The following is a 288358-nucleotide window of genomic DNA, read 5'->3' as shown; positions in this document are numbered from 1 at the left end:
AGAAATACAAATAACCTCAGCGCTGTAACCCACCCTGACAGAGCGCAGAGTCCATGCAAGAGCTAAGGACAATTTGGTAGAATTTAAGTATTTCCCAAAATACAGTTTGCAAGAGACTCCTGGGCAGGCAGGCATCGTGTAGGCTCTCTGCCAAAACTCTCTGTAGAGGCCACTTTGAGTGGTTCCATCCAGCATGTGATTTGCTTAATGAAAGACACTTCTCCAGAAGATTTTGGCAGACGCAATCAGTTCAACTGCCAGGCAGTATTCATGTGATTACAAATGTTACTGATCACATTAGATACTTAATAAATCTCTCCAAAAAGATCACAGCTACTGTGTGGCTCTGAAGAAATCAGAATTGTGAGACAGATTACTGTGTTTGCTGTGCACTGGACTATTGATACAACTGGGGAACAAATCCCTTCCTTGGACTGCCAAGCAGTCAGTGATAATTATTAATTTCTAGATAATGCCAAGTCTGCTTGTTTGTAAATGTTTATCTATGCATCATGGCAAAGTAGCTTCCTTTTCATGTTATTTCTATATAAATTCATTTAAAAATTTGACCTCACTGACTTTCACAGATCATTGGCAATTCACATAAGCCAAGAGATCTGTGAAAGTCAGTGAAGTCAAAGAGGCCTGAGAGTCCAAGGACAATTTTTGGCTTGAAATACCAACAAAGCAGGATGCTACCCTTGCATAAAACCCATAAGCAAGACTTTGTCATTGTTTCTTCTCTTGACATTTCAGCAGATGCAATATCACATAGACTTATGACAAACCACAACAAAGCAAAAATAATCTGAGCTATACCTGTTTTGATAAAAATGCTTTTCCTTATGGTGGGGAACAAATTGCACTCTGTATCTTCCTGTAATTTACTGAACAGCGTTTTAAAAATGAATATATGTCCATTGGCCAAATCCCAGTGCTCATTTCAGTGTATTGCATGAAAGCAATCACACAGGCCTCTCTTTTCTGCTCTCAGGAGGAGGGTTTCTGTCTGAAAAAAAAAAAAAACCAAACAAAAATCCATTAAATCAAAGAACTGAATATATTGCTTTAAAAGAGTATATAATTGATTAGATCTAATCCCTCTGCACAGCTGTAGCCAAGGTGCTCTGCTGAGTGAAAAATCATAGCTCTTAGTGCTGGTTTTCATCCAGAAAAAGTGATGAAAAGAGTATATTCAGAACTGAGATGCAGGGAGAGTATTTTTATAGTTTGAATGTTTTCATTTTCACAGTTAACTTCTAGGGAGTAGGCTGTCAAAATTATTAAAGTGTCCTTTATAAGAGCTGCAACAGATTCCACTTTCAGCTGCACTGCTCTTAATTCCTTTGTGGTGATTGATGGCTTCCTGTTGATGATGCCTTCAGTCCTGTATAATTTAATTGCACCAGATAGCAAGTGCTGAGGAGCCAGTTGAGCTCTCAGTTACTCTGCTGTTTCTCTAGAACAACTCTGAGTTGGATCCAGCTGTCAGTCTAACCCTGTTGTCTGAAACTCATAATCTTTCAAGGCAGATCTAGGTCTGAGTGTGTGGTTCCTATTTCAATCTGAGTTAAATTACTGACAGTTGCTTTATTAGCAGTACTTGAGCAAAAGCTTAAAAACCACTCCAAGTATACATAATTTAAAATTACTTGCTGTTGTATTAGGAGCTCCTTAGTGGAAAAGCATTTCCAAGCTTTTTTCTCTCTGTATACAGGGGAAAAAATAATTTTAGATATTTAAAGATATACAAGTATAATTTATTTAATTGTGATCAAATAATTTAAATATTTTGTGGATTCTTGTCACACTTTTTGAGAAATAAAGGCTGAATCTTTTGCATGGCACCATAATTTCAGCAGCCAATTTCTCATGAGACTCAAGATTGTTGGTGCAAGGAATTCACATCAGCAAGTGCAATTGTGACTGAAGAGAAATTTCTTCCTGAGCATATCTTGTGGTTTTGACCCTGTGGTCTGTGGTCCCTCAAGCAGTTTGCAGACTGGTTTTGAAGAGTTTCTTGAGGGGAGAAAAAATGAATTTCGTGGGTTTAAATTCACTGTGAATGAGTTTCCCATCTACACTGCAAAAACCCATTAGAGGTTGAAACCCACTTGTTAAGAAATTATCTCAAAGCTCTGTGAAACAACAAAGTCTTCAGCCTGCTGGTGTTCCTCTGTCCTGATACCTCCTGACACACTGACACAGCAAAGGGCCAATTAACCAAAGAGAGGGAGAAGGAGAAGGAGAAGGAGAAGGAGAAGGAGAAGGAGAAGGAGAAGGAGAAGGAGAAGGAGAAGGAGAAGGAGAAGGAGAAGGAGAAGGAGAAGGAGAAGGAGAAGGAGAAGGAGAAGGAGAAGGAGAAGGAGAAGGAGAAGGAGAAGGAGAAGGAGAAGCTTTCCAAAGGAGAAGCTGGGCACTCCTGTGTGGTCCTGCTCCCCTCCTGCCTGGCTTGGGCAGCAGCACCTCTGTCCCCCAGCAGTGCCCACTCTCTGTTATTCACTTCTTCTCAGACTGCAAGCTTGTGCAGGACAGGCTGTTTCAGAACAGCTTTCTCTCTCCTCCCCAGCCCTGCATCCTCCTCAACTCAAACTTTTGACACCCACCTTTGCATTAAAGAGGGTTTGCTCACACTCCTTGCCTGCTTTCACTTTTCAGCTTAGCGCAGCGGCAGGCGCTGCTCAACACTGCTCCCTGCTTGCACAATGAAATCTTGGATGAGTGAATGCTCCCATTGTTGGGAGCCCAGGAGAAATCATAGAATCATCTTAACATCAAACAGGCTTATTGGATTTCACAGCAGGGCCAACAAGCTGTCACTGCTACCACAAACTCTGCCTGGGCGTCACTCAGGACTATTTATGGGCAGGAAGAGCAGCTCTGGGAGCGCTCAATTGCAAACTGAAAGACTGTGAAAGAGAGGTATCAATTACAAAAATTAATTGTGGCCTTGATGGCATTGGCTTAGAAAGTCCCTGATATGCAGGAGCAAGCCTGCATGGGGCTTGCCCTTGTAGCAACAATTTCCAAGACTCAGGAGTTATTCAGTGAAGTTATTTGTGTGTCAAGCTTGAGAAATTCTAGCTGGTCAGCATGAGCCAAGCATCAGCAGTGGAGTAAGGATATGGATGCTCTACCTGTCAGAGTACAGAAGGCCAGAGTGTGCCATTTGTAGGGCCTTGGCTGCTGCATTTCACTTTAGTATCTCTGCATCAATAATTTGTGTTTAACCAAAGCGTCTCTGATAGAAAGCCCTTTGGAGTATCAATCCAAAGGCTGGGAAATGTGTACAGCAATACAGCCTTTATTTACTAGTAGTGTTAAGATCAGTTGTCTAAGGGTGGGTGATCTTACAAACAACAGGTTCTGTTTGGTTTTGTGATGCACTGTTCCTGTGCCCCTTGCTCTGTAACACTGGGAGCTGTCTCAGTCATGCCTTGGCATGTCAGGCCTGTCCAGGTCCTCACAAAAACAGAAATTAATCTTGTGGCACCCTGGCACCAGCTCCTTCCCTTATATTCTGCCTCACTTCTCCCAAGACAGCGCTGCTCTCTGGTGGGCTGCACCCTCAGTCCATTCTCCAGACAGAGCAGACATCACAGACACATCTGAACACCTCTGTGGGTGGGATTAAGGAATTGTGCTGCCTGCATTGCATTCAAAAAATCTTTAACTTCTCAGCAAAGCCTGTTGACAGCATAAGAACCAGCACAGCTGCAATTGCACCTGGTCTTGACACGTCATGTGTAAGTACAAAACATTTCAGCTGACCCTAATCCAAACAAGTGGAACTCTGCTATGCACCAGAGGAGCCCAGCACAGCTGCTGGAGGTAAAGCCCCTCTACTGACACTTTACCACTTAAGAGTTATTTATTATTACTCAAGTGCATGGGAAACTTTTGGAATGTAACCCACACTCAGGACTTGGTCCTAATCAGTTTGCTATTGATAGCTCAAGAAAGCTGAAGTCACTCCAAATTTATTGTGTAGGGCATGACGTGGCTGCCCAAGGTCACAAGAAACCAAAGGCAAAGCTATATAATTGCCTGATGGTTTGAGACACATCATTGATTTATGTCCCTTTGGTTGGCTTTGCTGGGAATGACAATTTGAGCCGAGTGTGACTGTAAAGGGGCAAGGAGCCCTCTCACCTGCCAGGAGGCATGGCCCCGCTCAAAGGAAGAAGTGGTAGCACAAGACATGCATGGAGGGGCTTTATTAGAGGAGAGAGACCTCCTGCCTCTTGCAGACTTCAGCAGCTGAACCGCTGTGGAAATCCTATCCCAGCCAGTTTGCACATATTTACAAACTCACTCATGTAAGAATTACTAAAATCAGGGCGTTTAGCACACCCTCATTTTGTTCACTGAGACCTCTGGAGACTGGCATGCAAAGTGGCAGGATCCCCTGTGCGCTGTGATAAATGCATGAAAAAATCTGTTTCTCCCTTTTCCACCAAGCATCAATCCATGAGCAAAGGGTGTGAGTGTGCTTCCCCCCCCTCTGCCTGCCCTGCCTGCCACCTTCCCTCTCTCCTGCTCATTTCTGCTCCTGCCCAGCGAATGGTGTGGGGCAGAGCAAATCATCTGTCTTGTCTTCCTCTCCTTTGTACACCTTCCTTCCCTCTCCCTTTGGTGCAGGGACTGTCTGAGGTAATTCCTAAGACTGTTATGCAAGAAGTCAGACAGGATGATCATTACTGAACCTCTGCAGACTGTGAAAAACGATCTGTGCTGGCTATAAACCTATTTGCTGGGCTGGGAGTGAGTCAGCAGGGATGTCACGTCTGCTGCAGCCAGCCGGGCAGCCCTGGCCGCGGGGAGATAGAGGCTGAGGGGAAGGCAGGGATGAGGGCGAGGGTTCCCGCAGAGCCGTACCCGCGTGTCCAGGCTGTTCGCCGTCTTCTTCAGGTCCTGCAACGCCCTCTGCATGAACTCGAACGCGTGGCAGTCAACGCAGGGCCGGCCTGCGGGGAGAGGCAGAGCAGGGCATCAGCGGCACGGCAGGAACGCGGGGCTGGCAGCGCAGTGTAGCGGGAGGAACGCGCGGAGAACTGGCCAGGAGAAACTCCAGCTCTTACCAGGCACCCACACCTGCGTGCGGGCACAGTCAGGGCCGCCTGTAGCTGTCTTTGTGCAAATGCGACAGGATCAGCAAAAACCACCGAGCATTTCGCTGTGTGCGCTGTTCTGAGCGCAGCCCAGACTTGACTCTGCCTGCTGCTTCAGCCCTCAGCCTCTCCCCTTCGAACTGAAATCCTTACCCCTCCTCAGACACGGATTAATTCTCACCAGATACGCTGAAAATAGCAGTTTGCAGTGGTTCAGGGACCAGACAGGCAGGTCTGTTTTTACAGGAGCTCTTACAGAGCAGCTTGGCAAGGGACAATGCCAGATCTGTATTTGCTTCCTTTCACCTGCTGCTGTATTTTTTCTCTGCCAGGAATGCAAAGCATCCCACTGGCTCTGCAGCTGCTGCTGTGTGCACAGAGGGGCAGGGCAGGGAAAAGGCAGAAACTGGAGGAGGAGGGGACTTGACAACTGAAATGGCTCACTACTATCCTACCAGACCAGATTTCCAGCTAACTCCCTCTGGAACACCAATATCTTCAATCTTATCTTAATTTCTAATTTTAAATTCCTGTAGAGACTCTGCTGTTGTCCCAAATGTGTCTACGGAAGCTGGCACCTCTGTACACAAGTGTGAATATATTCATCCCTAAAAGTAAAGAAAACAAAATAATTGGTTTACAGAAAGAACTGTAACTAAGACCACAACATGGTCTTGTAAAAAGTTTCTCCCCATCTTTCTTGCAGGCTCCCTCCAGGTACTTAAAAACAGGGAAAAGGAGAAAATAGAATCACACAGACTGAGCTTTTTTGACTTCCATTCCCAGTACCACACTTGAAAAAACCCATCAAATTGTCTCTAAATATCTGGCATTTCTGCTCTGCCAGGATTCACCCTGCACCAATATCTGACTGTTTGAAGTCAATGATGTGTGAGTTTTCAGAAGAAGAAATTGCAGACACTGGGCGAGAGCAGGGGGAAAGATGACATTTCACACTGATCACAGAGCCCCCATGATGGGGGCTGAAATCCTTGTCCTCATGCTGTGCTGCTCTACCAGAGCAGAGAGGGTGCAAAGCTGCTGCTGAGATGGCTGGGGAGCTGTGTGGAGCCCTGCAGCACCCACCTGTGCCTGGCACCCTGCAGCCAGCACTGCCTTCTGACGTGTACCTGGAGGAAGGGAGCAGCCAGAGTGCCTGCCAGTCCTCAGCAAGCCTCTCAGGGGTTTTGATCTGTTCAAGAGGAATTTCTCTCCTACCTGTCCTTCTCCATCTCCCCTCAGGGCAAGTGGCATCTCTGGGAGACTTGGGGATCAAGCCAGGGATTTAATTCCCAAGCAGTGAGGAGATGCAAAGTCCCCAGCTCGGTCAGAACAGCATTGCTCACAAAGACTCTGCCTCTCCAGGCACAGGAGGAGTGACAGGATGGTTTTGAGCACACTTTAAAGACACTCAACCTCCTCCTGCTTTCAGTATTGCAGTAATTTAATTGTTTCCACTTCAGAGCATGAAACAGAGCCCTTAGAAAGAACCTGCATGCTCAGACTGCTGTCAGCAAATCCATCATTCACTCGGTGTCATGCCCTGCTCCCTCTCACTCTGCTCTGCTCAGAAACCCTGGCTCCACCTCAGGGAGGTGCTGCATGTCCTGAAGTGCTGACAAGCACCAAAGTGTTCTCAAAACCAGAACCTGAAGGAGGAAAAAAAAAAAAATTATTCAGGGGATAAATTAACATCTCCTCTTCTGCAGTGGGGGAAAGCTCTTTTGAGGAGAGCCATGAATTCCATAATCTGTCACTGCTTGTCACACAGGAGTCTTCCCAGGGCTTTGTGAAAGCTGGGATGGGATGGTTGGGTGGGATCATTTGCTGGTATTTATGACAGCCACGTGCTCCTGTGGGGACAGGGAGGCACGAGTGGAATGGCACAACCATGCCAAGGGGTTATTTCACTTGTGCCAGTCCTGGGAAAGCAGCTGCCCTGGTATCAAAGCATCTTCTGCAGGAGGAGGGTGGTGGCACAGAGGACATCTGCCTGTGCAGCTCTGGGTGTCCTGAATCAGCACCTGCAAAGCTCCTAACATAGACTGCCCTCCAAAGTCAGAGTGCAAATGCAGCTAGTTTCAGCACATAACAGGATATTCACTCTTTGATGTCACTTCTTGGGCTGTGTTCTGTGGTGGAGGATCCTTCTCCAGGCACTGCTGTCTCTGGATCAGCTCAGCATCCCTGGGAGCCAGTAGGCAATGGCAGATCCTCGAGGAAGATACAAGAGTAAGTGTCTAGCAATGTTCTTCTAGCCTACCAGGAGGCTGGAGGCTATCCTGCATCTGGCTGGTGTTTCTACATCTGATAAGCCCTCCATGAATTTTTCTCACATTAATTTGCACTGTTGCTTCCTGAATCCTTGTAAACTTTTGTCATCTGCAACATCCTGTGGCAATGAGTTCCACAGCTCAGCTCTTCACTGAGTGAACAAAATACCATTCCTGTCTGCTCCTGTCTGCAGCAGTTGACATCTGCTGCTTTCATTTCCTGCCTCTAATTTTTGCAGTGGAAGAGACAGTTATTAATTAATCACCAACTTTGTCCCACTTATGACTTTGATGTTCTCCATCACTCTCTGCCTTGGTCTGCTTTCCAGAACGAAGGGCTGAGCTGCTAAACTGACTTATCTAAGTGGATTTGATCTCTCTTCATGCCCACAATATTTTCAGCAAGGTGCCCATGGACATTTCCCCAACAGAAATATGTCTAAGCATCTGTTTAACCAAACAAATCTAAATATGTTCTGTTGCCAATAGGAGCAATCCCACTGCGCTTTCTGTCCCTGGCTATGGCATCTCACACTTCCACTTGCTCACAGCAGGAGTGACAATGCAGCTTCTCCCTCAGCTGGATCACCAACTTTTATCCCCCCAGAGAAGATCCTGAATCCCCAAGTTCTGGGGCCAGGAGAAGAAACAGTGCAAGGAGAGGAGACCAGGTTATGGGGAGGAGAAGGGCAGAGGCAGTACAGGCTTACATCAGCTTAAAGCAGCCATGAAACCAAATCTTAAGTCACATCATAGCAAAGCAGAGCAGAGTGCTATTAATTCCTTGCTGACAGCTGGAAACAGACTATCATTCATAGGGAGACTTAACAGGTCTGTGGATTAACATAATGAGAATTATCAAGAGTCATCTATAACTCTTTAAATGGCTCCTGTCAGCACAAAGACTCTATGTGTCTTTGTGTGTTTTGGGAGAAGTAGGGGAAGAGAAAAAATATGTTTCTTGGCTTCTTCTCCCTGAAGAACTGGGACTGAAAGCACTGTGTAAGTCTAATTTACTTCCCCTTGCATACACTTGGTGTTTATTCTTTGTATTTCATGCACCTTGGCTAATGAAAACAGACTGACCAGCTTCTGGTCTTCAGATTCCATATTTTAGCTTTCGCAGTGGGTGATCTGGGCTATAAATGCAATGGGAAGTTGGGGAAATAACTTTTTTTTTTTCCTGGTGGATTGCAGAGAACTTTAAAGAAAATAATCTGTGAGTATTAGTAGCACCACTTCAAACTTGAATAGTCTTTTGCATATGCTAAGTGCTGTGAATAAAGTATAAGGACACAATTAATCATTGCTAATTAGAATTATGCATAAAGAGCTGTGCCTGGCTGTGTGACTGGCAGAGAGCAGGGGATGGTGCCCTGCCAGATCTCAGTGCCTCACACAGGACAGGATCTCTGCACTGCTAAAGAGATCTGTGACTCACTCTCATGCTCCTCTCCTGTGACTCCTGCACCTCCCACACTTGTTCTGAGCACCGCTGCCCCTGTCCTGCTCATGTGCTCGTGGTGCTGCAGGAGGGACACATTCCTCCCACCAGGTGGGAGAGACTCCGTGGTCCATGCGGGAATGTTCCTGCTGAGGGCGTGCTGCCAGTGCCGTGCCACACACCTGGGAACAGAGAAAAGCATCGAGCCCCACACTGCTCTGCCCTGCAGAAGGACACTAAATATGGCCCAAGTGCATGCCACATCCCTGTGAAGGACATGCACTGGAGACCCCTTTCCCCTCTGGGCCATCCAGGGTCCCACACCCAGCAGTTTGCCCAGGCTGGCAGGGAGGCCATAAGTGCAGCAGCAGGGGAAGGGTGTGCTGGTGCTGCAGAGGCAGTGCCCTCTGGAAGGGTCAGTGCCCACAGGGACCAGCTCCTGATGATGAGATGTAACCAATGGAGCATCAAAAAGGAAAAGATCCAGGAGTGTCTGCACTAGATCACACCAAAGTGAGTGCCTGACCCTGTGCCCAGTCCCCCACAGGCTGCATCTCTTGAGGAATGTTGAAAGTCTGGGAGCATTCCCAAGCCTTGAGAGCATGGGATAAGATAGCTCCACTCTGGAAAGCTGGCCTCCTCTCATGGACACAAGTGTGCCAGGGTCCATCCTAGCAGGGTACTGGTACAGTCATGTCCCCATGCCAGGGTGCATCCCTGGACACTGTTATACCTTCATGGCCAGCAATGGGTGCCGTGGAGTAGCAGGGCAAGTCTGGAGGGATGCATTCCCAAAGACCCTCCCAGGTCTCAGGAATATGCTAAGGCAGCCCCTGAGCCAGAAGAAATGCCCCTGTATCTAACAGCCCTTTCTAGGATTTTTTCCCTTGAATTTAACCAATTGGTTCTGCAATCTCACACAAACATTTAGCACCCACCATGTCCTAAGGGAAGAGTTTCACAGGTTAACCCTCAGGAAGAGCCCTGACAGGCAAAGGAAAGTGTCTGGAGCACTTAGCAGCTCTGCAGCACTCTCCCAACAAGTGGCTGATGAGAAGCATCAAAGGCACCCAAGGTCCACGCGGCTCTCTGAGAAGTGAAAATCCAGATCAGACAAGTCAAACAGGAATCTGAGGACTGGTTCAGCAGACTGTTCAAGGACTGGGGGCTCTCGGGGTGGTGGACTTCTATAATCAGGACAATTCTGTTGTTTTTTGTTGTTCTTTTTCTAGTCATGTTAGCGTTGGGGATTCTACGTCGCATACTTTTAAAGGCTGTCAACGGTTCAGCCTCCACTACCTCAGAAGTCAACCACAAAGAGTTTATAGACCTAAAGCAAATTGACAGGCCTGTGAATCATGAGTGATGGAGAAATTCATAATCTGTAGCAGAAATAGTTAGATGCTTTTCCTTTTATTTTTTAATTATTTTTTTTAACAGAAAAGGGGGAGGTGTTGTATTGCACTAAGTAGTTTCTTTACTTGTGGTTTTGCACTGGGTGATTTGAAATTTGCACTGAGTAGCCATTATATTGCACGAATTGTTATTCCCTTCTCCCATCACAAGGTCTCTCCCTCTGCCCTATACCCCTGGTGGTCTGTCCCCTGGTTACCCCTCCCCTCACCCCTCCTCAATAGTGTCCCATTGCCTGTGGTCCTCTTCCCCTGCCCCCATTGCCTCGGGTGTAAAAGTCCCCTGCAATAAGGGGATGGCCTCTTTTCCTGCCTGGTGTCACCCACATGTTTTATGAAAAATCCTTTCCTTAGGATTTCTCCTCCTGAGAAGCTGGGAGGCCTCAGGAACAAAACGTAACCAATGATTATCTGCTGCTGTGGGATGCAACAGGTGGATCTGGGATTGGTCTCATGTGGTTGTTTCTAATCAATGGCCAATCACAGTCCAGCTGTCCAGACTGTCTCGGTCAGAGACAAACCTTTGTTATTAATTCCTTTTCTATTCTTAGCTGGCTTTCTAGATGAAATCCTTTCTTCTATTCTTTTAGTATAGTTTTTTATATAATATATATAATAAAATAATAAATCAAGCCTTCTGAACATGGAGTAAACTTTCTCGTCTCTTCCCTCTTCCAGGGACCCCTGTGATCACTGATCCAGCCTGGGGGTTCACGAGGGTCTGAGGTGTCCCTTCCCAAGCCAGCAAACAGGACACTGTTCCCAGGTGGAGAAGAGCATTTCTCGTCTTTTGCTTTCGTCCCTGTAAGACCACATGAGCCAGGGTGCAGAGCTAGCCAGAGTGGGCTCAAACAACAGCCCAAGGGACACAGATTTTACAGGTGGCTTTAAAACTCTGTCCCTGCAGCAGCCCACAACAATCTACAATTCACTGATCAGCTGACAGCCTTGCTCTGGCCTGGTCTCAGACAGAAATAGCGTTATGCTTTTGTAGCAGAGCTCACAGCCCCTGCTCCTTGGGACGGGGCAGTGTGTGTCTGGGTAACACTGACACAGAAACATCTGACCTGCCCTTCATTCCACACAAGACAAGGAATCTTCCTCAAAGGCTGTTCAAGGACTCCACAGCCTGGCTAGAGGAGGGTAATAAGATGGTAAAAAGACTCCTTGATACTGTAAGAAGGATGGGACAGACTTCTTTTGTGGGGCCCATTGTGATAGGTCAAGGGTAATGGTTTTGAAATAAAAGAGGGTCAATTTAAATTAGTTAAGGAAGAAGTTTTTTACTGTGAGAGTGGTGAGGCACTGGCATGGGTTGCCCAGAGAGGTGGCAGATGCCCCATCCCAGGAAATGTTCAAGGTCAGGTTGAACTCCACTCTGATCAAGTTGAAGACGTCCCAGCCCATGGCAGAGGGTTGGACCAGATGAGATCCAAAGGACCCTTCCCACCTTTCTATGCTTTTATAATTCTGTGAGACTTGGGTCAGAAACCCTGGCCAAGAGTTTTGTTCTACAGCTCAAATGGGAGTTTTCACTACACAAGTAGAACAAGAAACCCCTCTATACATTTTCCCAAATGTGTTGACTTGCCTGTGCTGACACAGACACACAAAGAGTATGAACAATTTATTTTCCAAGCCTGATTTTCTCTTTGAGGCGATAAAAGGGACTACTCATCACGAAACTTAATAGAATTAATGAATTCCTAGAAAACAGACACAAAATAGCAGTGAGATCTGTTTTAGAGCAGACCAAAACTTAGCCCTATTAAAAAAATATAAATAAAAGAAGATGATGGAAAAAGAAAGAAATTCAACATCTAAGTCCCATTAGTTTCGTCTAATGGAATTAATTGTGAATAAAATTCAGTGACAAAATCAGACTAGTATGAAATATTTTGATAGTCATATAAAAAGATAGCTGTGATACAAAGTAAGCATGACGAAGAACTAGAGATTTGTTTTTATGCAATTGTTTTTCTTTGTTGTTTTTTTTCCCAGAGGATATTTATGTTTCTAATGAGTGGCTATTTCCCACTTGCTGTCACCAAAACACCCCGAGAACATTGACTCCATCCCCTAATAACTTTGAACTATTGCCTAATTTGGAGCAGAGAAAGTTTAGAGACTTACTCAAAACAACAGAGGAAGCTCATATAGAGCTGTGATCCAAATTCAAGAGCTCCCAGCTCCGTGGCGTGCTCAAGCCAGTCTGTCATATTCATTTATTTTTTAGGTTTGCAGGATTTCAGAAATTTTTATTTGCTTTCCAAATGCACTGTTTGGGTAAACATCCCCTGTGTTGATTTGTAGTAGCTACAAGAAAGTTGAACTTGACCTGTTGTTCCAACCAAATCCTAAAATAAGCAAGATGCAATGCCCCAGCCGAAATACACACAAATTTTCTTCTAACAATACTCAGACTAGTAAGGACACGATAGCTATTGTGACAAATCTGTGTATATCAATTAAAACTATCTAGTGAAATGAAACTCTCAAGAAGCAGATCTAAAAGACCTAAAAACAAAAAGCTCGAGCAGAAGCTGAAATGAAAATTAAGAGTATGCAGTTAGCATTTTTTCCCTAAATAACTCCTAATCCTTTCCTCACATGCTGTTTCCGTCACTGTTATTTTCACGTGCTTTGCTGCCATGGCACAAACTCATCATTAATCAGGCCACACCAGGTTCCCCTGGAGCAGAGAGCCCGTGTGGCTGCTGGGGCCCTGGAGGAAGGCAGGCAGGACAGGGTGCAGCAGGTACCTACTTTCTGCAGGGATGGCACTCCCGGGGTCCTGGCCAGCCCCCACCAGCGTGGCGCTGAGCAGGCTGAGCGCCGACAGCAGCAGGATCCCCACCCGCGCCGCGCTCCGCACGGGCGCCATCGCTCTCATCAATAATTCCAGCTGTCTTCCCTGCCTGCAACGAGGAGAAGCAGTGAAAAATCAGCAGTTTGCTCCCTGCACGCTGCTCACAAGGAAGGGGGTGAGATGTGACCAGCCCAGACCCCGTGCACGCACAAACCCACTCCATGCCCCACGGCCAGCCGCGCCGTGCGCCCCAGAGGCACCCCAAGGACCAGCTTGCCCAGTACCTGCTCCTTCTCCTTGCCTGTGTGCCAGAGCCTTGGAGCAGCTGTGGAGAGCAGGCAAGGCTCCAGCAGCCACTGTGAGCATGCGCCCCTCCAGCATCCCCCCTTCCCTGATTAGGGTCATTGCCATGGAGATTTGCTATAGCAACGCTGAAAAATCGGAGCTGCCAAGGGGAGAAGAAGATTTAAAGGGACCACAATGTGATGGGTGGTCACTGCTGCACTCCTCCTCTGCTCCCAAATGCCAGGCCCTCTCCTTGGCAGACACTGGCTGCTGCCACCCACATAAGAGAGTCTTGGGCAATTTTTCTGTGTGTTGCTGTTATTCCTGAAGGGACTGTGCTGAAATACACAGCTCCCATCCCCTGCTTTGGCTGTAACTCGCTTAAAGTGAGATTTCATTCTGCAAGGCATCAAATGAGAGAAAAACTCAAAAGTTTGCTTGGATAAATGAAGTTGCAGGGCCTGCTGATGATACCCTGTACTTTGGAGAAGAATCCATTATGGTCTTTGTTTAACTACACTGAAAATGAGGCCTTGTGGACTACAGCACCCCTGGCACATGGACCAACCACAAAAACAGATCCTGCACAGCATCACATTAGGGCAACCATGACAAAAGCCCAGCCAAAACTTACACACTGCAAAAGTTTAAGGATGCTCACTTCAAGCTCAACTTTTGATGTGGGATCAGCCCTTATTTGTTTGTTTGTTTGTTTGTTTGTTTGTTTCTTGTGTCCTGACAAAGTTAAAGCAGGAAGCTTCCTGGACAGGGAATCTGTGTAAGCACCTGGCTGAAACCAAGCATCCAGACAGGGGAGCTGATACCTTTTGGAAAAGAAAAAGAGATCCTCTAACACCTACCTGCATGCCCCAGAGCACAATTAAAGGCTCATTTTGCAACATAACTGTTCCATTCTTGGCTTTGTTGTTGTCATAGGAGAACATCTCTTCTCACCAAGGAGAGGCTCCAGCCTTCCTGGCCTGTACAGAATAACCACACTGCCAGGCTGGGGAGGTATCAGTCTTCCCAGACATAGACATAGTCTATCTTTGCCTTTTTCAGCCCTAGAAACTTCCACCAGCACTGCCCTCTGCTTCTATTTCACTTGTTCCTGTGGCTTCTTCAGGGCTCCCTTCAATGCTTGTGCTTTTGGATCAGGTTAGTTTAAAAGTCCTCTCACAGGACTTTCTGGAAAAGTGGACATGCAAGAGAGGATTTTGCAGGGGGCAGCCCAGAGTTGTGGAAGCAATTCCTACAAGAATGACACACTGCCAAATTTTTAGCCCACAGTGCAACTGAAACTCAAATTCCCTTATGTGGAAGGTCCAGCAGAAGGTCCCAGCTATTGGGATCTTCATGAGGTGAGTCTGGGCATACATATGCCAACCAAAATGTCTCCACTGGCTTTATGAGAAGCTGAGACTCCCAATCCAAGCTCTGATGCTGGATGCCTGAAGTGAGGCTGTGTGAGATGGACCAGCTTTACATTGTCCCATCCCAGGCCTGTTAAAGGAGCAGCTCCACAAGAGCCAGGATATAAACAAACATTATAGAACTTGACTGTACACTCATCTAGGGCTGGTCACACTGCCTAGCCATGATTTCAGTTTTAAATAACATCAAATGGAAACTCTGGCACAAAATCCAAAATCCTCACACTTCCATTCACCCTGGAATATGAGTTTCTTCCCCATACCCTCATTATGGTCCCACAGCTATAATCCACTTTTCATACATGAGTTTCAAGAAAGGGACAGGAAGGAATTGCCTACAGGTGCAATAGCCTTTGATGAGGTAGAAAGCACTGTTTATTCTAATATTTTTTCAAGGTATCAGTGTAGTCTTTTCTAAAATTCTAACTACTGTGATATCTGCAGTAGGGCATTCTGTATCCACCACCTAAAGGGGTACAAGGTGTTATTTTAGTGTCACTTATACTACTAAGCTGAAAATGATGTAATTTTTCCCCCCTCTTCTCAATGCCAACAAAAAACAACCAGACATTACACTTAGAGAGTCTGGCCAGTTTTTGTGTCAAATGCCAGGGTCTTTAAGAAACACGAAAAAGTTTCCAACTCCTCCTGCTAACAGAACCATTTGGTCCAAGACGTGGTTCTCAATTCACAGAGAACAGGAGCCAGTCTGCATGGAAAAGTTCCAGAAATCTGTGCTATTTTCTCACCTCCAACAAAGCTGAAGAGAAGAGACACATAAAAACATTTGCATGACTTGCTTAGCTATTACATTCACTATTGGGTATCACCACAGCTAAGGAATACCAGTACTAAATTAACTTTGGAAGACAAAAAAATTCCAGGAGATTCACAGAAGTCCATTTAGTGTCTGAAAAATATCATAGTGAATCCCAGAGGGCTGTCAGAAATATTTTTACTTAATTTTCTTTTTCTACAGAGAATACACACTTAATAATTGTTTGCTAAAAGACAAGAATTTTCCTCCAAAGCAATCAGAATGATCAGGCATTTAAGGGGAAGATGATTAGTGAGGACAGACATCTGGTGGCTTCCTAGGAAAATTTTTTATTGATTCCTAAGTGTTACAGGTATTGAAAATTACATCTTTGAAGAGGGGAAAGAAAATTAATATATCCAATTAAAATGGTTTTCATTAAAGTCCTGAGTTCAATATGTGTGCATAAAAGGAAGATGCAGGCGAAGGTTCTGGTCTCAGAACTAACTCCATTGTTACAGCCATGGGCACACGTGGCAAACAGGGCAGTTAATCCCAGCATTATATGGAGTGCTACATCACTGCCCACTCACATGGCCATCAGCCCTTGGCTGGACTCAATCAGAAGAAAAAACCACAGGCACAGATGAATCTGTGTCTGGTCACCATGACCTGAAGGACAGAAGGGCAGGAGAATGACCCCAGGCTTGGGCCCAGAGAGGCCAAGACACAAAACCAGACACAAGCAGCATGAAACACGAAGAGCAGCAAGAAAGCATCCTTTAAACACAAGGGGAGTAAAATGAGGAAGACAAAACCTGAGGGAAGAGTTTCTTCTCTGTTCAGCAGAAGGGGAAAGTTAATCAAGTGGATGCCTTGAAAAGTGGTCCAGAACTAAGCATCTCTGCTATCTACCAATGAAAACAAGGTGAGCAGAAGGCTCACACAACTAATACAGGTGAACATGTTTTAGGTAAAAACATTTAGCAGAAATTTACCTTGGTTATGATGCTTGTAGGTTGGTGATAGTCCCTTTTCTATGTTTTGATCAGCCTGGAGCTCTCTTTTTACTCAGGGCTATCACTGGACCCACCCCAGGAGATTGAAAGAAGAACCTAGAACAACCACCATAGGCAATTACTACTGAGAGCTCAGGGAAGATGTGACTTATGCCAGTCTTGGAAAAGGGTAAGGGCAGTGGCTGTGTTTAAAATAAGGAAGAGAACTGGAAAACTACACACAAGCCAATTTACCATCCACTCCTGAGAATATTTTTCAAGCAATAATCCCACCAACATTTTGTGTTTGAAAAACAAGAACTGGAATTGCAAATAAGAGCTATTTGTTAAGAATCAAGTCAAACTAGTTTGGTGTCCTTCTGTGACAGGGTAACAGGCCTTGCAGGTAAGGAAAGCCAAATTCAATCCATTTCAGGACTGTGTCACACAGCATTGTCAGGAGCAAACTAAGGAAACCTCTCTGAGGCCAGCAAAACTGGCTGGGTCACTGCTGGGAGTTAGCAGTGGGGCACTGTCCCCATGGGAAGATCACATCAGGACTGCAAAGAATCAGTTCAGGGGTTATTCAGCATTTCATTAGACAACTGGATAATGAATAAGCAAAATGGTTATTTAAGGTGTAACTTCAGCCTGGAGGTTATAAGCAATGCTGGAAGAGGACTAGAATTATAAACCAGGCAGATAAAATAGAAAAAAAGGGTCTAAAAACCTATATAAAATGAAAAAGGGTCTAAAAACCATATAAAATGAACTTTTATAAAAATGAGAACAAGGTGCTACACTTCATCAGGATTAATCAACAGCTCATATTTGGAATGGAGAATGGCCCATTACGTGGCACTTCTATGGTGAAGCTAGAGAGTCACAAGCTGAAACTGGTTTATAATATTCTGTCATTGCCCTCAAAAATACAATTATACTGGGACCTACAAAAAAGAAGTGCAAGAGCTTAGGCTGACTTCAGCACAAGGCCTGAGCTGCAGTGCTGGGTCTGGTTTGGTCACTGCAGCACTAGGAACTGTCAGGGACACCAACAGCAGCAGAAATAGCCACAGGTTTAAATGGCATCCAGGAAGCTCAACCAAAGCCCCTGGAAAACTTCATAATAGTGAGGATGGCACTGGGATGGATTTCCTGCAGAAGACAGGGCAATGTTTAGGCCTGCAGGTATAAGTCAGACATCATTTGGGAATGGCATTGGGATAGTGGCCCTGCATAAAGACAAGGGAAGAACTGAGCAATTTCCTATTGATACCTTTCCCTGGCCCTTCTCTCCTAATTCTGTGATTAAAAATAATTTCCTTACCCAGGCAGTCACTCCAGCTCTCTGTGTTGTAATTCCAGCACAAACACAGATACCCCGGGAGAAAGTCATTGCCCTTGTGCAGCATCTGAAATTCAGACTAATTATTTCTCCTCCCTTGGTTATCAGGGCAAAGGAAACGTTTTTTCTGATTCAAGCAAGTATGATGTCAGAACATTCCCACTCTGGGATAGGTCACTGATAAGGCAATTCAGAGACATTTGGCTGCAGGGCAGCTGGCAGGGCCCACAGTTTCTTCATCTGCCTTTAAAGAAGTAAACCACAACCTTGCCAATGAATTGAGAGGCTGGTGCACTATTTGACATTTTAGCCCATAAACAGAATAAATTCTATTGGCTTTTTTTCTGACAGCCATCTCAGGCCTGAGAAGGACTGAAAATAAAATCACCTTATACTTACCTTGTCCCTCATGCTATGAGATAATGATTCACCTTTGCTTGATGGCTCAGGATTTTCTTTAAACGCTAAGTCAGAGGTTTGGGAGCGGAAAATCTCCCTCGCGAAATGATCAATTTGTTCTTGGCATCATTGCTTGACAAGTTCCCTATCTTAGAGCATCCTGGAAAAGCCTTCAAGAGTCTGACCACAAGCTGAATCATGGTCAGACTGTGTGGCTTTGAGACACTGAAGCTGTCCCCACAAGGTCCATGTGACACTGCCAAACAGGGATGTGGCTGCAAACAGGGGGCATGATGGAAATTTGGCACCAAGATCCTTTAGTGTAGGAACAAGCCAACTCCAAGAGACCTCTTCCACCACAGTGTAAGATGTGGGAAAGCACCCAGGCTTGATCAGTTCTCCCAAAATCCACTGAAGCCAAGTGTGACAAGCATCTTTAAACACTTTCAAAAGCTTAGAACGCTTTCAGCTACGCAGGAGGGGCTGTGTCAAGCTGTTGTGAAATGAAGGTCAGTTCAGAATTTTGGTTCCAAGAAAAAGTAAGAACCACCGGTAAAATACCAGTTTTTCTAGTTTATTTATGAGGTTTGCACAGGACTTCAGGAAATCCAGCAGGAAATGGGGTCAATTTACAGCATAGGCAAGGGTAGTGTGCTGTTTGTGTGCTCTGAATGCCACCAGGGACAAAGCTGAAGTATTTGCCTTGCTACTGCCAATCTTATCCCTGTCTAGGAAGACATAGGCATGCCACTATTTACTTGCTTTATTTGTGTATAAAAATCCTTTCTTGAATTTATGTGTTTGTGTCTTGGTTTGAAAAGACAGGTGTGTGCTACAGAAGGCAGGAGCCTCCCCTGAAATGGAACATGCAAAGTCCCTCCCTCCCAATTGTTATAAATTTGAAATTAAGGCGGCTTTCAGGCAAAGATATAGGAGCAGGAATAACAGCTCTTTACTAGGGAAGAAAAAAATAAAAATATATTAAATAAACAATGCAGTAAAACAAAACAACCCTGACAGAGTCAGAATACAACCTGATACCCTGTGGTTCAGGGTGTTGGTAGCAGTCCAGTTGGAAATGTGGCTGCAGCCCTCCTGCAGTGTCAGGTGTGGTTCTGCTGGAGCAGAGATCCTGTAGAAGGGTGGAGTCTTCCTCTGAAGATCCACTGAAAGAGGCAGCTGCTCCTCTGGGATTCCAGTGGAAAGGCTGTTCTGGTGTCCCAACCTCAGATTATATCCAGTTAGGAATGCCTGGCTCCTCCCCCTGGGCCAAGCATCTCCCAATGGGGTACTGTAATTTTTATCAGTCATGCAGTGACACTCAATAACCCATTAACAGCAGATATCTCCTGGAGGGAGGGTTGCTTTGTGGAAGAGATAAAGAAAACTGCCCAATGAACAGAAGATAATTGCCACACCTCTAATGGATGGCAAATACAATACGCATTGCCTTGCAATCTAGAACACTTTGGGAAGAAACTGCTAGTTGATATTTTAAGTGCTGGGATTTGGGCAGGTTATTCCATGGCTACCAAAACCAGAGTGACTAAAGAGTGGCAGTTCTCTGCACAGCCTGTGCTTACAGAAAGGGCAGGTGGGGAGAGCTCATTGCAGTTTAAGAAAGCTATTGACTTTCTAGGACGTGGTTCAACCTTCCATGTAAAATTGTGCATAAAACAAATGTGCAACATACCAGCTGTCAAAAGGCATTTAAACATTGCTCAGGTCCTGCTTCGGTGCAAGCCTGAATTGAGGAATTGTGCATTAGTTATATTTAGTGCTGCTGGCTGAAACCAGACACGGTTCAGGGGCTGGATGCTGTGTTACAGTGTATATATAGTCCAGGCTGAATGCAAGAGCTGATTAGGCAAGAAGCCTTGTGTAACAAATTTAGTGCATGGATGAAGTTCTGCTCTTTAACCGAGGAAAAAAAATAGCCCACAACGCCCAGAACTTTCAGACAAGTTTTAGCACTGCAGGTGGCCTCCATGAAAGCCTGGACTTTAGGCAGTCACAAACACTGGTAACTCTGGGCTTTGTCCTGAAGTTTGTGTCTCTCCCCAGACCTCATATTAAGCTGAAAAGTTGCAAGGTGAAACTGCATGGTAATCTTTTTAGGCTGCAGTCAAAAGAGTAATAGATACAACCTCACTAAACCTGTGGACTTTAAAGCCTGTTGGAATTAATGCAAAGGAAGATGCTAAGTTTCATCTGGTTCAGTGCAGAAGCCGCTCAAAACAACAGATTTTGCCAGCATTGGTTGCCTAAATTAACAAAAGTTAGTGCAGATTTAGTATTAAAAGCTAACTTTCTGTTAGCAGATCTGTCCATTAATTTGGACAAGCTGAAACTCTCTTATAAAGAAAAGTTCCTACACTTCCTATTTTGTAGAAAAATCCCATGGATGAATATCCTTATAGTCATCAAAATGTCATATTATAAACACTTTTAGCACTTAAAGCTAGATAGAAGCTGTGTTTTTCTCTTTCTCTAACAATTCACATGGGTCCCTAACTGCACAAAAATCCCAGTGATGGGACTCCTTCATTTGTGTCTCTCTGTTGCCCACATTTTCTGCCTGCATTGCTTTTGTATAGCCAAATACTTTATGGACTTTAGGAATAAAATAAGAAAATTGGGTAAAAATAAATATTAAAGGAAAAGCATCTATTCTTAGAAAACATCTAACAATTAGATGTAGCCTGGAGCTGAGGCTACCATTCTGTTTGCCTGAGCATGAGCATTAAGTGCAGCTATTAATGCACACACGGAGAATATTCAGATCCCTCCACATCTAAACAAGAAATTAAACATTGCTCTCCCTCGAAATCTGCATCCTGCTTACTCTGTGGAAGGGTCTAACTTGCATCACCAGTCAGCAGTCTTTCCAGCTGATTTGGACTCTCAGAGAAAAGTGAAGATATGAAGAATAATGGGAGGGTTGCCAGTCCTGCCCCATTTTCAGACTCTCTTGACAAAGAGAACAATCTGTAGTTTTGTCACTTAAATTTTGCAGAAAAGTGCAGTGTCACTTACTTTGATTTAACCAGCAAAAGGTGCTCAAGGCTAATGAAGACAAGCTGATGTCTTAGCAGCTTTTCAGAAAGTTCATGGTTCAGAGCAGGAATCAAATGGTGACAGCCCTGACTGTGAAGAAGGAAAAGTGTAGGCAGATCAATGTAAAAATAGAATATCTGCAGATATTTGCATTTCTTTTCTCATGGCATCCATGCCTAGAACTTTTCTTCTTACGCTTTAAGTCACCTTTTAAACTTTAAGTGTTCAGAGGTGTTGAAAATATCATCTCTGCCACTTCCCAACTCTACAAAGTCACAGCTGGAGCAGCAAGATGGAGTTGGAAAGTTAAGGAATATCTACATGGAGATTAAACTGCAAACCCATATAAATGAATACTATGCTTGAAACTGGAGCAACAGGCCAAAATATTTTACATTGTGATTTTTATTTAATAAGTTGACAACCCCTAAAGGTGTGATGGCCACCTGGCAGTGCAATTGACATCATTTCTCTGCCCCAGACAGTTTTCAGTGCAGCCACAAAGCAAGAGGCACCACGTAATGCAGAACAGGGAATAAAGCAGGACAAGGTGGACAGTGAGAAGGATGCATGAGTGTTCTGATGACCCCACTATATTTGAGTGTAACAGTTTGGATTTAACAGGAACCTTTTGGATTTTGAAGAGGAAAAAAATGCACATCTTGTAGGAGGCAGAGCAGCAGATTTCCAGCACTGGAACACACAGCAGGTCAAGAGCATCATCCTCATGTCTGCTCTGCCTCCAGAAGGTTTTGTCCAGTGCATCCCACTGCTTGATTGCAAAGGGACAGCAAACAGCCATTCTCTGGTCACTTATGGTTTCATAAACTTCTGTCACCCTCTTCAGCCATCTCTTGACTGGACTTAAGTTCCCACTCTGTACACTGCTCCTGTTTATCCCAGCTCCTTTGTCAGCACTTTATATGGTTCTGCTGTGTTCTTGTTCTCTATAAAGATGGTCCTGAGTCTTGTCATTCTGTCATACTAAACCTGATTTTACATATTCAACTTCTTCAAAAGTTTCTTTTCACTTACCCAGAACAGATATTCTAGTTGACACCTCCCACCAATGCTTTTTCAGAACTGGTGGCAGATTAGCTGCTTTTCTGTTATTTGGGTGGTTTTGAACAAGAATTAATACAGAACAGTAATTGAATGAAAAGAGAATAGGTAAGGTGAACTTTAAAATAGCATGCAAAAATCTCTACTAGGAAAATCCTGCTTGTATTGGAGCTTCTGCAGACTGAAAGGAATCTTACATTTTTCAGATTCTGAGAAAGAGAATGACAAAGTTATTCCCTTTTCCCCATCTCTTCCCCTCCTGGCTGGGTCAAAAGCCCAATTCTGTCCCATGTTTCACTTCCTCAGTTCCAACAAAGTGAATCACAAAGCAGAGGTGCAGCAAAACAACTGAAGGAATTCCAAATTGTCATGTTTTCTTTTGTTCAAGCCAGTGTCTGTGCAACCACCAAGGGAAAAATTCATGAAGATCTATAGGTGTTTCCATCTGGCAAACATGGCTGGGTTCTTGTCCACACCTCTAACACGCCAGTGAGATTACACCAGGCTGGGGGACAGACCACAGAATAATTCAGAATAATTCATTTGAAACTGAGCTGTTCTGGGCCTTTCTCCAAGTTCTGCAATAAGAATTCATTTTTAGGCAAAAAGGGCTCCTTCCTCACAATGTCTTCCCTGAACAGGTGAGTTCCTCTTTCCTGGGAATGAGATGCTGATGTTGCTCCAGGGTAAATTGGTGTCACTCATTGCTCTGGCAGTGCTGCCAGCTGGACTAAAGGGGCTGCTGACCTGGGGAGTATCAGCCTCACCACCCATCCTGCAGTGACTCCAGAGTCACCAGACTGAGGGGCCTGGAGTGCCCTGAGAAATCCCTGGGATCAGAGGGAGGGCAGCGCCAGGCTGGAAGAGGGAATGGAGGTTGAAAGGGAGAGGAGAGAGGACACAGGTTCAGAGCAAAGCAGGGGAACAAAGCCAAGCTGGAACAAGATGGGGACAAGCCAAGGGCAGCAGAAGCCAAGGAGCTCTGAGAAGCCATTGTGCTGCAGCCAGGACCAGCTGGAGCTCTCCAAAGGCAGCTTTGCTCCCAGAAATCCTGAGAGTGGATAAGGATTGCTGCCCCTTCCCTCCCTCTGGGAGGGGAGCTGCAGGTGTGGCTGGCACTGCCTGGCTTTGCCAAGCAGCCTGAAATGAGCACTGCCAGTGCTCCCATGCTGTGTGAATGGACTCAGTGAGGAACACAGCACAGCTGCTCCCTGAGGGCTTTTGGAAAAATAACACCAGAATCCTCTCTCCCATTCACACTGGGCTTCTGGGCTGGCCTGTGTCCTGGCCACACACAGAGGGGCATGCTGTGCTTCTCAGGCTCAGGGATTGGTTTTCCCAGCTCTGGACAGGTTTGGGAAGGCACCCAGGTCCCTGTGGTGCTCCCCTGCTCCCCCAGCTGCTGCTACCACTCCTACAGCTGCAGGGGCAGAGCACAAATTGTGTTTCCTCTCTCATCCACTTCCAGCAAAGTCACACCATTTTATTTACAGAAACACAGCCTCAGGCAGGAACTTTCTTCAAAATTCAGCTGAAGAGATTTTTACCTTCAGATGTCCCATCCCCTTCCCAAGCCAGGTCTCAGTGCTGGAATCATTCAAGACAGCTCTAAAGCACAGCAGACAAACTCCAAGCACCTCCTCACAGGGCTCAGCCTATTTCAGACTTGTGGGTGGACACAGTATGTTAGAATAAAGGGGGAGAGGTGAGAGAAACAATCTCATCTTTCAGGTACAAAGGTCTTTCTTCATGCCTGAAACAGAAGGAGCAGAAAGGCAGCTCTAAGAGAAAACCAAAACATCTGGAGTTCTGTCCATCACAGGACAGACCAAACCTGTGTCACCTAATCCCTGTGTTTCACTTGAAGCAAAATAAGGCACAGTCTCACAGAGAAACCTGGCACTGCACAGAGCTGTCCTCCAGTGTGATGCTGAGCAGCTGCTGGTGGCAGCATTTGGCACAGCTGGAACTGGCCAGGCTGCCTGGTCACACCCTGATTCTCCTTTTCACTCTGTCCATTTGACCTGCTAAAATAAAGCTTCTCAGAAATTCACTAGGGCAAGAATGGGGTGTCCAGGGAAGGAGGGGAAGAAACCAAACATTTTAATTAAAGAAAATAGTACTGATCTGCAGGATAACAGGAGGCTCAGCACTGAGATCTAAACTGCTTTGGTCCAAGAACAGCAGATGTGTAACTCCTCATGACACACACCCCATTACAGCTGACAGAACTACAGCATGCCTGAAGGTGGGCACAGCACAGACAGCAAACAGAAAGAACTTCATCATCTTTAATAGACAGGCAAAGCCTACAGAGACTACAGTGGCATGTCTCAATGTAACTGGGTCAGTTGCCACAGACACATGTTCATATTAAAGACAAAAAACAGCTGCACGTGTCTCTAGGGCACTGTTCTCCAAAATGATCTTGGGGGGTTACACTTGGCAAATTCTGATTTAAAAATCAAAGCAGGTACATTTCCCCCCCACCCTAATATCAAGTAACAGATTTACTGAATTGAGCCCTTACTGGCAATCCAGCAGATGTGAAAAGAGGGTACTTTTTAAAAAAGATACAGAACAGACAAATACATCAGACACAGACCCCAGATTCATCAGTACATTGGGGCAACATGCTTGCCACATGAACTCCACAAAGCTGTATTTTATACAGCTGCATTTTAAAAACTGCTGGACAGGTGGCTCTCCTCAGGGATCCCCAGGATTCAGTTCAGCAGATTGGCAGCTATGCAGTCACACAGATTTCTCTTTTCCACCTGAAGAAGCAGAGTTTCTGTCTATAAGAGGGAGGAACAACATCATCAAAAAACAAATGTCAGCATTGTAAAACTAATGAGCTCCCAAAGAAAAGTTTGTTTTATTTTTATTCTACAATTTGGAACTAGTGGTATGAGGTGAAATACCACTAGTATTATTATATTATAGTATTATTATACTATAATATATATAGTATATATTATAGTATTATTATATATACTATATATATTATAGTATTATAGAAATACCGCTTGGGGTAAAAACCAGAATTATTGTTAACTGCTCTACAAAATTATTTTCCTTTTGTGATTAATTGGCATACCAACATAGCACTATTTCCTGTGACATGGAGAAAGTTATTTTTCCTTCTTACAATCTTATTTCAACAGCACAAACTGGAGCATAAGCTCAGAAGTTCATTAGAGGCTTAAGCCCCCTCTCCACCCCTCCCAAATCATGTCAGAAATTTTATTTTACTTAAAAACAGAGTCTAAATTTAAAATTAGACTTTTACAGCCTGGACTCACTCTCAGTGAAGAAATTTACTACTCCAATTTCTCCTGTTTCTCTTTAACTTTCTCCTGATAGTACAAAAATTCAGTAGTTACTGGTAATAAAACAGACAAGAGGTTCTGAGCTGGCACAGAGCCACCACAATTCAAACACAAAATTAATTTCCTGACTTCTTTCAGGAAAGGAGTCTCAAGCTGGTGGAATTGGAAGTCTCTGGGTGGAACAGAGGTTCATCAATATCAGGAGATCTGTTGCCCACAGATCCCTGGTTCTGAAGCAACAAGGCTGGATTGGGAACGTCTGAGAGCTGGAGCTGGGTGTGATCTGAAAGGCTCCATCCTCTCAGCCTTCCTGTGGGAGAAAGGGCTGGGGACCAGGGAGGGGACAGCAGGGAAAGGAAATCTGGGGATCCTTCCTCTCTAGCCCAGACACACACACACACTGGGGCTCTCCTGGCTGTCTGCAGCACTTGCTGCCTCAGTGGATGCACGATGCAGCAGAGATGTTTGACACCAACATCATATCTTCACCTCAGTTTGTCTACCATGGGCTGAAGCTGTACCTGAAAATCAGCCTGATCCAAGAGAGAATTCCCCCCTTATTGTCATGGTACACAGGAGCTGTGGGAAGCCCACTCACCAAATTAATCCCCACTGTTGTAACCAGCTACACATAAAAAAGAAGGCATTATGAAGACCACCAGCTCTAAATGCCAATCAAACCCATCCTTAACCTGCCTGACTTGCAATTTCTGGATGAGATGGAGTTGCCATGTGATTAAAGGCTGGGTTTTAAAAGCTGTGTTGTCCATTGACCCTCCTCAGCTAAAGGCACTTAGAGCAGAGCTGGGCTGAAGCATCCTGCTCTGCACTTGCTGCTCAGGCTTTTTATTTTTTTCCCCAGATGATAAATCTCAGGAGAAAAAAACCCCCACAACCCTGTGGTTTCATATGAAATCAGGTATCACTTTTGATTATTTCAGCTGCCCTGCAAAACTGAAAAGATCTGATCAGACTTAGCTAATCATTGAGAAGACATTCCACCACCACCTTCTCACCACCTCACTGACATCATTTGCCACGGTTTGAATAAGGTTGACAGCATGCCAACATCTCTGGAGCTGAGCCCCAAGGCTGCTTACCATCTTATATATCTTTAATGACATTTTCAAGCCTTTCTTTTTATTTTCAGGGGCACATCTAGCTTTCTGTGCTTTAAACATTCTAAACAACCACAGAGAGTTTATAAAGCAATAAAGAGCAGTGGTTGTGGTGGGAGCAGCTCCCTCCCAGCAGCACAAGGCTCCTCTCCCCAGTCTGTGATCACAGCACTTTGGCTGTGTGGTGAACCACAGATATTCCCAGGAAATACTGCCCAGAGTTAATTCTCCCTGCCAAAACAACTGCTCCAGCCTGCTCTGAGGGACCAGCAGCAACAAAAAAAACAGGACACAGAGGGGTAAACAGATCTGGTGTGGGTAGAAATCAGCCTGCCAGAAGTGGTCTGTGACCCTTCTGATGCAGCCAGCCTGACAATTAGTGAGGGACCAGGGTAGGTTACAAAAACCTGTTGGGATTGGAAAAGGAAGGAGATCCAGCCTGTGGCCTTCATAAAAGGGTTTGTGACCTAAGCCAGAGTCAGTTTGCTTTGAGACACCATGGAGATCAACCCAGGGCCAAATGAAGTGTGAAAGCTCTTGAGCAATATTCTTGTGCAATAAAATGATATACAGGCTTCCCCTGTACAGAACTGCAGGGTAAGATGTGCAGGAGGAATTAAATGAGAATTTCCTCTCTAAGCTTTTGGGAATCCCTCCCCCTCCAGCACAGTTAGGAGCTGCTTAGTCATCATCTAACAATCTTGCCTGCAAAGAAAGGAGAGTTTTTCAAGGAAATTAATGTCTCCAGTGGGAATATTAACAAAAGGAATTGTATTTTCAGGGACAGGAATATTTACACCACAAAGAAGCAAAACAGACTAAAATAGTCAAATATGAAATATATATGTGGCTGAAAGCAGTGGTCCTAAAGCCCTCAGTTTGCATTAAATAGTGCCACAGCTGAATAATAAAAGTAAGAATTAAAATACTCTAAAGACAGTTCCAAGAAGTCCTCAACTGTTAAATATTTCCATGAATTTTGAGGATGTGGGCAGAATTCCTAGCTGAATGACTGGAATAGGCCTGTTCCAGTCATGAGGAACTGAAGGATTTCAATATGAATTTAATTATCTAGATTTTAAAGTGATAAGGAAGAGATAAGTTTGTTTTCATGGGAATACATCACATTTTCAGGCTTGCTGTCAAATCTACAAGTGTGAAAGCCAATAATAGGACATTCATCTCAACTGACCTTTTTCCCATCCTCGTGTTATCTCTTTGGCTGTCTTTAATTTTCATTTTTTAAAAACTATTAAAACACAGTTGCTATCTTTGGGGTTCTTAATGCTACTTCTGTTTTGGATATCTGTGTTTTATAAATTTTTTCTCTTGGTCTGCAAGCTGAAGGTTTCATAAAGGTCACTGCCATAGCCAGACACCCAGAGAAAATTTTAAGAGATTTTGCATCAAGATGTAGAAATTCTGATGAAAAGTTCAAAGGTCTGTAGTAGGAAGGGGTGTGCCAGAACCACTTTACAGCACAATCTGAGCATCTTGTTTGGGCTGCATGAAGTGCTCAGCAGATTAATTAGCAAGATTTCTTCATGAAGCCCAAAATATATTTGACCTGTAATTATTGAACAGATTTTGTTTAGCAGTAAATATGCTACATACCAATCTGGTTCTGCTGGAATGTTTGTTTATTGTTTTGTAGTATGTCACAATTCAAGGCATCTCCATTCATGAACTTGTATTTTCACCTCAACATGAAAGACCCTGCTCAAAGCAACCCCAAACCATTCCTCAAAGACAACAGCTCCCAGGCTTTGACCTGTGAACAGCCTTGACCATAAATCAGAAAAGCAGAAAAGTTTCAGTGCCTTCTGTTGAACAATCTGTGCAGGAGTGTGTCTACAGCACTCCAGCTGAAGGGTACACAGGAGGAGGGGACAAAGCCACCCTCCTGGGACACCAGCACCTGACAGCAGCTGGGACACAGGCAGGCACAGATTGCAGCTTGCAGCAGCAAGACACAGATTCCACATCCCCCACAGAAGGGAGGTACCAGCCCTGGCAGATTCTGCACTGACTGCGAGCCAAACAGGTTTCATTCCCTGTGCTGTTCTACTTTGTGGCATTTTTCATCATTATGAAATCAGAGAAATGTTAAAACTCTCTGTGGATGAGGTTTCCTCCCTTAGCTTCTCCCCAGGGATAAAAGCATGTGCAGGGGAGTATTTTATTTTAGTAGGCTTTTTGTTTGAGCTGGCTCTTTCCTTTTGGGTAATACATTTAAATTATACCTTACTCCCCTGACATAAAAACAAAGGTGTGTGCTCAGCATTTGGAGTGAGAAAAGCAGCACCAATGGCTCGAATTTGGCAAGAGAAGGACAGTCAGGTCACACTTTCCTATACTTCCTATTGTCCCTGATACCCCAAAGCAGAAGAATTCCACAGATTATTGCACAGAGAGGTGAAATGTAATTAACCAGCCTCACCTTAGAACACAGAACAGCACAGTTCACCGAGTGTGCAAAATCCAGCCACCTTACCTACTTCTAGCCACAGAATTTTCTTTCATATTGGAAAAAAAATAAAATAAAAAGAAGGCATTTAATGTTTCCTTACCCTTGTGTCTAGGTTATATGCTGTCTTCTTCAAATCCTGCAGAGCTCTCTGCATGAACTCAAAGGCATGGCAATCAACACAGGGGCGGCCTAGGAGAGCATTCAGGAGAGAATCATGATTATGGGGCATGAAGAATTAACTGTAGGAGTAAACAGTGATTGTGAGTACCAGAAAGAGCTCCTGAACAACCCAGGTCATTTTAATTGGTTCACTATGATGGTTTGCCCAGGCTCTCAATTATAAAAGAATTACTTCAAATTCACATTAATATTTTTCTTCCTGCTATGTTGCTGTTCCACTTTTCCTTCCACAGCTCATTGTATGGGAACATTGCACCCTTTACTTGAGACTTTCATTTTGCTCCACTAACCCTGGGTACATTTTCAACCTTATCTTTAGATTTCTCAGAAATTCTGTCTGAAAACATGAATCTGCTCCCTAGAAAAAGCTTTTCTCCTAATCTAACAAATGTGAGCTCTAAATAGAAAACTAATGGGATAAAACTGACTACAATATCATAAAGGCAGACCACTTCAGCCTCTGACTTTGACTACAATACAGCTTTGCCCAAACAAATGCCCTGTTATCAGCAGGCATTGCTGGTAAGCGGAACTGCTGAAATCTGGATTTCTTGGAGTGTTTAAGGGAATGTTCCCAGATCCAGACACTCAGACTGAAGGCCACAAGGCTTGCTTTGCCTTGTTCACCACATGACACAGATCAGTGCCCTAACAGACAGCAGCACTGAGGCAGAGCAAAGACAGACCAACATCTTGAACTCATCTGCTCTCACTGGCCTCTCCGTGCCTCACCAGAAACACTGCACAAGAGAGAAATCCTGAGCCCAGCTTTAGTTTGCTCTTTGGGGTCTGGTGTGAATGAAAGGATGGAATCCAGGCTAATGCTGGGGAATGCTGCTGTGTCTGTGTGCTGTCTGTGAGCCCATTTTGCAAGCACTCCATGTTGGACTGTGCATGCCTCTGACACACTGGACAGTGAGCTTCCAGCTCACCATCTGAGGGCTAACCAGCAATCAGGAATTCTGCCTGCTGGAGAAAGGGAGCCTGCCAGATTCTCTAACTGGCTAAGAAAAAAAGAGAAAAATATAAAAAAATTCCACATTAAACAGAATTAAAGACCGGCTCCATCATTGTTGTACCATCACCCAACTTCAATGCTACCGTACTTACACTGGACAAAAGGAGAGGACAGCAGTTTTTCACATCAAAAACTTGATGGAAAGACCTCTCATTATGTTTATAAAGTAAAATAAACTCAACACACAAGAGCAAAGGAGAATTTGGTGGTTGAAGCCCCCAAGACTAGGTGTTGACAAAAAGATTTCTTGGCATCTTCACTGTAAATTTTTTTAATAAAAATTCATGACTTTAAAACAGCAAACATTCTCAAGAACAAAATATAATGAACAGACAATGTCAGCTGAAAAAGAACAAGTCTCAGTAATGTCTCTGAAAAGCAAACATGGTGATTGCTGCCATAGAAAGGGCAAACACAATGGACAAAAGAAAAGGTGCAGAACAGCGGCAGACTTCAGCAAAAAGCAAGAGACAGAGATAAGAGAGTGAAGAGCTTTGGATGCAGGAGCAAAACAGCACTTGTAGATTGTCAGGCTGTGGTTTTAAAACAATGTAGGCAAGACATATCCAAAATAGTTTGAATTATTTGGGCAAACTTCAGAGTCCAGCAACACGGGAACTGCAGCAGGGGCTGTAGGAGAGGACTGCAGGGTGGTACATACTTTCAGCTGGTATGGCCGTTCCTGCTTCTTGGTCAGCTCTGACAGGCTCTGAGACAAGTAGTGCAACCAAAAATACCAAAGGAGCTGTAAGGATGGCTCTCCTCAGAAGGCAGGCTGCCAGCATCTTGGGAATGGGCGCTTCTCTGCTCGTCAAGAGACATAAACAAGTTAGTGAGGAACACTACAGATACACAAGGGTTTTGTTACAGAGAAGTTAATGTCCCTGATGGCTAAAGCATTGTCAGTCTTCATCTGAAAGAAAACAAAATACCAGATCATCTAGAGCATGGAGAGGGGTTCTCTGCACCTTTCCAGAGTGTACATAAATCTCAACTGAGAGAGAACATCCCTACACTAGATAAGAAGTCCCTGGAGTGTCCTAGGTTTCATTTGAAGGCCAGGATGCCAACAGCTCTGCCTGGTCTGTGACTTCTTTCTAACCACACAGGCACAGACAGGAATCTGGAGAGCTGGTTCACTGTTATACTTTGAGATCAAAACTTCAGGGATTACAGAGGTGGCTGAAACAGAACCTGGAAACAAGGCCTTTGGCTTGCTTTACTGCCCCATCATTTCACAAGTAAAATAACTAAAGGTAACCACTAGCATTACACTGCATGCTAATGATAAAAACTCCTTTATGAAAGTATTTTTATGAAGGAAAACATTTTTGTTAAACCTCCACAAATTCATAGGTAGAATTTCTAATGGTAAATGCATCAAAACTCTTTGACCTTCTGCTTCCCCTCCTAATCTGGGCTTCAGGCCATTATTTGCAGCCATCCATTTGTTCCTGAACACCACAGCCAGGCCACACCATGCCCAGACCTTGGTACAACCTGGCCCAGCAACAGTTTTCCTTCACACAGAGGCAAGTTTCAAATTAAGTGTATTTTTGACCCAACAGGTAAACTGTTCAGAGCAAAAGGGTTTGGCTCAAGTTGCAACTGCTTGTTAGAGATGCCAATCCAGGCCTCCAGGACTCTGGCACACTGCTAGGGAGGTCCTTAGCTCAGCCAAGTTTACCTTTCATTCCTGTACGTCAAAGTGGAAGAAAGACTAAAATAAGGCTAAGATATGGCAATACAATAAAACCCACATAAAAAATCTGTTCAGCTAACTGTGGGAAAGCAGGACAACATCCTGCCTCTTTCTGTTGGTGCTTATTGAGCAAAAGATGTTGCATAAGAGCATTAGATCTGCATGTACTGAATGCAAGAGTACAGCACTCCCCAGAACAGATTGTATTTCACATTTAGAAAGGCAGTAGAGGGAGGCAGGAAAGGGAAGGGTTTTCCCCATTTTGCCACAAACACAGAACAGAACAAGACTGCTCTTCAACATGTGCAATCCACCTTTTCAGACACAGCTAAAGTGAAGCTGCAAACTCTGCACTTGCAGCATGTGCAAACCAGCAATTCAGCCAGGGAAGGAGCAGCATTATACACATCCCCTGCCTGTGCACCTCAGCCTAAACACAAGAGCAGGGAATGGCTCAGAAGAAAGAGACAAACATTTACAAGTAGAGTCACAGATATACTTGAGCCCATGGCAACAAAAAGATAGGGTAATATAATTTCTATACCCTCATATTGGGTTTCCTGTCCCACCCACTATTTAGATCTGATGTGATCCTTTTTGTTTTAATCTCTTCAATCCCTAAAATAAAGGGATTAAATCACTACAAGTGGTTTGGATTTTCTGTTTTAATTAATGATGATCTGCAGTCAAAACAAGTAAAGACAAAAATACCAGTCTTTGCAATAGGATGCAGCAGAGTGTCTCCAAGTAATAGTAAATCAGGACAACACCAGCCTCTTTTGGAGGCACCTGGTGAAGCAGCCTCCTGGTCAGCAGGAGCAGAGGCTATTCTCATAGTTGACTATGAGTACTACAAAGATTCAACAAAACAAAACAGACACCCTGTTAAACTTTTTTTGGGTCCCTTACCCATCACCCACCCCGGAGTCAGCTCAGCTTTGTACGTAAGCCCCACTGCAAAATAACTGCTGCTCTAGTGCAGCAATCATCTTAAACCACACCTAACTCCTGCCTCTTAGTTAGTGCATGGGAATTTGCAAGGAATAATCATGCCAGGCTTCAAGGGTGGTCTCTCTCCGCAGTGCAGCTGGAAACTGAGACAGATCTGTGCATGGAGTTCTATGAAAGAGAAAAGTCACCCCCTTTAACAAAGGAAAAAATATCAGTACCTGATCTTTCTCTTGTCTTTGTGATGGTTTCTTTGAAATGGCCGCTGCAAACTGCTAAGAGAGCAAGTGCAGCATTTCTGAGCATGTGCACTGTCTCTTTTTAACCTTCTCTGAAAGAGGTTATTACTATGGGGAGATTTCTGCCATGGCAACAATGCAGAGCACTGCAGCACGCAGCACGGATTTAAAGAGGCACAGGCTGCGTAGCCCGGGTCTGGGGAAGGATGATTCTGCTCTGACATGCAAGATCCAGCAGTGACTCACCTGCTCTGGGTAAGGTTTTTAAAGCCAGGCCATTTAATTAATGTCTCTTGAAGTCTGCTGAGTGGTTTTCCTGCAGTCTGAGCAGCTGGATGGGGCGCCTGGTTCAAGAAACTTGCTTGAAAATCACCATGACAAACTGGCTCTGACTCACAGGGGGCATAAGCCCTCGTGCCTGCCTTCCCAGGTGGTTCTATGATTCCAGTCCCAGGCTGCCAGGAGCAGCTGCAGCCACCAAAACTCTGAGTGGCAGCTTGAGCCCAAACTCAGAACCCCTCTTCTCCAGCCTGCACTTCTATCCCCCTTTCAGTGCCCTGGGAGCTGCACTCCAGGACAGCACTGACTGCACTTGTTCTGCATGCAATGAGACAATGGAATGAAGATGATAAAAGTGATTTTGTCAAATCAAAGCTAAGTTCATCACCCCCCAAAACCACATTTCCCATCACAAGTTAGACACTAGCAGGGCTTGTTTCAGAGAGAATGAGCCTAGCTGAGGGCAGGCAAGCTCTGAGGAGCATGCACAGACCTTCCAAGGGACTGTGCACTGTGTTTGCTTTACCTGGTTCAGAGGAGACTCAATCTTCAATGATTTCATGGTGAAAGTTGGGGGCATTCTGTGCCCAGGAAGGTCAGGCACACAACCTTTTTTTTTCATGAGCAGAAACTCCTTCCTTATGACTGAATTGCTGGCTAACATTTTTCTTTTCAACTTGCTCTATATAACCTGCCTCTCCTGTACAGCCCAGGAGGAATGGTTTGCTCCCATTAATTCTGGTAAGTAAGTAAGAAGCTAAAATCTCAGCTTGTTCAGTGTGTAACTACGCTGCTGTACGAAGTTACAGCATCCATGAGCAGAGTCAAGAGGGGATTAATTATAGTACTGCCATCCTTATACATCACAAAAACAGAAATCAGGGGAAAGTAATTTTTAGAGACTGTTCTTTTGGGAAAACAAGATTTAGCATTGCAGAGATAACCTTTTGGTCTGATTTAGTACCTGCCTGTACATAAATTACAAATGCAAAACTTTATTCATGATCACTCTCTGCCCTCTAATCTCATACCTTGGCCTGTCTTCCTGATAAATAACATAGATATTCATACAGACACACACACACGACCTGCCCCCCTCTCTATATATGCCTTTTCTTAGTCTAATCATTCCCAGTAAATCTGTTCTCCTCAGTCCTCTGCTTTCTCTATCACAACAGGAACACCAAGCAGCCAGCCCTGGTACCTTGGGTGTTATCACTGATTCACTCTTCTAGACCCATGCAATGGGCTTCCAATTCCACTAAATAAACTTTTAAAAATCTGTTTCTGCCATTCAGATGCTGAATTGCTTGATCTTAGCATCCCATACCAAATATTGCAATGTCTCTTCTTTAGCCTTGTCTTAGATCCATTTATCCTTCAAGGAACAAGAACAACTTCCATTTCAGTGTTTCAAACACATTTCCTCTTTATTCACTTCTCTCCACTCTGCACTCTGTTAAGCACCAGTTTTTCTCTTCACTGAAGCCAAAATTTTCTCAAGTGGAAAATATCAGTTCACCAAGGAGGAGATCTTCTATATAGGAGGTAGACATTCCATTTCAGCACATTTTTCATAGAATCATAAAACGCCTTGAGTTGAAAGGGACCCACAACGATCATCAAAGTCCAATTGCTGGTTCTGCCCAGCACCATCCCCCAGAGTCCCCCCTGTGCCCCAGAGCATTGTCCAAACACCCCTGAGCTCTGCCAGGCTGGTGCTGTGCCCACTGCCCTGGGGAGCCTGCTCAGTGCCCAGCCACCCTCTGCGGGAAGAACCTTTTCCTGATATCCAACACAAACCTCCCCTGCACAGCTCCAGGCCATTCCCTGGATCCTGTCACTGTCACACAGAGCAGGGATCAGTGTCTGTCCCTCCTGTTCCCCTGGTGAGGAATTTGTAACTGCACTGAGGTCTCCTCTCTGTCCCCTCAGGCCGAACAGACCCAGCGCCCTCGGCCTCTCCTCACACGGCCCCTCCAGGCCCTTCCCCATCCCCGTGCCCTCCTCTGGGCACTCTCTGATGGTTTCATGTCTTTGTTCCCTTGTGGCACCCAAAGCTGCCCCCAGCACTCGAGGTGAGGCCGCCCCAGCCCCGAGCAGAGCGGGACAATCCCTCCCTTGCCCGGCCGGCCATGCTGGGCCTGATGTCCCCAGGACAGGGATGTCCCTCCTGGCTGCCAGGGCACATTGAAAATTTTTGAATTTTTGAAAGTTTTGAAATTTTGATTTGGAAAATGTTTTTTAAAATATTGTTTCGACCATTTTCAAATTTTGATAATTTCTGACTTTCTAATTCAGAATTATTTGTTTTTTAAAACTAAGCTTAACACAATAAAAATACATTGTACAGTCTGTTCATGGAATTGCAGAGTAGGAACAGCTCTCATGTTCAAGTTATTGAGGCACAACCACAACAGAACGTTATAACCCCAACAAAAACTTTCCTTCTCTTATATCCCTGATGCACAAAGCACAGGTCATGCTTTGCTCAAGGAGATGCTAGCTCAAGGACACCTGAAAATTGAAAGTACAGAGCAGGACTGGAGCTATACAGCACCTGCACTGCTCACCCTCTGTGGTGATTTCACTGTGGCCAAAGTTGCAGTGGTGCTCATGAGGCACCATGGGCTGAGTGTGAAAAGTGACATTTGTGTGAAAGCTGGAACAACTTGACTCCCCAGCTGCCCTTGGGGAGCATTCATGAGGAAAGCAGAGAGAATTTATAGCTTCTTTTCTATAATGAAGTCTAACACAATGGATTTTTTTTCAAGATCCCCACCAGCTAGGAAACATCAAAGCACTGTTACTGAGATTTCATTTTTTCATCTTGATAGCACATGTCTTGATACTATAAATATTTCTGTGGGATTGGAAGGAAAGCTCGAGCCTTTACCTCTAAGCCTCTTCACTGCTTGGTCTCTCCTTGGCTCTTAAATCTAATATCCTGTCACTACAGAAAACTTTCTCCCTCACTAAAGAAAACAGATTCTGTCATTTCTCCTGGAGACACTTTTATGTTTTCTCATAGCCTGCCCCCTAAATCATGGCAAAAATCTCCCCCCAAGGTACCATCATGTCTTCTATCAACCACACTTTTATGCTTTACCTCTGCCGTGAATCCCACAAAGGAGAGCCTGGGGATGAATCTGGCTGGGGCTGTGGATGCCATGCAAATGTGTTTGTCACACCAGTGTGTCCCTGCCCCTCACCTCTGGCTGTCACCCCTGTCACCCCTGCCACCCTGGGCTGTGACATCTCCAGGGCAGGGCTGTGGTTGCTCCTGTTGGGGCAGCACCACAAGGCTGGAGTGTTGGCAGAGGGCTCCAGGCACATGTGATGTATAACAAAGTCAAACTACCTAAAGCTGGTCTCACTCTCCCACTCTGATATGTGAGCTGTTCACACAGCAAGGCTCTGATTCTTTTCCTTCCAATGTAAAGCTCTTGGGATGTGTCAGAGTGACCAAATCAAGAAGTGAAGCCTGCCTTTGTTCCCTGAACAGGTCTTGCCTATCTTGGTAGCAGCAAATAATTGCAATTGTTCCTCCTTCCATTTTCCCCACCACTACTTTTAGGAACAATTTCCTTGTCACTAAATCCAAATCCCACAGTCCCTATCTGTCAGAGCATGGAGCTCCTGAAGTCATTCTAGGATCCAAAAATGTTGAGTTTCAGCACAACCCTAAGGCTGGGCTCGCATCCAAGTCTGACTTTTCCACACAGATCTTAGGGAGACCTGCACTGTCAGAACTCCTTACTGCTTTTTGGATGAGATGCTAAATTGGGGTCTTATCTTCCTGCATCTCTCTGGAACCTGAGAAGCATTTAAAAATCCCATGGTGATATTCAGGAAGGGTTATCATTAACTGAGACATCCTTGGCTTGCACTCTCCCTGTGCACCCTCCTGCACACACATCTCTGAGGAATAAAGCTGTGCTGGAGCTATTTTAGGGTACATAAAAGTTGCAACTTTAACTTGTTTGCAAATTCTGCAGGGATGTCTTGAGTACTCTGCAGCAATTAAACATGCAGGCACTTGAATGGGCTTTCAACTAGAGGGGAACAAACCTCTTAATTCCCAAACTTCCCAGTCTGGAACCAGACTTCAGAGTCCAGGGGTCTCTTCTAACACTGGAGAGATCTCTCAGCTGACAAACAGTGCACTGCTAGCCAGTTTCCTTGCAAAGGCTGCGTGGAGAAAGAGCAATTGAGGAAACTAAAGAAGGAGAAATTGCTAAAATTGGAAGTTTATTGATGAGCTTTTTTTTTTCCTTCTAAAATATGTTTATTATCCAAAGTCTGCATCAGGGCTCTCAAACTACAGGAATCAGAAGACCCACATTCAGAGGGGATCCATTCTCTGCTTTATGAATCAGCTCCTTTGCAGCCAGGAGACTAATTCAGGATGATTTTTATGACATCAATATTTGGATCTCATTGAGAGTCAATAATTCTGACATTATAATCTCTATGATTTATTAGCTTAAAGATGGATGTATGTTCACACATTTGTGTTTGAAAACTGCATCTCTAACTTGAATTCATGTTCACAAGGTATTTGCAACCTGCTGGATGTAGCTTTTGCTTTATGCATTTTTTCTCCTTTCTAGAATGACAGTGCTAGAAATTGCAAGCTGAATAGTGCAGTGCTATCCTGATGTTGTACTAGCTGTGACTGCAGAGTTTTCAGCTTACTCATGTCTGCCCTTAAAATACCTTGTAAATTAATTCCTCATTTGTAATCCTGGGATGTTTTTAGACTGAGTCTAAAGGCAAATAAGCAATTAAAATTTCATAAGTATCACATAGTGGCCATAGTCTTGGCTGAAATCCAGGAAAACAGACCAGAAGTGCCACTGTTGAGATCATGGCTGGTTGGAGTCTAACTGAGTTAAGAAGCAGTGATCAGAGCTGGGACAGATCCCCATCCTTAGGAATCCAGAACTTGATCTAGGCAGGGATCAAGTTCTAACACACACCCAATAACAGAATGCAATCCCCAAATCCTCAAACTCATCTGTTTGAGGATTTGGGGATTGTAATCTCTTACTTGTTCCTTGGAGAACTTAGTTTCTGTCCTAGTTTAGGGGAATTCTGGGAGAAATTCTAACTGATGGCAAAAAAAAAAATACATCTACAACCCTCAAAACAACAGATTATGTTGAGATTATAAATAATCCTATGTCAATCTTATTCACTAAGCTGCATTTTGTAGCAGCAACTACAATTTTGTAGTAGCAGCTACTGTCAACCTGTGTAAGTACTCCCAGTGCTGTCCAAATGGCCTGCAGGGCACGTCCCACAGAGCAGCTGATGCCCTCCTGTGCTCTGACATGCAGTCTCAGTTTCTAAGCAATGTGTCCTTTCATTTCTGTCACCCAGGGAAGTATCTCATCCACACTCATGCCCTTGGTTTTGTTAATATTGGGTTTCACTGCAGGTGGTTGTAACCCACATGAATGTATGCAGAAAGAGTGGCACTTAAATATCTCATGCCCCAGCAGTATCAAACTCATCTTACAGAACACAATCCTGCAGCTCTGAGATTATGCAGAATGTACTTTAAGAGAGCTGAGGACAAATCAATCTTGTTCAGGACATTTGTCTGCACGAGTAGCTTTGGAAGAAATATGGTGAATGCAGAGTCTGACCAGAATTAGAAAATGCTGCAAAATCTTCCACTCAAAAAAACTCTTTCAATACTTGGCAACCTCCTGGGACGTTGAAATGCCGAAATTTTCCACTGAAATGTTTCTTTTTCTCTTGAATTTCTCATCTTTGCATCTGCCCACTTAAAAAACAACAGAAGTCCCTACCATGGGAAAAAAAAAGAAAAGTGTATCTTAAGGAGTTGAGGTTTCAGAAGGAAAACAAACAAATATGCCATGGTGAGAGGTGTATTAAAAAACTCTAAAACAGATGGCATTCCAGTACTTGAAGAGAGTTTGCAAGAAAGAGTGGGACAAAGAACTTAGCAGGACCTATTGTGATAGGACAAGGGGTAATGGTTTAAAATTTTAAAAGTGTAGATTTCACTTAGATAAAAGGAAGAAAAATTCTATTTGGATGGTGAAACACCGGAAAAAGTTATCCAGGGAGGTGGTAGATGCCTCATCCCTGAAACATTCAAGGTCAGATTGGACAGAGCTCTGACAGACTGATCTGGTGGAAACATCCCTGCTCATTGCAGGGGGTTTGCCCTTTAAAGGTACCTTTCTACCCTTTGATTCTGTGATTCCATGAACTACAAAGTTTTGCTCACTTTATCATGTGCCATTACCATGATTTCTGTGGATTACTGGTTTTAGTCCTTGGCAAATCAAGAGGAAGGTGATTTTCACTGTTGTGGTGGAACCCAGAGCTGTCAGGACACTGTAAGCAGCTCTGTCTGATAGGTGAATCTGCCTGCCAAAGCAGCCAAACACCTCTTCCAAAATTCAGCACTGCCTGCGTGGGAGTTGGACAGGAGCTTATACAATTTTAATAGTTTGAAACAGTGCTTATGCTTAAAATCAGGAATGGGTGATTTACAGTGCAGCCAAAGTTTCAAGGTGAGGAGGAAGAGAGCTCACAGAGGATTTTTTACCAGGTGCTCAGAGATGTGCACAGGACAGTGTGGCAGTTGAGAGAAAAGGAAAGCAGTGTCTTTTCTTATTTTCTGAAAAATCCCTTCACCAGGATTTCTTCTCCTGGGAAGGCGAGAAGCCTCAGAGAAAAATGAAAGCAATAATTATCTGATTGCTTCTCCTGTGTTTTGCTGCTTTGGAATGTGGTTTGGACATTGTTTACCAACTGGTCATTGTTTGATTGGTTTCATGTGAATTGTTTTGACTTAATGACCAATCACAGTCCAGCTGTGTGGAGGCTCTGGAGAGTCATGAGTTTTTCATAGGTATCTTGTAAAACCTTCTGCAAGTATCCTTTCTCTATTCTTTAGTATAGTTTTAGTATAGTATAGCATAGTATAATATAATAAATTAGCCTTCTAAGAACATGGAGTCAGATTCTCAATTCCTCCTCTGTCTGGGGGACCCTGAAAATACCACAGTTACCCTCTGCTCCTTTCATATACTGCTCTTGTCTCTTAGATAACTTCTGCATTCTCTCTAGCTCTTAGTTCTTTGTCCCCATTTGACATCTTTTGTCTCTCAGCCTCTGTTATTCTGCAATGCTCAGCTGCAGTGTTCGAACACTGACCTGTGTTTGGGCACTCAGCTCTCTGAGTGCATTTTATCAACTCTCCAAAGAACTAGTTGCTCCCCTGCCTTATCCTTCTGCCAAAAGGCTACTGTCCTGTAGAAAGGTGGCTGGAAGAAGCACATTGGCTGCTTATCCCCTTAAGTCTGGCACAAGGGACGACAGAGTGCATTGCAAAGGGCGCTGGAGTGTCACTGAATGACCCCTCCCCTGTCCCACCTGCACCATCAGCTCAGCTGCCTCGCTGCTCCTAACACAGCTACAGCCAAGCAGACTGCAAACACACCGAGGTGAACAAGAACAAAGGCAGACTCCTGTTCTTAAAGGTCACACAACCACCCTGAGAACTCCAAACACACCTGGGAACCTCTCAAAATACTGAGCTGGTGAGTGGCAGAGGTTCCCTGAGGTCAGTCAGTAATTCAGCATGGGTGCTGGCCTGTGCTGAGTCAGTGTTGATCAGCTATTTGGGCACAGCAAGACACAATCATGCATTTTTTAAAAGAAGAATGTTATAGGCAGGGGAGGGCTGAGAGAAAAAGCTGCCCAATCCATCTCCCAAAAAATAACAGCTGGCTCCAAGGTGAACAGAAGGCTGTAAAAGTGCTGGAAAGAACCTCTCTAGAGATCCTGTGGTATTCACAAGCCCTCTGAACAGAGAGAAGCTGTGAGACAAGCAGAGAAGAAGGAAAACACAATTCTTGCTTGCTGTGCCTGTGTTGTGCTAAAGTAGAATGCAATATGGAGACTGTTGACCCAAAGTGAGGATGTTTTGTTCCCTTGGCCTATCAAGGCCAAGAAGTGTCTGTGTGTGTCGGACTGTCAGAGGACAGTCAAGAGAGAATCAGAGATGAGTGCAGTTCTGTGCAGTTGTGAGCAAGAGTGAGTGCATGGCAGACTCAGATTAGATGAAATGTACATGGTACAGTATAATACAGTAATTAATTAGCCTTCTGATGATGGAGTCAGATGCTTCATTCTCTCTCCCCTTCATCTGAGTCATCTTTGATTTACAATAGTTCTCCATCTTTTTCACACTAATTCCCATCCTGCCTTTTCTAGAACTTTCCATTCAATTTTAGGGATATGGGAAAGGCAAGGCAGTAACCACATGGCTATTTCTCTTAATTTCGTCAGGGTGAGGAGTCTGCAACAGGGAAGACCATCCTGTCCCCAGCCATGTGAGAAGTCCACAGTATCCTCCCACATCATTTTAAGTGCTGTTTGAATTCGTGACAATGCATGAGCTACTTCTCATGTCCACATCCCAAAAATGGAAAGAGCAAGGGGGAGCTCTTGGTTGCATAAATTTTTTTTTTTTGCTAAGGAATCTTTTCTGGGCCATCATCCTGCATTTTTATCCGCGAGAGCAGTGTCCTCTCCTCAGAAAACAGGTATATTTGACTTCATTTCCCACTATGTTCTGGAAATTGCATCAGGATGAAGAAAAAGGAGATTATGTGAGAGTTAAAGACCAAATTTTTCAAAACATAAATTCCTGCAATGTCTGTGCTAACAGTGCCCTTGTGATAGGCTGATGTTGCTAACAGGGGTTCCTCTCCAGAGTTACTGACCCTGAATCACTGTGGGGCAATGGGTTCACATCCAGGGAATGGGGATGTCATATGAGGAGATTTTTTAAATAAGCAATTAGAAATATATAGTTTTTCAAGATTAAAAAAGGAAAAAAATTCTCATGGATTTGTATCATCTTTACAATATAGTTGAGGCAAAGAAAGGTCTCCTAGTAATGTTAGATGAAGTATCCTTTTGACGAAGAGGTACCAAAGCTTTCCAGAGTGCTTTTAAAAGCATGCACTAGGCAGACAAATGTGGCTGCAGCATACTGGGCTGTTAAAGCTGAATTACAACTTTTATTGTGATCCTCACTTAACCTCTCCAATTGCTATTTTTTTCATACACTGTCCTGGAACAGAAATTAATTCAGAGAAAGCTCTTGAAACAGAATTTATGTACTGGTGTGAGAACAAAACAAGCCTACCATTCCCTGTTGGTTCCAGTGGTTTTTTTGAGCCTGAAATGCTCCCACTTGGCTCAGCTGCTTTTGTATTTAAACTTGAATGGTTTTGAGTCAAAACCAAAGAACATCTGTTTGGCAGTTTTAAAGCTAGAAGTATTTAACATTTTTCCCTTGATGTGCATGATTTGATTCACTGCCCTGTTGCACTGATGCTACTGGAGGGGCTTTATGCATGGTTTAGAAGACAGATTGGTGGTGTGGGACACCCATGGCAGCCAACAGAGCTGCTGGGCTGCAGCAGAGCCAGGAGCCACAGCCCCTTACAGAGGCATTTGGGAGGCTGTCAGCTCCTGGCCTAAACTGAGTTCTGAGCTCAGCAAGAGCTGCTGCCTTCCAGAGAGGCAAAGAACCTCCCATCAGCCAACCAGCTGTGGGACCTTGCTTCCTTGGGAGGCGGGATTGCCTGGTTCCAGACAGGTTTCCTTTCTGAGAACAGAATAATTATTCAGTTCCAGACCAGCAGTACAGCTCTCCTTATCCTGAACCTCAGGAGTGCTTCTCCTCATTCCCCTCACTCAGACCTGTTTCTTGGTTTGAAAAGACAGATGTCTGCTAAGGAGCCTCCCCTAAAATGGAAAATGTAAACCGCCTCCCTCTGAATTGCTCTAAATTTTAAATTTAGGGGCTCTCAGGCAAAAATATGGGAGCAGGAATAACAGTTCATTATTAGGGAAGAAAATAAAAAGATAAAATAAACAATGCAGTAAATCAAAACAACACTGACAGAGTCAGAATCCACCCTGTTGGTCAGGGTGCTGCTGACAGTCCAATTGGAATTGTGGCTGCAGCCCTTCTGGAGTGTCAGGTGTGGTTCTGCTGGAGCAGGGATCCTGTAGAAAGGTGTAGTAGTGGAGAAGCCATGCTGGTGTTCCAGAACCTCAAGATTATATCCAGGTAGGAATGTTTGGCTCCTCCCTCTGGGCAGAGCATCTCCCAATGGGATGCTGTAGTTCTTATCAGTCATGCAGTGACAGTCAATAGCCTGGTATCAGCAGATGCCTCCCCTGAGAGAGGATTGGTTGCGGAAGAGATAAGGAAAACTGCCCACTTAACGGAAGACAACTGCCATACAGATGGCAAATCAAATACAATTTGCCTTGCAATCTGGGACAACCTGCCAAGCTGCTTTGCTGCTCCAGGTCTCCTAAAAAGAAAAAAAAAAAAAGGAAAAAGAAAAAAAAAATTAAAGCATCTGCATATTCTGGAATTTTAAGATTCTGAGAGAGAAGAAAATATTTGCTGGTTTACTATCAATTATTTTATTAGTTGGATTGTTTATACTTAGTCAACTATTTTATTTATTAGAGAAAATGTCAGATGTATGTTTTTTTAAAGGCTGTAATTAAGCACAGCCAGGAGTCATTAGATTATTCAAAAAGCCTGCTGCTTCTCATTAACTAGTAGCAACTACCAAAACAAGTGGATTTTTATAGACCAGGTCTAGATATGTCAAAATATATAGGAGAGCAGAGGCACATACTGTACTTAGACATCCCATCTTCGTGCTATAGAATGCACTAATTGACACTTAATTTCTTCCAAGATGGAGTTGAAAATTGCCAATTGCCAAACACTGAAATTACCAGAGGATTAAACTGTCACCTTTTCCATAAGAATGGCCTTTGAAGATTGATTATGCCATGAGTCACCTTTTATCCAGAGATCAGCTATTTAAATTTGATGCAGGCTGCATTTCTTTTGCTAGCATTTTCCATCTAGGTGAAAAAGAGGCTGGATATTGTGGTAGGGGATGTTTCTCAGCCCATGAATTATAGCTCTTCTAACCAGTGTTAAATTGCAAATGTTATTGGAGAAGAGGAGAAGGGTATAAAGGTAGCAGAAATGGTAACTTTCCAGAATAAAGAAAATATCATTTTAAGACCCCATCTTCTGAGATAGACAAATGTTTAAAACTACCTTTACTGTACCTGCAAAAATAAAAGCCATAAGAAAATGTTTGGACACTGTTCATGTCACAGCATACTATGTTGACATTTCCATTTGACATGCAGACATTTCAGTTTTGATCATAGCTGTGAACTACAGATGTTTTTAAAATACAGGATAGAGGAAAATAGATTCCCATTCAAAACAGAACCTGTGCTGAATGCCTATTCCAGGTTTAAAAAGGACTGAGATTTACAGTCATACAGACAATTTTCCAGCTGTGCTAACAACCAGGGAGAGAGAGAACACAATGAGGTGCCCTCTGTTCTTTATCTTTCAAGCTGGTTTTGAAACCTCCAAACAGAAATAATTCCTCTGTTTCTAGAGACCAGCTGCTCAACAAGAGCTGGGAAATGAAAGGAGCAATGGACAAGCAGCTTTGAAATCTGCTCATATTGGCATGGGTGAAGTTTATTAACATATCACCTGGCTGACAGCATGTAAAATATAAGACAATTCACAAAGGATTTTCCCACCTGTGCATTTCTAAGTACATACAAGAATATTAATGATACTATCCTTTTTCTGTCTCTCTGGTGATAGACATAAAACCAAACATAACTGGTGGGAGGCATCCTTCATCTGAGTAACAGCCTTGCAGTGGCTGGGGCTCACCACAGAACCACAGAATGGGCTGGGCTGGAAGGGACCTTAGAGATTACTTAGTTCCAACCTTCCTGCCATAGGCAGGGACAATGCATGCCACTTTTTATTGGTTATCATCTCTTTCCAGAGCCAATGCTGACATTGTGGAAAGGTGACTGAACTGAAGATAGATTAAATAGGAAGGCAAGTACAGACACTGTCCATCCAGGAGCAGCTGTCACACAGCAACCACCAACAAGAATTAGTGCACATCAAACCACCCACCCAGTGCTGTGCTGCTGAGGAGCACCTGAATACAGCAACCACACCAAAATCCACCAGCCTCCCTCAAAGGCACCTCTACTTATGACAGAGCCAGACTACAGCCTGGAAATCCTCCTCCATGTGTGCTTTTACATGGCCTCATTGCTAAGTTTATTTTAGTACTTTGCATTCATGCGCTGGGCTAACACCACATAAAATTTTCATATAAGCATTGTTATTCCTCTTTTACTCTTAGGAGGGAGAACGTGACATTTGGAGAGCTTTCTTAGTTAAATGGATGATGTTTCTGTGTCAGAGACATCAGGTCAAAAACCATCTTCTATTTGGAGGAATGACTCTTAACTTCTGCAAGGGTTGTGTCCTCAGCCTGTGAGCTACTCCCCAAAATGCATCTACACTGGCAGTTATGACTGAGACAAAGGAGCCCTTGTTCTCAGCCACCTCAGCAACCCCTCTGCATCTGCATCTTGCTTGTCAGCACCAGCTTCCACATCATTCTCCTCAAACCTCCATCCAGCTCTGATCTCTAGTTGTGGACAGCAAGGACAGGAGGAACAATACCACGTGGGATTGCTTACCACAAGCCACACTTGCCAGCTGCAGCAGCCTGGTGATCTACATGTGTTATATAACTTCAGAAAAGCTTCTGGCCTCAGACTGAGTGGCTGCTGAGACTGGTACTCATGGGATTTTCTTTTATAGGCATCTACAGAGTTGGAGATTGAAAGCAACCCTAAAGTTTTCTGTAATTACCAGAAATTTTCTTATCCTTCCTGCACACCTGTTCTTCAGCTGGGGCTAACAGAAGTTCTAAATCCTCTCAAGCTGAAGGGCTTGGTTTACCCTGGTGGTAAAAAGCTCCCCAGTGCCTCAGGTACTCTTAACTCCACCCAACACCACAGAGAGTGTCACCTACAGTTCTCAGGCCAGACCACAGAGCAGCAGGGAAATAATGCCTGGGACCTGGAGTTTGAGCATGGGAAACCAGTGCAGAGAGCAGGAATGAGTTTGAGAGGCACGTGGATGTTTGAGCTGCTGAGGACACACACGGCAGTGCTCTGTAGCAGCTGTGTTTCCTGAGGACTCGGGGCATTGTGCCAAGCACACAGCACCCCTGTAGATCTGAGAGCAGCTTGTGTTTCAGAATGCTTTCCTCCACCTCCAGATCACTTTACCAGCCAAATGGGAAATGGGTGTCTCTGGGCATCTTTCCAGAAGCCTCTGAACTGATGCCTTCATGCAGCAAAACTCAACGGGTACATTCATGTACTTTTCACCTTGGTATTTGCACCACATGAAGTATTTCCCTCACCTCTGCTCACCTTTGGATGCCCACTGGCCTTCTGTGTATTTACCAAAGCAGGAAGTACCTAAGTAGGAACAAAACTGAGTTAAAGTCTGACACAGCAATATATCTGGCACATACCAACATTATCTGCCTCAGGCTTTTTAACAGTCATTAATGATAACAAAAGTGTCAAGCTCTATAGGTAGATGTCCCTTCTGAAGTTACACCACTGAGCTGAAATTTAACCCTTTTTCTCATTTCCAAAAGTCGATCAGGCTGTCATTGAAACAATGGGATAAAATCATCAGACCTTGATCTATTCCTGCTTCTATTTAAAGGTGATAAAGAGTTGATTTTACATAAGATCTCATCACTGTTCCTGAGTCAGCATGATTGTTCTGGACTTCCTGGCATTCCGACAAACTGAGCAAGTAAGGTTATTCAGGAACTTAGAGCTGGTATGGATGGAGAGGGAAAGGAGACAATATGCTGCCACCTTTTGGTTACAGAAATGAGAACAGGTATGATCTGGGCAGATCTCTCAAGTGGAAATTAAGACATCTATGCTTATCTTCTGTAATAAAACAGCCTGAAAGGCCAGATGCTGCAAGATGCAGCCCTTTGCATGACTAAGCTGATTTGAGGAACATAGCTGCAAGAAATAGAAAATACCAGATCTCATTAATTAGTAGCTTGTCAAAGTAAGTGTCTGCATGTCATGACTTCTGACCCTTTCATTACTAGGTGTGTTATCACCTTTACAAATTCATCCTTAACTGAATGAGATTTTCTGTGCTGGCTGACTGCTGAGGACCTGAAGGGTATTTTGCTTGCTTGTTTATTAAAAGATTGGTTCAGCTGTTTATGAGAATAAAAGTTTGCAGAATGGCTATCTTAACAAAAGGAATGCAAGGCTGCTCTGTTAAAAAGTTTGTGCACCTCCTAGTTTGACTCAGAGCCTCAAACTTTAACAGGGAAACTCTGTATCAGGAAAACTCTGTACAGGAAACTCTGTATCTCACTGCTCCTATGAGTCACTGTGCAAATTTGGGCCAAGTGATGGGCCTGTGACAGTTTAAAAATGTTCTGTAAAAACTTATGGGAGCTTGTGAATTCAAGCCCATGAATGTTCTATGACTTTCTGCTCCCGTGAGCCAGGGGCTCTTTGCATTTACTGCATGTGTGATGCACTGAGCATGCTGCATCCTCATGCACAAAAATCCAACCCTTGACTTCCCCTTTCTCAGTGCTGGCACTGAATGCTCAATCTCTTCTCCTGACAAAAGGGTAATGTGAAGGGGCATCCTGTCTGCCTGTACTGCAGAGGGAACAGGAATTCTCTGCTACCAAAGCTGTGTTGGTGGGCCTGTAATGCCCACCTGGAGCAGCTGCAGCCACTCAAGCAGAGCAGAGCTGTGCAGCAGAGCCAAACCTGGCCCTGCTGCCACCTCAGGCCGTTGTTACACTTCACACACAGCTGCTCATGCAAGATGTCCCTGTCCCAGCAGAGCTGTAATACACTAATGGTGCCACCCTACCCTGTCTGCTGCACACCCCCCCTGCTCTGCTGCCCCTGGAGGAGTTCCAGGCTCTCCTGCCATTTGGAAGAGTACCCAGAGCACTACAGACATGAGAAAACCACTAGGAATTATCTTGTTTATGCACTCATCACCCACAGACAGTCCCAGCAAAGGCACTCAACAGCTTCCAGACACTCACATATAGAGACCAAGAAGCTGAAGCAGACCCACAAGAAGGCTGTTGATAGGAATTCAAAGGTAAACAATCCCTCCCCTATGTGTTATCACTTCTTCAAGGGGTTTAGCTCCATCACCCATCAGAAAAAGGATGAGAACTGATTTTATCTTGCTTTTTTTAAGGAGGGAAGTGGTGCAATGAATAACCGTGCTTAATCTCTCAGGGTGAGGAGCATCCTGTTATCTTTCACAGGTCAGGATCTCATTAACCATCTGGGCCAGTCGTGGGAAACAGCAAGACACATCCTTCCAGAGCTAGATGAGACCTTCTTTTCCTACCAGCAAATTCCCCTAAGCCTCTTGGCAACCAGAATTCCTCCTCTCCATCTCAGCACTTGTCTTCCACACACCTCATGAGCTGTTTTTAACCCATCTTTCAAATAAAGGGGTTTTTATACATTTAACCTACACATGCACAGACACACACTGAAACCACATCAGGGTGGAGGCAGAGGAATATCAGGACCTTTGGGCCTGATACAAATATTTGCAGGAAGGGTCTTTTTTTTCCTCTCTTTTTTTTTTTTTCTTTCCCTCTGCCACTTTTCCATCGTGCTTAGGGAAGCATATCTAGCTTGTTGGCATAGAGCTGTATATAGCAACTCAGTGAACAGAATGGACCATGGTATGGAGATGAGTCAGGATTGTGTGATGAATCAGATCTTGTCCAGAGAATCCTGGCTCGTTTGTTGCAGACAGTGAACACTATGATTGCAGGAGGAAAAAAAGTGGTTCCAGGCTAAGGCATTTGTATGCAGCTCAGAAGGACTGGATTCTGTTTTTATCCTTCTCACAGACTACTGAATTAGCCACTTAAAAACCCATTTTTCATGGCTGGCCATGAACTGGGTACAAGGTTTTGCTGAAAGCCTAAATTCTAATCTTGTGCTTTTATGGCTAAAAATGTAGCTGCAATGTAATGTAATTAGCTGTAATGCTATTTTCTCCTTAATTTATGAGGATGTGATCAAAATCCACTGAATTCTGTTTGTGAAGCTCTCAGCTCCTACCCTGTTGTATATCACTGAAAAATGCATAACAAAACTGGTATGCATTCTGCCTTCACAGCAGAATTTGAACAGTAAGTAGTAAGGCATGGAGACCCATATCAAGCATCAAAAAGAGACCAAAATATTAAAGAATGGCTCATTAAGTGACTACTGTCCTCTCTGGCCACTGATGAGCTCCTGTCATTAATGACTGCCTTGCAATCAAGTACAACAGAAGGCAAATCAAAATCCTGAAAACAACACAAATCCTGGCAGTTTTTAACTGCAGAATGTTTGACTTTGCAGCCTTAAAAGCTTTTATATTATTTTTGTCACCGTATGACACAGCTCAGTGCCAGTGAGTCAGTTTGTGAGATTGCTCCCTGTTTAATGCCTCCCTACTATGCCTGACCTCCTAATGATGGTCTCCTAAGTAGGATCTGAAGATACTTTAAGAAATAATATGAAAAATTTGTATCATTACTTTTTCCAAAACATTTACTGATTTTTTATTATTATTAAGGATTTTATTTATTCTCATTTTCTCTTTCTTCTTTAGCTCTTCTCACTCCTCCATTAGCTGGAAAAGCTAAGTCTACGATGTTGCCTTTGAAAAGGGCATTAAGAGCTGTAGATCAAAAACTCTTCTGTGTAAGTGTCAATTCAATCCACTCCAGAACATTTTCCTGCAAGCTCCTTCACATCACCCAACACTAAAAAATGGATTAATGCACTACGCTGGATTTAAACATCCTCCTCATTAACACAACTGTAAACTGGGAAGAGTGCAGCATTATTTTTATCTCCAGCCTTCTCCTCCTTGGTGTACCCAGTTTATCTCTCTCTTTCAGAAGAGTTCAATTCCAGAGGACGATGAGGCACTGGGAGAGGTTTTCCAGGGAATTTGGGGATGTCCTGTCCCTGGCAATGTTCAAGGCTAGGCTGGATGGGACTCTGAGCACCCTGGTCTTGTGGAAGGCTGCCCATGCAGTGGGTTGGAACAAGATGATCTGGAATGTCCCTTCCAACCCAAGCCATTCTATCATTCTGTGATTCTTCAAGGGGAAAAATGTCCAGTAAAAACCACCAATGAGATGCTGGAGAATTGAATTAAAGCCCTACCTCATCTAGTTTTCTCACCTGGCCCTAAGCATAGAATTTCATCTACTCTAGTCCTTTGCTGCCTTTTTGTTAAGCAGGGTAACACATGCACAAATCTCATAAAATGGTGAAAATCCTTTTTAGCAGGGATTGAACCAATACAATCCACTGGCACCCACCACACCAAAGGATACCAATAGTACGTGCAAACCAGATTTATGCCATCTGAAGCTCCTTGCAAATGTGCTCGTCAGGATATCACCTCAGTTACTAGAATACAACAGAAGTCTTGCTGAAATCATAATAACAACTTTTTTTAAAAGAAAGAAAATTCTTTCAAGCACATCATACCAATCTGAGTTAATTTACTGGTTCTATTGTGGATATGCAATATCAGTTTGTTCTGAGAGTAGCAATGTCTCAATAATTCATGAACAATCACAATACAAATATTCTAAGTCTGCCTGCAAAAGCTGCAACTTTGTAATTTATTATCTCAGTTCTGGAGGAAATCCAGCTGAGAAAATCTGTGCTGGAAAAGAGAGTTTGGAAGGAGAGGTAATATGTTTTATTAGATGAAATCAGACCAAATACAAGGAGTGTAAGCCTGCAAGATTGTTTATTTTTCCAATTATATCTGATAAAATATAATTATGTTTTGCTATAAGCCTAACCTTTCCTACAGATTACAGAAGTATTGCTTTAAAAGTAAAGCATTTGCAAGAAACACTTCCACAATAAAGCCAATAAAGCTTAAGATAACTTACAAGTGAGAAAAGATTAAAAGATTTATAATAATTTACATTGTTCTCTACCTAGCTCTGAAGTTGTGGAGTAAGCTAGTAATCTTCCCTGCTTATTTGGATTTTTCTCATAGCAATGAAAAGAACAAAAATAAAACACTTTTAAGTGTTATTTCAAAAACAAAAATAGGTGGTTAGAATTTTCTGGCATAAAAACCTTGAAAAACTTTCAGTTCATTTTATCTTTAAGGGACTATAGTTCAAGTTCATAGTATCCCTTAAATGATGACAGATGTTTTGATTTCAGCCAGATTCCTGAGATATATTTATCTTGTCATGGTATTTGGACATGTCTGCATTTTTTCCCTACTGTAATCTGTGTTTTTATAAAAAGACTCCACTTCTCATAGCAGAATCTGAACTAACACCAGAGATCTTAACTGTCAGGCACTAACTGGTATTTATGGTTTATTCAGACAAGATGGAGAGCTGGGTGAATTTTTACCATTTTTTGATTAATGATTTGCATCAAATTTTGTGTATGTGTGAGAGAGAATTCTATGACTATATGCATGGAACTCAAGTAAATACTGCCTTAAGGAATCTCTCTTTTAATTATAAGAGTAACAAATACATCAGCAGTAACTCTGAAAAGCTCACTGGGTCAGGAGCTACCACTTAAAGCAAGAAATTTTGTTGTGAGAGTTATCAACTTCTAAATTTGAGTACTTCTGTCTTGCTAGAAGTTGCTATCTAGTTTCTACCACTGTTCACCAGGATTCAGAGCAGGCAGAGAAGGGCTGTGAAATCCAAGTTCTCCACTGACTCATGGAGTTTCAGGCCCAGATACCTACATCTCCCAAATCACACCTGGAACATCCAGCTGTATCACACAGGGAGCATCTCAAACAGTGGAAAAGGGCACATGGAGCACAGTGCTGTCTGGTTAAGACTTAGGTAGTGTAATTCCTATCCAGATATTTCAGTATGTCCTTTCTGTGCTCCCTGGGCTTTCAAAGTCTCTTCAAGTGCTCAGTGTGGGATCTATGACAAAAAAAAACCAAAAAACCAAAAAAAAACCCCAAAAAAACCCCAAAAACCAAAACAACAAAACCCAAACAAAAAACCAAACAAAACCCAAACAAAACCAAAAAGATCCAGAAACCCCAAACAAACAAAAGACCAAATCAAACACAAAACCGACCAAATCAAACACAAAACCGACCAAACAAACAACAAAACTAACAAACAAAAAAACCCCAGTTATCTTCTACTTTAATTTATACAATGATCCAAAAATATGGTCTTTTTTGAGAAAGCAAGGGCTGGCAGCCAGTCTGTCAGATGGTTTGAAAACCGGCTGGATGGCCAGGCTCAAGGAATGGCAGACATGCAGTGGGTGAAGAACAGTGTGTGTCAGACGATGACACAGAGTGCACCCTGAGCAATTTTATGGATGCCAAATTAAGGAGTGCTGACATGAGGACTGGCATGAGGACTGGCAGAACTTAATCCAGAGAGATCTTGATAGGTTTGAGGACTAGGCCAAGAGACATGTCAGGCTTGATGTAAAACCCCAGGCTCAAGGACAGGTGGGAAACTGGCTGAGCATCAGCCCAGCAGAAGGACCAAGGAATCAGGCTAATGTTGGGCTGAGCACAAGTCCATTTAGGCCAACAGAGCATTCTCACTGCAAATAATGCAAACTGCATCCTGGACTCCATCAAGAGGTGTAGCAAGGAAAGTATTGAATATCATTAAAACAGAGAAATGAGGAGCAAAAAAATTGTTACAGAGGCTGAAAAATTCTACTTTAATTCAAAGTTCATCTGCTTGCAAAGAAAGAAGAGAAGAAGCTGTTCATAAAAATGGGTGTAGTCTAGCTAGGAAATTAGAAAGTAGCAATTCTTGCCAGAGCAGTGAGTTTCTGGAATACTCTTTTGCCTTCAGCAGCAGGATAAAACAGTCAAGCCAGTTGCAACATAGAGTTTAATAGCTTATAAAAAGACTGATGTAATAACATGGCACATGACAGCAAGTGGTCATGTAGGACATCTCATCCAGTCCTACATTCCTGAATTCCACATGCATGAAGAGTGATAAAAAATGAACTAAGATGAAAAATAGTTTCTGAAACATAATAAAGAGGGAGAGAAAAAAGGAAAGAAACTTATAGGTGTTGGCAAACAAAGTCCTCGGGGTTATGAAGAGGGAAGCATTCTTCCTTGAAAACTTCATTACTTCCTTGTGGAAGATCACAGCATTGTCTCAACGTGCCCTGATGTCACAACCTTTAATACCCCTCATTTCACAGCACAATTTCATTGTGACAGCTGCTGAAAGCATTATGCCTCCAGCAAGATAACAACATGATGCTTTGTACACTGTATGCCATGAGATGTCAAGATGATCCAATGCAAGATGATCCAATGCAAGGCCTTTCTACCACTTGGCCATATCATCATAAGCAGAGACAATTTGAAGCACAGTGCATGGGCAAATATATGACTTTAAAAACAACAAATTTATTTGTGTGCAACACTTTGTGTTTTAGGTCCTAGGGGTTTTTCAAAATCTCTAATGGTCTTTAATTTTGCACATTGTTAGGTCTGATTAATGGTAGTTGGACTGATCATAGTGATGGTGTTCTTATTTATTAGAAGTAATTGAGAAGTTAATTGAGCCCTGCATTCATAGTTTCATGTTTTAAGTAACAATTTTAATTCTTCCTTTTGTTACATTAATCTATTAAAAATCTTACTAAAATCAAGAGTAAAAGAAAGACAACGGAAGAGGTGGCAAAGGCAACCAAACAGATCTGTTTCCAAACAGATGGGTGTTCCCTCAAGGATGGGACCTCTCAGGTAGGTGTGCTGCTCTACAGAGACCTCAATGAAATTGTTTCATCACTGCTGACCTTCAGGGCTCAGGCCCCATCAGCCACACATCAGAGCCCAGAGTGGGAGTGTATCAAGTTAAACTGCTCTAGAGCAAGATAGAAGGGAAATTACTGTCCTGAGTTCAACCTCTTCCTCTTCATGGGCCTCTTTCATCGTAGGTCTTAAGTCACTACATCACTCTGAAGTTTATTTGAGAGGGAAAATAACAACAAAATCATGTGACTGAAGTTGCAAGAGGGTACGATAGCAATGTAAGCATAATCCTGGGCACAGGCAGCTGGATGGAGCACCACTGAAACAATTACTGCCCATCATGCCATGCCAATTCACAGGACAAGATGTGCCAGGACATTTTTCATAGCTTTTATCTATATTTATCTTTATATCTGCCAGAGGCTTTGCCTGACAGGGAAGGGAGCTGGCTGTGTCACAGCTGACACAGGAAGTTCCCACAACGAAGCTTTGCCTTAGACTTGAGGAAGTCAGATAATCTGGTTTTATTTGAGTAAATTCTCAGCCCATGTGTCCTTTCAGATCACATTGCTACAGAAGTCTTAAAATGGGTCAAATAAAACTCCCACACAAAATCATGCACCCACACAATTGCATTAACCCATAATAAGCAGCATTTCACAACCTGAATTACCATAAAAATGTATAATGTATTTACAGGTCTTCAAACTGACATTGAATACCATTTTATAAAATCAACTACTGCTTAATAACAGTTAACTGTATACCTTAGACCCACTGAGAACCCTCTGTTGTCAGTTACCATAAAGGATATTAGACTTGTACTACTACCAGTTACTCCATTAGTGCCCCTGACTGCTCTAAATGCTTAACCCCACAGTAAACTTAAATGTCAGCCTGATATCAAAAGATAAAATTTCTCTTCTTTTTCTGCTTTGAAAACCTAGGAAACTGTGCTTTAAAAGCCTATGGAAAAGATGTGGGATTTAGAACTCAAGATACAAACACAAAAGTCCACAGAAAAGCTGTTATTCAGTCCTGATGGCAATGCTGGGGGAGCAGGAGGATAAATTATAGATAATACAGAGAGGATAAATTATAGATAATACACAATCTACTGCTCTGTCTGCCTTCCTGGGCTGGCCCCTGTGAGCACGGCATGAATCATAGCCCAAAGCCCTGATGGCTCAGACACTGCCACACTTGCCATTGCAGGACAAGGTGCCAGTGAAGCTTAGTGCCACTGCTCATGCCAACGCTGCATTTACTGCACATGCCTCAGCACTTCCTTAAAAACAGCAAAGCAGCTTCTTGTTCACTGACAGATCAGTGCCAACACCAAACTGACACCTCTGCCTAGGAGCGTACCAGATGCTGTGCTGCTTTCCCTCGAACCAGGATAGCTCCAGGCTCTCCCCCTGAACATCCTGCTGGATGCAAACAATTATCCTGAATCTGACAGGTAACACAGCACTCTGCTTTGGGTAGTGCAGGACTAGATAGATCGACAACAGTTCAACAGGTAACAAGGTAAAACTGTAGGTTGGGAAAGTCATGGAGCACTGGTTTTGGTGTGAGACAAAGTTGCACCTTTCTAAAAACAATTATAAAGCAGATTCAAATAAATCAACCCTTGCCTATGTCTGGCTCTTATGTGAATACTGTCAGGACCGGGTGAGTGAATCCAGTGAATCAATTTTGTAGCACTGCTCCAACTCTTCCCAACAATTTTATATTCAACATTGCCTCCTTTAAAATACAGACCTGCAACTTACAGGAAAAAACATCTGCAGACAGTTATCTGTGCAATGCAACATCTTGAGGGATACAAAGCATTCCAGAGAAATCAAGTATGCCCTTTCCAGCTCCAGAAATTCCTGAGGAATGAGCCTTTTTATATTTGCCATATCACCCTGAAAATCACTACCCAAGCTAAACAAAATTTAGGTTAAAAAAAAAATAATAATAAAGCACTTTATTCCAACAAAAATTTAAGGTACAAGTAGCTGGCAGGACAAAAACTCTTACAGCAGGCTGTAAGATGTGTCTGATACCTCTTCAGTTAAGAGCCAGTGGGACAAACCTGCAGGTGGTAGGGCTGGAGCCAAACTGACTATGCAAATCCTTATGTGCCAGATACACATCACAGAATAGGCTCCTTTCTCAAGCCACACTTCAGATAACTGCACAGAAGTGATCACAGCAGCTCAGACTACGTGGCCATGCAGCTCAGTGCCTTAACACTGACAGTATTCAAAAATAGATACCTCAAGGAAAGCACGGGAACACAGTGTGCGTAATAACCTCCCTTAGCTTCCATCAGCCTGCAGTTTGGCTCTCCTGAGAAAGGCAGCACCAAATCCCACAGAAACTTTAGGGAAACAGAGCTATCCTTTCAAAGGACAGCCAGGCCAGCCACCTGAGCTGGTGGAGGAGTTTGTGCCATCTCACAGAACCAGGTTAACTCTGCTACAGCTACTGCTTGAAGACAACCAGCTGTACAAACATGTTCTGATTTACCTCCCCCAACACAGCTTTAAAGGAGTTGGTTACTTTTCTGCACAATCAGAACATGAGAACATCACTAGTTTTCCTTGCTTAATTAGATTTTTTTACATTATCTCATGAATTTTTACCGGAGAGATAAGCATGTACCAAAGACTTACCAATACTGGTGCCTACCTTTAACTGGATATAATTAATGGAGGGCAAAGGTTACTAGTGATAATTACATGTTGATTATATGACTAAACTAATGCAATTCCTTCACAGCTATTTTTAAACCTTTTTCTTTACTTAATTTCCTATTCTATTTCCAATTTAAAAATTTACCTCAGTGTCTTAGTTACAATTTTTTTTTCTGTACAAACTAACAGATAAATAGTTACTTGTGGATAAGTAATTCCTTAGTAATCCCCCTCACCCCCCTCCAGCTACATACTGAACACACATACGGAGATAGATATTCTGAATATTTATGTGCTACACAAACTGCCTCAACTTTGATTTTGCTGTTCTAAAATATCAGCTCATTGCACACAAAAGGTCTGTCTTAAATCAGATTTGAGTATAAATTGGTGGTACCAAAAAAATGCATGATAAGGTATGGAAAAAAATTCACAATGTACTAATATAATAATTTATTCACACAGAAACTCTTTGCCTCAAAATACTTCCACACTGACAGAAGTCATAGCATGCTGCAGACACTCAGCATTTTGGATATCAGTAACATGAACAAAATAAAAGACTCCATGAGGCCATATTTGGACTTAATAGTAAGAAAAACATTTTCACTTAAGGGGTAGTTAAGCATTGCAATAGGCTGCCCAGGGAAGCAGTGGAATTGTCATTCCAGAAAGTGTTCATAAGACGTGGAGATGTGGCATTTGGTGACACGGTTTAGTGGTGGCCTAGACAGTGCTGGGTTGATGTTTGGACTCGGTGATCTTCGAGATCTTTTCCAGCCTGCAGGATTCTGTGATTCTATATTGAGGAAATACAGAGCACCTCGGCCACAACTGTTCTGCTCTCCCAGAAAAATCAGGTTGCAAACAACGTCTTTGAAAGGCGGAATGTTGTAAAGAAAACGTTTTCATTCAAAAACGTAGGAGAAAGAGATCAGCAGAATCTGCTCTGCACTCCTACAACTCCCATACTTCAATCTCCACCAGAGACGCGCTAAAATGAACCGTTTATGCTGCGCTTGAAAGCCCCTTGAATCTTCCGGGATTTACGCAACTGATTCACTGTTTCACATTTAAATACCAACGAGCCGAATCGCTAGGGAACACGAATGTTTGCGCTGCGGGTTTCTGCGCGCCTACACGCTGTGCCACGGCCCCCGAGGTCACCCCCGCCATGGCTGAGGCGCCCAGCGCGCCAACCGCCGGGCGCAGCCATGGCGGAGACACCCCGCCTCCGGCAGAGGCAGCCCCGCGGCCGGGGCTCTCCGCCTCGCCGAGCTGCTCTGGGCGGGCACGGCTGGTAGCTCTCGAAGGAGCCGCTGCCCTGGCTTAATGCGTTTTAAGGGGGCATTAGCGCCAGGGAATGCGGGCAGGGCGCGGAGGGAGCGGGCGGCCCGCCCGAGGGGGCTTGGGGCTGTGAGGGAAGCAGACGTGGTGCTCCGGAAAGCGCCGCGCCGGGAGGCGCCGGGGCCAGCCCACCTCGGGCAGGAAGCCCTGCCTCCAGCCCCGCCGCGGCTCGGCGGCCCGCTCCCGGCTCTCCTCCCATTTCTGCACAGGAGGAGTCAGGGCGGACTGTGAGGGACAATGAGTTGGGGCTGACAGAGGAGATTCTCTACAATGAAGCGGCGCCATCTTGGAGTACGGACGAAAATCTGTGGCGGGCGCCATTTTGCACTTGGCAGCGAGATGAGAAGCGCCTTATTGCATTTCCCCTCCTGGGCGCCGCCATTTTAGGTTACGGCATAGCCTCCGCCTTCCCAAGCGCAATCTCATTGGGCGCCGCCATTTTGGCTTACGAACAAGACAGCGACCCGCAGGGGTCCTCACCCCCTCCCTTCCTCCCTTTAGGTGCCTTCATAAAATGCCCGTCGAGAATCCCCTCTTTTTTCGCCCCGCTCCCAAGATGGCGTCGATGCGGGAGAGCGACACCGGCCTGTGGCTGCACAACAAACTGGGCTCCACGGACGAGCTGTGGGCGCCGCCGAGCATCGCCTCGCTGCTCACGGCCTCGGTCATCGACAACATCCGACTCTGTTTTCACGGCCTTTCCTCGGCCGTCAAGCTCAAGCTGCTCCTGGGGATGCTGCACCTGCCCCGCCGGGCGGTGGATGAGGTGAGAGCCGGGTGGGAGTCGCAGCGAAGCGGGGCGCGTGTGTGCGAGGGGCAGAGGTCGGAGATGGCGTGAGGGGAGAAAGGGGGGCAGTGCCAGCACCACCTCCCCCGCCCGCCCTTTTTTTTTTCCACACTGGGGCTGCGGAGAGGGGGGACCCCGGGCCGCCCGCGGGGCGAAGCCGAGCGGCTGCAGCCCCTCAGGGCAGGGGCGTGTGGTGGGGCTGGTCCCCACAGCCTTCCCCGCCTCTCCCTCGCAGTCTTTCTTGGACGGGCAGGAATAAGTGAAGAAGGTCTCCCGACTCGGTCCTCGGTGTGAGCAAAAGCGCCGAGATTCCCCGCGATAAGGGAGCGAGTGGAGTGGGAGCTTTGCTGCTGCTCCTCCTCTTCCTGCTCTTCGGGGATTCCCTGCTTGGCACTGGCCTTTTGAAAGCAGTTCGGACGTGAAACCCATTGTGTGGCCCACAGGGACTCATTGTAGGGCTGTGTTTGGGTGTCTTTTAGGGAAGAGGGTTTTTCTGAGGCAGTGGTTGTGTGCCGGCTAGGGGAGAGGCAGGATCGTTTAGGAGCGGTCGTGTGAGTGTTCAGCTTCCTCCACTCCTTCCTTAGTACTGGCAGCTGTGTAGGTGTCACAAGTCGAGCATCTCGGCTTTAGGGAGGACAGCAGCAAGTGCTGAAACTTCGGCCGTGGAAGATCTGGGGTCTGCACTGAGCAGTGCTTTTCCCCACCCTCTTGCAGTCAGGTCTTGATTGGGGAAAATTGGCTTGCTTTTTGTTTGCCTCTCTTTGCCTTTCTGGGAACAGCGGGTGCTTTCCTCTGTTGTCCTGCCCCAGCTAATAAACTGGCTGGCTCGAGTCTGAGCTGGCTCTGCAGACTTTTTCACTTGGCCCTGGACCATGCCTCATCTGCACCTGGCTTATTCTTATTGGTAGGCAGCTACAGATGTTCGGGGCAATAGCTGGAGAATGTCAGGAAACATTAGGTTTCTTCAGTCAGACTGTAGGAATTCCTCTCCTGCTTCCATCATGTAAAGTAGTATTTCCTGATAACAATCATGGAAGTGATATGGAGTTAGTTTTTACCTTCCTGTGTAGAGTATCCTCAGCTGTGCTTTCACCAGTCTTTCTTGGCTAAGACAACTGCTTCTTAAGCCTAATATACATATATACCAGGCAGGGTGTGGTATGTAACTTGGATTGTTGTATGTTCAGCTTTTGTGCACTTCTAGGCTGAAAATGGTCAAGGATCACCTTTAAGAAATAATTTAGGGTATGTAAATATGCCATTTAATGTTTGTCTTGCCATATGCGTCTGTATGATTCTTCACTGTGTTACACTGGTATCATTTAAAAAAAAAATTCTTGTTCAGTGTGTTTATGCTGATTTTTAAAACATGATATCTGTGTTTAGTGCCTGTCCAGTGAACAAGCTGTCATCCTTGTGTGTGATAAATGGGGTCATGTTCTGGACAAACAAAACAATCTAGGCCAGAAAGGCGGATGGGAGCTCATGTGAACTTGTGAGTTTGCAAAATTCTTGTGACCTTAGTGTGAAAATCTAAGTAGCCTGGAAGAAATTAGTATTGCAGTGTTTAGAAAAATCGGTGGTGTTTTTAGATTGAAAAGAGCTTCAAAGAGCTTGAGGACCTTCATAAATGGCACTCATGGCAACTCTTCGAGGGAGCGGCATTCAAACAAACTGAGATAATTTGTTGAAATGCTTCAAGTGTGTTCACTGGTGAACATTTTAAACCAAACCTGAGGAAGAGCTGCCAGCAGCTTTCCTGGATCTGTGTTTGTGTTAGCTGTGGAAATAAAGTGTATGTAGAGAACAGCCAGTCAGTGTGCCTTTTACTGTGTACTCAAAGTGATCAGTTGTGTTCCAAATGTAAAGCTCTTGTTACTGCTGTAACAAAATACTGTGGGATTTTCCAGTTTGGTAGAGTTCATGAATTCAATCATAAGCTTAACCTTTTATTGTAAACTGATGATTGAGATCTCTTGATTGGGATCTACCTTTAGCATCTTTAATTGTTTCTGGAGCATGTGATTTTTTTCTTTTAACTGGGAGAAGGGCCTTAGAAAAAAGGTTAAAAATAGAAAAACCCCTGAGGCAGAAACCCTTAACATTGCTGGTAGGCCTACTATTATTATTACAGGCTTCCTTCTATAGATGGCAAAAATAGCTGATGTAACCAAACTGCTGACAGAAAGGGCTGTTGTCTGATCAGATGCTCATCATTTGTGGTTTGTTTGCTAAAACAGTTTTGTTTGTGCAGATTTGCCACCTAAATAAGTATTAAAAGTTTCAGTGTTTGAATTGGCATGGAATACCTTACACACAATATCCAGAAAATAGATAAATATGTCTGTGTCCAGAATGGCTGTGCTGTGCACATCTCTGCAGCAGCCTTGCTTGTGTGCTGGGGAGCGCTGGAAGCGGTGCCTTCCTGCCAGGACAGGGAAGCTGTAGCTGCCTGGAAGTGAATTTCTCACTTGGAAATCACCCCCATGTTTGAAAATGATTAAACTTAACTATGAGAGTGGTGAATTATTCTCTTTGGAAAGTCATATGTCTTTTCCATGCCATGTGCCAGTCTGTATCGATCGTGTGCGAGAAGCACCGAGCTGGCATTTGGAAGCTTAATTGTATTGGAAAATGTATTGCATCAGCTTTGTACAGCTTTGGGAATCTCAATAGCAGCTACAGGGTATGTTACACGTTAAAAGATATTCCCCTCTCTAGATAACAGATTCAACTGAGTTATTTTCTCTTCAAAATGTTTTTTTTTCTGTTTTCTATATAGTAGCATTTTCATGAAAGCTTAGAATAACACAGAAGCCATTTGGGAGCAGACATTTGAGTAAAAAGCAATGTGGGAATCAAGGAAACTGGTAATATTTGCTTTAGAAGGGATTTAATTGCTCCTGGTCCTTTCTAAATCTCTGTGAAAGCTTCAGTCTAGACAAGTGAATCTTCAGTGAGCCCTCTTAAAAGCTCAGTCCTTCACTTAAGTGATTTTAGCCTCATATGTAATATCTTTCAATTTTCATAATGTTTTCATTCAACACTTTGAATACTATATAGACATAAGTGACTTAATTCTCATAATACTCTTGTGGGACAGGTAATAAAATGATTTTTTTATCATGCTGTGAACCTCATTACTGCATGTTTGTTCCTGCTGATTAATAAGAATAATTGGCTTTCATTTTCATTTTAAACTGTGTCTTGTAGACAGTTATCAAAAATTCCTTTCCCAGTCTAATTCTCTGGGAAGAACTTGCAAACTCTTGAGTCTTATGGCTTTTCAGCTGCTAATTTTTTTCTCGAGAATTGTGCTTATTTGAAATGATGCCTAAAGCTCAGTGTAGTGCTGACCAGAGTTTCAGTTGTGAATTTGGCAGAACTGTTATTTCTGTTTATTTTGCATATTATGTTCTTGTTAACCTGATTCACAGTGGCAAGTGCAAGCTTTCTTTTTACGCCAGTGTGTTTAATTTATTTGTTCAGGGTTAGACTGTGATGTTACAACCAAGTCTGGAACATGGACTGTGCTTCTGTGCTCTCTGAATTATCCTGAGAGGGAGATTCCTATCCCAGCAGGGACCTGCCTGTTTATTACAGTAGAAATCAAAACTGTTTCCTTGTACTGGCTTATGTGCACCAGGAGCCATCTCTGCAGGGAGGTGGGAATTGTGGAGCATGGGTGCAAAGGAGTAAGAGGGGACATGACACTTCCATTTGCCTCTGTATTGAGAGCACACAGGCTGATGTGCACCTTTCTGGCCTGCACTTAGAGTTCATAATTGTTCTGTCATGTAAAATGGGATATTTTAATCCAATAGTTCTCTTGGCCACTTCAGCTCTTTTTCATTATTAAAATGCAAACCACATCCAATAGTGATATTGACCTATTCTGGGTTTGTATTGTGTAAATATTAATACTGTGTTTTCAGTACAATGCTTTTACTTTAATGAAAATATTCTATAATGATAATGCAGCTCCCTATTAAATACTGTTTCTTCGTATAGCCTCAGAAAGATTAAAGCTTCATTTGGTTTATTAGCCAACTGTTGATACAGTTGTCTAAAAGTATTGTCATACACGCTAATTTAGGCAGAATACAAAGCAAATACATATTTGAAATATTTGCAAGTAGTCATCTTGGAGCTGTCACATTGTGTGTTACTTGTAACACTTCCTTTTAAATACCTTCCCACAGTCCTGTTTGTCCTTCCTGAACAGCCATTATTAATCTGCCTCTGTTCCCAGACACTTCCCATCCTGCCTGATCCCTGCTTGCTAGATGTTTCTGGTCATGGCCTATGCTTTTTCTTGTGTGCTAGCAAGCTGATAAAAATACTTAAGATCCTTAAGTTTTAGATGAGAAAGACCCTGGAACTTGTTACATCAGATCTTGACATTCATGCTTAACCAGATGCTGGTTGGAGCTGTTGGGAGTCTTAATGACACAGTGTTGCAATCATAGACAATTAAGAATTGGGGATTATGGCTGTGCCCTGTAAAGTAACAGGAAAACTGCATGTAGGATTCCATTATGAGTTGCATTACATGCATTCTCAAACCATAAATGAAATGTTTCTTTGCAGCTGCCAGTTGAACAGTGAGGTGGGAACATGTATTTAAATTGCCAAGGCAAAACTCGAATCCAGGCTTGTTAAATGCAAAGCCATATTCAGGCAAGGTCTCTGCTTAGTTCACAGTACTTGTTAGTGTGCTTTGCTTCCCTGTGTGTGATAGTGACTGTTATTTCACCATGTTCTTTCTGTCATGACGCCTTGTGATAATGTTATTTGCCCCGTGCTAGGCAAACAAATTGTTTCTGGGCTCCTTTCTTGAAGGAACCAAAAGCTTGTTAAGCAGCGGGTTTTTGGCATATATAGGCTACCTGAACTTTAACCCTGAGAGCAGAGGGGATGCAACATGCCCAGACCAGAGTTTTACAGGAGCTTTCATAGTATAGGCATGAAGCTCTGAATTTTTGGTATAAATAGGAGTTTTGTGCAGCAGATATGAAGGGTAAATTGTGAGGATGCAAGAGACATTTTTCCTCTAGCTATTGCCTGACCTTGCTTTGATGAAGGAAGTTACATTCTGTACACTTACCTGCATTAGTGGTGTCCACAGAAAAGCTTGTAAAAGCAATGAATTCATCAGCTCTTCTGGGATGTTTTAGGTTTCCAGGTGTTTTGTGTAAATCAGTACCTTGATTCCTTTAGGATAGATAAAAGAACAAAAGACTTTGCTTTGGTAGTGTTCACAGTCATTCTCATCCACTGTAGAAGTGACTTTTGTTAAGGAGTTTAGGGTTAGAATACAGAGGTGGATGAGTGTGTGGAGGTTCTGGTGGGGTTATGTTTGCTGAGGAATAAGTGAGCAATGGAAAACCTGCAAAGACTAGAACCTCCGAAGTTCATTCTTTCCACTGGATAAGGTTGGTTAAATTTGACAGCACATGAAAGAGTGTATGCTCCTGGTTATGTGCTCAGTTTAATCCATAGCAAAGCAATGGCACTGCTAAGATGGGAACTGGCCCATGCAGTGTCTTCTTCCTGCTCCCCTCTTTGTGGTTCTGGTGTTTGTGTGACTGCAGTCAGTCACTCTGAGGAGCTGATGGAGCTTAAAGCTACAGAGGTGCTCATTTTGGGTCAGATGGACTGATGCAGTTTATTTCACAAGCGCATAGTGTGTGAGCCCTAAAATATGCAGGGGGTTAAGGACAAACTGGCTCTGGAGTGGACTTGTAAACCCTTCCAAAGTGAGAGGGCAATAACATTGTGCAGATGAAAGGACTTGAGAAATGTCAATGTTTGTTTGCCTCTGAGCTTTAGAAGTGGATGGGAGAGGAATGGGGAGCAGAAATTTAACTTTTATTTCTTCTATTTAGAGTTGTATGTATAGAGTAAGTTTATTTTTTTAAAGCTTTTTATATAAGAGTGCTTTAAATATAGGGAAGAAACAGCATGAAGGTTAAGATAAATCTCTTGCTTGTCTTCCTGTGTTCAGAAACGTGATGACTGTAACTAAGCTCTATATGCCACAATGGGTGGTGAAAAATCAAAATTCATGTATTTCCTTATACTTGCTTGTACATTCTTCAGTGTTAATACAATGCAGATAGAGTGGTAAACTACTTTATGTAATTTTACTGTTGTGTTTTGTGGCTTGTTAGACACACAGAATATCTCAAACATCTTAGTTGACTAAAGCTAGTGCTGGCATGCTTACATGAAAATTTACTTAGAAAAAAAAAGAAAGTTCAGTCTTTGGGGGTTTATACTTCCTTGTGAATGAAGTAAACCCCTGACTGTAGTCACCTTGATTTTCATGTCATAGTGCCAACAGATATGTTGGTCAGTAATTAAAAAAAATACTGTTACAATGAAACTTAAAATTTACTTCATTTTTTTGCTTTTTTCAAAATATAAAAATAACTTTGACTGTAGAAACTTTGGGTAGATGGAAAATCTTGTTGCTCGTGGCATGTTAAGAGGTCTGTGTGTACTTCTATAATACAAAATTTTTTGTCAAACAGTACAATATTGATTAGGTTATTTTGGCCTCAGCTTAAGTAATATTTTGAAGACAATTATGATGCAGATACAATCTGTGTAATTATGCTGTAGGCTGGCAAGGGACACATCTTCATTTAGATGCCTGTTCTAAATAACTTGTGTTGTGTTTGCATATTCCCATCATTGAATAGAAGGTGTGGGTCCACAGGGAGTATGAATGTAAAACAGAAGGAGACAGTAATGTAAAAATTTGGCTGCTGCTTTTCAAAATGCCCAGTGCTAAACAAAGCTTTGAGCTGCCAAAAGCTCAAAACAAACTTGGTTTAGATTGGCTGAAAGCAGTTTTAAAAAATCACCTTGGTTCATTCTTTGCTTGGCTCTAGAGTTAATGTATAACTGTGTGGAAACAGTCTCCCTCTTCCCTCCCCCTGTAGTAAAACATTGTGCATGTTTGTATCTTTTTAAAATAAATCCAACTATAACCTGTTTAAAACTGTTTCCAATTGGTTGATTTTCTTTTTCTTTTTTTGTTAGATGAAAGGGGCACTGACTGAAATTATCCAGCTCGCTACCTTGGATTCAGACCCCTGGGTCTTAATGGTAGCTGATATTTTAAAATCCTTTCCAGATACTGGCTCCCTTAACCTTGATCTTGAAGAACAGAATCCCAATGTTCAAGATATTTTAGGAGAGCTTAGAGAGAAAGGTAAGCTTTTACTGTTGGTGAAAATTGCAGGAATGTGGTGCCTTTTTTTAGGAATAACCTGTCATTTCACAGGCAGCCTTGCTGTCTTAGAGATACGAGAGAACAAGCACTGTCTTGTCTCTGGACTACCACAGTTCATGACCTGGAATGTTACTGCACTGGGAACTGTGGTGTTTGAGGAATGGTAGCTTCTTAAATTATCTTTTCACGTATCATCAAAATTTTATGTCAGTTATTGCCCGCACTGTGAAGGGCAGCACAAAAGTTTGTGTGGATTCATTAGCACCGGCTGTGCTGCAGCTTAGTCAGTAAAGGCTTTTTCTATGTTGCTCTGTCTCCCATTTGTGGTACCCAAGGCAACAGCAAGTCTCTGTCTTGTGTGGAAGCACCACCACTGTCCTGGGCAGTGGCTGCCCCTGCTGGAAGTGTCTGGATTGGTGATCGGTGCTGGAGGGAGGCTGATCTCGGGAAGAGTTGTGCTGCTGATGGCCAAGCAGCTGAAAATATGGGGTCAGGCACCTGCACAGTTGCTGCTTCAAACAGCAGCAAAACTACTGATGGCTGCAAAACTACTCCTACTCCAGTGGGTTTAATTTGGCACATTGTCTAGAAAAATCCCTTGAGCATCCATGGACAGACACAATCTCAGGGCTGGTGATTGCAGCAGAACAATAATTAAATGACTTGGAGGTGGAAACACTTTTTCTGTCTATAAACAAATGATCATTTGTCTATCCACACTTGATTTGGATTCTCATTCAGTAGTTTGGTTTTCATGTGTAATTTTTAAGGAATCTGAGAATTCAATATTTTTTATCTTTTTTTGACAATAGCAGCCAGTACATTTAAGATACCAATAATTTTACTAGGTATAATTGAAATGGAAGCTTTTATTAAGCTAATGGGAAAAACAAACATATTAATAACTGATTATATATTGTGTAATAATTGGAACAAAATTACTCTTGGTGTTTATACAAGTAATCTAAAATTTAAAACCACCTGCAGAGTCTAGTTATAAAATGTTTTTTCATTAGCTGTCAAAGAGGTGCTAATACCCCTGTGTACTGTGTTAACTCTTTATGCAGTAAGTGAATGTGAAACTTCAGCTATGTTGCCGTTGGAATGCCAATACTTAAACAAAAATGCCTTGACAACACTAGCTGGGCCACTTACTCCCCCAGTGAAACATTTCCAGCTGAAAAGGAAACCTAAAAGTGCCACTCTCAGAGCTGAACTCTTGCAGAAGTGTAAGTAGTATTAAGATTGTGTAAAATTAAATGGTGAAAGGCCAATTAATATTCAGTATATTCAGTCTTATTCTCCAGAATTGTGATACTCATTAAAATGTTCTATTACAAGAGCTTTCCTGGATGAGGATGGACTGATGTGTGGAAGAGCAGGTGCAAGTCATTCCAGCCAGGATTGCATGAAAATGCTAATATTGCTTTAAATGCTGTTCACATTTCAAGGCATACAAAGAGCTGTGGCTTCATAAAGCACAGATAGGTCCTCTCCTGGTATATGTAGCAGTCTGACTGGGGACACCTTTGGTTAAAGCTCCTGAAGCAAAAGTAAAATGAGGGCAGTTTTATTTTGCCATGTGCTTTTGGAGCAGAGAACAAGGGCTGCTAATTAATGCTTTCTTTCACTCAGTGTGGCTGTATAGGGTGTAAAAACCAAGAGGGTTTTCTCTTAACAAAAGGCAACATATGTGTACACATATGTATTGGTAGCTTGTTGAACTAAGTGATCTTAAAATAGTTTACTGCAGCTGCTGTTCTGTTGCAGCAGCTTGCTGCTTTCTTGCATGTAACTTGAGTTGGTCTGGTTAAATGCAAAACTTGTAACTTTTCATAATGTGTCATATAACTTTTAAAAATTATTTAAATTTCTACTGGGTAAATTGCCTTTTCTGGTAATTTCTTTTAGCTGAGGCCACCTTGTCCATTGCGCAGTCATACTGATTTCGCATTTTCTCTAAATATTGTGTTTACTTCACGTAAATGACCTGAGTTTTAATTAAAATACAATTCCTTCTTTGTTGGTATTCCTATCTCTTTATGTATTAGTTAATAACATTTTATGTAAGAAGCATTGTATTATGTATTTTCAGCACAGGTTCTGTAATAACTAAAGCCATTTTTTCTTTTAGCAACAGAAACTGCGCAGCAGCTCAAGAAGACTGCAGGAGTGCCTTTCCATGCCAAAGGCAGGGGACTGGTCAAGAAGATAGATACAACAAGTATGGCTCACTTTCATCAGTTCTCAGAAGGAAAACCTGATAAAGTAGCTTTGATGAAGAATAAAATTACCATCTGTTTTTTACAAAACCCTAATTTTTTTTTGAGGCAAAGGATTTCTCCCTTTCTGCCTCACTCTCTCCTGATACTTAAATATTTCTGACATGTCTTGTCAGAAAGAACAACAGTGTGTGGGGTTTTTCAAATGGCAAGTATATCTGCCATGCTTCTAAAGCGTATGCAGCTAGATCATGCCTATAGACTGATAGGAATTTAATTTGCATCACTCCAGGAATAACTCCTGACTAAGCCATGTTGCTCCAAAAGGGAGCAGAGTGGATCACAGTAGTCTGCTGTGCTCTTTGAAATGCTGTGAAGTAGAATGAAGCTATCTTGTATTTGTATAATTCTATCTGAAGAAAGAAGAGGGGACAGTGTTCTCTGCAGCCAAGGCTGAGCAGTGAATTCCAGGTGGCAAACCTGTAGAATGATCCTTCAACTTTGTATTAATGCATTTCAGGTGTTTGCTGATGTTCCTGAACTGCTTGAATTTTTCAAATAAGGTGTGAGAAGAGGGTTTGAAATTAGTTTCATGCTCTTAAGTCACCTCACAGGTGTAACATTCCTGTCCACCAGTGATGCTGAGGTGTGAACCTTTGAGTGATTTCTTGGTGTAGTGCCTGGAAGTACTATGAAGTACTATGAAGTACTATTAAGTACTTTTTGTCAATGCTATTTAAGATGTGGATTGGAGGGCTGCGTTCATGCAGAAAATGCAAAAGGTCTAGTTGTAATTTGAACTAAAAATTTTCCATTATAGAAAAGGACTGTTCTTGGCATTCTGTGTTGCTGTTGAATTACTAAAGCCAGTCCTTAGAACCAGGCCTTTAGAGCCAGTTGGCCTCTAGAAAAGGAGTTGAGGACCTGCTGAGGTTTGCTCTGCTGAAAAGTACTCACATGGGTCAAGAGCATTGTCCTATGGTGAAAACATTTTCAGTACAATTTAGAGGGATACAGAGTCTCTCAGCTCAAACTGAAGTTCTCTGTTTATCTTCAACTTACAGGGCATAATGAGATTGTCAGGAAGCTCAAAGGCCTGATAGATCTGTATATGTATCCCATATCTTTTAACAGTTAAAAGATTGCTGTGTTTAGTGCTAGCATTAAGTGTGAAGTAGAGAGGCAGCATCCTAGACTTGGGAGGAAACAGATGCTTACACGTGTAGCTGATGCTACTGAGTATTGAGACAGCAGGTGTTCTGTTTGCACTATAGACCCAGACTGGTCCTTCTCCTTGTGCAAACAGCAGCTCTAGAATTTCACACCCCTTTGTGAGGCAGTAACTTAACTTTGCACAAGCCCTTAGCCCTGCAGAAGCTTGGCTAAGATTTTTGGTTAAATACAGTTTTATCAAGTAATTTGATTGTGAAAATCAAAGAGCAATTTAGCAATAATTGGATTCAAAAGATTTATGTCCTGTACTGTTTTACATGTTCAGTGTTTATTTTTTACAAGGAAAGCATCTGTGTGTATAGGAAAAGTAGACTTTGTTAGCAGTGCACCTGTTTGATTACTTCATGTAGAATGGGGTTGCAAACATTGGGCAGAGATTGGCCCTTATTCCTTTTTTGAAAAGTAAAACCTAATCTGACCTTTGAGGGACATGTAGTGTTATAGCTAATTCCACATTATGACATTAATGTTTATCATAGACATTTTCATTTAAAGGGCAGGTAATGTGTGCATTAAGAAGGGGAAGAACTGAAGAACTCATTTAAGCATTTTTCATAACCACATATTTCAGTTGTTGCTTTCTTTGCTCTTCCTTAAGCACCACTCAAAGGAATACCAAAACAAGCTCCATTCAGGAGTACTTCAGCTCCCAGTGTTTTTAGTCCTTCTGGAAACAGAACTCCTATTCCTCCTTCAAGGACACCTTTGCGCAAAGAAAGAGGAGTAAAGGTAGGTGCACTCCTTGTTTGCCTGCTCAGGTCTCTTCTCTCACCTAAGGTGAATTTCTGCTGCTGCTTTGAGTCTATATATAAAGGAAGAAAAACCTGAGGATGATATTTAGAGATAAACTACATGCATTTAACAACTATTATTAATTTCTCTGTGGTCTTTCTTTTTAGCTTCTAGATATCTCTGAGCTGGATATGGTAGGTGCTGGCCGTGAAGCAAAGAGAAGAAGAAAGACACTAGGTTTGTACAGCATTCTACTTATAAAGGCTGTCAGTACACCTGCAAATAGGATCAAAATTTGTAGTCTCATTTTGTTCTTAATTTGCTAAAGCTTAGCCTGAGCTAAACTTAAAAAATTAGGGGATGTGATACCAACCAATACTTGTGAATGAAATAAACCCCTGACTGAAATAGGTTTTAAAGGAGGATTTTCATTTGTTTCAGTGCTCCTACTCATATTGCCTTGGCCTAGGTAATATAACTCAATCATGTGAAAGGATTGAGCTAATCAGCTGTGCTTTGGACAACCCATAGGTGTGTGAGTGGCTTCAGTACTGGAATTTTTCTGAGTTATTTTCATCTGCTCACTTCTGCTGGCTGTATGGCCATGTGAATTAGGTGAAAGTAATGTTGAAAAAATTTATAGCACTTTCCAAAATTTTGACTGAGAGATCTTGGCAAGTGAACAATATCTGATACACTGCTTTTAAGGCAAGTGATAGGGTAGTGCCCTACTTAACCATATCAAGAATATACACTATGCAGCATATTTTTCCTAAAACAATTTTTTGTGTTTGTTACAAAAAAAGAATACCACCTAAGAACAAAACCATAATTGCAACTAAAATGTTGCTTGGGCTTTCATGCTTTCTAGTATCAGATTACTTAGTTACTGTATCCTGTACATTGTTGTTCAGTTCATTATTGGGTTCATTATAAAACTGTGTTTGGACATTACTGTGTCTATTTCAGCATATACCTCTTTAAACATGTTTTAGCATACTTTGAGAAATGAATTTTTATATCTTTGTTTGAAAAGTATATTCAATTTTTATGAAAAAATGTTTGGACTCACTTGTTTGTATCTTTATGCAATAGATACAGAAGTTGTGGAAAAGCAAGCCAAAGAAGAAACAGTAGTAGAAAATGCTACCCCAGATTATGCTGCTGGCCTTGTATCTACACAGGTAAAACCAAGCAAAATCAATCAAACAAAACCAACCAATCAAAAAAAAAAGAAAACAAAAAAGAAAAAAAGAAAAATACTCTTGACATATGTTATTCTAAACCACTTAAACACTGTAATAGTGCCTAATGGTATTATGCTCACTTGTTGAAACGTGTAGCTTTATGTAAAAATTTCTACATAATTTTTTCAAAATTCCATTATATTTTCATCAAAGAAAAAGCAAACCTGTTGCCAGAAATTGTTCACTCAGGGAAAGGAAGAACCTGTCATGTGTAGGCCTTTTTCCTCCTATTTCAGATACCGCATGTTAGAAACTATGGTGTAGCTTTGTGTCCTCAGTCAGGATGAAGGTTCTACAAGAATGTTATGTCCTGCCCTTGCTTTTGAGTGAGAAACTGTCTATCGGGCATGTGTGACAAGCCAAGGCCAACATACAGGCAGATTGTGGTAGGCCAGGGTCAGGAGTGAAGGTTATTGCTTCTCTTTGTGCAGAGTGCTAAGAGAATCTTTGTTTTAGCAAGTTCCATATTTTACAGAATGTCCATGTTTTCTATAGCTGGGCTATCTTAAATGATTAGTCTGTTAGCCTTACTCCCCCCAAAGCGTCTTTCCTCTCTCACCCCCTTATGTTCAAAGGCTAGATCACACAGTGAAATCATCAACCATGCTGCTGTTTTTATGCTGTATATGCAGTGTCGTGTATAATTAAGTACAAAATGAGGCTTTTTCTGTAGCCTGATCATCCTAGATGGCATCAGTCATGTTGGTGTTGACTGCCCGTTTCAGTGGGAATGGTGTTTTTGCCTGTGCTGTTACTGCTGCCTTCTGCTTGCCTGTGTGCCAGAGGCCTTTGTGTTCTCGTGGGTGGTAGCCTAGTAGGCCTTATGCCCATGGATGAACATGGTTCTGCTTGCTAGTGGTGAAGAGCATGTTTCCTTTGGCAGATCACTTAGTCCTAGAGTACAATTCTTCATAGAGTGCCATCTGCAAAATTTCTATGTTTGAAGTAGAAAGTCAGTGTTGAACAGGTTGTTAGGTAGGACTCCTAACAGAGGAGTTTGCACTTAAGTTCCTGAAAGGAATATCTTAGTAAAACTAATGTTGAACTGTATTAAAAATGCAGAAACAGCCCATGAATACTTGCAGTGTGGCTTTAATATTTTCTTTTCTGTTCTGTAGAAACTTGGCTCGTTGAACAATGAGCCTGCACTACCTTCTACAAGTTACTTACCTGCTACCCCCAGTGTGGTGCCGTCTTCCTCCTATATCCCAAGCTCTGAAACACAGCCAGGTAACAGACACTTCTTTGCTCTTGGGACCTGATAACTGCAATTCTCTACAGCTTTACTGTCTGGCTGCTCTTTTATTTACAAACCTTCTGTCCCTCAGCTTGAATGAAACTCTACCTTAGCAATAGAAAATCCATTGCAAGACTCAAGCCTTTGAGTCTGGGGAAACCAGACATATCATTTAACCTAAGTAAAGAAAATAATTGTTGGCTTTAAATATTTAGAGTGACTGCTAGGTAAGTGAAGCAAGTAAAAAAATTTCCTGATTTTTTTTTTCCTTACACAGTTATAGAAAATCCAGCTTTTGCTGTCCCTAAAGAGTAATCAATATAAGTCTGAAGTATATATTCCATGCACACACATGCTAGCACATACAAAACAGTTGCTTTCAGAAGCCAGTTTTATTTCTAGAGGCAAATGCATATTACCTTTCACACAGTTTGGGATTAAGCCATCCATTTTTCTTCTACCTTTGTATAACAAAGATAATAGCCGACCTACTGCATATTTTGAAAAGTGCTGTTATTTTCTAGTCTAGAAAATTGCCAATAGTAAAAAATAGTTTGTACAAGTCCTTTTTTCCTACAGTTTTATTTTAACCAACTTGATTTTATTTTTCCTTCCCTACTGTGTGTGAAGTCTTTAAAGGAATGTATCTGTTTATGCTAACAGATGTGGATGGCTGGGATTCATTACCAGATCTGTCTATTAACATAGTACCAAATTTTAGTTTAATATATTATTTTTACTTGTGAGGTGTGGCATTTTGGGCAATATGGAAAACTGCATAGATGCAAGACCCAGTCATTTCATTTGGCCTCAAAACAGTTCAGAATCTCTCTGAAGGTCTATCCACATCTTTCTCTGGCAGAAAATTGGCATCTGCAGAGGGAATGCAGCCAAGAACACAGCAGTGTGTCAGCAGCTGTAGTACTATTTTCCAGAGTGCTGGCATTATGTTCAGCAGCAGGAAAAGTCTAGTTTAAAATTCTCTATTCTGTACTCTTTTCTTTAGGAGTATGGAGTATTTAGCTTTTCTTAGGGACCAGGAACATAAAACTGTTTGCGTGATATAAGATGCACACAGAAGACCCACAGAATTTGCCTTATATAATCTGAGGTTGTGTAATTAAGACATTACTTTATGAAAGTCAGTTATTTTGACAAGAGACAAAGCCAGTAATGAAACTTGTAAAAGAATAAGGAATAACTCATCCTGCAAATGTTTATTCTCTCAGTTGTTCCACATCTACTGAAAAATACCAGTATTGCTAAAACCATTGCTGTGTCTGTGCCAAGGTGGAGAACCATAGATGTCTCATTTCCTAAAATCTGCTCTAAAGGCCACCAATGTTGCTCTGATCTGTATCTGCCTGTAGTCTTCTGTGAACACAGTGTAAACAGGTCAGATTGAAGCTCATGAGGTTTGTGAAGGGTGCTTGAGCAGCTGTGCCTGTGTCTAAGAGCTGCAAAAGAATGTAGCTAGAGTGTCCACTGGGAAATTACCACTGGCTGGACAGATGGTAACTTGTGTGGTCAAGCTGCTGTGATTTCATGAGTTGCCTCCAACTGCAGCCAGGTTTGGAATAGTATAACTTCCTTATTGCAGATAAATGGATCAGCTTTGAGAAAAAACAGTTAAGCCTTGTGGGGTTTTAACTTCTAGCAGTTAAGTGTTTAAATAACAAGTGATTTGTAAAAACTGTGTTTAATTCTGGCATCTGTGAAGTATATTTGTATTTTCCGTATCTTAATGGCATTTCCTTTGAAAGCTGCTGCTACATTAGGTAAAAACTGATGAAATAATTTTTGACTTGCTCTATACAATAGTACAGCAACAATCCTGGTAGGAACAGAGTACAGGTGTTAGAACTATACAAACTGAAAAGTAAGTAGTGCCGTTTCAGTTTAATAAATCGGATATTGATTAAACATCAAATTTGATAGTAAATATAGTGTATCCATATGGAACAGCTAGTTACTCTGTTGTCTAATGATTTCTAAAGATAATTGAGTGGAAAGAGCATTAGCCTTTAACTTTAGATGACATATTGAATGGTGGTGCTAAAATGGAATCATCAGAAATTTTAGCTTTCTTTAAAGGCAGCTGGTGATGCTAATCCCTATTTGTGGGTAATAATGTTTTAACTATCCTGACTGGTTTTTGCAGCTGGCTCTGCACGAGAGGCCTTGCAGACCAACAGACAGACGGAAGAGCCTGCAGCTCCAAATGCTACTACAACTCTTCCTGCACAGTTCAAACAAAGAACACCCATGTACAACAGTAACTCTAATCCCCCTGCAGCTACACCTACCTCACCCCTAACACCCACCACACCTCCTGCCATCTCCCCTGCGGCACAGGCACCACAAGTGGCCCCCCAAACTCAGCAACAGCCACCACAGAAGAAAAGCCTCTCTCTCACAGTAAGTAAAAACAGATTCTTTTTGACTGATGGTTTTGATGTGGATTGGATCTCGTTTAAATGTTGGCATTTCTTGGCCTTTGGATTATGGAGTGGTTGAGGCTGCTTTTTTTTTATAACCAAAGATTACAAAAATACTTTGTGGTTTAGCATGCTGCCTTAATGTTACTCACAACATTTTTAGTTGTGCAGTGTTAATGTTGCAGTAAGATGTCATTACTTAATGCTGTTTGTTATGTAAAACAATGTATTACTCATTATAAAGAATTTTGGGAGAAAGGTGTTTTTCCAGCAGAAATTGCCCAGCCAATTGCACATAATATAAATTGCTTAAAATTGTCCTGACATAGCTGTAGTAGGAGAATATACATAAATAGATTATTTTAAGGTAAAAGATTTTGTTTCTGATCCACCTCATCCCCCCATTACACATTTTTCAAAGCCTGAGAGTGGGGATATATCTTGAATCTTCCTATACCTGGTGCATATATGTCTGGTTTGGTACGTATTATGTGCATGCTTGGAGTCCAATTCAAGATGTAGCTGATCAGAAGACTTTGCTAAACATATCTGTAAGCCTGGCTTACAAGATCTGATCTTTAGCAAGCTGGGTGACTCCTCCTTTTCAGTACCTTACTACATTTATTAAAGGAAAAGAAATCCTCTGAAATTATTGTAAGCCTGGGTTTGTTGGATGGTAGAGAAGGCATTGGATTATTTTCTTTTTTCCCTAATGTCATGAAGGACACAAAATGGATAAGATAAACATTCAGCCTCTGACATATTTCTGTAACTATTTGAAGGTGGGGTGTTTTTTTCAGTGTCAGGAGTTCAATTATCACTACTGTGCATGTTAGGTAAAAGTATTGCAGAAGGGAAACCTTGAGGTTAGAATGCCTTTTTGGTTAAATTTTTCTAGGTCCCACAAACTTTCACCTTGTTCTTTTATGCTCATCTGTGGGTATTAAAGTGTTCCTTGTTGGCAGAGTTTTTCTCAACTGAATTGACATTTATTGTGTCTGTTACAGAGGGAGCAAATGTATGCTGCACAGGAAATGTTCAAGACTGCAAACAAAGTTACAAGGCCAGAAAAGGCTCTTATACTTGGATTCATGGCAGGATCCAGAGGCATGTATTGATATTAATTTAGCTTGCTTCAGAATACACAAATCTCAAATACAGCCCAGCATTCCTAAATGTGCATATGTGTGTGCATTGCTTTAGCTTTGTCTGTATGTGTTGCTTTACACTGGACCCTACATACTTTGATGAATTATAGTTCTGACTATCTGGAAATGGGTCTTTAGGGTCCATTTCCTCTAAGTCAACTGGTCTGTCAGAAAAGCTGCTGTAGAATCAGGGCTTAGGGTTGAAGAGAAACAAGGCAGATGGTAAGCTGTGAACAAAGTGGTTGGGTGCTGCTGCTCTGCCTAGAACACCAATGAATGTAAATTCTTTTGTGCCCAGTTGATGTACCAGTCGGGTAGTACAGAACCTCTTTGCTAATTCCTTGCTTTAGAAACTGGCAACTGTTATCTCAGAGACTTCAGATAACAACTGGTGCTGTGAATCACAGGGAGATAAGCTGTCTCATAGCTGGATCCTGTTATGTATTTGCCTTGATAGACCAAAGCTGTTTTACCTAGAAGATTATTGAATGTAAGATGAGAAGGGGCTTAAGAGTCCTTAAGTGAACTCCATCATCTGCACTAGCTCTGGTTTCTAATTTGGTATTTGTGGGCTCTTACCGCCAGAGTCCTGCAGCCTGTGTGGCTCATGCATTTGGAGTAACACAATACACTGGTGAGAATGACCAGAGCAGAGTTACTGTGGTGATCCCATCATTGCATTAATGATGGTGTTTTCAGTGTACTTCAAATTGCACTAGGAGGCTGTACTTTAATATCTACACAGACAGCTTTTTCTAATGCAAGGTAAAATATTATTTTGGAAGTGTGTGTGATATAGATTCACATTATACATATATAGTAAAGTAAATATTGATATGAATTCCTTTAGTAATAATGCCAGCACCTTCTGAAGGTTGGATAAATAACTGCCAACTGATATTTTTGAGCATCATTCCAGTACCTTGAAGTGTAACATTTGAAACTTCTACTGGCATGGACCTGAGTCTGGGACAAGCAGTTTCAGTGAAACTTTTTGGGCTCCCTTAACAACTAAAAATTCTGGAGGCATTTAACTACAAAATGTCTCCCAAGTAAAGTAACTCTGGTAGTTTAAGTTTACCAACTCCATTTAAATATAATCTTCTCTTCTGACTCTTGAGGTAGAGAGAAATGACACTGGTAGGCTTTACTCCCTCTTTTACTGTTCTTCCAGTTATGTTAGCCTTGAGCTTCGTCTTTTGGGGTCTGATTTTGTTATTTTTAAAACTTGGTCTCAGGAGTATGGAGGGAGGAAAATATTTGTCTGGTTTGCTCAGCTTTGGGTTTGAGAGTTGTTGTTTGTGTTTTGTGGGTTTTTTTTTTAAAGCATAAGAACCCCCTATCTTGTCTAATATACTGTTGTATACACCAATATACTATTGAAATGTATAATGTGTTTCTCTCCTTGTTTCTACAGAGAATCCTTGCCAAGAGCAAGGTGACATCATCCAAATTAAACTTAGTGAACATACAGAAGATTTACCAAAGGCAGATGGCACGGGCAGCACCACTATGTTGGTTGACACAGTCTTTGAAATGAACTATGCTACTGGTGAATGGACCAGATTCAAGAAGTACAAACCTATAACTAATGTTTCCTAAGAGATGCAGCAGCAGCAGACTGGACCAAATCAAGTTTAGAGTCAACCAGCTCATAGAGTATGTCAACTGTACAAAATGGCATTCATGTGTACATTTCTTATTACCCTCCAGAGTAGAAGCTGTGCTCTTCAACCAAACGGAGCTCAGTGAACACAGAAGTGTTTGATGGTGTCAAACTCACTTAATTTCTTTTTTTATTAATCTTGGGAGAGGGAAAGATGATCTTGGGGGAGGGGGGGGCATTGTTGGTGTGTTTTTGTTCAGGATGCTGAAAAAGGAGATCACAGCTGAAAGGTTACAGATGGGAGCAGTTTACTGCTAAGTACCAGAAGAGAAGACTACTGCACAGTCACTCACGGTTTACTGTTAACTGAGGGCACAGATCTTTATTATAAAATCATTTTCTTTGGCAACATGAGGTCTGTCGTAAGAATGGATGTATGAAGCACCACAGGTCGGTACTTGATAATTTTGTATTTTAGCTGCAGTGTAACTATTGCAGATGGTAGATGTCAGTGTCTAAAGGTACCCACTGTATGTTTAGCTTATTTATGCTTGGATCATAGAATGAGATTGAGCAGCTTTGTTTTAGCAGTGGGAACAAAGTGACGTGGACCCCCTTATGTATCTGAAGGAGATTGCTTTATTGTAGAAATCACATCCTTTTAAACCTTTAATCTCAGCCTGACATAACTGAAACCAAACCGAGACCTAACAGAATTTAACAGGAAAGAAGGCACCCATTAGCTGGCTCAGCTGCCATGCTGCTGTCCACGTGTCCTATCACCCAATCAGCTTCCTGCTCTTAACGCTGTCCACCGTTCCTCCAGCCAATCACAGTCTCAGTGTGGTCACTCAGTGACTCTCTCCTCGCTCCTAGCTGCCTCTCGCCCCTCAGCTCATTTCCCCTGTCCAGCCTGCAGCTGTGTCTTTCCCATGGGGCCTTCTGGGGAGCATAAGCCTTAACCACTTTAATAATCATTACCCCATATCCTACATCTCCCCCCCTCTTTTTTATTAAGCAAGGAAAACCTACTAGGAAAAACCTAAACAATTCCTAAGACATTAGTAACAGTGACAACAATAATAACTATTACAACTTTTCAAAAACTGTAACATAGGCTTCTCTGGTGTGAGTATCAACACTTAACAGGAACATAATTCAATTTTGAATGAAATTAACAAAGTGAAGCTTACAACTGCCTATATGCTTTGCTATTGCCCAGGATCTGCCAAGGACCCTTCTTTTCACAATGAGGACTTGTAAGGCCTCTTCCAGACAAGGCTTCCGTGTTTACCTCAAAGGAAAGTGGTCTAGCTTTTGCAAAGCTAGTAAATCTTTTTTTTGTACAGAAACACCTGGGTTTGATAGCATACTTTTCCTTGCCAGTCAAGGCCATAGCTTGGCCAGAGCTAAGACCTAGACTGGGAAGGCTTTCCTATCATATCCTTAAAAGAAATCTTCAGTAATAACTTACAGAACAGCCGGCTTTGTCATAAATAACTTGTAAATAACTATAACTATGTACATATATATACAACTGCTTTGAAAGTACCATTTAACCTTTTTGTCACAAACAAACCAATTCAAAACTATTGAAGGATACATCTCTTTGTCTCAGCCAAACCTGCAGCCTCCCAGCAGGTTTGCTCCTCTGAGGAGGCAAGGCAGAGGTACAAGGTCCTGGCTTGCAGCAACAACGCTGAGGCTTGCTGTTAGAGTGGCATGGCAGCGCCTGTGCCAGGGGAGCCACCTGCTCACAGCTGGCAGCCCCATGCCCCAGAACAGTGTGGTCTGCACCACCTAGTTGCCTCTGCCGCTGGTGGCCCTGTGCCCTGACTGCCACTTTTGGGTGGATGTACAAGACAAGTGTTCTGGTGACAGTCACTGCACTGCCCGTGATGTTATCGCTGGGCCACGCTTCATGCGTGACGTTGCCATACTTGATGGGCTGGCAGTCCCTGATGTGCCTGTGGCTGCCATAGGCCACCTGCAGTCAGCTGAGCACCATCAGCATGGCCACCAGGCCCACCCCACCCCCTGCCCAGCCGGGACCCCCTCACAGGTGTCCAAAACCTGGAAGTGCACGGCTCAAGCCCCTGCCAGAGAGTTAGTATTATGAGCAGTAATTCCCACATTTTGGTATGCTCTAACTGTATCTGCTATGTCTCAAGTACGTGGGTTATGAACAGTGAGCAGTGCTTTTCTACAATCCTCGTTCACATTTGTAAATGCAAGCTGCTGCAACAGTATAACTGGCCTCATTATTGCTGACTTGCCAGGAGAGCGTGGCATGAAGTCTGTCCAGGAACTGCACAAATGGCTCTGCTGGACCCTGTAAAATCTAAGCAAAAGAGTTGATACCCATCCCAGGCAGTTGCTGCAGGGCCTGCAGGGCTAGGTGAGTGATGATATCACATACATCCCACGAGTAACCTGCCTGCACTGCAGGGACTGCAAAGGGACCCTCTGTAGTCAGTGGCGCAGTGGCCACTGGTGCATTTCTGTCCTGCAGCGCTTCCCCCTGGGCTGTAGACAGCTCTCAGTAATCAGTTAGCCAGACTGCAAACTGTATCACTGTTAGAATCATCTTCCTTGTGCTTTTCCAGTTGTGGGGTGTGAGAACATATGCGCTACTGATAGACGCGAGGTAGCTTAGGGCACGATGGGAGAATATGCTGCTTTCTTTTACTAGCGCCCTCAGTGCTTTACAGTCTTGCTCTTGGTACTCTGGGCATTGGTTCAGCACATGTATTACTGGGCAGGATGAAATCACCACCAGGTCACCCTCCTTTGTGGTGGCTTCCCAGCATTGCTGCCAACGCTGGACTGCTGCACTGCCATCTTGGGCAGGGAGTGAGTGAGTCTGCCACCTGCTCGCGATGTGGGAATTCCGTGCCAAAGGAGCCAGCCACGCAGGGAGTTTTATTGGGGTAAGGCGGGTCTGTGGGGCTTGGGTTAGTCTCAGGATAAGGGAATTCAGTGGGGTTTGGGTCTATCTTGGGGGTGTATATGGGTTTGTTGGAATTAACTTCCGAAGCTGCATAATGGCTGACATTTGCATGACTTCCTTCAACAGCTGCCACAGTTGTTCCCCATGTTGCAAGGTCCCCGCAAGCTTCGGCATCGCCGTCCCTGGTGATAATCAAAAAGTCTCTGCCCTATTGCTTGCAGGTTTCTGATCAAAGGGACTCACTAAAGGGAAAATCTGTAACTTGATTAGACACACAGTCCAGCAGGCTGCTTAGTTTCACATCAGCCATATTAATACATTGCTGATGTAGGAGCCACTTGACCTGGCCCAAGCTCCTGCTTTGTTCCCCTGATATTCCACCTCCCATACTTTCTCCCAGTGGTCTCCTCATCCTTTTGGTGAGGTGCACGCACTTTAAATCCCAAGTTCCTTCCCGAACTCTTCCTGGATCCTGCCTGGCCGGTTCTGTGACTTAGTGGGAGCTGCTACCAGAGTGGACTGCACACTCTGAGCCCCCTTTATAGCTCCCTGTTCAGGCCAGCCAGCAGTGGGAACAAAGAGACACGGACCCTCTTTTGCATCCAAAAGAGATTGCTTTATTGTAGAAATTGGCCTTTTTTTAAACCAAACCAGGACCTAACAGAACTTAACAGAAAGAAGGCACCCATTGGCTGGCTTAGCTGCTGTGCTGCTGTCCACGTGTCCTGTCATCCAATCAGCTTCCTGCTCTTATGCTGTCCACTGTTCCTTCAGCCAATCACAATCTCACTGTGCGTTCCTCCAGCCAATCACAATCTCACTGTGCGTTCCTCCAGCCAATCACAATCTCACTGTGCGTTCCTCCAGCCAATCACAATCTCACTCCTGCCTGTCACTCAATGACTCTCTCCTCACTCCTGGCTGCCTCTCACCTGCAGCCCACTCCCATCCCTCCCACCTGCAGCTCTGTCTTTGCCATGGGGCCTCTGGGGAGCATCAGCCTTAACCACTTTGATAATCATTACTCCATATCCTAATTCTTGTTAACTCTCTGTATTGTCAATGTACATGCCCAGCATGAATTAATCTTTATTTGGCATTATTTGAGATAGAAACTGAGTATCATAACTGTCTGAAGAAAAACCCCATCAAAATGGTAAAAGTAACTGTGGCTTGTTGCTGCCTGGAAGTGATAGTTTCTTGCCATAGGAGTTTTGGGGTAGAAGTTGGTCTGTGTTTCTTGCATAACAAGCCCTTATTAGCACAGTATAATTTACCTGGAGGAAGGGAAACAATTACATCTCAAAAGCAACTGGAGCTTAATTCAAAAATGGCCCTAGAAATGGTTGAGACACATCTGAGTAGAAGTAGTTTTGTTGTCTTGAGACACTATTCGTGTATGTTTGGTTGAGCAGTCAAAAGCTGCTTGATTGCCAAACCCTTACCCAAAAAGTTTTTAATGACTGTAGCTGTGGTTCTTACCAGTGTAGTTTTATCAGTATAATTGCGAATGTGGCCACAATTATACTGGCATATAAATGTGCCTTGTACTTGTCCCCTGCTAGTAGAAGCACATTTTTATCTTTACAGCTGTGTTCATACCACTGGTGTAATCTGGCTTTAATGCTACAAGCAAAGCTGGCATTCACTGAGAGGATTTATGTACATTAGTCAGGATTCCTTCTTGGGATGCTTAGCTTCATCATTTGAAGGAGTTTTGAATTCGGTGTCTGGTTTCTGCCACTACTTGTGTGTGCAGCTGTGCTTGGTTGGGAATGCTGCTTAGGAGGAAGAAATGCAAAGATGAGTAGCAGAGTGGTGATGTGTTGAGGAGGTACCTTGGGCTGACTTAAAGATTCATGTTGAAGTGGAACTTTTAGGACTAAATGAGGCTTTTTTTTTTTTTTTTGTTCCTTTTTTCTGAAAAAAAAGCAGACCAAATCCCATAGTACACTTGTATACTAATAAAGACATTTAGATGTTTGATTAGAATTTTTTTTATTGGGGAATTTTTTATTGCATTTTAATCTTTGGTTTTCAATCAAACTACCCAACAGGACAGGGCAATTATAAATAATATTTTTAAAAATGCCCTGTATTCTACAGTGTTTTAGGATGTGACCAAAAATGTAGATTTCTTAACTTTATTTAAGCAAATACACAGAATGTTCTAGTTCCAGTAGCAGGCAGGGTACTTGATGGTAGCTGCTGCTGTTACAGAGTGTTGTGCATGTTTTAGTGTGAAAGTTGCTCATGTATAACTGTTACATCGGGGCTGTCCTCCCCAGAACTGCCCATTTCAGAAACAGCATAGATTGCAATTGTGATTCCAACTTTTCTTTTTAAACAGCTAGAAAACAGCTTGACAAGTGAGGATGAGTAGTGAGTTTTAGTTTTTAGGAGTTTAGTAGAATGTGTTATGGTTATAACTTGGTTTTAGAGTGTTACTCAGTGAGGGTTAATGATAGGATATGAAAGTATTCATCTTTTAGAAGAAAGGTTTAAAGAAAAGTGACATTCCTTTTGTTGTCTGCATTCAGATTTTGAAGGTTCCTTGTGATGACCAGTTTTCTGTACATGTGTATGATACTTCTGTCTTAACTGTTCCTGCTTGCTAGATGAGCTGCAAGTATCAGATAACAGTTGTTAAGAATGAGCATTTAGAAAACTGCCTGGCTTGAGGGGCATGTACTGTCACGGTAAACTGTGGATGCAAGACCTGTGCAGTTCAGTCGTGGTCAGGAGCTGCTGTGTGGTGGCTCTTTTGACTTGCTTGAGATTAATGGTGGTCCCTCACTAAACTTTCTGGGGCCATAGAAGCCTGCATTTCAGACCTGTGCTTTGGGAGGAGATAGCTGTCCCTCTGCTCTTCAAGAAGCCCTTCTAGAATGCAGTGGAGTTGTTTGGGTGCAGTAGTATGTAGGAAGCTTAACCATGCTGCTGTTTGTAATTGCTGCATAATGCGGTTGGTCTCCAGGCCTGTTTGTCTAAAGTCAGTCATAGGCAATCAGTGGAATTTTAAGTAGAACTATAGTATATTTTTAATTCCATAAACTTGTTAGGATGAGACAATTTAACACTGCGAAATTATTATTTCCTTTTTTTAAGTCATTCTATGACCCTCAGTACCAGAGGATTCAGCTTGATCTGTGAATCTATAAAGTGTTTAAATGCCTAAAGAAGGGGAAGTTTCTGCAACAGTGATACAGTGAGAAGTAAAACTACATGGAGTTTTTGATTCAGTGAATTAAATCATCAAATCTGTGTTCTGGAAGTAGGAATAATGCCAGACAAATCAGAAAGGAAAACGTCAATATTGAAATTCCAATATATTGGAATTGTTACATAGAGAACAAAATCTGGCCTTGGAACTTGACATTTTTTGTCTTGAATACTCAGTCACTTGGATGTGAAGCTATTCAGTGAGGCTCAGTGTGTGCTGTAAGGTTAAACAAAAGCATTTCTTTACTCTAGAATGACTTGCAGATTTACTGAGTTGACCAGAGAAGTAATTCAGAGTTTTCTTAAAGCTTTGCTTTTGTCCTTTCCTCCTGCCTTTATCCAAGCATGAAATTTTAGGAAATAGCAAGCCCAAACTTAAGAACTTTGGGCTTGAGCTGTACCTCATCAAGGGGGATGTCCCAGTCTCTCTTGCCCTTGCTTGTAGAGAAGCTCCTGTCTGTGCAAGCCTAGGCATGGTATGCATTAAGTTCTTTGACTTGAGTATGAAATACTGTAGAAAGAAGCAGTGAAAGTGGCTTGTGATTTCCCTGTCCTGTCCAGACTTTGTTTTTAGGGGAGAAAGAGCACATTCATCTTACCCAGGGTTCTTCAACAACTTGTCCTATGTTGAAGTACTAGGTTTCTGAAGGCTCCATTTCCTTTCATGTGTGCTGTGAGGACCAGAAAGAGTGAAATGAGTGTAACAAAGAAAGGGAGCCCAAGAAGGATGCTGAGATCACAGATTCCATCTTTCTGTTCATTCTTTTGCTACTCTAATGCTTTGTAGTTATCTCCATACAAACCAGTCTAGGCTTAGTACAGTTAACACTCTAGTATTGGGCTGGTATTTTGTGGATTAACCTGATTTTCAGTGCTGGCTTTGCCATTTAATCTTTCAGTTCAATACCATAGGATCCTGGATACAGTGGGGAGGAGCCTTTGGTAGTTGCTTGATATCTCCATGTGGAATTGGTCACTTCTCTCACTAAGTTGTGTCAAAGTGCAGACCACTTGTCTAGATAAAAGGATCTTGAGACTTTGACATCATGCAGTTTAAGAGTGAATCACGCTTTCATAGTAAGGTCTGACTGGAAAAAAAAAAATTAATAAAAAATGTTAAGCCAGAGCCCTCTGGGAATCTGGTGCCTTTAACAAAAAATGTCATTTTGTAAAATGTCACATCTATAGCATAGCCCATATGTTTTCTATTGGTTTTTGTTTGGTTTTTTATGTACAGATGTAAATTCAAAATATTCTGTCTTTGGGTACGTATTTTCAGTGTAATACAGTATGTATAATAAAAAATTTAGATTTTCTAAGGAAGTGGACTGATGTTCTTCTTAATAGCCAAGTTGTTTATCACACTAACAGTGGTACCACCAGCCTGAGAGCAAACAGCCAAATTGCCTGATATTGTGTATCTGAGATTTGTGGCACTGTTTCTGTAGGTGCATTTCAGAGTTAGCAGTTCAAAACTGCCAAGTGCTGGTTTTGCTGGTTTAGGATATTTGTGAGGAGATTTACTGCAATACCTGCTCTTGGCTCTGTGTGTGTGGGTTCACAGAAAGCTGGTGAGCCCTGGGTGCTGTGTCTGCGGTGTGTGGGTGTGCCTGTGCTGAGATCTGATGGTGTGAGGGACATCTGCCATGCCCAGGTTCTGGGATGGGGTGTGGAAGTGTGAAATGAACCCTGTTCTTCAATGCTGCCTTTATCCGAATTGGGGCAATGGTGGTTTCTCTCAGTTTGAGTGCTGCAGAAGGTGAGTGTGTTTTGGGACTGATGGTTTTTAGTGTAGGGCTTCTTGTGGGTGTTTAGAAACTGTTTTCATGCTCATGTACTGTTCCTGGGGTCTGATCTGTGATTAGCATGAAGGTTTGTCTTAGAGTGTTATGTGGAGATGTGTGGCTGGCCTTGTCCCAGTTTCCCTATGTGCAGCTGTATGAAATGGCTCTGTTCCACTTGCCTGTGCTGGGGCCATGCCAGGCATAGTCAGAAGTTTTTCTTTTCTGTGTCAAGTTGACCTTATCAAATAGCCAGGAAGGGAATTCTGTTCCAGATCAGCTGCTCTGGTAGAATGCTTGGGACAAAAGCTTTTGGAGAGGCTGAGAAGCACACTTCATTTGTTATTTCATAGGGGACTTGCTCTGGTGCCCTGACCCTGATACACTCCACACGAACAGGGATGTGCCACTTCACCTGCCTGCTGAGCCTGGCCTGGGCAGAACCAGACCCAGCTGTTTTTAGCAATCTCTGGGCCACTGGACACTTTGGAGAGGCTTAGCTGGCTGTAGGGGATTTAATGTTTAGGATGTTGCTCTAGTGCTAACCCTTAAGACTTATGATGGACCAAACACTGACCTCTTCCAGACCTGGACAAACCTGTGCCAGATGCTGTCCTGTGTTCTGAGTGCCTTTAGACAGAGCTCCTTTCCCTGTCACACAGGAGTGTGTACAGGCTCTCCTGAGAGCAGGAAAGGGAAAATGAGACAAGAAGCAAAACCTGACTGTTCTAAAGTAAATGAGGTGACTGTTTCCAGAACCTGCTGTGTTTCAAGACACTTTTACCACCCCTGGAATTGCTCAAGGCCAGGTTGGATGGGGCTTGGAGCAACCTGGTCTAGTGGAAGGTGTCCCTGCCCATGGCAGGGGGGTTGGAACTGGATGATCTTTAAGGTTCCTTCCAGCTGAAAACATTCTGGGATTCTGTGACCTTTTCCTGAGGAATTTTGGGAGATTTCTTTATTTGGCTTTCAGAATGTAGTTCCTGTGTATTTGGTTTTATAATATACTTATTCCGTCCTTAAAAAACTTAATGAAAACAGAAAGAAATTAGTTTTTCTGAATGGTTGATTGAAGCCCTCACTAGCATGTAAGCTTGGCTCTAGTGCCAGCCCTATCATTTGGTGTCACTGAAGCCTATAGTCTCTCTCCTTTTTCATTTTCATCTTTCAATTAAAATTATTTTTTTTAATTGGCTGTTTCCTGACATAAGAGAGTTGGCAAGACAAGCTGGTCTTGTGCTAAAATTTTGTGATCATCTGCATTGATCCAGAGCTGTTGGCTAGCGAGGGGGACCCAAGCTGTGCCTGGATGGAAGGTGTTTCCTCCTTCCCTTCCCCAGATGCTGCAGTCATGAACAGCCCAGACAACACCCCCTGCACTTGTTCTGCCTAAAGCGCCAGCTGGGTTTGACCTGCATCCTAAAACTGACACCCCAGACACCTGGTCCATCTATGACCACCTTTTTAACTGATGGGGGGGCTGCATAAGAATTAAATGTTCTGTGCTGCTTGGGAGAAAATAAACTTCTAGCCTCTGTATATGATTACAGCTGGCTAAACCATCAGATCCCTGCTGCAGTACACCACCTTTCCTTTGGCTAGCTCTACTCTTTTTTTAGTAGTCCTTCTAAACCCAGGCACAGAAGAAACACATTTTTTAAAAAGAAGAGGTCTGACGTTTTTGTTTCAGAGTGACTGTAATAACTTTTATTTTTCACTTCAATTCCTGCAGCTCCCTTTTGTTGGTTTCGTTATTCCACCTCCACAGCAGCCACGGCTGCCGGAGGTTTCTGGGGCGCGGTTTGGGAAGCGCCGCTCCCCGAGGCTGATTTTGGCTCAGGCGGTTTTGGTGTCCCCTGCCCAGCGCGGTGGTGCCATCGCGTGGCCGTTCGCTCACGGAGAGGTTTCGCCGTCCGGAGCACAAAAACCTTGCGTGTTCCTCGGGGAACAGTGGTGCTGCTTTTTGTTTGTTTGTTGGTTTTTTTCCTCACCTCTGTAGGAGTGTCTTGGCCCCCTCTTGGGTACAAAGCTGTTGGCTGCTTGTTAGACCTGCATCCCCAAAGCCTGGACCCCTGTTTTATGGCAGTCAGTGGATATACCTTGGAATAACCTTGCACCTAAAAGTGGGGTCTGGATTCATTGTTGCTTCCCAGCTCATCTTGTGGGGTGGTGCATCCCAGGGGGCTCTGGAGTGCTTCTGCTTTTCTGTCTGCAGAGGAGCAAGTGATACCTGCAGCTGGTACCTCTTCTACACACAGTCAGGTTTGGGTAGGAATCACAACCTAAAATGCTTGAAGAAAAATCTTTTCCAAGAAAAAACCCCTGCCAGAATCCAGCTTGCAGTTTTCCTGAATGTGTTGCTCTTTCCCAGTAACAGCAGCAGTTCAGGCCATCCCCAGTTTCTAGGAACACTGCCAAAGGACCACAGTCCTGTGAAATAGCTCTGTACAGCACACAGGCATCCCCATTTTCCATAGAGTCATGGGAACAGGACAGCTTTGCAGCACCGTGCCTACCTTGGAGCACAACAGTCATTTGCCACTCTAACAGGTGTCTGCTAAGCCTAGGACACCAACAGTGCAGTGGAGCTGTGGAAAACCATGGAAGGAGCCTAAGAATACAAGGGTAAAATGCTCTGAGTCGAGAGGAGAGCCAGTAAAGTCCTCAGAGGCCTGGAGCACCTCTGCTATGAGGACAGGCTGGGAGAATTGGGGTTGTTTAGCCTGGAGAAATGAAGGCTCTAGGGAGATTTTACAGCACCTTCTGCTACCTCAAGGGGCTATAAAAGAGCTGGAGAGGGACACAAGGACATGTGGTGATAGGACAAGGGGGAATGGCTTTGAACTGAAAAGGTACAGTATTATATTAGTTATTAGGGGAAAAAAATTCTTGACTGTGAGGGTTGTGAGGCACTGGAAAGGGTTGCCCAAAGAACCTGGGGCTGCACCATCCCTGGAGGTGTTCAAGGTCAGGCTGGATCAGTCTTGAAGCAGCTTGGTCTAGTAGAAGGTGTTCCTATCCATGGCAGGGGGGTTGAAAGGAGATGATATTTAGCAGTACCTTTCAAGCCAAACCACTCTGCTCTCCTCTGCTTGTAGTTGACACCTTCCTGACCTTAAGGAGTCACCTGGTGACCTGACATTTTCAGGCTGATGGACGTGACAGTCCACTGTCAGCTCACACATTCCTGTCCTCTGCACTGTCCCCACTGCACTGGGACCTCACCTGGGCATTTTCACCCCCTCAGCACTTAGTCACACCCCACTGACAAAATGTGAGGCAGTGGCAGGGCACAGGGGACACTGAAGAAGGCTGGTGTTGGAGAGTCTTCCTGCTCAGTGCTTCTTATTCAGCAGGCAGCTCTGCTTGTAAGGAATCACTTGGAGATCCAGCACCCAGGTGACGGGCAGGCAGTTAATGCAGAGCCCTGTGGTGCTCCTTGGGCTTGTAAAGCCTGGGAAGCTCAGAAATCCAATCTGCCCTCAGCAGAGAAAACCTCTGATGGCATTCCTTTGCTTGCTCAGCTGGGATGGATCAGGACAGCCTTGGACAAGAGCTGTCCTTTCCAGGCTGGGCAAGGCCAGGGAGCTGGCACAAACTGCTGGAGTGTTTGCCCAGGATGCTGTGTTCTTGGGAGAAGCATCACTGCTCCTGTCTCTGCCCTGTAAGCTCTGAGGGTGGAGGGCACTGTCTGGTTTGTTTGGGGACACAAGGTCTGCCAATTATAGAAGAGCAACAGAACTGACAAGATCAGGGCCCTTTGCCAACCTAGGATATTGTTTTTGATAAACCATGACACTGCTTTTTATTTTCTGTGAACCAACTAGCAAAAGCATTTAATCTCAATGGAGACAGCCAGGCAGGTCAGGAGTTTATGAATTTGTCTGTTTGTACTTTTCTGCCCTGAAGTGACATTAGATTTTCCCCATCAGAAGTGTGTTTCCAGCTTGCCCAGTTGCTAAAAGAGTTGAGAGGAAAGCAGCCTGTCTCATCTCTCACCTGGGCTCTGGTGGCTCACCCAGAAAGGAGCTCTGAGAGCACAAGAGTGGCTTTAATGCCCAATTTCCCTTTCTCTTCCATGTGTTAGACTGAAATTGACAGTGAAAGTGTCCAGTTCTGAACTGCTTTTCCAGTGTGTACTTGAGTGCTGTAGCTGCTCAGCAAACGTGTGACATGGTTCTGGGACTCCCCACTAACCAGGGGGTGCAGCTTGTGGGAGGGGGGGACTGGTCTGCTGCCAGCTTCCCTAGCAGGATAAATCCCACTGGGTCATTGCTGGCAGTGCTTCACCAGTGCCCAGAGCTGCTCCACCCCAAATGCTGCTCCTGCAGAAGTTGTCTCTCAGTGCAGAGCCTCAGCCCTCTGAGAGTGGATGGCCCTGCACAGCTCTGGTGGAGCAGGTTCTTTAGGCAGACTGAGATCAGACATCCTGTGCAAAGGCTTGTACAACCTGCAAAGCCAAGCAGAGCCATGAGAGCTCTCCTGCCTGCAGGGAAGGGGCAGCACTCAGCCCAGCCTGCCTTGTCCTGAGCCACTGGGCAGCCCTTGAGCCTGATGTCTTGCTTGGGACCACTTGGGCAGCCATCAGATCAGGTTAAGGCTCTGTCTGACAGTGTTAGGAGCCAGCTGGTCACAGTCTGACCTGCACCCACCCAAACTGGTGACAGCAGAGTGGAGGAGGCTGCTCTGTCTCTGAGCATTTACCATGAAGCAGGATGGTTAGGCAGATGTCACTGCCAGACACAGGAGGACAAGAAAGTGTCCCTGGCCCCACACTGACCCCAGCCACTGTGAGGAAAGCCTGAGGGTTGGTGTTAGAGCTGGCTCATCATCCTGGAGCCTAAGGGACATGAGCAGTGCATGACAGTGCCTGGTCTCACTGAATGTGGGGCACATGGAGCATCCACAATCCTGTATGAGTAGCCCTCTGTTCCCTCCATTTGGGCAAAGAGGTGACAGTGAGGTGTGGCACTCAGCTGAACGCTAAAGGAAATCCTCTCACAGTGGGGGCTTGGCAATGCTGAATTGCTGAACAGTGGGGGCAGAGGGAAAGGGGGATCTTTCAAAGCAGGGCTGCAAGGCGAGGAGATCATGGGGACATCTGTGTCCTCAGCTGGCCCAGCAGGCAGCACAGACACTGGAACACATGGAAAATGGGGTGGGGCCCCATTAAACTTAATGCTCTCACCTCCAAATCATCATCATCAGGATCGATGTGCTTGATCCTGATAACAGCTTGATGCACCAAGCTGGACACCGAGGGGGCAGTGGGGGAGGGAGGGGAGGGAAATGCTGGTTGGGAAAGCGCTGTGCTCTCCAGAGGCTGAGTTCTGGTTGGCCTCCCCTAAAACAGGAACTCTTCTGCGGTTGTTTTTCTTGTTTCTCTTCTCTCAGGAAATCTCGTGGGTCTAAAATATGAAATCCTCTCACTTGACGCGGTCACGGGGGGCTGGCCCGCAGCCAGGCTGGGTTCCCATGCTGCTCTGCCCGTTCCTTCCCACCAGTTCCTCCAGAACGCTCCTGCATGGGATTTCTGCAGCTCTGGCAGGGCAGCTCTGCTCCCCTGGGTGCCTGCTGGGTGCTCTGCTCTGCTCTGAGGAGGCTGTGTCAGATCTGCTGCAGCCTCCGAATATAAACCCCCCTTTGTTGGGGAGAGCTTGACTTGACGGAGCCACATGATCAGTCAGGTGACAAAATTGGGCACCAAAGCGGAGGAGAATGAGCGGCTGGGTGAGGGCAGGAGCTGCTGATCTCCTCTCTGGACAGGCTGTGTCACTGCTCAGGGAAACATGAGCGCCTGGCTCTGTCCTCTGCTGTGGAGCTTCACCATGGTGGGCTTAACAGGTAAGGCCTCTCAGCTCAGGGGTTATCTTGTGACAGCACAGAGCGGGGTGAAGCCACAGCGGGACCGTGGGAGCCCTGGGCTTCACCCTGGGGTGGGGCTGGGGAAGGAGGGAGTGTTGAACACAGGCAGTGGTGGGAGCGGGATGCTTGCGGTAAGTACAAAAAGTTGCTTTTGTTTGAAGAAAAGGAAAAAAGGAGAAATGGAGCTGTATTGCTCTGCAGAGTGAGGGTTTGCAGAGGAACCCTAAGGAACAGGGGGCCTGTTGGTAGGTTGGGAAAGATCAGCTCTCTGTCCTTCCCTGACTTCCTCAAGGCTCATTGGTACCAAGGTGTCACATACGAAATAACACATCCTTCAGGTTCCCCTGCAGGTACTTCAGGTGATTCACACTGCTCCTTAAAAAAAACAGCACCAAAAAAACCTCCAAAAAAGGCTCTAGAAAGCAAAAGCGCTGTTCCATGACAGTGTAAGTGCAGGAGAGGAAATGCTTTGTCTGATGAAGCTGAGGTTGTTTGAGTACTGGTTTTTCACTCCTGTGACTGACCATAACTGGTAAAATACACAAACACTTTACTACTGCTCAAAACTATTTTTTTCTGCTTTCTGACTTCTTTTTTTCTCCAGAAGTGTTTAAATTATTAAGTACTGGCTACCAAAGGTTATTGATGGCTACTGAAGTTTTGGGGACAACTTTACTACTTTTGGTAATGTGTTGTGGAAAACTACTTTCCATTTTAAAAAATTCCTCTGAAGAGCACCACCATTAAATCCAACCATCCAATGAAACATTCAACTAAAAAACCCCAACAACAACAAAATTCATCCAGCTCTGGGCAGTCCAAGTGGTTGAAACCTGTGCAGTGTCTCTGGCTGGCAGAGTTGAGCTGTTGGGGTCAGGAGGGAGCTGTGGGAGATCAGACTTTGATCTCAGAGGTGCTTCTGAAAGGTTTTCCCTGGGAATTTGACATTGCCCTTACCTTACTGCTAGTGCTTACCTTAGGATTAGTGTAATGGATCTCAGGACTGACTCAGTTTGTTGCCAGAGGTGAGGAAAAAGCAAGCAGACTGGCTTCAACCCCTCAGGCAGGGGAGTCAAACAAGGGGAATTGTTATTCTTGGTCCTGGGTGGAGGCTTGGCCACAGCAGCAGTGTCCTGTGTGGGCACTGTGGAGCTGCTCTCCCTGCCTTGGACCAAAGCTGGCCCCTCTGTCCCTTGGATTTGAGCCTGGGGCAAAGCAGAGTGTTACAAAATGATCATTGTTAGATTTGGTGTCTCTGTTTTGGGGCCACAGCAAGAAAATGAGTTATAGTTCAGTTGGTGCTGAGCATTATTGGCACAGTGCTAATAATGCCAAGGTTGTGGGTTTGATCCACATATTCTCTTTAAGAGATGGAGTCCACAATCCTCTGGGTCCCCTCCAACTCAGGCTGTTCTGTAAATTCTTTAAAACCTGAGCAGTGGCCCAGATGGCTGGGTGCTCAGCTGCTTTACTCAGTAGTTACACCCAGATGGATTGTGGCACAAAGCAGGCAGCCAGCAACAGGAGGGAGCACTCCCAGCAAACTGTCTCCATGTGACCACAACCTTATAAAGACTCTTTTATCCACTGTCCTGGTGCAGAACTTTAACTGGAGCTGCCATCAGCTTGGTCTCATGTTGGTGTTTGTACCATGGTAGTGCTGAGCACTGGTGCCCACAGTGCCTGGCCTTGCATGGTGGGTACAAAATTAAGAGAGAAATTAAGGGCTGGGGCAAAGCCTGCAGGGGTGTGGGTCTGACACCTGACAGCTTCTGCTGTCACCCCTCTTGTCCCCCTGCCCGTGTCCTTCCTCACCTACATCCCACTCTCAGGTGTCAGCTGCACTCTTTGGCCTCCTGCAAAACCACAAACCAATTTCTTAGGAGCCCTTGTGTTCTCTGTGCCACTGGCATGGATTGGCAAGGGGGTTTAGCAGGTGTGTGCTGCTGGAGAGAGCATTTACACCCCTCAGCAGCAGCTCCAGTTGCCTACTGGTGCTGTATTAGGTTGGGTGTTTGCAGTAAATATTGAGGAAATCCCTGCCCTGAGTTCCTGAACCCAGCTGGTGGCACAGCTGCTGGGGCAGGAGCTGCCTGTTTTGGTTTTGCTTTTCTTCCTTTGCTTAGTACCACACTGCTAAATTAACAATAACCTGCTGCTTTCCATGCTCAGTTCCTCGGGTCTCTCCTCTGTTAGAAACTGGAGGACTTTACCCATGCTGTGCCAGGGGATGTCTTCCATCAGCAGATGATGTTCCAGTCTACCCTGTACCACAGCAAAACAACCTGAGCTGCAGCAATACCTCCTTTCCCTACAGATTTCAGCAATCCTCACTCTGATGAGGGATTTCAGAATTAAAGCAAGTCTTGGCCCTCAGGCTCCCTTCTGGTTACCACCAGAACAGCTTAAAAGAGCCCTGAGCCCATGTCTTTTCTTGGCTGATCTGTTTAAGGGAGGTGGGATAAAGCAGTCTGCTACTTGACAAGCATCTTAAATCAGCTTGTCATGAGATGTCAGGGTAAACAGTCTCAAGGAACTCACACAACTGGCTGTTTCAGGCAATTCTCACACCCATGAGTCAGACCTCCCAGACATTAGCATTTGCTTATTTGTGGCCTCGTGGACCCACTCATTTATTTCCTTGGTAAGTCCCTCATGTGCCAGACATGCTCAGATGCTGCCTCAGATCCTTGCTCTGTAGTGGAACACAGCAGAGGGGAGTTTCTGGACATCAAACAAGGACACATGGTTTAAACAGTTGAAAAAGACCTAAATGAGAAGCCAGTATTAAAGGGAAAACTATAATTCAACCACTAATTATGTTTTTTCTTCTCTTAGGTATTGCTTTAAGCCAGACAACCAGCACTGAGGTCCCAGTTGCATCCACCCCAGCACCTCCCAGTACAACCAGCACTGGGGTTCCCATCACATCCACCCCAGCACCTCCCAGTACAACCAGCACTGGGGTTCCCATCTCATCCACCCCAGCACCTCCCAGTGCAGCCTCTGCTCCCCCAGCTGCTCCTGCCACCCTCTCAGCTGGACTGACAGCAGCCACTGCAAGCCCTGCTGCATCCCCACCTGCTGCTCCAAGCACAGACCCCCCTGCCCAGACTCTGCCCTCCACCACGGGCACTGTCCCCCCCTCTGGCAGCAGGGCCACCTCTCAGACTCCAGCGCTGACGGCCACATCCAGCAGTGCCCCGGCGTCCCCTCCAGGAGTGACCCCATCCCCTGCGCTCCCACCGTCAGCTCTGCCCCCCAGCACCCCCCAGCCCTCCAACTGCAGCAGGGAGAATGTGACAGCCTGTGTCCCCTGCCCCCCAGGGACAGTCCCCAGCCCAGGTAAGGGTCCCTGCTCCCCACTGCTGCGTTAGAGGAACAGGGATCTGTCAGGGCTCTTGTTCTTGTGTTGGAAGCTTGGACAGGCAGCAGGAGAGGGACTTCATTAATTTCACCCTCCTGAAATCCAAGGCTTGGTCTTTCGTGCCCTTGTGCTGTGTTTTGGTCTTTCTGAGGCTTCCCCATGGGGTGACAAAGTGGTTGGGCTGTGGCACAGAGTGTGACACCAGTCCAGTCTGATTTATTGGCAGAACATCATTCTGGGCTCCAGGGCCAAATACAAGGCCAATTTCCAGCTGTCTCGAGTGTTTGAAAGAGAATCTCTGCTGCAGAGACAGCCTTTTTCCATGGCCTTGAGGAAACACTTGATCAACCTCTGTTGTGGCCAGCAGTGCATAATATAACCTTCCCCAGAAGTTATTTGTTGTAACATCGTTGGGTTCTGATTTCAAACACCACCACCCCAACCCACAAAAAAAGAATCTCAAAAAAAGAAAAGAATTCTCCAAAATGCAAACCATGGGGATTTTTGATTTTTTGGTGTTTTTTGTTTTGTTTGTTTGTGGTTTTTTTTGTTGTTTTGTTCTGGTTTGGTTTTTTGTTTTGGTTTTTTGGGGTTTTTTTTGTTTTTTTGGTGGTTTTTTTTTTGCTTATTCCCTACACTTCAGGGCACTTTTTAAAAGAAGCTCTGATGCTTTAGGGTGAACCTGCAGAGGACTGGAGTTATCTCCCACCTCCCTTTTATGCAGGATCTTCTTGGTCAGGGCCTTCTCCTCTTGCCTGTGTTGGTGGTGCAGCTGCAGTAAATCCACCCCATTCCTCTGTGGCTGGGATTGATTTTGTGGAGCAGAGAGGGGTAGAACTTGCCTGCTGGGAATGCCATGGCACCTGTGCTCAAAAAAAACCTCTTGCTGCTTAAGGCAGATCCTCGACTCTGGGGCTTTACTCACCAGGCCAGCTTCCTATAAGCTTAAATTATCAGTAATCTAAAGAAATATTAATTACTGGAGATCCACACTGATAGCCTTGACTCCTTAGATCATCTTGTGGCTGTTCTGCACCTTGCCTAACAGCAGAATTAGCATGAACATTGCAGTTTCTACCCTCTGTGGGTGCAGAACTGCATCCCAGAGCTCCTGCCTTTGTGGCAGCGCCCCGTCCTGGCAGGCACAGGGGTCCCACTCGGTCCTTGCCATCCTGACCCTGCCCTTTCTGTCCCACGTAGGCGCCCTGAGCTGCTCGTGCTGCGCGCGGGGCGCGTGTGCCCAGCCCGGTGCCTGCAGCCCCTGTGCCCCGGGGCAGCACCAGCCCCAGGGGGGGCAGAGCTCCTGCCTGCCCTGCCCACGGGGCTCCTACAGCAGGTGAGTGACCGAGGGAGATGGATGGCAGAGCACAAACTCTCCCCAGCTGGGAAAATCTCCTCCTGTGGGCTGCAGGAAAGGTCCTGCCAGGGTTGTTTCTCAGAGGCTGAATTCTGCTCACCAGGAAAGCTTGGTGGGATCTGCTCGTGCTGAGGCTGCCCCGCTGTGGGCTTCCCTTTTTTACCCCCGTGCCTTTTGTCTGCACTGAGGTGTGTGTTGTCTCACACTTGGGTTCATCTCCTCAGCTTTTCTCTGGGACATGTCTGACAAGCCAGCTCCATCTCCCTGCTTGGCCCAATTGCTTTCTCAATCCCTGTTTTCTTGCCCCCAAGGCATCTCAGGACATGTGAGTTGCTGGCATTTAAAGCAGTGTCCTCAGCTGACAGAGTGGAGAAGCTGTCAGGGCAGGAGCCCAGTCTTGCAGTCCCACCAGGCTGCCTGGTCCAGGGATGCTGCACAGGTGTCCCCTGGCTGTGGGGACACGGGCATGTGCTGCTCTCTCCACTCCTGTTGGATTTTCTCTGGCTGTATCCACATCTGCGAGCAGTCAGCAGTGTGGCAAGGGCAGGAGGGGTGCAAGAGCCTCCCAGGACAGTGTCCATTGCAGAGCAGCTCCATTTGGATCAGTCCTGGGCTGCAGGGAGGGTGACCTGACTGTGCAGCTCGTCTGCAGCAGCCCCTGAGTGTGAGGTGCCAGCAGGATGTTCCTCTGTGCCCCCTCTGTGAGGACCTGCCTTAAAGATGCACCCCCAAAGTGCTTTAAAAGGCAGCCAGGAGCAGTGTGCAGGGCACACAGAGCTGCTGCCCTTGGGATGGGGACCAGAGAGGGCCAGGCAGCAGTGCTGGGCTGGGGTGTGCCAGAGCAGGGACCAGAAGGGGGATCTGGAGGGACCTGGGGGTGCCTGGCCATCCCCTGGTGGCTGCCTGGGCCCCAGGGCTTCCATGGGACATTTAACATTTCTGTGGTGTTTGCAGAGTTTGGCCTCCCTGCAGCTTTGAGAGGCTCTGGCTGGCCCAGGCTCTGCCTTGGTTTGTTTTTTGGTTTTTGAGGTTTTTTGTTTGTTTGGTTGGGGTTTTTTTGGGTTTTTTTTTTTGTTGTTTTTTTTCTGCAAAGCTCATGCAGCCCTGCAGTTTCTGAGGGAATTAAAGAGCCTGTCCTTGTTTTCCTCCAAAGCATCTCTGATCAAATTCAAATTATCAAATTCCTCTGATAAGGAGCTGAGGGGGATTGGGCTCTGTTAGTGATGGATGTAAAAGCTTCCTCTTTCCCTGCCTTAGCCTCACTCACTTGCTCCCCTCCTCCTGACAGACTGCCTCCCTTTCCCCACTGTCCCTGCTCTTTGAGGGGCTCTCTCAGGTCACTGCCTGTGCTTTAGCTCCTTTTTTCAGCTCCTGATTCCCAGCAATGGAGCAGCTCCTTTTGAAATCCCTGATGGATGCTGAGCAGCAAACACCTTCCCTATCCCATTTAAGGAATGGATTTAAGGGTCTGACTAAAGCTGAGGGTTTTCAGCCTAACCACAGCATATTTTTCAAGACCTTCAATCCAGATGGTCCCTTTGCATATTGCCCACAGGCACAGGGCATCTCTAATGTTAATAATACTGAAAAATTCAGCTTTTTATGGATCTTTAACATTCAGGTGAGTTCAAATCAATGTTTTCCTGCCTGAACTCCTTTTTCATAATTGCTTTATTTCTAGAATAGTCAGTGTCATGTTCTGCTCTGTCTTCTTCAAGTGGATGGAGGCTTGGGTGACCTAAAATTGTGTTCCTCTCTGCCCCCTTCCCTCCCAGCTTCCCAAGGAGCACTGTGTGTCTTCCCTGCCCACCAGGACATTTTGCTAATGAGTCTGGGGCTGCAGCCTGCAGAGCCTGTGAGCGAGGTAGGCTTTGGTCTGTGCTCAACCCAAATGCATTTTCATCACATGATGCTTTTTCCCAGGGGCAGATGCAATTACCAGGTAACTTAAAAGCACTGAGAGGTAAACAGGCTAAAAATAGCCCAGCAGATCTCTTCTTCCCTATTCTGTTGTTATTAAAATGAGAAGAGCAGATCTCTGCCATGCTCATTTTTGCAACAAGTTAATGCTAACTCTGCAATGAAAGTCAGGAAAAAAGTTTTATGAAATTCAGTTTTAGCACAAGGGGGGAGCATTGTCAGGAAACAAAATATTCTCTATTTCTGATAGCAAAACTGAGTCTAAACCATCTTTGTTTTCATTTAGGCAATCTTCTGCAATCTGAATATTAAGTGTAATACTCTCCTTATTTTCCACACATCTAAACTGGGGTTTTAAAGAGGAGCAGCTCTGCACCTGGTGCAGAGTGTTTGCAGAGGGGGTAACAGCATGTGCAGAACAGAGCAGCACCTGGTGTGCCAAACCCCAATTAACACATGTGAACAATTAACAGCAGCTCCTCTGCCCCCAGAATGGGTCCTGCTGGAACATGCACAACTGTTCCTTTGGAAATCCACCCTCTGAGCTGCTGGGCTGTGCCTAAACCTTGGCTGCCACTCGCTGAGTTGGGGAGGAACAAAACCTGAGTGGTGACAGCGATGGGTCTGTCCCTCCCCTTGCTCAGCAGATCTAAACACCGTGTGAGGCAGCAGGGGGGTCTGTGGGCTTGGCCCCTAAATCCTGCAAGTGTCAATGTAAAAAGTTCCCTTTTCCTTGCAGGGAGAGGGGAGGTGGGTTTGCTTTCATCCTGCTGTGCCACAGCTTCTGCTGCCTGGTGCAAACCCAGGTTTGAGCAGCTCTTAACCCACACCATGTCCAGCTCCCCTCTGAACCCAAACTCTGTCCATGTCACCACGCTGTGCACCATCAGGCACCTCCAAACCCACCTGAATTCCCAAGTGCTGCTCTCTCAGCTTTCCTGGTGGTGTGGTGGGACTCTCAAGTCGGGTCCTGCTGGTCCCTGGGCACTCTGGGGCACTTCACTCCTTTTTGTGCTCTGGGCAGGGTCTGTGCATGTCCTCCTGCCCATCCTGGTCCTCGTGGTGCAGGGAGGGAGGCTCTGCACCATCCTGCCTGGTGGGCCTTGTGTCCTTCCTTTTGCAGGGAAGAAGAAGATGCACCCCAGACTTCCTGGAGTGGGGGGAGGCCTGGAAGGGCTGGGGTGACCAGAGAGTTTCCTCCTGGCCAGAGACCTGCTCCAGCTGAATAACTTGGGAGTTGGGCAGGAACCACCCGTTCCAGCTTCATTCCAGTTCAGCTGTGGTGCTGGGGAGGGTGATGGGTTTCTCTGGCTCCTTGGTGTGGTTTTGAGTGATGTGAGATGTGAGATTCACCAGGGAAATCTGCCAGAGCCCTCCATGCATCCCTCAGCATGGCAGAGGGCAGCAGGGAACCTGCATTGCTCTTTCAGAGCTTCTGACCAATATAACCCCAAATGCCCTGGAATGCCACCTGAAGCCTCTTGAGGGGAGTTGTTTGGTTGTTTGTGGAATGGACGTGAGCACACTGACAGCAGTGTGGGGCAGAGATGTGGAGGCAGCATCCTGGAGCCTTCCCCTTCTCTTTTTCAGGCTATTTTAGCTCCAAGCAAAATGCAGCTTTTTGTCTGCCTTGCCAGCCGGGATCTTTTTGCAAGTAAGGAGCTCCTGGGGTGCAGGGGCTCACAGGGACAGGGAGGGGGATCCTTTTAGCCACTGAGCTGGAACCAGCAGTGCAGTGCCCAAAGACAGGTCACCTGCCATTCCAGCTGTAGGATGGGGCTTGGAGCAACCTGGCCAAGTGTCCCTGAGCATGGCATGGGGGTTGGAGTGAGACCATCCTTGAGGTCCCTCCCAACCCAGACCGTTCTGTGGTTCTGTGTGAGAACCTGCCCTGGAGACAGACACCCACAGCACAGCAAAGGTGGATCCTGGAGCCCCCAGGTTGTAGGAGCTGGCTTTGGTGGGCTGGGCTGCTCTGGGAGTGCTGATCCTGCAGCGTGTCCTGCTCCTCTCCCTGCCAGCACCAGCGGCTGCTCGGGCTGCCTGCCCTGCCCCGGGGGACAGGAGGCTCCTCGGGAGGCGGCGGAGGGCTGCGAGTCCTGCCCGGCAGGTAAGGGGGAGCCTGTGCCCGGGGGGGGCTGTGACAAAAGTGGGGCTGTGCCCAAAGTGGGGCTGTGCCCAAAGTGGGGCTGTGCCCAAGGAAAGGCTGTGCCCAGGAAAGGCTGTGCCCAAGGTGGGGCTGTGCCCTCTGGGAGCACAGCTCCAGCTCTGACTCATTCCAGACCCATCTCAGCTGACCCTGCAGGTGCCCTGCTGGCAGAGCTGAGCCCTGGCATGAGGGACAGTGCCGGGGGGTTTGTCTGGCTGCTGGTGGAGGCTGTGCTGTGCCAGGCTGGTTAATGAATGCCTTGGAGCTGTGCTGGTCCCTGGCATGCCAGGGAGCCCAAATCCTCAGCTGGGTATCAGCTCCAGCAAAGAGCATCTCTGCCCGTGCTGGTGGCTGTGCTGAGGAAAGCCCAGCCTTGCTGTCAGAGATGGATTTTCTGCAGGGGCAGCCCGGGGCACAGGGAGGGGATGTGAGGGACTTGGCCAAGCTCCCTCCTGTGCTGTCTGAAATGCCCCAGGCTGCCTCAGCTGAGCCAGCAGGGCTGGGCAGGGCTGGGCAGGGCTGGGCAGGGCGCTCAGCCACCCCCATGGCAGGGGCCAGCCTCCAGTCTGGACACAGCCCCAGGGGGGTCTCACAGCCCAGCTGGATTTTAAACATTGCAGGAGAGCATTTTACCACTGTGAGACTTGGAACTTCTGTGACCTGTCTCTCCCACAAAGCTTGGGAAACTGAGCTGTGCTTTGAAGTCTGCTCAGCAAGTTTCAAACAGCTGGAAAAGGTGTTTGAATCCAGAATTGGAGAGGATGAAACGCTGCTGACCTCCAGCTCCCATCTTCCCCTACATTAAAGCCAGAACTCACTGCTAAGCCCCTCTCCCACGTACTCCTGCTCACACTCCTCTGTTTGCCAAGGTCTGACCCCAAATATTCTTTAGTCCCTCTGTCCCTGTTTGTTCTGTTCTGACCCTTTGCCACCGAACCAGGACCAAAGTCCAGGCTCAGCTTTTGTTATGCACAGAAGCACTTAATGCTCTTTCTCCCCGTGGCTTTGAAAGCTGATTCATCCATATGCAACTGCAAAGGTCCTGGGGTTTAGTCTCAACCTTAATATTGTGCTTCTTTGCTGTTTAGGTACGTTCAGAGGTGCCAGTGACAGCAGATGCAAGGCCTGCAGCACAGGAGAGTACCAGCTACAGCGGGGCAAGGAGAGCTGTGAGCTGTGCCCAGAGAACCACTACTGCCCTGTGAGTCCCCAGCAGCTGGGGACAGCCTGTGCTGGCCAGAGCTGTCCCACCACCAGCTAAATACACCTCAATTCACACTTTCCTTTTGCTTGTAATCTGAGCTTCCTTTCTCTTAAACATAGGCAGGGCTCTGATGCAGGGAGATGATTGAAAGGATGACTCCAGGAGTGTGGCTTTGTGCCTGGAGCTGCCTGCTCTGCCTGGGACACGAGGGGATGGTGTGTGCATTAATGAGGGGGTTTGAGGTACAGACTTGCTGTGTAACAACACTTTCTGCTCTTCCCCACACTCCAACACTGCAGGGGCAGACAGGGCTGAATTTGATGATGGCACACTCATTCCTTCATTTATTTCCCCCCCCCCACCACCAATGATAAAATGTCACCTCCCTTTGCCCTGGTTGCCTCCTGCAGTTTGCTGGTGCTGAGTTGTTTCTTCTCTTGGGCAGAGCCCAGATGTGAAGCCAGTGAAGTGCCCTCCTGATGCCTTCTGCCCCCGGGGCAGCGTGGAGCCCACCTACTGCATGGAGCTGTTCCTGTACAAGGCAGGGGACTCCTGCCAGCTCACCCCTGCCACGGTCATTGTCCTGGCCACCTTCTCAGCAGGTCAGTCTGGGTCCCCTCTGTGCCCTGGTGAAAGCCCTCTGCAGCTGGGTTAAACCAAGCCCTCTCTGGGTGGTGTGTTCTGTGTTTCTGGACAGCAGGATTTCTAATCCAAGTCCTTCTGGCTGCTCTCAGTGCCACTCCTGTCCCTTGCTCTGAGGGAAGGTGGCACAGTGCTGAACGCTTGTTGTTTGTCCTTGGGAAGCAGGGATGTGTGTGGACCCTCAAGCAGGGATTCCTTAGCTGCACCAAAGTAGGAAAAAGGACAATTTCCTTTTGGTATGAGACTGTTTCCTGAAAGCATTCCTGCCTTCAGTTGTGCCACAGCATCCAGCAGCATGGGGAGCTGCTGGCTCACACAGTGCTGGTTGCCTTGATGCCAAATGCTCTTGTATCCAAGAGTCAGGACCTGCTGAGTGTGGGGAGCATCCCTCCAGATGCCACCTGCTGTGAATTAGCTCACTAGGGCAAGCTAATGAGTGGATGAGCTTTTCAACTGGGAAGCTGCATCATGAATAATCATTGCAAAAGAATAAATATGCATTTTTAGTCTTAGGAAAGGGGAAAATTGAGTTCTCTCCTTTTTAATCAAAGTTGGGGGGAGGTTTAGTCAGAGAGTTATGATGAAAATGAGCAACTGTTAATGCTGTGGATTGCAAGAAGGGCAGATGAGGAAGCTGAGAGGAGAGATGAAGAGATGCCCAGAGAGATGAAGAGAATCCCTAAGTGCCCTTACCCTACCAGAGATGAAAATTTTGTGTCAAGAGAGCCAAGTCATAGAGATGAGTAAGCCATCAGAGGATAAAGAATATCCAACAAGCCTATTTCACAGTTTCTGTGTTTCAAGTGTATTTTATGTCCTTCCTGAAGTACCATTCTCCACTTGGCTGGCTGTTGTTAAAAGGAGAGAGAGGAGAGATTAAATGCATGTGTTACAAGACACAGAGCAAAGCTGCTTCTCCAAGAGGAAAGCAGTGTTCTCATCACACTTGTCTCTGGGCAGTGAGGAGGGGACAAGGACAGCAGGGTCTGCAGGAGCTCCAGCAGCACCCTCTGAGGGCTGTGTCCACGGGGCTGGAATGCCTGGGGGGAGCAGACGAGGGTTGTGGCTTGGAGCTGTGGCTTGGAGCCCTGAGAAAGGTCCTCCACTGACCCCTCATGCCAGGCTGCTGTCCAAAAATCTGCCAGAGCAGATGCCATCTGAAGCGAGAGTTAATTTGAAAAAGTAGATTAAACTGAGGTATATGAAAAGACTGCCCAGAGAGGGACAATGGCCCATTAACCAGCATTTGTGATAAACAAGTCTGAGGGTCAGGGAACAGCATTCCTGCCTCTCCCGGAGCTTGCAGCACAGAGGGGGAAAGGAAGCAGCCCACGCAGGAACCCGCGAGTTTTTCACGGCTGGTCTCACAGATCAAGTGTTTACCATGAGGCTGTCTGCTCACACAACTGAAACTTGGGTGTATTTGTCTGGCCATATTGCATCACAGAGACAGATTTGTGCTCTTCTGTTCAGATCAGTTTTCTCTGATGATGCTTCTGCCAGAAACAAACGAACAGAATGTCGCACCACTTGAGATTTGCCAATTACTTCCATGTCTATGCCCAATCCAAAAGTAATTTTTCCTGACAGCCCTGATCGCAGTCTAGACTCAGAGTTAATCTAGGTTAGTTACTTCTTGTGCTTCAGTGTGAGTGCTGCACAGAGCAAACTAATTTCTCAACAAGATCTTTTTGGTGGGGTCTGCAGTGAATAAGATGCCAAGTGGAAAACAGTTCCAGAGAGTAAATGGGAGTAGGAAGGCAAATTACTGAATTATTTCCTTAAAACTTGTCGTTATGCAGAGTTAAGCTGAACTGCTGAAGCTGAGTGTTATTAGTGCTAGTGGAACCTTTTTTCCGCCCTCTTTTTGGAGAGGGACAGAGTATACAGGAGAAAAAAACCCCTTTCTTTTACCAGAAGAGAATACCTGAGTTGAGAACCCTTGGAGCAAACATCACCTGACACGTTACCTTCCCCTCTGTGAATAACCACCATTCCTTTCTTTCCAGGTGGAATCCTTGTTGTGCTTCTGATAATCCTGAGGAGGTGGCAAGGGCACAGCAGGAGCTCCCTGAAGTCGCCGTTGCTGCCCCGGGGCTCAGGACGCTCCTACGGGGGCACGGAGCACACAGAGCCAGTCTATGCTGGCTGGTAGCTCTGGCCAGGGCAGCAGCCTCTCCTTCCCCTGGGGCAGCACAAATGTGGCTCTGGGAAAGGTGTTCAACCATGAGCAACCTTATTTCTGTACAGCTAAAATCAGTGCTGGGGAATAAAACTCAAGTTTTTGAGTTGTGGCTACTTGTGCAAATCAAGCCAGCTCCCTGCTCCGCTGCACTGGGCTGATGGGAAAAGTCTTCCCTTCCAATTCCTGGCTTCTTTCACAAGTAAATACTTTTCTCCTTTCTTCAGGGGGAAAAAGCCCTCCAAAAAGCAATCAATCCTATCTGCTTCTCCATTTTAATAGTCAGCTCAACAGAATGAGGAGTGACTGCTCCAGTTACTGAGGTCCCTTTGATACAACACTCATTTCCACCCAAGCAAAAACTAACATGAATATACCTCCTTTTAATAATATGCAATTTTTAATTTTGTTCCCCAATTTTAAAGTTTTAACATTAGCACAAGTCAAGGGAAGGGATCCTAAAGCTCTCCCCTTCCTTTCAGCTGTGGGCAAACATGTGCAACTAAAGATTTGGTTGATTCCTGGACAAATGTCCCTTTTGTTTCCTGCTGCCAGGTGCTGCTTCAGAGTGGAGCTACAAAGGAGCAGCACGGTAGAGGCACAGGAGATGCCTTGCCCCTTTCTGTAAGCTGAGCAGAGGGGCTGTAGGGCACCCACTGCCCAAATGCCTGGGCAAAGTTCTGTCCCTGTCCTGGACACTGCATCCCCCACCCAGGAGAGCAGCAGAGTGGTTTGTACCTGTTTGCTGCGGCCCAAGCCCTCTTCTGTGCACCCAGCCCAGTTTAGCCATCTGGCTAAACAAATGTGATCTGTATTTTCCAGAGATGATTCCTGTGTGTGGCTGGTTGACTCTCATTGTTTGCTCTGTGTCCCCTGTTATGTTTTCTCTTAGCCAGCATCCCAGGCAGTCAGAAATGCCCAGAAAAAATTCAACATCACCTGTACTGGAGCCAGTGTCAACTGCTCCATGAAACCAGTACCTGTGGCCTCTTGACCTTCCCACCCTGTTTTCCTTTTCCTGCTGCAGTGACATTCCCACACAGGTGCTGTGCAAACCCAGCCCAGCCAGCTGTGACCCTCTGTGCCAGTGCTGTGCTTCAGCAGCTCTCAGTGGGCAGTACAAACAGTACAAACAGTATCTCTGTCCAAAGATCCACGACTTTGAATGACTCTGCACAGAGGTGGTGGCAGGTGTTACTTCTCCTTTACTCTTGCAGCAGCAGAGATGGCTGAAGGAACCCAGCTGTGGGGGGTTAGGTGGTTCTTGCCCTCAGCTGCTCATTCTGCTCTCCCCAGGGAAGGTGTTAGAAGTGTTTAAAAGGATTTATAGAATATATCAGTTCTCTGATCTGTCTCAAGTCTGTCAGGTGAGTAACTGTGTGCAGCAGTGGTCCATCAGCCATTGAGGGCAGACAGGGTGCCCAGAGAAGCTGGGGCAGTTTCCAAGGCCAGGTTGGAGGGGGATGGTCTTTAAGGCCCCTTCCACCCCAAACCATTCTGTGATTCTGTTCTGGGTCAGCAGCCAGAGGGGTGGTTCCTACAGCCCTGCCCACTGCCCAGCACGGGCTGAGCTCCGTGCAGCCTCTCCCACGGCTGATTTGGGAGAGACAGAAGCTCCTCTCTGGCCCAAGGCTGTGCTTTTCCTCAGAGCAGCACAGGGACACAATCCTGATGCACAGCACCAGGTGACCTCAGCAGAACTATCAGCCACCAGGATCAAAGCAGATCTCTGAAATGCTTTTTTAAAAACTGCAGCTGCTGTCACACGTGGGAGACTCCACAGGTGAAGCCAAACCAGCCCCAAAAAACCCTGTCTGAAAAAGCCAAAGACTCAAACTCAGAGCTGACCAAGCAGGACCAGCATTTGTGACAGCAAAAGGACCCTGAGTGCAGTGCTGGCTGGGCAGCCCAGCCCAGCTCAGTGTCACAAAAGCCTGTAAAATCATGAGCAACAGAGAGCAGCACTGGAAAAACTGCACTGCAAGAAATGTCAGGTGAAAATAAGCCACAGCACAATCATTATCACCTCTGTGGAAGCACAAATCAGTATTTCCAGGGCATCTCTCAGGAAGGCCTGGAGTGTAAGTTTTCCCTGTGAGAGAACAAAGCCCTGTTCCCTCACTGCCAAACCATGCTTGCTCATGTATCAATTCCACTTTTTTCTTTCAAGTTAAAAAAAAAAAGAAGTGCCAAAATAAGTATATAGAGCTGTTTTACAAAAGAGACTTAGCAACTTCTTAAATAACTAGGAATAAAATTCAACATTTAATAAGACATTGAAGTTTCTCAAGCAGTCAGACATGGAATAATGAGACTCAACAATGTGGAAAAATCCCATTAATACGTCTTTCAAGATATTTTGCTTTTCCAAGTAATTCAAATAAAAAACCTCCTAAAACCTGACCATGAACACAAAGCTATTGAACAAAACAGACATTTACTCTGATTACTTTTCCTAGGTTGTATGAAAATACATCTAACATACTCAACTGAAAATTGTTTCCATGCTTGCTCATGTGATAAAAGAACAACAAATTCTGAAATTGGCTGTCATGTATCAGCTTTCGCTAAAAAAGGAAAGACATTTTGCTACTTTGATGGGCAAGACAAAGAACATCATTTAAGGCCACATATTATGCCACAGTTAATGTTGTTTAGATTAATTTATAGCAGAAAATCCTTCAAGTTGCTGAATGCTAAAAGGTATTGAGTTGCATCATGAGAAAGCTCAAGTCTTAAGGATTGTTTTACCTTGCATTTGAACAGTGGGAGAAGGAAAACCATGTCACAACTTTTCTTCTGTCTTCTTTTTTAAACATAACTTTAGCCCGTTTTCCAGGCAGAGCAAGGTACAGAAGCCTTCATTACAAAGCACCTAAACCCCACCTGTCCTGGCACAGAAACCAACAATTCTCCCAGATCACCACCTGAGAGCCTGAGCTGAGCTCACGGGGTCACAGGGCCAGGGAGTGTCAAGGGAGAGACAATTTGATCCACACTCCTCCTCAGGAAGGAATTCCAGAGCTCCCAAGTGACTCCTGGTCTGCAGCCTTGGTGATGCAGAGCTCTGGGGGCCCAGAGCAGAACAGAGCAGGGAGAGGTAGAAGGAAGCAGAAGGACAAACAGCCCCTGGCTCAGATCTGTTTGTGTGAACAGAGTCCCTCTGTTAGACAGACAGACAGACAGAAGGGGTGGCTGTGCTGGGGAGCCCCCTGGGAGCCCAGGGGTGCTGGCACTGCAGCCGTGCCTGGCACTGCAGGCTCTGCCTTCTGGAAGTGGGGATCTGCCTCTCAGGACCTGCAGCATCACAGTTCCAGAGTGACAGAGCTGTTACACATGGAGAGGAAAAAGCAAAAAAAAACAACTAAAAAAAAATTAAAAAAAAAAAAACAAACCAAAAAACAACAAATTATGAAAGCAATGGAATGTAAAGGAAAACTTTTATAATAACTTATTTAAAGGTATTCTTACAAAGCCTTCCTTACATGGTATAGTATTCAAAGAATGGTCCCAATGACATCAAATTCCTTCATTTTGTTTTAAAGCAATGAGGAAAATATTTCTGCTTTACTACCTGACCTCATTTTCCTTCCCTTGAAACCCAATATTAAAGAAACATCCAAAATATCTTTTTTTTTTGTTTTGATTTTATGCACAGGACTTTCTTCAGCCCTATGGCAGAGAAAAAGTTTCCCTAAAAATCAGTTAAAAGAATCCTGAATTTTAACTTGAGTGCAAGGCTTGGCATACCATTTAAAAAAAATGCAAACATGTAACACTTCCCCTGATTTTGAACTCTGCTATTTCTTCAAAATTATTAAAAAAAAAAAAACAAACCTTCCAACAGTGTTTATAAAAACTGATCCAAAAAACCAAAGCATTTTGGTCACAAAACAAAAACCAAAGTGTTCAGCATAGGGCAATGCAACATTTATAACCTCTTTCAATTAATATCTTCTAATAAAACCAGACTTTTTACATGTTGGGAATAAATGGGGGTTTTGGCAATTCCAAGAACTAAATCAAATCCTGAAGAAATACCTTGGGGAAAAAAAACCATACACTTCCATGATACAGCAAGGCTTCATTTTCAAAAGGGCTACACAGAGTTCCTGCACTATGAAGGGCAAACTAAGCTAGAACATACACAAATGGCTCAGTGGACATGGAGGTGCTTATGGAGGGTGGGTCACAATGGCAAAAATCAAAATGTGCTTGGAATGCTGCCTGATCACGCACCAAGGATGTGCACTGGGAAGAAAACTGGCAGAGATGTTTTTCTTTACTGTTTTTTCCTAGTTCTAGTATTATTTCTGTCAATCATACTAGATATTTGAAGTCTTGCATGTTCACCTCACTGTGAGTCACCCATGGTAGTGGGGGTGAGGAATTCAAAACAGCTTTTTGCCACAACACTGTGGTGACAGGATAGTCAAGAACAGAGCTCCTAAAAATAAAATAATAAAAAATTTCAGTCTGTCAAATGGCCACTTTTATACAAACTTTATGCAAAGAAACAGAGTAAGGCTAAATTTCACATCAAATATCTTACATGCTGCTTCAAAAATCCATTTAACTTTTACTTGTTTTGAATTTAGTTTTTGCACTTCAATCTAGTTTCACTTTCTGTTTCATTCATGGGGGTTTTGCTCCTTGTTGGGCATTTCTTGCATTATCACAAAGTTGAAATGCTTGGACTACAAGCATTCCAAACAAAAGTTTGCCTCTGCATTTTACCTGCCATTGAGAAAATTTTAAAAACCAAGTAATTTTTCCCCAGTAATAGCTTCTGCAAGATTTATTTTTATTAAGACACAAAAATCCTAAAGTATTTGGCCTAGATTGCAAGACAATATCCCTTTAAGTCCAGACCTGTACAGCTCTACAAGATCAAGTAACTTCATATTTTGCTGGGATGAAAAAACAGTATAGAAAAAAACTTCTTACAAAGTCAGATTCCTCCTCTCTGGTACAGGGTGTGCCTTTCCCACCACGCACCACATTTGTTGGTGGAAAGATATTTATGATCATGATTGCTTAAGAATAATTTTTGAAGAGCACAAAGCAATTGCTGTGTGTGTGGCTGCAGTGAGGGACACACCTGGTTCTGACTGGCATTCAAGCACTCGCTCAAAAACACACAAGGCAAGCAAATCTCATTGGGACCACAGACCAAGCCATTTCTTACTCAAAAGGACTTGAGAACTAACAACTTCTTTCAAGGATATACTATTTTAAACATCTGTTGGTTGACAAATACTATCTCAAAAAACTATGTTTACGCCTACCTGGTTTGATTTTAACCTACCTCCAACTTGCAAGTATTTTGGAGGGAACATTTTACATTCGTAACAATTCAAGTGTAACTGTAATGCTGAGTAATAAGTTTGGTTTGTCCTGAAGTTTGCTGAACTATGCAGTTCGTTATCAGTGCAGAAGCAGCAGAAGACTGCTGTGGTTGGCTCAGTGGATTTATAAAAAACAAAACAAAACAAAAAAATCCCCCCCTCCCTATTGTAACCTTTACAGAATATACGTAAAATTGTGTCCTTCCCTGGTCATATTCACAACTTATCTACAAGATAGTGTTAGCAGTAGAAACTGCAGTCCATGACTATTTGCATTCAGCTCTCATCCATCTGTTCCTCTTTCTCCTGGGCTTGAACTTGTTCAGTTTTTTGCGGGGTTTCTCAGTCTTCTGAGTTTCAACAGAATCCACCCCGAGAACATGTTCAGAGCAGCATAACTGTCCATTCAGTGTGGAATTTAGCACTGTCCTGTCTTGGTGCTCCTTGCAGAAAGAGTTTGGGCAGTAGTGGCAGAAAGAAACAGAAGGTTTGCCACAAACATCACAGTGGTGCCAAGGACACTCCCACTTCCCTGCAATCAAAACCAAAGAGCCCATTAGTGGGGAGTAAAACACGGCATCACCTCCTCAAGGGGTTTTGTGTTGCAGCAGCTGAACAAGGCACAGCTTTCCTGACAAAGCAAATGACAGCAGCTACCAGGGCTGATCTCAACACCCAGAATGCCACATCATACTTCTAAAGCTCAGCTGGCAGCTGCAAGGAGCAGACTTGACACACTCTCATTCAAATACAGCAGTCAGCCCCAGCTAGAAGAAATGACTCAGGCTTCACTCAATAGCATTTTACAGAACGTGCAGGCTGGCAGAGCATCCAAACATCCGGTCAGCTGCTGCCCCCTCTTACTGCAGCCCCTGTCTCTTGCCAGTCTTGCTCAGGAATGACTGGTGTGCTTCACTTACAGCTGCCCTTTTGCCCCAGCATACTTTACCAGTCCTTGTTTTACTTGCTTCTGGGATAACAGGCTTTGCCTGCTTCCCTTCCTCATATCTCACCTGACATGGCTGACTGGAACCAGGTAACTCCTGTGATATCTGGAACTGCAACCTGATGTCTGCTGCTCCTAATTTCCCTACTTGCCTTCTTTCAGAAGCTGCTGTTGCTCTTCTGGCTTGAACTCAAAGGGCTTCATGCATTTCTTAGATAGAATCAACTGTCCTGTGGCAGGGCCATGGTGCTCCTACCAGGTGATGTGTCAATTACCTACATCTGTAAAAGAAATGCCTCATTTTGCCAGAGAGGCAGGAGGAGGCCACCATTTTGTCTTCAAATCCAAGAGGAGCTGCTCCCACATGATGCACAAAGAAATTCCTGCCATACAAACCCAATGTTTTCAGGATGACACCCCTGAGTTATTTCAGTGCAATAACTGAGGTACCTGCACAAGTTATTTATACAAGGGTAAGACATGGGCTGACTCACCAAAAGGACGTTTCACCAAACCAAGGCAGGAGAGATGATAAGCTTTAGTACAAGATTTCCTGTCACACAGCACCAGCTGGCCTCCATCACCACAACGGAAACAATCATCTTCAGATTCTTTCTTCCCTTCATTTTTCATTCTGCGTCTCCGTGTTCTCTTTTTGGTCTTTTTGCCTTTTTCTTCTGAGGCATTAGTGGAAGAATTCTAAAAGAGTAAGATATAAATCTATAAATGCCAGTTTTGCAAAGGAAAAACATTACACAGCCTTGCCAAGCTGTTGGCACACCCGGCAGACTGTGCACACAGCCAAGAACTTGACTTGGGGCAGACCTGCCCATGCTTCACTCTACTGATCTGTGCTGACAAAAAACCTACACTGACCCTTGAGAAAAGTCATCCTGAAACCACATCTTCTCCCTACAGGACCTTCCTACTGAAAAAACCCTTCATTTTCTTGTCACTGATGAAAGGTCTTCCAATTTCCAATCTAATCTACTTGTGGCTAATTCACCCTCATTATGTACTTGCACCATCAATCACTTCAATATCCATTTTTCTCTTCCAGTTGTGAATACTCATGCTGGAATTGCTAAAACCTGTCCCCATTTTTCTTTGAGGAACAGACAGCAGAACTTCAGGAAATGTAGTTAATGACAGAAAGAATACACCAAACCTTACCCCTATTTCAATCTGACTTCAATTCTGTGCTGCATGCACAGAAGCAGCTTTCAAGTGCTGCTTGCACTTTAACTCTCCTTCACCAAATCATATAAAATTTTGGATGATTCTTCAACATCTCTACCATCATTCCCCCCCTCTCACCCCAGTAATCACTATCTACTTTCTTTTAAATTAGCCCATTCTATCTACCAATGCAGGCAACCCCATAAAACTGAACTGTACCATTTAATTTCTTCATGGTTGTCTGTGTAAATGTTCACAGGCTTATGTGAAACCTCATTCAAGTCCATCTCTTAACAAAAACCAGCTGTGTGGGTTCTGAAGTCTCCCAGTCCACCCTCTGAAGTGGCTGGTACTGAGCAGTGTGAAGGACCAGAGGGAAGTGCAGCTTTTGAACATCTACAGGTGGTACTTGTGCCTTCCCCCACACTGCTATGCCAGCCCTGCAGGAAGCTCCATCAGCTTCTGCTGGATTACAGGTTTCAAACTAACCAGGACAGGAATTATACAGATAATTTCTTGATATACTTTGGTAACTTTTTTTTTCACATTCAAAACATACATTTTTTATTCTTCAGTTCACTCAATTTTTTTTTCAACTGATCTTAGCAAAATAATCATACTGTAAGATTTAAATGGGGAAATATGAACAGAATGTCAGAATAATCTCACTGGCCACAGTCAGGCACATTCTTAGTCAGTCTGAAGCGTCTACAACCCTTCCTCTGACAAGACTGTCAAAATTTCTTGATGTATTACTTGATATATTACTTGCCTTTGGTCTGTCCCCAAGAAATCCACTGCAGTTTGGGGCACCACATTTGCAGACTGTTTTTTCATTGCCCAGACAGTCAAGGTTGTAATTAAAAGTCAGCTCCGTCCCTGAGTGTAAAAAGGACAAGGTAACAAATTTTATCAAAATTACTGCAAACAAATACAGCTGCTGCTATCTGTCTGCTAGTCTGGAACTTGCTTCTTGATGTACTGTCATAGGATTTTCCCTCTCTTTACTGCTTGTAAGCACTGACAATGATTAACCAGATGCCCATATATCATGATATCTTATGCAATTACGTTTTAAAATAAATTTGTTTGACTTCACAAAACTGTGCTTGTGTTTGGCCTTCACACATATTATATCCATCCATCTATCCAGCTAGATATAGCTCTAGATAGATAGGAATGAGTGTGAGCATGTGTGTACACAAACCAGAAAACAGAAACTTCTAAACAGCCTCCTACACGCACTCCTTCAGCTTATCATGTTTTTATGCGTTGGAGAGCTCCAAAACACAAAGCTGCCCTAGAAGCAAGGAACAAAAGTCAGCCATGGGACTCACAATTAAAAAACACTAAAAATCAAAAGGATTTTTAGTGATCACAAAGCATCACAAAGATCACAAAGCATCTCCTCTGCATGCTGAGTCCTCTACAAAAATATCTGCACTGAATCAGTTAAACCATGACTGTCCCACCAATAAATGCACAAAAGGTTTAACTGAGAGAGTGAAAGCTGAGCTGATGTACCTGCAGGAATGTCACACACAGCAAAGAGCCCCACACGAGTGTCTCCATTCACTGTCCACTTCAGGGTCTCACAATTTGGTTGGCAGCTGTGATTCATAAACCGCGAATAGTTTCCTTTGGGGCCAGCATCAATAATACGGTCCTGCAGAACAAACCAGCAACAAACTGAAGGGTTTTTCTCTCCCCTCCTACACAACAAACCATAAAAATCATCCATGACTGATTTCAATGGTTGCATTCAGAGCTGACATGGTGTTGCTACCCAGAGCACACAAGGCTGGTACATGTTGTACTGATAACTGTAGTGTCCCACAGGGCCTGGAATGGGACACTCCCAAAGCAATACTCATGCTCTAGCTCACCTTTTCCCAGCACCCATCACAGCCACAGGGCAGGATAAGTGTGCTTGTGAGCATTATGGTGGGCATGTTAAGGAACCCCCCTCCCCAGGAAGCTTCAAAACTCAGACTCAGTCCTTTACCATTCATGGAGCTGTGAGGCATTCACAAGTATGGTACTTATGGCATTTACCAAATGCATGATTACTTCCAGAGATTACCAGTTTCTCACCAGATTTCTTTCCCCAAATCAGCCTAGTTTAAATGCAAACAAGCCCTTGGTAAGCTAAAAACATCCCACTCCTACAAACAATTCCTCTTAAATTTCTATCTCCACAAAATATACCAGACATTAACGAAATAAAACAAAGCTTGAAATTGCCAGAACTGTTTCTTTGCATAGCTGCTTGAGAAGGCTTTGCTTATTCATGAAGTATTATTATAGTTTCCTTCTAGCTCATTTTTATGGTGTGACTGTCATGCCTACGTGCACACACTTCACTGCATGGGCAGCTCAGCCTCATAATGGCACTGGCACTTTAGGTAAGACAGACCCACAATGAGCATTTATTAATGACAGCAAGAGTCAAATACATGTTCAGTTAAGATATGAACACACTGATGTTGTATGTCAATCTAGTAGAGGAGTGAGAAACTTTAAGTGTTCAGAGAAATGTGGTTTCACCATGCTGTGGTGGTAACTCCTGTGCAGAACTCCTCAGTTACAGGACTCATGGAAACGGTAGCTGTGGAAATACAGAGCAAGAGCCTTGGGAAAAAGAATGGTGGTTGGGACTGAAAAAATTGCAGAACTGGCAGCCAGCTCTTGTTTTTCTCCTAACTAGCTGTCTGGGGACTGAAGCAATATAATATAGATAATCTATAACTCCTGCTGTCCAGGTTCTTCACTTTCTCCTTCTCCTGAGGAAGAAAATACTCAGAGGTGTGCACAGAGGCACAGGTGCTGAATTATTTTGGTGTGTTAATTAATCTGCTGCAATAATTTGCTGTGAATCAATTTGTGGAGGGTTGGCTGGCTACTAACAGAGAGTGCTTTCAGAAAAGAGTTTCTACAAAAGCACAGGCCTGGTTTTGCCATAAACAATGGATGGGACAGATGGCTACAAAAAAGATTAAATGCCCTATATAGGACACTGCCTCACAATTCTGTTCCACATTCTCTCAAGCGAGAATTTTATTGTCTGTTGTTGAAATTTTAGTAAAAGAATTGCTAACAGCAACTCCTTCCACTGTATCACTATTATTTCCCCAAACGTCATACTTCATTTCAAGCAACAAACACAACCTGTAGACTTTAATATGTAATTTATCACATAACACAGAACTAAGGAGGTTCATTATGTACATATAGAATGGAGAGAGCAGGCACAGAAGATGAAATGCTGTGAGTATGTGAAAGCACAGAATGTCAAAGGTAGTGGAGTGCCCTGCCAATATAAGAGATCAAAACAAGGTTATAAGCAAATAATGGCAAAAAAAAAATCAAAGACCCTACCTTATCAATAGTAAGCATATAGAAGTGGGTGATGTCATTTTCATGTGCATATTTGATTCTTGCCATACATTCCTCTTCATCAATCAGCTCTCCCACGTACTCATTGACAAACTCCCCCTGAAAGACGCCAAGTATCACTAGTGAAGTATATCCCACACCCACCAACAGCATGGCAGGTCACCCACTCTGCTGGGTAAGAACAATTCCTACCTTTTTGATGTCCCTCTTGGCTACCAGCCCCCAGCCTTTGCCATCAGTTTTGATGATCTTTGTCTCGGGGTACTGGCGCTTGGTGAAGCACTGGTTCTGGCAGCGCTCCCCTGCCGGGCACACCTGGGGGTGGCACTCGTACATCAGCATCCTGTTGAGGCACTCCGAGTCAAAGCCACACGGGTTTTCGTCTGTGGGTTTGCAGTTGCACTTGGGAATCTCAGATATGTCAGCAGTGTAGATCTGCACTTTACCACAAGGTTTATTCACCTGGAAAATACATTAAAATAGAGTAAATATGACTTTAGAACAGTTAGTTTTATTGCAGGAGTTACACAGCGCTTGCTGATTCGGTTTTGCACCACTCCAACAAAAGCAAAATTTCACCATCTCATGACTGTAAAAGCACAGTTACCATCATCACAACCTGACCCTGTCTTACTGCTCAGCTCAAACCTTTGAGTACCCCGTTCCCCAAACTTTACCTTAATATGTTTGTATGGTGGAGGTTTACGTTCACTCTCCTGGGTTTCTTTGGCTTCTCGCTGTAGTTTTATTTCTCGAAATCGAGTTTCGGCTTCTTGCAAAGCTGAAAAAGATTACAGAATCAACAGTAATGCCAGAAAGAGGATTACTCCCCCTCAAACTCACTTGCTCATTCCCATGTGTGTTAAAACAAAGCATTTTCCTAGTCCCATCAATTAATTTTCTTGCAATCAATGCTTCTGGAGTCTTACTGCTCTTAACAGATGTATTAATTCTACTCTTTCAGTCTCCAAGTCTGAGGGAGTCTGAAAGTCTACTCTCTTAGTCCTTTTTTTTTTAGCTTTCCAGAAAGTAAAAATCATCAGATAAAACTTCAGTTAGATGCCAGTCTTTTACAAGACATTAAAATAATGTTTTCATGCAAAGACAGTAATAGTGACTGTTGCCCAGGACATTACAAATTTCTTTAATTCAATATTGTAAAACAAAATTTCAAAACAAAGGCTATGTGTGAAGAAAGCAAAGCATGCATATCCCAGGATTATTTTTGTTTACTTTTAGCTGTGTACCATTTTTGAAGACTTTTCCAATTCCTTTGATCCCTTGGTATCTACTCCCTCTGTCTCCCTCCATGTAAGGGAACACCCGTGCTTGGTGCGTCCAATAGTAATCCTTAGAACCAAAGAAAAACACAGGAAATTCTCCGATTTCATGCTTCATTTTCTGGATATTTGGGGGAACGTTTTTCGGATGGCAAACTTCTGCAGGCCACCATCTAGCACAGAAGTACAAATAAAAAAATACAGCATTTTAGTCAAGCTCTTTCTGCAAGAGACAGTTTAATAAAATCACTTGAAGCAGCAGTAACTGATTATTATTTCCAAGATCCAAGAGGATTTAAAATTATTTTGTCTCCTCTCTTAGTAGGGAGTGAAAGAAGACTAGAAAGAGAAAGCCTGACACTCAGATCTGTGAGACTTCACCTGCCTGCAAGGTAAGCACACACACAGGACTCCCTATGTCTGGGTAGCAAAACCATCACCTTTACAAGACCTGCAAATATTGTAATTGTCGGAGATCAAGAGAAGGTTGGTAACACTTATTAATGTTTCATGGATAACCCCCAGCTACCTCCATCTCACTCAGATCTCATCCAAGTGAGAAACACCAACAACCTGAGGGACTGATGTCCCAGCCTGTGAGGGAGTAATTTAGCCAGTTACCAGTTACACCAATTTATTGGCAGAGATCTCTGACACAAACAGGGGTTGAAGGCTCCTACACTGGAGGCAGAGGTCAGAAGACCCAAGGAGTCCTGTTTGGGTAATGCCTTGGCCAGGAGCAGCAAAGCTGCAAATCTTTGAACCTGAAGCTTGCAAGGAGGTGAGGCCCCTAGTTCAGAGAGGAGTCAGAAATCAGTGTGCAGCAAGGCTGGCCTACAGGAGCAACCAGTTGTATGATCCTTAGTTAAACATGCCAGTACTGTAAAACAACACAAATTCCTTCATCAGACCTGTAATTTCCCAGTTTAACCCAAATAATATCCTGGAAATGGAGCTTCTTGCCCGCCCTGCAGTCATTGCAGTACCAGCTCCCATCTGGCATTTCGATGTTTAAGCAGTCAGGGTGAAAGGCTGCTGGGCAGGACTCACAGCACAGCAAACTGCCACCTGCACAGACACAGAAAAAGGAAAAAAGGTTGGAAAACATCAAGTTTAAAGTATAAGTTTTGCCTTCCAGACAGCTTAGAAATGATACACATGTGGTAGGTTCAATTAGAAAATAAATGGGTAAAACATGCTGACCTTCAGCAACAAATACACACATCACTCAGCTGGGTACAGCAGCCAAAAGGTCCTGACTAATCTGAATGCCTGGCAGACTCAGGTTAGTAACACATGCAAAATAACAAGCAAGCTGATGATAAAAATGCCAGAATAATGCACAAATTAGAATTACTTTGCTGTACTTTAATGACTACAATATGTTTAACATAGTTTTAATATATATTAACATTTCTGTGTAAGAAAAATTGCAACCACAACATATTTCTCTTATGATTTTGGGGTTTTTTTTCCATCCTTGGGGGACAGAAGGAACAAGTTGTTAGTTTGTTCCACAAATTATCAAATGGAAAGTTGGCTACAGCTTAAAAGCTGTAAAATTTGTTAACAAATTTGTTAAAATTTGTTAAAAGCTTAAAATTTGTTAACAAATCAGGTAAAGTTTCACTGCTACAAGTTTAATCAGCACTATGCATTTTGTGGTTGTCAATAAGGAACAGATTTATTGTACAAGATAAAACAAAACACCCTTAATTAGTAGCAAACCCAGCAACAACTAATACTGATTCAATCTGCAGTCTGCTGCTAAACTAAAAGCAACTCTTAAAATATTTATGGTGTAATGTTACATATTAGCAATAAAGAAACACAAAAAGCTTTAGTACATCGAACACAAAGGAAAGAACAGAAAAATACTCATTAGGTGTCTCTTGTAAAGAATTAACCAGGCTTCTGGTTGTTGGATAAAGCCCAAGTAAAAACACTCTTTATTAAATTATTTCTGGAAAAAATGGATATTTAAAACCCTGAGGCAGCATAAGCCAACTTCACATTATAGCACAACCTAACAAAGCCTAACTTAATACGCCACATTCTAACGCTTTGCTGCGAGCAGATGAGAACAACAACACTTGAGCTGAAGAACAAAACGCTTTGACTCCACACTTCTGAAGGAGCTCCCTCCCCAGCCCTTTACCTTTGGAGCACACAAAGCACCAGCTGACATTGACATGGGCGTGGTGGCTTTTCCCCTTCATGGCGGTGAAGTGGTTGGTGCACACGATGCTGTTGGAGGCGATGACGGCGCATCCCGCCGCGATGCAAACGTCCCCGGCGTGGTACGCGACGGGGCAGCGCACGCAGCGCATCATCTTCCCTGCAAAGCACCAACTCACAGGTCACCCTGGGGCACAACTGGCAACGTGTGGCACAGCACAGCACTGAGGTACTCTGGGACAAAACTGACTCATCATTTCAGCAAAAAAGAGGGGCTGAGACACCCTATACACACACACAAAACCCCAGGTGTTGTGTTTTCAACGCTTGTGTATTTGCAACAAAACTGATTTTATAAAGGTTTTTTTTACTTCCAATTTAAAGCTTTAATTATGCATATCAGGGTAGACACGAGTCTTTCTGAGTCATGTAATTTTGTCTGCAAATGTTGCCCAAAGCAAAAAACCTGCACAGAATCAAAATGTCTCCATGTTCATCGAGCCTTGCTGCAGTGTTTGAACATTCTCAGGTCCTGCCCTCACTGCTTTGCCTCTCTCCTCATCACATACATTCTAGATGTCATTCTCTCTTGAGAAGAAAACATGGTTAACTATGGTTAACTGAAAGCTAGTTAAAAAAAGAGCACAAACAAGGTAAATACTAAAGCTGAGTAAAACTTACTCTATTACAACTTTTAAAAAAATTTGGAATGAATTGATAGTCCATTTAAGCCTAACTGCAGCTAGCAGCTCTCAAATGAACACATTCTTTACCTTAACATACCACAAATAACATGAATTGATCAGCCATATAAACATAAAATGAAACTACCTTTTGAAATTCGTGGATGTGAGGGGTTACTAACATGACAGCTGAGGCAGCTGTGGAGAGGACACCGAAACCCCCTGTTCTCGAAGACAGTGAGATGAAATTTTTTCACACAAGCTTCGTGGTAGAATTTGCCACAGTGAGACACAACACAGCGTTTCACATCTGCCTTTCTCTCCTTACACACAAAACAGGTGTGCACACCTAGTGGCAAAACGATAAACAGAATGTAATACCCAAACACATGAATTTTAAACACCTCTCTCATGCATTTATGTTATGCATGAGGGAATTGCTTTTGTGTGTGGAGGAGGTTTTTTTCCAACAAATCAATTGCATTACTTGATGCAGCAATTTATTTACTTTAGCTCTTTAGTATTAAATACTGATCTGCTGAGATACAAAGAGAATAAAGCAAACCCATTTGCAGTTGAAGCATACACAACAACACCCAAAGCCTCACCAATCTGATTTTATGTTCTTATTTATAAGCCTCAGTATGCCAAAACAAGTAGGATTTTTTAGTTTTCAACTTTTTTAAAACCAATGGAATAGGATGACAGGACCACAAATCAAAGACAACCATCCTCTAATCTTTTTTATTTTGAAGCAGCAGTTCCAACAAGGTTTACTGCATGTACTGAAACAAGCTTATGAGCAAGAACACAAATCTTATGTAAAGTTTTGAGATTAAGAACTTCCAAGCAGTTATTACAGGATTAAAAGCAAATTAAATTAATAGCAATAAGGTAGTCTTTTAACAGGAAAAGCAAAAGACTGATGGAGACACACAAAGGACTGAAAAAGAACTTAAAATGTTTCATTTACTGCTCTTTTTTCTACAATTTCTTAAGTCATTGTGACAGACTTTAAACCTCATCTCTAATTGTACTCAGAAAACAAATAATCTGCAGTTATTAAGGCAATGGAATTCTGATTAAATTAGCCACATTGCAAGTGAGCTCTCACTGAAAACAGGGTGAACTTTGTAAAACAAGGCACACGTAGTGGTACTCTATGGACTCCCACCCTGTCACATCCCAAAGATAAGTAAGGGTTCTCTGAGGATACATACTCTGTCCAGGAGGATGTCCTAGAACAATATATGGGAAAACTACAATTTTATTTTTTTTTAATTAATAGAAAGGGACAAACTTGCCTGATGTACATTCACTACAAATGAACTTTCCTGCTGGTCTTCCAGAGAGCCCAAGGCAGCTTACGTGAAAAGCTCGATAGCAAAGTCCTTCACACAGCAGGAGATCACCTGTTTTTTCACACAGCTTTTACAACACAAAGGCATTGAATGTTAAAGAAAAGTTCATACGTGGAAAAAAACTGTTTTCTTTATTCCTTTTCATATACTGCTCCTCAAAATATCTTTTCCCATTGTTGAAATCAAATTTAACAAGCGAAAGATAATTTTACAAGCATCGTCACATGCCCTGAATTCAAGTTGAAATAGGTAACAGAATCATTAAACCACTAGAAATATCCCTCTCAGACCATGGTTCAGGAGTTAATACAACCTGACAGAAAAAAAGGAATAGAAAAAAAAGCTGTAAGAAATATTCCCTGAGCACACTGATGCATCTGAGTAGGGTTAAAAAGCATCCTTCCTTTCCTGTTCCTTGGCAAAAGGGAATCAGTTTAGTTGGCACAATGATACCCCTATGTCTGAGTGGTTAGCAATGACACATGCATAACTAAAAATGAACCCAACAACAGTGCTGGCAGAATTCAAGGATTACCCAACATTCATAGATAGATACAACCTCCTTCCCACTATGTACAAAAAATGGAATTTAACTGCTTGCCCAGCCTCACAGAAACAAATTTGATCTGGATGATTTTTCATAGCCTACGAGCCTTTCTAGAACAGTTTGAGGAAAGGCTCCTGCTTTCAGTGGCTTCCTGCCTGCACACCACAGCAGGGCAGTGCTGCCATCTCTGCTGCAAGCAGAGCACAAACCCCACTGGGCTGGGCTTCCTCCTCTGTGCTAACAGAGAAACCAGCAGCTCTTCTGCATCATCTGACCAGTCACCTGGCAACACTCATGTGCTTCTTCTGAGCTACAAATTATGCTTATCTTACAGACCTGGAAACTCAAGCAGAAAGGCTAAGTCATTTACTGGAGGTCAAGAAAAAAATAATTAGGTATTAAGAATCCCATTTACTGCCATGGCAACCTCATCACTAACAGACATCTCAGACACACATGAAAAACCTGTTTCTAGCCTAATATTGTCATTTTCGTATTTAAAAAGACCTTTTCTAGGAAAGCTCAGGAAACACAGCCCAGCTAAGGTCTCTCACCTGACACACATATTCTTTTTTTGTTCCCACTCCTCGCTCAGATTTTTTGGATGATATAGACACTTCAGTCTGAGTCTCATCAGCACTCTCATAGGGGGACTCTGAGCGCTCATCTCCTTGGCCATCAGAGATCTGAAGATTAAACACAGGTGTTAGAGAAAGCAGGCACACATGGGCAGCTTAGCACAGCATCAGAACTGATGGAAGCACACACACTGCAACTCAGACTAGCAGGTTTAGGCACGCTCTTCTGGTTTTGTTTCCCCCACCTTCAAAAAAACACCTCGATTAAAACCAGAATATGCATTTGTGGAAGTCTCATCAAAAGGATTATACAACAATCCCCCTCACCAGCAGCCAAAACAGAACACCAAAACTTTGCAATATGGCATTTTATTTATACTCAGTTCTAGGATACAGTTAGCAAAAAATGCCTAGCCATAACACAGGGATATCTTCAAATCCCTAGAATAAAGTCTGAGCACGTGATTTATGAGAGAGCAACAGTCAGTTTTAAAAAGAAACTTGGTAAACTCCAAGCTGCAAAATCTCTGACCCAAATATTCTCCAAGGAAGTGTGAACAGCGTATAGAAGAGAGGAAAAAAAGAACAAGCAGCTCTCAATATGTTTAAGGAACATTACAGTCAACAATATACTCAAAATACTACAGAAGATAGCCCTGTTCTGGATAAATCTCATATAACAGAGCTAGATGTAGTAACTATGGGCTGTTTTTAAAAATAATTGTAATTTACTTTAAAAAACCCCATCCCAAGTAACATATTTAAAATAGAATACACAGGAGTTTTCAGTTCAACAGAATTTAAGGAGGTTAACAGACAACCAAGTCATTTAAGGAGGTTAACAGACATTACACCAGAACATGCAGAATTTCATGCTGTTGCCCCCAGATGATACTCAGTGAGCTGTGCCTCACTAAGTACATTCTCCAGGAGAGGATCACAATTTGGAATTGCAAAAGGAAGCCTTCATTTCTCTTTCAGCTCATTCTAATGGTTATTCACACATACCATCAACAGTACTGCCTCCTGTCCCTTCTGGCTTGTCTAACTGCAGCTCACAGTTGATGATGCCTTCTCCAGGCATTTCAGCTACATTAAAAGTCCCTTGGAAGCAGACATTTTCCTCCTGTGGAAGCATGCTGCAATTAAGCCTGTTTCAATCCTTTTTGTTCCACCCTCTAATTTTCTCCCTAGGGGACTTTTTCCAGCATCTAGAGCATTTTAGTGGGGCTTCTCTAAACCTTTTCTGTGCTTTAGAAAGGTTGTTGAAAAATCAAGCATGAGAACTGGAAGCAATAACCCATTACAAGTCTTGTAAGTAGCGTGTCCAAAGCGAGCCAACATGATACCACTCTTCTCCACTTCTGTTCTGCTGTGCAGGAATCTCCCCAAGTCTCTTCAAAGCAGCACTGAAAGTCACTCTAAATTGCTGTGCTGTTTAAGAGATCATTTTTGCCAATAGCCATTTGCCAGGACACAGACACCCCACTTTATAAGAAGAATTTACTCTCTGTTTTCAGACACAGAATCTCATATTTATCTACAGTAAACCACCTTTTTCTAAAAATGGCCCAGCTACATGCTGGAGGCAGCTACATGCAACCTCCCTATCAACCAATCCATGTAATGTGCAAATTTATTAGAGATGATTATTTGAAATCAGAAAGAAAAATGTAAGACCAAACCAGGCCTAGATTTAGTTTTTATAAAATCCCTTTAGAAATAGTGGTTTGGAGTGATTAATTCTCACTGCTGCTGCCAGCTAACTTTCATTCCCCCATTTAACATTTGCTTTCCTTGATCATGTCTAAAAATATTTTATAAATTGGATCAGACTGACAGTTGCTGGTTGGTTGGTGGGGTTTTTTTCCCCACATTACTTGCAAGGGTATAAATTCATTTCCTCTGTGCAAATTCATACTTCCACTTCACCTATGAAAATTTCTACAACTGAAGTGATTTGGAGATTCTGCCAGATAATTTCCTAAGTGATTAAAAGAAACTGCAGGTAAAATCATTGCTTTGTTCAGGCACCAGGAAATCTGTCTCCTGGAAGGAGCTGTGAAATGGTGACCTGCAAAATTCTTGCTGGGAAGGGGCAGATAAAGGAAGGCAGCGTGGGAGCATGGCAGAAACACAAACCCAATTTCCCTTATGGTTTAAGTAAACTTACACACATGCTCATTTCTGTTTAAACTATTCCCACAGAAACATTAATTAGTGGCACACTGCTCGAACATTTTTAGTAGCTCATTATGTTCTTGTTTGAACTAGCCAGAATTAGTCATGGTTAGAAAAGAAAAAAGGAAAAATAAGCTGGAAGGTCTTAGATCCGCATTTCTTTTCCCCTTAAAAATAAAACAGAACAAAACAAAGCAAAGCAAAGCAAGCAGTCTTGCTGTAACCTGACACTGGGCTTCCCACCTTTTCTCAAAAAACACCTAAACCCAGAGAAAACCCATTTGTGCAGCACCCCTTGAGTTAACAGTCTTCCCAGCAGCAACAGTCATAGAGCCTGGCCCTGGAGGAAGGTGCTCCTCTTCCCCCAGCTCACTGCTTTTAAAAACAGAGCAGAGAAACAGAACATAGCCAGTGATAAATATCTTCAGTTCAGAGAATGAGTCAAAGCAATGTTTCCCCAGATTTTCCTTGGTTTATACACTCTGTTCAAGCAGAGGATGCACACCTCTATATGGAAAGGGAGCCCTATTGGCAGAAGGCAGTTTTTCAGAATCCCCCTAGATATGGGTGACAAAATCCCAGCCTTTGTGAACCTCAGGCTGACATCAATTTTCCTACAGAACAGAGAATTTACTGCCTCAGAATGAATGCATCAGCCCTTTATTTAAATTAAATGGTTACTGAGCCAAAAAAAGGAGCACTGCTGGCAAGAATCAAACCCAACATCACAAATGCAACCACAAAAGCCAAATTCTATCAGCCCATTTCAAGAGAAAACTTGGCAATTTACATCCACCTACAGATTATTGCCAGGTTTCAAGCACAAATACCAACACATGGAGCATGAACAAAATACCCTCAGTTCATCAACTGAATGGCTGCCAGGCTGAGAGTATCTTTCAAAATCTCTCCTTTACAGCTGTCAGGAGTCTCACACACTTTACAAATCAAATGCTCTATTAAGCTCCAGTTTTGTATGACACAGACCAGACCAGATACCTGCTCATGGCTGTCTCAGCTCCTGTGAGTCCCTCCATGCACAAGCAGCTCAGTGACCCAGCCCTGGGGCAGGCTGCAGGATGCACCTCTCCATCCTTGCCACCACGACCAGAGCTTTAACCACCCACCCTCTCCAAGATCCATAATCCATGCACAGCTCACACACACTTCACTAGGAGATTTCACAGCTTAGGGCCCTGATGAAGGGGAAGGGGAGCAGATTTTCTGTCATAAGAAAGGGATGCATTTCTTTAGGATAATTTAACTGGACCCGTATTTGTATCTTGCAGGTTAAACACTGTCTGCCAGACATCTTTGAGGAAAGCTCCCTCTAGGAAGAGAACTGGAATTCAACACCAGCTCCTGCAGTTATCCCAGAATAGCCAATGGAAATGTCAGGGAAGTAAAAGAGCATCTGTTCCTTGAGGCTTGTGGAGAAGAGGCTGAGACAATCCTTCATCCAGTGTTTCTCAGAAATGACTTAGAACCTAAGAGAGGAACAGCATGAGGTGGTTGGGAAAACTACACTTGTACCCCCAGCAAGCTGTAGCAGCCCTAACAGGTTCTGATTCATCTGAGGGACACTGAGTTTTGCAATTAAAATAGGTGCAGATTGAAACAGTCACTAAGTAAAGATGATTTACAAGAAGATTGCTAGAAATCAGCTGATGCTGATGTGACACAGCCACCTCTGCAATGAAACAGAACACTTCTGTGGAAGTTTTTAACAGTTCACATACCACAGCCCAAAACACAGCCTTCAATACAAATCTGGACAGGTTTGGGGGCTTCTTACTTTACTTGTTAAGTTACAAATATACATCTTTCCCTTGTAATCATACCAAAGCTTGTCTTGTCCTTATTTTTGTAATATAATCCTCCTAGCAAAGAAAATGGTGTATAATTAACTCTTCTGAAATTCAGGTTGGGGTTCAAAGTAATCAACCTTTAGATTAGTGGCAAAAACATGCTAACTGGCAATTTGTAGCTATTTTATTCTGCCTTACATTTGGAGTATTTTTTAATTTCTCATAAAGGCAAAGGACTGTTTTAAAGAGCATAAATTTAGGGGGTAAAAAAGCCGAGGCTATTCGCTTCAGACTTTTAGCAAGTGCCAAGTTTCTGCACTGAAATTGTACCTGAACTCTGCCATCATCTCCTCTTCAGCAGTTACTGCTGCTGTGACATGGAGGACACCCTTCCTCTGCTGAAGTAAGGATCAGTGCAAGCACCATCACCTTCACACACTGCACATCAGCCAGGCTTTCCTTCCCATTCCCTTCCATCACTGAACACCAACATTATTTTGTGAGGATTTGCCTGTAGAGGCTTTCACACTTCACTGCCTGAACACTGAGCACGAGTGGTATTTCAGAAATGCAGCTCCTTCTACTGGAAACTCTGCACCTGCACACACAAGTGAGAAAAGGGGAGGAAAACAGCCTAAAAACCAATTCATGCTCTTCATGTGGGGCAGGCCAGAACTGACTTCAGGGCTTTGTGAGGTTCCACATACCATCACTACTCACAGAAATGACCAATTTCCCATCAGGCTCCCAAGGCAATCCTTCCTTTCCCATGTGTCTCAGCCATTATTCACTACTTGCACACATAAAACTCAAAAGGGAACATGTAGGGACACATTACTGCATTTTTCCAAGTTCCCCATAGCTTTATTATTGAAAAAATACTTAACTACTGAGTCAAACTGGGACAAAGTTTTGGCATCTCTGTAAATTCTTTGTGTTTAGTAATTGTATTTTTACCCTTCAAAAGACAGAAACTGTAGCAATGGGTCATTAAACAATTGGGTTTACTCATCTCAAGATATTTTGAGCATACATTTTATACTACTACTGTATTTTTGGAACAGTTACTCAGGCCCACAATGGTACAGGGATCAGCATATAAAGACTTCAAATCCCCCAAAGTATTTTTAATTTTCTTTTGAACTATATGCTAAAATTCCCTGTTCACAATAACCAAAAGAAGTGCCTAAGGGATTCTTTCAGACGAAGCTCAATCTATTTTTAGAAAGACTATGTAACAATGCTTGTAAAAGCCATCTTCAGCATGAATTCATAACTGAATGAACATGCTTTGCACACTGCAATATTTGATGTACAAAGCCAGATTACATCAGCAAGCATTGCTGAACACTGGGTAACTGTTTTAATTGCTCAGTATGAGGGTGATATTTACTTTTTCTTCCTGCTTCCTGGACTACTTTTGCCTGTTATGTGCAAAAGGGACCTACATGGGCACACAGATGTAAGGACTGTTGGTGGAATAAAGGAGTTTCCTTGGCATGATTATATTGAGTAAATAAGTGTTTGGTTTTCACAGAGGTTGCCAAGCAGGCTTAGAGGAGGAAATGTGAATAACTCTACACAATAGTTACAATAAAAAAGCACACCAGAGCACTGAGAGGAATTAAACTGAGTCAGCTATGTGCATTTTCTGAGTTTATATGTTTATATTCTTAATTTTGTCTTTTGACTGAGGCACTTTGAAATGATTAAAGGGGGGCAGGCAGGAAGTCAATTTAACAGAAGACTTTATACACAGATTTTGTGTATAAAATCACTCCTCAATGTCTTCCTCCTGCAAGACTTCCTCCAGCTGTAACACGAGTCCTGCAGCTGCAAGACTGAGCCCGAGTTAACTGCACAGCTCACTGCACCACCAATTAAAGGTGAAAGAACAAGCACTAACACAGGGAAACATTTCTCACAGTACATCTAAATACTGAATCCAGGTCTACTACAGTTTTTAAAGCATTTTTTACAACCAGGTACCTGATTCCAGGCTCAGCCACACAGCTCGGCAGAAATGCAAGGCAATTCTTCATTCCCTCTGGCTTTTTACAAAGAAGAGTTAAATGCTAGCTGGTATGTACACTCAGCTTGCATATTTCCAGAACCACGTGGGTGAACTTTGCAAATGGTATTGTTCCTTTCCCATCTGGGTGGCTGAAATGTCACTTATTAAAAAAAAAAACCAAAAAAACAAAAGGTAGTGTGACATATTCTCAGCTGGCATCCAATCATATTGATACATGATATAAGCTGTGAAAGGATAGACTGGAATTTAAAAATTCAAATCATGCTGTGGTTCAAAGAAGCAGATGAAGTCAAATACTGATGTAGACATTTGCTCCACCCACTGGAATAAAAAAAAAAAATTCTCCACTTAAAATTGTCTCCTTCCTTTCAGACAGCTCCAAAATCAGAGTAAATACCAGAGCCAGCAAAATCACTGCTCTGTAATTGCAAAGAAAAAAAGGTTCAGAAATTCTAGGTCTGAAAATAAAGTGTCTGTACTCATGCAATCTGGAGCCTGGGAATTTAAGAAGTTATGACGGTAAGAACAAAAAATTGCAAACATTCTGCTTGATCAGCTGGTGACCTGGCTATTAAATGTGCCTTTTGTTTTAGATTTAGGATTAAGTCTTCATTTTCAACAGCTGATCTAAGAAAGCATCCTTGCTGGCTCAGGGTTACCCTAGGAGGCAGGGAGGGGGTCATGGTGTGTCTTTTTTTTCTTCCCTTGAAGTACTTCCTGGCTAAAGGCTGTCCTGAAGGACCAGCAGCAATATTTGCTAAGGCAAAAACCTCTGTCTCATGGAGCAGAATCAAGTCCCAAGTACTATTCACTGTGTGTTGGCAATTGCAGACTGAACATCAACACTTCTGTGCTCATCTGCTTCCCTGGGACTGCCCCTCTCCTAGATCCAATCCAGACAAGGTTTTCCTGCCATGCTTGAAGGCTCAAAACAAATTTGGAAATTTAGATTGAAGAAGTCGTTAACATTTGAGCATCTATGGTGCCTACACTGGAACAGGCTCCAATAGTTGCTACTCCACCAGTCACACACCTCTTTAGACTTTTCCAGCTACCAAAGTGCAATTTTTGTCCAAAAAATAATTCTTCTTCAGAAAAATCACTTGATCAATTCACTCTGTCTAATAAAAGCCCTTCTTGTATTACTCACATATGCTTGTGTAACAGCCTTCTTAAGTCTTAATACAAGCTTTGGTCTTAGTCATTCAAGACAACGATGTTCTTCTGTCACGTTCTGTTCAAGCAGTAACAAAAACAACTAAAGGACAAATTTTCTGAGATCCAAAGAAGGCAACCCCTCCCACTTCCCACTGGGTTACTTGAGCATCACTTGCTTTATAATGCAGGCTGTAGACATCAAAAGAAAACACACCCCACTATGCACACTTATCTTAGAGCTAGGGGTGTATAAAATGAAAATAAAGCATGGCAGGAAATTATTGCTTGGCAGGCAAGTCTCCTCCAGGGCAGGAGCAGCAGCATCCATAAATGAAAGGGCCCACAAAGAGTGACCTGCACCTTTTACAGGGATGTCTTAAACAACATCCTCTCAGGTCACCTGCCAGTACATATTATGATCATATGATATTAACATATCATATACAAAAGATACACAACATCTTTTCACAGGCAATTAAAGAGGCACGTCCTCATGAGCTCTGAATGCTGCTGCCCACTAAGTTTCATTTTCCTTAACACTCAGGACACAGCTACAATCTCAGACTTCCTGACAAGACTTTAGAGTCAGTGATTTCTACACCACAGTCACCCAGGAGGAAGTGGGCTGGGCTGGCTAAGAGCTCTGTCTGTAAAGCTTGGAGGATGCATGTTCTGATAAATAAACTCTTCTGTCTTTCCAACAGATAAAACCCAACTGCATATTTTTTTCTTATTAACAAAATTTTTCTTATTAACAAAATCTGAGCAGCTAGAAGGTTGGGTTTGTTTTGTTTTTTTACTCTAAGAACAACTTATGTCAGAGTAAGTCAATAAGCAACATACAAACAGGTCAGGCTGTATTCAAAAGACCATCTATCGTGCACCCACACAGAGACAGAAAAACTGACAGAGCCAATTGAGTTACAGTTAACATTTCCTTTATTTCATATAAGAATTCCTGAACTGAATGAAGAGTGATATTTTGGCCCATACTGCTAGACTAGATAAATTCTTTAAGTATGCGGTGCCACAGTGTACACAGTACTATAATAGCAAAAAAAAGACAGCCTGGGACAAGTTTCATTTTTATTATTAGCAGGAGTTAGACGTTTCAGATAAGGATATTATGCATTTCTGAATTTGCCTGGAAAGTTAATTAAAACTATGAGAACATTTTAAAACAGTAGAAAATTGCCTACAGATACTCATGATACTTTGGTAGGGGATGCAGATAAAAACCTACATAATGTAAACATTCAGTTAACAGATTCTCTGCACTCTGAAGCCTAAGTAACACACAAGAGGAGAATAAGTACACAAGAAACTTAATTTTCTACACAGAATGTGCTGTCAAAGAACAAAAGTGAAGCTTTGAATTTTTTTCCACGTGAAAATAGAACCATTGTAACAAAACTGTATGGTCTGGTGGGTGATGCAGGTCATGTAAAATGTTAGAGGCTTTAGCAGAGGTTTAGCAAGGAACAAGTCCAACTACTTGCAGTGTTCCATAAAAATGTACCCCTGACTGCTTACTGGGGGGGAAAAATCATAGGCATACAGAAACAAACACAGGAAACAACTGTCTGCTAAGTCACAGGATGTAAGGTGGCACTATATATTAAGTTATCCTTAAGCAATGTTTAGAAGAGAGAATTATATTTGCAGGAAGCCTGAATGAAATGCTAGAAGCACAGTGATTTTGTTTAACAACCTGCAAGATCAATGGCAACTGCTTTTTCTTTAGATCAGTAGTTTGTTTAAAATAACATGAATTCCCTTCTTCCTTCCTGTTCTTAGGATCAAAAAGTCAGTTATTTTCACCTTCAGTAGGAGTTTTTAGTTGCATATTCTAGGACAACTAGACCCCAGGGATGATAAATGGAGCTGATGTACTTTTTGAGTTGCAAGCTGTGCATGTCTCATGACTGCCTCCTCAAGCAAACACCTTACCTTTTAAGAGCTGTACATGTTTTCTCCTTTGTGTATACATGCTAATGCCCATTAAAAATGCAGATAAATGAAATCTGTCTCAAATCAATAATGGGAAAAAAATCCACTGTTTAATATGAAGAAAAAGAGCATTAAGGCTTGCATTATTATAATTTGCATTGTTAGGCCTTGGAAACACAAGGATTTGTAGCTATAACCAGGAACTGAGCTTGTTTTGACACTGGTTGTCACAGAAGGAAGAAAGAATTCCTCTAAGGAAGATGTGATGAAATTAAAATAAAAGCACCTCTTCAAATCTTTCCCAGGCTTCTTTAAGCTGCCATCTGCTGGCCAGCTCAGACTGGAGGGTGTGATGAAGGACAGGCTGGCTAACTCAGAGAGTATCACATGTGCTTTATTTTGTCCTCTCTTAGGAAAAGATTACAGTTTCTTTGACAAAGTTTGTAAGTAGTACCTACTGTCTGCACGATACTTTGACACTTATCTGCTGTCAACAAATTCATCCAGTTTAATGAAGCCAGACAATAATCACAAAAATTGATTGAAAAGCTAAAGCAGATATGTTTCATGCAAACACACCAAGTGTGCCAATAATCCAGCAGTAATGGAAATGTAAAGTCTTTTTTATTTATTAAAAAAATACTGATTACACTCTTACTGGCACCTACTACATTATTGGGGGGTGGAGGGCCAAGGTAAAAAGAGAAATTAAAATACACCATCTGCATCTCTTCTCACAAATATGTGCTTTTGGATGCTTACACCAAGTCTTACACAGCCAGTAAAAAACTACTCCGAGCTTTTGCAGACTCCAAAGTGTTGAGTATCTTTTTCACATCTGGCCCTACCAGTTGCTCATTAAGAATTATATTTCAACAAAATCATATTTCACATAAGTGACTTGAGTCAAGTGCCTAGAAGTAAAATTATTTTGTTTCAAAATTAAATGCAGGTATGAAATTCATTTATTCCTGTATAGACACTTCAGTGCTTCTGTCCACCCCTCTTAAAACAACTTCAAAGGCCAATTTTTTGAAGGGAGTGAACCTTTAATCTCTAATATGTCACATCTCTAAATCTGTTTGAACAAGTCCACACTCCCACTCTTATCTCCCTCCCAAAGTAATTTATCAACTGAAAATTTGGCCTTGCCTGATTTTATAGTATTTCAAATAAACCCCATTTAAAAAATATCCCCTAACAACAACAAAAAGCATTCAAAATATTTTTTAAAATGTCAAATAAGATGCATCTTTCAAACAAGAAAGAACTGAGCACATTTTTCCAAGAACCTGGTTGTAAAGGACAAACATTTAAGGGGTAACAACAGTTCTTGACAAATAACAGTCACATCCAGGTTCTATTCTGGAACAAGCTGTTCACAAAGAGTATGGGAGAAAAAGAAAGGAGAAGGGGAAAAAAAGACCAGAATCCTCATAGATATGCCTTGTGGAGATGTATGTGCTTGCAGAACACACAGAATTTTTCCTATACTTGTTAAGAGAGCACCTAAACCAACACTTAGAAGTATTATAGTGAACACAGAAATGTGAAAGTTAATCATTAAATCTATTTAAAGTTGAGAAGAATTACATCCTACTCAATTAGCTGTGCAAGGCTTTCATCATTACCTGACTGTGTTTATTTTTAAAAAACTTTCCCTTAATACTGGGAAAGTTTCTCTCCAGATGAATGCTCTCAGGACACACACATATTTAGCTGTTTAGACAAGTGCTAAATAAAAATACAAAAGGGGAAAAAGTTTTTAAAAGCCACCCACACAACCCAGAATTTCTGTCTTTCCTTGTTTCGTAGAGCAGGTCAATATTAATTTCTGAAACACATGCCTGAAATTTTTGTTTTATTTAACAGCAAAAATATATCTAATATAGGAAACAAACTGGGCCCAATCCTTAGTTGGTCCAAGTTCAGGTCAGTGTAGCTTTAACCAATCCAAGGATTTAGCCCATTAATCTACTTCCCCCTGCACCCAGTCCCCCAAAATTATTTAACAAGGTGTGTTTTCAATTATGCTGTTTGGGACTTTTTTCCCTTTTTTTTTTTTTTGATATTTTAACCCTTTGAAAACAATTAATTCACTTTCTAGTTTGTGTATCTGTGTTCTGTGAGCAGTGTTTGAAGGTAATTTTTCTCAGATCTTTTACTGTTCAGCAGTAGCTCAGTAAATTAGTGCTAAGTTTTAGAATTTCCATCTCAGCCATATGGAAGATACAACCACATCCTTTCTTACATATGAACCATTATGTTACAACCCCAAATCCTACAAAAAAGAGTCTTTTGTTAAGAAAGACTTCTGGATAATTAATTTTATAATCATAATCTCGAGAAAGAAAAATCTTTCTTCTGAGTGCACAATGTTTAGAGATGCATATTTTGAGCCAAAACCCCCAGATTTTTCCTTAAACTAATCTGGTTGAATAGAGAGCCCCTAACAGACCATTACACAGCAAGTCCCACCAGCAAAGCCAATCCAGCAGAAGCTGGTAAGCCAAAAGATGGGAGTCTCTCAACTGAGGAAAAAAAAATAACTATTACTTTACTTGGCTGCTGCTATGGACCATATTTCCTGTGGGACCTCCTTTGCTTGTTTTATTGGGGTACAGGAGGGAGTATTTATTGAGGTTTTTTAGTTAAAATGTTTTTCCAGTTACAGTTAAGATATACAGCCATTAACATGCAATCTTTTTTCCCCTACCCAAAGGTAAACTGTTTACTGAACATTGCCTAGATATTTTAACTGCATTCATTACAGCACCTCATGCATTTCTTAGGGGAGATGAAAGTCTCTAGGAGAGCTGGAAGCCCTATTCCCTTGTTAGCAGGCAAGTATTTTCTCTACAGTTTTTGTAACACAGACTGGCTGAAGCTGTTTGTCTATGGATATTTTACTAAATCCTATCAACTACAGATCCAAACCCACCTGCAAAACAGCATGCATACTTCACCCTCATGCTGCCACTCTTTGGCTGATTGGTTTTAACAGTGTAGATGACTTGGGGAATGGTTTAATGGATTGTATGAATACACTTCTGGTACATACATTTCATTTATTGTATGTCAGCTGAAAAGAATTACAGTTCCAAATATGCAGAGCTAAGACTATGATTAGCAAGTATCAAAAAGATACATCCTTCACTGCCTATTTAACTCTACTGGGGTTGGAGCTATTTGCATCACAGAGAAATAGCACTAAAACAGCCTGAAAACTAATTTGAGTTAAAAGGGGCTCTGCTCAGAAGACTGTCCAGTTCTAGATCAAACAGAGGATAAGGAAATTTGCTTCGATATAAAAGCTATGGCAACATGACAATATTGAGTTACATCATGTAACTAATGTAGTACACTTACATAAAAATCTGTAGAAGAAAATACAGAACACACTGGCATTTTACTTTGCCTCTAATAGAAGGTTACAATTCTAAAACGTTGTTGGTAAATACATTAAAAACCACAATAATATCTCGACGTCCCCAAAGCAGACGTTGGTGTTACAATAAATGATTTGCAATGCACACGGTAACAGGATTCACAGAGGCCAAAACTGGAACTTGTCTAGAGCACCAACGTTAGAGAATTCGCCTTTGAGTTTTGCGTTTTTGTTTTTGTTTTTTTTTTTAAACAAGATTCACACCTGATAATTTCTGTAATTAAATGGTTGTGTGCAAACACCACTTTTTTTTTACCTCATTCTCAGTTAAGGAAGCTGAAGGAGATGAACTCTTGCTAAAAGCAAGAGTTGAAGATTCTGCTGCTGAAGCCCGATTTCGCTTCTTCAGAGGTTTACATGCATCAGACAGATTTTTCGTTGCTGTAAAATAATTTTGGTTTACAAAGTGAAGTTTGGAACTTAAAAATGTTATCTCCCTGAAGCCATTTAAAATATTCCTTCAGATACAGGAAGGAATTATTTAGGTAAGTCTTCTGGGCACCTACATAGGACTGAGCGAACATGAAGCTTCTGAAGCCATGTAGTTCAGCTTGATTTTAAAAATAAAGGTCTCCATTAATCAAATACGTGCTAAATGTTTTCCCAAATTTTTACAGTCTCATTTCTATTAAAATCAAAGTATCTCATGACTTAAGACCTCTTTAAAGCAGAGGTAACAGTTATATGAGAAGGCCTACGTGAGCTCATCACAATCTGAGTACCACTAACACTTTGTTAAGAGAAAATTTATATACAGGAGCCAAGTACCACACATTAGCCATGGCACATCACCACTTCTACACCGTGCAGGACTTGCTGAAGCTCGCTTGTCTTTGGCAAATCACTGTAACACCTGCAGAGACATGCTCTGGTAGCAGTTACCTTCAACTTGAGCATCATTAACAACTCTGACTTTGGTGTTTTGATCCAAGGTTCTACAGAATTCCCTCTCATGCTCCACACTGCCTCCCATCAAGCACCATGTCAAAGGACTAAAACCCAAAGCACCTGATGACACTGATGGCCACTGCACTTGTTTTACTGGGCCAGTGCAGGGGGCAAAGGGGAGCAGCAGGGTTTGTTCCCTGCTCGCCAAGACCTCGGGGCACCAGCTTTAATCTGGTGCCATCCCACGGGGAACTTGTGAACTGCTGCTCTCAGTCAGCAATGCACAATTTCAGTCCAGGATCCAGCTGCAGGAGGGCAGTGAAGGAACAGGGCTCCCCCCCAGCTGTGGCACAACTGCAACTGCTCACTCAGTCAGCAGAATTTAGCCGGCTGTCTCAGACAACCTGGGCATTTTAAAAAGTATTTAATTGAAAAAGTTACATTAAAACTTATTCTGACCACATTACCTGACTGGTTCTTTTGTGAAGAGGAGGTTTCTGTGACCTTAGAAGAGTTTGTTTTTGCTGTTTTGTCATTGCTTGTCTCCCTCTGTCACAAAAAAAAATATGAAAAAATAAAAAAACTCCTAATTTATGAGTGGTTGGATACAAGTGGCAATTAGTTCTGGATTTATGTTATTAAAAAGAAAGTGTCTTTACAAATATCTGAATGGTACTGTAGTTAAACTAGCCCCACTTAAGTGAATTTTAAAACTCATTACAGCACAGGGTACAAACCCATAAACAAAAGAGAAATATTAAAGAACACAGTACTTCAGCATCCCACTTATCCATCCCAAATTCAGCATATCAAAAGGGGGAGTGCTAAACACGAAATTTGTAAATTACCCTTGCTATTCTTTGTACAAACTGGTCAAATTAAGACCTTTAATTATTAAAAGTAAATTGCAGAATTAATATAGAAATTTGAGAGTAAACCATGTGCAGAAATCTAAGTCTCAGAGAGGCTTGTTTCCAACTCCACAACTTATAGCAGTTCCATTTTAAAAATTACTATGGTTAAGATTGTTTCAGCATTTCCAAAGTAAAACCACTATTTTCAAGAGAGAATGTACAGCACCTAAATTTGCTCCAGATTGAGAATTCATGATTAGAAGTTTAGGCCAAAAACAGGGGAAGTTTTTGTCAAATCTTCGTCAAAATTAAGACATTGCTCCTTACACATGCCACTATTTTTTTTTTTTCCATTTCTGATGTTACAAATTAATTCAAATCACTAAAACTGTAGCCTGGAATACTTAACCCTGTCATGCTCACCAGATTAATAAGCACAACTCTACTGAACAGAAAGCTTTACACACATTTCCAATGCTTTACATGCTTTTCCAGAGTCTTCATCTGACAATCAGTTTTACCAAAGATGCGCAGGTGAACACCTCAAAGGCCAGGGAACTGATTTCCTTTGTAAAAATAAACACAAATGGCTACAGATGTGCCACGCTGTGCTTTTACTGAGCTCTAAGCTGCCCTACCACCAATGCCAGCAGAGGCTCCCAGTATGGGTTTGCTAAAATTACTGTTACACTTCTGGGCAAAAATGAAAGAAAAGAAAGTGTCAGGAGGATGGTGCCAGACTCTTTTCTGCGGTGCCCAGTGACAAGACAAGGAGTAATGGCCATAAACTAAACCACACAAAGTTCCACCTCCATATGAGGAAGATTTCTTTACTTTGGGGTGGCAGGGCATTGAACAGTTGCCCACAGAGGTCGTGGAGCCTCCATCTCTGGAGACATTCCAAACCCACCTGGACACACTCCTGTGTAACCTGCTCTAGATGACCCTGTCTTGGCAGGGGGATTGGACTGGATGATTTCCAGAGGCCCCTTCCAATCCTAAGGATTCTGTGATTCTGTGAAAATGTACAGGATAGTTCATTCTTAAATTTAAAGCACACTTTACAGAACCCCCATTTTGTTAATGTGCATTTTAGATACATCATCAAAGCAACAATGAACAAATTAGTTTTTCAAAGCCCCCATATGGGTACTTATGGCTTGGTTACTTTATATGAAAACATTCTGATTTTGTAAATAAGAATTAAGGACAAAGGGAGAGTATAACCCATAAGTCTTGTGCAAGAAATAAAATGTCATGAAATCAAAGCTCCTCCTATCCAAAATGATTGCACCTAAAGCCTGCAGGTAAACTGGGAATAGCAGAAAGAAGGTGCATGGTTAGTGTTTGCTTTTTTGCATCATTACACAGATATTTTCACTGTCATTCCCTGAATGTTCTACTAAGCAGCAGCATATACAGCTGGAAGTGCCTTGGGATTGTGAAGGCAGGAAAAAGACTAAGAGAGAATGCCTGAAACAAACTGTAAACTAGATCTGACCGTCCTGTGGAGCACAACCCTGCTATATGCATTCAGAGTTTCCAAACCACTTAATATTTACACACATCAACCCCCTTGTAAGCAGTTCTGATAAACTCACCAGAGACAGAACAACATTTTTAAAATGCACATTATGAAGTCAGTGCTATTCATAGCCATTAGTGCTACGAATATTATGGGAATCATTCATCTCATTTAGTTATTTATTTTCCTGCTGGTATATTCACATGTGTGTCACAGCACCAAAGATACCAGAGCCTCTCATGCATGAACTATACTGCAACCACCTTTCATCCTACTTCTGAGAATGCAGGCTAATTGTAGGGTACAAATGCTGGTGGGACAGGAAAGTACCTTTAGAACAGTCAAATCAAGGACTTTATAGGAGGAATTAATTCTAATAAGTAAACTTCATTATTCCGGGCATCTAGTGTATTATAGTATATTCAAATCAATTAGACAAGTTTAAAAATGTTTGAAAAACTGCTCCTAGAAAGTCACATGAATATGCAATGACTAACCCATTCCAGCAAGAAGTGCAAAAACCAGTTCTGGACCTTCTTTCTCCAGAGGTAACAACATTAAGAATTATCTCTGTCCCTTGCTAATCAGCTCATTAAGCCTATCTGAAATTCTCTTTTTTTTTTTTTTTTTTTGTATTAAACTCTAAGACAACAAGTTGTCTTAATATCTACAATATCAACAGAAGTAACAAAATAACCAGCCCACCAAACAAACTGACACCTACAAATGAGACCTCCACAACACATTTAAAAATAAATCTACTACCTTTCCTTCCATTAGGTTGTTTCATTTGATTGCTGTACACCACTGAAATTCTGAGCTCAGTCTATGGTACTCACACTACAGTATGTTACTGCAATAACTCCTGAACACATTTGTGAGCTAAGCTTTCCACACAAGTCAAACCCATGAAATTCACTGCTCTACATGCATGACTAAATAAACCTGGGCCTGAGGCTCCACAAGGCTTGTGCTGTGTCTGCATACACAGTGACCTATGTAAGGAAAATTCTCATTCTCACAAGCAAGCTAACCAGAAAAGGAGCCTGAAATTTGTGTGATAAATGCACTTTTACTGCAGAAATATAAATTTACTGCAGTCTCCTAACCCAAGAAAAGGGTCAGCATGCCGCTCTGAAGTGTCCTATAGCTTTCCTGTTTGTCAAAAGTAGTTTTTCCGTTTTGCTTTACTTGCTTTCCTCTCTTCTGACTTTTGTCTAACCTAACTATCGGCTAAAGATATTTCTTTCACATTCTGGTCAAACTAACTCCAAATCAGGAGGAAAGAAAAAGAACTACAGAGCATAACACCACAGAGAGGTCATGCCTCCCTCTGCACATTCCTTTGGGAAACAGGTTAAGTAGCAAGTGTAACTTGTCATACCTCCATCCTCAGACCCAAAGGGAAAATCCCCACAGTGGTACGCTCACACGGATCTCTGAATATTGACAACAGTTTGGTATGATATATGGACATTTCTTTTTTAATCCTGAAAATGGAAATGCTGACAAACTTAACTACAGCAATGTGACTGGTGCTGCTATAAATCAACCCCAACAAACCAATGACATAATTACCTTCCGATTATTCTGTTTATCCATCCTGAGTCTTTTCCTAGGTGCTTCCTGAACTTCAAAATCTTCTGTAGGCTCCTTTGTCCTCTTTTTTTGGTTTCTTTTATTTCCATGTAAATTACCTTGGGATGGGGGATGGGGGAAACTCACATGAAAAATAATCTAAAACCCACTTTGAAATTATTTGAACTGATCTAGTTATTTAAGGTACTTTTCTTTCAGTCATTATTTTCAAAACATGGTTAAACATTAACACAGTTTGATGACCTCTTAATGCTTAGGCCCTGGTTTCTGGTGCTGAAGACTAACTCTAGAACACATCTAAATCAACTGCTTCATACTCAAGTTATTTTACAAAGATGAGTCTACCTACACAAGCACTAGTTTAAGATCTGAATGTTACTGCCCAACATTTATTTCATATCATCAGACTGCATGTGATTGACCTCTACAGCTTTTAACTCTCCTGACACTTTCTAACAGCGTCTTACCACTAAAATTACTTTCCAAGTCTCTTCCTTAAGCCTACTTTGTGTGGTGACATCGATTAAGGAGCCTCAGAAAAAGACAAGATGTCACCAACTGTACAGATTCATTCTCTTTCTGGTATGGCAATTCCAGACTCTAACTAGCTGATTGTATTTTACATGTAAGATCCCTTCCTTTATGAATCCTATGAACAGAACCACACTGGCCATTTTAGACCATCAAGTTATTTATGTATTTAGATGGTTGTTCACTGTAAAGTTCAAGCAGCTGCTAAATACCAAAGGTCAGTGAGTAATCTACATACCCCTGCCACACGTTCCACTATTGTCTGCACCTCAGAAAGATAGATGAGGGTTTGGGAAGTGGTCTGTTTCATCAAGATGAAATGACAACATAATTAGACTCTCCAGTACTCTCTAGTTTATGAAGCTACAGAGTATTATTAGTATGAAAATTGCAAGCTCCAGGGGCACAAATATGTTAACTGAAAATTGCCCTACAGCTACAAGCATTCTATTCCAGTGGGAACAAATGTCTGTAAATATTAAAAATATAGCAACTTGAAAATATGGATCATTTTCAAATTAATGTTCTTATCTAAACAATCTAGGACATATTCTATGATCCAACTGAATCCACAAAGCAGACTGAAATGGCTCCAGGAGAACCTGCTACTTACAAAAAGCCAGCAAAAGAAATCCCACAACATTCTTCCAAGTTTAAGATAAGAGGATGGGGAACAAGTGAACTGACATTTTTTCATCTGTAAGTAACTATAAATGTACACAATATATGTACTAGAAACACCTGGTACAGGTACAATTTCAATTACATTTCTTGCAATATGACACTGAGGAAGGTGAACAAAATTCAGCACTACAGTGTTAAGATATTTAATTTGGGATCCATTAAAGTTCTACCGTCAAGGAAGACAACATCTGAGATAAAATAAAGAGATTATGATAGGTGGGCGATTACATAAAAAAATACACTCAACAGCTACTTATAATGATGAGCTATTTGCACAGAACACAAATTTCAATTACTTCTGGATCTTGATCTCCTTTTAGGTGAGTCTTGAAACACTTTACGTTTGGCCTCTCCAATATTCTTCAATGATGAACCTTGAGAGATACAGAACGTGTTTTTTTTTTAAACTGATATCCAAATATTTAACACTTAAAATTTAAAGTTAAAAACTTTTCAATTTTCCACAAAATGATGTTATTTCACACACACACACAGATAGTTAACAAAACTGACTGCCATTTTTATACAAGTTTTTCCAAGTCTCACAAACTTTCAAACACTCCCTCTCATTCTTGTCATTGCCCAAAGCAGCACCTGTTGGCTTCTAATACTTCCATATAAGTCTTCTTACAGAGCTGTAAAACTATTTAAATTTGAAAAATGATAGCTAGTTAAATTTGATAAAGTTCATGCAAATGGCAAACTATATTCTTCCTCCTCCTTTCTCAAGTAAGTGACTCCAAACCCCCTCAAATATTTTGGAAAACAATTGAGACTGTTCATCAAAAACAAACACCAGAAAAAAGCAACAAAAATACAAGGAGAAAAAAATAAAGTATTTGCAAACTTGCACACAAAGTCCTAAAAACTTTGAGTAGCACAATAAAATGCCAAATGGCTGAAGGGTACAGAATAAAGTCTGGAATAGTTCTTCCTGAGTTGATGATGATGTGAAGTAATACACTTTAGGCATATATGAAGAAAAGGTGTAGCACTGATTAAATTTTATAAACGGTTTCTAACTGTTCTATAAAAACAACATCTCAGATTTTACTAGCAGTTAACACTTCATCTTCCCTTCCCACCATCCACTTGTAACAAGCAGTGGATGCAATGGCAGCTGCTTATGGGCAGAAGAAGAATGAGAAATCAGCAATGTCTAAACAGCAGAAGGTTTACATATAACAACTTTTCAGAACAATGAGCAAGAAATGTAGACTTCATGGGTTGCGTTTATTGTAACCATTGGCATTCCTTCGCTATTGGCACAAACACCAAGAATTAAAACTGGAAAACAGTGAAAGCTGTTTTCCCTACAGGGTCTCAAATATGTGCTTAGTTTAATGCCACTATGTATATCAAATTTAGTTAGAGTACACTAGCACAGTTTTACGTTTACCAGAGTCTTCTTCAGATTTGGGAGAGGTCACTATGGCAAACTTTGTGTTATAGCGAGCTTTCTGTTTTTCACTAAGCATGTTCCACTGCGATTCGAGCAGCTCTTCAATCTCCTCACTTGAAGCATCTGGATGTTCAGCAACCACCTATACATGCAGAAATAGGGTTGAATTAAAAAAAAGTGACCATTGGAAAGAATGGTGTACACACTTCCATCACTTTGGAAAACTGGATACAAACAATATCTAATATTTCTGCTGTAGACAGAATTAGAATAAAACCTACTGTATCCAGTTTTGCTTTGAATAACCACTTCTCTCTCTGTCTTTGAAAAAAAAATTACTAGCTTATTCAGAAGTATTAAGACTAATTTTAGAAGTATCTATTTGCCTTTTACCATTCAAAAAATGGAGTAAGTGGAGTTAAGTATGAATCTTGTCCTGTGGTCATTAAAAAAAAAAAGGTATTGTTTCTCAATGAAGTTTAAATATAGATCTACAAATGACAGGCAAGCAATACTGGAATATACATTTGCCTAGAAAGAAATCCATCAATTCAGAGCAAAACTCATTAATCATAGAACTCAGTACACCTAACTCAGCAGAGATTTATGTAAGTTAGCATCTGATGTAACATTTTCCTGTATTGATTCATCATTTTTGTATTATGTGTATGAACACTAGGAACACACAAGCTGTGCATCTTTTTTAATGATATAAGCAGGACACAAAATATCCATCAACATGGAGTTTAATAGAGTTTCTAGAAGTATATTCAACAAAAAAAAAATATCCAGTATTAAAAAGAAAGAAAAAATCATCCCGAACTCCTTCAGTATGCCCCTACTTCTACTTAAGGAAAATAAGATTTGATTAATCATACAAGTCAAAAAACTCCATGCTTGTGCAGAAATGAAAAAGTAAGTTTAAAAACAATCCTTCTCATCTCATTACCCAGCATGGTCCAGAATTCTAAGTGATGCAACTGATACCCCAAAAACACAGAGCAAATAAAAACTAAGTCAAGAAAGCCAATTGTTCAAAGAGCAACACTATTCAACAGCACAGAAATACAATTCTTCTGGTAAGGTGAAATGATTAAACCTAATTTCTTAGAATTTAGGGTCTTAAAACTACATTTCCTGTTACCAAAGATGATGCAAGTGTGACTGTTGCTTTTCCTAGTGTTAAAATAACTGCAGTACCTTCCTTCCATTCCTAGGTGTCTAGTACAGAAATCCATGCATTAATTTTTCTCCTAGTAGAGTACCAAAAATTATTTTGTTTCTATCTGGCATAATCTGCATAAAGCTTGAGGAGTACAACTACCTTTGAAAGCCTCTACTCATTTTGATTAAAATCCAACAACTGGATTCACATTATTGAAAGGGAGGAACATAAACCCACAAGATACCCCCTTCCACAAATCTCACTTCTTCAGGACATGAAATTAGCATCAATTTCGACTGTTGTCACAAATGTACAGGTCATTGTGCTCAATGAGGGCACAGAGACTCATTTAATTCTCCAAGAAATAACCAGATTTAGTCTACATTAACATTACCTCCAGTCTCAACAAAATAAGAATAAAAATAACTTTCAGCTCACTAGCAGCACTGTAAAATGACAAGGAAAAGACACTCAGAATTCCTAATGGTGAAGGGACCCTTGCAAATACAGCCTCCAAGGAAAATGCTCAGTCTTCTCCAAAGTCTCCATGTTAGTGAAATTATTCCTTAATTTTCCTCACAACAGACTCAAGGCCCAAAACAATCAATGCAAACAGTGTAGCTCTCTGCCTCTCACTTGAATGACACCTTTATCTCCAGCCAGACACTTCCCTCCAGTGCTTATTAGCCTTGTATTTTTCACAGGGGAAGCACACAATACAATAATACAAATACATCTTTACTCCTTTGGTAACAGCACAAAATACTTAATGCATCACTACAACCACAAAAGTGCTCCAAGCTTTCAGCACCTCCCTCAGGGATGTGGGAAGTGCGTCTCTTAAATCATTAAAAACATTCTCCAGCAGTTAAATAATAATAAAATCAAACCCATACATGAATCTCACTACCACACAAAGCCAGACTCCAAGCAAGACACAGCAGAAATGGCTCTACTTTTAAGAGAGGTATTAGTAGAGGAGTCTTCAGCCATTCCTTTCACTTTCATCCCTTCCCAAGACTGGGGACAGAGAGCCTCTTCTGGGTCTGTAATGTTCCTTTTTTCTCAGTTTCTACAAGCAAATACTAAGAAAGCCATACATTAAACTCTCCAGTGCCACCAGTACAAGCAGCTCAAAACCAGGTTTGTTTTTTAGCCAATATTATCACTCTTTCTAAAGCATAGAACATCTACAACAAACTTGGTGAAAGTCATGCAGGTTGAACCAGATAAGCCTAACAGAAGGGGACACTCCAAATCTTAGGTTAGAATCTCTACCTTCCACCAATGGCATGAACCTGCCAGTTTAAAAGCAACATGAAAGGCAAAAAGCATAAATATCTAAGTTGGTGTTTCCTCACTTTGCCAGTCAAATTCCAATCAAGACAAAGGGAAGACAAGTTCCTCTGATGATCAGTCAGAGGTATCTGCAGTTTTCACAACCTAGTTCTGTCCTACCCACAGAAGTGTTTCTGTACCTGTTAGAATGGATCACACATTCAGGCAGATTTGGGTTTTCATGACAGATCTTATTAAAAGGTATTCTAGGCAGAAATGGTAGGATGCTTTCTCTCTAAGAATACGTAATATTTTTAAACTTTGTGCAACATTAGCCACTATCATCACTGAGAATTTCAAGTTTAAGAAAGTTTTTCAATTTCCTGAAATGACACTGAAGAAAAAGTATTTCCTCAATTTCATATATTCTAATAGTCTTCATATTATCCATCTATTAACTACAGTATAACCACAGCAGGGAACAAAGGCTGATAACTGGCACACAAAATAGAAATCACAGAGACTCAGCACATCTCTTCTCTGCAAGGTGTGTTTGGCTAAGAGTACATAAAGGCAGCCATCATAATCTCATTTCTTCCAGAAAAGCAACTGTATGTCCCTCAATATTGCAAAACACTTCTTGCTATGTACATTGAAGGCCAAGGGAATTACCTCTTGCAATGTCACTTACAGAAGAACTGTGAATAGAACTCATGTCTCCAGCATGAGACAGATGATTTACCCACACAGCTTTTCATAATTAATGTGCCAAAATCTGTATTTAATGGTTTGGCTACAAAACCATTTCCTTTCCAGAGCCAGCAAACCACAATGTCAATGCTCTTCTCAACTTAACCAAAGCCACTAAAAGGTTTATGTAGCACTGTGCTCATTTTCATTCTCAATATTACCTTAAGTTTCAATGATCTAATAGGATCCCAAGCTGAACCACAACTAATTGATTTCCATCCAACAGAATCTGCTTTCCAATATTTCTTTATAAAGTTTGCATCTATTAATTATTTTCTAATACAAATATGCTATAATGAAGTCAACCATTCAGTAGCTAAAGAGTATGACAAAGTCAGCACTAACTTCCTGATCCTTCTGTGAACAACATGTAATAGTACAATAAAACATAAGATACCACACTAGCTTCAGATCATGGAACAGTACTGTAAATGGAGCAAAAGGTTGTAAGGACAAAAAATGGTAACTCCTGATTTTAAAGTAATGAGCTACACCAGCAGTAGTGCTTTTACACTATTAAGTCCTCCTAAAAAATGTTGATAATAAGGTATTTATTTATTCTACCTTGTATTGGAGTGTAAGTGCCTCAAGAGGACTTAGTTTCTGTCCCAGAAGACTGCACACACTGACAGTGATTTTTACAAGCTTTGGTAAGCAGCTTCTTTTGAAGCTCAGCAAAAGGTACTGGATAAGTACATTAAGTTTTGAGGTGTTCAAATATAAAGGAACACAGAATCAACTGAGCCATGTCCTCAGTAAGAATGTAAAAGCTATCTACAAGCAGATTGCCATGGAACAGCATGATCTTTGTTATATTTGTCTGAGCATATATGCATATGTATTACATTGTACATATATTAAAGACAAAATATGGCTAATACAAAGATTGGTTTATGTGGGAAGACACTAAGACAACTTTTACTTGAAATACAGTAGCAGTTATCAGCATCTTGTTTATATTGCTCACTTACATTCCCTTCTTCCTCTATTTCTGTCTAGAATAAGATTTGATGGAGGCATACCTTGTCAAACCCAGAATATTATGGATTGTGCAGTAATAACTAATTTTTGTTTACTAAAGTAAAGTGGTTTCTTCAAGTACAGAAATGAGAAGAGGCAATCAACAATAGTAACAGCTAAAAGAGACTAACCTCATCTCTGTACTTCTGACAAAAGACCAAAAACTGAGATACTGCATCGCCTTTTCTGCTTCGTGGAGTAGATGCTGGAGTTTTCTTTCTATTGAGAGGGGAGCCTATCCCTCTTTTGGATTCTGCCTGTTCAGATGACTTTTGAGGAGTAGTATTCTTATCCTCCAACTGACTGCTCTCTTGCATATCATCAGCAGCAGAGAGTTTTGATGTCCTTCTCCTCCTCTTGCTAGGAATGCCAGACTCCTTCATTGATTTCAGATTTGGAGTGGTTTCTTCATGTGAGCAGGATGACTCATCCATCTCCTCCAAGGGCTCCACAGCAATGCCAACCTCCTTTGCCACTCGAGGATTGAGGTGGGGTCTGTCCCTGACATAGAGGAAGGTGTACTTGGCCTTGCGCTCCTCCACTGTCATGGCCACCGCTTCACTGGCCTGCTTCACACCCATCTCCCACTGCGGCCGCAGCTTCCCCGACACCGGCTTCAGCATCTGCAAGAGGAGACAGCCCTGTGAGCAATCTGCCCACATGTGATTGCAAAATGCTGACATTAACACCCAACAGTCCCAACAGACAGACTAACTGTCATGCAGCTCTAATTCAGAGTTCAAATGGAGCTCCACTGGATACTACTGATACCACAGATGACAAAGCAGAAGAGTACTGATGTTTACTGAGTAACAAACAGTGGTAAATCACCCCATCCTTTGCATCTATAAATGAAATGTAAGACTCCTGTAAAACAAGCTGTCTTTAAGCTTTTTATAATACCTATTTCTATCTGTACATCTCTGTAATGCTAAAATAAAAAGCTCCAAATGTTGCCTGATTTGGTAACCTCTTACCTTTATTTTCTCTGCTTTAGTGAGGGCTTGTCTTGCACTCTCTTGGCATAATTGTTCAAACTGATCTTTTTCTTTGAAGGGCACCAGGCTCTTCTCAAATATCCAGGCTCGCTCTGGGGCATCTCCAAAAAATTGAACGTGATATTGACGAAAACTCTTCTTCTGTCCTAAAAATTAAAAAAAACCCACATGTACTTAAGATACAGACTCTGGTAAGCCCCTGCAGACTTGAAGTGTGTAAGCTGATACAGCTGCTATAACAAAAGCACAATAAAACTGGATAACCTTTCAAAAAACCATTTAAATCAGCCTGAAAGTCTCTGAGATATAATGTATGAAGTCTGACCCAAAAGCTCAATAGTTTAATTCCCATCAAGAACATGCTTGGCTAAATTAACTGGATGTTACAATCACCTGCCAGTTTTCCATGTATATTAACTTTACATATAGGTCTTGGTGTTTCTGAAAATTAATTCAGCATTCATTTCTCAATGAACACTGAGAAAGTTGCACAGCTTGGAGAGCTTGTGCACTGAGCCTCCTCTCTACACCTCCTCTACTTTATCTTTCAATATTCCTTAACAGAGACACATACTTCATTTGGTTTTGACCCTTGCAATGAAAACTTCATAATAATCAAGATTTTTCAGGAATAAAAGAAATCAATAAAGGATTTGGCTGGTGGAAGGGAGAGTGGAGGGATACGAGTACAATTTTAACATCTAAATAAGCATTTTTTCTTCTAAAATTAAAAATATTCCCTTTTTTCCCCTAGAAAAACAAGAGGAACATTGTCTCACTGTGGCATAATACAGGCATACAAGCTTTCCCTTCCAAAGGTCTCAGCTATTCTAGAGAGAAGGGGGAAGAAACCACTTTCAAAACTCATCACAGGGTTCATAGTTAACAATGAATTTCTAAAAGGCCGAGGTAAGAGATCACACTTAAGATGTCCTCTAACACCTTGTTCATTAGAACTTGCAGGTTTGCTAAGTGTTCAGATTATGGTCTTGTTTAAAAATAGAAAAGGTTTTAACCTGCACTTCTGTGTCAGCAAATTCAATCCTGCTGGATGAAATATGCTCCCTACAGTACCTGTGGTTCCTCCAGTGTCACCACACCAGTTTGTCCGACACACAGAGTGGACAGCAGACAAACTCAGGGAGGGATGGACACCCAGAAGGTAAAAATAACAGCCACAATTCTGTTACAGGTGACTTCAGACTAGGTCTAGATTCCATTAGGAATTCCATTATTCATACACTGCATGTCTTCAGGCTTAGTCACCAAATAGATCTAGTTGGCTGCTTCATACTCTATTTTTGGGGTTTCTGGAGTTAGAAAAAACTTTCTTTTCATGGTGATTCAGCCAATAATGGCGATTATTTTAATAGGGGATTAATCTTGCTGTAAAATGTGGCATCTGGAAGGGTAATATGAAATCAACCTAATTAATGGTACGGGCAAAAATTTTAATATATACATGTAATGTTCTGTAACAATTACAAACTTACACTATATATAAAAACATCTATGAGTACTTCAAGAATTACAATGACTCATCTCAGATCAGATAGGAGAATCTAGAGGAAGGGCAAAGGGAAAGTCTTGGGATTGTAACCATCACACATCCAATCAGTAGTCTAACATATGTTCCAGTGTTGTGTAGTCAGGAACAATTGTCTTGCACAGCAACTACTTTGTGCTTATCTTATCAAGAAAATGTTTAAGTAGTGACTACAGAGCTCTTGTGACTTAATCTCTGACTTCATCTATTTTACCAGGATGCCCTGGCTGCACACAGAGATGCCACAGCCTAGGTTTCCAACTTCCTGTAAAGATCTGCCAAGCAGGCAGGCACCGTGCTCCTTTTGCACTGTAATGCTGCACAGCTCTAATTGCCTGCCACTAGAGTCACAAACCTAGTGGTAAATCTTCAGGTATCATCTGAGAGTTGAATTTGTACCAATGCTCTTGGATAAAATAATGGCATTCATTTGTGGCCTCATTTCTCTTCACAGAGAAAAGCAAGGCACAACTTCCCAAGAATTTTTGGGGATTCACATTCTCTGAACCTCAGAGAAAGGAAAAAACAATTCTCATCTCATTTATTGCTCCTGTGTTATTCACAAGTGGAATGCATTGTGGAAGATTGTTTACCTGAAGGGAATTGGTAATTGGATTCTGGTGTGAGTGTTTTGATTCATTGACCAATTGAATCCAGGTGTGTGTCAGGACTGTTGGCTGACAGTCATGAGATTCTGGGCAGTTTTACTGAGTTGAGTGCTTGTGCAGTTTCAGTTTAGATGTAATGTAATACAGTATAGAACAGTATAGTATAATAATTAATTGGCCTTCTGATATCAGTGGAGTCAGATGCATCATTTCTCCCCACTGTCGGGGTTGCCTTGATTTTCTGATATTCATTAATGGTTGTTACATAGGGAAACTTAATTTTTGGCCCACAGAATCCTGAAGCAACTAATTGTTGGCAGTTTGGGAGAGTGTTCTGGGAACCCACCACTTCCCTGGTGCTTCTCTGTATCTGAGCATCTGTGGTTGACCACAGCCAGAGACAGGATATTCAGTGAGACAGAGGTTTAGCCAGACTCCGCACAGACTTTTACACAAAAATGTACTTCCCACAAGTTGAGAGTTATTAATTTTTATTAAGCCTAATCAGATGGAATGATCAAATCAAGCAGCAACATCCAGAAATTCAGACTGCTTATAAACACTTGATCCTAAGCCTAGAAATAAGAAATACAGAGACCTAGCTCAGTATTTCTACAGCTCCCTGATAAATCAAAGACCTTTTCTTTTTGCAAGAAGAGACTTTTGATAGTGCCTAAATAATAGAGTAGGTGGAAGGTAAGACTGGAAATACCTACTGATAGAAATACACACATCAGAATGCATTTGCTAGTCAGGATGGATGCTCAGACCCTGACTAAACACCTCAAGGAAAAGGCAGGCCCAAACCAACTCCAGAGCAAATATCAGAAATCACCATCATTCCCATCACTTCAAAGAGAGGGAAATGAACATTACATGGGCCCTTCTTTCTGTTTGTGCTCCACAGGCTGCATTCAGACATTTGGTACTGGGTTTTCCTGGGTCTGTTACTACAGTTTCTGATAAAGATGTACCACGAAGATTCTGGATAATGAACATAAACCTTGTTCCTTTCAAGGAACAGAGCAATTGTTAGGAACACATACACAGCTCTACTACTCTCAAAATCCATCTCTTTATGTCATAGTAGACCTAATAATCCAAAGACTAAAAGCGACAGGGACTGCCTGATCCAAACTCTGGAAGACTGCAACAAGGAAAATTTGTTTGAGGAGTCTATAATAATCATTCCAACAACTGTATTAAGAATGTTTGAAAAGATTCTTAAGAAGCCATTTAGTTTACTACCAATTTTGAATCTAGCTATAATCCTAGAGATATTAATTCAATTTGTTCTTAAAAACCTCCTATGAATGAGATCAGACCAATTTCTCTGGGCAATCCATCCCAGTGCTTCACTGCTTTCAGCCCTTCCAACTACTTCTTAATGTGTAGTCTAAATATTTATTGCTACTAAAGACTCAAAAACTTGCAGGTATCAGAACAGAGAACAAAGGTGCAAATGAGATTAAGAAATTGTACAGATTCATTCCTAAAAATTTCATTCACACTTGGTAGTTCCTGCATTTAAAATCAACTTATCTATTATCTGTAGATATCAGTATTGACTCTATGAATCAGAGAAAATTTACCTGCCTGAATTATGGATTGCTTCATCAGGAATATTTAATTCCCATCAGCTTCAATAAAATTTTTAGCCTGTATGAATTTACCAAGCATCTCCACAGAAACAATGAAAAACACTGTTAGGTTTGGTTTTTTTTCCTTTTTTAAGAAGACTCCACACAGTTTGACAGCTCACAATTTTGGGATCTTTCAGAGAACACAGGAGTTAAAAGACAGACTGCTATATGCTCAAGAATAACATTTACATGATTTTAACATTCCTGCTGACAACAAGTTGCACAGATGAAAACCAGAATTTTTGCAAAACAATCATTTTGTACACCTGAAGAAATCTGAATTACATACCTTTTAGTTTAGTGTAGGCATGGAGAACAGGATCAGCAGAAACCATACATGGCCACCATGGGAAACCAGACACTTTTGACCACACTAGATCTCCTATATTATACTTCAACAGATGGACTTTTTCCTCTTTGATGGTATTTTGAGTTGGATCTCTCTTAGCAGGAGCCTTGAAAAGAAAAAAAGAAAAGCCAAACTGATCATCTTTTTTTCAGATATGCATCAGGGGTAATAGGAGGAAAATAAGAAATAGTTGATAAGAATAAAGTGCTGTCATGTTTGCTAGTAAACAATAACTGCATTTCATGTGTAATGAAAACCTTAAAGTTTAAGTCATAGCTTTTGTTCTCTAACAGTGAAAAAAATCCACATTCCAGTTACAGTTTTGTTTTTAATTAGAAATATTGGCAAGTAAGCTGTGGTTTACCTTTATCTTTTCAAATAACTTCTGAGAGGCCATCAGGAAGGCTTAATTTGATTTCAAATACATTACCTGAGCACTGGATGTAGATGTGGAAAAGTCAACCTCCCTCTGTATTGAGTATTATTAATCAAGTTAAGTGCTATACACACAAATGTACTATTAGATTTAAAAAAAAAAAAAAAAATCAAAAAACCAAAACCAAACAAAACCCCCAGACTAGAAGAGACTGAAATATTGTCTTTGTGTCTGAATAGAAACTACAAAAATAACCAGTTTTAAAACCTCAAGCCCTCCATCTTTCAGCTGTTTTTTCACATACTGAGAACTTGTAACATGAACCATTCCCCACATACTTTTGTGAGTTTTTTTCTGTTCCAGTTCTAACAGTAAAAGTTTGTGAGTGCTCCATTGATGCTGTAAAGCTATTTTACCTATTGGAAAACAATTACAGAACTATTTCCACTTCAAGGGATAGATTTAGCTACAAGGGTGTTTCATGTTCCCCCCATGACAGACACATTTTTACTACATCATAACAAAGTTCAGCAACACAGACATCTATTCACCAACTAAAACCATTTCACTGAGTTAGCTGCATTTTGTCTCTTTGGCTTCATTTGTTCCATTTGATATAAACAGAGGGCACCTTTATCTAGGTAAGCATTAACTCTGTAAAAAAGCACAGGAGGTATCTCATTACAGACCTATCACATATTTCATAAAATCCCATATTTTGACTCTCCTTTTTAATTTTCTAGTAGTAAATTTATATGCAACATTTATAATTCATCTTGTATAATACCAGCTCATCATTGAGAAGGCAGCTAAAATTAATTAAAAGTGGCAAGAGGAAAGAAGACAGGTAAGAGAGCAGAAATCTAGAATTTAGAAACAAGTACTTGGAGCATTTTGCTGAATCAGAGTAGGTCACTTTACCTTGTTCATATTTACAAATCCAGCAAATACTCCCACAAATAATTACACATTATATTCCAAACACAAACAACTAAAATCTTTGATTTGATGCAACTGCATAGAGATTTATTTGCAACTCAAACATAGAGAGGTAAATCCAGTCAAAACCCCTAAAACTCAAGGTACTCTCAAATTCATTTCTCATTTCTCTGCTTGGTAAAAATACATGAAGCCATGTCCTCTGATTGCTAGGGACAATTACTCATCCATGATTCAGCTTTTCTGATGAATTAAGACTTGGTTCATGTGACTCCAGCTAGAGCTACATTCCCATGTCTCAAGTTTTTTTGGCTCTCTGAGGATTCTCTAAGACTGTCAGAAAACCCCTCCTGTGACCCTGCCTCAAGTCCAGCACTCCCAACAGACCTAAAAGATTCCAAGCAGATGTGAAAAATCAAATGCTCTTTCTAGCAGTTAAACATGATGTGAAAAGTTATGCTTAAAAGCCGAAAATTAAGAAGCCCATATGTCAGGGGTAGGTCTGGAAAAACATTAATCCTAACACAACAAACCAACCTCAGCATTTCAGCTGAGGAGGTATGATGGAATTTTTTTTCAATGAATCAACTTTTCAGAAATGTGAAAGTTACTCAGGAGTCTGAAACTCATTTTTAATTTATGACTCCCTGTATTCTTCAGAAAGTGCAACCAAGCTACAAAGATTTACGACTTTAGTCTGAGAGGGAGCTGGCTGGAATAATGAGAAGGCTCTGGCAGTGCTTCTAACTGCAGCATAATATAAAAGGGGTGGCAGTACAGGGGTGAATATCACATTCCAATGTGTCTACAACCACTTCCCAAAATTTTAGAAATGCCCAGAATTCTTTTGCCATACTGGATCATGACAAAAAACTTGAAAATGAGAGGCTCTGACAAAACCTGCAAGGTTTATCTGTGGTGGGCTTGATGTACTTATGTTTTTTCCTATTGATAAAACATTCATACTTTCAAGGAATGGCAAAATACAGCATAGCATTCAATATCCATGGAGCTCTCATATGAGATTTTTAAGAAGTCTACAGAAAATATCACCACTTGCTCACTTCCATCTTACTTTCCCACACCATTCTGGTTTAGTTTGATTTTCTCATTCTGGGAATTGCTCTGATGTATTCCATAGGTATCCCAACAGGAAATAATGAGGCGCAATTCCTGGCAAGAACTTTGGACATGCAGCTGTAGGACACCAACAGTTTATTCAATACTCCCTCTCAGAAACATTTATGCAAACCAAATGCAGTCACATGTATAGATTTTACAGTCACATGCATAGATTTTACTTCAGTATCCAGGTAGGGTTGTTTTAATCATTAATGCAAGGAGGGAAAAAAAATAATATCTGAACAAATCTGCCACCCAATCCCCTCCTGGTATCTCTCTTCTCATACACTGAGGACTGAAGCTCCTTTATAAGACACTTGTATTCTCTGCATTTTTAAAGAACAGGAGATCACTGTCCAGTTACAAAGTGGTATAGAAGAAAAGTAATTTGGTTCGCAGCTTCTTTTTCCTCCCACAGTTTTTAGGGAAGTCTGAACTCATAACAGTATGAGGTCAGACAGCCCAGGGCATCTGAGTGCCCCCATGAAGATGGGGAGCAGGACTAGAAGCACAGCCCTGTGAGCTGTGTGAATGCAGGGAACATCTCCTCCTGCCAGGCCTGACCAATTCTTCCTGTGATGACACTTCAGCAAACAAATTAAGATGGGAAACTCCTGGTTTAGAACTGTAAAGATCACATTAAAAAAATACCTTCCCCTCAAATTATGGCTCCTTTGTGTCTTTTTCATGACTTCTTTTTTCTTGAAATTGTTCTCGCTTGTAATTAGATCTCCTGCCCATTAATGTCAACAGCCTCCCTGTGCTGCAGAGGAGCACAGAACACTCTCTGGTTCTGTCACTGCTAAGGAAGTCTGGAGTGCCCTGCATATGCCCCATCCCATTACTTTTAACTGCAGTTTCGCCAGAATTAAAACAATTTAACTGCAGAACTTCTTTAACCTTTCCATCCTTAATTATAGGCAAGCTCTGCAGCCTGAGGAACGCCCACCTCAGTCACCCTAGCCCCAGACTTTCAACCAGTTACACTAAACATCAGAAGGAAACAGCTTGGGATCAGAGTACTTTTCAACTTTAAGGAATTTGAGGATTTTGTTCCCCTTTCAAGCATGAGACTGCAGAGAATTCACAAAGATGGGCAGTGCTGAAGTGGAGGTGATGACTCCCACACAGACTAATCCTAACACTGGATACACAAACCATTCCACAGGCTTTGCACTACTCAGGATGGCAGGCACAGGAATTCCTGACTTTCTGGAGTAATGAAGCAGTTGCTTGGAAAGGCAGCTAGATGGATTTCAAGTTTATTTTGTCCAAGATGATGTGGAGTGTGAAAATTGACTAGTTCCTTTACAGTAACTGAGTTTTTTTCCTTTGAGAAATTATGACTAAAGGAGAAGCAGCATCCTGAAAAACTCATCTGGGCCAGCAGCTGCAATAGGCTGAGAAGGACTGAAAAATAAAACAAAAATTTAACATGCCTTTCCTGTTTCCTTAACATATGACAGATTTGTTTGTCATTCCCTCAGCACTTTCACAGGCAATGAGTGACAGGCAGATTGACAAGAATTCACAACACTGCTGTCAGCATTCTACCAGCCCAAAGAAGTGTTTGGCCATAGAAAACACTAGTTTTTAGTTAACTTTGGCTACATTTGCTCAAAAAAATCCAATCAACTTCCATTTAGTTGTAATCTGCCTGAATATGATGAGACAAGAACACACCATGAATAATAGGTCATTTCAAAGCTTAAAAGTGTCTTTAAATGACCAAAGCCAAACTCATTTAAGGACAGCATCTTTACTGCATTGAGAGCTTTAGGTTTGTTTGTAGACTCTGCTATGAAAACACCACGATGAGTGTTTAGTAAACAAGGGAGAAAGATAGTTTTTTTAAAAACACCTGGAAAGCTTTTAGGTGGTGTCAGATTGAAATTACTTCATCCCTTTTACAAGTACAGAGTGGTGTTTTGTGTATATTTCAGCTATTTTGTGAGTATATGCTCACGTGTAAGGAACTATAACCCTTCAAAATTATTGCAAATTACCTTGAGCATCTAAGAACTACTACTTCACTATATAAACTTGAAAAGCTATAGAAATAAAAAAAAAATCCTCTGCTAATTGTCACAAAGGGATTATACAAAGAACAATGTTGAGAACTGATGAAGTTCTCACATCACAACATCACAAAAATTTAATACTGGACAAAAAAAGTACAAACCATTAGGACAAGTGAAGACAGCAAATGCTCTTTTCTGTGTAATGTAACTAGGAAGTACATATTGAACAGCTTAAGCTGCAGATATTTGGTATTTCCGTTTTCATTTTCAATTCAGTTTCACTCTGTACCAAAGAACTTCCACTTTCACTATAGCAGAGGGCCCTGCTACAAACACAGACTGCTGGAGGTCCAGCTGCAGGCCAGGATGAAACCAAAGCTCCTCACATTACAAAGAAACTAAACCAAAATAACCAAAGCTCCTAAACAGAATATATACAATTAAAAAGTATTTTGAATTGAAGCTAGAACTTCAACACAAACTTAAATCAAGCCTATTTCTTCCCTATGGAAAAAGATAAGATTTACTATGGAAAAAACTAAACTTGGTTGCTGACCAAACCCACATTATTTTTCTCTTCCTGCTATCTACTTGTGCTGTGCTTTGTCAGCTAAAACTCCAACTGTCTCTCATGATCCTGTGTAATGAAAATAAAAGTGAAAATGTTTTGTTTTGTCTTCCCTGTCTATCAGCACAGACAGAGAACTAAGGAAATGGTAGTAGAAAAAACTTCATTCCTTTCAGAGGTTCAGGAGAGGTGGTTGGTATGTCTGGAGAAGAGAGCAACAGAACAGAAAATATTATTTTTGTAATATTTTACTGATTGAATTTCCCAACGATTAATGACATTATAACCTAAAAAAACAACAAACCAAAGTAACAGGACAACAATCACACACCTTCCTTCCTCAAAAAAAACCACCATAACAATTATTTTCTTAGAAAATCTCTTGCTTTGTGAAAAATTCAGGAATTTCATATGCCAAAAGACAAATCCACATTCAGTCTTCAGCCCAAGGCACCCAGGGACACAGGTACTGTCCCCAAGAGTGACACCCTGTCACCCCACAGAGAAATGGCTGCTTCTCACTCTGTGACTGGGGACAGAAGTCTCATTAACTCAAATCACTTCAAACCCCAAAACTACAACTACAGCTGATCAAAAGCAGTGCAAACTCCTCTCTGTGTACTATTGCTTCAAATAAAAAATGTGGCAACTTAAGTCTCATTCTATGTGATTCTGTCTATAAAAATACAGTATCCTCACCACTCTAACTGCTTAAGCGGTTTTAAATTTTTTTAAAGATTATAATTCATACATTATAGTTAATCTGCCTATCCCCAAAGGGCCTGAGAGGCCCTATGTTTATTCAAGTATCTCCCACATTCTAGGATGTAGGGGAGTATATTCAGATAGTAAATGACAAGTAGCTGAACACATTAAGAATAAAACAGAAGTTTTTTTCACTTGTTATATTCTGTTCACTACGTAATGGAAGAATTGCTGTGCAATTACACACTTACAAACCACTGCCTACAGAGAGAATGGTTCAGGCAGAAGAGTAAAGAGTAAACCAGAACCTCACAAGATGCAGGAAAAATGTGGACTTATTACTACAAAATGGAGAAGGATGAGGAAACAAAGAAAGAAGCAATGAACTGGCAAAGTTTTATGTTCCATCTCCAGTAAAACAGAAGAGGACACTACAACAGAGCATTCAAAAGACTGCAGCTCCCAAAAGGCCATTGCATCCATATCTGCACAATTAAATCTGCAACAACTTCATAAAATATACAGTGAGGTAAAGAGTACTGAGGGGAAAGAAGACAGGAAATGTCTACATCAGAACAGAAAAGCAAACAAACTCTATTCTGAAATGGCATGTTAAGTTTTTCAGATTTGTAATTGTTTTATATCAAACTAGAGATTTAACTAAAATCTTCCAAATTCAATTTTGAGAGCAATGACATTAAATGTTTTTCATCAAGTTATCTTTCACTTTCTTCTATTACTAACCACTTACTTAATTTCTTCTATCACTAAAAGGGAATCAAATCTGACAGTGTGAAAAATTATGTTTGCAGATGACAGTATATTCTTATCTTCCTGCCACAATCCAGATTATTTTTTTCCCCTCAATGTGCTTAGGCGGTAAAGCTATAAAATAATGTCAAAAAATGCTGAAGAAAATCACTGCAGATCTGAAAACTATTCTGTGCTGGCTGAGGCTGTTTGAACCACATATCAAGTTTTACCACAATGGGTTTGTTTCCTTGTTTCTTCCCACAAACTCATCTAAAGCAGATAGTGAACAGCAGGCTGAGAATCATCATGCAGGACCCTTCTCTCCAGGAGGGAAAGCAAACAAAAGACAAAATTAATTTAAGTTTAGACAGGGATGTATGTTTTTTTCAGCATGTAGGTTGTGAATTTTAAAACAAGACAGAAGTTCAAATTTGTCTTTCAAATCAAGCAGTAAACTCCTGGTTTCATTTCAATTCCTTTTTTTTCTGGCTTTGGTTCCCTCATTAGCAAGTCTCTAGCAGATGAGAAAATTCCATTTAAAAGCAAATCTGTCTACTCAAAGCAGTCTTCCTTTACCCAAACACTATATAAGCAAGTATTTCAGACATAAACTTTAAATGATATTTTAGTAACTAGGACACAACTCTTCTTTCAGAGTAAAGAGCTGAAGACAAACAGACTCAATCACTCACAGATTCAGTAAAACGTGAGATCTGGAACACTTCCCAACCCTCAGTCTTTCTTAAAAATATGGAGATTAGTTTCTTTCAGCTGTTTTAATGAATTTCTGCATTTTCATTTAGATGACCTCCTAAATTTTAAGTTACTGGCTCATTAATGAAAGGTTCCATGTTTCAGAAATTTAAACTAGATAATGTTTGATCATAATGAATACGCCCACCTTTTATAATGAGTATTAGAAAAAGATTTCTGCCTGTATCCTGTGTGTCTAACCTTCACCCACCCTCAAAGGTTTAAACTTTTGATGTGGTATCTGGGTATAAAAGACAGTGTGGATACAAGATGCTACAGAAATCTGTAAAAACATAACTGCAGAGCCATGAGGAACTCTGGCATGAAAAATGATTATTTCTGAACAATTTCCATATGAACTTCACACAGGATAACAGAGTGAAAGCTAAATCATCTCAGCATACCTACAGATTTTCAGAATGCCATATCCATATGTAGCTTGTTATCTGCATGTACCATGTTTCACATTCTTCAAGATCAGAATCTGTAACAGGACCTTATCTTTAGCACTCTTCTACACCCTTACAGAGTTTTCACAAGACACTTTCTGAACAGGTATCCTCCTCCTGGCAGCTCACAGACATCCAGGACAGCATGGGTACATGTTCTGAATCCTAATATTGTCAGAAAACTGAAAAACCCAAGTCCAGACAGCACTGCCAAAAGGCCACTAGATTTACAGGACACTTTTCTGGTGAAGGCAGAGACTTCTCTCTACCCTTCTTTTCATTAAAAACAAGAACACTTCTGAAGGCAGCTGCCCAAGCTTAAACAGAACAAATAATTATTTGGCATAAAAGGGCTCTGTTAGTTGACTAATATTTTGACATAGTCCAAGCACTATTTTGCTTTAGAGATCAGATCTTTAAAATGAATTCCCACACCTAAAGGCAGGCACAAGAACCGTCACAAGTTCTGCTGTTAAATTCACCTAGCAGGTCCTCCTCTTCTACAGATGAAATGCCAAATCAGTGGTTAATAAGCCTGAGACAGGTGGGGGAAGACAACCAAGAAAATCCTGAACAGACAGACAGACATTACCTTAACTTGGCAATGCTGAAGCTTATTTCTGAAACATCCCTTATTTCCAGCAATAAAAATGTACAGAAAACCTGGGAAACCCCAACCCCATATGAATATTAAAACAGGGCAATCTTTGCAGTGCAAAATCACGATGCACGTAACCAAAGTGCATTCCAAAGTCAATTCCAGCAGAACTAAGATCCCAAATCGTTTCACTTCATCACAAGCATCCACAACATACACTCAAGTTGACATTTATTTACCAAACAAACAAAACAGCAAAAAATAAACAAAATCAAGCTTTTATAGCATTAGTTGCTGCTATGAGGTCACAAATTCCCTTCCTCACACAAGCACAGCAGGGTTTGTTTAACAAACATATACACAAGACTCAGTTTTCCCTCTTCAGTGAGCTTTCAAAATAGTAATCTAAAAATTTTTAAAAACAGTCCTTCTGAGAAGGGAATTGATTTCTGATTATTGACAACATACAGTTTTAGCTACTACTATTTTATGATGCATGGAAGCACAACTCCTGTAGATACTTGAGGTATTCACAAAAAGCAAAAATATTAGCTCAATTGGATCTCTTTATTTATAATTGAAAGATGATGAGAGATGGTAATAGAGAAACATAAAATTAGTGTCTGTGGACAAAGACTTCTTTTGGAGAACCTAAAGGTCATGTGCCCCACATAAAATCCACTCTAAAACAAGGAAACTTGTAAAGGAGGTTGAACCCACTGCTCCAAGACAGATCAAAATATTTTGCTTTTGCTACTTTGCCTAAGGGTTAATACAAAATATCTTTCTTTCTTGACAGAAGGGGGCTATAAGGGCCAGAAATTACATCTGGTACAGATCACTAATGTTTCCCAAATATCTGCCTGTAAATCCATCCAAGTAACACAACCCTGAACTTCAGATCTAACTCCTTGCTACACGTGAGATTTAGACATGCATTATTTTGATTAAGCAGAACACTGAGCAGAGCAACAGAAAGGCTAAAAAAACCAGTGAAACAAGCATCAAGTTCCTTGCCAAACCAACCTATAGTGGTCAATACAGAAGGAGGAAAAGGAAAAACTGAGATTTTAAATCACTTAAATCATGACATTACCTGTGCAAAAACTGACAATAAATCTGGTCAGCTTATAAAACCAGAAACCGCCATTAATCTCTCAACACCATCTGCTGCTGACATGTAAAGGGAAGTCAGTTCTTCAAAAGATGGCTTACTCACCACTTTACTTCATCTATCATGTCCACCATAATGCCCAAAAGACCAAAATAAAATAGAAAAAGCTCTGGAATGCACAAGCCAATGATAAATATGAAAAAATGCAAGAGATGCTGACATTCTTTGAATTTGACTTAGCTACATCTGGTCAGCTCTTTTCTACAGAAACCTGGCTCAGTGTTCAGAAGCAGTCAGGAATCAATCATATGCTAAGTATTACTCATAATGAAAAATAATGAAATTAAGAACAATATAGAAAATAATTAACATGCCACTGTATGCATTCACAAGACATTTATATTTTGAATGTCCTCTATTGCTCTGGTTCCTTATTCTAAAATAAAATAAAACACAAGACTGCACAACCCAAAGTGCAGAAACAGGGTAACGTGAAGTAGCATTCTGGAATTGCTTCTGTAATATGTGGAACAACACACCCGTACTGGACAAGCTGAAATTCAAAATAGAGCAGGTTTGTGAGAAATCTACACAATGACCAGTAAAAGAAGTCCACGATCCCTATTTCTATTATTATGGCAGAATCTAGCAAAACAAGTAGGCAGCAAATTGAAAAGGTGAAAGAGCTGCTTAATTGCCTTGTTACTTCATGTACTGGATGCAAAAAGCTCACACTGGCTCAAAGAGAACCCAAGGTCTCCTTCCATGAATTCAGCCATCTACAGCCATTAAATACAAAGTCACCAGCTCCAGAAACCTCTGAGTCACAAACTGCTGGAGGCTGAGTATATCCAAAAGGAGCATCACTCACTCTATGATTTGCAATATCTGTATTCCCCATTATGCCTCCTCCACTGAACCCTCCCCGAGCTGAGGTGCTGAATTAAATGGCTCCTTGATCCAACTTGGTGCTATTCTTAGTATTTTTGTCAACACTTCAAGATATTACTTCATACTCCATTTGGATTCTCCCACCAATGTGTTTATGAAGAGAGAGGACAAAAATATGTATTTAGGGAACACTTCTTGGGACAACAGTTTTACGTAAAAAGCGCACTTAAATCAGCCACTTTTACATACAAGAACAGGAAGTCTGGTATGGAAAGCCTGAACAAATACTCAGGTTTTCTGCAATTAATTTTGTAGCCACTCTGAGAATACTCACAGCTCCCCTCAAACCAGTACAATGCTGTATGCTTTTTAGTGCTTCTGAAAGAACAAATGGTTCTTTAAGATACTTTCCCAATGAGGCATTAAGAAAAAACAATTTAAAGTACTGAAGTAACAATTACTGCTGCACATCATGAGCTGCTTAGCACTAACAAGTTCTCAAGGCTCAGCTAAATTTAATCCTTTACCAAGGGCTAATGCAAAACAGTATTTCAGAAACTCTCCCAAAAAGGGTAAGAAGTTATTTCTCCTGTTCCTGAAGAGATTTTTAGGATTACTCCTTCTCCTTTGGGATCCTGGTGACATCAGCTAGACAGCCTGTGTAATCACTTGCCTGAAGACAGGATCTGATACCTCAAAAAAGTCTATTAAAAAGGAAAACATAACTGAGTTCATTTTATCCTACAATTATAAATCCTGATTCCTGTGGCAGCTCAGCTGCACATTTTGTGACAAATAGAGTAACTGTGCTTTACATGGAATTTCTAACAACTGATGATAAGAAACAATCAAGTCCTTCCCCTGAAAACGCATACTTGTTTTACTTGTTTTTCTTTTTGAAATTAAGACAAAATGAGCAATCTTGGGGTCTGTCTGTACCATCTGCAATAATAAAACATTCAAGGAACACCACTCTCCAATATTACAAAGGGAACTTGTTGCTTTGTGCTGGCCTCTACCTGATTAGATGCAAACATCAGAGAAATATCATCACCTTCACTGGTCCCCAGCTTCCTGTATTTAGTTACCACAGACACTATTAGAAGATCATCCTCAGACTGTTTCAGTTCTCCTCTTACTGGGTTTTAAATCTTCGCCAGTAATTAGATATTGGATATAATGGAGCTAGCCAGAAAGTTTTCCTCTGTGAAGGTGAAATGGCAAATAAACATATGACAAGGACAAGTGGAATTTCTCCAGCAATTTGCAACTGCCCCCCATGTAGTTACTGCAAGGTCATTACAGGCCATATCCTGCAGAGAGAGAGAGAGGAAAAACCTGCCAAGTTTCTGGTATAATTCTAGAAGAGAACTACATGAAAAGCGGATAGGAAGCTATGTGGAAGGTATAGTTTCTGGATCATGTACAAGTATTACACAGCTGGAAACCTTAAACTAGCAAGTAGAGCAGATGTGGACTTCCAGGTTTGTTCTGGACATAGTGCTGCTGGCTTTTGTGAGCTACTGCACCTGTGCTGGGAAGCCAGGCCAAGAAGCCCGGCCAAAAGGGCAAACTGCCACATGTAAGCCCATCCCAGCTTCTGCAGAAGGAGCTCAGATGTGCCAGGATCACAGACTGGGCTGCTCCCCCACTCAGAGAGCACAGACCTACCCAGGGACCCCCAGCATGAGAGCTGCACACATATGTACTCTCTGTTTCCAGCACAGAAACTCTGCACTGCTCTAGGGATCATACTGGGATTACTTCACATTCATATATGAAATAAACCTCTGCTGTTCTCCTCCAAACAGGATCGCTTCACTTCTAACACCAGCAATGAGTAAGAAAATCTCATTCCTCACTGGTAGTGAAAACAGTGACTTGAAAAGCAGTCAGGACAAATCCCAGTCCCAGGGCACCCCGGCACATGAGCAGCTCCAGGAGCCCACGATTCTGGCACTGATTCAAACCTCTAACATGTGATATCCACCACCCATAACACAGAACATTCAGGGTGCACTGCCTTGGCTTCAAAGTTGTGAAACCAAGCCTTATCATGAGAGGCCTGGATTTTAAAGTAAACTCCTCAGGTGGAGAGAAGGGTGAAAAGAAGGAGGGGAGGAGGAAAGAGGCACAGATTGTCCCACTTCATCTCCTTTACCCTGGGAAAATGAAAGCATTACAGCTGTTTCTCAGAGGCCTGGAAAAGCTGGTGGTTATCGACAGAAATCTAACTCATATCAGAGCTGGGCAGATCCCATTTACTCCCAGCTGAAAACTAACTCACAGACAATGTTTTAAATAGCCTTCATTTCTGTTAACAAAAAATGCCCAAACAACAAGAACACCCAACAGCAGAGCACTGGAACATTTGTTACATGATATGCCTCTCACCTCAGTGCAATAGTAATCTGCTGTGTCCATCAGACAGAGATATGATTACCCTACACAAAAGGCTGCATTTGAAACATGGTGATTTTTGTTAAATCAAAGGACTAAGAGGCTGGACTACAAGAAACAGAGAGAAACCAGATGAAAAATAAAACCAGACAAACAGGTTCTGCATTAACTTGTAACCTACAATAAACAGGTACCTGAGTGCAAAATTAATCAGCTTTTACTCTAAGGATATTTACCTAATTTCCACTTTGCAGCCACAATCAGCTACATAAAACCACAGTATGATGCACTAACATAAAGGCCTTGGATGGTGGCCATGGATGCTGGCTAGAGCCTGAAACCAAACACTGATACTAAGACATTACAGTTATCATCACAGAAAACACATGTATGTCACAAGCCTGACAAATACACGTGGACAAACATTTGAAAAATCTCCTTCACATGTTCCTTCATATTTGTTTTTCCTTATTTAAAACCTGCACAGTTGCAAACCCTCCCTGTGACAGAAAAAAAGCCCCAGGTTTTTTACAATCAAGGAATTATAAAATAACATCTTGCAACCTTTAAATGCTTCTCCTTTTGACCTTTGTGCTTTAAAGTGCACTATGCTAGGAAAAAAAGAAGTCAGAAGTGTGACCCTCTGTTTCAAACTCTGAAAAGAGCAAAGTTGCAATATTGCAAGGGCTGAGATGAAGCAGGTGGTTGCCTCGACTGGGCAGTTTGGTAGCTCAGGGGTTTGGCACAGGAGCAAATAACCCTATCAGTCAGCAGCCACTGAGCCCCAACCACTCTGGGAAACAGCGTTGATGTGGTTTTCTCCTGATAATTTCTGCCCAAAAGACAGCTCAAGGAAACCAGACAAACCTTTCTTTTCACTTTAAATGAACTGCGCACCAGGAAAAATTAAAGGCCACTCTCAATGGACAACAATGTAAAGGGCTTCAGAACAAACTGCTCAGGTGGACATATTAAATATCACCTCCTCTTTCTGAAAAAAAAACCAAAATAACAAACCCACACAAATATGCTTCAGTCGTCAATGCTATTAAACATGCCAACTTTTAGTCCAATTTATCCTTATTAACAATGAGCTGGACAAAGAATTACTCGAAATATTGATTCTGTCCATACCTTTTACCACTGAGTAATGATTCAGAAAAGTCTGAACCAGTTAGTGTTAAAACATTCTCCTTAAGTAAATTAAAGAAAACAAACTCTTGAACATTCTTGAAAACGTGAGTATTGATAATTTTAGTAGAGATTACACACTCAAACCATAAACAAATGGTTAATTTTTCTGATACCTAGAAAAACATTTACATAGTTCTGTGAACTCATTTATTATTTAGTTTTATTGAAAAGAACTGCAAATAAAATCAGCAATACAGCAACTCTGTTTCTTCTCTGTACGTGTGACCTCGGAAGAAAGTAACAATCAACAGGGCTGTGTTAATGGCAGGACTGGAAGGTCTTAGAGGTATTTTTCAGCCCACGATTCCATGATTAACTGCAGCTGACAGAAAACCGTAACATACGTTCTGTGTTTAAGGTGTGCAAAACCAGGACCTTTTAACAATCCAAAGCATTCATTAACAATCACCATTGTTATACAACACCATTCTGAATTATTCACTGAGAAACCTAATATACATAGAAGTATCCCTGCTATGTAGGGTTTTTCCTCTGAGATAAAGCTATTGCAAACCACATTCCTTTAAATGGAGTCTAGCAATAAAAGCTAAGTAAAGGGGGAAAAGGCTTCCCAGCAGCATTCTTATTTACAACTTGGTATGGCAAATTAAAAAAAAGTGTAAACATTTCTGCCAACATTTAAAAGAAGTAAAAAACCAAAGAGCGTCATCACAAAATTAATGACGCCAAATACAAGATCTAGATATTTTCAATTAAAATAAGTCACTGGGTTATAGCAAGCAAAACCATCTCTTTTCAGATCACAAATAGGCATAGGGACTGCATTTCAACTGCCAAACTCTGATGGCAAAGAGGCTGGCTGATCAGCCAGCTGACTGAGTACATTTTTCTTTTAATTCAGAATCAGAAATAGAGAAAAAGGTAGGTTGTTGTTTTTTTTTTAAACATATGCTTATTAAGAAGCCAGAATACCTTGTTCTCCAGGAGTTAAAGACCATCTCTAAACCTATAGGCCTCCTCAGCTCCCTTGCTCAGGTGCACATCCTGACTAGGTATTGACTACATGTCTAGAAGAAGTTTCTGTTTCATATATCACATACTTCACATGCCCTAATTTGCTCTGGAGACTTACTTTACTGATATGGAAACGGAATTTATGGGGTACTCCTATCCTAGGGAGGAAACAGGTACTAGAACTAGAGTGCTTCTGTTCTTTATTTGAGACAAAGAAAGGCACAGAAAATTATTCTCCTCATTTGTGGAAGGCACCTACTAAATCCCTGAAGATGAGCATACAAACACTGAAATTCCTGTATGATTAACAAACCTTACAAAACACAGAAAACATTAAAGAAGTACTACCTTCTTTTCAGTGGTGCTTGAAGTCTTTGATACTAATGCTGTTTCAACAAGACCCTGCTCAAGTAAGGAGTCATATTTTATGCTTCTTTTTCTGCTTCTCCTCTCCTTGTTTGCTGGCTTCTGTTCATTTTCCTCTGATTGAGACACATCTGCACCATTGTCTCCACAAATGGAGGACTCGAAAAGAGGCTTCCCATTCATGTAGGTTTTAGTGATTTTCAGCTTTATTTCTGGAGAGCCGTTCTTGATAGGAGTAGTGTTGGGGGGTGTTCCAACTCCCTTTATTTCCTGAGGTTCAAAGCGCAGCTTGGCATCCTGGGCCCCGGACTCGCCATTAAACACCCGAGAGGTCAGATCTTTCAATTTATCAGCTGGAATAAATGGAAGAGTCTCATGGCCATTATATTTTTGCATGACTCCTTCCTGTAGAGTGGCAGAAAGTTGTGCTTTGCCCAAGTAGACAGAACATTCACGATTCACTTCACAATTCTGAGGTTTCCCATTGGTATTTCCAAGGATCTCTGGTACCTGCTTCATTTTGATGCAGTTAATTTTTTGAGTTAACAGTTGAGAACTTCTTTTGATGCTAAAGTCCATTCAGCCCAGATGTTTCCAGTCTTACACTGCTATATTAAGACAAAAAGACAAAAAATGTTTTTAACAAGAAAAGTCAAAAGCTATTAAGTATTCAGAAAGATGTCAGCAGTAATATAAAACTCAACATACTTCATTAGTTTTACTAAAAAAAGCTTTGTTTACAATCTTCAGAGGCAAAATGCCTTAGTATTTGTTAATATGCATTACAAAAAAATTCCAATAAAACAGATCAATGAATCATCAATTTTATTAAATCAAAAGTGGAAAGCAAAATCAGTTTTCATTTTAACCATTTGTTAACTATCTACAGCATGAGTGTTGCTTGCAATAACTACACAAAGGTACTGCACTATATAAAACAAGTAAGAGGTTAGACCTAAGATAATATCATTATTAACAACATAAACCAGATGAGTTTATCTCCAAGAGGCTGTGCCAGCATAGAAAGCCCACAGGCTGTGTTCCTGTAGCACCTACACTATGGACAGCAGCATCACAAGCTTCCCTTCCTCACTCTCCAAACTTCAACCATCCACCAAAACACACCCCCTGCAGAAACACCACAGCTCAGACAGTCTCCAGACATTATTCAAGGCATTCTGGCTGTAAAAATGAATAAAGAGTGTGACTTTTGGGCCAGGAAAACCAGCCCACCAGGAAACAGCTAATCTATCAGGCCAGTGACCATACTGGACAAAATTTAAATGATCAAAGCAACTCCTGGAATTTTAGATTTTTCATGGCAACAATATCATCTAACACCCACTTTTCATACAGAAATTTGCAAACGTGCAAGAAGCTAAAACTGCACTATTTTCTGCCTTAAACAGGTTCTTCAAGGGTTCTAAAAGCTAACCCTACCTATTTCAACATTACACCACTGTAGCAAATAAATCAGTCTGGCAGAATGACTCCTTTGTGCTCCTAAACCAGGCAAGATGACGGTTTCAATTTTTAAAATTCACCTGCATAGATTCTTCATATTACTGGGTCCAGTATATACACGATATAGAAAAATACACTACGATAAATATTATGAAAGCTCAGCACAATAATCATCATATCCATGCTCAAGGTAACCAATTTCATACATGATTAAGTCCAAGGACTGTCACATCGAATCAAAATTTCATCAAATCTAGTCTCCCATGCTTCCAAAAAAGTGCAGCAAAAACCATGATGAATAACTATTGAATTGTCAGTTGCTATGGGAGAATTCACTTCTGAATCTCACCTTGTTTATTAATGCACATGGTTATAATGCTTACAACTGGCATACTCCTCCAACTTGCATTTTTGATAGCTCTACACAGTAGCAGCAATGTAAACATGTTCATAACTGAGCACTGCTGTAGCCTGCCAAAGCTTCTTAAGGATGTCAAGCCTGAATTCAAAGCAGCTGACGAACATGAAAACTTTTCATTTACAAAGATGCAAAAAAAAAAAAAATTAAAAACTGCAGCTCCATTGCTCCTTAGCAAGTGGTCCCATCTCCCTAACACGCTGCTCTAAAATATCTACAAGATAAAAGGGTGTCTTTCCACACAAGCTATACAGACTCATTTGAGAGATGAAAACCCTTCTCCCTCCAGGCAGAAAGAGCAGTCTGAAAATCTGGCATTAAACAAGGCAAGGACAGCAAGTGTACCTGAACTCCAAGTGAATCTGCAAGAGAAAAAATTCTAATCTTTCTTTAGCCAGATGAACTCTGAATTACCAATAAAATCTCTGATAAAATGAGTAGAAAGCAGTCAACTATATTAACTCTTCTTAAGAGGAATCTGAGATAAAAGGAAACTCAAAACTCAATCAGAACAGAATAAATGACTAAACCTAAAGGGAACTCATGTCCTTTCACAATATATTCTCCGAAAACATGGACATGAGACAAACTCTCAACCCAATTAATAACACAACAGTGTTTCACGTGTGATTCAGCAGATTTAACTGAAATCACATTTCTCTTAAGAAACAACTAGTGACAAACTCTATAAATCTCTGGGCAAAAGGCAAACCTGCTGGGAAGCATGTCACACAGTTACAGAGTGCAAAATTCCTTGGAAAAACCACCAAAACCAAGAACAAAACAACCAATCCAGCGGACTGTTGCTAAATCTGCACGTCCTCCGCAGGGATCCTTAACGGAGCAAACCAGAGATGGGATTTGGGCATCCAAGTCCCGAATTCCCCGCGGGGCCGGGAGCGGCTCCGTGCGGCCGCAGCGCCCTCCAGTGGGCGCGGGGCTGGGCGCGGCTCCTCCCGGGCCAGGAGCAGGTTTAGGGTGGCTCCATGAACTGCTCATCAGGGCACGGATGGATTTCTGCATCGGGCCAGTGCATCTGCTAATCCACACTCTGTTCTGTGCGGCTGAATTAGAAATCTTACTCTCATCACATACATCTTGAAGGTACAAAGCCATCCAGCTAGAGGCCTCCAAAAAAGCAGTAAATAATCCAGTGAGATGGTTACTGGTGCACTTGATCTCAGGACACTGATGAATTAGAATGGGTATCTTAAGAATGTCAGAACATAAAAATCACCATAGCCACAGAGTAACTTAGGCTGGAAGGGATTTCCTCAGATCATCTATTCCGACCCCTTGCTTAAGCCAGATCAAACTTCTCAAGGCCTTGTCTGAACAATGACCTACAGATAACCAAATTAAAAGCTATGGCTTAAAAAAAATCAAGTTATTCTCTTTCTAGCAAATAAACCTAACAGTATGCACTCCATATCACAAAAACAGAACAAACCAACCCACAAAAAAAACAACCAAAAAAAAAAAAAAAAACCAGAAAAAACCAAACCAAAACAAAAACAGAAAAAGAAACTAAAACAAAAAGACCAGTATGTGAAAGACCCTGAACTTTGAGCAGTTACCTTGATGTGCCTAATCCACCTGAAGAGACACAGATTTCAAGAACTTCAGTGAATGACTCTCACTAAAAACAGCTGAAAACACTGAAAAAGGCTCCTCAAATCACTGGAGCTGAGAGACAACAAATCCAGGAGTAATACTGGTAAAAGGAGAAAGTTAATATACCCACAACAATAATAAATGGGAAAATGAAGACAAGGGCAGTAATTTGAAACTGTAAGATACCAGAACCAGGAGATACAGATTATAAAACATAGGAAATAGACCATGTTTGTACAAAGATTTAATGGAACCAAATGAGTAGAGGCTTAAAGTAAGAGGCAGAATAATGGGCTAAGATAACAGATGTGAGTACCTAACAGAAAATATAATCCCATGGGGAGATGAGACATGTAGACAGCAATTTGCAGGTTAGTCACCATCTCTAGGACAACAAGTGGGATGGAAATTAGTGATACACATATCAGTCCTCCTTGCAAAAAATAAGCTACATTGTGGGGTCTGGGTAAAAGAAAGAAAATCTACACATGGGAGTAACAAAGGGTTTCAGGAAAGAAGATCAAAATTGAAGGCAGGAACATTTTGAACCACCTTTACTATACAAAACTTCACAGTAACTATAAGAAGAAGAAGGATCAGGCCCTTTGTGAGAGATGGGGACAGAGAAGGAAAGAAGGGGCAAGGAGAAAATAACCACCAACCAAGCAGCGCTGCTATGAGTTTGGAATTAATGCAAGGAGATCTAGAAGACAAGACATGAAGGAATGAAATAAGATAGATCACAGACAAGATCTGGTTGATTCAAGTTGTAAGAGTAAGGTCCTGAAGCAGCTGAGCATACAATTAGATTTGGTAGCTAAAATCAAGTGCACTCCTGCTGGACCACGGTATCACACAGGAGCAAAAGCAATCCCTTATCTTCTTCCAGATGACTCTGTATCTATTGAAAAGGAAAGTGGGGGGAGGGCAGGGAAAGGAAGAGGACAAAAGCATCACACGCTAGTAGCAGCTAATGAGCTTAAGCCAGTATCGTCCCATACGGAATGTCTGGTGACCCAACAAGTACCATTTTCACTAACAAAGGGGGAAAAAACATTATAACCAGGAGTCTGCTGAATAAACATGATATTTTGGCTTGTCAACAAATAGCTTTCAGTATGGAAGATTTCTTATCAGATGAAGGTCTCTAGAATTTTTAATCAGACAATGACAACTGGACAATCTTTGCAGTGGCTTTGTACACGTTTTCATACTAAAAAAACAGGTTCTATATAAGGCAAACTATCTTGCAGACATTTTAAATCACGCATTAATTACTTGAAAGTTCATCATCTGACAGGAGTCATGAGTCAAATGCAGTTAGCGTGCATGTCAGATTCCTCCTTCACTATCCAAGCCACTATCATTTATGTGATATTTATTAGCTATTTTGTCCACATCTGCTGTAATTTCAGAGATGCTTTTCTGGTGTGTCAGAAATAATGGAGTACTCCATTCCTTTCAATTCTGCCAAAGGGAGGGAACTGAGTAAGTAACCACCAACAAGCATCTCTATTAAATATCACTTTTGTTTTGTCTAAGGGTTTTCTTACTCTGCTGAATTACTTGGGGCAGGCACAGGGAGGTGGGGGAAAGAAGGGGAGGATGAAAAACTTCAATACAAATTCCCAGTAAGAGAATTTTATCCACAAAAGCTATTTTTATTACCTACAAATCAGGCTTTCAGCTGGCACTAAAAAGCTAATAGATGGCTGCTGCTTTTTTGTGTTAAGATTGCTTTCTGGTAAGTGTTCTCCATTGTCCCATCAATTTTAAGACAAAAGCTTATTCCTATTTTCAGATCAGAATGAGAGAAAATACTTAATGAGATTAAGAAGGTTACAACACTTTTTTTTGCTAATAATACATTTGAAAACTTGAGTATGCTTACTCATAATATCCTGTATAAAACCCCTAAAATATCAGATAGGAGTAGATGAGTATTTACTATGGTATAGTACACTGTAACTGTTCTTCACCGCATTAAAACAATAAAAAATTACTACAGGATCTAAAATTCTAAACAGAATTTTATTTTAGAAGAAAACACAACTAAAGCTTGCATTGCAAGATTGGCCAAAAGTTGTCACAAACCAGTTCTAGCCAGAAAATTCAAAAGCAGCATCTCTCATGAAGAAAACCTTTACTGCAGTAGCTGAGATAGAATTAAAAATAAATATACCAAACCTGTCTAAAAATTCATGAGTCTTAGGAAAATTTTAAGAAAAGCATTTGTCCAAAGGAGACGATTTTTAATGTGAAAGCACCTGAAGTAAAGACTTCATTAATCTTGCAGAAGATATAACAAGATAAAGCACATTTTGAAAACTCTGTGAAAAGATTTAGTGTACTTACAGTTGCACTTATTACCCAATATTACTTACCACCAAATATTTTTCTTGGGGAAAAAAAAAAATCTCCATCTTTTAAAATTTGTTTTGGATTTGCTTTTTTTTCCCGATGGATGAAATTTCGGAACTTCCATGTCACAGCCTATTTTCATGAACCAAAACAAGTATTTACTGCCTTCTTATCGAGACAATAGGTAACAACAACTTGTACATTTAACTACTGTAGAATGGAAAGCAAGTTTTTCCCTTTAAATGCCACTTGCTACTGCAGAAAGCAAGATTACAGAATGAATGGACTTGCTTTCTTGTTCTTCCTTGGGAAAAGCTTTTGCAACCAACCCTTTCACGTGGACAAGGCTAGAAGATTCTGTGGATTCCTCTCCATGAGTTCCTTTACCTAAAGTCACAGAAGTATTTTTTTTCCACTGCTGCAGAAATTTAATGTTGTCAGTTCCACTCATGCTGCTGGAGGTGGGGGAAGCAATGAGATACATTGGAGTAAAATCAAATTCTTCTAAGATGCTGTAATTCTGTCTGAAGAGAGACTACACATACCACTGTGGTGGGACCACAGATCAAACAGAACGGCTTCTCCTCTGCACAAAGCAGGGAGGAACACTGGTGCCTAAAATGGTAGAAACTAGTGAATATATCACCAGTATTTAATAAATACAAAGAGGCAGCTCCCAAACCTGAGATTTTTCTGTGTACTGCAGATCTCTGAAGGGAATGGTCCCTCTCTAGCAAAACAGGACTCAACAATCCAGTACTTGCTCAGTTTAGGTCTTTGAAATAATGTCTCTCCCTGTCTTTCAGGCAGCTCAGAGTTGTGCACCTGGCATCTACATGGCTTGGGGACAGAGAACCAAACACAATCACAGACAATCTCAAATAGCATAGCATTTCAGTGCAGAGTTCTTTATTTATGCTGCTTTTTCACCTGGTCTAACACTACTGTAATTTCCCACAACTTTTTTAATCCCACTGCCTTTTTTAGTCAGCATCCCACCTCTACTCCTTGCACCACACTTTCAGGATCTGGCTTACATAATATTCACTGCAGCAGATAAACACACTACAATGTTTCCTCTTCACTGTGGCCACTGATTCTGCTCCTATTCCCATATGTAGTTGTGACAGCATAGCAATTGCCTGAAGCTTCACCCAGAGAATCATGAAAATTTCTGATCCTTTGAATTCTGAGGGAATTCAAGGAAGGGAAGATCAAACCTGGGATGACACCATAAAATGTTATAGGCAATGAATCAAACTGCAGTGTTAACAAGATGTTATCTGCTACACCTCTACAGAAATCAGTGTTTCCCAGATCTGACCAAACAGCAGCTAACTAATCCAGAGGCTACAGTCATTTTGCCTAGACCCTGACAAGTCTGCTATCTTTGTCTATCACAGCATTAAAACCTCTTCATCCAAGTGGGTGCATTTAAATGCCAGAAGCACTTGGTGCCTTGGAATCATTCTAGGAAGTGGCAGTGACACTGGAGGTATGTGAGGCTTTGCCAACACTATGAAGGCCCAGCTGTATGTACACAGAGAGGGCATAATAATCCTGGAGCAGCATTTGGCCACATCTTCTGTTGGTTACAGAAGCAGCAACACATTGCACTCATAGCGTACCTCTGTGCTGTGGACAGGTAATGTGTACAAATAGCTGATTTCTTTCACTCAGTACATTCAGCTTCACATCTCATAGCATTAGGTAAAGATCTGGAAGGTAAAGGTCACAGGTAATTAATCCTGACTCCATGGCACTACAGAATTTAACTTACAGATACACACCATTCACTAAAAACTGCACTATCCGCATCTGAATGGAACTGACTATAATGTGATCCTGGCCATACTATGCTAATTCTGATCTACTTCACACAGACCGTAACTATTTACATGCAACTACATTAATAATTCTATCAATGTATTTCCTTGAGGCAAAACACACAGAGAGGGAACTGGCAAACATATGCCAGGAACACTCAAGCAAGGCCTGAGACTTCAGACATTAGACACTCTTCAAACAAATCCAAATACTTGTTATGAAGTGGCCTTTCTGGTCTGGACATTACTTGAAGTATTTCCCTGTGCTGGAGATTTACCATGCTCCTGCCAAAATGCATTACCATCATTCTCAGGGTTCTTAATTCCTTTTTTATTTCTTTTGTTACATCTACATCAAAAATCTCTCAGAAAGTGATTAGTGTAACTGTTAGAGGTAAAAGGTCTGGAATTTGAGTTTTAAGTTTCTGTAGATGTAGTGTACCTTATCCATTCCACTTAAAGACAGAAAGATAAAACACTTCCTTGTCTAACAAACCAATTCCTTCCTGTCCACTTTCTAAAACTTCAGTGTGGAGAGGTTTGCAGTGGGTATCTCCGGTAATTTTTTGCTTTCCTTTCAGCACAGTACTAGCTTTGTGCATTACTTCACTGTCTTATCAAATTTAGTTCTTTGGACAAATTGTGTTGTAGATACTTCTCATGGGAAAATCTAGTTCTGACTGTAGAAATAAGTAGTGTTAAGCAATTGTAGCTGCTCTCCCTATTTGCAGAGTTTCTGAAGGCTCAGCTATCACTACCATTTTGAGCCAGGCTTTCACCTGATGAACAGATATTGCACATGCACTTTCAGCTACACATTTTATGACTGGAACTTTTTTTTTGCACAACTGCTGAATTTCAGTCACATTCCACATTTAATCCCAGCATTTGTTTCTAGTTTGTTCAGGAGTGCTACTATAAACCAGCTTCTGAGTCTGCATTTTGCACTCAGAGAAAAATCACAACATTAATTTCATTCTGAAGTATTTGATTGAAAGTTGTTGGCAAGCAGTCTATATAGGGAAATGATCCATATTCACATCTTTCACCCTACACTATTCTACAAGGTTCATACTTTGGCTTAAATCTCTCTGGCTTTATTATCAGACTAGAATCTAGGCATTCTTTACTACAGAGTTAACTCCCCAATTTAGATGTTTCAGAGTGCCAGTGCAGTCAGGATCTTTGCTCCAATGGAATCCCACCAAGGCTGGCAAGTCCCACAATTAATTTATCTGATATGTGATCTTGGGAACCTCAGCTCCAGAGACTAACCCATGCCACAGCATGAACATTTACATTTCTGCTTATTAGAATGAATAAATATGTGGAATGGTTCCCAAACACCATGACAGAAGGCTGCATTGCTACATATTCTAATGCTTCTTTTATTCCATAATCAGTAGCTTTTCAAAATATTTCAAATTCCAGTTAAATCACATTTCCAACAAGATCTTCCCTAACCTCAGCCTTTTCTCTTAAAAGATATTTTTGTCACAGAATATCTCATCTTCTGCTCCATTTGTATCTCTTGTTTACTATGCAGAACTCAGAGAACAGAACTCCAAGAACAGAACTCACTCCTGTTACGTTCTTTGACTTTGGCAATGAAAACATGGAATTCTGATCTTAGCCCTCAAGGCCAAATACACTTGAAGATGATTTGTATACCCTGAGTTTGGCTCAGCTAGTTGGAGCATTGTGTGAATAACTCCAACATTATGGGTTCAGTCCCTGTACAGGCCACTCACTTCAGCACAGGACTCAATGGTCCTTGGGGGTCCCTTCCAACTCTTTGATTCTGTATAAAACACATTTTTAATGTGCATTTTAGCATGGATGCTGATATTTTAGTATTTTGTATAAGGCACAAGCCAAAGAGATGCCACAAATATAGTAAAATGGTGATCACTGTCAGCCAACAGAACAAGACATCCCTGTGCTGCTCCAAAGAGACACAGAAAACCAACAGTATCCTTCACAGACAGGAGAGGGAAAATGGTAAAGCTTCTATCAAAATCAAGTTTAACAGCACATCATGCTGCAGTTTTCCAGTCATTTGCCACCTATGTATCCTCACCCCAAATAGCTCCAATTTGCGCTGGGGAGCTGAATACCAAAGTTCAAAAGAAGATCAAATTGCTATCTTTCACCAGGATGAAAATAGGACAAGCTAAAAGGATGGGAACAAAACTAGAAACAGAGCCATCACCTGTTGAGCAATCCTTGCAATTTAAAACACGCTTTAAGTCTCTTATATATTTTACTAGTTTCACAATAAGTCATATATGAGATCCTGCACCAGTGATGCCCCCAGGGCAAAGTCATTTTGCCCAACATATGAAAACTGTGACGTACATTAGGTTAGTACTTCACTCTTCCATACTCACTAAGTGCAATCTGATTGCTGTGAAACATTCAAACACATTTTCAAACACATACTTTCCACACGTAGCTCAGCACACCATGGTACCATAAGAACAACTTCCATTCAAGGGAACTTCCACTCCTTAACATTAGCAAGCATAGTCCAAATCCTGCTTTTGGTTCAAGCATGATTCACAGGTATTTGTCTACTGCACACAACATGCATTTTAAAAAATTCAGTTTATGTTGTAATCTACTGTATGCTTTGGACAGAAGTTGCTTATTGAATGTACCAGAGAGTCAATAGATTATCTGGTGCTGAAGTTTAGAGTTGCTTGTCAGGAAGGTTAATGCATAGTCCATCATGCACAACTTATCATCACAAGGTATTAATATATATTAGCATAAATTCCTGTTCACCATGAACTTTGAGTATTTTTGTAGCTTGTTATTCAACCAAAAGGGCACCAGAAAGGAATATGGCCTACATTTTCCTTCTACAGATTTCAAAAACTTCTCTTCCTGCTGATGCTAAAAAATATTAATTAACTGTTACAGATGTTGACAAACTTGATAAAGGCATTTAAAAAACCACTTGATGTATCATTTTAGTAATTTCTGTCAGTGACAGGAAAATGTAAATACATTTATACAGCTACCTCCAATGACTGCAGGTCATAGAGAAACTAATTTGAAGGTAGAGTTAAGGCAGAAAATTTAGGTACTTTCTCTCTTTTCCTTCAAAAATGTTCTCAGAATCAAAACCTTCCAAGTGATCATTAACTGCATAAAATACCTGACTGACCCATTCAAACAACTACATGAATTTACAACCAGAAGGGTGAATACTGGCACATCAACAAGGCTGTCCTTACCAGCCCCCTTTCTTTCAAGTTCTCTGCAATTTTGCACCAAAGGAAATTTGGACTCACTTCACCACCTGAGCACTTACCCTGGTGCCATGCTCCATCTCCACTTCTCATTTACCACCAAGGTTCTAGTGCACTCTCAGTGAAGACATTTCTCAAAGCTGCAGCCGAACTGGAAAGTGAAGCTCCCTACAAACAGGGGACTTACTGATCCACTTGAGAGGGAGCTCTGAGCAACCTGCTCTTGTGAAAGGTGTCTCTGCCCATAGCAGGGGGGTGGAACTAGATGGTACTTAAGTTCTTTTTCCACTCAAACCATTCTCTGATTCTATGATCTCCATTCTCCCTTCATCCCAAGGCTGGATTTGATAATTACACCAGATCTATCACATCTACTCATCCAGAAGGCCACTTCAATTCTCTTCGCAGGAAAGTAATGAAAGAGCTCAAATAGTATAGCCACAAACACAGTACTGAAACATGTAGTCATCATCTATGGCATTATTATTAGTCCCACCCAAGCAGTTCTCACTCATGCCTGATTACTGACTGTTAGGGAATCTGTTGTTTTCAGCAATACCACTTAATGGATGCTTGTCACTGCGCAGCACACTGCTCACGAGGAGATGTTTAATTTTTTTTTCCCAGAAAAGGCCTGGCCCTTTACCTTGGTCTATACAGGAAATATGTGCAATCTTCATGCATTAAACCAACTTCTATGCTTAAAACCCAAGAAATGTCGTGTGGTTATATAAGCAGGAATGACCAGCAGTGACCAAATTGCTGCAAGAATTCTGTTTGTATCTTCTACTCATCACACACCAGATCCCTGACACAGGAATCTGAGCAGAGCAGGTGAACATTGATGCACATGGAGCCCCAGTGCAGTCAATAGGCTTTGACTGACCACAAGTAAACACTCACATTTATCAGGCTGCAGAAACAAGACCTCACTTGGGAAATGTACTGACACTGGTGGAACAAAAAGCAGGCTCAGTGCAACAGTGAGAGGTGAAAGGGCCACAAACAACAGGACACGGAAAAGCAATCTCCTCTTGCCATTCCTTTGCTGCTTTATTAGTGCAGTGTTTTGGACACAAACTCACATATATGTGTACATTCCCCACCCAAATACTACAAAGCCACCCATCAACAGTCATTTTTTGCCTTCAGTCTAAATCCAGGCAGGGTTGGCTTTGCTGCAATATCCAGTCTATCGCATGCAAGCAGTAATTTACATGCAATAATCTCACCTGCAAAACTACCACTGGCTTCGGAAAAGGCACGGAGCCCCACAGACAGATTTTTTTTTAAATTCTTACCAGCCATTTGATGGATTCATACAGAACTAAAAAGAAATATATTTTATTTTTATTTTCCATCTTCTAAAGTAGTTTAAATCTAGACCCTTAAAGTATAATGACCCAGTTTCTTGTGACATTTTAAAATAATATTTGATAAAGTAGTAAGTTTTACTGTACTTTTAATACCTGGATTTTTCCAAGCATGTATGAGGGTGGATAGTCCTATAACCTTCACACTGTCTCCACTAGTATTTATAGCATTTATATTCACATACTGAAAAAATCTGTCAGATTTTCTGATGGTTGCATACTAGACAAAAATCTCTGAACGATTTAATATGTGGGATATAGATAGCTACTGAAGGAACCAAAAATTGCATATACTTTAAGTACTGAACCCTGAGTAGCCCTGCAAAACAACGGTTTAATTCCATTATTTCATCCAACAGTCAAATAATCCACAGTCAAATTCACCACACTGTGAAACTGAGGAGTTTATTAACGGTGATACGCTGCATTTCCCAAGCGAAGTCCCCACAGCAAACGAGCAAATAATAGCTTCAGCAATAAGTTTGCAGATATTCTACTAACATACAAACATTTCAGTGAAGAACCAATTTATTCTTGCAGCTGAAGCCACACTCTCCATGTGCAAGGAATGTTAGTAACCGTATATATATATATATATATATGTCCACTTAAGTCACTAGCAAGGACTCTTAGCAAAACCTATTACAAACTTCACTTCCACCCCAGTGTTTACCTTCCTTGGATGCATGCAAAGGCTAAAAGCCAAACATAGCTTCTTTTTTCTTTTTATTTTTATTGAAAGCAGGCCTATTTAGCTTACTCAGTGTGTAGTGCACTAGCTCCTAAATTTAACAATCATTATAAACCAATTTCAATGTAAATGCCAATAAGAAAATATTCATGCACACAAAATACATGGGCAATGACTGATACGAGCCTCTTGCTTGCCTTATGCCTGTAAGCAAGAAGCCCATTTTCTCTGAAATCTGTTTAAATATGGTGTTTACCGTCTCTGTACTTCTACTAGTGTTTACTCCTCCTTTCAGCCGACATATTTAAAAAAAAAAAAAAAACAACAAACCAAAAAGCAAGTATAAATACATTCAAGAAGTATGGCAAATTCCCTTCTCCACCCCCAGAGCGGTAAAGCCACAGCAGATGAGCTGTAACTATGGCCTTGGGAATACAAGTTCCCCAGGCTCTTTTACCACACAAATATCAATTCAAGTTACAAGAGCCCTGTCCTCTCATACTTAATGAATATCGAGCCAACGATCCCGCACGCCTTCGCAGGAATGTTTTCTTTCCATTTTCCTAACAAGGCTCTCCTCCCATACCGGTCCAGGATGGACTGCAGAAGGGTGTAAGTAGAAGGATCATCACACCAGTGTTTAGTGGAGGAATAAATCAAACATGGCTTCCCCCTCCATACATTTCCAGAGTTACATTCACTCCTGCTGCCGTACAATCTCAGTCCTACCCGGCGGGAAGGGGCAGGAGCAGCCTCCACCTCCCCACACCCTCACCGCCACGGCGGGGGACATTTGCAGCCTCACTACCCCTTAAGGGGGCGGTTTAAATCCTGGGGAGGATTTTTTCCCCCCCTTCCCATCGGTCGTGTCCCCCCCGCTCCGGTTTTCTTTCTGATTTGCACTGATTGATCCCCCGTTCCCCGGGGAGGGAGGTGGGACGGGTGGGCACCTCTCCTTTACCCCTTTATGCTGCCCCCGACCTCCCGCAGCGCCGAGGAGGAGGAGGCGGTCGGGGGGAAAGGATGAAGCTGCAACAGCCGGGACTCCGGCTCGGCATCGCTCCTTTCCGCTCCTCCGCCACCCAAGAGTCAGGCCCAGCCGGCGGCACAAATCCTGCGGCAGCCTCCGGGGGGGGACGAGGGACAGGCAGCGAGAGCCAGGTAGCGGGGGGAGGTGGGGGGAGCGAACAAAAAAGCCCTCATCCGGGGAAGGGGGAAACGGGAGCTGCGGGCTGCCCGGGCAGATGAAGACGGTAAGTTTGAGGGGAGCGGAGCCTCGGGAGGGGGAGTCCCTGGGAGAAGCGCCGGGGCGGGAGGGGGGGGCACGGATGCCCCGCCACGGAACCCCCAGTCCCCCACGCCGCCTCCGCTGCATTTTTGCCGGGTAGGGCTCGCGGTCCCGGCCCGGGAGAGGGGCTTCTGGTGCCCGCGGCGAGGCGCGCGGCCGGGCGGCAGCATCCCCACGGGCGGGCGAGCCTCGCCGCCGCCGCTCCCGCCTCCCGCCCGGGGCCTGCGGGAACGTGCCCCGGGTGCCTCCTCCCTTCCCGTGGGGGAGAGCCAGCCGCGCTGCCGGCCTACCGACCTGTGCCCTAGCGCATCCTTCTCCCCGGGGAGCCAGGCGAGGCGGCGGCGGTATCTCGGTGCCGGGGAGCGGCGGGAGCCGAGGCGACACAGCGGCGGCGGCGGCTCCGGCGGGTCCTGCGCGGCGGCCCCGCCCCCTCCTCCGGCCAGAACCAGCGCGAAAAATCGGCGGCGCTGATTGGCCGCCGCCGCCGCGCGGCCCCCGGAGCGGCCGTTTCAAATCCCCCCGCGCGGAGCCGCCCGCACGCGCGCCCGCCGGGAGCGGCGCCCGCCGGGAGCGGGGCCGGGAGCGGGGCCGCCCGGCAGAGAGGGGAGGCAGGGCCGGCTGCCAGGGGAGGGAAGGCCACGGGGCGAGGTGGGGCCAGGCCCGCTCGGGGGAGCCTGGCTCGCCGCCCCCAGGTGGGCGAGAGCGCGTCCAGAGCCCGCCCACCCCGGTGGGAAACGCTTTTTTAAAACCATCTTTGTGTTCTTGTTATTATTTATCTTCCCTGGGGTACGGGGATGTGGCCGTGAGCCGTCCCCAGGTGCGCAAGAACGCGTTAAACCCACCACCCCCCCACACACCCCCTTCCCGAAAGTGAAGGTGAAAAACGTTTAAATATCTTTATATTATTATTTCTCTCCTCCTGGCCGACTGAGAAATGGTCTCCTCACCGCTGGCCTCAGCCACTGTACACGTGCGCTTTCTGAAAATCCTGATTTAAGCCAAATGTTTTGACTTTCCGTACAACTGCACACAATTTGGAGGCTGTCGAATGGTTGTAAGAGCCGAAGTGTGCCTGGCTGCGAATTATCCGGGCTGTCTCTTCTGGAAGTATGGCCTGGGTTACTTTTTTTTTTTTAAGCTTGCATCAAAATAAGTACATGTGCTTGTAATTTGCCAATTGAAAACACAGCTTTTTTTCCTTTTTCTTTCTGTGTTTTTTTTAGGTCAAATCGTTAAACAGCCGTCATTTTACAATAGGAACAAATATTCTCATGAACCGTTGCACCAGATAATGTAGAGCAGGTAATGGCCAGGTTTTTCAAGCTTTCAATGGTTTAATAAAGGATTTATGGAGCACTGAGAAGCTGTGTTTGTGTACAAGGCAGAGAATGGAGTTCCTCGGTGCTATGGATACTGTGTTAACCTGGTAGCTAACGACCTGTCGCAACTCCTGCCAAAAGTAAACAGATGATAATTGAGGGAGGGGAACGCACCGGCGTCATACTTCATGGATAATGGTGAAATTAGGCCATCTGTTACAGAAAGGCTCACACTGTTTATTTTTTTACGTGATCCTTAATTTACTTTCATATGTTAAAGTTTGTTGATGTTTTTAGGTGAGCGTTTAATGGTGGCTGCATGACAGTTAGCAGTTGAACAGTGCAAATTTAGTGCTAAGTACTTAGTAATGAAAATCTTAATCATTAGCTGATTAAAACTTTAAGCTGAAGGTGGCTGGAGGAGATCTGTCTGCAGTGATAAAGGTACCTTAACTTGCTTTACAGCCTTTCTGTGAAAAAGAAAATACGCTATCTTAAAGGTGTTAGACAAACAAGATTTAGTTTCCGAATGTCAGTATTTACAGCACTAAATAGAAAGATAAAGTGCCATTACATTTTAAAATAGCTAATTTGGATTAAGAGTCGTGACAGTTTTATCCACCTTCCTTTCTAAAGTTCAGTTAAATGCAGTCACAGAAAAACTAAAGATCCTTTCTAATTAAAAATAGAGACACCAGTTTCAATGCAAATAAATAGTAGACATGCAAGTATGTGAATCCTGTTGTTTACGTAAGGGAATATACGAGCTTGCTTTTCTTCGTAGTTGAACAATAAATCTAACATACTAAAAGCACAAAGCATGCCATGTGTTCAGGAGTGTTTTTTGTTCCCCCCTCAAAAACCTCCCAACTTCCATAAAAACCATGGCTATCAATAATTTGTGTGATACAAATACTTTATCTATATTCTCCTGGGAATAAAGTTTTTGTACAGGCCCAATGATATAAATTCATCTTTATGTATTACTTACAAAAGAGAAACAAATTTTCATTTTGTACCTATCACCAATGCATTATATCCTACAGATAACACAGTTCCTGCGTTTCCCTTCTAAGTCTGTTCTTTAAGGTGTAAGTGGAAGGATTTTGTTATCGTGGTCAAGGTGACAAATCTCCCTTAGTCCTTACAATTCTGTAGATCACTGGCCTTGTCTGTGAGACCAAGATTTGCAACCATGTAATTACCTCCTCAAAGGTGGTAGTATGCCACCTTTGACTGGCATACTACGAGTTTATATTGTAGATACACACTAGTGCAAACTTGTCCAATGTCTTGACCCTTTAAATAAAAATTGTGCTTGCAGGTTTTTTAATTTTCAAAACAATTGGCTGTTTCCTTGAGCTCTTGTTGTGGTAATAAAGATACCTCATTTTTCCACTGCAATACACAAAGAGGCTGGTCCTTTGCAAGGGGGTATAGTTGCATGATACTTCTGAAAACTGAGTTCAAAAAAGCTTCAACTTCTCAAGGTGTAAATGCACATGCAGTGCAGAATAAGCTTGTGCTGACAAATCACAGGCGTGCTGCATTACGCTTGAGCGATAGCTTTGAAGGAGTTGAAGGAAACGTCCTCCAATCAGTTTGTAGTAGTCACAATTTCCCAGGCTGAACCTCTTGGAGATTTTGCTCTTTCATTGTATTTCCTTGTGATTTTAAATTAGCCAATATCTTTTAGCAGTTTTGGTTTCAATGGCCTATCCATGAACTATCAAAGATGCACAACTAGAGCAAATTAAAGAATTCATTTATTAGTGACTCCTGTTTCATTTGGTGTCTAAAGTTTTATTGCTTCTTACTTTCAACTTTTATTGATATATGGTGTTAAACAGTACCACAGTTAATAGTAAAAATAATATCCCTCTTTCAACTCAAAGACATTTAAATAAATGTAGTGGTAGCATGCTGTCCTAGAAATAGTTAAATATTTTGGAGATTATCAATTAGTTACTAGGCCAAAAGAGAATTTGTAATTCAAGCACTTTTTTGAGATCACTTATTGAGCAGTAGCTGAATTGAGTGCCCCTGGCTTTAGGCATGTGCTGGAGTTCTGAAGGTGAAGGAAGTTTTGTTTTGTTGCTGCAAGAGGGACAGTGAGTGCTGGACAAGCCAAGGCCTTGAGCTGCAGTTGCTGGAGTTCCACCGTGTGAGAGGCCAGGAACAGGCAGTGTGTGTGGCATTACTCAGTGCAGCAGTGCAGAGCTCCCTTCCTGGAGAGCTGGGTCAGAGCTGTTGGGCATATTTTGGGGTATTTGTTGCCATTAGACATGATGGGGACAAGCAGTCCCTGTGCTGAAGCTCTGCCATTACCCTGGCAAAGGCAAATAGCAAAGACAGTGCAGCTCATGAGCATGTTTAATCTTGTAGATCTCCATGGCAGGAGCCTTCTGTCTATGTTTCTTTCCTATATGGATGCAAAGGATTGATTGCTTTCTAAATTCCTTTCTTGTACCCATTTTTATTTTTGTTTTAGGATTTTATATAACAACCTCTCTAGTGTGTATTTTCCTGCATGCAGATTGGTGGCAATGTTAACTCACAGCAGTGCCAAAGTGAAGTTCCAGGAGTGTAGTCCATGTGTTAATCAGATATTCCCAAATTAGCAGAGCAGCACAGCACAGCATGTTTGCAGTTTTTTATTGTACTAAGGTGTTGAATAAGTACTCTAATAGGCCATATAGAATCTACAGATGTAGTTTTTTCTTGTTTCCCAGACTTTTCCATGTATTAGGGGTGAACACTGAAGACATTAACAGTTCAAAGCATGAATACGCTGGTGAAGTCAATGCTGCCCATTGTCCTGTTTTGATGTAGCACTGATGCAGAGATACCTGCTCAGTGTTATCCCTACTATCACCATGAAACTTTCATGCTGGCAACTGGCAATCCATCACCTTTGGCCAGCAGTCCATGTTTTTGTTTGGATTAACAGAGAGTAATTGTTGTTTTCAACCTGTCTGAACCTACCCTTAGCTATGTTAAGTATAGCTAGACATGGACACTGATCTTCAGCATGTCAGTCCATATCATCACAACTGTTAAAAATCTTTATCAGCATGTACATGTTTATGTCTTTGACCATGCAGCATATTGCATGCTGTTTCATATGGACAAGCTGCTGATCTAGAAACAATCAAATATGAAATTTAAAATCAGTGATCAACTGTAGCACATTCATCATGAAATGATAGTAGTAAATGTGTTCTAGAGAACTTGAACATATATTTGCTGAGTAATTTGAATGAAAATTCATTGAAAATGGTTACTTGAAAAATTCGATGTGTATTAGAATCACTTTTAAATTATCTTGAAAATGAAAAGGTACAGGCTTTTCAGACTCTGTGTAAGCCCATATAAAAATTAAGTAATGGTATTTTTTAATAGAAAATTGATTCCTTGAGAAAAAGAAAATAATCTACTTTGAGAATTTGAAATAGAATTAGTCTCTGTCCAAATGAGGGACATCTTAAGTGCAGCTACAGTTTATGGCTTAAATACCAATCAGAGTAAAATATGATTACCTGATGAAAAAACAGTTAAATATAAATCTTCTTCATACTACAAGTTATAGCAGCCTGTTTACCAGGTACATTTTCAGATAAGAGAAGAATGGAGTAAATGTCCCTTTTGTTGCAAATACTTACTTGTGTTTGCATCATTTGTGTTGAGCAGAAGGAAGTGTAATTGAGGAAGCAAAAGGAAGAGGAAAGTTGAACACATGAGGGAGTGAGATACATCTTCAGGGCAAGACAGAGGCCACGAGAAAGGAAAATTGAGGAGCATGTCCCTGCTGTTTTCCAGTGTTGGGATGATAAAAACCAGCTGTATACCAGCTCTCAACAGCTAACATGCTTCAGCTTGGTATAAGTAACTTAGTGAATCAATAAATTTATCTATAGAAGTTATATGTCTCTAATTATCTTCCCCATCAGCATGACTTAATTTAAACATTGCTGACATTCAGAATAAAATAAATCTAATCTATGTAGAAACACACAGCTTGAGGATTCAAAACATATTAACTCTGCTATCTATTGATAGCATAGTATTACTGTGTTTTTAAACATAAACTTAATCTCACTTAGAAGTATAAATTTCAAAATAAATTTATAATCAGAATTAATGTTTAGCATAACAGAGCAAAAATATAGTTTTTTGCAATATGTTTGGCATGTGTTTCTAGATCTAACAGAGTAAAGCTTTAGACTTAACAAGCCAAGTCTTAGCTTTTGAGGAGCTGTAATGTAGGTTTGAATGTTAAATTCTTCTGCATTTCAAACTGCTGACTTATGTTTAATCTTCATGTAATTATTGGTCAGCAATAATCACAATGTAGTAAGTTATATAGCAATGGAAACCTTGAGGAGTGTTTTTTTTTTTCATTTTTGCAGAGAAGTGACTATTGATATTTCCACTCTTTCCTGGGGCTGAAGAATAAAGTTTGTTAAGGGTTGAATAGGCCAGATAGATAATGCTACTACTGTTTTCAGCAGATGCTAATACAGTGTTTTATTTTGCATATATATTAATCTTGCTGCCTCAGTACAGAGCGGTTAGGGTAACTATGTCGGTCCTAAACGGTAATTTCATTCTTTTTTAAGGCATGCCATTATTCTGTTAACAGTAATTGCTCTTTTTTTGAATGATTAATTTGATCACATGAACTGTTTCTAATTACGTTGGTGACTGGCAATTTCCTGTACTGAGAAATTGTAGTTGTGATCATATCCTATTTACTCTGTGTATATGCCTTGAGAAAAATGCTCACTGACAGGCATTTTCAGAAATTGCCACTAATTTCAAGAACTGTTTGGAGACTTTATACAAGATGCTTAGTGCTTGTTTTACATTGGCATTGATTATGTGCAAATGTACTTGACAAATGAGGGCCGAAACAACTGGATGTGAGGCCAGGATGAGCAGGTTTGCAAATGCACGCCTATCTGCTAAATTATCACCTGTGCTGTCACTGCTGTGAGAACTGAAAGGAGTGGGATGTGTTTCTTGCACATGGATGTGCTCACTGCTGTAAGCTCTGTTTGCTCGCTTCAGTTACTGTTAACGAGCCAGAGTGTGCAGTGCCAGGCAGTGCAGCACTGAGAGGCTCCTGCCTGGTGAGCCAGCCCTGGCAGGGAGCAGGGGCTGCTGGGCTGCCTGCAGGAGTCACACTGCGTGCAGTGACAGCAGCTCAGCCCTGCACACAGCACTGACTGCAGGAGTCACACTGCGTGCAGTGACAGCAGCTGGGCCCTGCACACAGCACTGACTGCAGGAGTCACACTATATGCAGTGACAGCAGCTGGGCCCTGCACACAGCACTGACTGCAGGAGTCACACTGCATGCAGTGACAGCAGCTGGGCCCTGCACACAGCACTGACAGCAGGAGTCACACTGCCTGCAGTGACAGCAGCTGGGCCCTGCACACAGCACTGACAGCAGGAGTCACGCTGCATGCAGTGACAGGAGCTGGGCCCTGCACACAGTGCTGACTGCAGGAGTCACACTGCATGCAGTGACAGGAGCTCAGCCCTGCACACAGCACTGACCCTGCCGAGGCACTTCTGGCTCCAATGCCAAATCTGCATCCAGTTTACAAATAGCAGAAGAACATCGGGCTGGCTCAGCTGCATTAAACTGTGATTCAACTAAAGAATGTATCCAGCAGAGAAGAAAGGTGCTGGGCTTGGCCAGGGTATGGGACGCTGCCTGCATGAAGATTCACCCACTCTCTGTTGTCTCATGCTGAAGCTGGGCATGGTTGTAGTACCACTGTGCTAAGAATAGCATCATTCCCATGGACACAAACCACTGGGAGTTGAACACTCCCCCTTTTGCAATTGCTACAGCAACTGGGCATGCAGTGCTTGCTGAAGGGCTGATGTTACGTGCATCTGCTTGGTCTGAGCTGGTTCTTCAAAGTTGTTTGCACTGGTTCCACAGCATGTGATAGGCACTTAAATGGCATTCAGAATCAAGGGGTCTGTGATTCAAAGCCCCAACTTCTGTCTCATCCCAAAAGTACCCCCAGAAGAGGTACTTTTACCTCTTAGTAAATGTAAACCACTGATAACATCACCAAGAGCTGCAATACCAGGATCCTGAAATTGAGCATTCTCTCCGGTAATCTGACATTCAAAGCCTTCAAAGGAATGCATTCAAGGCCTTCAAAGTGCAACCAAGTGCTTTGCCACAGCATACTATCTTAAATGTATGTTCTACGTGCGTTCCTTACTTCACCTACACTTGTAAAACTGTTACATTTCAGTGGTATTGGAATGATTCTGGTAAATAGCTTTACTTACCAATAAATAGTCTGCAGCTAATCATGTATGCTCTAATACAGCTGGAATGCCCAGTGCCTGTGGGGACTCTGGTCCAGTACACTGTAGACCTGCAGGAACAAAGAGCTGCAAGCCTTTTTTATGTGCTCCCTGATCTGCCTGTAACCTGTCCTGAAGAATTTTTACAGGCAGGCAGCCTGTAGGCCTGATATGGATATGTCCCTCAGAGTAAATTAAAGAACTTCATCAGATGTTCACTGGTCATTAGAGTGGAACCTGTGATCCCTGCCCAGTACACACAGGCTGCCTCTCCAGCTGCATATTGCCCTTCCTGATTACCTTTGCCACCTCTAAGGCTGGGGCACGTATCTGTTTGTGAATCAGCTCAGGCATTCCTGCAGTTCTCAGCCAGGTGTGCAAAAGAAAACCAGCTCCCTTCATGAGTGGATCGTGAGTTCTGCTTTAGTGTTTTGAGCCAGAGAGCTTCTGGTGCCCAGCTATGATCCATTGTCTGCTTTCATCTGCCTGGTGCCATCCTAATGAATGATGAGGTGTATGCTCAGAATTTACCACTTTGCTGACTGTATGAACAGCAAACAGAAATCTGAAGGATGCTTTGGAGATGCTTTTTACAATGCAATATAAACACAGTGAGTAGGCCTCTTGAGAAGTCTGTGGATATGCCCACACTTGGATAGCTGCTGGGCCTAGCTGATTCAGGAAAGAACATAAAGAAGTCATTGATTCAATGGGAAACATTTATCCATGAGTTGTGTTTGAACAGCTTAGGTCTCAGAATGGAATTCCACTTTGATAATTGTCAGTATTCATAAAAAAAACCTACTTTAGCATCTGAGAATTACTTTCTAGGTTGGTTTAAATAACCAGTTATCATATTTGTTAATTTTCTTTCCATAGAATTGTGGGCAAATTAATTGTATGTTAAGTCTTGAATAATATTAAAGCTTTAATTTATGACCCAACTATACCTGCCCTTTAAAAAGTCCAAAGGGCAAAGACTTACAAGCAGTACATGTTCATATGGAACCAGCAGAGGAGGCCTCAGCATGTGGGTATCCTGTAAGCAATATTGAAATATAAATGTTAAATAATGATACCTTCTGAAGGTAAGAGCTGTGTTTTTTGCAAACCTTTTGCAGACTCATGTGTGTATGCCAGGCAGACAAGTACTCTGGAGTTTGAAAGATGACCCCCTTTTGAACTATAAGCATCCCATCTCAGTATGCTCAGTATGATTCCTAGGGAGAAAATCTTGTTGCAAGCACTCCGGATTTATGTAGGCCCTGTGGAGTTCACTGGTGGGTTTATTTGGCAGGTGGGCCTTATTAACCTGCCAGCAAGGGACTGTTTGACCTGCTAAGGTTTGTAGAGCTTGTAAATAAAGATTCTGTCAGGGAAGAGAGATTCTCTTGTGCTTCAGACTATTTATATCTCTTCTAACTGTGGCTGTTAAAGCTTATAAAGAAACAGAAGGTCTGGGATGTGAGACAGAAAACCCTGAGGGAGTTTTACGTGTTGTATTTGGATTGCTGTGTTAATATCCTAAAATAAACACAGCATGCCAGAAAATGGGGAATATTTTTATTGTAATTATTATTAACTCAAAGACATAAATTATTAGTTATTGAATGGAGCATGGCTGAGCTTGGCTGTAGGGGACAATAAAATAACCTCTTAATTTAACACTAGCAGCTATTGGCAATCAATGGGAACCAGACATTTAATCAGTTTCATTTCCCTCTTCTTTGCTATATTTTTTCTTGCATTGTTTTCAAGTTAAATAATTACTAGTATTTACATTTTTTACAGCTCAGGTTGGTAATGAGTACAATAAGTTTACAATAAATTGTAATCATAATAAAATGATAAAATCTCCATTAATAGAATAATTTTAATTGGACAGAAATATTATATTGAAAGATGTGTTGTATTACAGATTGAAAAAAAAAATTCCCTTTAAAAAGTCTTTTTGTCTGTCTAGTGCAGGTCTGATTATAAGGTCCTTTCTAACTTTGCAATATGTAATTTTTAACAGGTGTATCTTATTCAGTGAAAGGACTAAATGTTTTTCTTTTCCTCAAAAGCTACCAGTTTGGATTAGCTGAATAATCTTTGGGAAAGGTTTCCTTCTGTTTCAGCAGACCTACTCAGACACGCGAGTGCTACAGCAGATCAAATGACAGCGAGTTCAGCATCTGCCAGAGTTTAGCTTTTGAGTCTGTATTCCTTGTTCATTCACTCAAAAGGCAATTTTGGAATATTTCTGCCTTCTGCCCTGAATGGACTTGACAAATGTTTTTTGACTTTAGTCAGGTTGGACTGATCTGGTACTTAGGCATTTTAAAATACTTTATATTGTTACCGGTTTATAGAGAATCTGTTGAATTTACAATTGCAAACATACTGGATGCAAAAGTATTTCACTCTAGAGCTGCTGCAGCGGCTCAGGGGAGCTCGCTAGTGAGGAAGGACAAGTAAGGTATTACTGGTGATGCACAGTGGGTAGAGAATGGCTTCCAAATTTTTCTAGTCACCAAAATTTTACAAGCGGAAGCTGCTTGGGAGAAACATGAAGACAAGCCCTTTCTTCTTTTTTTCCACCTCCTTTCCAGTGGGCAACTACTTTGTGAGCTGGATGTCCTGGCTCCCAGCCCTGCTGTGATGTGGGACTGGCAAACTTCTGTGCACCTGTTCCAGGCGGATTAGCCACTGGTGACAGCCCATACCCAGAATTTCCTCCACAGATGGCATTACCCTTCAACAAGTGAGTCAGAACCATTTGACTTGGAGCTTTTTATAGTTGTTGTTGAGGGTAATGATAATCATCCTAATAAAGTAGTTTTTAACCTCTCATACTGAATAGTTTGCCATTGGTTGAAAAAGATACCAAGCTGACCTTCATTCCCATCCCTATCAGCTTTACCAGCACTGGCAAAACACTGTTAAGCTTTTACAATCATCTGTTGTTACAGTGGAAGTGAGTGTTGTCTGGTGGATGAGATACCAGGCTGAGGGCAGAATTGACTCCACTAATTAATTCACCATTGGGAAATCTAAGACTATATTACTTCCTCTGGTATTTTGATTTTCCTAATGATAAATACATTCATTTGAGAATTCAATAAACAGCTCATGCTGAAAATCAAGTATGCCAGGATTGGTTTGCAGAGCTGGGCTTTATGTTAAATTTTCTAGTCCAAAGAATCAAATATCTGTATTGTATTCTGACATGTTGACATGCTAACTGATTACAGAAATAATATTCATTTTTTTTCTCTTTTGCCTGCCACTTATAAGGCTTTATGTCATTCTAGCAGAACAGAGTTTTTGATATAAATACTTTATTGTCTTACTTTGAAAATTGTCCATATATAGTTCAGGGAATAAATGTCCTAAATATTATTCCACCCAAGTCTCTCTTTTTTCTTTTTATTCTTTTCTCTTCTCTTTTTTATCTCCTCCCTTTCCCTTTTTTCCCCCTTCCCCCCCCCCCCCCCCCCCCGCCCCTTTCTGCAAGTACATAAAAAGAATCAGGCACTTCCTGCTATCCCTAAGCACAAATTTAGTTCCTGGTATAGCAACTCTAACGTATTCAGGAAGGAAGAAATAATCTTTCTGAGGCTGTAGTGCTTTTACAGTGGCTGCAGTAGCTGTAGCTCAGATTGTAGCTCCATCCTGGAGGAATGGTGTAATGTTTGATGTTTGGTAGTAATAAGGAACAGGCCCATTCATAGGTGAGAATAATATGCATTGTGCAGTACAGTGAAGCAGACAAATGTTCCTGCATAGAGGAGACTACCATCTGGTAGAATAAAGTCCTTCATACTAGCCACAAAATGCACTGAATAACAATAATTTTTTTCTAAAATAAACCCCTCAATTTCCTGGCTAGGACAAAGTAAGACTGATTAGGTACCACTTGTAAAAGGTGAATTTTATGAAAGAAGAGGATGTAAGTGCTCTAGAGGAGAAGGATTTGCAGAAGCATGATAAGATAAAGATATGTGTAAAATAGGACTGGGAAATGGCTAAGTGGGAACTGTGAGCTGAGTGTGTGGGAGGAAAGGAGGCAAGCATTCATTTCACCAAACATTAAGAACAGAAAAAAGGCACGGGTGGAGGGCAGATTTCTTTTTGTTAGTCTACTTTAAATTGACCTGTTGATTTCATTTCCTGTAGGGCATTAAGACTGTATTTAGTGGGCTTTTAATGTACATTTATCAACCAGCTTGTGAATACTTTCTATTGCTCTTTCTTCTAACTACTCACTTTACCTCACCAAAAAAAATCCAAGTGACAACCAGCCTGATTCACCTTTCAATTTAAGAAGATTCTACTTGATTTAGATCCAGCTGCTTTGCTTTAAAGATATCAGCTGTTAATTTTAAGGAGCACACTGTAGGGCTGCTCTAGCTTTCACCTGTGAGCAGTCAGGTTCAACATGCCCTCACACTCTTACAAGCCTTCTCCTGGCTCCCATGGCAGCAGATGTGAGGAGAGAACAGCACGGAGTGGGTTACACTGTCGGTGTGGGAGGGAAACAGCTGCCTGGTAAAGCAGCTTTTTGTGGAGTATATCAAGTTCTGGCCCTGTTTTGCCATAAATTAGCTGGTTTAATAAACATTCCCTGCAGCCTTTAGTAAACAGACTGTTTCATGCTTGAACTTACTAACATGCTCTTATCTTTGCTATAAAATGTATATAATCATGAGAGATTTCCAAGGGACAGAGTGGATTTGTGAAAACATCCGCATAATGTTTTTCCACTTGCTTTCAGCTCCGTTCATGGATTTGCTGGCTGAGACAATGTTTGGAGTAAAGTCACATGATCAATCTGCATTTTCTTGCAGTCTTCCTGAGCTTTTGCACCATTCTTTTTCATGCCAGGTATTCTGTTATCTATAGATCCAGGCTCCTTCTTTTAAGGGTAATAAATCAAAATTATACAGTGTTTAGGATTTCAGTCAGAGAGATTATGTCAGAATTAGAACATTCCTGAGTGAAGGTCATATAAATCAATCCTTCAGTTATTCCATTTTCAGTTTCATTGTAATGAACAGTCCCCTGCTTGCAGTGAGAAGGCTTATGGTGCTGGAATACTGATAAGTTGATACTGCATTGAGAGTACATTTTCAACTATTGGATGAAATCTGCAATGCGATACATGACATATATGCAAGGGTCTGAGTTGAAAAGCCTTGAAATTGTCAAATTATAGCAGTCTAGGGATGAGACTGGTTTGCAAAATCATTCCATCTTTAGAGCAGAAAAAATTTTAATGTGCAAAGTAATAACAAAGGACTTGTAGTAGAAATGTAAAAGCAAAACACACCACTCTTTCAAGATATCATGTTAAACAGGTTAATGGTATATTGTTGTGCATGCTTAACACAGGGGTGTGATTTTTACCTGGGTGGTAATGCACAATAACTAACATCACTTTCCCTACTTAAAATACTTGACAAGTGATGTTGCTTGTAATAACATAATGTAGCAAAGCAGCCATTTTAATTGCTTGCAAAATTGTAATACTGAGAAGGAACTTGGCATTGGGATCAGACTGATGGGATTTGTTGTATGCTGCCAATTACTCAGGTTATTGTCTAAATTCCTTGATCAAACATACACCCTATATGTACTTCCTAATGTATATATTGAACAGGACAGTATAAAGCAAATACTACTCTTTGAACACACTCCCACTCACTTTACCCTGGGGAAATTGCTAAAACATGCATATCTCTATTTATTTACTATACACAGGCCTCCACTGTCATGCCAATATTCCAGGGCCTGTAAGTTCCAGTCTATTTGTTCCCTTCCCTTTGACTAGCTCTGCACTCCCACCAGCTTCCCCCTGGGTTAGACATATTTGGTTACCATTCAGCCCTGATTTCCATGTGGCTTCCTGCAGTTCCTGTACACCCCTGCCCTGTGCAGAAGCACAGCTGGAGGCCACAGGGAGGAGGAGGAGCTCTCCAGGGTTCTGCTCAACCTGAGGTGCAAGGATCTGGGGAGAAGTTCCTCAAACCTGGCCTTCAATCCAGCAGCTTCAGTCAGCTTGTAGAAACCCCCAATAGTATCACACTGGTAAAGGTTCTACATTGTGAGGTTAAAAATGGAAAAGGGAATTCTGACAACTCCTTATTTACCTGCCTGCATTGTTATGTTCTGAGTGCTCTGAGTGTGGGTCTTGCAGTCCTCCTCCACTTGGTGTTTCTGAAGGGATGGTAGACGAACGGAGGTGGGAACGATGGCCGTGGAGGAGGTGACAGACTTCCAGAAGCAATGATGAAACTGTGAACTCACCAGAAGGGGGCCTGCAGCTGATGGATTCAAGGATCCATTCAGGATCACCCATCATGCTGGGAATTGCAGGTAGCCCTGAAGCAATGTGAAACATAGCTCTTAACCAAAATTTTTAACAGGAGTTTTTAAGGAGGTGCCTTCAACGTTATCTTTCTGGTTTTACTGGAAATCTAACAGCATCACCTTTTTATTGTCAGCTTCAGCAGAGACATTTGAAACAGTCAGCCTCTCCGTGCTACCTGATGGATTGACCTGGACTTGGGCTACACAGGGAAAATATTTGCACAGTTTCTACCTTGCACTGAGCCTGCTGTTCCTGATTGTAGGAGCTGAAGGATGACAAGCTTAGGACAAAGCACAAGGACCACAAAGGCCAGTGATGATAACCACGTGGAAAACAGAGGAGCCAGAAGGAATAGGGAAGAGATAAAGGGGCACAATAAGAAGTGCACTGGGATATTATGCAGCTCTTCAGGAAACAATCACAAATCACAAAGCAGCTCATTAGGAAGGAACAAATCTCTCCATAATACCAGACTTGATCAAAACCAGCCTGAATGTGAGTGTGACTACGTGAACGTGGCCTGTGTGTTTCTCTGCAGTGCAGAGGTTTGAAGGCAGGTTTGCCACCAGCACATGAGCTGGGACACAGCAATGCACAAGTAACCTTGGTGACAGAGGCAGGACTGAAACAGTGAATTCACAGCTCCCAGCTCTGTGCTCAGACCCCCAGCCTCTGTTCTCTGTGTGTTTATCAGCAGCAATGAAGTACAAGTCACTGCTGCAGCCAGCAATGCTCTATGCTCACCCTATTCCTCATGCTCCTTCCTTAAACACTCATTTCTGACTATGACCAGAGATTGGATAAAGGGACTCACAGGCCTTTGGTTTAGCCCAGGGTAGTCATTCTAGTTTTCATGATGCCAAATGAAGTCTTCATCCAACCTAAATAAAGAACAGGATGTGACACTGTTAGTTTCTTTGTTTACAGTGTCTTAATAAATTCTAGAACAAATGTACTCAATTTGAATGCAAAAGAACATTCTCTTACTGTCAGCTCTACAAGCTGGTCTTGAAAGCTGATAGTCACTGAATTCTTTTTGTCCTGTACATCAATGCAAGGAAAGCTGTGGAGACAAAACTGCAAATTTCTTCTGCAGTACCTCTTCCCTGCCTCCACATCCTGCCTAAGCACTGTCTGCAATTCTTACCTTCAGCAGGTTTATGAAATGTCTCAGCTGAATAAAATTATACTGTAACTGATATAGGAGCAGGATTGGAATTAATTTCATCTTTATTACAGTGAAATCAAATTAGTATATTGACAACTCAGTTATGAAGGGAGCAAAAGCTACAATATTTTTTATACCCATGTTAGGAAAATAACTTGATAATCCTGATATGCTGTACAGAACAATTATTTTTTGTATGATGCTGTTTCACAAAATAATGTAAATATATGGATTACATAGGTGTTTCTAGGCACAGAATTTGCTCACACTAAATAATATGTGAACTTACTTTGCTTCAGTCAAATTCCAGTTTATTGATTTTATTCATTCGCTTTGTGATACCTAAGTTTGCCATAATAAAGACGCCTGGGGTTCTAATTAGGGATTTTTGTGGAACACCGTTTACCACAGTGATTTGAGAAAATGTCAGTGCCACCAGGAACCTGGAAAATACTTGGATTGGAACACATTATCCTTCATGTTGGTTTAATTAGATAATTCAAAGTTTTAAACAGAAAGGTAACATATAATGATTAACATGATGCCTTCTACCACTGGAATATATTATCAAAGCCTGTCCTAAAATTTTCTTTCATCCAAATCTGTCATTTTTCATTTGGACAATAGTGACTTGTTCATCTTTTTGTTTGAAATGAGATTTACCACACACACACAAGAAACCCCAGAGTAGTCAGAGAAAGGAGATACCTTTGAGAATCATCCCTAATATACTTCCATTAATCTAAATGCAGTAACAGCCATAGTATCCAGCCTATATGCTCTGCAAGGAGAGAAATACAGTTCCATACACAAAAGGCATGATCTGGTTAAATCAATTTCTATAGCATCTTGTCTCCACATATTTCAGAGCACTATCCTTCTCAATTAACGTCAGCTCTGCTCTGGGAATACTCTTGGGTAGTTAACTGTTGCTGTTAGAGAGCTAACTTCAGATTGAACACAGCTGGCTTATGTATTTTGCTGTTAATAGTTGTGGTAATGGAACAACAATTTTAGGGGAAAGAAACTACTAAGCAGAATGCAGAAGATTTTCAACCCAAATAAATCAACTTTAAGGATAAGAAAACCAAAATGTAAATTTCCTTTGACTGACTCCTGATAAAAAAAAATAAATTACAAACTTAAGGTAGGTCTTACAGTTTTCTTTTTCCCAGATTTCTAAGCCTTTGGCATATTGGGGGTTGCACACATGCCTCTCTGCAAACACCACTAATCTCTAGAATATTTCATTTTAAATTCATTCTTTGGCGCTTCTTTACTTTCATTTCCACTTACATCAAAGTCAAACAGAAACCCTGCAAACAGCCCAACTCCTCACAGAGCACGAGAATGGAGAAGGAGCAGATACAAAGTTCAGGGAGGGTATGAAGAAAACACATCATGCACGTGTGAGAAAGATCACAGATGAAAGAAGAAGAAAGCCAGCTGAAGAAAGGAGATGAAGGAAGGCAAGTGCAAGGCAGATTTTTAACACATCTCAGTCTTGCTCTGGCTTTTATGGGTAATTAATTACCCACTAGAGGGAGATCGACTGTAACTTGTTGCCAGGGGGGTTATGGCAGAAGTTGGACTTGGTAAAGTGCAAAGGGGAAACCCTCTGGTAAGAAAGCAAGAGAAGCTACATGTTCCTTTCCTTGGTAGAGTTTCGTTCTGTGTAAGTTACCAAGGGGACTGACATCTCTTCCCTTCCTGAACTGGCTTTCATTATATTTCTACACAAAAAATCCCCACCTTTATTAACCTGTTTGTTCTGCTGGTGAGAGGAACACATGGAGTTTAAGGGTGACAGAAACAGTGCAGTGCTTGTTAGGACTACACTGCCATAGGCCCCCAGCATGGGGTGAGCCATGCACGACTCAGTCAAGGGCTTGAGACCCCCTGGCAGGGGCCCTTTGGTCCACCTCAAACACCTCCGTGGTTCCAGGTGAGGACTTGTATCTCACAGCTTTTATTAGCTGCCCATGGGTAGTCATTTATGGTCTCTTACTCTCACCTCCATTTGTGCAGAACAGAGGAAGCTTTTAACATTCAAAGCAGGCTTAGGCATGTCCTTTCCTCAAGGGAAACCAAGAAAGGAAGTAGTAATGGATGCTTAGAATTGGAAACAGATTATAGGAAAAGTAGCTCCTACCCATTTGTGTCACTCATGCTTCTAAAAATCAGTAGTTTAGGGATTTCCTAATTTCCAAAGAGGACACTGCAGCTAGACAAGCATGTGTCAGTGACTTCATTAAGCCTAGCTCCCTTGAGTGTATCTATTTTCTTGTTGAGCCTATTTATTTATATTTTGAGAACATCCTGTGGCAATGAGTTTATATGAAAATATATTTCCTTCTCTTCTTTTTTAAACCCTGCTCCCAGATAAACTCGTTTAATTAATATGGCATTATGTGCAGCAATAATAACCATTTTTATTCACTTTCCTCCCACTTTCATTATTTTCCAGATCTCTGTATGTCCCCTTCCTGTTGCAGTACAGGATTCTAACCCCACTCTGGCTCCACTGATGCTAGGATTTTTGAATAACATGAAGGCTTTTCAGAGTCAAGCTATTAGAAATGCAAGTTGTCTTAACTCTAACCTTGCCTTTCTGTGTAAGAACTGTTGGATACAGAAGAACAAAATGTCAACTTGGAAAAGATGCATAATTATTTCCACACAGGAAGTTTGCAGTTGATAGTTTGGTGTCACAGATAGAAATGACTAGTCTAACATGCCATGAACTAAGTAAGAGCCAAAACAATTATCTAATGTCTGTGAACCCTCAGGGTCAAATACAGTTTCTGCTACCATGTGCAATGCCAGAAAAGTTTGCTGACAAACACCAGCCATCAAAAACACTTCTTCATCACAAACTCCATGTCATAGTTTCCAAAGTGGCCTGTGCTTACGTCCTGCTTACCTTCAAATTCCCTCAAAAATACTACAGGAAGTTCTGAGGACTGCTGGTTCAAAAACCCTGGTTTAATAATTATTAAAAACATGGCATGACTTCATTTATCAGTGGCCTGATATGATCCTTAAACAAATCAGGTTAAGGTAAATGTAAAGCAATGAATTTGCAAAATCCAAATATAAGCAATCCACAGAAAAGAAATAGGGTATACAGGACATTTGCAGACCTAGCAGAGCAGCTGGCTGTGCTCTGTAAGAAAACTAGGCACAGGTGCTGGGATTGTGCCCAGGGCCCTGATTCCCAGCTGGCACGCTGAAAGAGGCTTCCCGCTCAGGGAGAGTTAGATGTCTGTTTCTTGGGAGGAGAGGCCTCACAGAGGGGAGCAGGTTGTTCCCTCGGCACAACAGGGAAGCTCTGCTGGCTAAGCCAGCTTTTTGTTGATATTTGTTGGGCATATTTCCTTTTTCAGCTATTAGTGATTAGAAAAGAAAATGACTGATATATGTCATATAGGAATGAGTGTGAGGCTTGCCAGCCTGACTGATGAGCAGGCTGAATGGCTCACTTTTACCTCCTGCACAGATTAGTCCCAATGAGCTCCTCTCGCTCTATCCAGCTGATGAACTCCTAGATATTTGCAGACCCCAGCTAAGCCTTCAGTTTGTAGACAAAATTCCCTCTTGAAATTGCTTTCAGAGGAGAGTGCCTGCTTTGGGGGTTTTCACTTCCCCTGGATACTGATCAAATCCAATGGCAAAGCTCTTTTACGTCAACTTGGTATTTTCTTACATACACGACTTGCTAGCCATGCTTTGTACACACATGCAACAGGATTAAAGCATATAATGTGTTACTGAGAAAATACCTAATTGCTTGAAGGTAACAGGATGTTTGGGGGTGAATGCCTCCCAAGTCTGTCTCTAGGGGATACTATAATAATAATAAAGTGAATAGAGGTCTAAGACAGGCAGGAGAGAGGTTGCTGATTACATGGGAAAGCCCAGACAAAGCGTCTTCTGTTTCTGGTGCCTGAAATTCAGCCACACAAGAAAAAGGCAGGATACTGGCAAAGCACCACTGGGATGTACTTGTGCTGATGGCTCTTTGTTGTTTTTCTATAGCTTCACATCACATTTTAACAGGTATTTCCCCTCAAGATTATCATATAGCTACAAATCAAGCGTTGTCAACAGGGCTGCCCCTTCACTTGACTTGGAGGTTACCATTCTTTCTGTATCAGAAAAACAAAGATTAAAATGTTAATTTTTATCTCTGTCCAAGACTTTTATGACGCTATCTGGCAAGAAACAGGATTTGATGTTACAAGTACATATCTGCACTGATCCTTTACCACTCTGTGTGAATGTCTCTGATAGTAAAGGGACATGGCATGCATTTGCATGTGTAGAATCGGGGCCCAACAGCTTAGGTCCTGCTGAGGTCAAGGCACAGAGATCCAGACAAACACTGATTTGGAAAATTTACAGTATAGAGCATGGTTGTAGAAAGGGAAAGTGCACTGACCATTCCAAAGGAACCTACTCCTTTTTTAAATCTCTTAATCTGCTTTTCATTATCTCTGTGGGGAGGCCTCTTGAGAAAAGCAGCTCTTTGACTTGAATAAAGGAGGGGCTGTGGGCTTGCATGCTGGAATGGGGAGGTCATTGTACGGCAGCGCAGAAGATAGGAGTGTCAGTTCAGGTCAAGGGGAACAGGATGAAAAAGCGTGAGATCTGTGTTACAGGCTTGGTCTGGATTATGAAAGGTAGAAGGTTTAAAGCTGAAAGGTAAATAAGAGAGAGTGAATTCACAGGTTGGAAAGACACATTCTGGTAGGGTTATTCAGGCTGACTGTAAGGGAAAATATGAGCCAGGACTGATAAGATCATCAGCAAAACCACCAAGAAAGAGGTAGTGACAGCAGAGGCCCGAGGGGGCTAAATTCTACACAGGAATTTTAAGCATCGGGCTTCAGCAAATGAACATATCCATCCTCAAGATTTTTCATTTGCTCTTTTAACAGAAATGCTTAGCTCTGCTCACCTCCTCTGAGGCAGGGAAAGCACGAATATGCCTGGGGGACAATGGGACAATGCTGCATTTTGCCTGCACCAAGTCACATACAGCTGTGTGCAAGTGCTGGCTGTAACCAGCTCCCCTCCAAACCAGTACTTACTGTAAGGAGCCTCAGCCTTGCAAAATTGCTGAAGAAAGTTGCATTGCTGCTGTTAAAATGGCCCTTGGAAATAGCACATTTTTCTCCCTTTTTAGAATACAAAGGTAAAAATTCTCCTAAAATGGTATTTCTTTAATGGACACAAACTGAAAGGTATCTGTTTTGCAGGGACCTCCTGTCTTTCCAGTACTCCTGTAACACTGCTTGACTTCACCAAGAATTTTGTGATATAAAAGAAGTGCAGGAACAGGTCTACAAAATCTGGGATGGAGTGGAGGAGAGCCTCCCCAGTCACATGGATTGCTTGTTTTGCTTTTTGATGGGTGGCAGATTTAGGGCTTTTACTGACAATAACACAACATTTGGTGTTTTCTTAAAGACCTAACTCTGAGAGGCAGATAATCACAGAAGATTGTTGGCTTTCTGCATTTCTGATTACAGACAGGAACTTGCAAACCCTACAGCCTAAAAAATCCCAGAGACCAAGAATAACGCTAAATGCATAGTTTTAAATTTTGTCTTTCATAAAATCAAACTGGTTACTTAAATACAGCACTGATGATTTTGCAGCAAAATCTTTCTCATATCAGCTGGAGCTAACAGGTGTGTTTGTAACACTAGAGACTCCTTTTTTCCCCTCCCTCTGTATTTCTCATAGACTAAATCAATCTGCTTTTTATAGCTACATTAAATGTTTTTTTGGTTGTGCACATAGCCTGAACACTGCCTGCTCTCCCTCTGCTTGATCCTGCCTTGGCCAGAACCTTGTGGCTTTCTCCCCATGTGTTCCTCCAGTGCCCCAATCTCTCTTTGTGCAGCTTCTCCTGTTTCACATAAGCTCCATCTGCTGGGAAAAGGGAGAACCTCGGTGGTTTTCATTCTGAACTGCAAATGCTTTTCCCTCAATTTGGAGATTTGCAAAATTACCTGTTTCTGCTCCCCCAGCTGTGCTCCTGGCCCACCTGCATGCCAAATTTAACTAATGACAACCTAACATGTTATTTGTATGGCATTTTGTGTGGCTAATTTGGGTCAAGCCTAAGCAATCTTTTAAAATACCACTTTTTGACTTGAATTTGAGCAGGCAGTTAATGATCCTTGGATGGGGAATGACTGTTTGCAGCATGTTATTGCCATCCAGGCACTCTATGCATGGCTCTTCAGGGTAGTGTTTAAAGAGGCACCCAGGGCAGCCTGTTTCTGTGCTAATGTGTAGCCAGTGCTGCTTGGTTTTGGCACATTTACAGACAGAAGTGAACTTGTGACCTGGACGTACATACAGCAAATCTGTAATCCAGCCACCACTTGAACTTTTACCTTTGAGTGTAACATTGACAGAGCAACAGGCTTCAGTATCCCATGAATCTCTCCTAAAAACCCCTGATAATGAATGGAAGTATTTTCCTAAAAAAACTACTAATATTCTGTTGCCTTTCTCCCTGGAGTAGAAACTTAATGCAACTTGCTACACAGTAATGTTTTTTTTTCCCCCCTTTCTTCACATTTACACTGAACACTGGTGAATAAAGATGAGGTTAATCCCGTATTGTTAAACCTATTCAGGGAGACAACCTGGGGGTTGCCATGGAAACAGATTCTACAGCCTAAAAGCATAATTCTACTCTTAAAGACTGTCTACGGACCTGTACCGATATGTAACTTATTGAGTCACACTGTGTACACAAACACGATGTTGCAGCAGTGAAATGGCAAAGGTTTCTCCCAACTCATCAGACGTTAATGATGCCTCCACCTCCTCCCACGTACAGCCCAGAGCACCAAACACGGCCCCCCTCCTCCTCCTGAATCCCATCTCCCCGGCCCTTCCTTCCAGCTCCGTTTGTCCTCAGGGTGTACTGGGGAGCCCAGTCCATGTCTGTGTCCCTGGCAGGAGTGGCACAGATTTGGTACCGTCACACAGCCACTATCACAAGCTACAGGGTACCTCAAGCTGGGAGTGGGGGGAGCTGCTGTCAATCCTCAAAAACATCAACAGGATCTAGGAGAGCTTCCTGGGCCATGTCTTCAGGGAAGGGGAGACAAACTTACAGCTTTCCTCCTTGTTCATATAAACATTTGCCCTCCAATTTTTAGATAGATTTCTAAACTTCATCAATAAGAATTATAGATTCATCTGCTCCTTTGTCATGTCTATGCAGGCACTGCAGAGCCCTAGGGTTGTTCTATGCTTTTATAGGTCTTATGCATCATACCTCTTTCAGACAAGTGAAACAGTCCTGCCTCTGTGATATCACTGGGCTCTGCTCATACAGCAATAAAATACATATTTCAGTACTCACACAGCCTATAAAAACCATCAAAATTTCCTTTAATTTGGAGGTTGTTTTGAATCAGCTTAAACAACTCCTACCTTGCTTTTGCTTCGATTTAATATCCAGGCCAAAAAAAAAAAGATATTTAACATGAAACAGTAATCTTAGTCTTGTTCAAATACTACATTTATTTTAATGATTCTCAGATCCCTATTATATCCATCTAGAAAGAAGGCTTTGTATTTCTTCCTTTTAGTCTCTCTCATCCTACTCCTGCTGGAAAACAGATTTTTCAGCAAGATGGCTGACGACTTTTCCAGACAACATGGTTGCTTTAAGAACCAGGTCTAAAATGTCTGTGTAGCTGTTGATTTTTTTTTTTTTTTTACAGAACCCCAAAACCCTAGTAACTATGTGGTATCGTGTTTTATTCTAGGGAGAAGTGTTTTCTCTGTGAGGTCGTGGGCTGTTGCTCTGGCTAGAGTAGAAGATGTTTTTCTTTAAAACAAAAACTGACTCCTGTGGAAGGCCCATGTGCCACCTACAGTCACTCAGCGTTTTCCTGTGGGAGCAATTTGTACAAATACTTGAAAATTTTTAATTCTCAGCCTTTCGTAAGCATTACTTCACAATGCTTGGTAAATGAACACAATCAATTAGTATTTTTTAAACTGCATCTATTTGGGAAATTTTCACAGCGCATATAATCAATCCTTTTAATATACAGTAGCAAACCCTGTAACTTCCAGGTAAAAACAAATCTGGAACAAAAGACTGTACAAAAACATAACGAATTCAGCTCTGAAAAGGCCCATGCATCTACATTGTCTGCCACCCTGAATACTAATGAATTTAATGAAACTATTGAAAGGCTGGTTACTTGTCTGCATAAATGTATTGAGACCTCTGTAATCATCTGTTTGCTGTCTGAAACCTCTTGTCAATAGTTTAATGACTTCACAGCATATTATTCTTCTTGTATAGGCTTCATATAATGTTTCTACATAATTAAGCAGCTTTGTTAGAGGAACTGCCATTAGTTGCCCCATTTCATTTGGTTTTGTTATCAGACAACCAGAAAGAAAAAAAGAATAACAAGAGAAAGATACAAGCGCAATCTAGTGAGAGATGTGTAGATTGGGAAGATGTTGTTTGTTTGGTTTTTTTATGCCATTAACATAAAGCACTATTGTCAAGTTGCACATTTTAAACAATTTTAACCATTTAAATGCAGTACATATTTAAATACTTGTAAAACAAACACAGCTGGCTAAAAATCTTGCACTGCATTTGGGAGCCTAACATTTTAAAAGTAGCTCTAATAAGTATATAAATAGTAATACCCATTAATTTTTAAATTATCACTAAACGTAAACAACACTAGCATGTCTATAGCCATAGCGAGAAAAGCGTTGTGATTTTTTTTAATATTCAGACAATTGCATAGTCCATCTTCCTGAATACTTTTGAATTTAAAATATAAGTAATATAAATTTCATCTACATTTTTTTGTACTTTTGGATTTTTTTGTACCTGAGCATCTTCTTTAAATACATAAAAGAACTCCATAAAATTACCAACTAATTTCCTGCATTTGCCTAGTCCTAAGCATGAACAGATAAACTGCAAACTCACTTGCTTTTTATTGCTATGAAACACTGTTTTCAGTCACATTTTGGGTCAAACCTGAACGCTTCTGCTACCCCTTATGTATAAGGTTAAGTAACATGTATTTTCTTTGGGGTTGAGGCAGGTGTAGAGGCCACCGAGTGCCTGGTGTTGTGAGTTACCTGTGAGGCAGGAGAGGTCTGATCCCACAGCTCCCTTGTCCCCCTGGAGCCCTGTCCTTGGGGCAGCCATCTTGTTGGCAGGGCTGGCAGCCATCTTGTCCACAGAGAGTCCCAGCAGCTTTTCCCCCATTTTTTCTGGAACAAGGAAGGAATTAACACCCAAACCTCACGTACACAGATTGTAAAATGCCACTGTTCTTGGATTAAATTATAATTTCTGCAGTTTGATTCGTGTTGTTCACTGCATCTGCCAATTCAGCTTAAAATAAAGAAAGTGCCGTAAAATACTGCATTAACTGAGTACTGAAATATTTGATAACAGATCCTGCTGCTGGCCAGGACTCGACTAGCATGCGAAGAATATCATTATGCTTGTAGTCCAACTATTAACCAGCACTAGTGTGGCACATTTGACAACTGACCGATTTATGTGCTATTTCCTATTAAAAACCATCACACAAAGTCATTTTTTTCTGTCACACCCCGAGATCCACAAGCAACACACGTGTGTGCAGCAGAACACCACCGGCCAAGGCGGCCGTGCGGGAACACGGCCGCACCCCGCGCAGGATCACAGGGCCCTCAGGGCTGGAAGGGACCTCTGGGCATCATCCGCCCCAACCTCTGCCCAAGAGGAGAGCACCGTGCGCCGCTGGAGCGCTGTACTTTGCGCTGGGGTTATGGGTGGCCACGGCGCTCTGGGCGGCTCCGTGAGGCACCGGCGCCCGCCCTTCACAGCGGGCACGGCCTGTGGCATTCTCGGCCTGGCGGGGACCGAGGGCTGCGAGCGAGCCACGCTCGGAGAAAGAAACCCCGGCACAGGAACAGCCCCCGGTGCCCATCGCGGCTCCCGCCGCTCCCCTCGGGTGGCTGTGGGGAAAAGGGTCGCAGCCGCGCCCGCCCCTCGGTGACGCCATCCCCGCCACCCGGCGCCACCGCCGCTCTCACCGTGCGCTCCGGACTACGGCTCCCGACGTGCCCGGCGCCGCGGGGCGGTGCCGGGCGAACGCGGCTCCCGGGCGCTGCTGGGCGTGTGGGGATCGCCGCGGCCCGGGCGGCGGGACAGGAGCGGGGCCGGAGCCGCCCGCCCGCCCTCCGAACGCCGCCATGGCGTCCATGCTGCTGCAGAGCTGCGGGCGGCGCGCCTGCCGCCTGCCCCGAGCGCTGCGCCGCCCGCCGCGGCCCGGTGAGGCTCCCCGCGGGCCGCCCGCCGGCTCCGGCCCGCCGGGCCTGGCAGGGAGGGCAGCAGTGGGGGGGAGAGCGGCCGGAGGTGTCTGGGGGCTCCGGGCGTGGGCGGAGAGGCCGCTGCGGGAGAGAAGGGCCGCGGCCGAGTCCCCGCCGCTCTGTCCGCCGGGGCTGGCGCTGCTCCCGGCCCGGCCCACGCTCGGCGGCTGCTGCGGCCTCTTCGCATGTGCTTCCGCGGCAGCGTGGTTGGAGGGGATGTTTAACCCTAGGGGCAGTGGGACACGCGTGTCTCCTAAATACCGGCTGGCTGGGGAAAGGGAAAACACGTGCTTTTTGTTAAAGTGCAGGAACGCGTTACTACGTCTCGGTCCTGCCTGCCTTGCTCTCGGCGCGGCTTGGGCGTGAGGAGGGGTTGTCACTAGTCATGTGTTTCTTCTCTTTATGAAAGCACAAGGGGATGTTTTCTTAGTCTGTGTTAGGGACAAAATATGAATTTGCCTTTTTCCAAGTGGCTTTGGGAGCTTAGGAAAATAAAAAGGAAGCACATCGTGTGATACTGATTAATAATGAAGATAATTTGGCAGTTCAAATATCTCTGGTTGGTAAAGCTTTGTGGTGTGAAACAGCTGATAACTTGTGAGGTATTTGGGGTCTGTGGCTGCTCTTTACATCCTGAGCTGGAATGGCAGGGGATGAGCGAGGCCTTGCCTGTCACTGACACAGAGCCCTGAGCTGGAATGGCAGAGGCTGAGTGGGGAATTGCCTGTCACTGACACAGAGCCCCGACTTGTCATGGGAGTGCTGTCACTGGGAGCAGCGCAGCTGCATGCTCACATCCAGGCGGACCTGATGAGTTGTAGGGATGCTTGTTCATTGCAAAGAGCAGCTGTCCTCTTGGTTACCAATAGTCACTCAAGTGACTCAGTCTTCCTCTGACTGATGGGTTTTGTGAGCTACTGTTGTAAAGTAATTTATTTAGGTTAAGCCTGGACAGTGTCCTGAACAGAAACCTGGGGTTTCCTAACCAACCAGTTTATTTAAAACAGGGAAAAAACACATCCATGTACCTTCAAATTAGATGGGAGCTTTGATTGTTCTTGTGGCATAGCATAAAGTACTGCTAATGATTGCTGCAATTTTTGGTTATTATAAACCTTAGACAACCTAAGCTGAAATGCTGTGATAGAATCAAATAATTAGTGTGCTGTGGTGCACTGTGGTTATTGGTGCTTTTATACTTTTATTTGGGGTGTTAATCTATTATTAACACATTCTTGTATGTTGTATTTTTTTCTTCTGTATCGTTTTGCTTTACTTAGCTCATCTTCTTTGCTTTACGTGTAAGTAGTCTAAGATTAAGTTAAAGCTAAGTGCTTCTAAGAATCCTAAACGTTATTCCTGTGAAGATCAGACTAAGTACTGCAAGCTTACACTTCTCTAGGGACTTACTTCATGATAGCATTTTATTTTTAAAAATTCTAAACATAGTAACAGTATGGCTATTCTACATTAAAAACTTTGGGTTTCATCCTTCATTAAATTCAAGTATGAAGTTTCCCATGACCATTTTTCTGTGAGGAACATGTTAACATACAGCTTCTCTGGCTCTACTGCCCTTCTTTCTTACTAAGCCACTGCAGGTTTCTCAGACAAGCAGTGTTGAGTAAGGTTAAGCAACATTCACATTGTTCAGATGCTTTTGGATGTCTGTATTATCCCAGAAGCAAGGATTACGGACTTTGCCCCTTTTTGAAGGAAGTATATCTTTTATTTCAGGGCTGGTTAACTCCTAGGGTACATGGTTATAAGAGACACTAAAGAGCTCTGGTCAGAACTAGCAGAGTTGGAATTAACATTTTCTGTTAGCCTGTTCACACTCTGACCATGCTGTACAACAAGAAGCTCAGCATGTTTTCTTATGGTAACCTTGGAATTTTGTTCTTTGACCCCTTCCTTAACATTTAATAGGCCTGGTTGGAAAGAAGGTAAATGGAGTGAAAGTGTCCTGCTGCTATGGAGTTTTATCTGAGAAACTCCAAGCCAGTTGAGTTCCAGATCATCCCTCCTGGTTCTAGGGGCACTGTCCATAGCAGGCAATGTCCTCTCCTAGTTGGACCATTGCTTTAGGCACATAAGGCTTTGTGGGTTTCCTGGCACTCAGGTGAGACAGATTACTGTGCTGTTACTTATCCTTCCAGACACTGAGCACTTCTCTGCTTTGCTCAGCTGCTCCTTGAGGTCAGGGATGTCCTTCTGGGTTGGCCTCTTGGGTTGTTATTTAGCTACTGTTCTTTCTGTAAATATTGGAGAGTATCACAGTGCCTTCACAGATTCTCAGGGCTTGCTTTTTGAGCCAGAGACAGTTTTTCCCTGGCTCTACTTGCCATGGCAGTGTTAGAGTTTGATACAACTTGACATGGGTAAATCCTTTGACTTGATAATGTCACAGCTTTTGTTGTAATTTTTTCAGAGCCCACGTAGCATGGGACATCCCTTGATTATCAAGATTTTCCTCAGATGAGTTAACTTATCTTCTATACCTTCCAGTTGTCCCATCTGATTTTGGCAACATCTATTTTCCCTAATAATTAGGGTATTTTGTTGGGGAAGGCTTTTGGCCATCAGCACTGGGAGCTGTGTTTTCTCATAGGTGTCATATAGCTGATGCATGTGTCTCATAGGTGATACAGGTGTCTACTTTAGGTTCTGTCATAGGCTGCATCTTGGCTTTGGTGGTGGGAAAGGGTACCATGGACCTCTCAAATGACCTTTGTATCCTGCTGTCTCTCAGGATTGACCAGAAATGGTAGATTCCAGATGGGAGAAGCAAACCACAGTATGCCTACTCTATCCAGCCTTCCAATTCTATATTGGTTACAGTGAATTCTGGAAAGATTGGCCAAGAAGAGTCAAAACATTTTAAGTCTTGCTTGTGGGATTTTTTTTTTTTTAATGATCTGTCCAGAAGTCTTTTTGCTCTTGGCAGTAGCTACCTATTGAGTTACTGTAGCAAGGTCTTAATACAAGATTTATTTTTTTAAAGTTGCTTTAGGAAGATTAAGTCCTTTCTAGCAGGATCAGGGATGACTTTCAGTGATTGTAGATTGGTGGCATTTTATGTTGTTTATGCTTCTTCTGTGGTTGGAAGACTTTCAGACATGGCCCTTTACTGCAGCACGTGACTTAGATGATCCATGATTTGATGATCTTCTCAGTTTATTTCCAGAATGGATGCTGTTTGTCTGTGTACCTGCCTAGAGGGTGCTCATCTATAGGGACTTTATTAGCTACTGTTAGGACTGATCCTGAGGTAGTGTTTCAAATAAAAGTCATGTTGAGAGATACAGTGTTTTCTGGAAAGTTAACTTTTCACATGCTTTGGGTCCGGCTCTCACCCCTCCCTTCAAGACAATTTGTATCCTTTGCAGAGAGATCATGGGGTAGAGCTATTTTTACCAGGTGCTAATCAAAATGGGCAGCAATGTATTGAAATGGTGTTGTGGTTCCACCTCTCTAGGGAAGTCTCTTTAGGTTCTTGCTTGTGTTTTATTTGTTTTGCTTAAAACAAACCAAAAAGCCATTTTAATCCTGAACACTTGGCAGGGGCTCCATTTGGATCATCCGATACTATGTTGTCATAGAGCTGTTAAAAAATTACATTTGCTTTCAGTGAATTTCCTGTGCAATATAGTTTCTTCCCTGAGGGACTTGGAAACCTGTCTTCTGACAGTTGAACGTGAGGAAACCAACCTCACACATCCACAGAGTTCAACTCTGAATGTTAAGCAACATCTTTTTTGGGCTTTCAAACATGGTCATTTCTATGTAAAGATTAATCATTTCACTCATGTATTTGTGTGCAGTTCACTACATGGATAAATGTCTTCCTGATTTTCAGAATTGGTGCTAATTATTGGTGTTTTTTAGGTAACTTGGGAGATCGGGCATGTCTTAGCTGCACATCCCTGAGGCTGGCAAACAAAATGTGAGTAAATATGAATATTTTTCTGAACTATCAGTTAGTATACTGTCATAGAACGTAGGTTTAAATCTAGGCAAAGTGCTAAAATGTTAGCGCCAGCTTGTGTTAATGACAGATTAAAGGAAGTCTGAGTATTACTCGCTTCATCTGGTTGGTTGTGTGTGGGAGAAAGAAAGTGAAATCTTCCCCCTTTTGCCCACTTCCTCCCTTTTTGTTTCATTTCTGATGTGAAAGCTGTAGAATATTAATGTCTATCTTGGGTGATTCCAGGTGTCATAATGGGATCTGATGAGCTTCTTGCATACGTTCTCCATGGAGTTCTGTAGAGTAAACATTCAGTTGCAGCTAGTTGAAAATCAGAGTTGACAGATAAGAGTGCAGAGCATCTGAGTGGGATCTCTGTTAAACCAAAGAAAGGAGTTTATTGTATGTTGCAGCCTTGGATGCTGGTGTCCTCTTCTGAAAACAAATCCAGCTGTTGTGTGCCCTTATGGAACTGAAGGAGTTGAATGTTGGCAGAATCCATTCTCTGTTCCTGACTTGGCTCACAAGGCATACTTGTAGATAAGAATTTCCTAACGCCTTTCCTTGGAATGTTAAAATACTGGTTCTGCTCTGTATTTATAAACTAACTGCTCAGGATACAGGGACTATTCTTTGATTTCCTGAGTTTTCATTTTAACATAAGGATGTGTCCCTAGACACAACCCTCTAACACAAAACCAACCAATTCTTTTTTTAGACGTGTTAGTTCCATATCACTTGCTGTAAAATTAATGATGATTAATTTTTTTAAATGCATAAAACCTTTTTAAATATCTATTTCTAGTATGTTAGTGTATAAGACCTCTCTTGGGAAGCTGGAAAATTATGGTTTTAAACCTGTTAGGCTGGAGCACCTCTCCTATGAAGACTGAGAAAGTTGGGGTTCTTCAGCATGGAGAAGAGAAGGCTCCAGAGAAGTTTTACAGCACCTTCCAGTACCTAAAGGGCTTACAAGGGAGCTGGAGAAGGACTTTTGTCAATGGAATGGAATGACAAGGCAAGGGGGAATAACTTTAAAATGAAAGAAAGTAGGTTTAGATTAGTTATAAGGAAGAAATTCTTTGCTCTGCGCTGGTGAGGCACTGAAACAGGTTGCCCAGAGAATTTGTGGATGCTTCATCCCTGGAAGTGTTCAAGGCCAGGCTGGATGGGGCTCTGAGCAACCTGGTATAGTGGAAGGTGTCCCTGCCTGTGGCAGGGGGCTTGGGACTGTGTGGTCTTTAGGTTCCTTCCAACTCAAACCATTCTATGATTCTGTGATGAAATGAGCAGCAGAATAGTGGAACAGAAAATCTTTTTCTATTGAGAAACTTTGGGGTGGGTTTTTTTGTTTGTTTTGGTTTGGGGATTTTTTTGTTGTTGGCTTTTTTCCCCCTAACCAAAGCTGCTATTAATATAATGTCACTTAAAATATAACAAACTAGTGCCCACACCCCACGTGACACAGATCTGAATGCAGGGGACTCTAGTGATAAGTACTGAGGACAGGTGGGATAGGAGTTCTGTGTCTGATGTCCTTCTTGGGAAAGTGTGTTGAGAGAGGCACATTTCTTGCAATATTTTCATTCCCTGCAGACTCAGAACCAGTCCTGCTGTCAGAGCTTTCTTCCTCTCTGCATGCAGAAGAGTGTCAATGTATGTAGGTGGAACTTGGCTTGTAGGCCTGGAGCTGTGCTTTTGGGAGATGCCTTGGAGTCAGGGTGGATTGATTTATGCAGGTGTTTTAATCTGGTTTTGAATATGTAGTTTATTTTCCTAAAGTAATTAAACTGTAATTCTTATTAGTTAATATCTGTGTAATGGTGTAGTTTAGCTAGCCAAGAGACTGTTTTGTGTAACTGTATATGTTCCAGCAGTTGCCTGACCACTGAATGGTCAGATGCTAAAACTTCAGTTTAAACTAGAAAATGGTGTGTCTTTAAAAAGTAATAATAATTTGTAATAATTTTTTTTGGTACAAAGTTCTATTTGAATAACATTGGGTAGACAGAACCATCAAAGTAAATTAAAACTCTCCTGAGCATGTAATAATTAAATTTAAAAAGTGTTTCTATCTGAAAATTGAGTGAAGCTAGCACTTTTAAGTGTATGATAAACATTTTTTTCCTTAAAATGTTACTAAGTGGCTCTTCTGTGTATATTGGAGTTTGAGCAGTGCTGCTAACTTGAGTCTACATTTAATTAAAGAACAAACTTCTGAACAAGGTAGAAGAGTGTTGGTTCTCTCTGTCCCAGCTCAGTACTGTGATGGAAGTTTTTGCAAAAGGTTCTGCTGATTAAGGAAAACTGGATGCATGGAGATAGTAAGAGAGGAACTCTAATGAAATTGGGTTCCTCTGGTACTAATTCTCTGACTCAGCACCTATCCCAAGTATGCAACTTACATTTTTTTTTGTCTTGAGTGTTTTGCACAAACAGGAGAAGTAATAGAAGGGACTTCATGTTACTTATGAATTTACATTTAGTTTTATGAAATTATAATTAGTTTTCAAGTGTAGCTTCCTAAATCGAAAGCATATGTGGTGGCTGTTCTTTGTTTACTTGGAGTAAAATAAACTACCTTTTCAAAGTTGTAGAATGGAAAATTCCCTGCAGGTTAATTTTTTTTTTTTTGCCATGAAGTAAAGCCAAGTGTTCTTTTCATGTATAGACATTGGTTTTAATAATCAAAAATTATTTTTTCCTTAAATACGCAGTAGATATTTCTCAAATGTTGTGCTTTATAAATACATAAATATATCTATCTGTGCAAATGTATATCTTGAAATAGCTGATAATCTGTTGCTAATTCTTGAATGCTTTTTTTCTTTTGAAGGACTGTACACTTTAAATATTGCACTAGTGTCCCTCCTGTTTACGCCTACTCCAAAAAAGCTCACTATTGTTGTTGGACTAAAGGATCTGAGCAAATACACTTCACTCTTACGAGCTCTTCTGGCTCATGGACGCCACTGGCAACCGTGCGTGTTTTAGGTCCCCAGTATCTCCCAGTTAGGTGGTGGCATTCTTCTCGTCCCCTTCAAGATGACTCCATAGTTGAAAAGTCACTTAAGTCCTTAAAGGACAAAAACAAGAAGCTGGAAGAAGGAGGTCCTGTGTATAGTCCAACAGAAGTGGAAGTTGTAAAAAAATCTATTGGGCAGAGGATTGTGGATGAACTGAAGCACTATTACCACGGGTTTCGATTGCTGTGGATTGACACCAAAATAGCGGCGAGGATGCTCTGGAGAATCCTGCACGGGAACACTCTGTCTCGTCGGGAGCGGAGACAGGTACTGAGTAAAGACTGCTTTCCTCTGGGTGTCCTCAGTGATTGCTCTGTTTATTAGAACTGAGTTACTGCTTTTTGTTGTCTTCTGTTCCTAGAATTGAAATTCCTCGCTGTGTTTCCTTCCTCCTCACTATGTGGACGCTAAAATTTTTGGGTATTACCCCAAAACTTTTTTCCTATGTTCCCCATTATTGAAGATAAATTTGTTATTTTCTTGTTGAAACAGCAGAGGATTCTTCTGTTTTGTCACATGGGCAGCAATTGGGGTTTGTTCTCAAGTTCCCAGCCATGTGCCCTATAGTCATTTTCTCTGCTTTTTCACTCCAGCTGGAAAAATAGTGGGAAACACTGCTAGTAAACACTGCTAGTAAAGGTTATATCTGTACTAGTTCAGGTCCCGTTTGTTGCTTAATGGGGTTCTTTTGAATGGGATAAAAGCTGCAGGCTGAAATTCATGATTGATGATGTGCTATCTCAGTTAGAAATATATCTGAAATAATTTTAGCCTAGATATATTTCCTTTATTTATGGCATGTTGCTTACATTTATGAAACTAAAAATTCAACTGATAATTTTAAAGAAAAGGGAAATGAAATCTGGAGTGCAAAATGTGATTGCTTTCAAATTTGGATGATATATATGTATTTCAATAGTAATTTCAGGTTTTGGATGACATAGGTGTATTTAATTAGAATGAAAAGTTATATGGGTATTTAAAAATGTTGGATGTGAGTTCATATATGAAAAGACTGCAAAATATTAAGCTAGTATCGTTAATTTCTTTTTTTTTTTGTAAAGAATACATTGATATTCAACTTCAGTTCATTGGCAAAATATCAAACTGGCTGATTTGACAGTTCTCATTTTACTGTTTTTAACGACAAGCTGTTTAAGCAGTTTATAGAGATTAAAAATTCAAGTCTGTCTTCCTGCCTTTATAAAAAAAAGGCATTTCAGCTGTTGCTGGAAAGATGCTCTAGAAGAAGAGCTGGAGAGCAGAAGGTGTGTGTGCTCTGGGGCAAAGTGTTCAGTGCTGCCTGTGGGCACTGTGGCTCTCTGCAGTTTGTACACCTGCACGCACAATGTGCTGAGTTCATATCTCTGCCCTCAAAACTTCCAGTAAATGACCAAAAATACTAGAATCTGCTCATTGCTTTTATCATTTCATGATAAAAGTTGGTCACATTTGAACAATTTGGTGTGTAATTAAAACCCATCACATCTTAAATGCTATATGAAAATTCTTCCTACATTCACAAGGTTAGACAAGTAGCAAAAATTGTTAAAGGCAGGTGTAGCAGTTTCTGTCTCTGGGTGGGTGTGGTTTCCTATCAGACTGCTCTGCTCCATGGTCTCAGCATCTTCAGGCTCCTTCAGTTCTGCTGTCTTCCTTGGCTGCTACAAGAGAATGCTTGGCAGCTGATCCACTTGAGACGGGCCTCAGCAATAAATAAAACAGTCTCTGCTGACGTGAGAGGGGATTATGGAGTACCAGAAAGAGTAACTGAGGATAGGGGAAGGTGAGGACTGCAGGACTTCTTGAAGTAGCAGTTTGGCTTGTGCTGGTTTATTGAGAGCTTTGAGGAACTTGAAAAGCCAAGCGAGACAAATTAATTCATGGTTTAAAACAGAATGGGAAATTCTCCAGGGGGAAGATTGGAACCATTGATTTTCCTGCCTCTTTCATGTTTACTGAGCCATACTTCTGAGAAATTATATGAACAGCAGTAATATTCCATCAATTGATGGATTTATTCATTTGATTACCTTTTGATTTTGTTATCTAGTGATGATAGATCTGTCTTGCTCATGTTTAAGTAGTGGTCTGGCATTTGGCCTTCCTAGATTTGCTTTTTCTGCAAATGTTCATTTTCATTCTCTTTTTAAATAAAATGGCCATTTATTTGTTTGCAGATATAAATTAGTGTTTGCATTAGTGTGGCCTGTCTCTTATCTAATGATAAGTATGTATGTGTTTGTATGCATGCAAATCCGGTGTAGGAGATGTAGAGAAAATTGTTTTAATAACTACATTAATATTAGTTTCTCAATCTATGTTTTGTGTTTTCTGTACTTGGAGGAAGAGGACATTGTGTCTCTGGAGTTGAGGGCATGGTAGGTTCAGAACCCAGGGTCACTGAAAAGCAAACCAGGCTGCAGCTGAAAAAACCCTTTTGGGGTTTTTTTAAACCTTAGTTCAAGTTTGTTTCAACACAGCTCATTTTTTTAATCAGTTCAACCTTAAATTTTAATATACTGACTGAGTTAAAGAAGACTTAACATTTTGGTGCTGGATTACCTCCTGAACTTTAAAAAAATATAAAATAAAAATTGATGTATATACTGCTTTAAAAGTATTAAGCTGCACATGAGCTGACAGTCCTAGAGAAATCTTATCTTCATGCAGACTGACAAATGAGTTATTTCTGCCTGCCCTTTCCTTCCTCTTTAGAGGCAATAATGGAAAGATATCCAAGTAATCTAACCACATGAACAAGTAATTGCAGCATGGCTAATGCAAAGATACCTATTGCTTATGTAAACTACAAGTCAATTCCAAAATTCAGCTCCTACAATTGCTGGCAGGGTTTGGATTCAGCAGGGTCACAGATTTACACTTAGGAGAGAAGGCAGGAAGAAGTAAAACATGGTACTGATGTAAAAAAACCTAACTGCTCTGGTGCTGGCTCCTGCAACAGGGTGGTTCAGGATGTGGCAGTGAGGTGGCAAACCCAAGGGAGTTTGTGGCAAGTCTGCCAGCTTTACAAACTCTTCCCTGCAGGAGGGAAGAGTGGAATACCCAGCTGTAGCAGCAGATACAGGGAGTCACAAGGTTCTGGTGCTGTGCTGCCAAATACTGTGTGTGTAATCGTACACCATTGTATTAGGTTCCTGCATAAAGCTGTTTTCCTTGAGTTAGCCGAGGGTGCAGTGCCGTGATTTGTGAAAGCTGATCCAGGACAGTGCTGCTGTGAAAAGCTTGGTGCTTAAGTCAAGTTTTCCTGCCCCACCCCCGCTTGGTTTGTACTGATCCTTTTTCCCCTGTCTGTGTATGTATTTATGGGTCAGTTTTAGCTGGATCAGTGGTGTGACTGCCAGTGCATCTTCATGGCTCCTTATACCTCGTCTCAGGTTAGCATTAAGTTGGCTTAATCCGGTGGTAGAACTGCTTCCTTGGATATGGATTTTGTAGAAATACTTGCACGCACTGTCTGAAAATAGAGACTGGGGAAATATAGGAATTCTGTACTCTATAGAAATTTTTGAGTGTTTTTTTTTAGGGAAAATGTACTTTTTTTCTGAGTTTTAAAACTTTCTTCCAAACTTTCTTTTTTGTTTTTTAACTCCATGGTAGTCATTTGCCTTCTATTGTTGGAATGAATGGAAAAATCCTTGAGCCTCAAAACAATGGACCAAAGCATCCCTTCTGGGAAACTGAATTTTTTTATGTACAAAGAAAAATGCCAGTCTTCGAATCTGTAGAGCATGTGCCTTCCACATACAATAGTGCTTAAGATTTTGGCTGGTTTTATGGTAACAAAATTCTGAATGAAGTTTAACAGGTTTTGTATTCTAGCAAATCAGTCCTGAGGACATGGGATCTGTGCTGGTTGTTGCTGCAGTTCCCCTTGATTGCCATGAACTGTGGTGAAGGGCTGGAGTGGGCAGCATGGATTTACTTTCGTAATTGCATTTATGCTGCCAGTTTTTGCCAGTTAGAGCTGTGGTTATCTTGATGTGGAACGACAGTGCTGTGGTGGTAGAGTACCAGAGTGTAGCTCTGATTTAGGAGCTGATGGGATTCCCAACAACCAGTTTTTTCCTTTGTAAAATGAGGTAGAGTCAAGCAAGATCTTCGCTTCCCAATATAAACCTCCTTGTGAAGCTTTCAGCATTTACTGAAAGATTTAATAATAGACTGTACAGCCTAATATATATATTTGTGAGTGTACAGAAATCACAAGGACAGTATTTATTTCATGCAGTTCAAAATTCAGTAATGCACGCCGCCTGCTTCAGAGGATTACTGCTCTGCAAATGCAGTGATTTAAAAAAAAAAATCTACCAAGCTGGGCTCATTACCCTGGATTTAAATGTACATTACAATTGTTATAAGGCAGAGGGGGAGGGATCCTTCATTTTATTCTTGATTACTTATTCCATAGTAGCTCATGCATGTAAGAAGTGGTGGAGCACAAATAAAGATGCATAAAAGAAGTTAAGCAGCTTTAATGACAACAAATGACCACCTCCTGTTTTCAGGTGCTTTTAAGAGGTTTAAATGAGATACTTGTTCAATAATCCTATTGAGACACAGTGAGGCTTTTGAAATACTTTCTATAGTGTTGAAAACTGGTGAAACTCCAGCACTCTCTAGTATGTAGCAACTTGAAAAAAAAAGCTAAAAACTGACTTTGTCACATCCTTTTATTGTGTAATTTTAAAATTTCCTCATAGCAAATATATATATGTGAGCCTAAGTTACAATTAGATGATCAAATCAAGTATTTTTTAAAAAAGTATTTAAATATTAGCTTATCAATATATTTTTTTCTCTTTCAGTTTCTTCGAATATGTGCTGATCTTTTTCGCCTGGTTCCTTTCTTGGTTTTTCTTGTTGTCCCATTTATGGAATTTTTACTTCCAGTAGCTCTTAAGTTGTTCCCTAATATGCTTCCCTCTACATTTGAGACAAAGTCTAAAAAGGTAAGCCAGTCTGAATTTATAATCCAGTCATATTTTTTAAAAAGTTAGAAATTTTTGGTTAAAAAAAAAAAATTAGAAAAAAGTCTAAAAACATTGGATTTTTTTTCAATATTGGGGTAATGCTTTTATCTTCCTTATTTTGAAGATCTTGCTTTTTAACATATAATAATGAACCAATACCATCCTTATTTTTATATGTGCAGGTGCTAAGCTATCAGGGTTGAAAGCCTCTCTTGTCTTTTTTGCTATCCTCATTTCCATTTTCTATGACTCCTACAAAAGAGAACTAAAGCTATTTTGTTTTTCTCGTTGTATTAAAATAGACATTGTAACATTTGTAGTCTTAAACCTTGATACAAGGTTTTTCATACGTATACTTAATATTTAAAATAGCTTCTTTCACTTTTTTTTTGCTTAAACTTTATTTCTACAAGTTATGTTTTCTCAGAATTGTTATAGCTTTGTAAAAACCCACCAAAAGAGTCCCACGAGTTTTTGCTTTCAGAGCACACAGTGAGCTCTTCAACTTGTTCAGTGTGATTTGGGGATCTTTGGAGAGTGTGAACTGTCCTTTGGAATGTGTGTATTATACCAGAAGTCCAGAATTACTTGTCTGGGGGCAGAAGTAATGCTTAGTCCGTGTGTTCCTGGCAGGAACTTTTAAAAACAATTTTTTTTTTTTAACAGGAGGAAAGATTGAAGAAAGAATTGAGAGTAAAGCTTGAATTGGCTAAATTCCTTCAAGACACCATTGAGGAGATGGCCTTAAAAAATAAAGCAGCCAAGGGAAATGTTACAAAAGATTTTTCAACATTCTTTCAAAAGGTAAAAAATTTAGAAAATACGTTTCCTCTTCCTACAAAAAAAAAAGCTTTGTTTTTTTTTGGTCTATGGTGATCAACACATACTGTTATTTTTTTGGACTTGAAGAAACAGAATATAGTAGTTTTCTTTGGATAAATTTCTTTTTTTGTCAGTGTGATGAAGTTTTCCTATTATTAACTTTGGTGTTCTAGCTGGTGCTTTTGCTCTCTAATTCTAGAAGCACTATATTTCTGCTCATTTGTTTCTTGTCTGCTTATTTGTTAATATGTTAACTCTAACATGAAACATGGTGTGCTCAGTGGTTACTCATGTAGGTTTTGACCTCTTTTTTTTCAACATGGGGTATGAAAACTGGGAGAGGACTTCTTTCCTAATTAACTGGTTGAAACTTAATGGAAGGAAAACTAATTTTTTTTGTCAAATTTAATTCTTCTTGTAAAAACAGTTTTTAAGTGCACAGTTGCTATGCTGGCTAGAATGTGGTGTAATCTGAGGTTTAGCTAGAATGTAGTTGCTGTGCAAAATTTTCCTATTTAAGTTCAGTTGCTAACAGAGAGACTTAGGTGTCAGACATCTGCCTCCTGCATTAATGGCCTTTAGGTTTCACAGCATTTCTTTTCACCAAATTCTAGGTGAGGATAAGGTGCTCCCTGGAGAGATGAAAAATGCCTTCTTTAGTCTTCTCAGGACAGTCCTTAACTCTGATTTCTCTTAACTGTGGGGCTGTTGAATAAGAGGTGGAGCCAACAGCATCACCAAGTGCTTTGTTGAAAGAAAGGCAGCGGTCCCCTCCTTTGGAGAGAGTGTGCGTTTGCACAGAAAAAGGCACATAAGCCCAGGGGTTTCAGACATGAACTTTACAACCTCTTCCAAGTAGCTTAAGATTTTCCTGCATGTCAGGGCTAAAAATAAAGTGTGGGGTGATAAGATGATGTTGATAGTGCCACATACATCACCTTGCATAATCAGTGGCAAATTTTGCCAGTCGGTAACTTCTTGCAAAGTCCCTGTACTTTGAAGCCTCTCTGCAGTCATCTGTTTCTGTTCTTTTGAATCTGCAGAACATTGTAAGTGGTTAGTTACAGCAGTTAGTGGCTGAGGCACTGCCCCTGCAGGCTCTGGGAACTTGCCCACTCATGCTTCATGTTCAGAACATTTCATTTTCTTCTGGAAGAGCTGCTACTGAGAATTTACATTTGGCCGTTAATTTTCATGGAAATAAATGATGTTTCACTCCACATTTGCTGGAGGAAGTCCCAAGTTCCTCTGATGACTAAAAAAGAAGTTTCAAGCCCTGCATTTCATATGTGTGGGTGTGCTTTTTACAGCTTTGTATTTCTCATTTGTGCCACAGAGACAAATTTCATTGATCTCATTTCGCTGTACCGGATAATAAATGTCAGAGCAAGAAGCAGCTTCAATGTTTTCCACCTTTTTGCTATTCTTTAACAGTGGCTTCTGTGGTGAAGTATTTGATGCTGCAAGAACCATTGATTACAGGCTTAATATGTCTGCTGCATAATTCCAGAATTTGTCTCTGTTGCTGTGTAGCTAGTGATGTACTAGAAAGCTTCAGTTTGTACTTTCAAGAAACACATGCTTGGCTCTGTCAAAATTCATCTTTAAACAAGGGAGAAAAATACTTCCTGTGTTTTTGAAGTGCCATTTTTGGCTCCTGTGGTGAAGGCACTGGTGAGGTGGGACAGCAAGGCCTTTGACCTTTCTTTCTTCAAGATGGTTTCTCTGCTACAAAAGTATCCTGGAGGTTAATGAGCTCAAGGCCATCTTGTCTCCCAATTTTTACCTTTTCCTGAGTAGCTGTTCACTAAAATATTTGAGTTTGCAGGTAAAATGGGTAGGCATGATAAATCAGGCAGTATAGGTAATGTTAGGTTTTCAAACTGTATTTGATGTCAGCTAGTTTTATGTTTTCTTTACAGGGGTTAAAAAAAGTAGAGGTATTGTGAAAAGTTTTTTTTAATATCTATATAAAAATTTATTTTAAATATATATATTTAAAATATATCTATATTTATATCTGTATATCTATATGATTTATAATCTATATGATTAGACTGAAAATGTTAAGACTGGGAGTACATAATTGTAAGTTCTATAGATATTTGATGTAGTGATGTCACTAATAAGCTTTTGGTGGCATACTCAAAATAGAAAAATCAACATCTGTACAGGTGATAATGCTTTACTGTAGCCTGATGAGATTAGGGAATTTTTCTCCTACTTATTTGAACTGTTATTTCAGCTTCCAGTAATTGGGTTTAATGATATCATTGGTAACACATCACTGAAGAGCTTAACTTTGCATTTGTACAAGCAGTTACATAGAACTTGCCGTCACAAAGATGCTGAGTCCTTTCCCAGAGTATTGCTTTATACTTTGGAATAACTTCAAGTACAAGAACATTTGCACTGAGGTGCTGCAGAACATCTAGGAATTGAAAGCCAGAGTACTGTAACAAATGTAGAGAAGTAGGTAGTTAAGTGTCCAAATCTGTGTTTCATGGGGACACCAGTGTTGCAAAATTTTTGCCATTCTTACTTTATCTTCCCATGTTTATCTTATGTGTTCATGTGTTTAGTAAATATGGTACCAGAACAGAACAAATATACTATCAATTCTTTTGCCTAAGTAAGTTGTTTGTTTTTTTAAAAACTTCTTTCATTCCTTGTGTATGTGCTATTTCTTATCCCAAAACTGTTGCAAAGTGCTTGACAAACGAGGAGAGTGTTTTGATTCAAAATAATGCCCAACTATAACATCTGCTTTGAAAAGCTTTGTGTGTGTTTGGTTTTTCTTCACAGATCAGGGAAACTGGTGAAAGACCCAGTAATGAAGAGATCTTAAGGTTCTCTAAACTGTTTGAAGATGAGCTGACGCTGGACAATCTGACCAGGCCTCAGCTGGTGGCACTTTGTAAATTGTTGGAACTTCAGTCAATTGGGACAAATAACTTTCTCCGCTTCCAGCTGACAATGAGATTGAGGAGCATAAAAGCAGATGACAAGGTGAGTCATTCTGAATAGGCACTGGGTAATAATTTTGACACATAACAGTAATGACACATAACACACACAGTGTGTGTGGGTATATGTATGTTTGTTCTTCTGGGCATTTTCCTTTTTTGTTTTAATTGTCTTGTTTGAGAACTTTGAACAAAAAGCTTGAAGAGCTTAAAATCAGAAGCGTCCTTATTTGTTAAGAAAAAACCTGATCTTTTTTAAATCTACCATTAATTGAAATTAAAATAATTATATCACAAAGAAAAACATTTTTATGAAACTGTAATTTGTAAGGGAGCTGATAGAAGTATCAGCTTAATGCTTGCTTGGCTGGCCATGCTGGAGCAGCATGTGGAGCAGCTGAGGCTGTTTTGTGTTAGCACAGCAGCCTCTAGTGGCTGTTTTAACACGTGTCTGTGCAGTGCTGGTGGTGCCTCTGTTTTGAGCTCTAACACGGTCAGATTTCCTTTCCGTTGTGCAGATGATTGCTGAAGAGGGGGTTGATACCCTGACTGTTAAAGAACTGCAGGCAGCTTGTCGTGCCCGAGGGATGAGAGCTCTTGGTGTGACAGAGGAGCGTCTCAAGGAACAGCTTAAACAGGTATGGTTTTGCCAGACTCAATACACAGTTCCAATTGTTAGCTCTGATGCTCTGGTTTTGGTTTTGATTCAGAGAAGTCATTTTGATTCTGTTCTCATTAAAGGCTTATTAAGCTTTCTTCTTAATAAGCTTTTGTCACATGTACTTTGTAAGTACGTAGTAGCTGTGGGTTGCTGCCTTTTGACCATGATGTTTTGATGATGCAGATAGATACTTTAAATTTAACATATCTGAAATATATTTCCAATTTTGGAAGTTTGTCTTGTCAGTTATTATCTTCCTCAAAGGAATTTTTCACCTAGCAGACCAGTTGTCTCTTGGTGTTGCCTGCTTTAGAGGAAGGTCTGTTGGAACATGTCTAGAGGAGGCCACTAAGTTGATTACAGGGGCCTGGAGTACCCCTTTTATGAAGATGGGCTGAGGGAGTTGGGGTTGTTCAGCCTGGAGAAGAGAAAGCTCCAGGGACACCTTTATAGCACCTTCAGTACCTAAAGGAGGCTTACAGAAAAGCTGGAGAGGGACTTTTCACAAGGACATGTAGTGATAGGACAAGGGGGAATGGCCTTAAGCCGAAGGAGGGCAGGTTTAGATTAGATATTAGGAAGAAATTCTTTTCTGTGAGGGTGGTGAGACACTGACAGAGGTTGCCCAGAGACGTGGACTCCCCATCCCTGGAGGTGATGAATGCCAGGTTGAATGGAGCTCTGAGGAACAGTTTAGTGGAAGGTGTCCCTGCCCATGGCAGGGAGTTGGAACTACATGGACGATCTTTAGCCCAACCCAAATGGTTCTGTGATTTTAGGATGCATGTGAAACAAACCACTTGTTCAAATATTCATTCAATATTTCTTGAAATACTTCTTCAAACAAAAGAAATCTTCCTATATTTCATTGCAATGGCTGTAATTCTTAGCTGGTTATAGTTTGTAGTTCCTGTGTTAGGATATTGACTGATAAGTTGTGGTAGAAAAAATTGTATTTACTTTAGCTTGATTTTATTTGTAAAAAAGGATAAAACATCCTGAAATTAAAGACTTGTTTTTTGTATTGCACTTACAGTGGTTAGATCTGCACCTGAACCAGGAAATTCCTACTTCATTGCTTATTTTATCCAGAGCCATGTATCTTCCAGATACCCTTTCTCCAGCTGATCAGCTCAAAACAACCCTTCAGACACTACCAGACAGTGCTGTAAGTATTGATGGACATAGTGTGTAACTAACTTTCAGGGTCATGATTGAAAATCCACCCAGACAAGTAGATGTTCTTCTCAGTTCCTTGCTTTTCCTTGAAAAACTAAATCATAGCTAGGTTTATTTGTGTGACCTTCAAAGGCAGAAGTTGTGTTGTATGTAGAAAGATATGAGGATAAAGCAAACACAGGGCAATATTGGATTACATGACAGCAGACAGTAATAGCATAAGAAGATTTAGAATACACCTTTCATGTACAAAAAAACAATGAATGCTTCAGGCCATAGAAAACATTAATACTTAAAAATACATGATGTTATGCAGAGAGAGGAATTATCAGAGTAGATTGTTGGTGGTCTTGAGAGAAAGAGAATGAAGAACATGTATGATTTCAGGGTGAAAAGTTCAAGTTTCCACCAAAACAGAAAACTTTCTCAAGGAAGAGAGTCATCTTTTTCTGAGAAATGAAAAAATAGGGTAACATTTGGGGGCTTTGACTTTATTCATTAGCATACCTGTACTACCTATCTCAGTCAGGATATCTAAACCTACATTATACAGCCATACCTGTATGTATGTACACACTTCTATCAGACTACTTTTGTTATTTTTAGGCCAAAGAGGCTCAAGTGAAAGTGGCAGAAGTTGAAGGTGAAAAAATAGATAACAAAGTACGACTGGAAGCAACACTTCAGGAAGAAGAAGCCATCAGAAAAGAAAATGAAGAAAAGAAAATGTCTGAAGCTGCAGAGAAAGCCAAAGAAACCCTTGAGGCTGCAGCCATGGTACGTTCTGCTCACAACCACTGAGGAGTAAATGTCAAGTGATGTGAACACTAGCATGTTATGAGTTACTGCCTCTGCTCTGGCTATTGTCTGCAAGAAACTGGACTTTAAATCCACATATGGAAGATGTGAGAGAATACTTAAACTGACTGCAACACAAGTTTACTATAACATATTGGCTCAGTCTTAGTTATCTTTGATTTCTCTTCCTTCTTAATTAAAGCAGTAAGAGTAGACTTCTTTTTCTGTAGTAAAGGTTGTGGTTTTATTTTGTTTGGTTGTTTTTTTTAAATTTTTTACACTCCACATTTATCTTTGGTTCTTTCTATTTGTCATTAATCTGATAATGTTGCTGTATAATATTTGACTATAGAAGCTGCTGGCCTGCTTTATTAGTGAATTAAGCCTCAGGAGCTTACAGAAGTAGTTCTTGAAATACAAGTGGGTATGTTAATGTGAAACCACTTCATATGTTGCAGTTTTTAACCTCTTCTCATAAAAATGCGTGTTTCTACTTTGGCAACTATTTCTATTTTGACAAGTCATTCTTTACTGAAGCTAATACAGCTAATGTTTTGGTTTTTTTAAATGCAATCTAATGAGGTGTTTTAAATTTAGAAAGCGGCGGAACCAGCAGCAGATCTTGAAGCAACTGCTCTGCAAGCTAAAAAAAGCCAGGTGGTGATGGATACTGAACCAGAACTGGCACAGGCAGGTGCAGCAGTGCGCTCAGAGGCACTGATAGATACAGCACCAGTGCTGGAAGGCATTAAGGTAATCTGGATAACCACGCATTTTCATACTTTTGAATGTAAAGATTCAGAGCATTCATGTGAGGATCGTGATAAATTGCTTGTCTGCCCTCTACTTTTAACCCTCTCACCACATTCTGTCAGTTAAAAACAGCTACTTAGTGGATTGAAAATTCACCAATGCAGAAGCTGAAGTCAGAGCAAAACATGTCAGAGCATCTTCTTTATCTCTCTGCATTATTGAAATTAATATACCTGTTTGGGGGGACATTTGCACTATCTGTAGATGGAATGGACCTGTGCATATTTTATTATCAGCTTTTCAAGAGACAGGTGTACTTACTATGGATGTTCATCCTCATTCTCACAAAGGTTATTGAAGATAGCTTTTCTACAGCTCAACTTTCCAAACTCTACTCTTTTTTTTGGTGTAATTTATCTTTTCCCATACACAGTGAGTTGTTTCTCAGTTGTTTTAATTGCTTAGCCCAAGAATGAAGTAAAACATTCTTAAATGAGATGATCAGGTATGGAATTTTGGAAACTCACATAATCAATTACATTAGCTGAACTTAATACTGGTGCACTTCAAAAAACTGTACCATAGCGAATTAACTGTCTTATCATTTAAAATCTTTGTTTTAGCCTTAAAATCACTGTGATAGTAGTGATTCCAAACATGTTAAAAAAAAATCTTGTGTTTTCTCTTTTCTGCTAGAAAATCTTGCAGGAAGATCACAAATGTACCTTTCACTAATTTGTGTATGTTTTCTGTTACAGGGTGAGGAGATCACCAAGGAGGAGATTGATGTGCTGAGTGATGCTTGCACCAAGCTGCAGGAACAGAAAAAATCACTAACAAAGGAAAAGGAGGAGCTTGAGGAATTGAAGGATGATATCCAGGAGTATAATGAGGTGAAGAATGGGGCATGGAAGTTCTTTGTCTGTTCATGTTTAGTTTTAGCAGAAGTGATCCATAAATTTAATTATCTTTCTTGGTTGTCTGTTAGTCTGAAGTTGGAAGCTGAGTGAATGAACTTTGCGTGTGACAATGCGGAGCCTCATTTGTGTAACATGTTCATAGTCTAATTGTTATCATTAGAGTAGTTCCCAGCAGATGAGATTCCTGCTCCTGCTCTTGTTCCTAGGGACTGGGGTAACAGGAGCTGTCTGACTGCTGCATGCTGCAGTTCTTTCTTAGCAAGTGTAGATGTCAGTATTACAGAAATTTCCAAGATAAGTAAAATGAACCTTATCCAGTCTTATGAAAAGTGTGGAAAATAACATTTAAGGGGTGCATAGAAAAGGCAGCAGTGTTAAAATTTATTGTTCTAATTCCATCTGGCTTTGTATTTCTCTAGACTTGTATTTCATCTTCAAATTGCTCCTGTCTTGAAGTGCTGGTTCAAGTAGTGTCTGTTGTTGCAAATTCACACCAGCAAAAGCTTTTCTCTCTCTTGACCATTTCTTCTAGGACTTGCAAGAGATAAAGGAGCTTTCTAAAACTGGTGAGGAAGAGGCAGTGGAAGAGTCGAAGGCAAGCAAGAGACTGACGAAGAGAGTGAACCGAATGATTGGTCAGATAGACAAAATTATTGTAGAATTAGAAACAAGTCAAAAGACAGCAGATGCAAAGCCAGATGGTGAGGATACTTCTGCTGGGTAAGTGATCTGGGAGCACTGGTTGTGTCTCTAGCTGTTCACCTCCACTCTTGCTTTTGTCTGATGTGTGGTTAGAAAAGAATTGGTGAATAACTTGTTTAGAATATTGAGATCATTGATTTTTAAAAAATAAAATTAGCAAAATTGTGCTGCAGATTTTCTCTCTTCTAAGGCTAAATATGGTTGAACTGATGAAGGAAAAAGGGATGTATAAATCCTCAGATCCTGAGGGTTTTCTGCAAATCATAGTGTTGATTAGAATCTTACCATTTTGCCCATGCCTCTAGCACTAACAGGATGACAGGTGAAATCATCCCCTTAGTCATGCTCCTCACACTGTAATCTTGCCCTGTGCCATTGACTGAAAAGGTGCACAACAGTGTGTGAGCATATTTGTTGTTATTTAGTAACAAAGGTGTTAGTGAGGAAAAAAAATTGCAAGGGTCTGTGGTGTCTTGAGACAAGTGAGAATATGTGTCTAATGTGAGTGAAGTGAGGAGATCATTTTACACACTCCCTTTCCAAGAGATTTACTTCATTTCAATTTTTAATACACAGATTTTCAATAAAAGATCTTTCCTGATTGTTTCATTACAAAATTCATTTATCAATACTTATCCAGGTCTTCATTTTATTGGAGAGTCTTTCAGCAATCCTATGTTAAATGGTCATACACTGCTTGTTGCACACTCTGAAATACCTGGAAACTGTGACAAAAACTCTCATGGTTTGTGATCATGAATGCTGCATTAATCTGGTTTATGCTTGCACCATTTTGTATGATTCATTATGAGAGTATGGCAGCTCCCAAAGAGCATAACTAAACAGAAATAGGGATTCTGCTTTTGTTGCTTCTGAGCTCTGTGTTTTCCAGTCCCCAGGGCAAACGGTCATTTGTTACAGATTTTGTGTAATAGGGCAGCCATATGAATGGTGCTACAGAGAAGTTGTTGATCAAAACCATCTGAATATGTAAACTAACAATACAATGCAGAATCTGCTTGTACTGAATGTAATTATACTTTGTAATGGGTGGCTTTCTGGATAATTTTGTTGGTGATTGTGGCTGATTGAAAATTACTAGTTTAAATATTGCTTAGTTGTCAAAGGTTTGTCTCTTAACCTTCAGGATGGTGCAGTCCTTATGAAGCCATGTCCAGGACATTTAGCAGCAGCATGAGAAATGCCCCTTGCATAAAAGTCTGTCTGTGCCCAGAAGAGCTGGAACTACACTGATAAAGCCCTTCTGTTAGTATTTATTGGCTTCACTGTTTCCTGCATTTCAGCTGTATCTGTGCTGGAAGGTGTTTCTTCAAACTAGCGAAATACATACAAAAATCATGAGATTAGTGAACAGAGAGTAACATCTGAAACCTGCTGGTCCTTCCTTCCCCAGAGTCTGGTCCTTGACAGGAGCAAGTGAAGCTGATTTAACAAAACAGCTCAATTGCTCAAGTGATTAGTTCTCAGCTTTTGTTTTCCTGTGACTCATTGATTTTCCGTCAGCCAGCCGCTATATGTAAAAGGATGCCAGAAACATGGCACTATATCTTTGGTAAATGGAGAGTGAAGGGAGAAAGGGCATTAGATACACAGTCTGGGAAGCACAGAAAACTTTATTTCAAATGCTTCTGGGTATTTAGATTTGTTCAGTAAGACATGTGGAAACTAAAAACATGAGATTTGATGGTAAGATAAAAATCTGCTTTCTGATCAGTAACTCCTTTTTTGATTTTGCATTCTGTTCAGGATGATAAATAATAATTATTAATAATTGTACAAGCATCCTGCAGTGTTGTAGCTTCCAGTACTGCCTTTTGTCAACCTTATTCCTTTGGAGTAACTGCTTGTCACGTAGAGTTTGTGCTTTCTTTTCAGGAAGAATCTCATCAGCATTGCTGAGCTAATTAATGCAATGAAACAAATTCAGAAGATTCCAGAGGAGAAGCTAACGAGGATTGCAGAGGCACTAGATGAAAACAAGGATGGCCAAATTGATATAGATAATGTTGTTAAGGTAAGTTTGTGGACTTCTTAAAGAAAATAAGGCCTTCAAACATTGCACCTGTTTGGGCATAAATTCATAGTGCAGTCTTTTGCAAGGGCCTTTACTTGATGCCAGTGAGGTTTTTTGCATGTATTGTAAATAGATCTTATATAACAGCATCTTGAGAATATATATGGCTGGTTTTTTTGGTGGGGGGGAAATCCACATAACCTTTAAAGCTGTAGGTTTTTCTATATGTCTCTGTCAAGTTCAAAATATGGTAATTTTGTTATTACTTACAAATGGGAGGGAGTAGAGCTACCACTGTTAGGGAAAGTCTTGACATAACATCCATAGATATATTTCATATCAATGCAAAATAGTAGCTTTGCTTGCCTATTTGTATACTTTAAATATTTCATTGAGATCGGTATTTCCTCTGCTTGAAAGACAACAATTGTGTTTGTTGCCTGATTTGTCCTGTTCTCTCATTTTGCTGAACATTCTCAGGTTTTCTCTCCCTTTCACCTTCATTTTCTTGTTTCTTTTTCACTTGGTAAATTTAGATTTGTTCTAAAACTTACTTCCCTCAAGTCATTCTGCTACTGGATACAGAAATAGCATTTAAACTATGGCCAGCTAGAAAATACAGTATCAGCCTTTTGAAACACATTTTTCCTCTCTACTGCCCCAGTGGTGATTATCTTCCCTATTGCTCTAAATAGCCGTTGCATATTTAGCAACACAGATAAAATGTACTTGTAAATTCTGCATATGTTGCACAATAAGTCTAGGAACTTGAGGAGATATGCCAAGAATACATTTGTACAAAAAACTATTTCAAGGAATTTGGAATATTTTACTAGATTATTTTTTTTTTACTAGATTATTTTTTGCTTTTTGAAACACCCACCACCTCTACTTTTAAGTTTTTCTAACTTTGTGCCTGTCTCATGCCGTAGATCTTCTTAAATAAAATGAAAGTAAAATTAAGCCTATAAATTACTGTCTTAAATACTTTTTCAACAGGTACTGAATCTCAGCTTTCCATTGAAACAGATAAAATAAATGGGTCTGTTTTACTAATGATTTAAAAAGTCTTTGTGTACAGCACACACAAAGGTCAAAAGTTCTAAGTCTTTTAGTTTACATTTTAGCTTTTTTTTTTTTTAGTATTCTGGATGTGTTTGAGGTACTGGTTGTGGTTTGAATTTGTCTTCCATGTAAGAAAGAAAATGCTGTTTTTCTTGAACATGAGAACCGAATACTTTTGTTGTCTTAACAAAATTTACTGTAGGAAAACGCCTCCATCACATAAAACCTAAATGTGCTCTCAATTTTGTTCTATGTTCATGTAGGTTGTAGAATTGATTGACAAAGAAGATATTGATATTGGCACCAACCAGGTTGCTGAGATTATGTCACTGCTTCAAAAAGAAGAAAAACTGGAGGAAAAAGAGAAAGCAAAGGAAAAGCTTGATAAGGAAGCTGCAGAAGCAAAGAATTAAGCTTCAGAATCTGAAGCTAATCACAGTTGTAACCAAAATCTTGTATATCTTTCTGTGTCTAATGGCTACATATTACTTGAGCTTTGTGATTATGGGAAGTGTTTTGAGCTGATTCTGGTAATAAATCGTAGATAAGTTTTCTGACATATGGAATGAAATTTCCGTTCGTCAAAGAAGTGATTTAGTGTCATTCCATACTGATGAAAACAGAATAGGCTTCTGTAGCAGTGCTCCTGCCCACAAAAACATGTATTTGCACTCATTGTTGTAGTACAGTGATCCATTAAACTTGGAAGTTTGCTGTATAAATTCAGTGTATCTATCATGGAGAAATGTTTCCCATTTATTTTCTTCCATCATTACATGGGGCCCAACCTTGCTCTGCTTCTACCTTTTAGCTTTTTCAAAATTTAATACAGTCTTTCTGTTCCATCACAATACTACACATTTTCTAATCTGATAGTGAAGATTCTGTGGCTTCAGTAGTAGCTCTGTAGATTTAGGGGTTTTTAAGCTAAATATCACTAAGCTGTTGCCTCACTGACAGAGAATGTGGCATTCTGATCACTTTTATGAATTCATGGTTATTATTATTTTCAGTTGAAGGGAAAAATCAGATTTATTTTTCCCTAGAATGGAAACTTGGCATGAAGTTTGCTACTTATGGGTGCCTTAAATTTCATAGGACTAGAGAGTAGAGTATGTTGCTTCTACTCAAAATTCCATGAATTATTAAAGCATTGGAATCACAGGAGCCTTTAAAATAGTTTCAGAACACAATCTGTCACATGATAAAGTGAGTTAAAATGTTTGTCTGAATAGCAGGATGAAAATAATCAAAAGGAGAAAATGTCAGTTGTGATCTTTTTGCATATATTTTAAAAAATGTAGCTATCTTTGTGTGCTTGTTTTTCATCTGATAATTATTTACACCATAACTAGTTCTCTTACCTCTCAATTTTCATCTCAGGTATAAAGTCATTAACAAAGTATAGTCAGAGTATATAAATATGTTCATCTCATGGCTTTGCTTACTGTGCAGTCAACATGTCATTTCTGGTATTGCCAGTGCTTTGATTACATTCTTGGTTTATAGTCATTGTCTTTAAATTTGTGACTACATACTGGCAGTAGGTCAAGGTTTTCTCATTAATATTTCTTCTTAGCAGTAAATTTTAAACTTTTAAAACTAAAATACCAACTCTGGGATGTTCCATAATTCATGGTAGCCTAAATTTTACACTTTTCTTAAAATCTGTTATGAAATACACAGGGTGTGGCTTGAACCAGCAGGGTTGTGGTTTGGGGTTTTTATTTTGTTTTTATTTTGCACCCAGTATTATAAAATGTACAACCATTCTTGATTTTGTGTACATTATAGAGAGCACATCTGACAATGGCACTGTACATGATGATATTGAGGTGGGCAGTTAGTACTTAATGCTTTTAGTCATAGTAGCATATTTTTGTAGAAAATACCAACTCCCAAGCATATTTCAGCATAATTCCATGTGCAGTATTTATCTAGATTGGCTAAATTATTTGTACAAACTTATTTGAAGTTAGTGGAACAAAAGAAGTTTTGACAGTCTCATGGCTTGCATGATATGGACCATTGTATTTAGTTGTTTCCAAAGCAATATGTACAGTGAGATGTACAGTTCTAGAAAAAGTCAGTGTCTAGTTCAACTATTGAGTTCATATTCTGTACAGATTGCAAAGAAAGCTGCTTACAGCAAGATCCTCCTGAGAATTACTGTAATTGTATTTGAAGTGTGAAATTGCTGTGGTGAAGCTGAAATTTCAAATCAGTACAATCTTTATGGTTCATGTATCCCAAAACAAGGGGGCTGTTTTCTTCCTCATAAATCAAGATTACCTTGGAGATTTCAGCAAGGAAGTCACTTTGTAGATTTTTGAAGATCCGACTTCACTATGTGCTTTTTTTTTTTAAGGCCAATGCTTGTGTTAGATGAAGATTCAAGAATAAAGCTGATTTCACAAAAATACAATCTAGAAACTAATTTTCCATTTTATAATTTACAGCTAGAGTTTGTAGGGCTTTGAAGTACGCTCAATTTTTACAGTGGCATATTTTCAATTTTAAAACAGTGTATAAGAATATTACTTGACATTCCTGAAACGTGGTAAAGATACTCTAAAATTGCCTGCTACCTTTCATGGAATATCAAAAACCTAAGAATTGTAGTCACTTGAATGCATGCAGATTTAAACCAGGGAAGAAGCAAGAAAAAGCTGTTTTCAAGTATTTATTGATAAAACTTTACAGAGCTTTAACTGTCCTGAAAGTAAATTGACTGATTGCAGTATTTGGGAGTTTAAAACACTTTGCTGCTGTTCTGTGTTTACTGTTCACTGAAATTTTCTGTGGATTAAATAAGAAGGGAGCCAAAAATAGCTGATTTTTAAAAAAATTTTTATGAAGAATATTCTGATTAAAATAATTGGAATATATTTGGATTTGCAAGAAATTTGGCATATTGTGAAATCTTTACAGATTACATAAAATTCTTTTAAATGCCGGTCAGAAATGGCAGCTTTCTGCTGTGACCCAAAGTGATGACAGGATGTGCTCTCCAACCTCAGAAATTACTTTCATGGGGAATGCCTTCCTTCTGTTCACAGCAGGCAAACCCATGACAGCTGGACTTGAACAACACGTGTTCTGCAAGCTTTGAAAGATCAGGGAAGCCCTTGGTGATTCTCTTTTACCCAGCTTTGAACCTCCCAAGCAGCTCTGTACTGGTGATACAGGCAATGGCAGCAGAGTGGAGTAGCTCCAGCTAATGTGCTTGGTTGCCTTTGGTGTTGACCAAAAAAACAGAAGCTGCAGTACATTCAGAGAAAGGATGAGTGTACAAGTGTACATTAACTGGCCAGAACTTATTCCTGAGTGAATATTTAATCAGGAGATGTAAATATTTCTTTAAATAATTTAAAGGAAATGCGAGATTTCGATGACTTTGTGACTTACACAGGCAAAGCCTCTGAGCTCAGACTTAGTGATTGGTAAGACCATTGATGGGGCTGTTGCAGATTCAAATAAATTTTGAGTATAAACTATTCAGGGGGAAAATGTAAAACATACAAAAAGCTTTTTTAAAAATACATTTAGGAATAGGGAAAAGAAGTAGAGTAGGATGTGATTTCTTTCCCCCCTTCAAAACAAGCGTGTTATAAGAGCTATTTTATTGAAAAACTTGTTTCTTTTTCACCTTAGCCCAAGAGATGGTTTTCACAGAGATTTTCATCACTGACTACGTACTGTGAGAGTCAATCTGCCTGCAGGTTAAGTGCCAGAAGGCTGGTTCAGTCAGAGTTTGTCAGCAGGACTGCATGCAGGTAGAGAATATCTCTTGCCAGGATAGTACCTTACACTTACGTAGGCTTTGTCTTGGGGGAAAAAGTTACATCTTTTATACAACTCCAAAATACTTCTTGTAACTTTATATCTGCATACCTTGCTAATAATTTTAACTTTAGCTACTTCAGCATGTATTTAAATACTTTTAAATTGTTAATATCAAATAATTGGGTGTACTTAATTAAAAGAATAAAAGAAGAATTCTGTTCTTCATATGTATTCCAAATTTTGCTTTTCAGTTGATGAATTTCAGCCTGTGTTATAAATTTAAGTTGAAAATCATTTGTCTGTGCTCTGAGCATACTGGTCCTGTGTTTGCCATAACTCAGTATAAAATTTTTATTTTAATTGGAGCTTGTGTCCTTTGTTTAGTTACAATAAAAGTATCATTTTGCAACCTAATCTCTCCATTATTTTTCTGTTGGTTTTGATTGTTTAGTGTTAATTTATTGCTCTTCAGATGAGATGCCAGGCACAGGGCTGGATGCTGATGAGCTGTGTCCATGAAAGTAATCTGTCTGCTTTAAAACAGGATTTGGGAACATGCAAATGCTGAATCTGCTCTCTAGTGTCAAGTGTTTCAACAGGTTGCTGAAGACAACCCTCTGCCTTGACATGCTTTTAAAATAATAACAAATAAGCAAGGTTGTGTTGCAAATTTTCCATTCTTCTGCTTAAAGCCAAATACCAAATAAAAAGCTTTAAAAGTGGCAGAACTTGTTCCTTTTAAGCTTTTGCTTAAATTTCCTTTAATGATCCTTTAATTGGGGTGAATAGGTGTGGTGTGCAGCAATGATCTGACTAGCAGAGGAATTGGGATTTGAGTTTGTGAATTAAATGTGGACATGGACAAGTGTCCTTGATCATATTTACTGAACTCCCAAGAAAGAGGTTGCCTTGTGGATCCCCTGTTCTCTTTGCTGAGATATATTGGTTATTACACTCTTTAATGAATCTTTATGACACATTTATAACAGTGGTGTGTAACTGTTAAAATCTAAGGGGGAAAGCTTGTAGATTGAGATAAGGCAGTTTACTAAGGCAACAGCAAAAATTTGTGCAAGCACAAGCACAGAGGAAAAAATAAGATTTATTCTCTACTGCCCATCATCAAGCGATGTTCAGCCACTTCCTGGGAAGCAGGGCTTCAGCAGGTGAGGAAGTTGCTCTGGAAGGCGAACACTGTAAATAACAAACGTCCTTCCTCCCTCCTCCTTTCCTTGGCTTTGTATCTGAGCTGGCATCACAGGGTCTCGAATGTACCTTTGGTGAAATCAGTTGTGTCCCCTCCCAGGACTTTGCCCACTCCCAGCCCAGTGATGGAGGGAATGTTGAGACAGCGCTGGTGCTGTGCCAGCCCTGCTCAGCAGCAGCCAAAACATGGGTGTGTTATCAACACCTTTCCAGCTCTCAGGACAAGGGCTGCTGAGGGGAAATGAACTCCAGCTCAGCCAGACTCAGTGCAATTACAGGCATGGATTTGTGCATTGTCTGCAAATATGCACAGAGGGAATGGCTCTAGTAGCAGATAATGAACACATTGCTGTGACTTCACTGGATGGAACCTTCTTTTGCATCAGGCTGGTGTTGCAGGCAGGCAGAAAACTGGTCGGGAAAACCTCTGAATTCATGACATCGTGGTCTGAAAAGGATTAATGGGGAACTTTCATTGCAAACTATTTTGGTGAAATGTCATTTAGAGGGTGAACACATCTGCATAGTGGTGGTGAGAGACTGATGGCCTTGTGGTTGTTTCATCGACCTGAGGCTTGAGAAATCTGTGTTCAGTTAATGCCCAGTCTATCAATAATCCATCACTTGGCTCTTGTGCCAGTGTAATATAAAACCTCCTTGATAGTGACTGGGCAGACAACAAATTCTCCAGAGCAGAGTCTGTGCAAGGACCTAGTACAGCATTTTGTAGCAATAAGGATTTTAAATACCAAATGCAGACAGTGACAGATCATACCAGGGAGTTTCTCTGGCTAAGGATTCTCACTTTTCTCAGTGCTTATATATTTGGTATTTTCCTGAATTATTTCTCAATGCTGATGTGAGCAGGAAGATGTTTGTAGTATGTTTCTAGTTCCCCATACCCTGTGTTCACTTCCACTTTTGTGTATTATTGGATATAAATCTTTCTCAGTAGTTATATATCCTTCACAGGTCAAAATTCTTTGGGGGCTCATTAGCATGTACAATTTTACCCTTGCCAAACCTTCTGTGGTTTGCAAACATCAGTTTCTCTCATCTAACTGGCGTAAAGGATTTCTGCTATGCTAGAGATGGATCTAATGCAGATTTGCTGCTTTCCATCTAGTATTTCTCTCTATGTATATTGGCAGAGCAGCCCCCTCATGAACAGCCTGATTTATGGCTCAGGGAGTGCTGCAGCAATTTGAGATGTCAGCTCTCCCGTGCATGTTGGATTCTCCATCCCTTCTTTTGTCTTAACTCCAGCCCAAAAGCCATCCAAGCTTTTTCATAGTGTTTTCTAACTGCATTTTCAGGTCCTTGATTAAGCAAGATTTTCAGACTCTGTTGTAAGGAGAGCTTCAGCAAGGAGTTGAAGGGCAACTGGGAGATGAGAAACAAAAAAATAATTACAAAAAAAAAAAAAGAGAGAGTAGTCTTAATAATCTTACTAAAGATGGGAAGTATCAACCTGTTGTGAAGAAAACCTGGGGATCTTAGCAGCCTACTCTAGACTTGTAAAAGTGTTTTTTTTCCACAGATGTAATCCCTAAGTAGTGAGCAAAGCAGCAGGTGTTTCTCCTCCATCCTTCCCATCCCCTTTTTCTCTGTCCTTTACTTTAATATGCAGGACCAATTAGAAAAGATATATGGAGTCCCTGTTGCACACCAGTTCCTCAGAACCTGGCTTTGCCCTGGAGTTAAAATATTAATGTTTCCAGTTAACTGGGGGGTGTTCAGTGCTTGGTCTGTGCAAACTCCAGTAACCAGCAGCCTTCATCAAGCTCTGCTCTCACCTTCCTCAGTCATAACTGCCCCATAACTGCTCCTCTGCAGGCCCTGTGCAGTCTCTGCTCCTAAGAGCAGGATGCTTTCATCCTTCCCTTCCAATCCTGCATGCTCTTATCATCAGGAGCTGTATAAGCCACAACACTTGAGTGGAAAATATGTTCCTAGGATGAGTCTTCAAGATCAAGAGTGACACTGAGAGCAAGCCATGCACATGACTATTTTTTGACCTACCTTCTGCAACCATCAAATTCTGTGATGAAGCAAACACTGTCCCTAAGTGACTCAGTGTGATTTAATTTGAATTTTACGTAAGCCACTTGGGATCTTCTTCCCAGAAAATCCTTTGTACTCTGAAAATGAGACCCTTTTGGCTATATAGGTTTTTACTATCAAATTCAAGAATTGACTGGTGTCAACCTAAAAGTCCTTTTCAAATAATCACAGGGGAGAAAGCACTAACAGAAAACCCCTTATTTGTACCTTTTCTGTGCCTTTTGGTACATAATTTGTAGCTTTGTGCTCACGAGAAACCTGATGGGGAAAATAGTTCACCTAGCCAGGCTCAAGGAAGATTTGTAACAGTGAATGGAAATATGCAGGGAGAACTGATAGTAGCATTTTTGTTGCTCATTGTTCTGTGTAATTTTCCTTGGAGTGAGTAGGAGGCTATAATATTATGTTGTTTTAATTTTGTGGACATAAAGACACCCTCAATCAAGAGAAATATAGGATAAATACAGGATATAGAGAAATAGAAGATCATTGATGTACTTATATGTGTACCACAGGGCATGATACCCTCCCTGAAGCTGTTGCTGGTACCGGAACGCTTGAGAAAGGGAGGGAAAGGCTTTGAAACCTCATTTCAGCTTGAATGCGCGATGCCCGGTGGCGGGTGGAGCAGACACGACCCCTGCGTTTTTCAGGAGAGCAGAGGGAGAATAAATTCGCGTGTCCCAGCCTCGGGACCAGCCAGCATCCCGCCGGGATCCGGCTGCGCACCGGCACCGCCGCGCCCGCCGCTGGAGAGCGCTCGCCGCCCGCCGGGAGCGCCCCGCGCGTCCCGCCCGGATCCCGCCGCATCCCGTCCGATCCCAGCCGGGTCCCTGCCTTCATCCCGTCCGATCCCAGCTGGGTCCCTGCCTTCATCCCGTCCGATCCCAGCCGGGTCCCTGCCTTCATCCCGTCCGATCCCACCCGCATCCCTGCCTTCATCCCGTCCGATCCCACCCGCATCCCTGCCTTCATCCCGTCCGATCCCAGCCGGGTCCCTGCCTTCATCCCGTCCGATCCCACCCGCATCCCTGCCTTCATCCCGTCCGATCCCAGCCGGGTCCCTGCCTTCATCCCGTCCGATCCCAGCCGGGTCCCTGCCCTGATCCCGTCTGATCTCGCCCGCATCCTGCCCCTCTGTTCCCATCTGATCCCACCCGGATCCCTGACTTTATCCCGTCTGATCCCCCCCGGGTCCCTGCACTGATCCCGTCTGACCCCACCCGCATCCCGTCTGATCCCACCCGGATCCCGCGCGTCTGATCCAGCCTGGATCCCGCCCGCATCCTGTCCAGATCCCTCCCAGATCCCTGCTCTGATCCCGCCCAAATCCTGTCCGTCGAATCCCGCCTGGATCCCGCATGTCGTTCGTCCCCTGTGTGACACTCACGGGCTCTGCTTCACACACTCTCGTCATGGTTTGGTTGGAAAGGACCTTTAAGATCACCTCGTTCCACCCCCTGCACGGGCAGGATCACCATCACTACATCCAGCCTGGCCCTGAACGCTTCCAGGGATGGGGTATCCTGGATAACCCATTCCAGTGCCTCACCGTGCTCCTGGTGTCACAGGATCAGAGTAATTTATGTAGGAAAAGGCTTACAGGTTCCTCAAGTCCAGCCTTCAACCAGTCATCACCTTCTCAATGAGACCATAGCACTAAGTGCCAAAAACCTACTTTATGTCTAATCGAAGCCTACTCTCTTTTAATTGAAAATGATTACACCTTCTCTCGTCACTGCAGGCCCTGCTGAAAATTCTGTCCCAATCTTTCTTGTAAGCTTAATTTGGGTACTGAAAGGTGCTCCAAGGTCTCCCTGGAGCCTTCTCTTTTCCAGGCTCTCTAGTCTGTCTCCACAGCAGAGGTGCTCCAGCCCTCAGAGCATCTCTGTGGCCTCCTGTGGACCCACTCCAAGAGATCCGTGTCTCTCCTGCGGCAAGAACCCCGGAGCTGGGCACAGCACTGCAGGTGGGAGCTCATGAGAGAGGAGTAGAGGGGCAGAACCACCACCCCTGCTCTGCTGGCTGCACCACTTCTGATGCAGCCTAGCACATGATTTGCTCTCTGGGCTGTAAATGCAGGGTCTTGTTTCTCAAATCTCTCATTCCTCCCCCTGAGGATTCTGTTTTCTCAAGGGGATGTGTGGCTGTTTCTGCCTCAGTGCTTGGTTCCCCCACACTCCCTCCTCCCATGTTTCATCTCTCTGTCAACAAGCTAACCTTTTCTTGTGAACCAGAATAAATCTTTGCTGTCTGGTCAAATGACCTGGTATAATCAGACACTGGACTTCCCAGAATTAATCCCCCTTTAAAACACAGTGTCAGTTCTAAGTTCTCCAATCTCAGTTTAAAATCTGACAGTGAAAGGGAATCCACCACAAACCATTGGTGAGCTCTTGTGCTCATGTGTTTCTATTGCTATCACTCTGCGGTTTGTGGAGGTTTTCTTGCAGAGGGAAAAAAGTCTTTAAAAATAGAAAAATAAATTAACTCCCCACCCTTGGAAAATCAAATAACAAAAAGCCAAACTGTCTCTAGTGAATTTGTCGAACACTGGTTTCTTATTTAATATTTCTATATTGGCTTCAGCTGGCTGCTGGAAAAGCCCCTGACAATGTTTTCTTTGTGGGACTGCTATGGGCTGCATTACCAGAGCTGCTCAGCTCTTCCAAAGCTTTCCTGACTCTGTCATCAGTGACCTGTGTCCTGCCCTCCCCAGAGCCCTTCCCTCTGTGCTGGTGGTGTGTAGCATTTTCTTATTAACTTTTCAGTCCTGAGAGCAAAGGGTTCCGTCGTACCTGGTGGGGTTTTGTCTGCCCTGACTGCAGAGCAGTTGATGTGACTTCACTTTGAGAGGTGACACCTAATCCCCCAGGAAGATATCCATCCCATTTGTGGTGGATTAAAGTGTTCATCTGAATTTGCATCTCCCCACAGAGCCCAGCCCCTTCCCATTGCTGCAAAAGCAGTGGTGCTGCTGAGCACTCCTGTGCAAAGGCAGATTCAGCTCTTCTCTTAGCAAATTAAATACTCAGTGCTGTGAACACTTTGTCACCAAAAACTGAATATCCACATTCTTTGCTATGAGGCACTTTTAGGATCAAATGTTAGGTCAGGTTAGAGTAGGTTACACTGATGTGATTCAGGGGCTTGGATGTGATGCTTCAAGTGACTTGGGTATGTTATAAAAACCCACAGCTTGGTGAAGAGGTGTGAATCAGAGAATCAGAATAATTCAGGATGAAAGAGATCCCTGGGGTCACCTAACTTTCTGCTCAGAGCAGCACCAAATTTTGAACAGGTTTCTCCTGCCTTGTCCAGTCATGTTTTGCTTCTCTCTAAGGATGACAATGACACAGATTCCTGGACCCTGTGTCTGACCACCTTCAGGGTGATAATTTTTTCCTAAAATCTGGTGTGTGTGTCCTATGTTGCACCTTATGTCTGCTGCCTCTTGTCCTATTTCTGTGCCACCCAAGGAACAGTTTGGCTCCATCTTCTCCACAACTCCTCATTGCAGATTGCAGAAGGATCTCCTCTCAGGCTGTCCCCCTGCATCCCTCCCCTCTCTAGGCTGGGAGGCCCATGTGGCTCAGCCTCTCTCCTTGTGCTCTGTGCTCCAGCCCCTGGGCATCCTGGTGGCCTCTGCTGGCTCCACCCTGGCGTGTTCACATCTTCTCCTGCTGAGGAGCCCAGGACTGGACCCCACACTCAAGGGGTGCCTTGCCAGTGCTGAGCAGAGGGAAAGGACCTTCCTTGGCCTTCCTTGCTGCCAGAACTCACTGCCAGCTCATGGCCACCTCCAGCAGGGCCTTTTCTGCAGAGATTCTGCCTGGCTGCTCGAGGACCATCATGTTCTGGTACGTGGGGTTATTCCCCCAGCTGATGGGCTTTGCATTCGCCTTTCTGGCACTTCATGATGTTCCCATTAGCCAGTTCTGCAGCCTGTTGAGCTCCTCTACACACAGCTCTCCATCCCCTCCCACACCAGGACCCTCTGATCACAGTGCTGAACACTCCACTGAACAGGAGGGGTTGAAAGGAAACAAGGAGGTCACACAGTTAATGCACAGTGTGGAATAACTGAGCCTCACTTGCCAAATCCAAGAGGTTATTTGGGGTAAACCCCGTTTAATGACAGGCATGACAATTTACAAAATTATTATTAAGTGAATAAACTACCATGTGGTGTTACAGAAGGCCTGAAAAAAATATTAATAAACTGTTGGTTCAAATGTGAAAGTGCTAAACTCATCGACTATGATGTGCTCTAAAAATAGAGACTTGAGCCTCTGCATCAAAAAAATAATGCTTCCCTTAGGAAGACTTAACCAAGTCCAAGAAAAAGCTTTCTGGCTGAAGTCCAAAACCTTTTTTTTGGAAGTCCTGTATTAACTTTCTTTTCATTACTTTTTGGTGGGAAATTTCTTTTTTTCCCCCCATTACTATTAAGCAGTAGGGTGTGTTCAGTTGCTATGATGGTAACAGCAATGACATTCCTATCACCACAAAATGTTTTAAGTTTAAAAGTTTGTGTGATTTTTGTACATACTGATTTAGAGGTTAAAAATGACCTGTTCCCTATTTATGCTACATGGAATGAAACTTTAAAAAAAGAACTCTCAACTTCATTCTCTACTTTTGTTTTCTGTTTTCTAGATGTGTAATATAACAAGATTTTTCAGTTTATTTAACAGAACTGGTAATTTCAGTTTAGAAAATGCTGTGAAGGAGGGCTGGAACTTGCCAGACCATTGTCCAAAGCCAATGGGTTCCAGGGTTGTTGTTTGATCTATAGATATTTACACTGTTTGCTCTTGTAGGGCTTACCTGCCCTACAGAAGAGATTTAAATGCTGCCTCAACAGTTCAGAGCAGCAGGGCTAAAAAGGGCTCACAGCCATGGGCACTGTTGGGTTGTTTGCTTCCCAGTGATACCTTAAGGTTATAAAAAAATTACTAAACCCTTGAACTCAGTCCAATACAAGTCTGGATCCTAGTGAGGATTTCTTTGGGATGAGAATCACAAGACAATTGAGTGACTGCAAATCACAGTGAGAGCAGTGGGTTAAAAAGTATTTTCAGAGTGTAATGAAACAGAATATAAAACATAATGATATCAACAAAAAATACAGTGATATCTTCCATATTGAGCTCCACACTCCCTGGCTCCCAGCCCCAGAAGACTCAGTTTATGCAATGATTTTGCCTATAGCTGCTGTCGAGCTACCAAGTCTTTACATCATGCTGTAACCTCCTGGGTATCAGTGTGAGCTGAAAAGTTCTTAGCTGGAAGTTAACTATTGAAATAACCCCCAGGCAGTGGGGGAGTCTCCCTGCCTTGCTGTCTTCCATCTGAGGTCCAGTTGTCATTCCTTGCATGGGGTGCACATCTCCCTGAGGAGGAAATGCTACTGTTCAGGAGTTAACCCCAAACCTGCCATCAGCAAGATGTGAGCAAGAAGGACACAAATTCCTAGAGAAGGCAGCAGCTGGTGAGGCTGCAGAGAGATGGGGAAACATCTGGAAGCTGTGGGAGAATCTAATCCAGCATGATGCCATTTGTCTGCCCCAAAAGAGCCTTTGGGGCCACATCCTGAGAGAGCTGGGTATGAGGTAAGGGGGGTGGCTACACTGGGTGTTGGTGAGGTCTGAAGTACAGTGTGTTGAAGCCAGGTTTGGGCATTGCTCCTCACCCTAGACCCAGTGAACTGGAATGGGTCTGGATTAAAGAGGAACACAAGCGGTTGGTTGCTGTGAGGAAGAGTGAGCAGCACTGAATGGTTTAATCTGGAAAACACAGGACAGGAGACAGGGAACACCCACATTTGGAAATGTTTGCTGCACAGGGCCTGGTGCTCCATTCTCCTCAACCACTGCTGGGATGAGACAGGAGCAATCATCTCAGTTTTCAGTGAAATTGCCAGAACAGTGGGGTTTCCACAGACTCTCACTGGCACAACTTGAGGCATTGCTGTTTCTGGTGCTGGCTGGAGGCTGCTGGGCCTGCAGCTCACAGCTGTGACAGCTGCTGCAACTCAGCAGACGATGTGTTAATTTAAACCAACACCACTCATGCTTTAAGTTATTGCACCAGACTACAGTACAGAAGAATTTGGGATGAGGCCAGGGGACCTCTCTCAGTCAGTGCCCTGCACAAAGCAGGTTCCAGCAAGACCAGGTTGCTCAAGGCTTCATCCAGCTGAACTCAAGGACTCAGCTCCAGGATGAAGATGCCACAAACCCTCTGTACAATTCATTTAACCACCTTTATAGAGACTTTTAGAAAAATTTATATTTAATTGTAACTTCCCACATTGCAACTTGTATCCATTTTCTCTCTCCTATCTCAGGGTGGTCAATACTGCCAGCTGTTACTTATTACATCCCACAATTAATAGCTTGTTTCCTGGTGACCAGCTCCTGGACTCTGGTTCCATTTCATGCTGCAGAATTGGAGGACATTTGGTTTGAGCATCCAACCAGGACTTCTGCACCAGCAGAGCTGCAGGGATGCATCAAAGCCTCTCTCACAGCATGGCAGGCTGGCTGGAGCCCTGGGAGCATCCACCTTTTCACAGGGCAGTGGATTCATCCCTGCCTGGAGCTGCTGGGCAGTGGCTTGAAGCACTCTGGGATCTTTGGGGATGAAAAGCTCTGTAAAGACTGGAGTTGTTTATTATGATGATTACTGGAATAAAACTTTAAAATGCCTTAATGTAAGGAGCTGTTGGAAGGTTTACAGTTTGGGGTGTTTTATGAGGGGAGAAGTTATTTCCAAGAACCACATTAGTGTAAGTCCGCCTTAGGATGATGCAAAAGGAGAGTTCCAGTGTATTACAAAATCAGCATGGCTATAGCTTTCTAAGCTTTTAAGACCCCTTAGTATCAGGGGGAAAGGGGAAAGGAGAATAAGGCAGCCAGAGCAGGAATCTGTTTCTATTTGGAAACTATTAGAAAGATGCAATGTGATGGCTGGGACCCAGACAGAATTTAGATGTCATCCCTTTCCTATAAATAATTAATAAGCATCATTGTGTCCTTAATGCAGAGCCCAGAGGAAAATAATCCATCTTGATTGAACTGGGATGTAACATTTTGGACTGGAATTCAGAGGTCCCAAGTTCAGGGGTCCTGGGTGGTGTGTCCCAGCTGCTGGGTGCTCTCCACTGGAGCATCTCCGGAGCAAAGGGATGAGGATCCTGTGCCAGAACACATCAGGGGCTGCAGCCTGTCATTTTGAGGGTTGTCCTAGAGGTACTGCAACCCTCACCAGGAAAAATGGACATTTACTGTGAATAATTTTTCATCTCTGGAGCCTGAATTTTATCACCTATATCCAGAGTCACAGGGTTGTAAAGTCACCGCAGTAAAGCTTTGCCCTATTGCAGTCTCACTGGTGGTAGAAAATATCAGAGTTTTTTTTCTGCTAACCACTGAAATTGGAGACATGCCCCTTGTTTGGCATTTATGACACGCACAGACAAGGCATGAGCAAGAATTTGAGTTCAAAATACAGAGGCTAAAGCAACTTAGTAAGTCAAAGGACATGCAAAGGGGTGAATGACATGTCCCACACACCTTTCATCCTTTAAGATGAACTGTCCTGCTCACTTCCTACCTCAGTGCCTTTGAATTGCTCTACATGCAGTACATTTCTATGGGAACTGCCTTATTTACACAGCCTGCCCTCTCTGTGTCTGAGCTAGAGAAGAAAACTGATGGAAGGAAAATGAAGTGGTTACTAATTAGCAAATGGATCATTAACAGAAGACATCTGTTTCATATTAGGCAGGAAGAGATGGAGGCTGAGTCTCACATTCCCAGTGACTGGCTGGTTGTGGAGCTGGAATGAACTCAAGATCAGGCACTTTTAAAGGTAGCTTTTTTCCCACCAGGGGCCATCCAGCCTGTCCTGCATCCCAGCTCTGCCTCATCCAAATTTCTTACCTTGGTATTGAAGGGAATGGGTAGGAGGCTTCTGGATTTGGAAGGAGAAACTGGAATTATTCCTACAGTGAATTCAAACAGGCTTGAGCTCAGTCTTTGAAGTAAGGATGGGAGCAGTCTGCTGTAACAGGTGACCAAAAATCCTCCCAGAACACACAGCTCAATGCAGAGAGGGGATGGAGCTGAGAATTCATTTATTTATTAACAATTTATTGGAAGAACACCAATGGCTGATTCACCAAACCACTTTTAAAGCCCTTTGAACAATCAACTTCCTTGGCCACCTGAGTGCTTTAGGAAGTGCCTGTCACTGCATTGTGTGAGTATTCAAATCAGGATCAGGAAAAGTTTCCAGCTCCTCTAGAGCAGCAGTGGTTTTCTCCTGAAAGGCAGGGAGATGGAGGATGAAGGACTTCACATGGGATACTGTAAAACTGAAATACCACAAGTCCAAAGGTGAGGTTGTTGTACATGGCCTGGAAAAGAGCGGGCAGGACACGCCTGGGAAGTTCTTGTAGTTTTATTTTCTGCCAGAGAATTTGGAAACTGTGGGTGATGAACACATACAAAACATACAAGAACATATAAAAATTTTCCTTCCCTTTAGAACCATGCAACAAGCCATAATCAAATCCTCTCCTATCAAAGCAGCAAAATTCCCTAGATTTTAGGAGCAGTGGAATGGGTCAGTAGATTTTGGCACCAACAAGAGCAGACTACTGATTGCATCAGATACATAACTCCTTTTCCTTGCTCTCACATTGATTTTTCTGCCAATGGATCAAGAGTATTTGAATTTTGGGTCTTGTCTACCAAGCAAAATTGCCTAGAATATTCTATTTTGTCAGAGTTGCTCTGGGGCTGCTGCTCCTCTGAACCCTACTGAGGGAGTGTGTTCCAGAGCAATTATTTCCCTCTGGAAGAGAGCAGTAATTATTCCACCCTAAAATGACTGTTACTGTGGAAGACAGGCAGCTGGGTGGCTGCAGTGATATTAACACTGCTGCCTGCTGGATTTTTCCCTCTGTTACCCTTATGAACTCTTCTATCCTAGCATAGGTATGCAACCCTCCTCCCCTCCTCTTCCCTTCCCATGGAAAAGCTGACTTGTTTTACCATCATTTCTTAACTCCCCTGACCTCTGCTCAATTGGATGCAACCTCCTTTTGTTTTAACTGCATCTGGGACTTTCTGCCAGTGCTCCTGGAGTCCCCTTTTCTTTTGCTGGATGTCTGATGAGGGTGAAGTGCAGCAGGCAGCTCTCAGCCCCTTGGTGCTGCAGGGAGGGCATTGCTGCCTGTCACTGCCCTGTGTTTACAGTCCTCTCAGGCATCTTCTGGTCGTCATGACAGTGTTTCCCTGCCTGGGCCAACTTGAATTAATTTAGAGCATAAGATTTCAGGAGACAGTATTAAGTCCTTCAGTGAAATCCAAATAGACTGCAGCTGCTCTGTGCTCTATTAACCCCATCATTTTGTAATTCTGTCCAAAAGAACCAGGGGGAAGGGCATAGGAAACTGGAGTCTGGAAGGATTTTGATTCCACAAAATCAAAATGCAAGCTGGAGGGAGTGTAAGAAATATTTTCCTGGAGCAGGGCAGCAGGTCAGTGAGATGGATTTCTTTACCTCTGCATGCTCTTTTATCCATAATTAATGGCTGATGTATTCTCCAGTGTGGAAGTGTGTGTCCCTCACAGGCAGTTTTGTAAAGCATCTTGTGATTTTGGTTCTAAGGCTCTTAGCTCATACCAGTTTCCAGGGGAATTTCTGTGACTTAGAGATGGATTCTTCAAAGTAGTTACAAGAAAAAACTAATAATAATTTAAAATAAACTCTCCTCCCATTCCTCATTAACAACTTCTTCTCAAGACCTAATACTGACGAAATCTTTGAATGCTGCATAGGACTTTAAAAGCTGTTGATCTCAATAGTGCTGTGACACACAAACCAAAGTGAGAATTGTGCTCAAAATAGTGTTTGGTTTTGTTGTTTGTTTGTTTGTTTGTGTTTGTATTTGTTTTACGTTTTACATTATGTTAGCCCCCTGTTGGCCTCTTAGTGGATCCTGGCCCTGTTGTCTTCCAGGTGTTGAATGGTTTTTCTTCACTCAGTCATTGCCATGTTTTTTCTTCATCTGTTTTATGTGGCTTCTGTCCCTGCAATGATCATTGGTATTTGCTATTCACCACATGTGAGTGTGTCCTGGTCTTCAAGTGCTCGACAAGAAACCAAACCAGAAACAAACATCTTGGTGGTACAAAAACCAGCCAGTTACTGCCTTGGTGGGATAAGTGGAGAGGAGCTGAGCAAGCCCATTTGTGCATGTTCACTTTTTCCTGCAAAGAAAGGATTTCTCTTCCCTAACTACCAAGCTGCCTGGCAGTTGCCCTTCCTGCTACAATATCCCAGCCTTGTGCTTGTGTCCTCCCTGCTGGAGAAACCTGCAGCCCAGTGTGGGAGTTTCCATTGTGGCTTGGCGGCATGGAGGACATGAATAAAGCCAGAGTCTGCTCCAGATCCTGCAGGAAATGAGATGCTTCTGCTGAGTGGGGCTGGGATGTGGTTACACACTGTGGCATCAGCCAAAAGGCTGCTGTGCTAACCTTGGGATTTTCTCCATATAGTTCATATTGCAGTATGGACAGAAAGAGATTAAAGATAAAATCTTGGGAGATTATTTCTGAGAAGCAGCTTCATTCATTTCACTTTCCTTCCAAACACATCATCTCACCAAAATGTCACAGGGGAGCTGTCCTGGATTGCCAAGCAAATTGTATTCTATTTGCCATCTGTATGGCAGTTGTCTCCTGTTAAGTGGGCAGTTCTCCTTATCTCTTCCACAATCACTCCTTCCCCTTGGAGGCATCTGCTGATAACAGGCTATTGAGTGTCGCTGCATGGCTGATAAGAACTACAGCATCCCAGGGTGAGATGCTCCACCCAGAGGGAGGAGCCAAGCATTCCTACCTGGATATACTCTTGAGGTTCTGAGCACCAGCATGGCTTCTCCATTGAATTCCCAGAGGAACAGCAGTTGCCTCTTCTTCCACTGGATCTTCAGAGGAGGAGTAGACCTTCCTACAGGATCTCTGCTCCAGCAGAACCACCCCTGACACTGCAGGAGGGCTGCAGCCACAATTCCAATTGGACTGCTACCAACATCCTGACCCACAGGGTGTCAGGGTGTGTTCTGACTCTGTCAGTGTTGTTTTGGTTTACTGCATTGTTTATTTTATTTTTAAATTTTCTTCCCTAATAAAGAACTGTTATTCCTGCTCCCATATTTTTGTCTGAGAGCCTCTTAATTAAATATTTATAGCAATTCGGAGGGAGGGGGTTTACCTGCTCCATTTCAGGGGAGGCTCCTGCCTTCCTTAGCAGACACCTGTATTTTCAAACCAAGACAGAAACACTGAGGCATTTTTACCACCTACTGCTATGAGATACCTTTGACAGCCAAATCCCTCTCTGCTGCTCCTTCTCTCTTCCTCTAAACAAAAGAAAATGAAACAACAACAACAAAAAAATCAAATCAAACCAAACCAACTCACCAACCAATAAAACAAAACAAAACAAAATCCAAAAAGCAGATTTTCTCTTTTTTTCCCCACACCCAATGAATTGTTTTAAGGTGGAAGAGCCCTTCTCTATGTTACTTTCCAAGCAAGTAGTTTCTCTTAGGACATTTCTTTATTAATATCTGTAATGCATCTTAATACAGACTTCTTTCTCTCTTCAAAAAGTACAGCAGAAGCTCAAAAATAAGTTCTGTATAAATGTTTCTGATATATTTGAAAGGTAAAGGATGAAGGAAAATGCTGTGTCAGAAGAGGAAGATCTGGGACGCCTTTGAATTGTCTCTAGCTCTGGTACTGAGTCTCTGTGGGAACTTTGCTTAGACAAAGGACAAGGTGTCTTGCTGCCTCAGAGGTCTTGGGAACTCAAACTTATTTCTCTGTGTCTCATTTTTCCTGTTCTCAGAGCACAGGTTGTACCTCAAACCCAGCCCAAATCCAGATGTTCAACTGGTGCCAACCAAAGCAGCTCCTGCACAGCTGGCATTGGCCACAAACTCATCTGCTTGTATTGCTCATAGCTCTTGTCCTTCCCCATGTCACCACTTTCCTGGTGATTTATTTGTCCCTTCATGCTGTCACATCTTGATTTATTTCATTGCTGCTGATGGCAGGGCCCTGCCTGGATTCTCTGCTCCTGGTGCTCTGTGCTTTGTGGCAAAGGTAATTACCAGTAGCAGAGAGCAAGAGGTTAATTCCAGGCTCCTTTCCTCTGCCTGGACCAGGCATAAATTCTCAGTAGAATCAACTGTGCAAGCAGCTGCCACTCAGTACAGAAATAAATAATTCCATGCTTAAAAAAATCAAAATTTTTATGTAGTGCATAACTGGAGAGGTGATATTTAAACACATTTTTGTGAGTTTGGAATTAAACCTTCTATGTAGAGGTTTAAATACTGATTATCTCAGTCCATTTTCATTCAAAACCCAGCATGGTCTGAAGGGAGCAAATATTTCTAAAAGCATCTAAACAATAAGCTATTTCAGACTGATGGAGAAACATTAAATATGTTTTCCTCTTTCATTACTCTTATTTTAATTAGTATTGTGTTTCTAGTAAGAAGACTGAATATTTCCTGCTTTGGCATTCTGTTTCATTAAGCAAATTGCTTGCTATTAAATCAAACTTAGTTGGTTCCTTGTCTGAATTAAAGATTTTACCCATAGCCCATGAAGCAGGCTGCTGGTGATACCATCATCAGGGGGAAAAATCTGTGTGATGGAGGGAGGTTTACCCTTATTCCCATTATAGTTTCAGTCCACCTGCAGGTGGGTGTGCACTCAGGCTCCCAGGTACCACATCAAAAGCTTTTTGAACACTTCCAGGGACAGTGACTCCAGCACTCCCTGGACAGCCTGTTCCAATGTTTGACAAGTCTTTCCGTGAAGAAATTTTTCCTAATATCTGATCTGAATCTCCCCTGGTACAACCTGAGGCCATTTTCTCTCATCCTGTCACTTGCTACCTGAGGGAAGAGACCAACACCCATCTCACTACAGCCCCCTCTCAGCTCTGTCTTACCTGGAAGTCACCACTGGCAGCAGCTCATCAGTTAGGGAGATTTTTGCATTACTTAGCACAGCTGATTATTTTTGAGAGCTCATGAAGGGAGCAAGAATGCAGAGTCCATGGCTTACATCTGATGCTCCAACACCAGGGTTAGGGGGAAGGAGTGACCCCAAGGGTCTGATTCCTGCTGTGAAGCTGCAGAAGGGCCCAGAGCAATAGCCACAGGTCTCAGGAAGCGTTCAGGAAGCTGCAGCCCTCAGCACAGAGAGCGTGGGGCTCTACCCAGCTGAAATGTCTCATCCATCCAGTAATCCCCAGTGGGTTCACCTGGAGAAAGCTCTGCCCCAAACCCCAGAGCCCCAGGGGTGCAGCCAGGGCTGCTCTGCAGAGCAGCCCTCACAGGGAAATGCTCTAAAGCAGCTGCAAACGTGGATCAAAAGCATCTGGGAGGTTGCCTGAGCATTAGGCACCTGGCCAGGCACAGCATGGGCTGGCACTGCCAGGCTCTTGGAAGTGCAGGAGTTATGACAGTGATGTGGGAAGTGTAATGTGGAAGTTTTTGGTGGCAGAGCTGGGTGGTGGGTGAGGAGCAGCTGCTGGGGATGCAGAGGGTAACAAGGGACAGTGACTGGCTGAAGAGGTTCTGCAAATGGCTCTGCTGTGAGAAACACATCTTACATGAGTGGTTTCTTCAATGGTCTTGCTATGAAAAGCTCTGGGTTGTTGGTGGGAATTCCTCCTGCCATGACTGCCTTTTGTTGGGGCTGTAGTTAGCAGTGAGCTGCCTCAGGCTGGGGTATCACCAGAGCTGCAGGGGGATCAGAAGGAATCTGAACAAAGTGTGGGAGGTATGTCCCTCAGGAGAGGACAAGAAGCTGTGCCTTGAGCCACAGGAAGCACTGTCCCAGGCAGGACATCTGAGAGATAACATGAAGATCTTTACCTCCCTGTTTTAGCATTGATGGGCTGTCTCAGTTGAGCACACATGCCATTAATAAAGCCTTGACTTCATGTTTGTGCTTATTTGCCCTTTGGGCTGCAAGGAAAACACAGTGAGATGTGCAGATAAAAGTTTTAGTGCCTTTGGCTGAAACTTCAAGTTTGGGACTAATGTAGGAGGTGGCAGGAGGGGCTCAGGTCAGGAAAGCAACTAGGTAAAGCCTGGTGGAGGAAAGGCACTTCTTCAGAAAGGAGCTGGGGTCTGAAGGCACACTTGGTAAAGGACCAACAAGAGAATCCCTAAAAGTGATTTCTCTAAACACTTTTATTCTGTGCACGTCTGCCCAGGCAACTCAACTTGATCCTGAACAATTTTTCTGATTTTAAAAACTGCAACAAATCACAAGCAATTGCACGTGTGCTTCTCTTGAAACACTCATGTAGCTGCATGTCTGATTATAATTACACTCCTGTGAAAATTTTTGGTGGACCCAAGGACTTAATCCCACAAGCCTCACTGATCACATCGCTGTACGTGAGAATTTATGCTTGCAGGATTAAACGCTGCCTTCAGCAATGAAGCAATTAATTGTTATAAGCAGAAAACATGCAGGGGTGGGGGAAGAAGGGACAGGCTAAAACACACTGTGAGTGAAAGGAGATCTTTCACTGCTATGGCTACAGATCCCTGTCACTAGGGCTCATTGCTGGGCACTGCTGGCCCAGGATCTGTGCTTACCAGGGAAGTGATGATTTACTCTGTTTCACCCAGAGAGGGAAATAAAAGCTGATTTTAATTCCAGCTGCGTAAAGAGTGAGTGGGTGTGCCAGAAGTGCTTTCCCTGGAGAGGTCCTACAATTCTCTGGTTTGCAAATTTCCTGATAGTCAGAGAGCTGCTGGGGCTGGGCACGGCTGCAGGCATGGGAGCAAACCCCTGCCTCAGCCAGGGGGTGACCACCCACCTGAGACTGCCCTGAGCCAGACCAGCTGGGCACACCGTGGGAGTTAGGGAAGAAAAAGGGGAAGGGAGGCTTGACTGAGTTCAAGACTGAACAAAGAAAATATAAGTTTGCTCAGACACTGAGCTCTGAGTTCTGCTGCATGGGAGGTCTTCCTGCTGAGGCTGTGCTGGAGGACCAGGGGGGTGTGGGAGTGCTTAGGGAAGGGATTGCACAGCCCAAAGAAGTGGCCCAGTTTCCTCCTGAGACCTCCACCAGCTCAGCTGCAGAATTCAACATGCCTTCCTCTTACCTGGGGCTGTGTTCAAAGTCTCTCTCCTGTGAAAAGGATCTTCTTGTGGAAAGGAGATCTTCTTTTCTTAGTCCTCCTGAAAACCTTCAGGAGGCTTCACCCAGTCCCCAGGTACACAACCACATAAAGATGAGGTCTTGCAGAAGAGGACACCTTCTCCTGTTACTCTGGTGTAAATGTGGGGTTCAGAAATAAACCACCCTGAAGCCCCCTGGTTATTGAGGAGGGCACCTGCTGATGGTGAATCTCATTCCTGGTGTAAATCAGGAAAAACCTGGGTTCACCTGTTGGTGGCATTATCCCCTCTTGCAAATTATCACTGTCTTATTGCAATCAGCTGAAGATCCAGACTGAGCTCTTCATCCCTTCTCTCTTTCCTCCTCAGCAGGAGCAAAGTGATGGAGTAAACTGAAGACAGTGAAGGACTAAACTAGGATTTCTAAGAGGCAAGAAAAGCAATTTGGAGCTGACACTCCATCCTTTCTGCTGAGCAGAAGGGATCCTTTGCCTTCAATGGGTGTCAGAGAATTGGCATTGAAAATTGATAGAGCAGCATTACACAGCTGATGGTCTGAGGTCACTAACCAAGTAAAGTCAGATTTCTCCTCACTCACTTCATCTGAATATTTGGGGTAGGGGGAAACAATGAACTCCTGCACACTTGGGGTTTCCTTCCCATCTGTGTACACCTGTGTCTTCAGAAATGGTCTGTAGACCCCTAGAAGTGTCAGGATGGAGCTGGAGGAACTCCAGTTCCTGGGACATGAGTGTGGGAATCTCTGATACCTTTTTTTCTGAGCTATTTGTTACAGAGTTTGTCTCATCTGTGTTGAGTTTCTCTGCCATAGCTGCTTTGGAGCTGAAGTGGGAAGTTCACCTGCAAGGGCAGCAGGAGGCAGCTGCTGTCCTGTGGTCTTGTGTGACTGCTGACCTGCATGGGCTGTCTCCCTGGAGAAGTTTGATGCCCACATATGAATAAGTAGATCCCAGACATTCAGGGTGTTCTGCCAGAAGCCCCAATGGTTTGGCAGATTTTCCAAGCTCATGCCCCTTCTTGCTTTCATTGATGTCCGTCTTAATTATTTTACATACACCGTTCCTAGCTGCATGAAAGAGTGTTCTGAGTGTGTGAGAAGGAGACTTTGTTGTCTCTTATTACTCATGTAATTAGGCAGTACTGGTAACCTTATGTAAAGGAATATGAAAATATTTGGGTTGCTTTTGGCCAAATGCCTTGCAAACTTCAGAATCCCCTGAATTCAGATGTATTTCATGTTTTTCTGGGGTTGCTGGAATCTCTGGAGGAGTTCAGCTAGTTAGGTACAGCAGGTCTCTTTAGGACTTTCTGTCCCTTTGTTGTCATATATCAGCCTCTTAAATCATTAATTAAGCCACTGCCATTATTAACATTATATGCCATTAACATATAAACATTCTCATAGTTAAAACATGGCCAGCCCACAGGCTCTGACAGTCACCAGTGAAAATTCTTGTCACCAGCTCTGCGAACAGTGGAGCGTGTGAGTCTCAAACAGGAATGGCTCCATAGGACTAAGGAAACAAATGGAAGGCTTGCTGTTTTATTAGCTCAACGAGCTGCATTTCACTCCTGTCTCTGTTTCCCTTCCTGCACAGCAATATACGCCCCGTTCCCAAAACGCTCCTGTAAACAATGGGGAGGGAAGCCTTTTGTGTGGCTTTCGCTAAGATTGCAAGTTGTGTGGGCAATGCAACTCAACAGAATTTCAATGAGATTTGCAAGCCTGTGTGTTTGTGCAAAGGGAAGTATTTCATAATGCCTATTCTCTCTTAATTGACTTATTTTTTTACACACCGTAATTTATATGAAGGCAAAAAAGGGAAAATGCTTTGGCAAAACAGTCAAGTCTGTCTTTGGAGAAGGCAAAGAAATTTTGTCTGGATGGATTTATCCAGTTTGCAATTAAAATTTTGATGCAAACATGACATATTGTAGAAATTGTAAACTGCTCTGCTTAGTGCTCCAAAGGTCTTGTCTCTTTACATTAGCCAAAGTTCTGCCCTGAATTGTATATTATGCATTGTTTTGTGGACCACTTGAATTATTTTTAGGTTGCCTTTTTTTTTTTTTTTTTTCTTAATTTTGAATCTTAGTCTGTACCCTTTGGCTCTACATGTTACTGAAGAAGTTCAAGTTCCTGTTGCCTGTCCTGTATCCTCATTCATTATTGATATCTTCACAAACATCACTTAATTACAACAGTGAAGACAGGTTTAGGTACCTCTTACAGCATCCAAATTGATGTTCATAGTGAGCAATTGAAACTGATGCCTACTTTACATTATACAAAGAGTATGCTGGGCAAAGTGTGTGAGTGTGTGTGAAATAGTCTGAACTTGAGCAAAGTAGCAGGGCTACAGTAAATTTATTCTGGCTGCTCCAGCACACTGTCAGTGCAGCTTTCCATCCCACAGGCTGCAGACAGACACAACCACATTCTCCCTGCACTGGATTCTACTGTGCTGTAATTGCTTGTGAAAATCAATTTTGTGCTACCACTGCAGCAGCAGAACCAAGTCAGAGAAGCCTCTCTAGAAGACAGGTGAGGTCGGGGTGATCCTTGGCAGTGGAGAATTCAGATATATTGGAGTAGGTTTTCAGGAGGCCATGTCAGAAGAGGCATGTGGATTTCAGAGGGCTGAGGGTGAACTGAGATTCGCAGCATGGTGGTGGTGACTCATGGAAAATCTCTTGGGAAGGGCAGCCAGTCTGTTGCCAGCAGAGTGGCTGTCCTGGATCTCAAGGGGCTTTGTTCTAACTCCATCTCCATCTACATTCCTGATGTGCTGGCAGTGGAGGGGCAGCTCCATGGGACCTGTTCTGGGAGTGAGGGCCATGTTTATTTGCATCCTTTTGAAACAGGCAACAAGCATTTCTAGTTCAACAGTGAGGAACAGAGCCATGGAAATTGAAATGTGGGATCTTTGGGGAGTTTGCTACAGAGGAACCAAGACACCAAGCCTGGTGTGGGAACTCACTTTTCTTGGGAAGATAGTTAGGAGTGATGGGAAAATAGGCTCTGGGAATCTGAACATTGAGACTGCTCCCTGTTCCCTGCCCTGCTGCAGAACAGCTCATGGTGCTTCATCCTCTCTCTGAAATCCCAGGCATGAAGGACAGTTAGCCAAAATGTTTGTGGCATGAAGTGGGACCCCTTCTCCTGCTGTACACAGAAGGAGGATTCAGAGGAGCTGCAGTGGGCAGAAAGGTGAGGGGCCCAGGAAACCCCAGCAGCAATAACAGAGGCACCACTGGTGCCCTTGGCATCAGCAGAGCCTTTTGCTTTGGTCTTGGCAAATGCCAGTGGTGCCGCTCTCCTGGATGTGTGGCTGGGAAGGGGAGCTCTTCCAAGTGGAATATGGGGTTGGGGTCCCTTGATTTCAGGACCAGAACATCTATGCCCTCTCATCCACACTACTGCAGCACTGCTTCAGAGCACTGGGCAGAAATACCGCTTTCAGTCTTGTAATGTGCTGCCCAAGCAAATGTAAAATATTTAATCTGGCATTGCCAAAGGGGTGCTTTATGACTTCTGCCAAATTACATTATATAAACATAATTAAAGGGTTAGCTTTGTTTGAATCTGTCATTCTAAGCAATAAAGATGTCAGATAATTTATTGTTGCATTTTGATACTCACCCTATTAAGCTAATAACTGTTTTTGTGCGTGCATGTATGTATATGAGAGCAGTGTTCATGGAGTTTGTCTTTTTGAAAGGTGACTGAGTCTGATGATGTTGCTGATGGAGTCCAGAAACATTCTCTGCTACAAAACTCCCTTCCAGAGTTTGCTTGTGAGCCTGGATGCCTGCAGGCATTCCCAAAACTCTGCTTGGGAAGGCTGAGAGGAACAGGAATCTGGCCCTGTGCATCAGTGGCAGCAAGAATCTGGTAAAGGGAGCAGGGAGATGCTGGCACTGCTGGGGCAGAGCTGGGATTGTGCTGGGTGAGCTGTATGCATTAGAGGTGGGACATGAGCCCTGCAGCCAACAAGTGTCAAGCTGTGATGGGCAAGGATTCAACAACCTGAAACACTAAAAACACGATATTTCACATGAAAATTTTTTTTTTTTAAATAAGTTCTTTCTCCTGTACTGCGGACCCTTCATGTCCAAGAGGTTTCTTTTTGCCTAGCAGCAGGTGCTTCACTGAGTATTCAGCATTTCAGCCAAGTCCTATCCTTGTTTTAGGAACAGAGGTGCAGCTACCTGGCTTATTGAAGATGGGGGAGGATTTGGGCACATGCCTGTGCTGTGGGTACCAGACAGGAGCAGCTCTGGCACAGCATAGGATGGAACAGAGCAGTGGCCAGAGCCCAGGACATGTCCTTCCTTATCTGGGAGGGAGCTGGGATGGTTTTGGCTCATGGTGGCTCTGTACAATGGGGCTGACGTGCTGGGTACACACTCAGCTTCTGGAGCAAAACAACACTCTCCCTCCCCCTCTATTTTAAGACCTGTGTTACAACCACTAAATTGATAGAAAAACAAGCCCAAATCCTGTCGAGTACTAGGACAAATATTTTTAAGGTTATTTTAAGATTTATAAAAATATTAAACTAGAGAGTAAAATACGCTTTATTAAACTGCCCTATTTACAGTCACATACATGCACTCTCTGTTGGGATACAGAAAGTAAAGATGCCTCTAAGACTTGCATTATCAGATTCTGAGAGAGTTTATAGATTAGTAGGTGCAATTATCCTCTTGAAATCTGCTGTTAAGATAGGCCTTTCCTTACAGTCAGCTTTCCTTGTGGCTGCTGCTGAGTGCACACACTGAGCTGTAACATGCTGTTTGTTCACCTCTCCAGAACAGTGGGTTCACAGGGAGCTGAGCTTGTCAGCCATTCATCACTCCTATAGCATAAAGTGTCCTATTTAATGCTGAGACATTGCTGCTGGATGCCTGAAGAGCCCAGGCATACTAGGGGATTAAAAAAATAGTTCAATTAAAGACCAGGGCAAAAATAGTTTCATGGGTTTTCTGTTTCAAATTAAACTCTTAAAAACCTCTTTCCCAAATTTCTTCCATTCGAGTTTTGGATCCAGTCCTAAATGCTGGGTCTGAAACCCCAAATTACACCACAGTTTGTGCCCACGTCAGTGCAGGGCTGGATCCAAATAGCAGAAATAACCACACTGAAATCCAGGGAAGCTTTGGGTCCCCTGCCCAGGTTCAGCAGAGCCCCTTTGCCTTGTGAATCCTCTCTGCCATGCCAGACCCCCATCTGCCTCCCCACAGCCCATCCACACAGGGCCAGCCTGGGTAAATAAAATCTCTGGTATAGATATAAAAGGATCTGTGTGAGCTGGGAGGACTGCTAGGGGTTAAAGTCTTTTATAAGTTCAATTAGGAAATTAAACTCGGTGGGAGACCTGCAATGCTTTCCAGTTGTTCTCCAAGTATCACAACAAACCTCCTCATTTTAGGCATGGTATCTAGGGGGGTATCTGGCTTTCTAATCTGGGGTTTGGTTTGGGCTCATCTCTACACAAAATATTATTTTAACCACTCTTTGTATTTCATTTCCATACTTTTTCTTTGGTATGCTTTGAGAACAGATTCTGCCAAAGACAGAAATGCTTTGAGCCTGAAAAACATTTTTTTGCTGTGTATATGGAAGGCGGTGTTTTGCTTGGCTTAGCTTGTGAAATACATGGCACAACCTGCATGAAATATTTGAGGCTGAGGAGACATGAGCAATTCTAGAAAAAAAAAAAAAAAAGAAAAGAAAAAAGTGAATTTTCATTCAAGGGTCTCATTTGTTTAGAGCCGCACCCAGACAGGAGGTGTGGGGCAGAGCAAGGAAGAAGAGTTGATTTATGAACTTGTAAAATTAAAATTAAAATTATTATAAAGTTTAAAAAACCCAAAACAACCCTCAAAAAAAAGCTCAGACTCATGGCAAGGTTTCTACATATGTGAGAAGAAATTAAATCATTAGTGTTTGATAAAAAATCATGAGACTCCAGAAGTACCAGGGGCTGAGAGGAAAGCCCTGCCTCACAAGCCCAGAGTGGGGGGAAAGGGCTGCCAAGTGCCCCTGTCCTCACTGGGGTGGGCTTTTCCTGCCAAGGGTGGCAGCATGGGGTGGAAGACTAATGGGGAGTTATCAGAAATGTAGGATCATTTAGGGGACCTGCTGGAAGGGATCTCTGGAGTTTTTCATTCTGACTTCCACCTCCAAGCAGGGTCAACAGCAAGTCTCTACCTCCACGGGCTCCTCTCTGCCCTAGAAATGTCCATGTGCCTCCCAAAAAGGGTGTGGAGAAGAGATGGCAGCAAGAGAAGATTGAATCTGGCTCAATCTGCTCTTTAGCAGACCTCAAACCAGAGAAGGGCCTGATTTCCCCCATTTCACACTCTTGGAGGTCACAGCACGAGGATGGGCTTGTGGGCAAAACAGAGTTGTGGCCACTCGTGTGTCCCCATGCCTGTTCTCCATGGCTTGGTGCCCCAGGCTGCTCGACCATGTGTCTGGGATGTTTAAGCTTGATTTCCATCCCTTGTCTCTGCCAGTGCTGAGGTTTTGGCTACAGGCAGAGGCTGTGATGGAGAGAACTCCTGCAGGTGATGTGTTGTCCTGCTGCCTGCCAGCCACAAGTCGGGTCAGGCGAGGGCAGCGGGTCATTGTTTGTGGCCCAATATTCCCAGGGGCCTGTGACAGCACAGCAGAGCAAACCAAGGCAAACCTCCCACCTCTTGGAATTCCAAATCCCAGCCACAGCCCCGTGGAGGTGTGAGATGTGGGCAGAGGAAAGCAGAGGAGGAGCTGGCGTTACTGCAGCACACAGCAGATGGAGGACAGGGCTCCTTGACGCTGCTCCTGCTGCAGCTGGCGGGCATCTCGCACTCTTGTTTGCTTCTTGGGCATTGCTTAGTGCCTTGCCTGTTCTCCTGACACACCTCCACCTGCAAGTGAGCAGCTTCTCCTGCAGCCCCTGGCAGAGCAGACTGTGTCCCAGCTGGGGAAGTTTCCCAGTGAGGTGCTGGAGGGCATGGGAGAGAGAACCAGGACCTGGGGGACCAGCTGGTCCCTGGAACAACCTGCTCTCTCCATCCAGATACCTTTCTGCTTGTCAGGAGAGCCTTTATTTATCCAGAGGAGACAAAATTGTTAGGAAGGTAATAAAACAGGTGAGGTTCTGTGGGCATCTTGTGGGATGCTGCTTGCTTGCTTTTAACAAGGAGTAAGTTTTTTCTTTAATTGGAAAGTGTCCTTTGAAAGTGCCCTGGGGTGCTGCACAGGGCAGTTTCTTTAGCTCAGAGGAAAGTGTGTGGATCTAATAGCTGTGGGACAGATGGGATCAGCAAACTGACAGGCTGATGTTTGGGGAAGCTTGCAAAGCCAGTGGTGGCATGGGGCATCCCATTGCAGTGACCTTAATGTTCACAGCACAGGCTCCACACCAGCAGCTCAGTCATGTTCTGTGTCTCTTCAAGGCCTTTTATTTTTGTTGGTTGCTTGCAAGGGTTTGATAGAAAAAAGTGATGCTTTGGAGGCAGACAAGAAGATTTATAGACTTCTAAATTAAAAAAAGCCCAAACCTGACCCTGGTCAAAGTTTCTTGACACCACCATTCCTTCCAGTCATCCATGCTGAGGCTGGAGCTCCAGCCTGTCCTTCACAGCATGCTGCTGTGGGGTCTTTAGCCTCTAATAGCTCTGAAGACTCCCAAGACTTAATTTTCCTCTTCTGGTCTCCACAACCCTAGTGCAGAAAATGGTTAGAAACTCACTTCTAGCAGAGAGTGCTGGAGTCCAGATGATGCCCACAGTTGTTCCTGCATCTTCTCTCCTCAAACACGTTTTTCCTGTCACTGGAGCAAGTCTTGGTAGAGACAGAGATGTTGCACTGGGATGAGTGAGAGTAAAACCACCAAGAGGAGCTTGCAGGACAGGCTGATAGAGTCTGTTTGTGCTGGTTCCTCCCAGCTGAAGCAACTCCTCTAATCTGACTATCAGCCCTTCAAGTATCCAGCCCCAACCTCTGTAGCTCATCTTCAATCTGAGCTTTTATCATAACAGGAGAAAGAATTCCTTTCGAATGGAAGAGACATTCTCCTTGTTAGACTGAAAGTGAAGCATGTGCACATGGCCCTGCTGCTTTTGCAGGACTTCAGGACTTGCAGGACTCATTAAATCTGTTTAATTTGGCTGTATTAATGTGCCTGGTGCCCAGTGCATGGCAGGCAAGCATCAACACACCGAAGCTTGGGCACCCTCCTGCAGGAAGGCCTGGGCTTCAGGAAGGGGAAAAAGGGAAGTAGGAAACTGAAAACCAGCCTCAGGGAGTGATAGTTTGACCTGCTTGATTGGGAGGATTTAAATAACCCATTAGGGAGCTGTGCAAACCCAGGGCACCACAGGGAATATTTCTCTGTCTGCTCTGGGTGCCCTGACCCCCAGGGGAGCTCTGACTCTGACCCTCATTCATGGAGAAAGTTTCCCAGACTTCAAGATAGACTGGAATCCACAAAAGTGTGAAATAGGTTATAGAGAGTAGTGTAGGTGTATCACTTGGTGAGAAATTTAGGTTTTGGGATTTTTAGTGTGTTGTGGATGGCAGCAAGATGGAGGGCACAGGGTGTCATCCTGGGTTTCTTCTTCATGCTTCTTCTTCCTTCTTCTTCTTGGGTTTGGGTGGCATTTTGTAATTGGGCAGAAAAGTCCCCATTGTGGGCTCTGTGGGGTCAGTTATTGGGTTAAAAGGGAAAATAATCCAGGTGTCAGTTCTTAATTGGATAGTTTAGTCTTAAAAGCCCTTGTACCAAGAGATTGTTGGCCATTTTGTGCCTTCTAATGAAAAGCTGCTGAATTCACAGTAGTGAGACTGTTTTACTGATAAGAAATAATAAACACCTGAGTTTGAACACGAACTACTGCCTCAAGTGCCTTCAATGCAGACCCAGAGAAACCCACAATTGGTACCTCAGCAACTGAGACCCCCACAGGGAGCAGGCAGGAGAAGTTTGTTGGTCTTCTGAAATGAGCAGCCACTGTTCACAGAGCCCTGCAGAGGAGCTGCCAGGCCCAGCAGAGGATGGGCCCAGGGGATGTTTTTGCTTAGGAGAGGGAAAACGCTGTGCAGCTGATGTCAGTGAGCTGAGCTGCGAGGGAAGGGCACTACACCACGGCAGCAGAGTGGTCAAACATCCCCAAGGATGTGCCTGCAGGTGCTGTTTCCATCTGGGACTGGGGAGAGAAGGAACAAGCCCTGTGCCCTGAGGGCTGGCACGGTGGGATGCGGCTGTCAGGGCAGTAAAACACCCAGCAGAGGTCAAATTACTGCAGAGGAGAGGCGAGAAAGGGAATTAAATAACTCCTGGTCCTGGGCAGAGCGGGCAGTCCCCTGACTCTGAGTAAACAGTCTGTTGCCCAGCAACTCTGAAGTTGCCACGTAAACATTCCCAGAGGCTGGAGTAGCCACAGGGCCTCTCTGCAGGGCTGGAGTAGCCATAGGGCTGCAGAGGTCAAGGAAGGTCTCAGGAAAGCAGAGGAAGGAGGCTCCCAGGCTGATCCCTACCTGGTGCCTCCCGCACGGAGCCCTCGGGGGCGAAGGGCAGCCCCTGAGCTGAGCTGGGAAGGAGCAGGGCTGCAGGACTGGGCTCTGTTTGCTGCTGGTGGCTGGAGCAATGGAGACCTGGAGGAAAAGGGAGATGTCAGCCCTTTTCCTCAGGATGTGCGAGGTGAAAGTCCCATCCTTCCTCAGGTGAGGGGGTTCTTCCCCCAGCCTGCATCCTCTTCTCCTGCCTTCTCCATCCCTCTGTCCCTCACCATGGGGAGCCCCATTGCCTTATGTCCATCACTTCTGCCTCCTCTTGCCCCCTCTTTCCCAGCTCTGCTCCTCCCTGTGACACCCCTTGCTCTGCCTGCTGGGGTGGGATGGGATCTGAGATGGTGCTGGGGGGCTCTGCCCCATCCCCCTACCTGGGACACAGTCCAACATCCAGAGCCATCCAACACCCTGCCAAGGAACTCGACTCAGCGTGTAACCTCGAGGAAAACTCCTCCTGCAGGGAGCTCTCAGGGACAGAGGAGGACCCCCAATCTTCAATTATGCAGGTCTTGAAGAAAAAGAAAGAAGCCCAAGAGATGGAAAAGGCCATGGCAGAGAAAGAAGAGGTGAAAATATGGGTGGGTACTGGCTCATGGCTGGGATGGTTTGTGGGTTTTTGGAGGCTTTTTGGGAGGCAGGTGACAGATTTTGGGTGCAGGCAGCCGTGTCACCCTCACTGTGGTGCTGCCAGGCCTTCAGGGGGAGGATGAAAGTCATCGCTGAGCGCTGGAGGGACCTGCACGCCAGGAGGGCCCAGCTGAAAGCCCGCGTGGAAGGATCTGGAAGCGCTGTGCAGGTACACCTTGAGCTGCACCAGGGACCCCTGCCCTCCCCTGGGGAAGAGGGTCTTGTGCCTGCGCTCCTGTGGAGGCTGGAGCTGTGAGGAACAGGACTGGCAGGGCACAAGGTTTTGTACCACAGATATGGGGAGCCCTGAGAGGTCTGGGGTGGAAAGAGCCTGTCCTGTACCTGTGAGATCTCCTGCCAGCCCCAAGTGTTCCCCAGCAAAGGTGTCAGCCTTGCCCCCACTGCTGACATCCAGATGTCTCCAGGGTGCAGACCCAAGCAGGTCTGAAACTCAGACTGCCATCCTGGGGACTGGTCTCCAGCACCAAAGGGTCAATGCAAGAGGGATGGCCCTGTGGAACAGGGAGAGGAAATGCTCACAGGGTGGTCCAGTGTTGGTCTCTCCTCTCTGAAGACATGTCCTACCACTGCTGGTAACAATCCAGCTCCATCCTACCCTGCCTTCCTTTCCCTCTCTCTGTATGTGCGTGTGTGCTGCTGGTGAGACCACCAGAAATGTGAAGAGTTGCGAATCCAAGCTCTGAAGGTAGACAGGAAACAGAGAGAGGAGAGCATGAAAATGGATGGTGAGCTTTTGAGAGCCAAGATGGAACTGGAAACCCTCAGAAAAAAACGCCGTAAACTCTGCAAAAAAGTGCAGAAGTACTCCATCTTCAAGAAATACCTGGAGGATGTGGTGGAGGTCTCACAGGTGAGTTTGGACATAAGTGAGACAGATCATGGCCTTGGGGAGAGCCTTAGATGAATGCTAAAGCTAGAGAAGGTAGGGCAAGTCCAGGACATTGGACACTTGCTCAAACCCAGAGACGTCAGATGGGATGGAAAAACCAAACTGCAACCAAGGTGAGCCACAGGGTGCAGAGTTACAGTAGGAGAATCAGAACAGCAAGTGGAAGATTGAGAAAAGCAAAGAAAAACCATGAGAAGGAAAGCTCAGGGCTGGAGGGGAGAAATAAAAAGCTGCCCAGTAAGTGTCCCCAGGCAGTTGCCCAAAAGCTGTGCTCTCTCTTGAGGATGTCAGGACATCACTCCTACTCCAACCACCCCAGCTGAGGCCTCCCAAGTCCTGGGGATGTGGCTCTGGGCACTGCAGTTGTTCTTTGTGGTTTATCAGAGCACTGCTCACCTGGGGAAAGGTGCAGCACATCCCCTTGCTGTGGCAGACAGCTGTGGCTGTGGCACAGTGGGGGCCATGCCTACAAACCAACTGGGAAGGACAGAATCCCAGAACAGTCGGGGCTGGGGACGGTGGGAAGGTTTTTCAGGAGGGAGAGGCATTGGCCCAGGTAAAGGCAGGGTGCCAAATGACATGAGAGCTGCAAGCTGGTGAGGGAAGGGCAGAGAGTCACTAACACCAGGAACCCTGTGCTGCAGTTTGAGGACATCTCAGAAGTCATTTCGCAGTACATCCTGCTGGTGAGGACACGGAAGGACCTTCTGCAGTCACAACAGGGGCACAAGCAACTGACTGAGCAAGACAAGGTGTTCCTGCAGCAGTACAAAGCACAGAAAGAAGCTGAGATGCTTCAGTACAAAAATGAGCTGGGGCAGCTCAAACTACGCATTTATCGGGCTCAAAGTGACATCCCCGTCTGGGTAAGGAATTGTGGGGTGGGCAGGGGAAGATGTCTAAGCCTGGCTCTGTGGAGACTGGCTAATGGCTCATCCTTCAGCCATGGGGTGACAGCTGAGTCCAGTAACAGTCTCTGGGATTGGAAGAGATTCCTAATTTCATCCCCCTCCATGGGGTTGGAGAAGGAAGAATGGCAGACCAGTCTGGAGTGTGGGACTCAGGGTCTCCAAGCCAGGGTCTCTGGTGCTGAAGCATGACCTTTGCTAGGGCATGTCCCCATGCTGCATGTGCCCTCTCCTTCCAGGAGGCTCACTGGGCTGACATTCAGGACAAGACCTCCAAGAAAACCAGGAAGCTGTGGACTATCAAGCTGGCCATCCACAACCTTTTCCAGTCCACCAACATGCGGCTGCAAGCACGGTGGAATGTGTTGGAGTGTACCAGCTGCAGACGGCTGAACATGGTAAAGCCAAGCTAGAAGGAGGAGCAGCAATGAGTCTCCACTGCCCCCAGGGAGGGGAGAGCCCACAGACCCACAGACACCTTCCTTACCACTGGGGCTCTCTCAGGCATGGGGCAGGAGCAGGGCACACCAGGCAAGCCTGACTCTTCTGAGGGGGTAGGGCAGGGTGCTTGCCTGGCAGAAGGAGTGAGAGCCAGGCAGGCTGAGGCAGGGGATGCAGGAGATGCAGATCAAGCCATGGCCAGCACTGGTTTTATTCACCCTTGCCCTGAACTCAGGCTCACCCACAAAAGTCCATCCTGGCATTGCAGATCCAGCCAGGCAAATGCCTTTTTCTGCTGCTCAGTTTGATAGGTGACATTTGCCATCTGAAAGAGCCAACGGGCACCCCTGTGACTCCTGCTCCCGTCCCTGAGCTCTGCCATCTCTCTTTTCCACCCTAGATACAGCAGTTTATCCAAGACCTTAAAGACATCCAGCTCTATGTAGGAGATGCAGAAGCACCAAAGGGTTGCCACACCTCTGAAGACAAAAGGGACCTGGCAGCATGACCTGTCCTGCCAGTGAGTGTTCAGTGGGTTGGGAAGGGAAAGGGGAGGACAAGAGAACCCTACAGATACCCAAGACTAAAATAAATAATAAAGGTGTCTCCATTTCCTGGGAGGATTGGACACATCAGAGCATCTCCATCCCACAGCTTCACCCCAGACACCACTGGGGGCCCTTCCTTAGAATTCTGGTTGCATGACAAAGTGTTCCTGCAAAGCTGGCAAGGCTGTGGGAGCAGGCTGGGACAGGAGCATGGTTTCAAACAGGGATCAGCACTAATGTTCACATTTGGACATCCCACTCAATCTAAGCTCTTGGATATTTCAGAGACGTGTCACAACGAGGTGGGGAGACTGTGCTTCAGAAGAGCTTCAGAGAGTTCCCACCACCACACCCAGCACTTCCATGGATGTGGATTTCTCTGCACAGCCATGTGTTATGGACTAAAGCTCACCTTCCCTCCAAGATCTTAGGGAAAGTGTGGAGAATGGACATAGGTGACAGATGGACCAGCCAAAGCTGAGCATTTAGCTGCTCATCACGTGTGCCACCAAGATGAATGCAAAACAAGAGGACAAACAGTGGCTCTGGGACACACTGTGGTGGTCAGTCAGGCTCCACAGTCTTTTGGGGAGAACCTTTTTATGCACCAAGGCCTCAATGACATAAGCTTACAGATTTTGAGGCAAGAGGCCTTTGATCACAGGCTCTTGCTTCCTGCTCTTCTGTCCTGAGCTGGGGGAGAAAGAGATAAAATAAAATTCTCTGAGACAGGTGAAAGGTTGCACAGAGCAATGCAGAAATGCTGTGTGTGATGCTCAGCTGTCCCCAGGCTTTGGGTGGGATTTGGGAGGAGTAGGGCTGGAAATGGAGCATGGGAATGAGCTTTGAGGGCATGTCCCAAAACACCCACCACTCATTCAGAGGATGTTTCCATCTTCCTCATCCTCACTGGGGTGACTTGTTCAGAGGGATGTTTCTACTTTCCTCATCCTCACCGTGGTGCAGTGTCCTTGCAATTGCTGGTTTTTTTTAGGTCATGGCCTAGAGATAGTTTGGAAGAATTAAAAATTGGTGTTAAAAAAGCAGTTCCAGTTCTTTAGCATAGTGAGCTTGTGAGTGAGCATGAATCCCAAACTGGCTCTTTTTAGCCAGGCAGGTTCTGCCATCCACTTGGTTTGATCTTCCAAAAAAACAGGGTGTGAACTTTGATATTTCCACATTGTATGGCAAGAAGTAACGTGTCTGTAACAGTTTTAATCCTGGGTATTACCTCTCCTCCAAACTTCAGAGATGTACTGATATACACGCCCTGCCTTCCCGCATGCGGGTGGGTAATTAGGAAGAAAAAATCCTCTTTGTGTGTTGGTACTTGTCCTTCTAAGCAATCCTAATTTCCATAGGGATCACATGTGGCTGAAATGCAGCTGTTACTGGTATCCTGTGTGCTTTGCAGTGCATTGTGCTCATAAATAAAAAGTGGGACAAATTTCAGTACCTAGTCTTTTACACAAGGGAACTGAATGAGGGGTTTCAGAGCCCTGTGCCAACACAGGAATTAATAACATGTTTGAATATTCTTACAGGAAATTTCAGAACGGTATAAATTGAATATATTAGATTGGATGGTCATGTGGATTATTACCTTTGATTTTTTAAAAATGTATTTTCATGATAAAGGTTAAAACCAACAAATTAAAGCATTTAATTTGGGAATATGATTATTCCCTTAGTTGGGAATATGACTATTATGGAAATGTTTCCATTTTATAGCTATGCTTTTAAAATGAGGATACAGAAATGCAGAACTTACCCCTCAAAAAATAATGCTTCTTTCACTATCCTCACATGAGCCTGGTCCAGTTGCCTGCATCTCCCCACATCACACTGCCATGAGCTAGAAAATAAAGTTGAAATCTAAGGCTGTTATGGAGAATCTTATTTCTTTGTTTGTTTTGGTTTGGTGGTTTGGGATTTTTTGTTTGTTTGTTTGTTTGTTTGTTTGGGTTTTTTTATGAATTCATTGATACCTTTTTTTAAATTAAAAAATTGCAGGAAAGAAAAGCCTTGCACTTTCTTTCAGGTGAATACCAACTGTTAACTGAGACAAGGCAGTGCAAGGCCTTTGTTTCTTCTTTAAATTCTATTGTAACTGAGTTGTTTTGGCATTAATTGGGCTACTAAGAGTACTGAACACAGGCTGGAACTGAAATCTGAGTGCATAACAGGAATCTGTGCAGTGGTTAAGGAGTATCAGGGAAAAATTATTCTTGGAGTTATATTGAAATAATTCCAATGTATCTTCACTGGAATTAATGAGTTTATTTTGGATTCATTCTCTTGTAAGTAGGAGGTTGGCAGCAGCAGGGATAAGTGGCTTTCTCTGAAATAGGACAGAGAAAGAAAAGAATGCAATCTAGGAAATCACACAGCACTGGTCTCTTAAGAAAAACCTTTTTCTATAACTTTTTTGCCTTATGGTATATTTTGCAGAAGAAAAAACAGTAAAAATTAGATGGAATGGTAGATGTGTGTGAGGGAGACAGGATGAGTCCTGTTTAGAATTTGGTTCAAAATTTGAGAATATTCATGTGATTATTCCTCAGGAAGGCAGATCTTTCTCATGGGGCAGGCAGCCCCTGGGATGCACTCTCCTTCCTCGTGCTGAGGGGCACTGGGCTGTGTACAAATTAAAGACCAACAGACCATGCTGCTCCCAGGCTGGCCTTGGGGTCATTCTTTCATCAGGAGCTCAAACCCTGGTGTGCAAATCCTCCACTGCCATGGGGAATTGCAGCAAGTGCAGCCCAGTCACTTCATCTGAGTAAATCGGGACAGATTCCCAGGATTGTGTGATTATGTGATGTTTATCTCATGTTACATGCTGGGCTGCAGGGCAGGATGGTGCCAGTGCCCTGCCACACCTGTGCCTGTCCCAGAGGTCTGGGATTCCTGGGGTCCATCATGCATTTGGGGTGAAACATCTCTTTTTGTGCCCCCCAACACCTGCAGCTATTGGATTAAATGTGGAACACTGTGTCAGGGCTTGTCCTCTGCCAGGCTCTCACCTTCCAAAGTTCCTATAAAATGCTGGCTTTAAGTCCACAAATGTATAGCCCAGTTTGATTATTCCCCTCTGCTCCTCTCAGCTGAGTTCCCACCTGGATCTCAGTGGGATCCAGCTCTGGCATCCCCCAACATAAGAGGGACATGGAGCAAGTTCTAAAAGAGGTCACAAAGATGCTCCAAGGGCTGGAGCACCTCTGCTATGGAGACAGGCTGAGAGAGCTGGGGTTGTTCAGCCTGGAGAAGGCTCTGGAGATGTTACAGCAGCTCAGCAGCTTCCAGTACCCAAAGGGTGTCCAGGAGAGCTGGAGAGGGGCTTTTGACAAGCCTATGGCATGACAGGACAAAGGGAGATGATGTTAAACTGACAGACAGCAGGTTTGGATTTGATTTTTAGAAGAAATTCTTTACTGTGAGGGTGGTGAGGTGCTGGAATGAGTTGCCTGGAGAAGCTGTGGATGCCCCATCCCTGAAAGTGCCCAAGGCCAGGCTGGATGGAGCCTTGAGCAACCTGGTCTTGTGGAAGGTGTCCCTGCCCATACCTGGTGATTAGAATTAGATGATCTTTAAGGTGCCTTCCAACCCAAACTGCTCTATGATTATATGAAATTCAGTGCACTGTGGGCACAGCACATGCTCAATGGTGATGGGAATGGCTGTGTTCTTGGGTTTGGCTATGAAGTATTTGAAAGATCAGAGTGTAGTAGAGAGTACAGTGCTGTAATTTTTGTTCAAGTGGCTTTAAAGGAAAAAGAGGAAGCACCCAATCAGATATCAGCTCTGAACTGGTCAGGCACTTGAACTATATAGTTGTTGAAGGTCCCTTCCAACTGAAATAGTCCATACTGTTCAAATTACCTAGGGTTTGATATTTTGTTGTTGAGTCCCAGACCCACAGAGATACATGTGTGATTATAGCAGTGTGAAAAAATAAGTCAATTTTAACTCTTCTTTCCTTGCTTTTAAGATGTGTGCAGTTCCAAATGCTGCCATTATTGTGCATTACCACAGCTGAAGGTCATTTGGTGGTCCTGGGTAGGTCCTTGAAAAGTGGGTAGATAAAACACCCAACCCTTCAAATGGCATTGAGTACTGGGTGGAGAAACTTCATTTGAAGGTCTCTGCTGGCTCTCTGAGAGAGGTGCTTTGGATGAGCAATAGCTGGCTGTCAGTTTGGCAACACAGCTATTCAGGGGCAACCAGCAGCAAGAGGAATTGGTTGATGAGCCAGTTTGCACCTAGAGCTCCTTGTGAAGGGCAGGAAAAAGGCTGTGCTGCAGCTGAAGGGAAGGGGCAGCAGCTGGAAGCAATACTCAGCACAGAGACTGCAGGAGGGGTTGGCTGGAGCAATGCTGAGTGCATGTGGGCTGGATTTTGTGAATGTGGGTTTGCAAACAGATAGGGCTAGGCACCTGCTGGGAAGTTGCAAGTAGGGGGTAACTCTCTTGTGTTCAAAAGGTAGGGAATAAGGGGGGAAACAAGTTAAATTGCTTGCAAAAAAATCAACCCAGTGTTTATGTAACAGCCAATGGTTATTTTAAAGCCAGAGAGGGATGCCTGTGTAGCAGGGAGTTGATGATGAGATAGAGTTAAATCTAAATATGTGTAAAGTCCTGGAGAGGAAAGGATAATCTTTCAAAGTGAGCATGTACAGCTGCTCTCACTTGTTCACTAACCCTTCCAAAATGTGTCCTGTGGGAATTCCCACACAACACCAAGTAAATTGCAGATTCAGGAGGAAGCCACACTGCTGAATAACAGATGTTCAAGTCACCACTGACCCTCTGCCCCCTTGGATGGTGAGGCACTGCAGTCTGGCTCCACACCTGCCCTCTGTCCCCACTCCCAGTCCTCTCACTCGTGCCTTGCTCGATGCAGACGCTTTGATTCATTTTTCATGAACACAAATGTGTGCTCATAAAGTGCACAGTGAGGAAAGGAGATTAGAAACACCTGGTGGGAGCTCCTGGGGAGAATTGCCTTAAAGATGGTGAACCCAGAACATTTTTGCCTCTGCCGGGTGGCAGGTGATGGGCAAAGGGCTGAGGATGGGGCTGGGGCTGTGCATCCCTCTTGCACTCTCCACCTGGAGCAATCTCAGAGCTCTGGGGCTGTGCATCCCTCATGCACTCTCCACCTGAGCAATCTCAGAGCTCTGGGGCTGTGCATCCCTGTTGCACTCTCCACCTGGAGCAATCCCAGAGCTCTGGGGCTGTGCATCCCTGTCACACACTCCACCTGGAGCAATCCCAGAGCTCTGGGGCTGTGCATCCCTCTTACACCTCCACCTGGAGCAATCTCAGAGGTTGAAGTGCTCCTGCTGTGAAGGCTGGGACAGGAGGCCTCTGGTGGACAAGGAAAGAGGAGAATGTGGATCCCAGAAGATGTGCATGGGGAAATTCCCTGAGGGAAAGGTGATGTGGGTGCCTTTGGGAGTGCACCAGTAGGGTTGTAATAAACCAGAATTTGCTTTTCTCCACGAATGTGGTACCTTGGGTAGATTTAACCAGCTCCTTTTTCCCTCATTGCAGTTCATGTCACAAGATCTGTGTGTTAAAATGTTAATTTAAAGTATACAGCTGATCCATGACATGTTGTAAGCTTCTGACAGATGCAGTTTTCCTCTCTGTATGCAGCTCCTCATACCATGCCTCGATGTGCCTGCACAGCTGTTCAAGGCTCATGAATTCAGGGAAAGACAACTTTTATGCAATGCCAGTCTGGTGGCTCTTGCTCTTCCAAACCATGTTACAGGAAGAGGAGTTGAGCACACAGGATTTCAAAATTGAACCAAAATTTACAGCATCACTTTTGCATGATCTCTAAACATGAGGGACCACAGGAACCTCTTGTCCTGGGGAAAGGCTGATAAGAGACCAGAGTCTGGCATTCTGCTAGCCTAAGGGAATAGTAGCTGTAAATTAACATAACAAAGATGAAGTTGTAAAATGGTTTTCATTCTAACTTGGGTACCAATTTGTTACAATTTTCAGCTTTTGAGTTGAAATTTTCTGGGCTTGTTTTCAAACTTGGAAAAAAACCCCACACAAGTGTGTGTAAACTTGTTTAAGCTAAATATTATTAAATAATCTCTGCAACAAATGAGAGATAGGAAACTTTTCTCCCATTATTACTTCCTGTGATTTCTTCAATGAATGTTGATAGAGCAGACACAGCTGGTTTTGCACACTGAAGTGTGGGCCACTTCATATAGCCATAGCATGAGCTATTGCTGTTCTTTTTGGCCTTGGGAGTTTTTGAAGGTTTTGTCTTATTATTTTATTTTCAGGTCTGCAAAGCTAGCAAGTTCCATGAGCCAAAACTCTGATTTGAGAATTGCATCAATTACTCAGGATTTTTCAAATTGTTGTAATTTATATTAGAAAGACCAGCACCAGGAAATTCTCACCCAATTTCCCTGTGCCTGAACTCCTCCTTTGGATGCATCTCAGACAGGAACTGGTCTGTGGTGCCTCAGGGAGGGCTGGCAGCCCTGTGGCACTGGTAAAATCAGTCATTTCTGTCAGCACAACCCAAAAGTTTGCTTTCTAACTACCAGTCAGTAAGGAAGAAGAGACACAGAACTGGATTTGATTGCTGGGGTTGGAGATGATCTTTAAAGGCCCCTTCCAAACCAAACAATTTCTATGCCCTATTCTGTGGCTGGTGAATTTGGTTCACATGCTGTAAAAAGTTGTGTAACAGCCTGTGTCCCTGGGTGCATCAGAGCTGGCATTAACTCACCTCCTGCTCTGGGGCCAGCAAGGCACTGGTGTATGTGTGTGTGCACTAAAATAAAATTAATGTCATTCTGCTGTAATAAAACAGATTTATGTCTGCACGAGGTATATTTTCTAATCTATCAAATCCAGTCAGAATTAATTTCATGGGCTTATTGTATTCTTAGTGTCATAGTTTTAAACCAAATAAAAGATGCTCAAATGGCAATGGTAAAAACAGCAAAATCAGCCCCTTGTTGCTTACACTGAATTTATACACAGATCCTGACATTTGAGCTGGTGGAATTTTCCAGTGACACGTAAAATTAGACCTTCATATTTGTTTTTATTTTCTATCTGCCATTCGTTTTGTTTGCCTTGGTTAAGGTTCTAATTTTCCTTTCATACAGTCCCTGCACTCTGGTTAAACACACTTGCTGGGAGCATTCTTGCTTGGTTTGTAGGAAGATGTTTCACTAAGGGGCACCTGCTTGGATCCCAGATTGCAAATAGTTACATCTGGAAACTTGGGATGTATTTTCCCTCTTGAAGTCAGCTCCACATGCAAATATCACAGTCAAATTATCATACCAGAGAGAGCCAGGGTAGTAGCATGGCTGCTCTATTTAAGGGGTAGAAATGCAGGGTTGCAGACTGTACTGTGTCCTCTGCCAATGACAGTTTCAGGTATTTCAGCACCTCAGGTAACCCCCCCCCCGTGCCCATTGCAGTGACAGTGATTTGCCTCTGTGCTGTCACATGCCTCAATTAGTTCAGCTTTGCGAATCTTGGAATCCTCAGGGAACCCAAAGAGTTGCTTCAGCTCAGATCATGCTCCTAACCCCCTATTTTGATCTTCAGAGCTTCTTTTGTTGTTGCCAAAGGTACTTTTTTCATAAGCAGAAATGTTTTATCAGCTCAAATTTTTTTGCTGTTTTCTCAAGAAATGGATTCTTAACCCAGCTGCTATTAGCACAGCCACTGACACTACAGGCACAGCTCTGCTCCTGGGCTTAGAAAATCTGTTGGCTGAAGGAAAATGAGTTTTGAGGAACAAAATGCTTTGGTTCTAATTATCTCATGTTCAAAGCCCAGGATTATTTCAGGAGTTCGTTTGATTGATCTTTATAGATTAGGTAAAACTGACCTTGGTTCCAATCCATATTTACCCTGTGGTGATGGGATGTCCAGGACATTCCCAAGGGTTTGCATAATCCAGTAATCCAGAGTCTTTCCATTTAATTTGAGAAGGTTTTTCTGGCTTGTGGTGTGCTCAGAAATGTGTCCTCTTTCCACTCTGAAAGCTGATATTTGTGCAGTTTAAGTTTTTATACAGGTTGTATTGTCCATTCCTAAAACCAGCCCATAAAGGTGTTTAATGGAAATCTAATATGTCATTGTTTGAGGTTACAACTGCCCTAATACTTCAGAGGACATGAACTGCTTTCATGACCCGTTAAAAGCAAAAAAGCATTTCCCCATTAAAGCAGGGAACCCTCTGCTCAAGGCAAATTCAGGGGAAAGGAGGAATTGTCCCTGCAAAACAGCCCTGGAGAGAGGTGAGCTGCAATTTCATTCTTAGCCCAAATAATCCACTTCTTTACTTCAGCAAGTGTCCACAGCTGGGGAAGCTGGGCTGTGTGGGGCAGCAGGGCCCTTGCCTGGGTTCCAACCCCATCTGCAAGAGCAATGTTTTCTGCAGAACACAGGTTTTAATTAATACATTGGCAGACTCTGGGCAGGGAGTGTGCACAGTCTGCAGAAATGAGCTCCTGGTCTGAGCCCTCTGAGTGTGCCACGGGGGATTTGCTCTTCACAGCTGTCCCACCTTTCCCCTAGCAGCCATGGAAGTTATTTGGGGCAAATAAACAGCTGGAAGCAAGAATGGGAGGTAGGGGATGTGGTCAGCTGATGGAGAGATGCAAGTTTTTGTTGTGAAACACATGAAAAGTCACTTCCTTGCAGGCTGAAGGACTCAGAAGTGCCTGACACGAGTATTCCCAAGGGATCTGTCCCAGAGAGTCCCAGTTTCCAGGTTCTGCTTCAGCCACTCTCCCCAGCCTGGGCACAGCATGGAGATGTGGCAGGAAGGCAGAAGGCAGCAGGGAGCAGAGGCTTTTCCAGTCAGCTCTGGAGCTGCCTGTAGAGGAATGGTGTCACAGTTAGGGGCATTAGAGTGCCAAGGAGGTCACCTTGCCATGACAGGGGAGTGGCTGTCACATCCATGTGGGATCACACTTGCCCAGCACAAAGTAGATTTTAGTATTTACTTGATAAATAAACCTGAAACCCTTATAAACCTGAAACCTGTATTGAACCTGCTGAAGAGCAGGAGGGTTATATGTCCTCAATACTTAGGCTTTAAATCATGACTTTAGTAGGAGATATCCATAAAATATAATAAACATAGAGTCATAAGATTGGTCCAGCACAGGACATTAGGCCTGTGGAAGAGAGAAACACCTGGGACATCCATAGGATGGCCTTTCAAGGCACTAAAATCCAATTTATTGTCCAAAAAGCCCCTGTATGACTGGAAGTTCCCAGGGGAGCTGAGATTGAGATGCCAACAGCAGTGAGACTGTGTGGGTCCTTCACCATGTCACCCCAGAGAGGCAAGGTGTGGCCCAGACTGCCCTACAGCTCAAAAACCCACTCAGATGGTTAGGGAATGGATGGACCAGTCACCAGGTCTCTGTACATGTGAAGGGGTGCAGCAACTATTGAAAAAGTGACTAAAGGCACAGGAATGAAAAAGCTGAATGTGATGACGTGAGAAGCTCTGGGTAATGCAGGTCATGTAGAGTGTTTTCAGTGACTGCTTTAACCAGGAAAGAGTTGCAGGTGAGGAAAGGCTTTGCTCCATGTTTTCATCAGTTGGGAAAACAAATAGAGGTGAGGGAAGGGAATGAGGTGGAGACTAAAGGCAGAAAGTGTGAGTGGGATGAGCAGCGTGGCCTCACATAGCCCACACCTCAGGGTGCTGGCCAAATGCCTTGGAAAGGGCTGAGGGCACTCAGGAGTGTGGACAAAAGGGAATATCGTGAGCATGAGAGAGTTTTGGTTTTCCTTTCAGAAAGAGAGGCAAGGAAAAACTCAGTAAAATGAAACAGCGGGAATTCAAAACCCATGGAATCCAGAACCCATGGGAAGGTGGATGCTTTCAGGCAGCACGAGCCTGGTGGGTCACAAATGCATCCCCCTGCCCTCAGCCTGGCCCAACAAGTGTGGGATAAAGCAAATCAGGAGCTGTGCTGAGCACGCTGTTTGCTCATATTTTGTATTCCTTAATCCACCCATTCATTCATGAGCTGCCTTAAGGTGTTGCTAGAGTTAAATCCTGAAAAGGGTACACAAACAAAGTCAGCCTGCAGAACCCTTCCTCGAAGGGCTGTACAGCAAGCAGGCCCCAGGGAAGGCAGAGAGGAATGCAGCAATCAGAGCATAACTCACTCTGTTAGTAATATTTTTGACTCTATCTCGTGGAGAGTTTATTTTGGCAACTGTGGAGCATTAAAAAAAAAAAAAAAACCCAAGTATTCCAGTTGTGAGTGTTGTATATCTTTCCTGATCTGGAGAGGACTGCCTGGATGGGATAGGGCAGGGAGGCTGGCAATGGATGGAGTCCATGGATGGAAGGAAAAGATTTTCCTGACAAAACCATGGTGAAACTTCCTAGCTTGACAGCAGACAGAAAATTGTATTTTCTAGTGAAATTAATGCTGGAGGAAGATTTGTGTAGAGCTTGACGTTGGATGTGGAGCCACACTGAGTTCCAGAAAGGACAGAATTGTTTCTGCAGTCAGAGCATGTCAGAGATATCACTGCAAGACACTGCAGGGAGACAAGGCACAGATGTGGTTTTCTGAGAGGCAGCAAGGAAAGGCATTTGTGGGTTGGGTGGTAGCTGACAACAAATACCTCCTCACTTACCTAAGGTGGGAAAACCTGCAGAACCTGCAGCTCCCACCATTACGTGCTCATAGGGGACAAACATCAAACTCAGAAAGAAACACAGCATCAAAATAATCCACCTCTTGCCACTCTTTATTGAAGTGCAAGGAATGGGCACCTTACAAAGGTCTTTTGATGAACTAATCCAAACTAACACTCGCTTACAGCATGTTCTTGCAAAAGCTTGTGGGAGGGCTGTAGAAACAGCATTACCTGGTTTTCTCTTTTCATGTCCCTTTATGTGGCAAAGGAGTTGAGAGTGTGTTTGGACACAGACACACAGGAACACCAGCCACAGGAACCAGGAGGATGTAGCAGGAGGCATCTGACAGCCCTGTAGACATCCCCAGTGCATCTGTGTCCCTCGAGCAGGCAGGGCAGGACAGGCCAGACCATCCTGTGGCACAGGGAACAAATTATGAGCAAAGCCCAGATTGTTTCTTCATCTGGGTTTGCACCTCTATGCAGCAGCTACAAGACCTGAATGTCTGCAAACTCGTGTCCTACTGCTCTGCAGCAGCAGAGTAATTGATATTTTCTTGTCATCCGAGTGGCTGTTGAGGTCCTTGAGACTGTTTAACCTTGATGGAAGAATAAAAGGTGGTGGATTGGACAGCCCACTGTGGACAGGCTGCCTATGCTGTGAGTGGTTACACACTGGAATCTTTGCTCCCCAAAACTTGCCTTGAACCTGATTGTGAGCTGAGTCTGTGCAATTAAGACTGAGCTTGGGCTTGTGTGGGCTTCAGCCTGCACAGGATACCCAGCTGAAAGACTGAAAGATGTAGGACATGACTGAAGGTACAGTGAATCTAATGACAATACTGACACCACTGATACTTAGTGTCCCCAGAAGACACCCATGGGGTTGGTTCCTCAAAGGAAAAGTTGATTTAAGCTTTGTTTCCTTGCATCCTCTATTCTGTGTCCCAAGCCAAAAGCTGAAATTCATCAAACCTGTCCAAGTAAGAGGCATTACTTGCTTTAAGCTTCGGTCAGTGTGTGGAGCAGTTCTCCTGGTCATCTTGTTGGTTGAATTGTCTCAAGTTCTCTTGTTCACCTTCCCTCCCAGCCCTTCAAACCCCCAGTCTTGTAAGGCACATCAACTCCAAACAATAATCAATACTCTCTGCAGGCCAAATCCTTTCAGCCAAACCTGAATAGCTGCTTAGTTACCCCTTATAACTGGGGCATTTTCCTCTACAGATGATCAGAAAATTTTTCTGCTTAGAGAAGATTTTGGCTCAGCCCTTAAGTAATTTTAATTCTCATGACTGTGGACTAAACTTTTATTTTGGCAGCTGCAGTGTCCAGCCTTGTAAATTTATTTCTTTCTGTGAGCCCTGAAGAGCTTGGATTAAGCTCCAAGAAGTGGACCATAGCAAATGTGAGAGAAGAGCAAATCTCATTTTCCCTGTCCTTCTGAGCCTGGGGGCTGTGTCAGGGTTTGCTGGTGCAGAAACACCTCCTGCCCCTACACAGATGCTCAAGCAATTAACCTTTCCTCCATCCTGTCCACAGAGTGCATGAGAATGGAGGGAGATCTCCAACAGGGTCAGTTCTGCAGGCTTCTTACTGATTTGCAGGGTCTTGGTAGGCTGAATAGTACAGGCACACAGCAGAAAAATAGTCTATAAGAGGAAAATAAGACAGGAGAGTCCTGGTGGGCTTGTTCTGTTTATTATTCCATGAGGCATCTGTTTCATTTCAGCAGTAGTAACAGGCTGGATGTTGCTTTGATCCACTGTTGCAACTCCTATTTGTGTTACTGTGAGGGCTGGAGGTTGATGGTGATGCACATTGCTGCTCTCTGGCACTGACACCAGCAGCAGAACATTCCAGTTTGACTGGAGAACCTACCCAATCTCCTGCTTACAAAACAGCTCTGAAAGCTGCTGTGCCCTGGGAACAACTGTGTGCTCGGATTTACGAGGCTGCCTTCAATAAAGGGCTGCAAATGCTGCTGAGAAGAAAGTCATAGTGCTACTCAGCATGTTTTTTGCTTCTGGGGTTTTTTTTTCCAGCAGCCTCTCCTTCTAATTTCTCTCTTTAGTAACAGTGTTATTTGTGTAGGAATGACAATTTTGCCTTTTCTTGGCAATATTACCAAAATACCAATGTCATTAGCAAAACCTTTGGTTGAGAGTCACAAGGGGTACTGACATTACTCCAGCAGTGGACAGTGAATGGTTAAATCTATTTAATTTACTTGTATGTTTTCTGTCAGAATAACTGCAAGCTTATAATGCACAGACTACTTCAATTGCACACACAAGCTATAAGAATGCCTCTGATAAGCCTTATCTTGGACAGTGTTTTTGCAAAGAAAGCCACTTCAAATGAATTATTGCAAGCTTCCTCCTTCCCTGAGTAAATTACTTCATTCATTGTAAATTATGTCCCTGCAAATTTTGAATTATTTGTGTTCCTCTGAAAAGGTTTTTACTCTGTACACTTTTTTGTATTTCCTATTATTCTGTGTCCAGAGATTCCTTCCCGCTGGCTGGGTTCACGCTGAACAAATCCATGGCCTGTGCTGAAAACTAATCATAGCAAAGGCTGAGACTGTTCCAGTGGTGTTTCATGTGTGTATTTGTCATGTGTATGTTTATCCAGAACTTGGCAGAACATTAAAACAGATGAAATGGGAATGGTTTGTTTTCCTGTGACTGCAGCCATTCCATGGATATTTCCATGTCATGTAGATTTGACTCTGGTTGTGTATTTTATTGAAGTATCAATGAATGTACTATTTTTAGAAAAATTTGACAAAATAATGGATCATTGCATACACCCCATATGAAATAAAACCTGTGTTGTAAACAACACCTGTGATTACCAGAAACAAAAATATTTTACAAATGTAATTAATTTGTTGCTATTTAATGCTGTTACAATAATATATGTTTCTCTTCCTGATTTTTTGCTGATTATTGAGAACACCACAATAATTTGGCTCTTTCCAGTACAAGGAAACAGTGAAACGGAAAACTGCAATTCCTAAAAGCTGTCATGAAAATACTTCCAGTAGTGGGTGGCCAAATAAAAAGATATTTAGTAAACTTGAAAACAGGCATACAAGGACATGCCTGTATGGATGGATGCAAACAGATGTGAAATCTCTTGCTCTGCAAGCCAGCTGGGCACAAGCCAGCTTCATCAAGAAGCCATGAAGCCATGTTCATGCAGTGCTGGGCTTAAATATTCCACCCTGCCCGTTAGGAGCCAGTTTCAGCTCCCTCAATAGCCAGAGAGCTCCTGCAAGCTCGCTGTGATGCTGAAGCCAGCTCAGTCAAGCTGGGTTGGAAGGCAGACAGAGGAGCCCGTGTGTGTGTCTGCTCCCATCTGTGCAGACATGCCCTAAACCAGGCTGGGTGAAATTTGGAGTCTTAATTAAAAGCTATGTTAATTAATTCAATAGGCCAAAATTTTGCCTGCTGTTGGCATGGATTGTATTGGACAAGAAGAATATTTTTCCACTTCCCAAGCAGACAAAATATTGGAGCTTGTATCTTTGAAGTTGGAGATGACAAAAAATGACTTGAATTATTTCTGCTTGAAGATGCCTTGGTGTTTCCACCTCAGGTTGGGTGCTCACGTGTTTCCCATCCCCACAGTCCCTGGACACCTTGTGTTCTTTGATGTACAACTCTAACAACCCCTGTGAGAAGGGAACGTGCTGGTTTTTCCCACTGGGCAGATGGGGAACAGAATCCCAGAGACAAAAGGGAGATTTGCCCAAGGCTACATGCTGCCTCATGCACTGGCATTCATGGCTCCTCCATGGAGTCATGAAGTGTCTTGGGCCTTTTTCTTACAGAAAATGTGGTGTCTTTGCTTGTCTAAACTCTAATGGGTCACACACTGACCTGGCAGCGTGAGGTCAGCATGGGCAGGTCCCACTGCTCCATGGCCACTGGTGGACATGAATGGCCAAGAGAGTGTCCTGGCCCTGGCCCTGGACATTTCACAGCTTCAGTGTGAGCAAATGCCTCGGCACAGACTTGGTCTGCATTAACTCACTCTCACCAAGAGGGTGTCCTGGCATCATCTGGGGAGCACATAGCACAGAGCTGTTCCCAAAACTCATCCTCCTGGCACGAGGAGAGCATTCATTCACCCAGCCTCTCCTGAGTGCCCAGGCCTGGGGACAGCCCCTTGTCCTGTTTTATTTGGATTTTTAGGCATCATATCACTTCACTTGCAAAATGCTTCCATGGACTTCCCAGGGAAATGAGGAGGCTGCTTGACCTCACACTTGGGTGGGACAGGATGGAGGAGGAACCGGGCACGGAGGGAAAACCTCTGAATTATGAGCCCCTTTGGGGAAGAGAGACTTCATACTGATGACCTACGAGTAGCAAAACAGCTCAAATCACTGCAATAAACTATTAATTGAGAGGAGATTGCCATAAGGTTACTAAAATATTGCTGTGCTGTTTTTCCACCACTGCTCTCAGGGAAGCTGAGCTATCAGGCCATGCATCCTAGACAGGATTATGCCTTTATTCAGGTAAAGCCTTTGGACTGGCACAGCTTTTTTGGCAGTGTGCAGTAGGAAGAGCTGGGAGATGTGGAAGAGCTGGGTTGGGGAATAGGAGGGACTCAGACATCTGAGGACTGTGCAGATGGCAAACAGGGCACGGGCACTCCCCTCATCTCAGGCAGCACGAACTCTCAGGGTCTCCTGCTTTGCAGGTGCAGGGGGCAGAGGTGTTTGTAGGGCACCTCTTAATTCCCAAGGTGGGCAGAGATGCTTTGAAGCAGCTGAGGTTTCTGAGCTGTTCTCATGGCTCCTCCGCTTGCCTAAGGACAGGGAACGGGGCTGGGCTTCAAACGATGAGTTGAATCCTGCCCTCTTTGAAGTCCCTGGCAGGAATTCCCAGCACCAGCTATGAGGTCTGTGTGGCTGAAGGGGCTACAATGCAGCAAAATGCCTTGTCTGGCCAGTTTAACTGGAGAGCCTGGGACTGCTTGGTCTGGGGGGACAAGATGGGGCACACCAGCTGGGTTGGTCAGGCTGGGTGCAACCAGCTTCTGGATCCATGCCCAGAGGACTCCTTGAAGCACCCTGTTACAATTTTATACAACTCATCCCTATCTTCCTTCTCTCCTGAGAGCCCACACTTTTGCTGCTGTGACCAGCACTTGAGTCCTGGCATGTATGGAAATAGTTTAACAGGCTTCAGGCAGGGTTTGCAGCGTTGAAAATTAGAGAAATAAAGAGTCTCATAGAAACAGAGCCAATTGGATCTGGAAGCCATGGAAGAGAGAGAAAAAATTATCAGCCTCTTGGCACTGGGGTGTTTGTGTGTGTTTGCTTGGCTGTGCTTCTGATAGATGCCTTGAGCTTCTGTATGTGGTGCCTGGCACAGCTGGGGTGGGGAGATGCAACAGGCAGAGGAACCATGTGACAAGACTGCTGCTGGTTGGTCTTGATTTTTTGGATAGGTAAAGTGGCCCTGCATCCTCCACCTGCTTCTGTAAGCTTGTCCTGTGCTTAGTTTGGAATGGTCTGCAAAGCTCTATACAGTAACATACAGTAAGAGACCAGTGGGCTGCAGCCAGGCAGGAGAAGGGACTGTGGAGCATCACTGTGGATGAATTACACTGGCCCAAATATGTGAAAATGATTGGAAAAATTGACTTCACTGTGTACTCACAGGTGACACCTATCAAAGCACTCCAGATGTTGTGCTTGCCTCCTGCCCTTTAATATGAAAGACACCAAGAAGGTCCAGAATCTGCTTTTATTTGCCAGGGTTGCACTGGCACAAGCTGCCCTGGGTCCTTGCTGCCCAGCATTGCTCCAGCAGCAGCTGTGTGCAGCGCTGCTCCCAAGGAGAGTCTGAGCTTCATCAGCTGCATGGATGGTCCCAGCTGGCTTGAAAGGCAACACCATGGCTCCACGATGTGTCCGATTCTTTTTAATTTGTTTCTCATTATGCAAAATTTCAGGCATATGTCTGCTGCCATCTTACATTTAGACCCATAGAGTAGATGTTTGCAGGGCTGCAGGCTCTGTGAGACTCTGGGTTTTGCCCTCTGCCTGTTTGACTGCTGTTGTTGTTCCTCTCTGTAATCTACTCCTCCCCCTGCCAAGACAGATTTGCTGCTATCGAAGTCCTGCAGCTGACATATTTCTAATCATCCCTTCATTGCAGTCTATCTTCTGTAAACAATTAGTGAACCCCTTCTGGGATTTGGAGTCATTGTTCTGACTTCCTAATTATTTATCTTTTTTTGGCTCTTTTATTTCTTGGCAAGAAAGATTTAGTGGCCAGGAGACATTAATACACTTGCTCTCCAAGTTCCTGTGCTTTGCTTAATCACTCCAGCTGAAACCTGTTGATACTGGATGATTTCTGGAACTTTGTTATGTGAGTCTTCACAGCACATTTAACAAAGGAGCAATAAATGAGCTCGGTGGCAGGCATATTTCTGTGATGGAAATTGCTTTTCCCTTTGGGATGGGATCCAAAGACCACTGAAGTGAGTGAGATTCTTTCCAGCAACTCAGTGGGGTTTGCTCTGGTTCCTGGTGGAGGGATGTCACCCAGTCACTGATGGCTGAGATGCCTTTGCTCTCCTTGCACCCTTGGCCACATGTTGGTCCCTGGCAAGAACTGCTGGGGAAGAGCCTGAGTTACTGATCCTGAGTCTCTTGGGGATGGTAGGGGAACCCAAATGATGTGAGCTGTGCTCAGTAAATTTGCTTTAAAAACTTCTTCCCCAAGGAACCTCACTATTTACATTGTTGTTCTAGACTAAACTGAACAAAGCAAAATTAGTTTTAGTGTATTTCTGCTCCCAATGCAGCTGTGATTATCAATTATTACTTGCATGAAACCAGAGCACAGCCACTAGCAAGGTTTGCTGCATGAGATTACCTAAGGAATCTCCAAATCACCTTTGGTTGATCTCAGGTACATCAGCCATAACAACCTGACTCAGACTGGACTGTTTTTACTGTTCACTGGCCTCCTTTTATCTCCTCAGGTTGTGCCATCCTTGTACCTACGTGCTGAAAGCTTTCTTTGTTAAAGTGGTGAAAACTAATTACTCATCAGACTTGGAAAGCTTCTGCTGTCCTGTCCTGTCCTGGCAGGCTGCCCCTCCCAGCTAGTCCAGAGCATCATCTTCTGAACTCTGAGGAAAAGGGATTCCTCCCACAATTTTCCAGACATTTCAGTGTCAGCATTACATAATTCATGTATTCAAGCCATGTTAACATTGCTCTTTTTCTTGATTACTCCTTATTAAAGTGCTATGTCAGCAAATTAGTTTGTTTTCTTTCCCACTAGCTTCCAAGAGCTTGGCTCAATCCTTTACATATGTTAATGCTCTCCTCTGACCAGTTATGGGTCAGTGTGTGAATAATCTTTAGGCAGGAAAACCAAACATCCACACACTGCACTGGGAATCATACAGGGTCATATTAATGAATTTCATGAGGGGAAGGGTAGAGGAAACACTGAGATTTGGTGCCCAGATTGCTCACTTCCAACCAAAACCATTTGATTCATCTTTTTTTTCAGCCCCAGAGAATGTTCCTTGCACTCTGATGGCCAGGAGTCCCTCTTCCTTCAGTAAGAAGAGACACATCCCTCTGGAGGGAAATTTGCACCTTCAGTGGTTGTGTTTGCCTTCTGGAGGAGCCCATCCCTGGCCACTGACCACAGGGGGAGCTCAGTGGAGCCCTTATCACACTCACCACCTCAGAGAAGCCTCTGCCATTGTCTTTGGAAGTCACTTCTGTGAGAACCAGAGGTGTCTGTTATGTTTGGAGGCTCAAAGATTGGTCTTGGTCTGTGAGGCACAAGAAGAGTTAATCATTTCTATCCACTGAAGAGCTGGAGAAAGCAGTAATGCTGTGCTTCCCTCACTCCTCCCCATGCCCAGGCTTTTAAAGTATCCATGTGGGACATGGGAGACTCCCATAAGTGATTTTCCTCTGCTTGATGGGACTTGAACTTGCTTTTCCCAAAAAAATGTCCAAACAAAGCTCTCAAAGCCTCTCCCAGACTCAAACTTTTAAAGATGTTCCCATTTGTATAAAATAATTAAATTGCCAGTGGAACAGTCCAGGTTTCTCCCCTTCCCAGCTGAAAGCCCTAATAACAGGGTGCAGTGATTCAGGAAACCTGCCCACACAATCTGTGGCTTTTGTTTGAAGGTCTGAGATCTCAGAGCCTCCCTGTGCCAAGAACCCTTTCCTGGCTGGGTTACCAGCCCCCAGCAGGCTCTGCCCATCAGACAGGGTCTGTTAGGCACAGTGGTCCTCCCTTCCAACCAAAGCATCACGGACAGCAGCTTGGGACCCCCAGAGAAGGGCTTTGCTCCAGGAGGTCACCCTGCCTGTGGGCACACCAGGCAGCTCTCCTGGGTGGATGGCACCTGTTTCAAGGGGAATCTTGAAAAAAGGAGCTGGTTTGACGGGAAAGCTTTTCCCCACATCAGGCTCAGAGGAAACTGCCTGGCTCCACAGTTTCATGAGGACAAAAGGACCCCACCAAGAGGGTGAACTTTGTGTGCTCCAGCTCAGTTTTGATTTTCAAGCTTGCATCCAGCGGGGCCCTGAGTTTTCCAGACCCCCTGTGCCATAGGTTTGCTGCTGAGGACAGCTTGGTGGGCCATGAAGACTTAGGCCCATTCTGTAGCAAGCATAATATTTCACTCCAAATTTTATTTTCCTATTAGAAGTGATATAAATAAACAGTAAAATTTTTTTTGTGCAGTCAGCAAGAAGCTCTGTATTTTATCAGCATTTGAACAGAGATTCATTAATGTTCTAGTTATATTTTAACACGTTTTTCTAAGCATTAAAAAAATCCATTCACTTTGCAGTAAAATATTTTATTTTCTGGTTGGGGGGTTTCTATTTTAAACACACACATTGTGTGTGAGTTTATATATTTTTATATACATATGTATATGCACATACATAAAATATATGTGTGCGTGTGTGTATGTATTTTATATAATATAGGCCTGTGTGTGTCTGTATTATATTTGGCCTGTATCCATTCTGGCCTGGCTGCCCTGAGCTTAGAAACTAAACACTTGCAGGCTTGGCTGGAGCTGGGCTGGGGGACCACCTGGGAACCTGGGTGCTGCAGGGACTGGCCGAGGAGTCGTGGTTAAACACGTGGTGAATTTCAGACCACAAAAATTGCATGAGTGGAAAGACTTCATTTGGCACCGTTTTTGCTGTTGAGCTGATGGATGGGAGATTAAAAAAAAGAAAGAAATATATATATTTAAAAAAAAAAAATCCCTCCTCCTCAGGGGTGGGTGTGGTGGCTTAGATGTCTGAACAGCAGAGCCTCCCTACCCTCCGGAGCTTACACTCTGAGGCCTTGAACCTGAAAAAATAAAAACAAATATGCTTAACAGCATGCATGTGAGAACTTGAATAACTGTTCACAGGTCTGGAGCCCGGGGAGCTCTGAGAACTATGTAGGGATCCAGAGCAATGCTGGCCCTGAGCGCCCGGGGAGGCTCCAGGGAGGAGTGGGTGTCCCCTGCATTTTGCCTTTCTGGCTTGAGTGTGGTGAGGATGCAACTGGTGCTGGCACTGGGGGGGAAAGATGAGGCCTTGGAGCTCCTTTTAAGGACTGCCGCTGTCTTTTACTCTTTTATATCTATTTTATATATTTACATATGAGTGTGCCTGAAGACCAGTGTATATGTGTTTCCTGCCATCTCATCCCTTTGCAGGCACCAGGGGAGGAGCACCCAGGAGAGGTGAGAATATGATCCCGGGGGGTTCGGCAGGAATTCGAGGGGAGCATTTTGCTTTATATCATTCCTGGAACTGCTTTTCCATTCCCTAAAGATAGCAGTGTGCCTGCACCCAAAGGAGCCCAGGGGACACCAGCCCATGGCTGTGGTACAGCCCTGTCCTGACCAGCCTTTGGGATGCTGCTCATCCCCCTGGGGTCACCTCTGGGGTCAGTGGGGTGTGTTTTGGGGATGCTTTCCTCAGCCGGGATGCATCTGCTGTGCCTCGGTGAAACCTTTCACACAACCTGCTGCCAGTGCTCTGACAAGGATGATCTCCTAGCAGACAGATATCCCCACAGATAGTTATTTATAGCTCTATACATCCCAGGGGCCGGCCCCGGTGCTGTGTCTGGCGGGATTCACCCCCAGCACATCGCCCACAAAGGCCCTGGGACAAAAGCAGAGATATGAATGAGGGCCAAGGATCATTACCTTGGGCAACAAAAGCTGTCCCGGAGAACAAAAATAGCACAGAAAGAGCCCACAAAAGGCAGAAAATCCTTCCTTCCTGCCAGCTCCTCTGCGGGCCTTGCCTCCGGCGGTACCCGGGGCCGCCAGCCCCAACAAAGAGCGCTCGCACCGCGCCGGCCCCGGCTCCGGCTCCGTCCGTGCCCTGCCCTGAATGCCGCCCCTTTGTGCGGGGACACAATGGCCGAGAACCCCACGGTGACAGCCAATGGGCCACAATGCCAACATCTGTGAGACAGCTCCCGCGCCGGGCGACGGAGAAGGGGCAATAAACCGCGGATAGGCCGGCTCGGAGAGCGGTCAGCCATGGCAGGCCCGGGGCACGAGGGCACGGAGGCGCCCATTGAGCGCGGCCGCGTGTGTCCCCAGCGCCTGGAAACGGGGGTCAGGCCCTGCAGCCCCCCGGGACAAGGGCTGCCCAAAGTCAACAGAGAATTAGGGACAGGCAGCAGCCTCCGAGCCATTTAACTCATCTTCCTGGGGCCGTCTGCTCTTTGTTCGGCTTAATGTGGATTGACCCAGCGATTGTTGGACTGTCTAATTCTTCAAGCTGGAGGCTGGGTGCCGGTTTTTTGGTTTCTGGTGGGTTTCATTGTGTTTTTTTATTTTAGTGAAATGACTTTCTCCAGCTGCCTTGTCTCCTCTAAAGGGGCGAAGCAGCCCGCAGGGGTGATAGGAAGTATTGACAGCTGGAAGTTTGAGGAATGTGGGTTGAAATAAAATTGAATCGAGTTAGGCCTGGCCAGTGCAGATATCTGACCTCCCCTGTGCTTTCTCACTGGGGTATGAAACAACAGGAAAAGGATCTTTTCTATTTTAAAAAACTTCTACATGTGACCTTAAAATTGTTTCTCCTCTTAATACAGCCTATTTCTCTGTCTAGTGCAGGTTGTGTGGTGTCACCCTGTGACTCCTGTGGCCTGACCATTCCACCTGGCTGAGATACATCAAGTCTTCAATAAGAATGTAGAATTTCAACTTTGGGCTGAGATAGTATTTTCTCTTCCTGCCAGATGTCCAGCTATTCATTATCAAAGATGAGTTGCCTACTAAAAATAAGCCCTGGCATTTACATTTCCCAGTTTCCTGAAGATCGTGTAAAGAACACGGAAGCACTGATTAACTATCCTGCTGCTAATTAATTATCAGACTTTTAGGAGGC

General features: G+C 42.7%; 7 protein-coding genes across 7 annotated transcripts; 4 read left to right on the top strand and 3 right to left on the bottom strand.

Annotated features, from left to right (window-relative positions):
* Positions 1-827: 827 nt before the first annotated feature.
* Positions 828-13460, bottom strand: LOC311152817 (NELL2-interacting cell ontogeny regulator 1-like; the record flags this gene model as incomplete). Its single annotated transcript, XM_084204222.1, is given in 5 exon segments — positions 828-1009; positions 4879-4967; positions 13007-13158; positions 13334-13427; positions 13430-13460. Coding segments are annotated over 5 exon segments (432 nt in total). The 3' UTR covers positions 828-943.
* Positions 13461-24778: 11318 nt separating this feature from the next.
* LOC311152818 (NELL2-interacting cell ontogeny regulator 1-like) lies at positions 24779-33469 on the bottom strand. The gene is made up of 4 exons (XM_084204223.1): positions 33375-33469; positions 31165-31307; positions 29406-29494; positions 24779-25183 (listed from the first exon to the last, which is right to left on the bottom strand). Exons 2-4 carry the CDS (start codon positions 31286-31288, stop codon positions 25112-25114), a joined length of 285 nt encoding a protein of 94 aa, XP_084060349.1. The 5' UTR covers positions 31289-31307; positions 33375-33469; the 3' UTR covers positions 24779-25111.
* Positions 33470-59028: 25559 nt separating this feature from the next.
* Positions 59029-78569, top strand: NELFA (negative elongation factor complex member A; the record flags this gene model as incomplete). The annotated part of the gene is made up of 11 exons (XM_084204730.1): positions 59029-59280; positions 66352-66523; positions 67612-67773; positions 68679-68768; positions 70598-70728; positions 70899-70968; positions 71827-71915; positions 73097-73208; positions 75377-75633; positions 76661-76760; positions 78219-78569. The coding sequence occupies 11 exons, from the start codon at positions 59029-59031 to the stop codon at positions 78401-78403; spliced, it is 1620 nt and encodes a 539-aa protein (XP_084060856.1). The 3' UTR covers positions 78404-78569.
* Positions 78570-92071: 13502 nt separating this feature from the next.
* On the top strand, positions 92072-105084 carry LOC311153198 (uncharacterized protein). Its single transcript, XM_084204830.1, has 9 exons — positions 92072-92204; positions 95064-95570; positions 96793-96928; positions 98725-98813; positions 100460-100523; positions 100891-100979; positions 102107-102219; positions 102668-102824; positions 104874-105084. Exons 1-9 carry the CDS (start codon positions 92150-92152, stop codon positions 105017-105019), a joined length of 1356 nt encoding a protein of 451 aa, XP_084060956.1. The 5' UTR covers positions 92072-92149; the 3' UTR covers positions 105020-105084.
* A 5576-nt stretch (positions 105085-110660) lies between these two features.
* Positions 110661-205941, bottom strand: NSD2 (nuclear receptor binding SET domain protein 2; the record flags this gene model as incomplete). The annotated part of the gene is made up of 24 exons (XM_084204372.1): positions 205816-205941; positions 167169-167794; positions 151903-152068; positions 147796-147962; positions 146950-147441; positions 142603-142747; positions 141500-141577; positions 139968-140086; positions 137775-137879; positions 136478-136559; positions 135379-135503; positions 122519-122650; positions 121361-121484; positions 120205-120405; positions 119354-119533; positions 118107-118263; positions 117163-117368; positions 116593-116696; positions 116108-116377; positions 115898-116014; positions 114044-114185; positions 113292-113398; positions 111835-112039; positions 110661-110926 (listed from the first exon to the last, which is right to left on the bottom strand). Exons 2-24 carry the CDS (start codon positions 167763-167765, stop codon positions 110661-110663), a joined length of 4287 nt encoding a protein of 1428 aa, XP_084060498.1. The 5' UTR covers positions 167766-167794; positions 205816-205941.
* Positions 205942-206809: 868 nt separating this feature from the next.
* Positions 206810-233346, top strand: LETM1 (leucine zipper and EF-hand containing transmembrane protein 1). The gene is made up of 14 exons (XM_084204937.1): positions 206810-207001; positions 210928-210985; positions 213843-214299; positions 218862-219005; positions 219693-219830; positions 222654-222857; positions 223333-223452; positions 224512-224643; positions 225261-225431; positions 226050-226205; positions 226964-227098; positions 227658-227845; positions 229724-229862; positions 231191-233346. Exons 1-14 carry the CDS (start codon positions 206923-206925, stop codon positions 231338-231340), a joined length of 2271 nt encoding a protein of 756 aa, XP_084061063.1. The 5' UTR covers positions 206810-206922; the 3' UTR covers positions 231341-233346.
* A 29541-nt stretch (positions 233347-262887) lies between these two features.
* Positions 262888-266205, top strand: LOC311153332 (coiled-coil domain-containing protein 42-like; the record flags this gene model as incomplete). The annotated part of the gene is made up of 7 exons (XM_084205110.1): positions 262888-262964; positions 263194-263389; positions 263503-263607; positions 264112-264309; positions 264993-265214; positions 265496-265654; positions 266098-266205. The coding sequence occupies 7 exons, from the start codon at positions 262888-262890 to the stop codon at positions 266203-266205; spliced, it is 1065 nt and encodes a 354-aa protein (XP_084061236.1).
* Positions 266206-288358: the final 22153 nt, after the last annotated feature.

Source organism: Fringilla coelebs (genome assembly GCF_963513975.1).
Source record: "Fringilla coelebs genome assembly, chromosome: 4".
In the NCBI taxonomy this organism is placed as follows: Eukaryota; Metazoa; Chordata; class Aves; order Passeriformes; family Fringillidae; genus Fringilla; species Fringilla coelebs.
Note: the sequence above shows the minus strand (reverse complement) of the source record. Positions and strands in the feature narration are given on the sequence as shown.

What these genes read in the sequence shown, in the direction of transcription:
- LOC311152818 (XM_084204223.1), bottom strand. Translation starts at nt 31,288, where the DNA reads ATGCTGGCAGCCTGCCTTCTGAGGAGAGCCATCCTTACAGCTCCTTTG. An exon ending in AACGGCCATACCAGCTGAAA is followed by an intron (nt 29,495 to 31,164) that starts GTATGTACCACC and finishes ATGCTCTCCTAG; the next exon opens with GCCGCCCCTGTGTTGATTGC. An exon ending in CATATAACCTAGACACAAGG is followed by an intron (nt 25,184 to 29,405) that starts GTAAGGAAACAT and finishes TCCCTCTTATAG; the next exon opens with ACAGAAACTCTGCTTCTTCA.
- LOC311153198 (XM_084204830.1), top strand. Translation starts at nt 92,150, where the DNA reads ATGAGCGCCTGGCTCTGTCCTCTGCTGTGGAGCTTCACCATGGTGGGC. An exon ending in CTGCAGAGCCTGTGAGCGAG is followed by an intron (nt 98,814 to 100,459) that starts GTAGGCTTTGGT and finishes TCTCTTTTTCAG; the next exon opens with GCTATTTTAGCTCCAAGCAA. An exon ending in CAGAGAACCACTACTGCCCT is followed by an intron (nt 102,220 to 102,667) that starts GTGAGTCCCCAG and finishes TCTCTTGGGCAG; the next exon opens with AGCCCAGATGTGAAGCCAGT.
- LETM1 (XM_084204937.1), top strand. Translation starts at nt 206,923, where the DNA reads ATGGCGTCCATGCTGCTGCAGAGCTGCGGGCGGCGCGCCTGCCGCCTG. An exon ending in CTCGTCGGGAGCGGAGACAG is followed by an intron (nt 214,300 to 218,861) that starts GTACTGAGTAAA and finishes TTTCTCTTTCAG; the next exon opens with TTTCTTCGAATATGTGCTGA. An exon ending in TCAAGGAACAGCTTAAACAG is followed by an intron (nt 223,453 to 224,511) that starts GTATGGTTTTGC and finishes TTGCACTTACAG; the next exon opens with TGGTTAGATCTGCACCTGAA.